Source organism: Malus sylvestris, chromosome 15, assembly GCF_916048215.2.
Source record: "Malus sylvestris chromosome 15, drMalSylv7.2, whole genome shotgun sequence".
NCBI lineage: Eukaryota > Viridiplantae > Streptophyta > Magnoliopsida > Rosales > Rosaceae > Malus > Malus sylvestris.
The window spans coordinates 45,507,087-45,795,444 of NC_062274.1; the positions used below are offsets into that span (position 1 = coordinate 45,507,087).

General features: G+C 37.7%; 11 protein-coding genes, 7 long non-coding RNA genes and 2 pseudogenes across 49 annotated transcripts; 12 read left to right on the forward strand and 8 right to left on the reverse strand.

The window, feature by feature from the left end:
• Positions 1-2,426: 2,426 nt before the first annotated feature.
• Positions 2,427-3,052, forward strand: LOC126603943 (uncharacterized). The gene is made up of 3 exons (XR_007616432.1): positions 2,427-2,517; positions 2,643-2,782; positions 2,871-3,052. It is a non-coding gene; the product is annotated as an uncharacterized LOC126603943 (long non-coding RNA).
• Positions 3,053-28,947: 25,895 nt separating this feature from the next.
• Positions 28,948-39,227, forward strand: LOC126603567 (disease resistance protein RPV1-like). Its single transcript, XM_050270467.1, has 6 exons — positions 28,948-29,279; positions 34,850-35,363; positions 35,542-36,646; positions 36,735-37,028; positions 37,160-38,056; positions 38,170-39,227. The coding sequence occupies exons 2-6, from the start codon at positions 34,873-34,875 to the stop codon at positions 38,896-38,898; spliced, it is 3,516 nt and encodes a 1,171-aa protein (XP_050126424.1). The 5' UTR covers positions 28,948-29,279; positions 34,850-34,872; the 3' UTR covers positions 38,899-39,227.
• Positions 39,228-45,603: 6,376 nt separating this feature from the next.
• On the reverse strand, positions 45,604-47,467 carry LOC126603580 (uncharacterized). The gene is made up of 3 exons (XR_007616299.1): positions 47,257-47,467; positions 46,315-46,738; positions 45,604-46,004 (listed from the first exon to the last, which is right to left on the reverse strand). It is a non-coding gene; the product is annotated as an uncharacterized LOC126603580 (long non-coding RNA).
• Positions 47,468-49,950: 2,483 nt separating this feature from the next.
• Positions 49,951-118,256, forward strand: LOC126603565 (disease resistance protein RPV1-like). 14 transcript variants are annotated; one of them, XM_050270463.1, is made up of 8 exons: positions 49,955-50,321; positions 57,092-57,608; positions 57,810-58,911; positions 59,000-59,293; positions 65,973-66,053; positions 101,434-101,573; positions 116,216-116,888; positions 117,005-118,004. In XM_050270463.1, the coding sequence occupies exons 2-8, from the start codon at positions 57,115-57,117 to the stop codon at positions 117,641-117,643; spliced, it is 3,423 nt and encodes a 1,140-aa protein (XP_050126420.1). In that variant the 5' UTR covers positions 49,955-50,321; positions 57,092-57,114; the 3' UTR covers positions 117,644-118,004. The 14 variants fall into 14 exon arrangements, 9 of the variants coding, with proteins under 9 accessions (XP_050126416.1, XP_050126420.1, XP_050126419.1 ...); XM_050270462.1 differs by lacking the exon at positions 101,434-101,573 and adding an exon at positions 101,574-101,711 and having other exon boundaries at positions 49,956-50,321; positions 65,973-66,193; positions 116,354-116,888; XR_007616288.1 differs by lacking the exons at positions 101,434-101,573; positions 116,216-116,888; positions 117,005-118,004 and adding exons at positions 102,364-103,143; positions 103,271-103,690 and having other exon boundaries at positions 49,951-50,321; positions 65,973-66,869.
• Positions 52,156-55,749, forward strand: LOC126603574 (uncharacterized). Its single transcript, XM_050270485.1, has 2 exons — positions 52,156-53,975; positions 54,194-55,749. Exon 2 carries the CDS (start codon positions 54,982-54,984, stop codon positions 55,654-55,656), a length of 675 nt encoding a protein of 224 aa, XP_050126442.1. The 5' UTR covers positions 52,156-53,975; positions 54,194-54,981; the 3' UTR covers positions 55,657-55,749.
• On the reverse strand, positions 59,194-132,827 carry LOC126603578 (uncharacterized). The gene is made up of 3 exons (XR_007616297.1): positions 132,695-132,827; positions 115,923-116,076; positions 59,194-59,339 (listed from the first exon to the last, which is right to left on the reverse strand). It is a non-coding gene; the product is annotated as an uncharacterized LOC126603578 (long non-coding RNA).
• On the reverse strand, positions 71,326-78,708 carry LOC126603577 (uncharacterized). 5 transcript variants are annotated; one of them, XR_007616294.1, is made up of 7 exons: positions 77,717-78,039; positions 77,317-77,411; positions 74,827-74,891; positions 74,321-74,366; positions 73,871-73,915; positions 72,138-72,183; positions 71,326-71,541 (listed from the first exon to the last, which is right to left on the reverse strand). It is a non-coding gene; the product is annotated as an uncharacterized LOC126603577 (long non-coding RNA). The 5 variants fall into 5 exon arrangements; XR_007616296.1 differs by lacking the exons at positions 71,326-71,541; positions 77,717-78,039 and adding an exon at positions 78,047-78,708 and having other exon boundaries at positions 71,926-72,183; positions 77,317-77,405; XR_007616293.1 differs by lacking the exons at positions 71,326-71,541; positions 77,717-78,039 and adding an exon at positions 78,047-78,706 and having other exon boundaries at positions 71,926-72,183.
• LOC126603572 (protein ALP1-like) lies at positions 80,817-83,292 on the forward strand. Its single transcript, XM_050270483.1, has 2 exons — positions 80,817-81,215; positions 81,848-83,292. The coding sequence occupies exon 2, from the start codon at positions 81,862-81,864 to the stop codon at positions 83,182-83,184; it is 1,323 nt and encodes a 440-aa protein (XP_050126440.1). The 5' UTR covers positions 80,817-81,215; positions 81,848-81,861; the 3' UTR covers positions 83,185-83,292.
• LOC126603568 (disease resistance protein RUN1-like) lies at positions 111,147-147,864 on the forward strand. 9 transcript variants are annotated; one of them, XM_050270470.1, is made up of 7 exons: positions 111,150-111,440; positions 130,363-130,876; positions 131,023-131,571; positions 145,159-145,711; positions 145,799-146,092; positions 146,212-147,078; positions 147,192-147,864. In XM_050270470.1, the coding sequence occupies exons 2-7, from the start codon at positions 130,386-130,388 to the stop codon at positions 147,738-147,740; spliced, it is 3,303 nt and encodes a 1,100-aa protein (XP_050126427.1). In that variant the 5' UTR covers positions 111,150-111,440; positions 130,363-130,385; the 3' UTR covers positions 147,741-147,864. The 9 variants fall into 9 exon arrangements, with proteins under 9 accessions (XP_050126433.1, XP_050126427.1, XP_050126430.1 ...); XM_050270473.1 differs by lacking the exons at positions 130,363-130,876; positions 131,023-131,571 and adding exons at positions 140,834-140,990; positions 143,905-144,418 and having other exon boundaries at positions 144,610-145,711; XM_050270474.1 differs by lacking the exons at positions 111,150-111,440; positions 130,363-130,876; positions 131,023-131,571 and adding exons at positions 127,980-128,192; positions 140,834-140,990; positions 143,905-144,418 and having other exon boundaries at positions 144,610-145,711.
• On the forward strand, positions 121,113-122,045 carry LOC126603579 (uncharacterized). Its single transcript, XR_007616298.1, has 2 exons — positions 121,113-121,169; positions 121,587-122,045. It is a non-coding gene; the product is annotated as an uncharacterized LOC126603579 (long non-coding RNA).
• On the reverse strand, positions 136,385-164,833 carry LOC126603575 (uncharacterized; annotated as a pseudogene).
• Positions 164,834-177,109: 12,276 nt separating this feature from the next.
• Positions 177,110-178,039, reverse strand: LOC126603573 ((+)-cis,trans-nepetalactol synthase NEPS1-like). Its single transcript, XM_050270484.1, has 2 exons — positions 177,632-178,039; positions 177,110-177,549 (listed from the first exon to the last, which is right to left on the reverse strand). Exons 1-2 carry the CDS (start codon positions 178,037-178,039, stop codon positions 177,169-177,171), a joined length of 789 nt encoding a protein of 262 aa, XP_050126441.1. The 3' UTR covers positions 177,110-177,168.
• A 111-nt stretch (positions 178,040-178,150) lies between these two features.
• Positions 178,151-187,618, forward strand: LOC126603570 (uncharacterized). 6 transcript variants are annotated; one of them, XR_007616289.1, is made up of 12 exons: positions 178,151-178,503; positions 178,764-178,905; positions 178,993-179,110; positions 179,579-179,675; positions 180,615-180,721; positions 181,313-181,435; positions 181,582-181,735; positions 182,272-182,332; positions 182,441-182,808; positions 184,597-186,211; positions 186,745-187,137; positions 187,272-187,618. XR_007616289.1 is itself a non-coding variant. In XM_050270477.1 (11 exons), the coding sequence occupies exons 2-11, from the start codon at positions 178,778-178,780 to the stop codon at positions 186,992-186,994; spliced, it is 3,021 nt and encodes a 1,006-aa protein (XP_050126434.1). In that variant the 5' UTR covers positions 178,151-178,503; positions 178,764-178,777; the 3' UTR covers positions 186,995-187,618. The 6 variants fall into 6 exon arrangements, 5 of the variants coding, with proteins under 5 accessions (XP_050126434.1, XP_050126435.1, XP_050126436.1 ...); XM_050270477.1 differs by having other exon boundaries at positions 186,745-187,618; XM_050270478.1 differs by having other exon boundaries at positions 184,633-186,211; positions 186,745-187,618.
• A 3,841-nt stretch (positions 187,619-191,459) lies between these two features.
• Positions 191,460-193,421, reverse strand: LOC126603576 (uncharacterized). 2 transcript variants are annotated; one of them, XR_007616291.1, is made up of 4 exons: positions 192,895-193,421; positions 192,244-192,358; positions 191,987-192,071; positions 191,460-191,888 (listed from the first exon to the last, which is right to left on the reverse strand). It is a non-coding gene; the product is annotated as an uncharacterized LOC126603576 (long non-coding RNA). The 2 variants fall into 2 exon arrangements; XR_007616290.1 differs by lacking the exon at positions 191,987-192,071.
• Positions 193,422-194,101: 680 nt separating this feature from the next.
• On the forward strand, positions 194,102-195,090 carry LOC126603581 (uncharacterized). The gene is made up of 3 exons (XR_007616300.1): positions 194,102-194,233; positions 194,780-194,845; positions 195,016-195,090. It is a non-coding gene; the product is annotated as an uncharacterized LOC126603581 (long non-coding RNA).
• Positions 195,091-208,076: 12,986 nt separating this feature from the next.
• On the forward strand, positions 208,077-221,756 carry LOC126603571 (isoamylase 3, chloroplastic-like). The gene is made up of 24 exons (XM_050270482.1): positions 208,077-208,483; positions 208,844-208,898; positions 208,992-209,060; positions 209,282-209,439; positions 210,385-210,478; positions 210,682-210,918; positions 211,240-211,344; positions 212,126-212,230; positions 212,669-212,803; positions 212,869-212,955; positions 213,412-213,469; positions 213,872-213,935; positions 214,689-214,788; positions 215,031-215,131; positions 217,194-217,245; positions 217,798-217,860; positions 218,611-218,700; positions 218,803-218,875; positions 219,507-219,586; positions 219,949-220,053; positions 220,168-220,266; positions 220,369-220,430; positions 220,924-221,032; positions 221,238-221,756. The coding sequence occupies exons 1-24, from the start codon at positions 208,092-208,094 to the stop codon at positions 221,346-221,348; spliced, it is 2,604 nt and encodes an 867-aa protein (XP_050126439.1). The 5' UTR covers positions 208,077-208,091; the 3' UTR covers positions 221,349-221,756.
• Positions 221,757-226,944: 5,188 nt separating this feature from the next.
• Positions 226,945-228,004, forward strand: LOC126601290 (uncharacterized). The gene has a single exon (XM_050267981.1). It carries the CDS (start codon positions 227,065-227,067, stop codon positions 227,656-227,658), a length of 594 nt encoding a protein of 197 aa, XP_050123938.1. The 5' UTR covers positions 226,945-227,064; the 3' UTR covers positions 227,659-228,004.
• Positions 228,005-234,177: 6,173 nt separating this feature from the next.
• On the reverse strand, positions 234,178-235,523 carry LOC126601283 (blue copper protein-like). The gene is made up of 2 exons (XM_050267969.1): positions 235,286-235,523; positions 234,178-234,760 (listed from the first exon to the last, which is right to left on the reverse strand). Exons 1-2 carry the CDS (start codon positions 235,443-235,445, stop codon positions 234,375-234,377), a joined length of 546 nt encoding a protein of 181 aa, XP_050123926.1. The 5' UTR covers positions 235,446-235,523; the 3' UTR covers positions 234,178-234,374.
• A 14,664-nt stretch (positions 235,524-250,187) lies between these two features.
• LOC126603815 (28 kDa ribonucleoprotein, chloroplastic-like) lies at positions 250,188-253,329 on the reverse strand (annotated as a pseudogene).
• A 10,629-nt stretch (positions 253,330-263,958) lies between these two features.
• LOC126603814 (disease resistance protein RUN1-like) lies at positions 263,959-269,838 on the forward strand. The gene is made up of 5 exons (XM_050270773.1): positions 263,959-264,141; positions 264,294-266,430; positions 266,719-267,820; positions 267,909-268,184; positions 268,267-269,838. The coding sequence occupies exons 2-5, from the start codon at positions 265,907-265,909 to the stop codon at positions 269,443-269,445; spliced, it is 3,081 nt and encodes a 1,026-aa protein (XP_050126730.1). The 5' UTR covers positions 263,959-264,141; positions 264,294-265,906; the 3' UTR covers positions 269,446-269,838.
• The last annotated feature ends 18,520 nt before the right edge of the window (positions 269,839-288,358 follow it).

Consider the following 288,358-nt stretch of genomic DNA (forward strand, 5'->3'; position numbering starts at 1 on the left):
CAAGGGCTTTACTGATCACCTTTACAGGGCTTTGGATTTTGCAGGAATCCACACTTTAAAAGATGATGACGAAATCGAAAGAGGATCAAGTATCGCGGCAGAGCTTGAGAAAGCAATGCAAGAGTCATGAGTATCAATAATTGTCTTTTCCAAGGACTATGTGCTTCCTCAAGATGGTGCTTGGATGAACTTACAAAGATCATGAAACGTAGAAAAACTGATCATGGACACATGGTTTTGCCTATTTTCTACCATGTGATCCATCCCATGTCAGGAAGCAAACTGGTAGTGTTGCAGAAGCATTTGCCATACATGAAGAGTGCTTCAAGCTAGGTTGCACATAGCTGGACATGGATATGACTAGGCCTGGCAAACGGGTCTTGTCTGTCTTGTTTGTGTCGTTTTTGTGTAACATCTGTTATCTTAACGGGTTGTGTTGTGTCACGCCCGTTATCTTAACGGGTCCTTAACAGCGGGTAAAGTGACCCAACCCATTATGACACATTAAAAATATATATATTTTTTTTCTTAAATTTGCACATACCATACATTGCCACATAAATATTACTTCAAACATTAAAACACATTTGTCGTTTAAGTACTACATCTACACTCGAAAATAAAAGCCTAATAAACAAACATCCATACACTACTAGTCCATTACACTAGTGGATACCACAAATCTTATGTTATACTTAATGAAAGTATGAATAAACTCTTAAGTGTTAGTGAAGCTATTGTTTTGATGGGATACGCATTCTACGAAACTAGTTTCAACGATCCAACCGTCAAACATGTTTGTATATGCTTCGAGATCGCATACGCCAAAAATTACAAAAAAACAAACATTCAAAGATCAAGTAACGGGACAAAACTTTTCGACGGTTATAAAACAAAAAATCACGATTTAACGGTTATTTTAACTCCGATTTTGATTATTTTTTATAGCTACACTCCTTGACCCTATATGAATACAATGAATAAATTCGATCTTCAATTTAAAATATTTACACTAGTGGATACCATAAAATCTTATGTTATACTTAATGAAAGTATAAATAAATTCTTAAGTGTTAGTCAATCTATCGTTTTGATGGGATACGCATTCTATGAAACTAATTTCAACGATCCAACCATCAAAATTGTTTGTATATGCTTCGAGATCGCATACGTAAAAAATCGCAAAAAATAAACATTCAGAGATCAAGTAACGGGATAAAACTTTTCGACGGTTATAAACCAAAAATCACGATTTAACGGTTATTTTAACTTCGATTTTGATGATTTTTTACAGCTACACTCCTTGACTCTATATGAATACAATGAATGAATTCAATCTTCAATTTAAAATATTTACACTAGTGAATCTTATGTTATACTTAATGAAAGTATAAATAAACTCTAAGTGTTAGTAAATCTTATCGTTTTGATGATTTGGAATAAATATATTAATTATTTTATATATTTTAAGTGTTAATTAGACTATGTTTCAATTAGTATGTGATGATCTTTTATAATAAAATTATATTTATGTTTTTTATTACGTATTTTATTCAAGTTAAATTTTATTTATTAAAATCTTAAAATGTTATAAGAGATAACACACAAAAAAAAAAAAGCTGGTTATTTTTTTTCTTTGGGTTAAATATTAGGCGGGAAATGGATTATATTGTTATTCAAATGAAGATTGAGGGAAAGGAATGTGGTACAACTGTACAAGAGATGGTGTTTACAAATTTGATCAGCCATGCATGGCGTGCAGCTGCAACACTTATAATTGACTTTTCGATGAACTTTTTGATGGACAAATGAGAAGCTCAATGAAAACATCGGGCGGGAAATGGATGAAAACATTAGGCGGGTTTAAACCGAAATTTCCCGCTTGTTTTTTGGGTTAAACTTAGTGTCGGTTTTAACTGACGTTATAATTCATTAAACCGACGTTATGTGAACTTGAAAAAGTGTGTCAGAAGTTAGTGTCGGTTTAGACCGACACCAACATTAATTTAAACCGACGCCGTATTTTTAATAAAGAGTATCAAAAAGTGATGTGAATATCAGTAAAGTGTGGTAGGTTGGCGTCGATTAAAACCAACGCCATGTACATTTAATTCGACGTCAGTAAATCCATGTTGGTTTAAACCGACGCCAACTAAGTACCCATATTTAAACCCCTCTCTTTCCCATTTCATCCGTGCTTTCATTTCTCCCCCAATTTCAGTCTTAAATTTCTGGCTGAAGATTGTTATCAAACTTGTTTGCACCTGTCTTTTTTGGCTGTGTTTAGAGCACAAGTATTCTGCTTTCTAAATTCTTGTCAGCGTTAATTGTTACTCAAGATTTGGTTTGTTATTGCATCCGTGCTTTCATTTCTCCCCCAAAATGTGATATTTTCTTACTTTGATTTTAAATTACGTTGTTGTGCAGTATCCATGGGCAATGTGCTATTATCATGTTTGATGTTACTGCTCGGTTGACATACAAGAATGTTCCCACATGGCATAGGGATCTTTGCAGGTGTGCTTGCAAAGTTTTCTTTATTTGTTATCGCATGTATTTCTCTCAATGAGGTTTTGGGTTTTGGTATTTGACTATTTGGGTTCTCATGTGAAAACATACTGATTGTTCTTTGTGGAAACAAGGTTGATCTCAAGAACAGGCAGGTCAAGGCAAAGCACGTTACTTTCCGCAGGAAGAAGAATCTTCAATACTATGAGATATCAGCTAAGAGCAATTATAACTTCGAGAAGCCTTTCTTGTACCTTGCCAGAAAGCTTGCAGGGTAAAATCTTTTAGGTCGTGAATAGGTGTAATTTTCTTGTGACTTTTGGAAGTGCAGTTTAAGTTACTGAAAGCGCTTCTTGTTGCAGGGACCCTAACTTGCATTTTGTCGAATCCCCTGCCCTGGCTCCTCCAGAAGTGCACATCGATGAAAACGGAAAACGGAAAAAGATTTTTTTTTATTATTAATATATTTGGTGTCGCTTATGGGCGACAACATAATAATTATTTTATGTATCTATATGTTATGTAATGTCGGCTTGAACCAACAGTAAGTGTGTTATTTTAATTGTTTATTTGTTACTTAATGTCGGTTTGGTCCGCCATCATATCAGATTTTCATGTCGCTTATAAGCGATGTAAGAATCGATGTAACTTTTAAGCGACGCCGTTGTTCTTTTTAATTTGATATTACTTTGCTTCTTGGTGGCGGATTAAGGGGATTAAGCGACGTCAATACCTTTTTATGACGGTAGCATTGGTGTCAGTTTCTCTATGCGACATTGCATGATTTAATGTCGGATTTTTACCAAAAATCCGACAGTAAGTGCTGTTTCTTGTCGGTTTTATACCGTCAGTGATATCTTATTTTGTAGTGTGTTACTTATTTAAGCACGTAGAGTTTCCTCAGAGGACGATGAATATTGTTGCGTTTTGCCACCAGAAAGATAAAGAAGGCGATGATTATTGACTGCGTCTATTCAAAAGAAGCGTAGATTTGGGCACCATCCAGTTGCGGTGCTGATCATCGAGCCTTGAAGAAGAGATCATGGCTTATGTTTTTTTTTTTTTTTTGCGAGTCTTATTTTCTGTTTCTCTGTTTAGTATATATGCATTTGTTTGAATAATTTAATCTTTGTTGTAAAATCGATGGTGGGTGCAGTGGAATAAATGAAACAAGACACAAAATTTACGAGGTTCCTCTACAGTCAGTGTAACTGGAGTACGTCCTCGGGACAACAGTGATGCTTTCATTATAATTTGAAATAATAGGAGTACAAAGATAACTCTCTTTATTATCTCCCCCTCATCTTCCTCTTCCTCATCTCTTCCTCTTCTTTCCTCTCTCTCTCTCTTCCTTTCTTCATTTTCCTTGTTCTCTCCCGTGAACCTCTCTTCATCTCATCTTCTTCCTTTATATAAACAAAAGAAAGCACTATTCACTTTACAAATTTTCCACAAATGAATAGAGAAAATACTGTGCATAAATAGTAACAAACTATTCATGTGGGCCATCCACATAATATTTACAACACTCCCCCTTGGATGGCCACAAATCTTTGATTAACTCTTTAAAATCTTGATCTGTTTTTGGATGCTCCCCCTGATGAGTATCTCCCCCTGATTTCAACTTCTTTAGACTAATCATTGATCATTATGCTTCAGTCCCTTAGCGAGTAGAGTTGCCAAAAGAGGTGCTTTACATGTTGTTAACTTTCCACAGGCTTGTTCTTGAACTGGGCTGGAGAGCCTTCTGCTAGACCTGCTCCAAATGTCTGAATTTACTTCTTTTATCTGGAGCGGAATTTGATTCAAGGGTGGTGGACACTTGATCTTGAATCGGACTTGTGATTTCTTCAAGGACCTTCGAAGCTTGATCTTGAATGAAATTGTACCATGAAGAGCTTCACGTGGCAAGTGATATTCGGCTTTGTCGGGGATGAATCAGCACGTGTTTGTTGTGCTTGTCTCCACATACTCCAATGTATCATTTTCACTTTCCTTACTTGTTCCCCTTGCTTAAGTAGTATTTTCCTTGGTTTTCTCCCATGCATGTGTGACATCTTCTCCTACAGTATTTGCCTTCTGATGCAGGAGTGGAATGCAACCCTTGCATTTGGATGGTTCATCACTTCTTGGTGACTGGAGACCCAGTTCCAACAACAGTTGAAGATGGCTACTCGAGAGCAATATTAGGTAAGCAATCAGGAAAAGTTCCAGGCAGTCGGTTTCTTACCAGGAGTTTGAGTGGAGGTTCCGACATATTGTTTTCTTTATCCTTGTCTTTGCAGGTAAGAATAAGGACAAAGGAAAGGACAAGGAGATTGCATGATATGAGATACTCTTGCTTTCGTACCCTGAAGATATGAGATAATCTTGCTCTGGTGTGACTTGTTTGAAGAGGTATTCTCGGATAGGAAGAAAACTGAGTATTTCGAGATGCTTTGTTAAAGATGCATTCTCGGAGATGAGGAAGAGTTAGGTATTCTTGCAGAGTTGCAGGTCTGCCTTGTTATGGAGAACAGAGGTCGACATATATAGAGATTTCCCAATAGCAAGTGGTGGTGCTGTGCTTTTACTCTTGTCAGCAACTGTGGTGTAAATAGAACAGTAAGATTTACGCTTTTTCAACTTTGTCAGAGATCTTTGACAAAGTTGCACACGATATCCGAAAAAGCTGAGATTGCGTCTGAAAAATGCCAACGAACTTTATTCAGGAAAATCTAGCTTTTGAAATTCGGAGAGCGGTGCCTCTTCGATCTTTGAATGAGTGGCTCTGTTGCCTCTTCTTTTATAAAGACATCAATTGTGTTCAAGAGTATGCTCAGAAAGTTGTTGCCTGTAGAAATTTCCCTCATCTTGCATTCTGAAATTTTATTTGACTTCCTTTTTTTTTTCTTCATCATTTTTGAAAATGACTTGCCCATCTAACATTGCTTAGATTTGAGTCTTAGGAGTGATACAGACGAGCAGGGTCAGGATAATATATGGCGCCCGTCCTTCTTATCTTCTAATGGTCCTCTTACAGTTTGGGACTCTGTGATGAAGAATAACATAACCGCTACTGTGGTAGCTAGGAATCTTCTCACTCCAAAGGATAACAGTATCCTTTCAAAACGGTCTGATTAATTGGCTGTTCAAGACTCCTTGGCTCTCAATGTTCAGTGTGCTGGCTCTGTTTCCAATATGGGTCAACGCCTACTTGCTCAAACTCACCAAGTTGAATCATTGATGGCGGAGGTGGCAAGTCTTAAACACGAGATCAGAGGGCTCAAGCATGAGAATAGAGTGTTACACGTGCTTGCAAATAATTACTCTACGAGCATGAAAAGAAAGCTCGACCAACTGCAGGAATCCGAAAGTCGGATTTAAAGTGATCACCAGAGGTTTGTTGTTAGATTCCAAAAGCAATTGATGTCTTTCCCTTCTGGTGTTTTGCTAAGTACTGGGGTGCCACATGATCAATCTCCAGTGCCTCCCCCTTCTGGGGTACTTCCGAGTACTTAGGCTTCACATGAGCAACATTTGTGAAGGCTTCATCCTGTTTGTTTGTTTTAACTCATGTGTATGTACATATTTGTAATTTCTTGGAGATATTACTAGATAAGCTTTATTTCATTCAATGTATTGTGCCAAATACAATAAAGCATATACTTCACTAAGATGTGGTACTTCTAGACCAAATATTAATTTATCTTTACCCTCACGAAGATAAATGATTATTCTTAGTGTCTACATCATTTGAGTATTCAACTCATAATCTTCAATCCATATGGTTCTTTTAATATCATAAACATCATGGATAAGATTCGTGTTGGTAGATTGTTCGATCTGCAACTCGAGACAATAATTCTCTCAACACTTTATAATCTTTCTTGACTTTTCAGGAGTCTCAATTTAATATCATTAACTCTTTAGGAGTTCTAATTTAATGCCATTAACTCTTACAAGAGATTTTAGTATGTTGCAACAATATCATAATGATAGTACTCACTAAGGCAATTTATACCATCCATTGATATTGAGTACATATTTTATGCTTTACCCTTCAGGGGCTTACTTCAAGCAATTTGAATATTTCAGGGATTTTCTACACTTCATGACACATTTTCCTTTGAAATTTATACAGGGCAATTTGCTCCCATGTATACTTAAAGGATTTACTTTTGTAGATATAATGTGGGCGACTCACAACCCTTCGTATATAATTCTCCATTTATATGAACTCGTTTACAAGAGTATAATTTCAGGTTTCAATTAGTAACCTTGTGTCATATCATGTGAGTGTATTACACTGTATTACAAATGCCCGTATGTAACCTCTTTGGTTCAACATCTTTTGGTAATTTTATTGTATTCAAATATATAGGTCCATTTTTCCACGTTCTTACAAAATTGTAATGGAATTGCCTTTCTCCATTTTTGGCCAATAATTTTCCTTTTGTCGACGAACAAAAGAACGTGACTTAATATTAACACAGCTCATTGATGAATTTAGTAGCTACTTGTAAAAACCAAAATTACCATTGGTTATCATCAATTCGTGATCTCATATTCTCATGTGCATGCGCATGCATAAAAGCTTTTCATTTCTTTGGATATCCATTGCCTCTTCAAGGGCATTACACTATCTCTTCCAGGATAGTCATAATTTAGAGAATGTGGATCATAACCTCCGCTTGAGCGTTATAGAGCTTGGATTTTAATCTTCACTTCCGGGGAGTTGAGTCATTGGAACCTATACGTCTATCATGCTACATGCATGAGACATCAATATTCCCATATCCGTGGATTATCCTATCTGGGACGTGTATCCATGCGGCGACTGTCATGCTTCTGGCATGCAACAATTATGCTTCGGGAATGCAATAGTTCAGTAGTGCCATATTATTCTTCTTTCGAATAACTGAACCTTTTGAGTCTAAAAATCTGCCACGCTTCAGACGTGCAACAGATAAATCATTTACTATCTCATTATTTTGTCCAACAGGGACATCAATTCTTGTAGGCACATTTCCAGTAAGTATATATGATTTCATCACTTTCGTTGCATCATTCAATTATTCTTACTTCATTTTCATGTTGATAGCTTCGTGAATCAAAATAAGACAATTTTTTTTTCGTTCTTCTGGAACGGTCTTTTCTCATCATTCTTCTGGAATGATATTTTCTCATTGTTCTTCTGGAACGATATTATTTTCTCCTCCTAACAGCAGGAAAATTGTCTTATTAAAATGACAGTCTGCAAACCACGTGGTAAACATATCCCCATGTAGAAAACTGGCAATTTCGTTTTCATGAGTAGAGCGTAGGTAATCAATTTTACCCACTTAATAAATGCTTCTGCTAAACCACTTTGAGTATGGACATGAGCAACTTCTGGTCTTTGTTTAATAGTCTGTGAATTGAGACTCTTATGTCCTTTATTACAATTAAGTTGAGGCACTGTGACACTTCAAACTTACGATACTCATTAAGGAATTTCATGTCCTGGTCTTCAAGATCAAAGGACTTCATGCCTGATCCTTTTGCATGATGGAACTTCAGGTCCAATCATTTTTATATGATGAGGATCAAGACACTGCAGGTTCTGATATGACCAAGGAACTTCAGGTCCTATATATACTCATTGTAACAAAAGATAAGTACAATAACTAAATTAAAGCAATAGGCGGTAATTCCAGCCATAATGAATAAATTGCATTTAAGTAAATAAATCTTGTGATAAGGGTTTTAATTCAGCACCTTCAAAACTTAAAGCAATATGCTGTATAACCATCCATGGTAAAGAAATTGATGTAAAGTAAATAAATCTTGTGACAAGGGCTTTGATTCAGCACTATTCACATAAATATCAAAGCTTTAAAGCAAAGGGTAATAATTCTACCCACTGTAAATAAATTGCTTTAAATAAATAGAACTTGTGACATGAGCTTTAAACCAACACCATGCACATAAATATGCCAAAACAAAAAATGCAATGATTAAGTCCTCATCTTTTGCTTCTTTCTTTTTCTTGGTCTGCCATTTATTTTGTTTGATTCCTTTTATTTTTATTTTTATTTCACAGTTCTGAAGTCATTTTGGTTACTCAGGAAATAATAGTAACAATAGGTTCCAATTGGTGTTCCTCCTCCGGTGAGTTTCGAAAAAGTCGAAACGGTTCCCATAAGTTTTGGAGTTAAGAGTGTCTGCAACTTATGAAAAGATCAATCCGTTAGATTTAGCTCAAATTTTAGTATGATATGGATAAGAGGATATCGAACAACTTTTGTGAAGAAACAATTTCGATCTGAGTACAGAAATGGAGTTGTGGTACTCATAAGGTGGCTGTCCAGTTTTCTACGGAAATTGGAAACTGGTTTGGTATTTCAAACATCTGCGACGATCCCACCGTTAAAGTTTTCTGAAATTTTGATATGTTGTAGATACTGAGCAGACGAACAACTTTCAAGAAGAAAGTATTTCAATCCGAGGTCCGCAAGTTGGAGTTCCGAGGCTGTTTACATGGCTGTCAAATTCTCTACGAATTTTGAGTCTGTACTTTTTGCTTCTGCAAAGGATGATATACAGTCATACAACAATATATATAGTTGGTTCAAGAAAATCAATTGTACTGAGATTTGAAGATGAAATGAAAAGATTTTCTTGTCTGTGAGATTCCAGCTGAAGGAGGTGAATAGGATTTATGGCGTTGTGCTTTCCACTGACATGAGAGCTTTTTGTGCTGATAACGTGTTGTAAAATCGACGGTGGGTGCAGTGGAATAAATGAAACAAGACACAAAATTTACGAGGTTCCTCTACAGTCAGTGTAATTGGAGTACGTCTTCGGGGCAGTAGTGGTGCTTTCATTATAATTTGAAATAATAGGAGTACAAAGATAACTATATTTATTATCTCCCCCTCATCTTCCTCTTCCTCCTCTCTTCCTCTTCTTTCCTCTCTCTCTCTCTTCCTTTCTTCATTTTCCTTCTTCTCTCCCGTGAACCTCTCTTCATCTCATCTTCTTCCTTGATATAAACAAAAGAAAGCACTATTCACTTTACAAATTTTCCACAAATAAATAGTGAAAATACTGTGCATAAATAGTAACAAACTATTCATGTGGCCCATCCACATAATATTTACAACAATCTTCTTAACTCGATCTTACTTTTGTATATTTGCATCTTGGTTTAAAAACAGCATTACTTAACAGTTAACGGGCAGATCTTCCTGTTGTTTATTTTCCCGTTTCTTCTTAATTTTATGCTTTTGCTCCAGTCTTTTCTTTAATTTTTCATTAATGGGTGAGAACAAAGGGGTGAGATGTGCTTGAGAAAAAAGGGACACATTTCCTACCGAATTTAATTCCCGCTTCTTTTATCACATAACCGTAGTTACTTTATGATTAAATACTGTTTTTTATTTCTTAAAAGTAAATTAAAACACTAAAAACAAAATGATTGTTTTATTAACACGCCACATACTGTTAAATACATCGCACATTTGCTTTTCCAATTAAAATTTATCTGAATGCACCCCGCATACTTCCCAAAATATCCTCACAACGCACACCCTCAACATAAACTCCACATTTTATACATATAATCCACATTGTTCGGTGCATAATTCAAACAATTATCCTAGAAATGGCGATCCTTTTGGATTTTGTAAGCATGGTGGGGCTCCTCATCCCTTTCCCAGGCAATAACAACAACCATCACTTCCATACTTTTATGGACATTATGCTAAAAACAAGCCTGATCCATATGAGCTTTACCCACATAATGCATCGTTTCACCATCCTACTTGCCTTTGCTTCTATTGCTATGACAAACACCTACGAGGTTCAATGTCATACAAGATGGCCAAGTCACCTTAACCCCTAAATGAGAAGCTTTGTTCATTCCCATCCAGATAGGGTTGTGTTAACCATTGGTGGCCGACGATGTCTTCCATTTTCTGGTTGTGCTCGTTTTGAAGCATGTAATTAGGTCGAAATTGTCAATGCACAAGCATCTCCGAACGAGACATCAAATTCAAAACATTAAATTTGAATTTGATGGCTGATTTGGCAATTTGACACATTGTCAATATTTTTCTTTCACCCGGTATGCCAAAATTCATTGCTTCATTTATTTTTATTTTTTAAACAAAAATAATAAAAGTTAGGTGGTTGTTAGTTTAAAAATAATAAAATAATACTTAAATATGCTAGCATTTAAGATAAGGCAACTAAAATGCCTTTAGAAATAGCAAAATCAAATTTGAAGGCAGCTTCAAATTTGACATCTCTTCGTCCATGTCAGCTTAGTCTTATTTTCTATGTCATTTTTGACATCTCGGTTGGAATAAATGGTACGTCATTTGTTACAGTTATATGTTTATGTGGTATTTTTTGCATCTCCTTTAGAGGTGGTGTTAGGGCTTATAAGTTCTTTAAATTATGGTGTATTTAACATTATTTGGGATGCTAATAAAAAAGCCAAAATTAAAACAAAAATGAATAGAAACCCAACAGTCATCAACTTCGGCTGCAGATTCGCTGTCCCTTTTTACATGTCTTCTTTGTGTCTTGTTTACTAATATTTTGACACCTATCTTTTAACTTAACTGAGAAATAACACCGTTAAGTTTTTATTTGACATTTAAAAATTAAAAACAAAATCCAACATAGAAGGATCCTTCTGCAGCTTTTTGAGTTCCTTCAGATCAAAATCCATAGATCAACACCCACATATCAAAATCCCTAACCAAAACCCACAAATCAAAATCCATAACCAAAACCCATGCGACGCAACAAAGACGACAATAGGCCGAGTTACTGAGAGAGAAAACGAAGATCCGTTTGGATGCCATCTGTGAAACTCATATTTTTCTTCTCAAACCCTGATAGGCGGAGTTAATGAGAGTGAAACGAAGACGGCGACAAATCAAATTCGGTTAAAGCGGAAATGGAAAGAAAGAGGAAGGGAAATGCGATTGATTTTTGATAAGGGAGATGGGTTGATTGAGAGTGCAGAAGGTGTTTGATAATATGACTGAGAGAGACTTGGTCTTAGAATTCTATGATATGGTGTTACACTCATAAGGGTCTTCACATGAGTTATTGAAAATGTATAATGTGATGAGGAATGAGAATCTGGGTCTTGATGGATTCACGATTGTTGGGCTGGAGAATTTTTTCGGGGTTCCGATAACTAGTTGAGCTTAGGGGTGGTATTCGTACGATTACCGTACCAATATTCATGTACCAATTACCATACCAAACTTTTGGTATGGCAAAATCTATTACTATTACCGTGCCAAACTTTCGGTATACCGAATTTTGGCATGCCAAATAGTTCGGTTGACATGGTATGGTAATGGTAATTACCACTTTGTTTTGGGCCAAAATTTGGTTTTTTTTTCCAACCCAATCCAAGGCCCAAACGTGTTTTGGCCACTCTCTTTGGGTCTTTAAAACTTTTTTTAATTAATTATGAGAATTTTATAGAGATTTATTCAAGAAAAAGAAGTAAATAGATGGAAGAATTGCTGAAAGAACTCAGCATCCCTAAAAAAATAGTACAAAAATTCTTAAATTCCATATCTACATTCTTTAAAATTGTATAAAAATTAAATTGATATACGAAGCTAGGAAGAAAGACAACCCAATTTGATGAAGCAGAAGATGAGATGGACTGCGATGAGAGAGAGTCACCGGAATAGGAGCAACAGAGATGAAGTCCATGGCAAGATGAGTGAAAATATGAAGTCGCAACTGAGAAGGCTTAGATTTTTTTTATTGGGAAAGTAGAGGTTAGAGGGTGAGATGATGGTTTTGGATAAATGACTAAGAAAAAAATATAGAAGTGCATGTATAATGATAATAATACATAATTACATATATAAATGAATAAATAAATGATATAATATCAATAGGAGTGGTACGATACGGTATGCCAATAGTAATGGTTTTGAATACTATTACCAATGGTACAAATTTTTTGGCATAACTTTGGTATGATATGGTTGATAATTCAGTTGGTATGATGATTTGGTAAAAAATTCTACCCCTAGCTGAGCTGGTGTTCCCAGCCCATAAGAATTTGATAACTGTGGTCTATTTTTTCACATTTGATGAAAATGACATATGTGTCATTTATTATAATTAACTAGAGTTTACTCTTATAGATATATGCTTTTAAATTCCTATAGATCAAACGAATAATATTTCGCCATTATCTTACATTATTTCTAAGAGGTCGCACTTGGTGCGACGGCAAGTGCCTTCGCCCATGAACGGTAGGTCTCGGGTTCGAGACTTGGGAGCAACCTCTCCATAAATGGGGGTAAGGCTAGCCGACATTCACCTCTCCCAAACCCTGCGTAAAGCGGGAGCCTTGTGCACTGGGTACGACCTTTTTTATCTTACATTATTTCTCTTTTTCTCTCCCGAGTCTCGATGATTTTGAATTCAGATGCTACTTCTTTTGTTTTTGTTTTTGCTGTGTATCAAACGACAATTATGAATTCGGTTCTTACCAAAAGTGAGATACAAGGTGAATAAGCAAAAGAAGAAATAAAACATTGAAGCAAATGAGTATGAAGCTAATAGGCATAATTTTCATATCCGTAGTTTCTGTAGGAAGTTGTGGTGTTGTATTTTAGTCGACCAGCGACAAGGGTGCTGCCGTGTCTGGGCAAAACAAAACTCCAAATCCTAAACCTTATACTAGAATCTTAGGCTACAGATAATATTTTTATGTAGAGATCCATTTTGTGAATTCGGGTTCTGCTGGGTACTGGTTGGAATTTCTACCGTACAAAATAATTGAGGTTCACCATACCAGCCTAAGAAGAAGAGTGATGAACAATCAACTAGTCATTGGATTAGATTAACCTAGAAGCCATTGGATCAATCTTACGGTAGGTGTTTACAAGCATAAAAAGTTGTGAATCATTTATTAGTAATGATTTAACCAAAGCACTACATGCTATGGTTGATAAAAAGAGAGGCCAGGTGTCAAAGTCCAACTCGTGGAGAACACCACTACTTAAATAAAAAATAAATAAAAAACTTAACAACGTTATTTCTTAGTTAAGTTAGAGGACATAAATCAAAATATTAGTAACGAGGCACAATGAGATATGTAAAAGGGGACAGCAGATCTGCAGCCATCAACTTCGTCCCCACCCAATCCCGACAAATAGCAACCCCGCTGTGCTGCCGACCACCTCAACAACAACCCCACCCATCCCCGACCATCTCACCTCGCCAGCGGCCAGCACCACCCATGTGTCTCCACGATCTCTCTTTTCACCCTGTAGAGCCGTAGAAATCAAACAAAAATAAGAAAATTAAACTCCCCCGCAACTTCTAGATGAAACTTTTACACGAAACGCGATCGATTCGAATCAAGTGGGGTGTGAGATTTGTCCAAAGGTTAGATAATGTGGGTGGGGAGAGGTGGGGTGGGGTGGGGTGTGGTCACTTCTCATCTATTCATTCACCCCTTCACATCTCTGCATTCACCCCAATTTAGGTACCGTTTGGTTTTTTTTTTTTTTTTACCAAAAAATGCTTCATTTTAAAGTTAAGCAGTAAAAAAATGTTTGATAAAAATAAAGAGTAAACTGTCATTTAACCCCCTGAACTATCACGTGAGTTTCAATTTCCCCCCTGAACTATTTTTTTAGCCAATTGACCCCCTAAACTATGTTAAAGTGGCCAATTAACCCCCTACCGTTAAGTATCTTTAACTCCATCCAATTTTCGGTTAGAAAGTGTCATGTGCTTGACACATGACCACCTTTTTACATTTTATGTCTAAATCTTTACAAAGAAAACATATAAAACAAATATTAAAAAAAAAAAAAACTTACAAACCCTAAACTTAATCATTTAAAATAATAGAAAAGGTAAGGCTTTTTATATTAACACCCCACAAAATGTTGAATGCACCTCATATTAAAATTTAATATTAAATGACTTATTTACTCCACTATGCAATGATAATTTTGACCTTATTAGGTTTAAAAAAAAAATATAAATACACCCCAAATCACTTTTAGCGTATTATTTATCTTCTCAACTATCAAAACCCTCTCATCCTCAATTGTTGAACAAAATCCTAACCAATGAAACTACAAACATGTTGATTGAGAAAAATTGTTTTTGACGAATGAAACACGAAATCGATGTTTCTGAAGCTTCACATGAAGTAAGACTTCACATTTTTCATTGTTTTAGTGATTTCGATGACATCGATAATTATTTAATCTTGCGTTTGCTGCATTATTTTTTAATATGAACCCTAAAAGATGAATATGAATATGAATATATAAGTTTAAATAATGCAGCAAACGCAAGATTAAATAATTATCGATGTCATCGAAATCACTAAAACAATGAAAAATGTGAAGTCTTACCTCATGTGAAGCTTCAAAAACATCGATTTCGTGTTTCATTCGTCAAAAACAATTTTTCTCAATCAACATGTTTGTAATTTCATTGGTTAGAGTTTTGTTCAACAATGGAGGATGATAGGGTTTTGATAGTTGAGAAGATAAATAATACATTAAAAGTGATTTGGGGTGTATTTATAATTTTTTTTAAGGTCAAAATTGTCATTACATAAATAAGTCATTTAATATTAAATTTTAATATGGAGTGCATTCAACATTTTATGGGGTGTTAATATAAAAAGCCTTACCTTTTCTATTATTTTGAATGATTAAGTTTAGGGTTTGTGTGTTTTTTTTTTTTTTAATATTTGTTTTATATGTTTTCTTTGTAAAGATTTAGACATAAAATGTAAAAAAGTGGTCATGTGCCAAGCACATGACACTTTCTAACAGAAAATTGGATGGAGTTAAAGATACTTAACGGTAGGGGGTTAATTGGCCACTTTAACATAGTTTAGGGGGTCAATTGGCTGAAAAAATTGTTCAGGGGGGAAATTGAAACTCACGTGATAGTTCAGGGGGTTAAATGACAGTTTACTCTAAAAATAAAATAGTCCTTATTTTAAAAGCAATATCCTCTAGACGGCAGCTTGTAGGTTGCTTTTAAAAATTATTTTAATAAAAAGCAGAGTTGAGTCTTTAACAAATATTTTTAATTCCTGTAATACGTTCATTAATTTAAAAAAACGACATTTTTTTATCTTTCTAGACACATTTTATCCTTCGAAAACAAAATGATCACAACCGCAACCACCTACCACTACAAACCCTAACCTCTTACACCACCATTGCCATTGTCATCATCACTGTTGGCAACACCACCACACCACACCACACCACAATCACGCCATCGCCGCCAACGCTGCCACAACAACCTCCACCATTGCAATTGTCGCCGCTCCTACCACTATTGTTACCTCTACAACCCAATCACCACACCCCTTTATTTCCATCACCATCACTACCATCATAACCATTGCCCTGGCTACCATTGTCATCGTTGCCCACACTATCATGTACATTTTTGTTATTATATACATATATATCACTTTTACATTAAATTTTGCCAAACTCTTTTACACTGCATTCCATAACCACAACACTTTTAAAAATATAGTTTATCAAATGCTTAACTACTTTATTTTGCAGCTGATTATTTTTAAAATAAATCAGAAACTGTTCTCTTTTTTAAAGCACAAGAATCCCAAACTGGCCCTTAGATGATTTGGGAACTTGGATTAGCAATATTTTTCAAATAACAAAGAGAAGATTGGGGGGAGGGAGGGAGGGAGGGAGGGAGAGAGAGAGAGAGAGAGAGAGAGAGAGAGAGAGAGAGAGAGAGAGAGAGAGAGAGAGAAATGGGAGGAGAGAGGGAGAGCAAGAGAGTGGGAAAGTTAGATTTTGGAATTGCTATGACATAAAAATATTATTAATGGTAAAAGTTAACTAGAGTTATGTGAGAAGACATACGTCAAGTTGAAGGTGTGTGGATAGCATACATCATGGTTAAGTCTGGGGCATTTTTGCTCACAACCCTCCCGTGATGGTGATGTTCACCACCCAATTTATCACCGTTGGATAATTTTAAAATTTAAAATTTGTTTCTATCCACATTAGAATATCAGAGTACACAAAACAAACATATGAATAAAGGGATTACAAACTACGAATAATATTTAATTAACGGAAAAACAAAGAAACAGGATTGCTGAGACAACTACTCTTACTACATTGTGACTGACTTATTATCCATACAAAACAATAAGCTATATTTATAACAGTCAATGTTCTAAAAGACGCTAGGCACTAGTCTGGCGGTGGGTTGGGGCCTAGTGCCTAGGCAGACTAGACGGATTTAAGTAATCTATTGTATTTTGTGTAAATAAGTGGTTGCTTATATTTAAAATATATATAATTTCATCATAAACAAGAAAATATAATGACACATATATTATGAAGTATTAGAACATAATAAAAACATGGGGAGCAAACATATAATGTGTGTTTATTTAAGTGTTCAATAAGTCTTTTACAATTTATTGGAAATAATAAAAAGTAAAAGGAAAATTATCTATTTTCTATCTAAGTGAATTGCAATCTAGGCAGGTGTCTAGGCGGGTCTGGATGGGCTAGGCGGGCGTTGCAGTAGGTCTAGGTGCCATTTCTTAATTTTCAAGCACCTAGGCATTAATCAGGGCGGTGGCTTGTTGCCTAGTGCCTAGGCGGGGATTTTTACAACAGTGATAACTGTGGAGCCAAAAATATTCGCTAGGCGACACGTGGACTTTTGGACAAAAGAGGACAAAAATACCCTCGAAGCATACAAGGATTCCTACGCGCGAGCAGTGGGCAATCATCTTTCAATCAAGTCAAAAGTGCCCAAAAAAGGTAACAATTAAAAACCTCTCTCATCAAATCCTTTCTATAAGGTATTACCCAAAACCTAGTATTTTCTATTTCATTATTTAGCTAATCAATTAGCTAAATAATATAAACCTACCATATCTCCTAAAATCACCCAATTAATAGCCCAAAACCGGCCCCCACTATTCACATCCTCATCTTTCCCATTTTCCTTATTAAAATAATCATTCATTTTTATAACCACCCATTTATTCTTTTCATATTTAATTAGCCAATAAATTGGCAAATTAAACATGAAATTAACCCCCACAAAAACCCTATGGCTGGCTACTATTATTAAAAATAGGGCAAACCCTAACTCTATAAATAAACACATATTCTCACCAAAAATTCATTCCAACTCTCTCACAAAAAATCACAAATACTCTAAACACTATTTCTCTCTAAAATTCTAACTTTGGCATCGGAGGTTCTTCGGCCAAAGCCCCCCCCATTCATCGTGGGCGCGTGAGGCTCTTGGCCTTAACCTAAGGTGCTAGTTGTTTTGTAGGTGTAAAATCGTCCAAGATCGAAGAGGAGAAAATTTGCATCCACAAATTGGTGCTTTCATTGAGAGTTGAAATCCATACTCGTAGAAGACTCTCGCACAAAAAGGTTTTTTCTTTATTTTCTAGTCCATTTGAATATTTTTCATACGTTCTTATTATTAGAATTTTTTACTTGCAAAGGTTCTTTGATAAAAAGTATAAGCAAAATATAATGGCTAGAAATTTAGAAAATTCCACAAGTGAAAATTCTAATGTTCAAGAAATGGGATTGCGGAGATCCGTGAGGCTAAATGCGACAATAAGGGGAGCGGCATCATCATCACGAGCTTCCACCATGGGAACCACCGTGGTAGCTACCTCGGTAGCCACCCGCGGCGAGGTCCATGGTGCCTTCACCACGGCAACCATGGGAACCACCGCGGTGGCTACTTCGGTAGCCACTCGTGGCGAGGTCCATGAAGCCTTCACCACGGCCCGGAGATCCGTGAGGCAAAATGCGACAATAAGGGGAGCGGCATCATCACCATAAGCTTCTACCATGGGAACCACCGTGGTGGCTACCTCGGTAGCCACCCGCGGCGAGGTCCATGGTGCCTTCACCACGGCCACCATGGGAACCACCGCGGTGGCTACTTCGGTAGCCACTCGTGGCGAGGTCCATGGAGCCTTCACCACGGCCCGAGCCGTGCCATCCAAGGCTCACGGTACCAAGACCACGATCCAAGCCGTGCCATCCAAGTTTACGTGGACCCAAGCCCAAGCCTCGCATTCACATGCACCGCGCATTGAGCAGCCTGCTCCCGTCAAGCAACCCACTCTCACGGCCCAACCTGCTCCTGCCGAGCAGCCTGCTCTCGTGACCCAGCCTGCTCCCGACGAGCAACCCACTCCCGTGGCCCAGCCTGCTCCCGACGAGCAGCCCACTCCGGTGGCCTAGCCTGCTCCTGCCAAGCAGCCCACTCCCGTGGCCCAGCTTGCTCCCGACGAGCAACCCACTCCCGTGGGCCAGCCTGCTCCCGACGAGCAGCCCACTCCTGTGGTCCAGCCTGCTCCCGCCAACCAACCTGCTCCTGCCAAGCAGCCTGCTTTCGTGACCCAGCCTGCTCCCGACGAGCAGCCCACTCTCAAGGCCCAGGCTGCTCCCGTGACTTTCCAAGCAGCCCAAGTCAGCCCAAGACTATCTCAACCATCTGAACCTACCATCGAGCTGGGGGCATTCTCACCACATTTTTTCGCAGATTTGACATTTCCCAACTCAAATCTCGCGCCCGGAGTCTATCATCCTTCCACTGCCCAAAGAGGCGCATTCCTTCCAAGCTCTTCCAATCCAAATGGCGAACAACACTTGTCTCGACAAGTCATAGAGTTGACGAGCGCCCTTGCACAACAGACAACCTTGGTGAATCAACTTTTGCAACGCATCGGGATCCAACGTGCCCCGGGCAAGGTATCCCGAAGTAGGACAAGGGCGGACGGACATTTCCAGCAGCGTCCCGGCAAGCAGCCATTCGACCAGCCACGAGCCGAACGTTCAGGCAGTGTACATTCCTGATTGGGCCCCCGAGATAGCGTATACTCTCGTCTTAGCGCGCGGAGGAGCATGTACTCTCGACTAGGCCCACGGATGAGCATACATTCACGGTTGGGGTCACACTCCGATGGTCAACATGAGCAACCTTCCGGACAAAGTGTTCAGTCGCGGCTAAGCCCACAAGGAGCATCATCCACCTCACATCAGAGTAGGCAGCATGACGGACAGAGAGAAGCAGTCACTCAATCCAGCTCAAGTTCAACCAGCAGCCTGCGAATAACTCGCTCGCCTGCTAGGAACGCACCACATGCACTGCATCTGCGGCATAGACGAGCCAAACACATGGAAGAACAGCCTAGACCAGCAAGTCATGGCTGGGGGCAGCCGAGAGCTCCGCTACCCCAAGAAAGGCAAATTCAGGAAGAAGTAGAAAGACTCTTGACCAAACGATTGCATGATTTCCAACGCAACGAGGTCACCGACGAGGCACTACGACGGAACATGACCAACATAAGCAGGTCACCCTTCACAGACGAGATCGAGCAGGCAGAGCCTCCACGAGAGTTCAGCATGCCACATTTCACATCTTTCAAAGGGGATGAAGACCCGGAGAGACACTTAAAGCGTTACCGAAGCGCAATGATCCTTTATCGAAACAACGATGATCTCATGTGCAAGATATTCGCCACCACTCTACAAGGTGAGGCGCAAGATTGGTTCTACACCCTGCCGCCACAATCTATCCGGAATTTCTACGAACTTTCTTTGGTTTTTACCAAAGAATATTCATCTTATCGCTCGATAAAAAAGAAGTCTGATCATTTGTTCAACGTCAAGAAGAACCCAAAGGAGTCGCTTCGCGACTATGTGAGGAGGTTCAAAGTAGAGAAGGCAAAAATAGTCGGATGCAACGACTCAATAGCTAGAGCAGCCTTCCAAAAAGGACTTCCAGCAGACCACCCGCTATTCGGAAAATTGATCATGAAAGAAGATCTAACTCTGGCAGACTCTTTTGCTTTGGCAGAGAAGTATGCACTTTGGGATGAGGCTCGCCAATGCACATTCAAGGACTTGAAGAAGTACCCGACATCACCTCCCTAGAAGCAGCGGATGACTTATTCACATGTTTGACGGTATCTAAAGTAGCAATAAGCTCTACCATCATGCGAGAAGAGATGGGGGCCCGACTACCTGTATTCCACAGTTACCTGTATTCTACAGTTCAAAAGCTCTAATCGATGTTATTAAAAATTCAAAAGCTAACTTTGGCGATAGTTGTTGCAACCTAGAAGCACAAGTTTTACTTTCAAATGCATGCAATCATCCTCATGACGTACTATTCTGCCCAATCCAGACGCGCGACGATAAAGGCGTAGACCTTGGCGGATGTAAAGTTTTTTTACGAACGCAACACTGGAAGGACACACTTGAAAGCAAGTTTTGTCCTCGTCACCCTAAAAGAATCTACATAGGAGCAACATGTACCGGCAGTTGAGTACCATTTCTTGTTGCGCATCACACGACCCTAGCCGACCCTTGCTCAATGATTCAACTCTAGAGTGGCCCAATACCGGCAGTTGAGCATCTCCTGTTGCGTATGACATGGCCCCATCTCCACAGCTCCCTACTGCGTCTTCACGCCGAGCCTAGGTGACGCAACAGAGCGGCCCAACGATGCCTCAGAAGTAGCCGAGCACACTCTAGCTGCGCCTACTCCACCCGATAGAGACTTCTGGCATTTGCATGTTGACGACGCAGAAAAGCCTTCATCACTGCCGGCAGAGAAGGCTCCAAAAAGATGGATCCCATCTGGGAAGGTCCGTACAAGATCAGCAGAGTAGGGGGCAAGAGTAATTACACCTTCACCACCATGAAACGGCAAAAAGATTGAAAAGAAATGGATGGCCTACAATCTGAAGAAGTACCATGTGTGACCTCCCTCTACATCAAAACCCGAAGACTCAATAAGCTCGACGGGCACCACCTCACAAGCTGAGGACTATCCAGTTGTTATACAGTTCCTACCTTACAACTAAAGTTCTCGTTTGTTTCACTCGTTTTTCAATGAGGAATTTAGAAGTAATCACAACTTGGCTTGGCTGCATGCTTACAACAACTAATCACTCTTGCACTTCAAAAGAAGACTGCGCCCTTCTTAGGGACTCATCGCAGGAATTGCGCCCCCCGAGGGACCAACCATGCTCTCCAGTGCGAGAGGGTAAACCAATTCTCCGACACCCATATGGGTCAGCTCTCCAAGACGGGAGGATAAACTTTACACTCTGAATATCCAGACATGGATGAGCCTGGCTGCCCTAGTATAACTAGATGCACGATGGCTTGCGCCGGGATTCCTAGAAGTAGCCGCAATGGTCTTTTTCAAGGCTTAGCTAACTGAAGGATTTTGGGTCTCTTGGCCTAATCCGTGGGGAACCGGGCCCTAGAGACGGAGAGGGCACATTACGCAGTACATCCGATGGACGGCTGCCCTGGAATCCTAAAGCTGCTACCGAGTGCACTAAGGTAGCCTACGAATTCCGAAAGACTGCCTACGGCTTGCCCTTCGAGCAGTGAAGCCGCACTAGACTTATACAACCGCACATTCTTGTGAAAGGTTAAACAAGCTAGCGCGCATATACGAAGTTTTATCCACTGCCGACATGCTACGTAGTCGATAAGCTTCACTTCTGCCAAGCGCGGAACAACCTACACCAAGTCCTAAAGTGTTGTGATACTTGCTACGCAACCTACGGAATTGAAGAAAGTCAAGGTTAACAACCTAGTGGTTACGCGGACTTGTCTGCTTCTGTAAGTAAGGCATCCGGCTGCCAACCCTATGGCTAACAACTTTGCAAAGTTCTACACCAACACCTACGGCTGCATAGGCTACGCGAGTTTGTCTGCTTATAAAAAAGTAGCATGCCTGCCATTGGTCTATCAAGTCTAAAGGTTAGGGCATGAACAAAAGAAGTGAAGATGAAGAAAAACGAAGGAAAACATGTTTATAAACAACTAGCAAAGGCCGAAAGAGTTCAAGCAAAACAAAAGCTACAAGGAAAAACAAGGAAAATCCTAAAGGCTACCTAAAATACTACACTACAGTAGCTTGGACATTCCACGACTACTCGGTCGCCACACCTTCAACAGCCGTAACGCTCTTAGCAGCGGCATCATCCGGCGCTTCACCCCCGGCTGCCCCAGTCTGGGCACTAACTTCTCCAACTACTTCACCAATGGAAGCCTTAAAAGTAAAAGCAAGCAAGTCTTCCGGAGAAATAGAGAAGCTCATCCACTCCATTCTTAGCATAAGCAGCAAAACGAAGCTCAGAAATTGCAAGCTTAAGATCTTGAATCTGAGGCGAATCAATCTCAGCAGCAAAGAGAGCAGGCTTTGGCGCCACTTTAGCAGCAGAGTCCACCTTACCACTCTTCATAATAGCAAGTCTCTACAAAGGTGAACCGGACTTGGTTCCCAAAGAACGTCCTGGTACAGACTTCGGCACTGGGGGCATGATAAAACCTTTACGCTGAGCAATCTTATCCACAATTGTACTAGCCATTCTCAACATGGAAGACGCCACATGCTCAGATCTAGCAGCCTTATTTTTCTTCCCATTGGAAGAAGTCATGTCAATCACATACCTCTCGGTAGCAAGCAGACCCTCATAAGCAGCAGAAGAAGTCTTCAGTTTTTTCTTAATTGGCATCTCATGAGTAGGCGGGGAAGATCTCTTCTTTCCATCTACATTCATAGTAAGCTCCACGACAGCGATCAGACCAGCCAATGCATCCGCTTGATCCTCTTTACCTCCTCTTTCTGGAGCAGCCCACATTTCTTTCAACAAAGAGGACTAAGCAGCCAACGACATTCATGGTAATCGGCAAGAGGCCTGCATGCCCAACATTCCAGCAGCCCATGAGACCCGCAATCTCCTTATTTCTCTCAATCGCCAGCCTGGCCCGAGTCAGGTCCAAGAGCCCAAAGGACATGAGCCATGCGGCTCGCCTAGCACTGCGCCCCAGCGCCACAATCCTCGACCCCAGCTGCACAAGCTGCCCTTGGCTCAAGCCAAGCCAAGCTACCCAAGCAGTGGTCCCTGCCACGACATCTCCTCAACCCATGCCGAGCCAGCTCCTGGCCCCTGCCAGCCGACTTGCCGCACCACCCCGACGGCTACCCCGCAATAGCACTATCCAAGAATAAGGCAAGAAAAATTAATTTTTTCTTACATTGGTGCGGCATGAAGAAGACGAAGAAAGCAACGAAAGACGGTCCTTTGCACGGGCAAGATGTAGAAGATTGTTAGAGGAGGGGGAACAAATATCCTCTAAGCTATCTCTCTCTTGTAGGGTAGAATAAATCGCTCTCCAAAGTTGATTTAATAACCCACTTAAGGTGGACTTAAATAGGCTTTGAGAGAAATTTATTTCCCTTTCCTAGAAGGATCTAATTTCCATTTAAAGAGAGAATTAACAACAAAATAGGAATCAATTCAGAGTTGCCTAAAGCGAGAAAATCTTTACACCTGTTGCCCTTTTCTGCAAGCAGCCCAACAGGTGTGGGGGCATTTGTGGAGCCAAAAATATTCGCTAGGCGACACGTGGACTTTTGGACAAAAGAGGACAAAAATACCCTCGAAGCATACAAGGATTCCTACGCGCGAGCAGTGGGCAATCATCTTTCAATCAAGTCAAAAGTGCCCAAAAAAGGTAACAATTAAAAACCTCTCTCATCAAATCCTTTCTATAAGGTATTACCCAAAACCTAGTATTTTCTATTTCATTATTTAGCTAATCAATTAGCTAAATAATATAAACCTACCATATCTCCTAAAATCACCCAATTAATAGCCCAAAACCGGCCCCCACTATTCACATCCTCATCTTTCCCATTTTCCTTATTAAAATAATCATTCATTTTTATAACCACCCATTTATTCTTTTCATATTTAATTAGCCAATAAATTGGCAAATTAAACATGAAATTAACCCCCACAAAAACCCTATGGCTGGCTACTATTATTAAAAATAGGGCAAACCCTAACTCTATAAATAAACACATATTCTCACCAAAAATTCATTCCAACTCTCTCACAAAAAATCACAAATACTCTAAACACTATTTCTCTCTAAAATTCTAACTTTGGCATCGGAGGTTCTTCGGCCAAAGCCCCCCCCCATTCATCGTGGGCGCGTGAGGCTCTTGGCCTTAACCTAAGGTGCTAGTTGTTTTGTAGGTGTAAAATCGTCCAAGATCGAAGAGGAGAAAATTTGCATCCACAATAACAGTGTTCTAAAAATTGGGTGAAGCTCTGACCCCGATTTAGGCTAAGACTTTCAGGTAAAGCGGTGAGGATTTAGGTGGTCACCTAGGCGCTTAAGGCAGCGCTAAATGGCAGTCTAGGCGACGGACGATGCAACTCCTAATCTCACTGCAAATTTCGCCTCATATCTGTACGATCCACCACCCATAACCCAAATCCTCAAACTCACACTCATGCACCCAACATCAATCGATAAACCCACTAATATTAAGAAAAACTGAAGAAGAAAATGAGAATTCACGACACACCTCAAGTAGATTAAGAAGATGATGGATTTTTGCTGCAGAGAGAGAGAGAGAGAGAGAGAGAGAGAGAGAGAGAGAGAGGAAAGAAAATTGAGGAAAAGAAAGGCATATATTGAGGAAAAGAAAGGCATAAATGCTAGAGCCATTATTCCACTAACCAAATGATGGTAGATTGGGAGTCGAGATGGCCTTGGAGAAAGTTGTGGAGAAGGAATCAAGGTGGTTTTATTGAAAAAAGGGTTTTTCTTTCAAGTTAGGTCCATTTTGCTATAAAACCAAACCCACTATTCTTTATAATAAATATTTATTTATGTTTTTCCAAAGTTCTCTATACAAGTATGGTTTTTCTATGTATAAATATATGCTTATTTATATGTTAATATGTTATATAATAAATTTATTCATAAAAAATACAAATCCGCCTAGACCATCTAGGCCCCTGCCTAGACGCCTAGGCGTTAGGCCTCAGCCTGCCACTCGATTAGCGCCTATTGTTTTTTAGAACCATGATTTATAAAGAGAAAAACCTAAGAAACACTAATTCGAATGGGCTAGGCCAAATCCAAAACTAACAGATGCAAATATGATCAGACAAGGTCATGCGGGTGCAGTTGGTTGTGGGTCGGGAGATACGATTCAATGGGTTCATCTGATGGTGCGGTGGGTATGGGTCAAAGTGCAGGTAGATCGTCACGACCATAGGCGAAGCCACACTAAAATAAAAGGACAGTGTAATTCACACACTCACTTTTACCTATCAAACACCTTTGTTAATTTTAGGCCATTGATTTTCTTCAATTCATTTAATTCGATTGCTGAAAATTGAAAGGGATGTGTGAGAAGTAAAAATGGATGTGTGGGTAGGACTACCCAAACAAAAAGGGGCGGTCACCCCTTCGATTGGCCGAAATCCCCATGAAAAATGAGGATTCACCCTCTAACCCTACACAAAATCTGCAATATGTGCAACACGTGAATATTTTTTTCAGTTAGGGTATACTAAATCTGCAATATGTGCAACTTTGGCTCCAACTAAGAAGACATCAGAAAGAAGAAGAAGAGAGTTTCTCTTTCTCCCATTCCCAGACCTCTTAACTTCCACCATTTTTTTTTTTTTTGTTTTCAATTGTTGTTTAATCAAGTTAACTTGCACTTTTAGTTATTGTCCAATTAAGTTGCGTTCTTTTATGTGTTCTCCTTTGCCAATATTTTTTAGGCCACATGTTTGACAGAGTTATCCCTTAAAATTCATTATGAAGTCACTTAAACTTTTATCTCGTACTATAATTGACCAAAATATTAAGGAAAATCTATCAATTTTTATATATTATACATATAATTAATATTTTATATAATAAATAACATTTATTTATACGATATATAATAAATTACTTAAATTCGTCTAGTTTACCTAGGTTCTACTTAGGCACTAGGCATTAGGGCACATCACGCCATCCAACTAGCACATAGCGTCTTTTAAAACTCTGCCCATTATACAATTACGTAATGGAACTATACTATAAGACATGGTTAAATCCTCCTTCAAATATTCCAGTTAGTCCAAATACTCCTTCGAATATTTCGGGTAGTCAAAATCCTCATTCGAATATTCCGGTTAATACAAATCCTCATTTGAATATTCTGGATAGTTCTCAAGTGAGGTCACTTAGTTGAATGAAGTATTATCTAATCTTACTGTAGACCATGGACTTAGACCTCAAATGGTTATTTATATTTTTTGAGACCTTTTACCCTTTTAAATTTCGTCCATCTCTTAAATAATTTCTGGCTTCGTCATTGGTCATGACCAAGGTTCTAAAACATGTTAGGTGCTAGTCCAGCGGCGAGCTAGGGCCTAGTGCCTAGGTAGCTAAGCGGGATCTAGGCGGGCGCCTAGATGGATTAGGCGAATTTAAGTAAATCTATTATATTTTGAGTAAATAAGTGTATGTTTATACTTCAAATATATATAATTTCATCATAAACTACAAAATAGAATGACATATGTATTATGAAGTATCATAACATAATGAAAACATGGAGAACAAGCATATAATATGTGTTCATTTAACTATTCAGTAAGTCTCTTACAATTTATTGAAAATAAAATAAAATACAAAATAAAAGTTATCTATTTTCTATCTAAGCGAGTCGCAATCTAAGCGGGTGTCTAGGTAGGTCTGGACGGGCTAGGCGGGTGCCTCAACAGGTTTAGACGCCCTTTCGTAATTTTCAAATGCGTAGGCATTAATTGAGACGGTGGACAGCTGCCTAGCGCCTAGGCGGGGCCTAGAGGGCCTAGGCGGCGCTAGGCTATGATTTTTAGAACAGTGGTCATGACGGTGCAGATGGATCCATATGCGGAAACGATGTAGGATGTGGGTCACGTGCAAGTCAGACACCAGAGTGTGGGACAAGAATGAACAATGATGTTTTTTTTAGGGACTACAACGAATGGCAACAATTTTGACAAATTGGAACAATAAAACTATGGAAGACGACAACAAACTGATACGAGACAATAGCAGATTAAATCCTGAAGGATTAAACTTGCGCAAAACAAACATATGAACAAACAGATTACAAACTATGAATATTATTTGATGAATTGAAAAGCAAAGAAACAATATTGGCGAGACGGTTACACTACATTGTGACGACTTATTATTCATACTAAACTATAAATTGTATTTATAGAGAGCAAAACTTAAGAAACCCTAATACGGATAGGCTAGACCCAAATCATAAACTAATAAGCAAACCAGATAATTAAATAACTAATTTTCCAACATCAACTATATAAATCTCAAAATTTAAATTCATCTAACGATAATAAATAGGGTGGAAATCATCATCATCACTTGAGGATGATGAGCAAAATACTCCCAAGAAAAAAAATGCTCATCTTATGTAACTGTTGCCCCTAAAACGTCAATTTTGTTAATTCTTATTAATGAAGAGGATTTTTCAGTTTTACTTTGTTTCATGCAGATTGAATTTGCCTGTATTCAAATCTAAATTGAATCATTTCTATTTTAAACAATTGATGTCGGGAGAGGGGGATCGGCATGCTTTTACCAACTTTGAGTTACATGTCCCTTGAAAATCAATAATTGAATTGTCTCTCTAAGGAAGAAATGCTATAGAGACGTACTGTCGGGCAGAGCAAGGATACTGCTGAACTCTTTACAAGTCCCTCACAATGGAAGATGATCCGGTTCGGATCTCTCCCATCCAAGGTCTAGGATCAAGTGATTTGGACCGTTGAAATTTGATCTAACGGCTATAATTATTATAAGTTTTAGAAGGGCTTTCTGTTTGGAGCCATTGGATCAAATTTCAACGGCCCGGATCACTTGATCCTAGGCCTTTGATGGAAGATATCCAGACCAGATCCTCTTCCCCTTAAAATTTAGTAATTGAATTGTCTTCTTTTTTAATTATTTTTTATACAATGATATTGCAGGCATGGGATATGGACTAAGTCACACACCATAATTTGGCATCGAACCAGAGTCGAATTTAAATCATTCTACTTACAAGTATAGAAAAATATTATTAAACTGTAAGGCTAGAGAAATTTATAATTGAATCTTTAGGGTTGAATTATAGTCACTCTTTTGTGAGTATGACCTATGAGTATAAAAAAAAATGATTACTGAATTTTTGTGTATGACCTATGACTATAGAAAAATGATTACTGAATTTTCGTGTATGACCTATGAGGCTATGAGTATAAAAAAAAAAGAAAACTAATGAAAATGGCTTGAAAACTTTGAGTTTTAATGATAAAGACAAAATAAAGGGTAAAATGAATAGTACCAGGATTGACTTTTTAGTGTAAAAATGTGATTTTTCGTTAAAATAAACAGTACCGGATACTTTTCATTAAAGTTCTAAAAAAAAATGATTACTGAATTTTCGAGTAAAACACGAATTTACATATTTTTGAAAAAGCTATGTATTATTGTCCGCTGAATTTTATTGGTTTGTTTGGGCTTACCCACCCTCATTTACCAAAAAAAGGGAAAGGTAAAAGCTCTCGTCCGTCCTCTTGAGCTTCTCTGGTAGCATGATCATCTCCTACCTCCTCTTCTTCATCAACTCTTAAGACTGACGCCCATTCAGATCCTTAGAAATTTGAGCATGGTGGAGAGGAACTATAATTATCAACTTAAGGTTGCGAGTTAGCAAAATTCGATTTGTGAAATCGTCCATTTCACAGTGTCTTTTTGAAGAAACTAGTTGGGGCTTCCCTCCAACAGCTTGCCGGCAGGAAGAAAACTCCCAGCTTTCGACATCTTACAATACACAACTCTGGTGTGTGCAAGGTACCTCCAAGCTCCCCTGTTGTGAAAACATAGATCTGCTTGTATCATTACCTTCTTCTCTCTTTTTTTTCCCCCTTTTGGTGAACTGCTTGTGTTATTCATTTTGAATTGAAATCTTCACGGCGGAGATCCTCTAGCTTTCTTATCTTTATTTTTCTTGTTAATATATTCCTATTAAAACTAAGATCTAAAGTTTTTTTTTTTTTTTTGAGAAGAAGTATGATATTTATTGAAGATTGAAATACGTACAAATCGCGAGGATAGGATGCTTATAGTGGGCCTCAATAAAAAATCTTATTAGAACTTTCAACCTGATAGAAAGGAAAAAGAGTGTCCCGTACCAAAATTAACTACTAGTACTATTCTTTAATAATAAATCAGAGATTACATCAGTAGGCTCTTCGAACCAAAAAACTGGGTGATCAATAGTTAGACTAAACCTCGCAAGGTGATGAGCCACCTTATTCGTCTCTCTTCGACCAAATGTAACCTTCCATTGCTTGAATTCTTGAAGAAGCTGTCTTGTATCCTCAAACAGCTGCCCATAATGACCACTAAGCGCTGCACCTGCATTCTGAATTGCAGAAGTCACCAGCAGTGCATCCCCTTCCACCTGGACCTGTTCCGTTCCCCATTTCCGTAAGAACAACATTGCTGCACGTGCATTAGCAGCCTCTGCATGCAGCGTTGATCTCACCCCTTCCTCCTTGATCGCCTTTGCTGCCATGAAACCTCCCTCCGAGTTCCTTACCACAATCCCAAAGCCTCCAACCGATCCCTTCTCGTCCCATGCTGCATCAAAATTACACTTTATCCATCCAGAGTCCGAAAACTGCCATTTATGTGTTATTGCTGAGGAGATATGCGATGCTGCTGCATTCCATTTCTTAAACTCGGCCAGCCACGTTTGTGCTTTTATTTGGGTATCCAACGGAGAAGCATCAACACTATTCCATAGAAAATCATTACGTACCTTCCAAATATTCCATACTAGGACACGTAGCAGCTCAAAACTATCCTTAATTATTGTCTGCGCCATGTATTCCAACCACCCTCCGAAACCCTCTTCACTTCTATGAAACGAACTAAGTCCCAATGGACTTCCAAACCAAACAGCAGCCGCTGTAGGACACTTTAATAACACATGCTGTATTGTCTCCGCTTCTTTATCACACAAACCACAAACATCCTCTGTAAGGATGCGTTTGTTTTTCAATTTCCTCAGTACTTTGGCTCGCTGCAATGCTTTCCATAGGAACTTGGTTTCCGCATTTATCACCGATCCCGTCGGCTCATGCCCACCAATTCCCTGACACGTGTTTGCCACAAAGTACACACTCTTAGTTGTAAACTGACCATTGGGTTCTTTTGTCCAAATCATAGAATCAGCTGGATAGAATAAACTCAACAGTATGCTCAAAATCAAGTTCGCTTCATCGTCCAAGAACCATCTACGAATTAAATTCGTATTCCAGCGAATCCCTTCGTCATCCACCATCAATTATCTCACCATAAAAGATGGATGCACCCCCATCGGTCTGGGGCTGAGAACTTTCTAAAAATTCTCCCATGGCAGCCAGTTATCCCCCCAAATGTGTATTCATAGACCATCCCTCACCCGCCACCTCGTGCTTCGAAGAATAATTATCCTAGATGCCGCCACATACGCCAACAGTAGGAAGAATTAGGGTTGATTGGAGCCTGCAAGATATCTGTTGTAGGATAGTACGGGCTTTGAAAATTTTTGCAACAAGGGAATGAGGTTGTTGTATTAGTCTCCACCCTTGCTTCGCAAGCAAAGCAAGATTGAACGCATATAAATCCTTAAAACCCAATCCACCTTCCCTTTTTGGTTTACACAATGTTGGAACCCTCAGTCCCACATCGGACAGAGGGAGAAGAAAATAGTGCTTTAAATATAAATACCCCTCTCTAACTAACATCGACGTCTTTTGTGATAAAACCCCACACCTGAGGATTGTGCAGGTGGTTAAGTGGGGACAGTATCGGTGTTGTTGGAGTGGGCCCTCGGCCTGTCGAACTGAAAATTTCCACATGGTATCAGAGCCAGGAGGCGGGCCCGTACTGCCACGTGATTGGGTGGGTCCCCTTTGGCCCCGCGCGATTGTCCATGTAGGCCAAAGATGCCACGTGTTTGGGTGGGTCCCCATTGGCCCCGCGTGATTGGGTGAGTTCCGACATGGCTCTACGTGGTTGCCGATGTGTGGAAATTCACATGTGACCCATAAGTGGGGTCTCACGTGCGGGGGAGTATTGGAACCCTTAGTCCCACATCGGACAGAGGGAGAAGAAAATAGTGCTTTAAATAGAAATACCCCTCTCTAACTAACATCGAGGCCTTTTGTGATAAAACCCCACACCTGAGGATTGTGCAGGTGGTTAAGTGGGGACAGTAACGGTGTTGTTGGAGTGGGCCCTCGGCCCGTCGACCTGAAAATTTCCACACACAATATTTGCCATTTCACCCAATGTATTCTATGTTTACCTGCTTCCCTTCCCCACCAAAATTGCGCCACCATTTAGTTTAACTCCTCATAGAAGGATTTAGGCAACAAGAACGTCTGCATCGTATACAATGACACTACCTACGCAACTGTTTTTATCAAGATATCTTTTCCAGTACTACTCAACAAGGAACCACGCTAGCCATTCAACTTTTTCCATAATCGATCTTTAATAAAGGCAAATGTATCTTTCTTGGATCTGCCAATAAACACCGGTAGGCCAAGATATCGGTCATGGTACTCCACTCGTTCCATCCCTAGGCAATCGGCCAGCAACTGTGCATTCATGTGCATCCATTTTTGTTAGATTACAGCATGTTCATAAATCCGTAGTAATTCCTTTAACTGTAAACACTCCTGCAGAGAACTGGCAAATATAAAACTATCATCCACAAATAGAAGATGATGAACACTTGGGGACTCTTTACATACCTGAACCCCTTGAATTCGGCCTTGTGCCTCCCACGAATCGAATAAAGTTGATAAACAAGCTCCATAGGCTCCCCATTCAATTTGAAAGAATAAGACACAGTAGAAACACACATCATTTTCTAGTGTATCCATTCTTCTGCAAATCCCAACATTTTCATAATTTGCTCCAAAAAACTCCATTCAATGCGATCATAAGCCTTGTTGAAATCCAACTTCAATGCCATCACCCCATTCCACCCATTGTTCTTCCTATGCATATAATGTGCAATCTCCGAAGCTACCAAACAAATGTCAGAAATTAACCTTCTCGGAATAAAGGCACTTTGCGAGGGTGAAATAATCTCCGGGAGGATGACTTTCAGGCGATTAGTAAGAACCTTGGAGCAAATCTTATAAATCACTTTACACAGACTAATCGGCCAAAGCTGAGTCATTGCTGTGGGATCAAGTTTCTTTGGAATTAAAGTGACATGGGTATAATCGATTTTCCAAAGCACATGTCCCGAGGAAAGAAGATACCTTACCCCATCACAAACATCTTGGCCAACAGTCTCCCAATGCTTCTGATAGAAACCAGGTGACATACCGTCAGGTCCTGGAGCTTTAGTCAGATGCATTTGAAATAGCATAGCTTTAATTTCATCATTTGAAACAGGCCGTAGAAGCTCTTGATTCATTTCTGCCGAAACCTTGGGAGTCACTACCCGCATAATTTCCGACATGTCCGTCGCACCCTGAGAATCAAATAACTTGGAGAAATAATCTACGATCACTGCCTCCATGCCCCTCTTATCTTCATGCCACACCCCGGCCTCATCAAATAACCCCGGTAATGCATTCCTCCTTTGTCTTCGATTAGCCTTCTAATGAAAGAATTTTGTATTTTAATCCCCAAGCTTTAACCAATTTTCCTTTGACCTCTGCCGCCAGAAAGCTTCTTCCTGTGCCAGTAAGGATTGTAGTCGAGTATATAATTCATGTCGTTGTGCTATAGTTTTATCGGTAAAAGGCCTTCCAAATAAAGCATTCAACTTATCCTCCGTTTCTGAAATCTCCCCTGGAATTGATCGCTTCATTGTTTTTGCCCAATTATTCAACTGCATTCGTGTTGCCTTAATCTTCTCCGTGAAAGATCTAAAGTCTTTAAACTCACGGAATTTATTTTGTAAGACTTTAATTTTTTTTTTTCGGAAACGTGAACTAAATCCATTTCATGAAAAAAGATCTAGTCCTTTTCGTTTTTTTCTTCTTAAAATAAATATGAGTCATTATATTAATAATTAATTCACTAAAAATTGATAGAATATATTTTTGTATAAAGTTTTAATATGAATTTCTTGTAGGATTACACATAACGCGTCTATTAGCTTTTTACATACTAAAATTGTGATAATATAAACGTACCAATAGTGTGGTATGTATCTAAATAAAAATTACATAACATACCAAAATACTAATTTGTACACAAATTTGGATTCATAGTATACCAATAACGTACCAAATTATTGGAACGTTATATTTAGTAAATATAAGCATGCATATATATATATATGTATATATGTAGTATCGTTTAAAATTTTAAAGTACGTTGGTGAGTTTGAAATATCACGTTTGATTTTTTTTTTGTTTTTAACAATACATTTTTTGCAAGATTTTAGGAGTATGTTATCTTTTGGATTTTTTTTTAAATTTATTACTATTAAAAGGAGGGGATGATTCAAAACTATTACAATAATTTAGGATTTAATTAGTAAATTAATTAAAATTGTAGAAACTAGTATATTTTGCCACCCAGTACTACAGTCTAGCGATATGCCTCTTTATTTGTACGTGAGATGTCTTAGATTTGATTTTCGCCAAATTCGAATTTAAATCACATTATTGCTAGCCCATTTTGAGGCTTATTCCACTCCCCTACTCCTTAATGTAGATGATATAGTTTGTTTAAAAAACAAAAAAACAAAAAACCTTAGATATTTGGTCTAAGAAATTAAAAAACCGAGCATCTAGATCAAAATACCTCCTAAATTATTTGGTGGTTAAGAGTCCTAAATGAGCTCCTCTCTAAAACTTAGAGAGGATTTGAAAAGTTCCATGTCGAATCAGACCTTCATTCCTAATACAAGTAAGCATACTAGAGCCATGTTACTTGTACATGTCTAACAAAAGTTTAGTCCATTTTTACCACACAAAAAAAAAAAAAAATAAAATAAAATAACCAATAAATATTCTTGCATGACGATATGACGAATTTATTCTTACTAGACACCAATTTGTTTGTTTTTTTCTTTTCTTCTGAGTACTACTTGAGACACCAACTTATTAGTTTTTGCATCAACTTTTTGAGATCCCAATTGCGTGCCAATGTTTCAATGCGTTTTCTATTCACATTTTACAACTAAGAAGAATTTGCCTTGTGACTTGGTAACCAATAACTGGTGTCTCTTGTACTATTATTATGTTTATCATTTCCTACATATTTCCAAAATTAGACCTGTAATATCATTTGCATCTCAGTGTAAAATCAGATATGTTTGGTACCTGGAGAATATATTCTCAATTTGCATTCCAATTTGTATATAATAACTCTTCTTCATGCATTCACTGCTACAGATAGACTCCATTAAATAGCTGCAATGAGCACCGAGCAACAGAATGCTTCTTCGTCCTCTTACCGGTGCACATATGATGCATTCTTGAGTTTCAGAGGCACAGATACACGCAAGGGCTTTACAGATCACCTCTACAGTGCTTTGGAGTTGGCAGGAATCCACACTTTTAGAGACAATGATGAAATTGAGAGAGGAGCAAACATTGAACACGAGCTACAGACAGCAATACAAGAGTCACGAGTATCAGTCATTGTTTTCTCCAAGGACTACGCCTCTTCCAGGTGGTGCCTGAATGAACTTGCTATCATCATGGAACGTAAAAGAACAGATGGACACATGGTTATGCCAGTTTTCTATGATGTGGAACCATCAGATGTCAGGAAGCAGATGGGCAGTTTTGCAGAATCATTTACTAGACATGACGAGCGATTCAAGGACGAGATAGACAAGGTGGAGGAGTGGAGGCGAGCTCTTAGAGATGTTGCAGACGTGGGAGGGATGGTTTTAAGAGACGGGTAATTTTTCATTCTCTCCTATATTCAGTCAAGTAGATCAGATGCTAGCTTGTGAAAATTTTAGCTTTTATTTTTTGAAAAAAAATAAAAAATAAAATAACTTGCTTGTGTTTTTTCCTTTGGTCTGAAAAGAAAGAACGTACTGTGCCTCATATATTTTGATATCAATAACAAATAGGTACGAGTCGCAGTTTATCCAAGATATTGTTGAAGCGATTGGGAATAAACTGGACTACATGACGAATAGGAGATTAAGAGTTGATCCCTATGTGATTGGAAGAGGTTACTATGTGGAAAGCCTAAACATGTGGCTGGAAGATGGATCAAATGATGTTGGAGTAGCTGTCATCCATGGAATGGGTGGAATAGGCAAGACCACCATTGCTAAAATTGCTTATAACCAGAACTTCTATAAATTTCAAGCTAGCAGCTTTCTTCCAGATATTAGGGAAACTTCCAGACAAGCCAATGGTTTTGTTCACTTGCAAAGGAACCTTCTTTCAGATATCCAAAAGAGGAAAATGAACAAAATATACAACCTTGATGAAGGTATAGTAAAGATCAAACGGGTTGTACGTTGCAAAAGAGTTCTTATCGTTCTTGATGATGTGGATACCTCAGAACAGTTCAATTCAATTCTTGGAATGCGAGACTGGTTCCATCCTGGAAGTAAAATTATCATAACAACTAGACATGAACATTTGTTAAAGGCTCATGAAGTTTGTGTAAGGTTTAAGGTTGAAGGATTGCTTCTGCATCAATCACTTGAGCTTTTCAGTTGGCATGCCTTTGGACAACCCCATCCTCAAGAAGGTTACATGGAGCTTTCAAGACCCATAGTAGAACATTGTGGAGGGGTTCCATTAGCTCTTCAAGTTCTGGGATCTTCTCTATTTGGAAAAACAATTGATGTTTGGAAAAATGCATTACACAACTTAGACGTGATTTCTGAGGGGAAAATTCAAAAGATTCTTGGCATAAGCTTTGATTCTTTACAAGATCATGATAAACGTTTATTCCTGCATATAGCCTGTTTCTTCGTGGGAAAGGACAAGGATTTTACAACTACAATCCTTGACGAATGTGATTTTTCCACAGAGTTTGGACTTCAACATCTGGTTGATAGATGTCTTGTGGAAATTAATGTCCACAAGAAGTTAATGATGCATCAATTACTTCAAGACATGGGAAGGGCAATAATTCGTGAAGAATCACCTGAGGACCCTGGAAAACGCACTAGACTGTGGCATAAAGATGCATTTAACGTTTTGAGAAAATTAACGGTAAGAAACATGATCTTTATCTGTATATATTTGCAATGGTATTCTGCATGTGACTAGTAACTTATCCAATGCTCTTATTTGTTAGCAGGGTACGAGAACTATCAAGGGCCTCATGCTCAACTTTCCCTCAACAAAGTCATCTCCGATATTAAATGAGGTAGGTTTTGAAACAAAGGCATTTACAGAGATGCTCAATCTTGAACTACTTCTGCTTGATACTGTAAAGTTGAGTGGAAGCTATGAAGATTTTCCAAAAAATTTAATATGGCTATCTTGGCGAGGATTCTCTTTGAAATCAATACCAGCCAATTTTTGTTTGGAAAATCTAGTTGTTCTTGACTTACGAAAGAGCAGTCTGCAACATGTTTGGAAAGGAACCAGGGTATGTTCTAATCTCTCTCTCTCTCTCTCTCTCTCTCTCTCTCTCTCTCGCAAAATACACACAATCAAAAATAATTTTCAGCGAAATTGAACTCTGTATTCATAGCAACTAATGACTTCTCTTTGACACAGTTTCTTACAAGATTGAAAATTCTTAATCTCAGTCATTCGCATGGCCTTAGGACAACATCTGACTTGTCCGGACTCCCTAATCTTGAGAAACTAATTCTTAAGGATTGCATTAATTTGATTTATGTTGATGAATCCATTGGAAACTTGGGGAAACTTATTTTCTTGAATCTAAAAGACTGCAAAAGTCTTATGAAGCTTCCAAAAAGAATGAACATGTTGAGGTCTCTTGAGGAACTTATTCTTACTGGTTGCTCAAAGCTTGTTCTTCATGACAGTGCCACAGTTATTCATTTACACTCTACATCTAGGGATATGAATAAACTTAGACTGTTATCAATTATATCATGGACACCAATCAGGTATTGGTGGATGTGGGCATGGCCGGGAAAGACTCTTCAATCAACGAGTTTCTCTCTGGCAAGTTTACCCCGTTCTTTGGGAAGCTTAAGTTTGTCTTACTGCAACGTTTCAGAGGTTCCCAATGATCTGTGTACACTATCTTCGTTGAAGCATTTGAATCTAATTGGTAACCCAATTTTTTGCCTACCACAAAAAATGAAGAGTCTTATTATGCTCGAGACTCTTTTGTTAGATAATTGCACAAACCTCGAAATTCTTCCGGAGCTCCCACCAAGGTTGAAGAGGTTAGAAGCAAAACATTGTACATCATTGAAAAGATTAACAAATTTACCAAACTTATTCAGATCATTGGAATCACTTTTTTGGGGTTGCGAGCATTTAGTTGAAGTTGAAAGCATGTTGAATATAAAACCGCTAAGAAGCGCTGACATAGAAATGACAAGATATATGGGCCTGTTCAATTTGAAATCCATAGCAAGCACTGATGTCGAAATGATCAACTACTTGACCTTTACAACCAGGAAGGCTCCTGTCCAGGTCTGTCTCTGTCTCCTCTCTCATGGATAGTTGTTCTAATTGTTATATCTATGAACTAGTTGGGCTAACTGTTTGAATAGTTAAATCAGAATTGTGGATTCTTGATGAAACAGGTACTCTATGAATGTGGCATATATAGCATTTTCTTTCATGGAAGCAAGATTCCAGATGGATTTAGCTTCACAACAAGATACAGATCTGTGCTGTCAGTTATTGCACCTTCACATCCTAATCCCAAAATCCGAGGCTTGAATTCATGTGTTTTATATGCAAGAGAACCAGGCTTCGTTATTGATGACTATCTTGTTAGTGCTATGCATTTGATTAAGGTCAGTAATCAGACCAAGGGTCTTATGTGGACCTATTCTCCAGTCACAGTAGGCCTTCCAACTGAGAAGGAAGATATGCTATGGCTAAGCCATTTTCGATTTGGAAACAATGAATTGGAGTATGGGGACGAAATACGTGTTTCGGTGGAGATGCATGATTTTCGGATAAAGGAGTTCGGAATCCAGCTTGTGTACGAGCAGGAAAGGTCTCCTTCTAGCCAGAATAATGTTGTTGCTGGAGATGTGTCAATGTCAACATCAGAGTACCAAATGTGGGCAGGAAAATACTTTCTCAGTAATCATAGGCACCGTACTCATCAGTCTCAATTCCGAAAGAGACAGGAGAATCCAGCACATATTGAATTTTCATTTGGGCCAGAGCGTCTACCTCATAAATTATTCAAGGCTCAAGGACCATTGGAAATAATTGGGAGAGGATGTCCAGCAGATTCCCCATCTGCTTCTCGTCACCTGTTTTGGGGAAATAAATGTTTGAGCTACAATGTTAACTGAAGCAATAACTGTACGAGGACCGGAACAGTTGAGAAATATTCAAGTACCTAAAAGAGCAGGCAGCTATATCAGAATAATTATGCTGGACTTATGTTGGATAACTTCTCATCTGATATGGCTTGGTCCTTTTATAGCGGATATTGGTGCACAAACTCCCTTTTTCTATATTTTCAGAAAGTCTGCAAAACTTAAATCCTATAGTTCTTTTTCTGCCTTTTTCTAATATTTTTTCTGCCATTTTCTACTATAGTACTACCCCTTCAGACAATAATCCTGGTGGCCAAAATTATATCCTAACTTTAAATCCCAATTAAGGTGATATTTTTTTATGTTTATGCTCACTAGAAACCTCATTGATCTACAACGAACAAACAACTACCGTAGTGCCTATAGTATGTGTGGTGGTCTAGATCACTCATTTGAGCAATACGTACATGCGAACCAAAAAGCTATTTAACTTTAAAAAGGGAAAATTTAGCATGCCCCCGAACTTTTAAAATGTTGGTAGCAGCTCAGGTTTGAGTCCCAGCAAAGGCATGCTTTCTTAATTTTTGCACGACTTACAGCTGGTGAGAGGGACCGTCGCGCGTTAACTATGTGCCAGTCTGGGTCCATTTAGTGCGCGTTAACTTGGGGACGACCTAACGAGGGACCTGAGATAGTCAACAACCCTTACCGAGTACCAGAAAATGTGAATTATGTAAGTCGTAAGTATTACTGTAAACTTTTCTTATTTTACAACGTAAATCCATTCATATTAGCAACCTTTTCTTATTCTTTTATGTCTTCAGATTTGAAAGCGCGCAGTCAACAAATTATTGAAAACGTGTACATGACACTAATTTCGTAAGGATTGCAAAAGCAACCAGATTTGAAAAACTAAAAATTAACTTTTATTTTCTTATATTATTCTCTCCGATACGGAGGCAACATATATATACATCACAACCTTGCGGTGCAAGGAATATTAAATGAAGAGTCTGTCCTTAAGCTAGGAAGGAATCCCTTTAAACTAGGAAACCAAATTATATTCTATAGAAAACTGGATTTTAATCTCTAAATAAGATGAAATTTAGAAAAATGTCTTATACAAGATTAAAAATTGATTTTAGTCCCTAGACTCTATTTAATGCCAACATATGTATTCAATATTTTTTTATTTATTTATAATCTTATGAATTTAAATTTTATGAAAATATTATAAATTTTAATTCTCATTATGGTAGGCATCTTATATAAGAAAATATTTTCGTAGAGATTTTTCGGTACACTAATGTTTTTGCATATTTTCTTATCTGCCATTAATTCATAACAATATATTTAGGTACGAACATTTCAATACAATGGATTAGTATAATATGTTTAGGTACGGACATTTCGGTACACTAGTTTAGTATAATATATTTAGGTACCGACATTTCGGTACACTAGTTTAGTATCATATAGTTAGGTACGGAATTTTGATACACTTATGTTTTTACATATTTTCTTATCTGTCACTAATTCACTATAATATATTTAGGTACGAGCATTTCGGTACACTAATTTAGTAAAATATATTATGATCCGGACATTTAGGTACACTAATTAGAGAAAGTTAAATAAAATTGTATAATAATAAATTTAAATTTAATGTAATAACATTAAATAAGTTATCTATTAAATATAAAAACAAAAATATAATATGAATTTGAATTAAGTACACATTAAGGGTCTAAAATTAATAATCAATCTAACACCAAGTTTTTATTAAATTTTAATCTTCTTGAAGGATTAAAATTCAAAAACCCCCATATTCTAATACAAATTGATTTATGACTCACACGTCAACACTCCCCCTCAAGTTGGTGCGTAGATATCTTCTAGACCCAACTTGTCAAGTGAGTCACCAAATCTGCTAGCAGAGACTGCATGTGTTAAGATATCCGCCAATTGTTCCTCTGTCTTCATGTATGGAATATTGATCAGCTTCACATCTAGCTTTTCTTTGATGAAATGTCTGTCTACCTTAACATGCTTGGTTCTATCATGTTGCATAGGATTGTTCGCTATTTCCCTTGCTGCTTGATTATCACAATACAACATCATAGACCCTTCCGGCTTAATCCCTATCCCAGTGAGAAGGATGCGCAACCATAGAAGCTCACAAATTTCGTGAGCCATTCCTCTGTACGCGGCCTCCACTGAAGATCTCGCCACCACATTTTGCTTTTTACTTCTCCAAGTCACAAGATTTCCAGCTACGAACGTGAAATAACCTGATGTAGACCGCCGGTCAGTGATATTGCCTGCCCAATCTGCATAAGTGTATCCTTTCACCTCCATGTGGCCATGTTTTTTATACATCAGTCCTTTCCCTGGAGCTCCCTTTAAGTAACTTAAGATTCGCATTACTGCTGCCATGTGATCTTCACTCGGAGCATGCATGAACTGACTGACTACGCTCACTGCATAAGCAATATCTAGCCAAGTAAGAGATAGATAAATTAATCTTCCCACTAACCTTTGATACATCTCCTTATTAGTCGGAATTTGATCCTGATATATTGCTAGGTTATGATTTTGCACAATTGGAGTATCTCCCGATTTACAAGCCAACATCCATGTCTCTGATAATAGATCTAATATGTACTTGCATTGTGACAAGTAAATCCCTAGACCAGACCAGGCCACTTTAATTCTAAGGAAATACTTGAGTCCTCCTAAGTCATTCATCTCAAATTCAGTAGACAAGTACCTTTGTAGTCTTTTAGTCTCCCTTGTATCATTACCTGTGACAATCATATCATCCACATATATGATGAGCAAGGTCACTTTACCATCCTTACGCTTGATGAATAAAGTGTGATCAGAATTTCCCTGTCGATACCCATACTTTTTCATTTCCTGAGTGAATCTGCCAAACCACGCTTTAGGTGATTGCTTCAGACCGTATAGCGCCTTCCGAAGTCTGCACACCTTCCCACTAGAGTTTGCAGTGCCATACCCTAACGAAAGGTCCATGTAAACTTCCTCATCTAAATCTCCATGTAAGAAAGCATTTTTTACATCAAACTGTCTTAGAGGCCAATCAAAGTTTGTAGCCAAAGATAACAGAACTCTAATGGTATTCATCTTTGCGACTTGAGCAAAAGTTTCCTGATAATCAACACCAAAAGCTTGCGTGTAATCCTTTGCCACCAATCTTACCTTGTATCTATCTATAGTTCCATCTGCCTTGTGTTTAATGGTGAACATCCACTTACACCCTACTGGTTTTTTTCCTTTAGGGAGCGGCACCAATGTTCATGTATTATTTTTCTGTAAAGCCTCCATTTCCACCTGCATTGCCTCTGTCCATTTCCGATCCTTTAAGGTGTCTTCAACTCTTGTGGGTATTTTTATGTCTTCCATTTGTTGGACAAATGCGCAGTAACTTGGCGAGAGCCCATGAGTAGAAACATAGTGTGCAATTGAATATCACACGTTACCTTCCGGAGAGTACATGTCATGAGGCTTTCTCGATTTTCTCTAGAAGGCAACACATAAATAGGTTTAATGTTTTCTGAGTTAGTACTTACCTCAGGAATATTCGGTTGATCTTGGACAGGTACTTGAGAAACAAGAGAATAAGGGTTGCAACAAATTGTATAAATAGCTGGCCCACGCCTATTTGGGTTATTCAGGGATGCTGTGGTGACTAGCCCACTTGGGTGTTCTTCAGTGGATGCCGTAGTGGCTGGCCCACTTGGGTAGTCTTCAGTGGAACCATCAATAGGCCCATTAACAATCCCAACTGGGCTCTCGGCTATGACTCTGTTTTCTTTCTTTTGCCTATCGGGCAATGGGTATTCTTGGCCCACTTGTTCATCAATCAGCCTAATTGTGTGTTCTTCATGTGGTGCCATGGCCGGCACATCAAACAAACCATCGTCCTCATTAGTCGTTATCTCCTCCTGAGGAGTATGGCGGGGAGGAAAAAACAATTCATCCTTAGAGAAAGTGACGTCCATTGTGACGTACATATGCCAAGTAGACGGATGATAACACCAGTAGCCTTTTTGTTGTGGATTAAAGCCAAAAAATGCACACCGAACTGCACAGGGATCAAGTTTGCTTCGTTGGTTCTTGTGGAGATGGACATAAGCGACACACCCAAAAATTCGTGGTTACAATGAAGAGTAGAGGGAAGCGTAACATGGTCTGCAAGCACTGCCAAATGAGTTTAAAAGGAGAGAACTCGAGATGGCATGCGATTCATAAGATAAACGACATAAGTTACGGCATTCGTCTAATAGGTCTTGGGTACACACCCACTGATTAAGAGTGCTCTGGTGGTCTCAATGATATGACAATTCTTTCTTTCTGCAACTCCATTTTGTTGTGGGGTCTGAGAACAAGTAGTTTCATGGAGAATACCATGTTCTTTGAAAAATTGAGAAAGATCCTGATTAACATATTCACAGCCATTGTTGGATCGCACAACCTTTACAGGAAGTGAATATTGGTTGCGAACCATGGAATGAAACGTCTTGAAGGTTTCACTCACATCATTTTTGTTTTTCATAAGATACAACCATGTCATCTGGGTACAATCATCAACAAATGTCACAAACCAGCGTATACCATGCTGAGTAGTAATCGGAGATGGTCCCCACACATCAGAATGAATCAACTCAAAAGATATTGTGCTTTTATTAAAACTTGGCGAAAAAGAAGCATGATGGCTTTTGGCTAAGGTGCAAGTATTACACTTTAAGGAAGTGTCTGAAATATTATTAAATAATGATGGAAGTAATTTTCTTAAATATCCAAATAAAGCATGACCTAGTCAACGATGCCACAGTTAAACAGTTTTCATCTGTCCACTGCTATAACTTTGAACCTGATGAACATGTCTCGACACAACATCATCCACATAGTACAACCCCTTTCTCTTAGTACCACGCCCAATGATCGCCCGAGTCCGAATATCTTGAAGTAGACAGAAAGTGGGAAACATTAGCAAACAATTTTGTCTACTTCAGGATATTCGGACTCGAGCCAAAAGTCACTGACCTAGTCAACGATGCCACAACTGAACAAAATTGTTTGCTTGTACCCTCACTCTCCAGTAATTTATTATCTGTGGGCCAAGTCACTGAGCAATTAAATTGTTTCCCATTTTTTGCCCACATATAATAAATTACTGGAGAGTGAGGGTACAAGCAAACAATTTTGTAAAGAAAGGTTAGAGGTGATTGCAATAGAACCCGCCCCTATAACTGGCGCAATACCCCCATTTTCCGTGATAATGCTATTCTTTGGTGGTGGTACCATCGAGTTAAAGAGGGTTCGATCATAAGTCATATGATCGATGGCTCCTGAATCAATGATCCAACCTGTATCGTGAACAACAGAAGCAATTAAAGCAGTGCTCATATTACTTGGGTCGTCAGATTCATTCGAGGAGATCATATTTAAGAGGGACAAGTGCTGCCCAATTTCATCATGATCCACAACATGCACCACTGGTTCCTTGGGCTGGTTTTGGGCCACAGTAGTGTGACCCATAACTGTTTCTCGAATGTCATGCCCATAATGTGCTGCTGTCATGGCAGATTGAACTGCAGTCTCGTCAGGCCCATCATAACGAGCTGCCATTGCAGCTAGGCCAGGATTAGGATCGACCTTCCTTGTTTGGTTGGGACGTTTTCCTAACTTCCCCTTGATTTGTTTTCTTCGTTCTATGAACCATTCAGGGTATCCATAAATTTTGAAACAAGTATCTTTTGTATAACGAGTGCCATTGCAATAAGTGCATCGGAGCTTGTCTTTTTCAGCACTTTCCAAATCCCGTAGTGAGCATGATAGACTTGGGAATGGTTTACTAACCATGGCCACGGATGGACCATTGTCAGTATCCTTATCGCTTAGCATAGTGGTTTTTCATTATGATTCTCACCGAATGGTGTTGAAGCATTCTTCTATTCCAGGGACATGTTTTAATCGAAGAAGCATGCTCCGTACCACATCCAATGAGTCATTGAGTCCTGCAAGAAAGTCGTACACCCTGTCTTTTTGAAGCTCTTCATTCCTGCTTTTCAAGTCGGCTGCACACACCATCTTATTGGGACGTCGTTTGTCCATCTCTTACCATACATTTTTTAGTTCCACAAAATCGATGTTCATTGGTCGTCCATTCTGCTTTGTTCTTGTTGCCTTGCATCGTAGTTCATAATATTGGGACTCGTCTGCCCCGTCATAGAACATCTGACTGACGTTTTCCCAAATATCATGTGTCGTTGGTAACTCAATGAATAGTCCTAACAGATGTTTTTCCATAGTTTTTAGCAGCCATCCTCGGACAATTGCATCTTCAGGTGCTAGGTTTTGTTTCATCCACTGTTAGAGTCTTCTCATTGAGATAACCCATCTTATTTAATCCCTCTGCATGAACTTCCATCATCTTCGACCAAATTTTATAGTTCAAATCATAAGTTTGAATCCGAACGGTACGACACTCAGATTTGGAGATTTGTTTATACTAGGAGCTAAAGCCCCCACGAGAATAATTGCTCCTTCTGCAGCCATCACAGTAGCAGAGTGTCTTGTTTTGTGTTTCTGATTTGGGGTATTCTGAAAGTGAGTCCCTTGTCTCGGGACACCACATCACACACAGATAGGATAATAGGTTTAGAATTGGAGAAAGATACCAAACCAAAAACTCTCGGCTCTGATGCCAAATTAACTTTTATTTTCTTATATTATTCTCTCCAATACGGAGGCAACATATATATACATCACAACCTTGCGGTGCAAGGAATATTAAATGAAGAGTCTGTCCTAAGCTAGGAATGAATCCCTTTAAACTAGCACGATGACTTTTGGCCAAAATGCAAATTTCACAACGAAAATCGGATTCTTTGAATTGGGAAAATAAGTTTAGGAAATATAAGTTTAAGATAACCAAATGAAGGATGTCCTAATCGCCTATGCCATAACCAAATCTTCTTCATTTAGGTTGATTTGTCTTTGCTTACATGATGCACTTGACTCAATCTATAGCTGCATTCTTCCGTTAAGTCCAAATAATATAGTTTGCCCCTTCTAGTACCATAACCAATCACGACCCTGGTGAGCAGATCCTGGAAAAGACAACATAGTGCCAAAAAGAAATAGAGCAATTAAGGGAGTCAATAATTTGAGAAACAGATAAAAGATTGTAATCTAGGGATGACATAACTAAGACAAGATCAAGATTGAGTGAGGAAGTTAGTGAAAGAGAGCCTTCTCTGGTAACCGAAGAGATTGAACCATTGGCATTGGTAATAAACGTCTGGTTGGCTGTTTTTAGTGGGTGAAGAATGTTAGCATCAGATGTGATGTGATATGTGGCACTTGTATCAATAATCCACGATCTATTACAAGTATTAGCGGATGTAGAATTAGATATACCTAAGGTGTTCAAGGCTTTTGGGATATGGTCAAATGAGCTAACATCTTGAGAAGACTGAGAGGTGGTGAATGATGCTCTGCTGGATTCCTCTTTTCGTCCTTTGTGAACCCATCCTTCTGGATAGCCAATAATCTCATAATAGCCTTGAATAGTATGATTTTTCAATCCGCATTTAGTGCATTGCATAGGTGGTCGATTACGAATCAATTAGCTGTTGAAGAGTTTATGTTTTGAAGTCGAGGTCCTTGTGGAGATCGAGAATTTGTGTAAAGAGCACAATAGCTTCAAGCATGGTGGCACTTTCTGACATGGTTCCTTGTCGGTTGCTATCACGTTTGACATGAGAGTAGGCTCCTTCAAGACCAAGTTTGGGCTCAATCCTCAAAATCTCACCATGAATTTGATCCAACTTGCTGTCTAATCCTGCAAGAAAAATATAGACTCGAAGTCGCCTTGATGAGATATCATCTAGGTCCTTCATGTTAGTAGGACTAAGTTGAACAGGTTCTTGAAAAATCTCGATGAGATTGTTGTAAAAGTTAGCAATATAGCTCCATTTTGCTTCATGGTGAATGACCTTTTATGAAGATCATAAATTTTGGCTTCATCAGAGCCATTTGAGTAAGTCTTTTTTTTGGCATCCCATATTTGCATGGCGATGTCGTAACGGATGAACCACTTCATATGATTGGGCGTCATAGCATCAAATAACCAACTTTTGACTTGGCAATTTTCAGCTTGCCACTTGTTATACAATGGGTATGTAACTACAGGCTTCTTGGTATCACCGGAAAGATGCCCATGTTTTTCTCGACCAACAATTTTCATCTCTATGACTTGATGCTACAAAGAATAGTTGTTCTCATCAAGTTTAATTCCTACAGAGAAATTGGAATTATCACCTTGAATGGTGACCACTTGTGTGGTGGAGTTTGATTTACTTGGTGTGAAAGACTAATTTGGTGGGTCTGATATACTTCATCACTAGCCATTGTATAGGCTTAAGATCAGTGAAGAAATAAAAGATAAAATTGATATGGGAAAAAATGAAGAATAACTTGCTTATGATTGTGATCGAGATATGACTATGGTAGAAGCATTTTTTGGTTTTGAGGTTCAAGAGTCAGTTATGATCGACTGCTCTGATACCATCTCAGAAATAATGGGTTTGTGGGTCAATTTTCTGTTTCATTGTATTACATTGGCTCCGTAAGGAGCTCTTCATATTACAAACTATACAATTAATATCTAATATCATTAACTACATGTTCCTAACTCACTTGACAACATTTATTGTGAGGAGTAATTAACATTGACAATTGACATGTCCATGTTGACAGACAACAACTTCTTTTGTTGACAATAGCAGCTCTTGTTGACAAGATCATCCTGTAATTTCTAGTGAAACGAATCAAGGGCAAACAATTTTAGGATGCCCTTACCTAATTTACATGTGTTGCTGTAAATTCCTACTTCTAATGTTGGGACGATGAAAATAAAGTGCAGCAGGAAGAAATATCTATTCCAGCAATCTACATGACATCACAGACCCACCCAGGCACATCACCTTTTTGAATCTACAAGACAATAAGATGTGAAACATCTCAAAGCTATGTGGTAGGTATTGCACAGAGGGGAAACTAAAGCACAAGGCCCTCTAAGCAAACAATAACATATAAGAAATGAGGAGAATCGTTATATACACAATTGTTTTAATTTTTGAAATTTGCGTATTTCCACAGTGAAACATCGAGTACACATAACAACTAGACGAACAAATGGATTACAAACTATGAATCTTATTTGATTAACGGAAAGAAAAAAAAAACAGGATTTTCGAGACGACTACACTTAACTACATATCGACCTATTATCCGTACTAAACAAACTATATTTGTATGCAGCAAAACCTAAGAAATCCTAATTTGAATGGGGTAGGCCTAAATCATAAACTAACAAGCAAACCCAAATAATGAAATAACTAATTTTTCAACATCCGTCAAACTCATGACGGTACATGACATGAGTTTGCCAACAACCAGATTCTAATTTAGACATATTGATGTTACGAGTATGAAAAGAAAGCATATGATTGCTCCCCCTCACTAAACAAACGAGATTTCCATATCCCAATTACAGCAATGAACGAAAAAATCAACATTATCACTCAAATAATCACAAATCCAAATACTCAAGTAAAGGTAAAAAAAATTCCCAAACAAGCCAACAACTCGCGTCAGCCTCAAAGACATTAAAAAAAAAAAGAAAAAGCCCATGTCTTTTCCCCCTTTGCCTGTGTGGGCCAAAATCTTGGAATTGGATCTGCTCCGGAACTTAGTGTCTGAAGTCTCCGATTCAAGAATCTAGGCCACACAAATTTAGTCCAACGATCTCCATTAATTTATTTTTCTGGCCCACCACACACAACCACATCCCTAATTTGACTTACACATCAATCAGTGCCCTAGATTCCTTAATTTGGAGATTCCGAACACTAAAATCTGGAGCATATCCAATTCTCAAAATCTCAACCAATTTCCAATTTTTTCTTTTTTGTGTGGATCTCAAACATACCACCACTTTTTCATCTTTTTCTTTTTCTCTCTTTTTCCTTTTTGTTTTAGGCATATCTTTTTCTTTCCGTGTGGACCTCATCGAAATCAAACAAAAAAAAAAGAAAAATTAAACTCATCATTAACTTCCACATGAAACTTTTTGAACCAAGTTGTGTGAGATTTGTCCATGATTCGGGTGGGGGTAGGTGGGCTGGGGTCAGTTCTCATTATTTACTCACCCCTACACATCCGTGCATCCACCCCAATTTCGATGTTTTGGGACCTTGGACTAGCAATAATTTTTCAAATAACAGAGTGGAGATTGGAGAGAGATAGGAGGAGGGAGGAAGAGCGAGAGAGAATAGTACGGTTACATTTTAGAATTTTTATGACATAGAATATTAATAATGATAAAAGTTAACTAGAGTTATATGAGAAGATATATATCAAGTTAAAAGTGTATGAATAGCATACATGGGTAAGTTCGAAGCATTTTTACTCATTGCTTTCAAGTGATGGTGATGCTCACAATATTTTTATTGCTGTTTGATAAGTTTAATTTTTGAAATTTATGTCTATCCACAGTAGAAACGTATTACAAATAACAAACATACGAACATATGAACAAACAGATTACAAATTCCGAATATATTTGACTAACAAAACAACAAAGAAACATGATTGTCGAGACGACTACACTCAACTACATACCAACTTATTATCCATGCTAAACAAACTACATTTGTGGGGAGCAAAATCTAAGGAACCCTAATTCAAATGGGATAGGCCTAAATCATAAACTAACACTAATTTTTCAACACCAGTCAAATTCAAGACGGTACATGACATGAGTTTGCCAACAAGTAAATTTTAATTCAGACATAATGATGTTGAGAGTATAAAAAGAAAGCAAATGAATGCTCCCCAACACTAAACAAATGAGATTTTCATATTTCAATTACAGCTATGAACAAACAAAAACGACACTATCACTCGAATATTCACAACTCCCGTACAAGCCAATAACTCGCGTCAATCAATTTCCAATTTTTTCTTTTCCGTGTGGACCTCAAACATACCACCACTTTTTCTTCATTTTCTTTTTCTATCTTTTTTCCTTTTTTCTTTATCCCTATCTTTTCCTCACCCTCGTTTACCAAAAAGAAAAAGAAAAGAGAAAACAAAAGACTAGTCCTTCTTCTTGAGCTGCTGCTTTGGTAGCATCTCCGACCTCTTCTTCTTCATCAACTCTTAAGACCGACGCCCATTCAGATCCTTGGAAATTTGAGCATGGTGGAGAGGAACTATAATTATCAACTTGAGGTTTTAAGTGAGCAAAATTCGATTTGTGAAATGGTCCATTTCACAGTGTCGTTTTGAAGAAACTAGTTGGGACTTTCATCCAACAGCTTGCCGGCAGAAAGAAAACTCACAGCTCTGGTGTGTGCGAGGTACCTCCAAGCTCCCCTCTTGTGAAAACATAAATCTGCTTTAGCTTTCAATTGAAATCTTCGTGGCCGATGAGTCAAATGCATTGACTATGGATCCTCTTGTTTTCTTATCTTTATTTTTCTTTTTAATATTTTCCTATTAAAACTAAGATCTAAAGTCTTTAAATTCATGGAAATTATTTTGTAAGACTTCAATTTTTGTTTTTCAGAAACATGAACTAAATCCATTTCATGAAAAAGGATCTAGTCCTTTTCGTTTTTTTCTTCTTAAAATAAATATGAGTCATTATATTAATAATTAATTTATTAAAAATTGATAGAATATATTTTTGTATAAAGTTTTAATATGAATTTCTTTTAAGATTACACATAATGTGTCGTTAGCTTTACCAAATTTATGATAATATAAATGTACCGATAGTTTTTTAAATAAAATTTACATAACATACCAAAACTAATTTGTACACAAATTTAAATTACATATCATGCCAATAACGTACCAAATTATTGACACGTTACATTTAGTAAATAAAAACATTGATATATATATAGAGAGAGAGAGGCCCTTTAAGGAAACAGATCACATTTAAAAAAAAAATAGGACACCCTCTTGATCATTAAATTTGATTTTAATGAAATTCTATAATTGAGATTAAATCACAGACCACATAATCTTAATTACAGAATTTCATTAAAACCAAATCTAACGGTCAAGAAGGTGTTCTTATTTTTTTTTTAGGAAAATAGGGATCCATCCCCTCTATTTATATATATATATATATATGTAATATCGTTTAGAATTTTAAAGTACCAAGAATTTTAAAGTACGTTGGTACTTTTAAAATAGCACGTTTGATTTTTTTTGTTTTTTGCACTCACAGTTTAACTTTATTTTTTGATAAATAATTCAACTTTTTTTTTTTTTATAGAACTTTTATTGTTTTTTATTCTTTTGAAATATATACAACAACAACAACAACAAAGCCTTTTCCCACTAAGTGGGGTCGGCTATATGAATCCTAGAACGCCATTGCGCTCGGTTTTGTGTCATGTCCTCCGTTAGATCCAAAATCAAGTCTTTTCTTAGGGTCTCTTCCAAAGTTTTCCTAGGTCTTCCTCTACCCCTTCGGCCCTAAACCTCTATCCCGTAGTCACATTTTCGAACCGGAGCGTCAGTAGGCCTTCTTTGCACATGTCCAAACCTCGGATATCCTCATTCCCAATCTTATCCTTTCTCGTGTGCCCATACATCCCACGAAGCATCCTCATCTCCGCTACACCCATTTTGTGTACGTGTTGATACTTCACCGCCCAACATTCTGTGCCATACAACATCGCTGGCCTTATTGCCGTCCTATAAAATTTTCCCTTGAGCTTCAGTGGCCTACGACGGTCACACAACACGCCGGATGCACTCTTACACTTCATCCATCCAGCTTGTATTCTATGGTTGAGATCTCCATCTAATTCTCCGTTCTCTTGCAAGATAGATCCTAGGTAGCGAAAACGGTCACTTTTTGTGATCTTCGCTAGATTGCTCCGGTCATTAGTGTGGATAAGTATATAAATGGATAGAGATAGGAAAGCAAACACAAGATGTACGTGGTTCACCCAGATTGGCTCCGTCCACGGAATAGAGGAGTTCTCATTAATTGTGAAGGGTTTACACAAGTACATAGGTTCAAGCTCTCCTTTAGTGAGTACAAGTGAATGATTTAGTACAAATGACATTAGGAAATATTGTGGGAGAATGATCTCGTAACCACGAAACTTCTAAGTACTGGAGTGTGGTATCGTCTTGACTTTCCTTATCTGTCTCATAGGTAGATGTGTCATCTTCTCTGGAAGTACTCTTCCTCCATCCAGGAGTGGTATCTGTAACTGGTAGAGATGCACAAGGTAATGTATCAATGTCACTTGAAGCTTACTTGTAGTTTCAGGCTTGGTCAAGCGCGATACAAACCATGTAGTAGGAGTCCCCCAAGTCGCCGAGCTAGGGGATCTGCTGAAAGAGGTGACAGACAAGGTAAGCAATCAGAGCTCCGGTTGATTGTTCACATTCTCCCTATCTTGCAGGCAGCATGAAGGATAAAGAGAAGAAAAATGAGAAGAGATGATATGGGATACTTTTGCTTTTGAAGAAGTAACTTTCCACAGGCTTATTCTTGAACTGGGCTGGAGGGTTTTCTGGTTTCCTCCAGAGATAAGGCCGACTGAAGAATTTGAGGGTCAAAACAAGTCCATCAAATCTAGAGTACGTTCGACCCTGCTGATATGGGATACTTTTGCTTTTGACAGAGTAATGGATGTATCGGCACGTGTGCTGTTACGCTTGTCTCCACATGCTTCCTTGTATCCTTCTCACTTGCCCTATTTGTTCCTCAGGCAGATGCGGGATCTTCCCTGGAAGCATAAGGTATTGAAGATGAGTACTCGAGAGCAATGCCAGGTAAGTAATCAGGTAAGGGGTTCCAGGCAGTCAGTTCCTGGCTGGAAGCTTGATTCCAAGTGCTGACTGATTGCTCTCTTTCTCCTTGTCTTGTAGGTAAGAACAAGGCCAAAGGAAAAGACAGGGAAAAAGCATGATATGGGATACTCTTGCTTTTAACCCTGATGATATGAGATATTCTTGCTCTAGTATAGCTTGTTTACAGAGGTATTATCGGGGGGAAAGAAAGCTGAATATTTCGAAAGGCTTCGTTGGGAGTGCCCTCTCAGATAAGAGGAAGGGTTGAGCATTTTTGAGGGTCTGCCTGTCCGTTGGGGATGGAGGTCGACATATATAGGAGTCTCCCTAACATCAAGTAATAATGCTATTCCTTTACCCTGCTTGGTCATAGCACGGTAGTGGGAGCTGCCAGCTTCACAAGTTTTAATTCTGTCAGAGCACTTTGAAAAAGTGGTCTGTGGTATTTGGAAAGCTGATGTTGCGTGTGAAGATTACAGACAAGCTTTATCCAAGGAGATCCAGCTCTTGAAGTTGGGAAAGTGGTGCCTCTTCGGTTTTCGAACAAGTAATCCTGTCGGGGATCTGGCTCTCGAGATTCGGAGAACGATGCCTCTTCGATTTTTGAGAAAGCAATCCTACTGGGGGTCTGGCTCTCGAGATTCGGAGAGCGGTGTCTTCGATTTTTGAGAAAGTAATCATGTTGGGAGTCTGGCTCTCGAGATTCGGAGGGCGGTGATGCCTCTTCGATTTTTGAGAAAGCAATCCTACTGGGGGTCTGGCTCTCGAGATTCGGAGAACGATGCCTCTTCGATTTTTGAGAAAGCAATCCTACTGGGGGTCTGGCTCTCGAGATTCGGAGAGCGGTGTCTTCGATTTTTGAGAAAGTAATCATGTTGGGAGTCTGGCTCTCGAGATTCGGAGGGCGGTGCCTCTTCGATTTTGGAGCAAACAATCTTGTTGGGAGTGTTTTCTCGAATGTGAGTAAAGGTTGGGCATGTTTGCTAGTCTACCTTGCCACGAAGCACAGAGGTTGACACACAGGGACTTTCCAATTATCCAGCAGTGGTACTGTTCCTTTACCCTCTCTTCGATTTTTGAGAAAGTAATCATGTTAGGAGTCTGGCTCTCGAGATTCGGAGGGCGGTGCCTCTTCGATTTTGGAGCAAGCAATCTTGTTGGGAGTGTTTTCTCGAATGTGAGTAAAGGTTGGGCATGTTTGCTAGGCTACCTTGACACGAAGCACAGAGGTTGACACACAGGGACTTTCCAATTATCCAGCCGTGGTACTGTTCCTTTACCCTCTCTTCGATTTTTGAGAAAGTAATCATGTTGGGAGTCTGGCTCTCGAGATTCGGAGGGCGGTGCCTCTTCGATTTTGGAGCAAGCAATCTTGTTGGGAGTGTTTTCTCGAATGTGAGTAAAGGTTGGGCATGTTTGCTAGTCTACCTTGCCACGAAGCACAGAGGTTGACACACCGGGACTTTCCAATTATCCAGCAGTGGTACTGTTCCTTTACCCTTGTGGGTAATAATATGGTAGCTAGACCTTCAAAATTTATGTGTCTAAACTTTGTTAGTGTTGTTTCTTTGCTAATCTTTTACCCTTCTTGGTCAGAGCGATGTAGTGGGAGCTGCAAGCTTCACGTGTCTCAACTTTGTCAGAGAACTTTGGCAAAGTTATATGTGGTACCTATGAGCTACTGTTGCTTGTGGGAAGTGGGTGATTGAACAGTACGATTCATGTGCTTTCTACTTCGCCAGAAATCTTCGACAGAATGCCCATAATTTCCGCAAAGCTGAGTGTGCGTGTGACAGGTGCTGACAAGGCTGGAAAAGTAGGTGCCTCTTCGATTTCTGAGATCGGCCCTCGTGGTCTCTGAGCAGCCCAGCTTTTGAGAAAGCAAGCCTCTTCGATTTCTGAGATCGGCCTTCGTGGTCTTTGAGCAGCCCAGCTTTTGAGAAAGCAAACGCCTCTTCGATTTCTGAGATCGACCCTCGTGGTCTCTGAGCGGCCCAGCTTTTGAGAAAGCAAACGCCTCTTCGATTTCTGAGCAGGCGCCTCTTCGATTTCTGAAGCTTCATCGAGTGCAGATTTTTATAGGGGCAGACATTAAGTTCCAAAGCACACTTGAAATCCACCAGTAGAAGCTCCATTCTTGCACTTCTAAGATCTTGATTTGTCCGACCTCTTCTCTCTTCAACACCTTTGAAAATGTCTGGCCCCTCCGACCGTCGTTTTGACTTGAACCTTGTTGAAGAGGCAGCCCCGCCTTCTCCAGACAACATATGGCGCCCATCCTTCGTCTCCCCTACTGGCCCTCTTACCGTTGGGGATTCCGTGATGAAGAATGATATGACCGCTGCGGTAGTGGCCAGGAACTTTCTCACTCCCAAAGATAACAGACTACTTTCCAAACGGTCTGATGAGTTGGCTGTTAAGGATTCTCTGGCTCTTAGTGTTCAGTGTGCAGGTTCTGTGTCTAATATGGTCCAACGCCTATTTGCTCGAACCCGCCAAGTTGAATCATTGGCGGCTGAAGTGATGAGTCTCAAACAGGAGATTAGAGGGCTCAAGCATGAGAATAAACAGTTGCACTGGCTCGCACATGACTATGCTACAAACATGAAGAGGAAGCTTGACCAGATGAAGGAATCTGATGGTCAGGTTTTACTTGATCATCAGAGATTTGTGGGTTTGTTCCAAAGGCATTTATTGCCTTCGTCTTCTGGGGCTGTACCGCGTAATGAAGCTCCAAATGATCAACCTCTGATGCCTCCTCCTTCTAGGGTTCTGTCCAGTACTGAGGCTCCGAATGATCCCCCTCTGGTGCCTTCTCTTTCTGGGGCTCTACCGACTGCTGAGACTTCTCCTAAGCAACCTTTGTGAAGGCTCCCTCTTGTTTGTTTATTTTGACTCAAGTATATGTACATATTTGTAACTTATCGGGGATATCAATAAATAAGCTTTCCTTCATTTCAACGTATTGTGTTAAATACACCAAAGCCTTTTTCGCTAAGTTCTTTGAATTTTCTTTTGTTGAAGCTTGTATGTTGAAGCTTTGTGAGTGGAGCATGTAGGTTGAGGTAGTGTTCCCTTAATTTCCCGAGTGAGGAAAACTTCTCGATTGGAGTCTTAATTACAGAATTTCATTAAAACCAAATCTAACGGTCAAGAAGGTGTTCTTATTTTTTTTTTAGGAAAATAGGGATCCCTATTTTCCTAAAAAAAAAATAAGAACACCTTCTTGACCGTTAGATTTGGTTTTAATGAAATTTCTGTCCTGTGTCATATCCTCCGTTAGATCCAAGTACTCTAAGTCTTTTCTTAGGGTCTCTTCCAAAGTTTTCCTAGGTCTTCCTCTACCCCTTCGGCCCTGAACCTCTGTCCCATAGTCGCATCTTCTAATCGGAGCGTCAGTAGGCCTTCTTTGCACATGTCCAAACCACTGTAACCGATTTTCTCTCATCTTTCCTTCAATTTCGGCTACTCCTACTTTACCCCGGATATCCTCATTCCTAATCTTATCCTTTCTCGTGTGCCCACACATCCAACGATGCATCCTCATCTCCGCTACACCCATTTTGTGTACGTGTTGATGCTTCACCGCCCAACATTCTGTGCCATACAGCATCGCCGGCCTTATTGCAGTCCTATAAAATTTTCCCTTGAGCTTCAGTGGCATACGGCGGTCACACAACACGCCGGATGCACTCTTCCACTTCATCCATCCAGCTTGTATTCTATGGTTGAGATCTAAAAAGATATAAATTAACAATATATTGAAAAAAACCTTTGATATTTGGTCTAAGAAATTAGAAAACAGAGCATCTAGATCAAAATGCCCCCTAAATTATTTGGTGGTTAAGAGCCGTAAATGAGCTCCTCACTAAAACTTAGAGAGGGTTTGAAAAATTCCATCTCGAATCAGAGCCAAGTTACATGTACATGTCTAACAAAAGTTTAGTCCATTTTTACCACACAAAAAAAGGAAATAAAATAACCAATAATATTCTTGCATGACGATATGACGAATTTATTCTTACTAGACACCAATTAGTCTTCTTTTTTTTTTTTTTTTCCTCCTGAGTGCTACTCGAGACTCCAACTTATTAGTTTTTGCATCAATTTTTTAGATCCCAAATGGCATGCCAATGTTCCAACTTATTATGTTGATCATATCCTACATATTTCCAAAATTAGACCTGTAATATGATTTTCATATCAGTGGTAAATCAGATGTGTTTGGTAGCTGGAGAATATATTCTCAATTTGCATTCCAATTTGTATATAGTAACTCTTCTTCATGCATTCACTGCTACAGATAGACTCTATTCAATAGCTGCTATGAGCACCGAGCAGCAGAAGAATGCTTCTTCATCCTCTTACCGGTGCACATATGATGCCTTCTTGAGTTTCAGAGGCACAGATACACGCAAGGGCTTTACAGATCACCTCTACAGTGCTTTGGAGTCGGCAGGAATCCACACTTTTAGAGATGATGATGAAATTGAGAGAGGAGCAAACATTGAACAGGAGCTACAGACAGCAATACAAGAGTCACGAGTATCAGTCATTGTTTTCTCCAAGGACTACGCCTCTTCCAGGTGGTGCCTGAATGAACTTGCTGTCATCATGGAACGTAAAAGAACAGATGGACACATGGTTATCCCAGTTTTCTATGATGTGGAACCATCAGATGTCAGGAAGCAGACGGGCAGTTTTGCAGAATCATTTACTAGACATGAAGAGCGCTTCAAGGACGAGATAGACAAGGTGGAGGAGTGGAGGCGAGCTCTTAGAGATGTTGCAGACTTGGGAGGGATGGTTTTAAGAGAACGGTAATTTTTCATTCCCTCCTATATTCAGTCAAGTAGATCAGATGCTAGTCTCAAGCTTGTGAAAGTTTTAGCTTTTTTTTTTTTTTTTTTTTTCTGAAAAAAATAAAAACAAAAAATAAAAAACTTGCTCGTGTTTTTTCTTTTGGCCTGAAAAGAAAGAACTTATTGTCCCTTGTGTATTTTGATACCAATAACATATAGGTACGAGTCGCAGTTTATCCAAGATATTGTTGAAGCGATTGGAAATAAACTAGACTACATGACGAATAGGAGATTAAGAGTTGAGCCCTATGTGATTGGAAGAGATTATCATGTGAAAAGACTAAACATGTGGCTGGAAGATGGATCAAATGATGTTGGAGTAGCTGTCATCCATGGAATGGGTGGAATAGGCAAGACCACCATTGCAAAAATTGCTTATAACCAGAACTTGTATAAATTTCAAGCTAGCAGCTTTCTTTCAGATATTAGGGAAACTTCCAAACAAGCCAATGGTTTTGTTCACTTGCAAAGGAACCTTCTTTCAGATATCCAAAAGAGGAAATTGAACAAAATATACAGCATTGATGAAGGAATAGTCAAGATCGAACGGGCTGTACGTTGCAAAAGAGTTCTTATTGTTCTTGATGATGTGGAGAACTCGGAACAGTTCAGTGCAATAATTGGAATGCGAGACTGGTTCCATCCTGGAAGTAAAATTATAATAACAACTAGGCATGAACATTTGTTAAAGGCTCATGAAGTTGTAAGGTTTAAGGTTGAAGGATTGCATGAGGATGAATCACTTGAGCTTTTCAGTTGGCATGCCTTTCGACAACCCCATCCTCAAGAAGGTTATATGGAGCTTTCAAGACCCGTGGTTGAACATTGTGGAGGGGTTCCATTAGCTCTTCAAGTTCTGGGATCTTCTCTATATGGAAAAACAATTGATGTATGGAAAAATGCACTACACAACTTAGACGTGATTTCTGAGGGGAAAATTCAAAAGATTCTTGCCATAAGCTTTGATTCTTTACAAGATCATGATAAACGTTTATTCCTGCATATAGCCTGTTTCTTCGTGGGAAAGGACAAGGATTTTACAACTACAATCCTTGACGAATGTGATTTTTCCACAGAGGTTGGACTTCAACATCTGGTTGATAGATGTCTTGTGGAAATTAATGTCCACAACAAGTTAACCATGCATCAATTACTTCAAGACATGGGAAGGGCAATAATTCGTGAAGAATCACCTGAGGACCCTGGAAGACGCACTAGACTGTGGCATAAAGATGCATTTAACGTTTTGAGAAAATTAACGGTAAGAAACATGATCTTTATCTGTATATATTTGCAATGGTATTCTGCATGTGACTAGTAACTTATCCAATGCTCTTATTTGTTAGCAGGGTACGAGAACTATCAAGGGCCTCGTGCTCAACTTTCCCTCAACAGAGTCATCTCCAGTATTAAATGAGGTAGGTTTCGAAACAAAGGCATTTACAGAGATGCTCAATCTTGAACTACTTCTGCTTGATAATGTAAAGTTGAGTGGAAGCTATGAAGATTTTCCAAAAAATTTAATATGGCTATCTTGGCGAGGATTCTCTTTAAAATCAATACCAGCCAATTTTTGTTTGGAAAATCTAGTTGTTCTTGACTTACGGAAGAGCAGTCTGCAACATGTTTGGAAAGGAACCAGGGTATGTTCTAATCTCTCTCTCTCTCTCTCTCTCTCTCTCTCTCTCTCTCAAAATACACACAACAACAACAACAACAACAACAACAACAAAACCTTTTCCCACTAAGTGGGGTCGGCTATATGAATCCTAGAACGCTATTGCGCTCATTTGTATCATGTCCTCCGTTAGATCCAAGTACTCAAGTCTTTTCTTAGGGTCTCTTCCAAAGTTTTCCTAGGTCTTCCTCTACTCCTTCGGCCCCGAACCTCTGTCCCGTAGTCACATTTTCGAACCGGAGCGTCAGTAGGCCTTCTTTGCACATGTCCAAACCACCGGGACCGATTTTCTCTCATCTTTCCTTCAATTTTGGCTACTCCTACTTTACCTCGGATATCCTAATTCCCAATCTTATCCTTTCTCGTGTGCCCATACATCCCACGAAGCATCCTCATCTCCGCTACACCCATTTTGTGTACGTTGATGCTTCACCGCCCAACATTCTGTGCCATACAACATCGCTGGCCTTATTGCCGTCCTATAAAATTTTCCCTTGAGCTTCAGTGGCCTACGACGGTCACACAACACGCCGGATGCACTCTTACACTTCATCCATCCAGCTTGTATTCTATGGTTGAGATCTCCATCTAATTCTCCGTTCTCTTGCAAGATAGATCCTAGGTAGCGAAAACGGTCACTTTTTGTGATCTTCGCTAGATTGCTCCGGTCATTAGTGTGGATAAGTATATAAATGGATAGAGATAGGAAAGCAAACACAAGATGTACGTGGTTCACCCAGATTGGCTACGTCCACGGAATAGAGGAGTTCTCATTAATTGTGAAGGGTTTACACAAGTACATAGGTTCAAGCTCTCCTTTAGTGAGTACAAGTGAATGATTTAGTACAAATGACATTAGGAAAAATTGTGGGAGAATGATCTCGTAGCCACGAAACTTCTAAGTACCGGAGTGTGGTATCGTCTTGACTTGCCTTATCTGTCTCATAGGTAGATGTGGCATCTTCTCTGGAAGTACTCTTCCTCCATCCAGGGGTGGTATCTGTAACTGGTGGAGATGCACAAGGTAATGTATCAATTTCACTTGAAGCTTACTTGTAGTTTCATGCTTGGTCAAGCGAGATACAAACCATGTAGTAGGAGTCCCCCAAGTCGCCGAGCTGGGGGATCTGCTGAAAGAGGTGACAGACAAGGTAAGCAATCAGAGCTCCGGCTGATTGTTCACATTCTCCCTATCTTGCAGGCAGCATGAAGGATAAAGAGAAGAAAAATGAGGAGAGATGATATGGGATACTTTTGCTTTTGAAGAAGTAACTTTCCACAGGCTTATTCTTGAACTGGGCTGGAGGGTTTTCTGGTTTCCTCCAGAGTATAAGGCCGACTGAAGAATTTGAGGGTCAAAACAAGTCCATCAAATCTAGAGTACGTTCGACCCTGCTGATATGGGATACTTTTGCTTTTGATAGAGTAGTGGATGTATCGGCACGTGTGCTGTTACGCTTGTCTCCACATGCTTCCTTGTATCCTTCTCACTTGCCCTATCTGTTCCTCAGGCAGATGCGGTATCTTCCCTGGAAGCATAAGATGTTGAAGATGAGTACTCGAGAGCAATGCCAGGTAAGTAATCAGGTAAGGGGTTCCAGGCAGTCAGTTCCTGGCTGGAAGCTTGATTCCAAGTGCTGACTGATTGCTCTCTTTCTCCTTGTCTTGCAGGTAAGAACAAGGCCAAAGGAAAAGACAGGGAAAAAGCATGATATGGGATACTCTTGCTTTTAACCCTGATGATATGAGATATTCTTGCTCTAGTATAGCTTGTTTACAGAGGTATTATCGGGGGGAAAAAAAGCTGTATATTTCGAAAGGCTTTGTTGGGAGTGCCCTCTCAGATAAGAGAAAGGGTTGAGCATTTTTGCAGGTCTGCCTGTCCGTTAGGGATGGAAGTCGACATATATAGGAGTCTCCCTAACATCAAGTAATAATGCTATTCATTTACCCTGCTTGGTTATAGCACGGTAGTGGGAGCTGCCAGCTTCACATGTTTTAACTCTGTCAGAGCACTTTGAAAAAGTGGTTTGTGGTATCTGGAAAGCTGATGTTGCGTGTGAAGATTACAGACCTGTCGGGGGTCTGGCTCTCGAGATTCTGAGAACGATGCCTCTTCGATTTTTGAGAAAGCAATCCTGCTGGGGGTTTGGCTCTCGAGATTCGGAGAGCGGTGTCTCTTAGATTTTTGAGAAAGTAATCATGTTGGGAGTCTGGCTCTCGAGATTCGGAGGGCGGTGCCTCTTCGATTTTGGAGCAAGCAATCTTGTTGGGAGTGTTTTCTCGAATGAGAGTAAAGGTTGGGCATGTTTGCTAGTCTACCTTGCCACGAAGCACAGAGGTTGACACACAGGGACTTTCCAATTATCCAGCAGTGGTACTGTTCCTTTACCCTCTCTTCGATTTTTGAGAAAGTAATCATGTTGGGAGTCTGGCTCTCGAGATTCGGAGGGCGGTGCCTCTTTGATTTTGGAGCAAGCAATCTTGTTAGGAGTGTTTTCTCGAATGTGAGTAAAGGTTGGGCATGTTTGCTAGTCTACCTTGCCACGAAGCACAGAGGTTGACACACCGGGACTTTCCAATTATCCAGCAGTGGTACTGTTCCTTTACCCTTGTGGGTAATAATATGGTAGCTAGACCTTCAAAATTTATGTGTCTAAACTTTGTTAGTGTTGTTTCTTTGCAATTCTTTTACCCTTCTTGGTCAGAGCGATGTAGTGGGAGCTGCAAGCTTCACGTGTCTCAACTTTGTCAGAGAACTTTGGCAAAGTTATCTGTGGTACCCATGAGCTACTGTTGCGTGTGGGAAGTGGGTGATTGAACAGTACGATTCATGTGCTTTCTACTTCGCCAGAAATCTTCGACAGAATGCCCATAATTTCTGCAAAGCTGAGTGTGCGTGTGACAGGTGCTGACAAGGCTGGAAAAGTAGGTGCCTCTTCGATTTCTGAAATCGGCCCTCGTGGTCTCTGAGCAGCCCAGCTTTTGAGAAAGCAAGCCTCTTCGATTTCTGAGATCGGCCTTTGTGGTCTTTGAGCAGCCCAGCTTTTGAGAAAGCAAACGCCTCTTCGATTTCTGAGCAGGCGCCTCTTCGATTTCTGAAGCTTCGTCGAGTGCAGATTTTTATAGGGGCTGACATTAAGTTCCAAAGCACACTTGAATATCCACCAGTAGAAGCTCCATTCTTGCACTTCTAAGATCTTGATTTGTCCGACCTCTTCTCTCTTCAACACCTTTGAAAATGTCTGGCCCCTCCGACCGTCGTTTTGACTTGAACCTTGTTGAAGAGGCAGCCCCGCCTTCTCCAGACAACATATGGCGCCCATCCTTCGTCTCCCCTACTGGTCCTCTTACCGTTGGGGATTCCGTGATGAAGAATGATATGACCGCTGCGGTAGTGGCCAGGAACCTTCTCACTCCCAAAGATAACAGACTACTTTCCAAAGGATATGATGAGTTGTCTGTTAAGGATTCTCTGGCTCTCAGTGTTCAGTGTGCAGGTTCTGTGTCTAATATGGCCCAACGCCTATTTGCTCGAACCCGCCAAGTTGAATCATTGGCGGCTGAAGTGATGAGTCTCAAACAGGAGATTAGAGGGCTCAAGCATGAGAATAAACAGTTGCACCGGCTCGCACATGACTATGCTACAAACATGAAGAGGAAGCTTGACCAGATGAAGGAATATGATGGTCAGGTTTTACTTGATCATCAGAGATTTGTGGGTTTGTTCCAAAGGCATTTATTGCCTTCGTCTTCTGGGGCTGTACCGCGTAATGAAGCTCCAAATGATCAATCTCTGATGCCTCCTCCTTCTAGGGTTTTGTCCAATACTGAGGCTCCGAATGATCCCCCTCCGGTGCCTTCTCTTTCTGGGGCTCTACCGACTGCTGAGACTTCTCCTAAGCAACCTTTGTGAAGGCTCCCTCTTGTTTGTTTATTTTGACTCAAGTATATGTACATATTTGTAACTTATCGGGGATATCAATAAATAAGCTTTCCTTCATTTCAACGTATTGTGTTAAATACACCAAAGCCTTCTTCGCTAAGTTCTTTGAATTTTCTTTTGTTGAAGCTTGTATGTTGAAGCTTTGTGAGTGGAGCATATAGGTTGAGGTAGTGTTCCCTTAATTTCCCGAGTGAGGAAAACTTCTTGGTTGGAGACTTGGAAAATCCAAGTCACTGAGTGGGATCGGCTATATGGATCTTAGAACGCCATTGTGTTCTGTCCTGTGTCATGTCCTTCGTTAGATCCAAGTACTCTAAGTCTTTTCTTAGGGTCTCTTCCAAAGTTTTCCTAGGTCTTCCTCTGCCCCTTCGGCCCTGAACCTCTGTTCCATAGTCGCATCTTCTAATCGGAGCGTCAGTAGGCCTTCTTTGCACATGTCCAAACCACCGTAACCGATTTTCTCTCATCTTTCCTTCAATTTCGGCTACTCCTACTTTACCCCGGATATCCTCATTCCTAATCTTATCCTTTCTCGTGTGCCCACACATCCAACGAAGCATCCTCATCTCCGCTACACCCATTTTGTGTACGTGTTGATGCTTCACCGCCCAACATTCTGTGCCATACAGCATCGCCGGCCTTATTGCCGTCCTATAAAATTTTCCCTTGAGCTTCAGTGGCATAGACGGTCACACAACACGCCAGATGCACTCTTCCACTTCATCCATCCAGCTTGTATTCTATGGTTGAGATCTCCATCTAATTCTCCGTTCTTTTGCAAGATAGATCCTAGGTAACGAAAACGGTCGCTCTTTGGTATTTCTTGATCTCCGATCCTCACCCCTAACTCGTTTTGGCCTCCATTTGCACTGAACTTGCACTCCATATATTCTGTCTTTGATCGACTTAGGCGAAGACCTTTAGATTCCAACACTTCTCTCCAAAGGTTAAGCTTTGCATTTACCCCTTCCTGAGTTTCATCTATCAACACTATATCGTCTGCGAAAAGCATACACCAAGGAATATCACCTTGAATATGTCCTGTTAACTCATCCATTACCAACGCAAAAAGGTAAGGACTTAAGGATGAGCCTTGATGTAATCCTACAGTTATGGGAAAGCTTTCGGTTTGTCCTTCATGAGTTCTTACGGCAGTCTTTGCTCCTTCATACATATCCTGTATAGCTTGGATATATGCTACTCGTACTCCTTTCTTCTCTAAAATCCTCCAAAGAATGTCTCTTGGGACCCTATCATACGCTTTTTTCCAAATCTATAAAGACCATGTGTAAATCCTTTTTCCCATCTCTATATCTTTCCATCAATCTTCGTAAGAGATAGATTGCCTCCATGGTTGAGCGCCCTGGCATGAACCCGAATTGGTTGTCCGAAACCCGTGTCTCTTGCCTCAATCTATGCTCAATGACTCTCTCCCAGAGCTTCATTGTATGACTCATTAGCTTAATTCCCCTATAGTTCATGCAATTTTGTACATCGCCCTTATTCTTGTAGATAGGCACCAAAGTGCTCATTCGCCACTCATTCGGCATCTTCTTCGTTTTCAAAATCCTATTGAAAAGGTCAGTGAGCCATGTTATACCTGTCTCTCCCAAAACTTTCCACACTTCGATTGGTATATCGTCTGGGCCTACTGCTTTTCTATGCTTCATCTTCTTCAAAGCTACACCCACTTCTTCCTTCCGGATTCTACGATAAAAAGAGTAGTTTCTACACTCTTCTGAGATACTCAACTCCCCTAAAGAAGCACTCCTTTCATGTCCTTCATTGAAAAGATTATGAAAATAACCTTTCCATCTGTCTTTAACCGCGTTCTCTGTAGCAAGAACCTTTCCATCCTCATCCTTGATGCACCTCACTTGGTTTAGGTCCTTTGTCTTCTTTTCCCTTGCTCTAGCTAGTTTATAGATATCCAACTCTCCTTCTTTGGTATCTAGTCGCTTATACATATCGTCATAAGCCGCTAACTTAGCTTCTCTCACAGCTTTCTTCGCCTCTTGCTTCGCTTTTCTATACCTTTCACCATTTTCATCGGTCCTATCCTTGTATAAGGCTTTGCAACATTCCTTCTTAGCCTTCACCTTTGCTTGTACCTCCTCATTCCACCACCAAGATTCCTTTTGGTGTGGGGCAAAGCCCTTGGACTCTCCTAATACCTCTTTTGCTACTTTTCGGATACAACTAGCCATGGAATCCCACATTTGGTTAGCTTCCCCCTCTCTATCCCACATACACTGGGTGATTACTTTCTCTTTGAAAATGGCTTGTTTTTCTTCTTTTAGATTCCACCATCTAGTCCTTGGGCACTTCCAAGTCTTGTTCTTTTTTCTCACTCTTTTGATATGTACATCCATCACCAACAAGCGATGTTGATTAGTCACGCTCTCTCCTGGTATAACTTTGCAATCCTTACAAGTTATACGATCCCCTTTCCTCATTAGAAGAAAATCTATTTGTGTTTTTGACGACCCACTCTTGTAGGTGATCACATGTTCTTCTCTCTTCTTAAAGAATGTGTTGGCTAAGAAGAGATCATATGCCATTGCAAAATCCAAGATAGCTTCCCCATCCTCGTTTCTCTCCCCAAAACCATGGCCACCATGAAAACCTCCATAGAAAATAATTTTCAGTGAAATTTAACTGTGTATTCATAGCAACTAATGACTTCTCTTTGACACAGTTTCTTACAAGATTGAAAATTCTTAATCTCAGTCATTCGCATGGCCTTAGGACAACATCTGACTTGTCCGGACTCCCTAACCTTGAGAAACTAATTCTTAAGGATTGCATTAATTTGATTGATGTTGATGAATCCATTGGAAACTTGGGGAAACTTATTTTCTTGAATCTAAAAGACTGCAAAAGTCTTATGAAGCTTCCAAAAAGAATGAACATGTTGAGGTCTCTTGAGGAACTTATTCTTACTGGTTGCCCAAAGCTTGTTCTTCATGACAGTGCCACAGTTATTCATTTACACTCTACATCTAGGGATATGAATAAACTTAGACTGTTATCAATTATATCATGGACACCAATCAGGTATTGGTGGATGTGGGCATGGCCGGGAAAGACTCTTCAATCAATGAGTTTCTCTCTGGCAAGTTTACCCCGTTTTTTGGGAAGCTTAAGTTTGTCTTACTGCAACATGTCAGAGGTTCCCAATGATCTGTGTACACTATCTTCGTTGAAGCATTTGAATCTAATTGGTAACCCAATTTTGTGCTTACCACAAAAAATGAAGACTCTTATTATGCTCGAGACTCTTTTGTTAGATAATTGCACAAACCTCGAAATTCTTCCAGAGCTCCCACCAAGGTTGAAGAGGTTAGAAGCAAAATATTGTACATCATTGAAAAGATTAACAAATTTACCAAACTTATTCAGATCATTGCAATCACTTTTTTGGGGTTGTGAGCATTTAGTTGAAGTTGAAAGCTTGTTGAATATAAAACCGCTGAGAAGCGCTGACATAGAAATGACAAGATATATGGACCTGTTCAATTTGAAATCCATATCAAGCACTGATGTCGAAATGATCAACTACTTGACCGGTACAACCAGGAAGGCTCCTGTCCAGGTCTTTCTCTGTCTCCTCTCTCATGTATAGTTCTAATTATTATATCTATGAACTAGTTGGGCCTAACTGTTTGAATAGTTAAATTTGAATTGTAGATTCTTGATGAAACAGGTACTCTATGAATGTGGCATATATAGCATTTTCTTTCATGGAAGCAAGATTCCAGATGGATTTAGCTTCACAACAAGATACAGATCTGTGCTGTCAGTTATTGCACCTTCACATCCTAATCCCAAAATCCGAGGCTTGAATTCATGTGTTTTATATGCAAGAGAACCAGGCTTGGTTATTGATGACTATCTTGTTAGTGCTATGCATTTGATTAAGGTCAGTAATCAGACCAAGGGTCTTATGTGGACCTATTCTCCAGTCACAGTAGGTTTTCCAACTGAGACGGAAGATATGCTATGGCTAAGCCATTTTCGATTTGGAAACAATGAATTGGAGTATGGGGACGAAATACGTGTTTCGGTGGAGATGCATGATTTTCGGATAAAGGAGTTCGGAATCCAGCTTGTGTACGAGCAGGAAATGTCTCCTAGTAGCCAGAATAATGTTGTTGCTGGAGATGTGTCAATGTCAACATCAGAGTACCAAATGTGGACAGGAAAATACTTTCTCAGTAATCATAGGCACCGTACTCATCAGGCTCAATTCCGAATGAGACAGGAGAATCCAGCACATAATGAATTTTCATTTGGGCCAGAGCATCAGGTTCATAACTTATTCAAGGCCCAAGGACCATTGGAAAATATTGTGAGAGGATGTCCAGCAGATTCCCCATCTGCTTCTCGTCACCTGTTTTGGCGAAAATGAAGAGAAACATTCTCAATTCTTTGTCCAACATCAGTCATTTATGGTTGGAAAGAAGGATCAGCATCATTTTCCTTGGTGAGTACCGTCTTTTTGTTCTTTGTTGTTCTCTCGTTCTGATAATATACTCGTGGCTTTGTTGGATTTGTTGCTTTTTGCTTATTGTCATAAAGACCAATCAAGGAAACAAAACCGGAACATTCCTCATGAGTCTGCAGATGATGTTTTAAACCCCCTATAGAGCAAAACCAATCTGAGCGTATTTCTCATCTGTTATGGCTCGGTCCTTTTATAGCTGATATTGGTGCACAAACTCCTTTTTTCTATATTTTCAGAGAAAGTCTGCAAAACTTAAATCCTATAGTTCTTTTTCTGCCTTTTTCTACAATAGTACTACTCCTTCCGATAATAATCCTAGCGGCCCAAAATTATATATTCCAACTTTAAATCCCAATTAAGGTGCTATAATTGGTTTTTTATGTTTATGCTCACTAGAAACCTCATTGATCTACAACGAACAAACAACTACCGTATAGATCATGCTTTCTTAATTTTTGCTCCACTTGCAGCTGGTGCGAGACTTGGTGCGATGGCAAGTGCCTTCGTCCAAGAGCGGTAGGTCTCGGGTTCGAGATTTGGGAGCAGCCTCTCCATAAATGGGGGTAAGGCTAGCCGACATTCACCTCTCCCAGACTCTGCGTAAAGCGGGAGTCTTGTGCACTGGGTACGACCTTTTACAGTTGGTGCGAGGGACCTTTGCGCGTTAACTATGTGCCAGTCTGGGTCCATTTAGTGTGCGTTAACTATGGGCACGACCTAACGAGGGACCTGAGATATTCAAGAACCCTTACCGAGTACCAGAAAATATGAATTTTGTAAGTCATAATGTATTACTGTAAACTTTTCTTATTTTACAACCTAAATCCATTCATATTAGCAACCTTTTCTTATTCTTTTATGCCTTCAGTTTTGAAATCGCCCAATCAACAAATTATTAAAAATGTGTACATGACACTAATTTCATAAGGATTGCCAACGCAATCAGATTCGAAAAAACTAAAACGGACAAAAAATGCACAAATAACTTAAAAATCCATATTGACAAAATCTAGAATAAACTGAAACAACTAAAATCCTAAATTAATCCATAAACCTAAATCATGACTGCCACTAGGGGTGGGCGCGGTTCGGTTTGGTGCGGTTTTGAGTGAAACCAAAACCAAAACCGCAAGTTTTTGCGGTTTGGTTCGGTGCGGTTTTGAAGCCAAAACCAAAATGAAACCAAACCGTTTGGTTCGGTTCGGTGCGGTTTCAAACGGTTTCGGTTTGGTTTTTAAGAAAAAATGTACAATTTGCAATTTAACATATTAAAAAGCATTTCCCAATAGTAATAGGAAAATGACATTTGTTATGTAAACAATTAGCATGTTGCATGTAGTTGTGATGTTAAAACATGTTTGTGCAACAAAAAGGTATCACTTACAATATTTTTCATAAAACAAGTTGAATAAATTTGAATTCATTAAACATGAGCGAAATTTTCATACTAGAATATGTGATATCATGCTTCAAATGAGTGGCTTTTAGTAGATCATTGTTCGACTCTTGATAACAAAATTAGTCCACCCTTGTACATATATGTGTGTGTGATGGTATAAAATAACAAAGGTTCTTCAAGTTAATGAACAAAAGAAAGTGATGAATGATGATATTCTAGTGTGGTTGAGTCCATACTAAGTGTATGAATTTTAACAAACGACCAATTAAAACATGAAATCTAATATGGACATTTAATTAAATGTTTATTAATATTTGCGGTGCGGTTCGGTTTCGGTGCGGTTTTCAAAAGCCAAAACCGAAACCAAACCGTTTTCTATGTTGCGGTTCGGTTTCAAAACCGAAACCGTTTCAAAACCGCAAAACCAAACCGTTCGGTGCGGTTCGATTTGGTTCGTGTTTCGGTTTCGGTTTTCGGTTTTAAGTGCCCACCCCTAACTGCCACCGTGAATTGAAGTTGTGTCATGACAGAACCGATCGCGTTCAAGTGATAATAGTCCGTAGAAACAATCAGCGAATCTGTAAAAGATTTGTTCACCACAAATACTTATTATTTTCCCGTGACCAAAATAAAAAAGAACGAGAGTAGAGGCCAGTGTGAGATCCTAAGAATTTATTATCGAAGAAGCGAAATTTATTTTCTACTCCATTTCATTTATTTTTGTTTTTATTTAATTTTACTTGAGCACCGTGTGCAGAGTTAATTTTTTCACCGACTCAGAATCTGCGACGTGACAGAATGGTATCAAAGCATATGTATTAGACAACCTTGGACAACCTGTGGTGTCATTTGAATATTAGCTTTAAAGGAACCAGAGCCTGGCTACTTAGAACTTTGTATTTTAGTGGAATGTTGATTGATTTATGGAATAAGAAATACAATATAGTATGCTAAGAAACTTGTACAAAGATACCCACAATTTTCTTGGGAGTTTATGTGTGTTCGACTAAGTACTAGATATGAACACACGTAATTAGCCGCTTAAGATTTCGAAATCGACTTGTCAAATTACATGAATCCTTACTCTACATACAACCATGAATTGACTTGGAAATTAAAGTCCGATCAAAGGTGAAAAATCTGGACTTGTCAAGTAATTCAATGTTTAAAGTAAATCTCGAGTATGAGATTTATTTTAAGAATGATGAATTGTGAAATCTTAAGAATTTATTATCAAATAAGAGAAATTTATTTTCCATCCCGTTTCATTTATTTTTGTTTTATTTAATTTTACTTGTGTATCAGGCGCGGGTTATTTTTTTCACCGAGTCCGGGTCCAAGCGTGACAAGGACTCAAACAGATGTTCCTTTCATTCTCAAATTGTGAGTTATATTCACTGTGACAAAAACAAGAAAGGATGAGAGAATATGACTCAAGGTAATGTTCATTTCATACTGAGTAAATTGTAGCTATGGTCCCTTAACTTTAACTCAATTTGAGCAATGGTCCCACAACTAAAAATCAATTATCATTGGTCCCTCAACTCATCAAAATGTGCAGTTATGGTCCCTTAACTAAAAATTCATTACCATTGGTCCCTCAACTTTAATTCAACTGGAGAAATGATTCCTAAACTTTAACCCAATTGTAACAATGGTCCTTCCAATATAACTCGTTTTAACAAAAATTTTGACGTAGTTGAGGAAAAAGACCATAATTATATACTTTGATGAGTTGAGGGACCCTAATTATATAAATGGTTATTCCAACATAACTTATTTTGACAAAATTTTAATGAAATTGATGAAAATGACTATAGCTACACATTTTGATAAGTTGAAGGACCAATGGTAATGAATTTTTAATTGAAGAACCATTGCTCCAATTTGATTAAAGTTGATAGACCATTGCTACAATTTACTCTTTCATGCTCAAAATGACACATTTGTGCACTTTTCTTTTAAACTAGTCATTATAGTCCAATTAGCAGTTGTAAAGTATCAGCTTTACATCCAATTTAACAAAACAAAATTATCTTTTTACCCTCAATTGCCATGTGTTGTCTACATGACCAAGATGGTTGAAAAATTAGATGAAGATTTTCAAAATCCAACTCCCGAGGGAAGATTGGCTATTTATAAAAGTCCAGGGTAAATCAACTAAAATTAAAGTTCAAGGCGAAATTTTTCCAACAATAGAGTTTACAATTTTCTTTTTCTCAATTCGTGCCGGCTAAACGCTTTTAATTAACATTACTCAAGTTATAAGCACCTTACAAAATTTGCAATTTTTTTTCATAGTACTATAAACTAGAAAATATGTCCGCGCTTTGCTGCGGGACTTGAATGCACCAGCCTTAACTGCATGAATAAGACACATTTAACCTAAATAAATTAAACATTCATGAATGAACAAAGGGATAGATGAGTGAATGAGGTCGGTACGATAAGCAACTTGGTTTTTATATACATTCAACAGAGCTGATATGAAAAGACATTGTACAGTTATCAGAATGAAGTTCCTGATTACAAAAGATGCGGCTGCAAAAAATGCTCTATTTCCATAAGAAACAGCAGCAACATGCAGTTCTCACACATTGGTTATTCTAATGTCCATTTCATTGTAGGGTAGACATGAATCATTTTGACAGAAAGAGACAAATTGTTGACGATGGTAAGTCTTAATGAATCATATTGAAACGGCAGCAGCCTTAGAATAAGATTCGATGGTGCATAGAGTATGGATTGCAAGTTGAATTCCAACAAATATGTGTAATTATGAATCACCACGACCGAAATTAGAAAATCCACAAAAAAATGAGGTCTAACTCTCTATTTCGGAGGAGAATATCCAAAAATAATGATGTCCCCTTGTTTTTGTTTTTCATTCATTTCTCACAAACCAATCATACATTTAAAATAGGCTTTGAATAAAAACAGGGCATATAATTATATACCTCAAAATGCCAAGAAACCAACTTCTCCCTCCAACGATCCAAACTCCTGAAATTCCCAAGCATAATAAATCCATTAGCAATTTCTTGATGTTTCTTTGCTTTATTTAGTCTAAAGATTGAAATATATAGGATGTGCATATATATGGAGTAAAGAAGTGGTGCATTTGTGAGATAAAGCATTAACATCCACCGTGACATCTGTGTATATTTTACAATATGTGTGTCTGAGTTTGCATTTGTGCTGAATATTAACTTGAAAAGTTGAAAGCAAAGATATTACACACTTCAAAAGATGCTTGCATCAGGTTGGACACCAACGGACAGCTAAAAAACTAATCCACTAGTGTACACATTATCTTGATTTTTCTTGTTAATGCACCTTCATTTCCTTCTACTAAGGGGCATTTCATCTACAATTAATCATCTACTGATAAAAGACAATCTCTAGATACTCGATATGCAACTAAATCAACAAACAATCCTTACTTATTCAGCATATCTACATAACCAGATTGAATCAGATATCAGACTTCATATTGTCAAACATTATGTTCTCTCTAACCAGATAGGACACTGGATTGCACACTAAGTAAATAAAGACCCCAAATTGGAAAACACCCAACACCAATTAGACACAAATAATAGACACACACTAATCAAATTAATTAGTGCACATATAAAGACATAGAAAACATACGGAAATATAGGGGAAACGCCAATCAGACAAAAATAACACATACACTGTAAAGAGATAGAAGACATAGGAAAACTTATAATAGATGGCCTTAGTTTACTTAGTGCACATATAAGCTAATGTTTCTTATAAAGATATAATAATTAAAGGCAACCTACAATTGAGCCTGATATTGGACTTAACTTGTTAAGCTATCTCAGTTTGTTTAATAATTGGGAAACATATCGTAACCTCCTTAAGGTCTAATCAGTGCATATATATTGGGAGATATGTGCATAAATTTGGAGTAAAGAAGTGGTGCATTTATGGCCAGATTTTTATTCATTTGGTATTCAATTTTGTTGTGACTTATGAAATCAAAAGGCTTTCACACTGAAGGTCTCATCAGGGTTCTGCTCCTAAACCCCCTGAACAAACAAAATTGATAAATCATTATCATTACCTTTAACAAAACAGATTACAGTAAAAAAAAATTCCTGTTTAAAAAACAATTAAGCAGTTTCATATAGCCTCCTAAGTCCTAAGCACAAAATTATAGTTTAATAAAGGAAAATCCCAATCCAAAGCTCCAACCTTTTAACCCAAAATGAAAACGAAAAGCATGGTACATATAATTCAGTTTTATTATTAGATTTTCTAAATCCCCACTTTAAATCCATTGCAAAGATACTACCACCAACTAAGGGTGGCAATTTGACTGTGGTTGTGTATGTTAGTGGACTTTATGCAACTCAATATATAAAATTTAAGCAGTTTCAGATACTCTCCTAAGCATCTGCAAACTATTAACATTATCTTCCCAAGTTTCTTTCCCAATTTCATCGATAGCAATTTTATTGACAGCAATTTCATTGATAGTCTGCTAAGTATCTGCAAACCATTAACATTATACCAACTTAAGAGATAGCAATTACACATTCCACCGTTATCATAGTCATAAATAGTCAAAGGATGCCACAATTATATAGCCAAATCCAGTCCCAACGTGCATGAATAAAATGTAACAACATAGTCACAAAATCACCGTAAATAAATATACCTTAAAAGCCAAAAGGCCAAGTGCTCCCTCCAACGATCCAAATTTCTGAAAATCGCAAACATAGCAAATCCATTATCACTAACTTACAGAACAGTAATGAAAATAATAGCTTAGAAACAGCGTTGAAAAGCACCTTGAGTGAAGAAAACAAAGTGAAATCTGTTTTTCATGCAAATTATTGATGATAGCACGTTTTAACGAATCATATTCAAACGGCAGCAACCTTTGTATAAAAACAGGGTATATAAAATAGGCTTGTGAGAAAATCCAAATAAGGATGTCTCCTTGAACAAATAACACACACACCGATCATTCATGTCTCTCTTTTTCAAATAACACACACAGTGATCCAAAACAGGGTATTCTAATTCTCTTTTTCATTCATTTCACACAAACCAATCATACATTTAAAATAGTGCTTGAATAAAAACAGGGTACATAATTATATACCTCAAAATGCCAAGGAACCAACTTCTCCCTCCAACAATTGAAATTCCTGAAATTCCAAAACATAGCAAATCCATTAGCAATATCATGATGTTTCTTTGCTTTATATAGTCTAAAGATTATAAGGATGTGCATATATTTGGAGTAAAGAAGTAGTGCAACCTTTCAACCTCATTTCTAGAAAACTACCAAAGAAACAATGAGATAAAGAGAACCTTTTTTTTTTTTTTTTGGGTATTCTAATGATATTTTAGCCTAATTTATACCATGCGAAAAAAGATTTTGAACTTTGTTCGGTGGCTGAAAAGAATTTTTGCCTCCAAATAATAATGCTTACCCATAACCTAGAATTTAAAATTACCATTTTGTGCTTTTGTGCCATTAGGATGTGAAAACTCAAGTGGCAGGTGGCAGCAGTGGTACCAAATTATAATTCTAAATCTGGTAACAGAAACCGGTTGATAATTAACCCAGAATATAAAATCCAAAGAAGTTAGAGCAAAAATTACCTTCAATCTTCGCTTTTCTTGTACTTTGGCATTGTGCGGTTGACTTGTAAACGGTAAATGAAATCCTGAAAACCGAAGAATGAAAAACATTCTTTTAGTTAACTAAAAAGCACTCGTAAACGGAGTAAGATATCTAGTAACCAAAAAATAAATCTTGGAAAGCAGACATAAACAAACTTCAATCACAATTACTTTAATACATTTGGATACAAAGGAAAATTAAATTTATTCAATTTTGATATAAAGAAAATTAACTAATGCAGGAAGAACATTTGTGCCTCAATGGCGCGAAAAGTACTCAAAACAAACATTGTGATGTGCAAACAGAAAATGATCATGCTCTCCAACCTATATTTGGTGACGGAAAATTTATACAGAAAATGAATGTGCTCTCCAACCTACCCGTTGGCATTCTCCTTTCCAGTTCTCAATATGTGATGTGTAAACCACATTGGTTGTCCTAGTAAGACATATAGGACAAAATATTCGGTGCTTAATTAAATAATTTTTGCATGAGTTGTTAATTATAGTAGGTCTAAATCTAATTTTAAAAATCTCTACCCCAATTATAAATAACAGTAGTGGAAAATTCGGTACATGGGGAATCATGTAGTTAAATAAATTATTAATGCCTCTAAGTTAGAGAGCATTTGAAATAATGGTAGAAAAGAATTTGTGCCTCCAAATACTAATGCTTCCCCATAACCTAGAATTTGCACTCACACTCCTCATTCATCACTACAACAACAACAACAAAGTCTTTTCCCACTAAGTGGGGTCGGCTATATGAATCCTAGAACGCCATTGCGCTCAGTTCTGTGTCATGTCCTCCGTTAGATCCAAGTATTCTAAGTTTTTTTCTTAGGGTCTCTTCCAAAGTTTTCCTAGGTCTTCCTCTACCCCTTCGGCCCTGAACCTCTGTCCCGTAGTCACATCTTCGAACCGGAGCGTCAATAGGCCTTCTTTGCACATGTCCAAACTACCGTAACCGGTTTTCTCTCATCTTTCCTTCAATTTCGGCTACTCCTACTTTACCTCGGATATCCTCATTCCTAATCTTATCTTTTCTCGTGTGCCACACATCCAACGAAGCATCCTCATCTCCGCTACACCCATTTTATGTATATATACTAAAAAATTAGAAGAAAAATAAACATGATCTTATTTGTCAACAAACGGGAAAAAGAATACAAAGAAGCCCTGGAAAGCTTCAACGAAAAAAACAAAGAAAAGGCTCAACTTGTAACCACACTTATGGAGGCAATTACAAACAATAAATAAATTATAATTAATTAATTGTCCAGTCCCCAACTTTAACTATTGTTACATGCAGGCGATCGAATTAGACCTGGGAAGTGGGAAACATACTTAATCCTTAAACACTGAGTTGATTGCAGGGCAAGTAAGCATCAAATTAGTATCACTACATAACATCGTTAATTTAACCCAATTCTAAGTGACTAAAACCTTTCCTCCATACATCTTAATAAAAATAAATCCACTTTTTTTTTATTTATGGTGTATTTTGATTTTCCGTCTCTTTGTTTGATTTGAGCTCTAGTAGAACATGCTTTGTTATATATTAGATAAGTCTGCTCAAAAAGAGGAGGCTAGAGCCTAGAAACGCTTATAAAGAAGATATTCCATAATGTTTCCATGTTGAGCTATGACCAAGGCAGAGTTAGACTCATATCAGGATTACTACATGTTCTGGGAAAGGATTGCCAAAAGACTGCATGCATAACTTCTCCTACAATTACCTAAGCATCCTATTAATATATGTGACATGGAACAGAGACTTTACAATCAAGAAAACGAAGAATGCAACAGTTGTAAGGTCTTGTTTCTTATCAAAATAGATTCCTCTTAAGAAAGGGACTTATATGCATTAAATTTGAACACTAATTAGGAGATGAACACACAAATTCCTAATCAATCAAGTTACGAAGGTCCTAAATCCTAATCCCATGATCCCATTTTCTTTCCCAAATTTCCAGGCAACCAAACAGACCCCAACCCAACCCTAATCTGCAAATTTCTCAATCAAACACCACTCAATCACCCATCAAAAACCAAAGAAATTCAAGAAAATGAAGAATGCAACAATTGCAAGGTCTTGTTTGTTATCAAAATAGATCCCTCTTAAGAAAGGGACTTATATGAATTAAATTTGAATACTGATCAGGAGATAAACACACAAATTCCTAATCAATCAAGTTACCAAGGTCCTAAATCCTAACCACAAAAAATCACACTGATCAAATTAAAACATATCCAATTATAAAACTATCATTAAAAATGAATATTTCATCATTTTGGTACAGTAGCATAAAGCCTCATTAAAAAGAGAAAAAGAGAAAATACAGTAGCATAATCAATAAAGTTGATGCATGTTTCAATCAAATTGATGCATATTTCAATCGAGCCTCATTAAAAATAGAAAATACAGCATCACAAAGCATAACAGAAGCTTGGAAATGGAGAAGGAACCTGCAATTAGGTATCTTCAGAAGCAAAAATGGCAGAACGTACAGAACCCAGAATCACACAGAGAGAGAGAGAGAGTGGAGTGAGTCGGTCTGGAGCTAAAATAAAGAAAATGAGCTTTAGAAAGTAGTAAAGGATGTTCAACAAACTGAACAGTCAAGAAACCATTTTTAAATTTGCGTCGGAGGATACACCAAGAATGGACTTTTCCACCAGGCAAAACAATAAATTGCTGATGAACTAAACAATCTAAAACAATCTATGACAACTTTAATGAAGGAAAAAAAATCTATGACAATTTGAAGCAGATGGCAAATCAAACATTAAATAATGAATTAAAAACAATAAACTGAAAAATAAAGTTGAATTGGCACTAAACAATGGATTAAAAACAGTGCATCACCTTTTGAATTAAGGGAGGAAACCAAAAAATCAAACTCTCTCATACCTCCCTCAGTCACCCCTTCCTGACCGGCTAACCCCACAAACTGCACACAACCATGCCTTCCCCCCCTCCCTCTCTCTCTAAAATTGGAGGAAATCCCATAGGTTATGGCAGAGGACCTAGCTAAATCTCTCTCACTGAGTCGAAACCCCTAGCTCCCATCTCTCTCCAATCTGTCAGTCCCTCTGTCCTCCTCCCTCCAATGACGCTTCGACCGAAGTACAACCATTTCTCCAAACAGAGAAGAAAAAAATATGGATAGAACCTTATTAAAAAAAAGAATACCACCTAATGAGGTTAAGACACGTGGACAAAGCGATGCTCCTGGTGGAAAGGAGGAAGTGTGGTGTATATTGCCTGGGTGGTAGAACCACGAACTCGATGGGTTGTTCCTAGAAACGAGCGCGCTGACCAGTTTTCAGGTTGTAGATAATGATGAGGGAGAAATCTTGCTGGTCGAAACGAGGGTATGTCGAGACCCTTGTCTGAAGCTAAATGACGATTTTTAGCTTGCAACAGCTGCACATGCATTGGCCGTATATTGTGAATCCAGACAGGACTGATTCAGGTGGTGTGCATGCTGGTATGTGTTTGAAGGCGTATTTGGGATGGATGCAAGGATTTTTGCATGGTACATTCGCCAAGGTGGAAAATCGTTGAGATTTGGCTCATATATTTGTCATTAGTTAAAAACAGCTTAAAAACACTTAAAAATGTATTTGGTACTGAGGTGATTTTATAAAAAGTAGATATAAAAAAAACTAAACTCAAAAAATGGTGTTTGGTAAACACTTAAAAACAGCATATTTTCACAGTTTTGGATAAAAAAAAGCTGAAAATGTGAAATAGCAAAAATGAGTTTATTCTCACATCACAACAAAAACAATTTTTTTTTGCAAAGCACAGCAATATCAAACCAGCCTATGTGTCATGTGCATTGAACAATTGAAGACCAACTTGTGTTGGTGTACGCGTAAGCCTTCAATGAGAAGACATGATTGTATGGCTTCAAACAAAAGGTAGCAGCTGCGTTTGACTTGCATACGAAAATGCATGCCGTGGATTTATTATTAGAGCTATGTAATAATGGGAGCTGTTGTGTGTTAAAGTGGTTAGTTCGTAACTTCATTTAATCTTATAGGAAGGGGAGTCTTCACTTTGTAGTAAATGCATGTCGGCTTGGTGGGTGCATCGAAGGTGAATAACTCAAGGCTTCTATTTATACAACTGTAGGCCATGCATAACAGTATGTTTGGTTGAGTTAGAGAAACATTTAGGAGATTGGGTCTAGGTGGTTAAATGAGGTCAATATCGACACATGACAGTTTTAGTAATGGACACTTACAAAGACCGTGACACAACACACTATATCTCCTCAATCTCTCTCTCACTTTGTCCAGTAGAGCCATATAAATCAAACAAAAATAAGAAAAATTAAACTCCCCCGCAACTTTCCAATGAAATTTTTACACGAAACGCGATCGACTCGAACCAAGTGGTGTGAGATTTGTCCAAATGTTTGATGATTTGGGTGGGGTCGCTTCTCATCTATCATTCACCCCTCCATATATATTCATACCCCCCAATTTAGATGATTTGGGATCTTGGATTAGCAATAGTTTCCAAATGGGTGGCGCTATACACACTATTTTTTTACTTTCTACATAGCATTTGTTCATTTATTTTTTTTCAATTCATTTGATTCGATGTCCAAAAATTAAGAAGGATGTGTAAGAAGTAAAAACGAGTATGTGAACGACATCACCATTTCAAATAAAGAGAATTGATTGGAGAGAGAGACGGAAGGATGTTGGAAGAGCGAGGGAGAAAGGGACGGTTAGATTTTGGAATTATGACATAAAAATATTAATAATAGTAAAAGTTAATTAGAGTCATGTGGACTACGGAGAACAGGTGTCAAGCTGAAGGTGTGTAGGTTACAAACATCAGGTTTAAGTTCGGGGCATTTTTACTCACCTTTCTCGAGTAATAGTAATGCTCACCACTTCATTATACATATTTTTTCTATATAAAAGAAAAAAAAAAAAAAAGGTTATGAACATAACCATTACTTGATAGCATTGAATAAAAATATTCTCAAGCAAAAATGCTCCTGAGAAAAAGAGAAGCCCATCATCTTTAACTGTTACCCCCAAAACGTCAAATTTGTAAATGAAGAGGTTTTTTCAATTTTACTTTGTTCATGCAGATTGATTTTTCCTCTATTCAAATCTGAATTAAATAATTTCATTTTTAAACAATCGATGTTAGGAGAGGGGGCTCGGCATGCTTTTAGCACTTAGAGTTACAAGTCCTTTTAATAATTGAATTGTCTTTTTTCTTAATTATTATTTTTTTATAATGATATTATCGGCGTAAGATCAAGGTTATATCATATATAATTAGCCAGCCATAACTGACATAGAATTAGAGTCAAATTTAAAAAATTTTACTTATAAGTAGAGAAAATATTATTAGAAGGAAGCAAGGTTCTAAAAGTCGCTAGGCGCTAGTCGGGCGGCGGGCTGGGGTCTAGCGCCTAGGCGGGCGCCTAGGCGGACTAGGCGGATTTAAGTAAATCTATCATATTTCAGGTAAATAAGTGTCTGCTTCTACTTGAAATATATATAATTTCATCATACAAAATAGAATGCATATATATCATGAAGTATTGGAACATAATGAATACATGTGAAATAAGGATATAATGTTTGTTCATTCAAGTATGCAACAAGTCTCTTACAATTTATTGGAAAAAAAACAAAATGCAAAATGAAAGTTATGTATTTTCTGTCTAAGTGAGTTGCAACCTAGGCGGATCTAGGCGGGTTAGACGGGTGCCTAGGTGGTCTAGGCGGTGGGCTGGGGCCTAGGCATTAATCGGGGCGGTGGGCTGGGGCCTAGCGCCTAGGCGGGGATTTTTAGAATAGTGGAAGGAAGGGCTAATGAAATTTATGATTGAATCTTTACATTTGCATTATAGTAAGTCACCCTTTTGTGAGTATGACCTGAGTAGGAAAATGATTGATGAATTTTCGTGAAAAACGCATACTATACACGTGCGTACTTTTCAAAAAGCTATGCATTATTGTTTGCTGAATTTTATCAGTAAATGTTGGTTTGTTAGGGCTTCCCCACCCGCTTTTACCAAAAACAGAAAAGAGAAACAAAAATATATCGTCCTTCTTCTTGATCTTCTCTGGTAGCATGATCATATCCCACCTCCTCTTCTTCATCAACACTTAAGACTAACACCCGTTCAGATCCTTATAAATTTGATCATGGTGGAGAGGAACTATAATTATCAAGTTGAGGTTGCGAGTGAGCAAAATTCGATTTGTGAAATCGTCCATTTCACAGTGTCTTTTTGAAGAAACTAGTTTGGGACTTTCGTCCAACGGCTTGCCGGCAGAAAGAAAACTCAGCAGCTTTCGGCATCTTACAGTACACAACACTGGTATGTGCGAGGTACCTCCAAGCTCTCCTGTTGTTAAAACATAGCTCTGCTTGTACCATTGACTTTGGATCCTCTTGGCTTTTTTTATTTTTAATTTTCCGTTCTGTGTTTTCCTATGAAATTTGTGTTGGGTCTTTAAGGCCATCTATAACCGAGGGCTAGCCAGAGGGCTCGTTTTAGCCCTCTGGCCCTCCAAGATTCCTCAAGATATTAATATTTTAATGAACAGTACAGGGCTATATTTGCCTCCGTCTCCAACCAAGGGCCAAAGGCCACATGGCTCGTTTTAGCCCTGTCACAAAAAATCGTTTCCAACCGAGAGCCAAAGGGTCATAGGGCCAAACATAATTTATTATTTAAAAACTACAATTTAAATTCAAATCCAACGGCTAAGTGACGTCAACATGACGTCAGCTAGCCGTTGGTAGCTGACATCATGCTGACGTCAGCTAGCCGTTGGATTTGAATTTTTTTTTTGCTATAAATAGGGTGGATATTGGGCTATAATTCACACAACTTTGAATTCAATCTATTTCAATTCAATCTCTTTCAATTCAAGTTTGCAATAAATTCCAACTTTGGATCCTCATCCAATTCCAATTGGGGGTCCTCATCCAATTCCAAATTGGAAGCAAAATGGGCGCAAATGAGACAAGAAGATGAGGAGTCTGATGAAGAAGTTCAAGTAAGGCGCAACAAACAAAACATGGCAGCAGCCATGGCTGCGGCCATGGTGTGTCAGTCAACTGAGGAACAACCTCAATGGGGTGGCTCTGTTGCTGGTCGCTCTTACAAACCACGAAACAGAGCGATGGCGCATGCCAACCTGATGAACAACTACTTCAACCCTAACTCGGTGTACACAGAAGAGGATTTCAGACGTCGCTTCCGAATGAGGTGTCATGTCTTCAAGCGTTTACTTCGTGATGTCCAGCAAGTCAATCCATACTTTCGACAGAAGCGGGATAGAGCAGGCTGCCCTGGTTTCTCACCTCATCAGAAGATTACTGTTGCACTCCGAATGATGGCCTATGGCTCCTCAGCTGATTCGATGGATGAAACCCATGGTATGTCTGAGTCTACATACCTTAATACTCTTGAAGAATTTTGTAACACAATTGTTCAAGTTTACAAAGACGAGTACCTCCGAGAGCCAAATGAAGAAGATCTGAATCGGCTCCTTCGCAAAGCTGAAGACCGTGGGTTTCCGGGCATAATAGGGTCATTAGACTGCATGCATTGGGATTGGAAGAACTGTCCCACTGGATGGCAAGGAGGCTTTAGCGGAAGGTCGAGAAAGCCAACTGTTGTGTTAGAGGCAGTTGCCTCATATGACACATGGATGTGGCATGCTTTCTTTGGAGTCATTGGATCCCAAAATGACATTACAGTTCTTGGGCGTTCACCCCTCTTCAATAACTTGACGAAAGGTAAAGCACCTCAACTTGACTACTACATCAACGGCCGTGAATACAGTATGGGGTATTACTTGGCAGATGACATCTACCCAAAGTGGGCGACACTTGTCCAAGCAATTCCAAACCCTAGGAATGACGCAGAAAAGTTGTTTACCTTACACCAAGAGGCATACCGGAAAGATGTTGAGAGAGCTTTCAGTATTCTACAAGCACGGTGGAAGATCATCAGCAAACCGGCAAGAGGGTGGAGTCAAGAAAATTTGAACTCCATCATGATGTCTTGCATCATATTACACAATATGATAGTGGAGGATGAGCGAGATGGGTATATTGATGGAGAGTCCGATGACGACCAAGAAGATCCAAATAGGTCAAGAAGGGCTCTAGCAAAAATATATGATGGGCCTAATTTGCCTTTCAATCCAAGAACTGATAGTATCTCTATAAATGAGTACATGAGGCGATATAGAATGATACGTTCTCGTGCCACAAATAAATACCTACAACAGGATCTTGTTGCACATCTTTGGGCCAAAAGAAGCATGGAGTAGGCTCTTAAGTTTTATATTGTTAAATGTTTTTAAAAATGTTGTTTAAGTTTCATGTTGTATAATTTGTATGTTGGTTAATGTTATTTAATGTTGTTTCATATTGTTTAATGTTGTTTCATGTTACTTAATTTAATTTAATGTTGTATAATGGCCTAGGAAGTTATAGGAAAAAAATAGAATTAAAAAAAAATGTGAAACAAATTTTGTGAAATAGAAGTTATAGGAAAAAAATGGAATTTAAAAAAATATGAAACAAATTTTGTAAAATAGAAGTTATATGAAGAAAAAAAAAAGTATGAATCAAATTTTGTAAAATAGAAGTTCTAGGAAAAAAATAGAGTTTAAAAAAAAATTGAAACAAATTTTGTGAAATAGAAGTTATAGGAAAAAAATGGAATTTAAAAAAAATATGAAACAAATTTTGTAAAATAGAAGTTATAGGAAAAAAAAATAGAATTTTAAAAAAAATTGAAACAAATTTTGTAAAATAGAATTGAAAAAATATATGAAACAAAATTTGATTCATATGAAAAGGAAAAAAAAGGGAAAAAAAGAAGTTTAAATTCGTATAAAAAAACAAGTTAATACAACAGCTACTAGCCGTTATATTCAAAAAAATTCAAACTATTAGTGTCGGTTATAACCGACACTAATAGTAATTAAAAAAAAAAAAGCCTTTGAATAACTATTACTGTCGATTATAACCGACAGTATTAAAAAATCCTTCTTTAATGATGTCGATTATAACCGACAGCAATGGAAAACTATAAAAAAAAAAAAATAGCCAGCCCTTTGGCCCTTTGAAATTCCATGGGGCCCTCCCAGATTCCCGAGCCCTCTGGCCTAGCCCTAGGTTAGAGACGGTTTTAGGGCTATTTTCAGCCCTCTGGCCCTCTGGACCATTCGGTTAGAGATGGCCTAACTCACACTCACCACCGCCATGCTGTGACCTGATCGTCACACTAAAAAATTCCTTTGAGCCACTTGGTCATTTTCTTTTGTTTATGAAATTTAGAGAGACAAGCAAAAATGTCATAAATTATTTGGTGGTTAAGAGTCCCTAAATGAGCTCCTCACTAAAATTTAGAGAAACAAGCAAAAATGTATGCGTTCCATTGTGGTTTTAGAAATCGTAACGCACAATTTAACACATGCATTTTAAAATTATTTAGAAATCAATTAAAACGACTGAATCCGCATGGTAAAATAAGTCTTTCAGTTTCATCTATATTCTATTAAATTTATATTAATAGCTTATGTACCATCGCAATCGCAAATTTCTAAGTCCTAACTATTACAAGTTACATGATTTTTTAATATGGATTTGAGAATGTGGTTGTTTAATTGTCCCTAAGGTGTAGTAGTAGTTGTTAATTGGAAAACAGCAACAACAAAAAAAACCCCCTAAAAGACCTAAATTACTGCAGATTAACATGAGTACAAAAAAAAGGAAAAAAAAAATTATATATATATATACACACACACACATAATTTGATCAGACGAGAGCCCAACCTTCATAAATCTATCAAACACATGGTGCTATATACCGATTGCTATTGGTGGAAATCGATATATCTAGATTTAGAATGGATACACTGAAATAGAATTGAAGCTTCAACTCAATGAGCAAAATTGAGATATGGTAATCAAATTTTTTAAGTTCAAATTCCTCCCGAGGTGCCAGCATAACTAAGAAGCTACTTTTTCACAAATAAAGTATTCTTCAGCACAATCTGCAGGGTAATACAGTTTTTCCATACCATATGCTAATTTCCTTAATGTAAAAAAAAATTATAAGAATATTAAGTAACATAAACCTAATCTCTACCAAAGATTATAAGAATATTTGAATAAAATAAAACTAAATTATAGCTACATTGAAGTATACAATGTGAAAATGCATAGGACATAGACAGACTAAAACACCCATGTTCCCACCTCGAGGTTAACGATTCTTTGTTCAAGTAGAGAAACAATCAAAACAAACTACTCTGCAGCAAGATGCTACGTTAGTAAGCATAATGCACTCGAGATAAAATCTAGAGTTTTGATTGGCATTTCAGAAAACTAAGTCGTAGTATTGTTATTCGAAAGAGTAATGTATTCATACCATGTTTTTTATACCACATTTCTATACTATCTTAAGTGGCATTTGATGTGGACAGATACATCATTTGAAAAATTTGCAAAACCTAAGGAAAAGAAGGAGAAAGACTCCTTGTATACCACAATCATCATTTAATTAACGAGCTTTTTTTAATTATTAGTTTATTAAATAATGAACTAAATTTTAAAATCTGATTATTTCAAATGATGTGGTTGTCCACATCAAATGTTATCTAAGGTGATATGAAAATGTGGTACAAAATCCTGGTATGAATAACATTACTCTATTCGAAAACCACCCCAGTGTTATTCAAAAACTATGTCCTAATACTGTTGAAACAATGAAATTTATACAATTTCACTTTCCAACCATGCTACTCCAAATGCTACACAAAAATGAACCATCTCAATCATCAATTACACCAACAATTTCATGACTTCCCATTCTTTTTTTGCTATTCAATTTCAGTATACCCTAAACCACCAACAAATGCAAGAAGCTTTTTGGCATGACCGTGCTCGAGTTATATGGCTCACTGAGGGTGATCGTAATACCGCTTTTTTCCATGCTTATGCTCGAGGTAGGCATTCTTCCTCCAGGATTGTAAATCTTTTAGATGGTGAAAATGTACTCTCTTCACATACTGCTATTGTTGATCATGTGGTAAACTTTTATCAGTCTTTATATAATTCTTCGTTCACCCCAACTGGAATTGAGGATGTTTGTGGTGTAATACCACCTATGGTTAGTGAAGAGGAAAATCTTTCTCTTTCTTGTTTACCTTCAGCAGATGAAATTAGAAGTGTTGTCTTTTCTATGGATCCTTCGAGTGCTCCGGGACCTGATGGTTTTCCTGGTTCCTTTTATCAGTCATGCTGGGATATTGTTGGTTTAGATGTGATTGCTTTTGTACAAGATTTTTTTAAGCGTGGATGGCTTTATCCCAATGCCAATTGCAATTTTGTGGTGCTTATCCCTAAAGTAGAAGGTGTTGCCACAATTGCTCAGTATCGGCCCATTGCTCTTGCTAACTTTCTGTTCAAAATTATCCCCAAGATTCTTGCTGATCGGCTCAGCCCAATTGCCACTCGCATTATTTCTCCTCAACAAACGGCATTTTTGAAAGGTAGACGTATTTCTGATTGCATTGGGCTAGTTTCAGAAGGGTTCAATTTTATGGACAAAAAGGCTTTTGGAGGTAATGTAGGCATAAAAGTCGACATCGCTAAAGCTTTTGATACTTTGAACTGGGATTTTCTTCTCCATGTGCTTTCTAGTTTTGGTTTTTCTAGTATCTTTGTGGATTGGGTGCGGGTTTTATTACAGTCGGCTCGCCTTTCAATTCTGGTAAATGGCACACCGCATGGGTTTTTCTCTTGCTCCCGAGGGGTACGTCAGGGTGACCCTCTTTCTCCACTTCTTTTTTGTCTAGCAGAGGAAGCTTTGAGTAGAGGTTTATCTTCGCTTTTCTCTACTAGAAGGATTACTTCTATTTCAGCTCCGCGAGGTTGTTGCCCTCCTACTCATGTGTTATATGCTGATGATCTTTTCATTTTTTGTCGTGGGAATGTTCGATCTCTTTGTTCTCTTCGAAATTTCTTGGATAAGTATTGTTGGTACCATATATTAGGCCTCGTATATTTGGGCCTTGGGCCTTGTATTTGGGCCTCACACTAAAGCCCATACTTTGTAAAAGAGGAGGAGCCCCTTATTCTATAAAAGGGGACTCATCCCCTCATTCTAAGGAAGGAAAAGAGCCAGCTTAAGAAGGCTAAGAGAAGCTCTCATTACATAGAGGAGAGACCTCACACCACCGAGGCTCTCCTCTCCCTTCTCTTCTTTCTCTAGGGACTTCCCCCAAACACTTGTATCCATACACTTACAGAGAAACAGAATCAACTACAGTGTGGACGTAGCCCAAACATTGGGGTGAACCACGATAAAAATCCTTGTGTTCTTTGTGTTCTTGAGCGTTTGTGCAGATTCACGGTCGGATTTACGTTGTTCCAAGACCGCCCCGGTTTCGTGCATCAACATTTGGCGCCGTCTGTGGGAAACGACACAAAAAGCTATGTCGGTTCTCTTCCTCAATTTTTCATTTTCACCACCGTGAATCTGCACCACTCGCAGAAAAAAAACCCACAAACACTCTACCTTTCTCTCATCCTCGGAATTCATCAGATCTTTGCCGTAGATATGCTCAGATCACTAACCCACTCATCCAAAACTTCAAAATCTGACTGAACAAAAAGGGGCAGATTGTGTACCGTTGCTCCAAAATGGGCCTTAATACCAGGCCAAGCTCCCGGAGCTCCAGGCCCAACTCGCCACCTCCACCCTCTTCTCTCTCGACCCTCCACAGCCGCCACAGCAGCTTCGACCTGGGCTGCGACACTGGGTTTTCTGGGCTCCTTTCAGGGAAATCAGCTTTCCAATTCTTCTGTTCTGATGGGTTCCAAATCCAGAGGCTCCGTACTACACAAACACAACATGTTGGGCAATCCATGAGCACCAAAACTGCATGAAGTATGGAAGACCAGCCTCTGCTCCTTCTTCAGGCGTGAGGCCAAAACCTGTGGCCACGGAAGCGAGTGCCGCTACGCGCACGGCAAGGTTCGCCGCACCATTAGGTCCACTGCCAGCTCCGACCGCGCTAGGTTGAGCTCTCAGATAGGAGGCGGGGTGACGTACTCGACGAGGCTGAGTACAGAGGATCAGGACTGTTCTATAATGAAGATAGTATCAGCGGAGGCGGTGGCCGAAATGGCAGACATGGCTGCGGAGGGGAGGCCGTTTCCTTCAGCTTCTTCCTGTTCTCGTCGCTGGTGGCGCATGGACTGAAGCTGGCGATCAACCTGCTCAACAGCAAGGACGTCGACGAGGCGTTCCGGGGCTCCAGGACTAGGTCGGGATCCGAGTTGCCACGTGCCTACGAAGAGTTGGTGGAGCTTCGAAGAGTCTGATTGAGGATGAAGCTGAGCTCAGTGACTGGGTCAGCGAGTTAAAGAGTGACTCGCGCGGCGAACCGGAGGGCCGTAGGGGGACGGTCAGAGAGAGAGGCACTGTGATTTTTTTTCTCAGAGAGAGTGGGAAACAGAAAGAATCAACTCAATTGGAGTCATCCACTAGAAGGCAGCAATCATCCACTAAACCTGTAAAGAGAGAAAGTGGAACAAGTTTGGTGGGAAAAATCCCACTGGTGTCGGCCATAGCACCAGGAAAAGAAAGAAGAAAAAGAAAAAGAAAAAAAAAAGAAAAAAGAAAAAGAAAGAAAAAGAAAAAGAAAAGAAAAGAAAAAAAAAGAAAAAGAAAAGAATAAAAAAGAAAGTGGGGAACTGAAATTTAGTGGGATAGTCCCGCTATCATCACTATGTCTCCACCATGCCTCCACCGAAAACAGGGATAATATTCTTTTCCTTTAAATATTTTATTATTTTTACGTTATGATGATTATAATTATTATAAAATAATGATTATATTATTTCTATATCATGATGACTCATGATTAAATAATATGATTATTATTTTTGATATTACATGATTAATACCACGTTATTGATTTATACAATCAGACTTATGCTGTCATTTATTGTCAGGAATTATTGAGCAACTAGGTCCACTAATCAACATTGTTGCTGATTAACGAGGTCTACCAACTTATAGACTGATGAGCCACGTGCTTGTGGTGATCTCTTGTCTGACCGGACATCCACTTGCTCGGACATTCGCTTATTGGGACACCTATGTGCCTGGACCCAACTCGATGACCCTACAGATAGTCCCAACTCGATGCCCCTACGTATGGCCCCGATTCAAAGACCCGACTTGCGGACCCGATCCGCGGATCCGACACATAGACCCAATATGTGAACCCGACAAGCAGACCCGAGTCATGTCGAGAATCAACTCATACTGAGTGCATGTCGACATAAAGTAGATACTTGCAATAAGGAATACCACGAGTCGAGCCGCCTCGCAGCGAGAATAGCCTCTAGCCGAGCAGCCTCGCAACGAGCATCGCCTCCAGCCGAGCAGTCTCGTAACGTGTGATACCTTTAGCCGAGTATTGCTTTATGTTGAGCATTACCTTAGGTTGAGTACTGGTTCAAGACATCTAGCCAATTCGGCCCGTACATGGACTGAATTTGAAGTCTCCAGCCAAAAGACTCTCTTGACTGAAGACTTGGGGGACTCTTGTTGGTACCATATATTAGGCCTCGTATATTTGGGCCTTGGGCCTTGTATTTGGGCCTCACACTAAAGCCCATACTTTGTAAAAGAGGAGGAGCCCCTTATTCTATAAAAGGGGACTCCTCCCCTCATTCTAAGGAAGGAAAAGAGCCAGCTTAAGAAGGCTAAGAGAAGCTCTCATTACATAGAGGAGAGACCTCACACCACCGAGGCTCTCCTCTCCCTTCTCTTCTTTCTCTAAGGACTTCCCCCAAACACTTGTATCCATACACTTACAGAGAAACAGAATCAACTACAGTGTGGACGTAGCCCAAACATTGGGGTGAACCACGATAAAAATCCTTGTGTTCTTTGTGTTCTTTGTGTTCTTGAGCGTTTGTGCAGATTCACGGTCGGATTTACGTTATTCCAAGACCGCCCCGGTTTTGTGCATCAACAAGTATGGTTGTGCATCGGGGCAACTTGTTAATGCATCTAAGAGTACTTTTTATCTCAGCTCTTCCTCAGCCCATCGTAAAGCTCATGTTTCTAGGCATCTTGGCTTTCGTTTGGGTGTTGTTCCTTTCACTTATCTTGGGGTACCCATTTTTCGCGGTAAGCCAAAGAGAATTCACTTTCAAGCTTTGGTAGACAAGGCTAAAGCTCGCCTCTCGGGTTGGAAAGGTAAACTTCTCTCAATGGCTGGACGATTTCAATTGGTACAGTCTGTTTATCAAAGCTTATTTCTCCATAGCTTCTCAGTTTATCAATTGCCATCTTGCATTTTAAAGCATCTTTCTGCTTGCGCAAGGAATTTTATTTGGTCAGGGGATTTATCTTCCCGAAAATTGGTAACAGTTGATTGGAGTATGGTGTGTGGACCTAAAAAAGAAGGTGGGCTTGGTCTTCGTGATTTAGCTTCTTTGAATTTAACGGCTTTGCTTAGTTTTGGATGGGATGCTTTACAATCTTACTCTTTGTGGGGTTCTTTTGCTCGTCAGCGTTTTCCTCTTTCGCCTTACAGAAATCAAAATATCTATTTACGGTCTTCTGTGTGGCATGGTTTGAAGCGTGCTTTGCCTATTTTGAATAATAATAGTCGTTGGATTATTGGTGATGGGAGGTCAGTTTCCTTTTGGTTTGACAAATGGTTGGATGAGCCTATTATTAGTCCTTCTTTATTTTCGGTCATTTCACCTAAGGTTCTTCCTCGGGTTTCAGATGTTATTGAAGCACAAAGTTGGTCTTTGCCAGATTATTTTTCAAATTTATTCCCTTCAATTGTGCAACAGATTTTACGTCTACCTTTGCCTTTAAATGCTAAGGATGACAAATTGATTTGGGAGCCCTCACCTACTGGGAAGTTTTCTTTTTCTTCTGGTTATCACCTTATTCGAAGGAGACATAGTGATTGTGCTTGGGCTAAGGTTATCTGGCAACATTTTATTCCGCCACGACTATCTATTTTGGCTTGGAGGCTTTTTCATGATAAACTTCCTACAGAAGATGCGTTACAACGACGTGGTATTTCTTTGGCATCCATTTGTTGTTTATGTCATAATTCTGAAGAATCTACTGCTCATCTTTTCTTTGGATGTCGGATATCTAGGCAACTTTGGAGGTGGTTAGCATGTCAATTTGGTACATCTTTACCTCTTCCAGATTCTTTGGTTGCTTTTTGGGATGTATATGTTCGTAAGCCATTTTCCAAACAATTGCACAATCTATGGATTTTTGCGGGTCTTTCTACTATTTCAGCTATTTGGAAGGCTCGAAATAAATTTATTTTTGAGGGTCGTCCAATCTATTTTCATCGTCTTTGCATGTCTATTAATTCGGCGATTGTTCATGGTGGGAAGTTTATTCCTGGTTATTCTCAGGGTTTTGACACTCGAATCATTTATTCTTTGGGGATCCAACCTATCCCTCGCAAGGCTCCTACTATTCTTCCTGTCCTTTGGTCTCCTCCTTGGTTTCCTTGGGTTAAGCTTAATACAGATGGTTTGTCTAAAGGAAATCCCGGTCCTGCTGCATGTGGAGGAGTTTTCAGGAATTGCCATGGTCGTTTTCTCGGAGGTTTCTGTCAACGGATTGGTCATTGCAACTCTTTTTTTGCAGAGTTATCAGCAATTATTATTGGTATTGAGTTTGCTTATCAGCGGGGTTGGCACTGTCTTTGGTTGGAAAGTGATAGTTCTAGTGTTATTTCTGCTCTTCAATCATCTGATTTTGATCCTCCTTGGCCTTTTCATACGCAATGGTCTATTTGTTTGGATCGCATTCGGAAAATGACTTTCTACGCATCTCACATATATCGAGAAGGAAATCTTGTTGCGGACAATTTTGCTAACATGGGCTTGTCTTCTCCATCTTTAACATGGCATGATTCTCCTCCGATGGCGGTTCGTGCTACTCTGTTTTCTGACTATGTTGGCTTGCCTGGTTACCGCTTCTCAAATTAATGTGCATGTCGGCATCCAGGTTTGTCTCACTTTCCTTTTTTTCTCCTATCTTTATGGTGTTGTTTGATTTGTTTTGCAGGTTTAGACCTTCATGTTTGGTTCTAGAGGGGTTAGGTTTCATGTCCCCCCCCTCTTTTCTTTGTATCATTCTCATTTTTTGTTTCTAGAAGGGTAAGGTTTATGTCCCCCCTTCTTTCTAGTGTATTCCTTTTTGTTATCTCTGTTTTTTGGAGGGGTAAGGTTTATGTCCCCCCTGACTAGGTGTACCTTGTTTTTTCGTTATCAATAAAATTACCCTCGTACAGTCGAGGTTTTCCAAAAAAAAAAAAAAAAAAAAAAAAGAACAATTTGCGGAGCTAAATTCAAGTCGTAGAAAAAAAAAACAATTTATTCACGTATCAAAATAAAAAATATAATTCAAAAGACATATTTTGGAAAAGTGGTGGAATCGATCAAAGAATTTAAATAGTCGTATATTTCTTCTTAAGTTTAGTCGGAAACTGTAGAGTAATTGAAATGTACTAGAAAAAAAATCAATAACCCAAATAATCATCAATCAAACACGCTACAAAACCCAAAATTACCCAATTGAAATAACGACACCAATTGAACTATAACTCAGCCAAATCCCACCACACTCCCTTTACTCCTGAAAAGGGCTGCAGGACAAATCAAACTGCTTTATACAATTATATCAGCTCAGACCCTAAATATTTATTTCTTCCAATGAGATATAAATAATTTGGATGCAAAAAACTGGGTAACCAATTGAAGATGGGCCTACCTACAATACATCGGAGTTCTCGGGCATTTAGAGCTGTTAGATCCAATCTGGTTGAGTGTAATGGCTCTAAGTGCCCAAATATGCAATACTCCAGTGTACTGTAGAAGAATTCCAAAAATGAACGAAAAGAAAGAAAGAAAGCAGAGCTTTATAAACCCTTTCTTTAATCATGCGAGCTTAGCAAAATATTTTTTATTATAACTTTATTTTCTTTCAAGTATTTTTTATATTTCTTTGTGTTGCTCACAATTGATATAATGTGGAAAGTGTGGTGATAGCTTCGTATCTCTTTAGTACGAATTGTCTCAAGTCTCTTTCTCTGTGTAAGTCCAATGATTTTGGTTTTGTTTTTACAATTTGTATAAAAACTTTCAATCATGTAACTACAAAACAATTAACTTAAAGTCCCTCAAACCCAAAAAAATAATTAACTTCAAGGAGAAACAAATGGAATTAGTAAAAAGCAAAGACATCGTTTATTCACAATTCATCCATTCAATTCTAAAATTAGCTTATATTCCTCTAATGTTGCACACAAAGCAAACTAAAAGGTCATGGAATGTTTAAAATAGCTAGCAATGTCTTATGCTAGCAACATACAAAACTAACCCTTCGTCCTACATGTGCTCAAAAAATGTAGTCTTATTCTCTTCGAAAGCCACATTGACAGTTTCTCATATTTATTACTATAGCCAACTTTAGAGTATAGTAATTTGAAAATTTCCATCTCTAATCAGACTTTCATTCCTAATACAAGCATATACTAGAGCCAAGTCACATGTACATGCCTAACAAAAGTTTAGTCCATTTTTACCACAAAAAAATGAAATAAAATAACCAATAATATTCTTGTTTGACGATATGACGAATTTACTCTTACTAGAGATACCAATTTGTTTTTTTTTTTCTTTTAGGTAATACAAGACATCAACTTATTAGTTTTTGCATCAATTTTTTAGATCCCAAATTTCGTGGCAATGTTTCAGCACGTTTTCTGTTCACATTTTACAACAAATAAGAATTTGCATTGTGACTTGGTTAACAATAACTGGTGTCTCTTGCACTATTATTATGTTTATCATTTCTTACATACATCTAATATTGGACCTGTAATCTGATTGGCATCTCAATGTAAAATCAGATGTGTTTGGTAGCTGGAGAATATATTCTCAATTTGCATTCCAATTTGTAGATAATAACTCTTCTTCATGCATTCACTGCAACAGATAGACTCCATTCAATAGCTGCAATGAGCACCGAGCAGCAGAATGCTTCTTCGTCCTCTTACCGGTGCACATATGATGCATTCTTGAGTTTCAGAGGCGCAGATACACGCAAGGGCTTTACAGATCACATCTACAGTGCTTTGGAGTTGGCAGGAATCCACACTTTTAGAGATGATGAAACTGAGAGAGGAGCAAACATTGAACAGGAGCTACAGACAACGATACAAGAGTCACGAGTATCAGTCATAGTTTTCTCCAAGGACTACGCCTCTTCCAGGTGGTGCCTGAATGAACTTGCTATCATCATGGAACGTAAAAGAACAGATGGACACATGGTTATCCCGGTTTTCTATGATGTGGAACCATCAGATGTCAGGAAGCAGACGGGCAGTTTTGCAGAATCATTTACTAGACATGAAGAGCGCTTCAAGGACGAGATAGACAAGGTGGAGGAGTGGAGACGAGCTCTAGAAATGTTGCAGACCTGGGAGGGATGGTTTTAGGAGAACGGTAATTTTTCATTCCCTCCTATATTCAGTCAAGTAAATCAGATGCTAGTCTCAAGCTTGTGAAAGTTTTAGCTTTTCTTTAAAAAATAAAAATAAAAAATAAATAACTTGCTCATGTTTTTTCTTTTGGTCTGAAAAGAAAGAACTTACTGTGCCTCATATTTTTTTATATCAATAACATATAGATACGAGTCACAGTTTATCCAAGATATTGTCGAAGCGATTGGAAATAAACTGGACTACATGAGGAATAGGAGATTAAGAGTTGATCCCTATGTTATTGGAAGAGGTTATGTGGAAAGCCTAAACATGTGATTACTGAGGGAAAATGCGGTACCCACCTTTGACGTGATTACTGAGGGAAAAATTCAAAAGATTCTTTGCATGAGTTTTGATTCTTTACAAGATCATGATAAACGTTTATTCCTCCATATAGCCTGTTTCTTCATAGGAAAAGACAAGGATTTTGCAACTACAATCCTTGATGAATGTGATTTTGCGACAGAAGTTGGACTTCAACACCTAGTTGATAGATGCCTTGTGGAAATTAATGCCTGCAACAAGTTAACCATGCATCAATTGCTTGAAAACATGGGAAGGGCAATAATTCGCGATGAATCACCTGAGGATCCTGGAAAACGCACTATACTGTGGCATAAAAAAGAAGCAAGTGACGTTTTGAGAAATTTAACGGTACGAAACATGATCTTTAACTGTATTTATTTGCATTGGTGTTCTACATGTGACTAGTAACTTATCCAATGCTCTTATTTGGTGGCAGGGTACGAGAAGTATTAAGGGCCTCATGCTCCACTGTCCCTCAACATTTGAAACAAAGGCATTTACAAAGATGCTCAATCTTGAACTACTTCTGCTTGATAATGTAAAGTTGAGTGGAAGTGTTAGACTAATTAATATCCAAAGTATGGGTTATAGGTATGGGTAGAATATCTAATATCCAAAGTATGGGTTATAGGTATGGGTTACTGTGTAAAGTATGGGTGTTAGAATATCTAATATCCAAAGTATGGGTCTATGCATGGTGTGTGAAGCATGGTGTGTGATGTTCACTGGGTGACTCACGACATCTTTCTCCACTTGTATAAGTTCTCTTTCTTGTAACCTTACAGATTATAATACAAACAATTCTTTCAAACTATCACATGGTATCAGAGCAGGCTTCCTAAAGAACCTGTTCTCTGAAATCTTTTGAAATGGAAGAAGAAAATATACTTGCTGCTCCATCCGAGAACATCCTTGGTTCTTCATCAGCTTCTTCAAGTGAAGCTGATGGAAATCCCAATCAACATCTTTGTTCCATACTCCTAACTGAGTTTAATTATCTTCCTTGGTCAAGAGCTATTACTTTAGCTCTTGGAGGAAGATCTAAGCTTGGTTTCATCAACGGAACTGTCGTACCTCCCAAGGTTGGTGATTCCAAGTATGAAGAATGGTTCTGCAAGGATCAGCTCGTCATGTCCTGGTTGCTCAACTCAATGGGCTCAAAGGTATCAGAAATTTTCAGCTTTTCAGAATCAGCTTTTGATCTGTGGAAGGCTGTCAAGGAGATGTATGGAAATCAAAATAATGCAGCCAGGATATTTGAGTTGCAGAAGAGTCTTTCGGTTCTGAATCAAGATGGAAAGACTTTTATCGAGCACTTGGGAAGACTGAAGTCTATGTGGAATGAGTTGAATCTTTATCGGCCTCACACTACAGACCCAGCAATCCTTCTTAAGCAGGCTGAAGAAGACAAGGTCTTTCAGCTTTTATCCAGTCTTGACTCTACCTATGAGGACCTGCGAAGCCACATATTGATGAGTGTGGAACTACCATCTCTCAATACTGTGTGCACTATCGTTCAACGAGAAGAAGCAAGAAGGAAAGTTATGAATACTAAGGTTAGTGGTCCTGAGTCCAGAGCTTTCGTTGCAAGTGACAAAAGGTTTGAAGGAAAACATTTCAAAGGAAAGAAATGAGAGATGCAATGCAGTCATTGTGGACAGAAGAATCATCTCAGAGACACTTGTTGGGTGTTGTATCCACACCTTAAGCCTAACTTTTCCAAACAAGCCAAACCTGGTCGCAGTGCAAATCAAGTCTCTCGCTTGCAGACTGCCTCAACTGTTAGGAATTTCACATCTAATCCCTCAGCTCTCTTGAGTGAGTTCTCTTCCTTCACTCAGAAGAAAGATGGAAGCAATCTTCATAAGGGAAACAGTGAAGCTAGCTCCACTGACTTATTTGAGCAGTTCGCAAAATTTCTTCAGACAAAGGTGTCATCTTCCGTTGATATGTCAGGTATTCTAAACTCATTTAGTGCTGCACTTGCTTCCAGAAAACTTGCAAATGTTTGGATAATAGACTCTGGAGCGACTGATCACATTACAAATATAAAAAGATATATGCATAAGTTTAAAGAGACAGTTATTCCACAATTTGTCTCTGTTGCTAATGGAACTGGTGTATCAGTTTTGGGTGAAGGGAAAGTCAGGCTAATTGATACTAATGTTGAATCAACTGCTCTATATGTGCCCTCTTTTCCATTTCAGCTTCTGTCAGTAGGAAGGTTGACAAATTCCTTAAACTGTGATGTTATATTCTCGCCATTCAATGTGGTTTTCCAGGATCGTATCACGAAGAAGAAGATTGGTGAAGGCATGTATAAAGATGGCCTCTATATGCTTTCATTGCAACCTGTTGAAGCTAGAGGTCTTCAAGTTGGTTTTTTGAAGAATAATCTATTATGGCATAGACGATTAGGGCATCCCTCTAATCTTGTGCAATCACATCTCTTCAAAACTTCAGAGAATGTGATGACTCAAGATTGTGAAGTTTGCCATTTTTCAAAACAGACGAGGTTGCCTTTTGATGTCTCATCAACCAAGTCATGTAAACCTTTTGAGATTGTGCACTCTGATGTTTGGGGACCTGCACCCTTGGTTTCTTTTGATGGTTTTAGATACTTTGTCACCTTTGTTGATGATTTCTCAAGATGTACCTGGTTGTATTTGTTGAAATCAAAAAATGAAGTTATTAATGTGTTCCAAGAATTTCACAGTCTTGTTACAAATCAGTTCTCAACCCAACTTAAAGTCTTAAGGTCAGACAATGGTACTGAGTATATGTCTAATGCTTTTACTCAATATCTAACTTGTCATGGAATAATTCATCAAACGAGCTGTGTTGGTACTCCGCAACAAAACGGAGTAGCAGAAAGGAAAAACTGTGATCTACTGGAGAAAACTCGATCACTTATGCTTCAAATGAGTGTAGCCAAGAAATTCTGGTCCCATGGGGTTCTTACTGCTGCATATGTAATTAATAGGCTTCCAAGCAAGGTTCTCAAATTCAAGGCACCTCTTGAAACACTAAATGGCAGGAAAATTAACTTGTCTCAACTTCGAGTGTTTGGATGTGTTTGCTTTGTTCATATTCAAACCTTGCATCGAGATAAATTGGACCCTAGAGCTGTAAGGTGTTTGTTCTTAGGGTATTCATCTGTTCAAAAGGGATACAAGTGATATGACCCAAAGCGCAGGAAACTCTTGGTGTCTAGAGATGTGGTTTTTGACGAGAAAACTCCTTTTTTTGCCAGTACCAGGGGTGAAGATCTTCTGGGGGAGGAGGACTTTCTTGATCAAATCCTCACGCCAATTATGGAAATCAATGCACTGCCTCACCATTTTTCAGTTCCAGACCAACCAAGCAACAATGAAATTTCGATTGATCCAGTTGAGTGTAATTCATCATCTGACATACTTGTTGATAATGAATCAACTGAAGACACTGAACAAAATCAAATTTCGTCTGATGAGAACCTTGCTATTACTCCTGAAGTGATCACTCCAAGGAGAAACCCTAGTAGAAATCGGGGTAAGCCAACTTGGTTTAAAGATTATGTAAGTTATACCTCAAGACATCCTATAGAAAAGTATCTTGAATACTCAAGAGTATCTTCGTCTCATGCTGCTTTCCTAAGCAAAGTCTCAGCCTCATCTGAACCAAGCTCATTCCAAGAAGCTAACTCTCAATTGATCTGGCAAACAGCTATGGATGAGGAGCTTAGAGCTCTAAATGAAAACAAAACTTGGAGCATCACCAAGCTACCTAAGGGGATGAGAGCTGTGGGGTGTCGATGGGTGTACAAAACCAAATTTAAGAATGATGGTTCAGTGGAGAGATACAAAGCTAGATTGGTGGCTAGAGGTTTTACTCAAACTTATGGCATTGATTACAAGGAAACCTTTGCTCCTGTGGCAAAGATGAACTTGGTAAGAGTGCTTCTCTCGGTTGCTGTCAACCATGATTGGCCCCTATTCCAAATGGATGTTAAGAATGCCTTCCTGCATGGAGAACTTAAAGAAGATGTGTACATGCAGTTGCCTCCGGGACATCCACAAGAAGGAGAGGGCATGGTTTGCAAGTTACACAAGGCCATTTATGGCCTCAAACAATCTCCTCGAGCTTGGTATGCCAAGTTAAGTTCTGTGTTAGAGAACATTGGTTTTAAAAGGAGCAATGCAGATTCCTCACTATTTGTGCGAGATAGTTCAACAGGTAAACTTGTCATTCTCATCTATGTCGATGATCTCATTGTGACTGGTGACAGTTTGACAGAAATTCAGTGACTTAAGGGCTTTCTTCACAGAAAGTTTGCAATTAAAGATCTAGGAACTCTGAAGTATTTTCTAGGAATTGAAGTTGCTTCATCTAGTAAAGGCTTGCTCTTGAACCAACGCAAGTACATACTCGATTTACTTCAAGAGTCCAAAATGCTTGAGGCAAAACCAGTGGCAACCCCAATAGCTTGCAAAGAGAAACTTGGATTAGATGGAGATTTGCTGACAGACGTTGGTTTATACTAGAGATTGGTAGGGAAACTTATTTACCTTACCATTACTCGTCCTGATATCATGCATGTCGTAAGCCTAGTCAGTCAGTTCATGCATGCTCCTCGATCAAATCACTTACAAGCTGTTCGAAGGATCTTGCGCTACTTGAAAGGCACCGTTGGAACTGGGATCGTGATGAGGAAGATCGGAAATGCTCACATTGTTGGCTACACAGATGCAGACTGGGGTGGCTCCAAAATTGATCGAAGATCTACTACTGGATATTGTACATTTGTTGGTGGAAATCTGGTGACATGGAAAAGCAGAAAACAAAGTGTGGTGGCTCGATCAAGTGCAGAAGCTGAATACCGTGCCATGGCATCTACTACCTGTGAGTTAATTTGGCTGCAAGGTTTGCTCAACGACTTAGGGTTCAAGAGAACACTGCCTATGCCTCTTTTCTGTGATAACCAAGCTGCTATTTACATTGCATCTAATCCTGTATTTCATGAAAGAACCAAACACATTGAAATGGACTGTCATTTTGTTCGAGAAAAAACCCAATCTGATGTCATTCAACCTGTTTTTGTTCAGAGCACAGATCAACTAGCAGACATCTTCACCAAAGGATTGTCTCGTGTTCAATTCAACACTCTTTTGGTCCAACTTGGCTTGATGAATATACTAGCCTTCGTTTGAGGGGGAGTGTTAGATTAATTAATATCCAAAGTATGGGTTATAGGTATGGGTAGAATATCTAATATCCAAAGTATGGGTTATAGGTATGGGTTACTGTGTAAAGTATGGGTGTTAGAATATCTAATATCCAAAGTATGGGTCTATGCATGGTGTGTGAAGCATGGTGTGTGATGTTCATCGGGTGACTCACGACATCTTTCTCCACTTGTATAAGTTCTCTTTCTTGTAACCTTACAGATTATAATACAAACAATTCTTTCAAACAATCACAGGAAGCTATGAAGATTTTCCAAAAAAATTAATATGGCTGTCTTGGCGAGGATTCTCTTTAAAATCAATACCAGCCAATTTTTGTATGGAAAATCTAGTTGTTCTTGACTTACGGAAGAGCAGTCTGCAACATGTTTGGAACGGAACCAAGGTATCTTCTAATCTCTCTCTCTCTCTCTCTCTCTCTCTCTCTCTCTCTCTCATTACGCACAAACAAAAAAAAAATCAGTGAAACTAAACTGTGCATTCATAGCAACTAATGACTTCTATTTGATACAGATTCTTACAAGATTGAAAATTCTTAATCTCAGTCATTCACATGGCCTTAGGACAACATCTGATGTTGAAAATTTGAGTAGTTTGAGTAGAAATTTCCTTGTCCCACATTGGCCATTCCCAAAAGATTTTATCACTTTATAAGGTTTTGTCCTTTAAAGAAAGTGATTGGAGTAATAGGCCTGGAGACTAAAATTGGGCTCACCCTTGGGGTTGGGCTTTGGGGTGTAATAATTAATTGGTAATTAATATATAATTAATTATAATTAATATATATTTAATTGTCAAAAGATGGGCCTTGGGCCTTGGGGCTCTAATAATTAAATTATTTAATTAATTATTTTTCGGATTTACTTAATTATTTTTTAATTAAATTCGAATTTAATTAATTAATTATTTTTTTATGAAAAGACTCATCCTTTCAGATGAAATCTGAGAGTTCTTTCTGAACACATAGCACAGCACCCTTCTGAAGAGATGTCTCCCAACAGTCACACCCCATTCTCATACCTGTTGCAAACAGGCATCTATCTGCTATATATACATACATCTGCATAGCATTTAGAACACAGAAATAATAAACTTCATCTTCTACATTCATAAACCTTCTTACTGAGAGAACCACACTAAATTCGCCAGAAGTTAAATTTTCTGGTGCTGGAATTTTAACTTGATCGTTGAATCCTGGTGAAGCAGACGTCCGTAGACCTACAAGCACAGAGTAGGGACGAAATTTCTATTTCAAGGACATTGCGGTACGCAAGCCTTGATCTTCAAGTTGTCTGTTTTATAATTCATATTCTAGTTTATATTTTGTTAGTTTCTATTGCATTTATTATTTATTAGCATATATAAATTATCACAGATTGTTGACTTATATCCAACATCTGACTTGTCCGGACTCCCCAACCTTGAGAAACTAATTCTTAAGGATTGCATTAATTTGGTTGATGTTGATGAATCCATTGGAAATTTGGGGAAACTTGTTTTCTTGAATCTAAAAGATTGCAAAAGTCTTATGAAGCTTCCAAAAAGAATGAACATGTTGAGGTCTCTTGAGGAACTTATTCTAAATGGTTGCTCAAAGCTTGGTCCTCATGACAGTGCCACGGTTATTGATTTACACGCTACATCTAGGGATATGAAACAAATTAGACTGTTATCAGCATTATCATGGACACCTATCAGGTATTGGTGGATGTGGGCATGGCCAGGAAAGACTCTTCAATCAATGAGTTTCTCACTGGCAAGTCTACCCCGTTTTTTGGGAAGCTTAAGTATGTCTTACTGCAACGTGTCAGAGGTTCCCAATGATCTGTGTACACTATCTTTGTTGAAGCATTTGAATCTAATTGGTAACCCAATTTTGTGCCTACCACAAAAAATGAAGAGTCTTATTATGCTCGAGACTCTTTTGTTAGATAATTGCACAAACCTTGAAATTCTTCCAGAGCTCCCACCAAGGTTGAAGAGGTTAGAAGCAAAATATTGTACTTCATTGAAAAGATTAACAAATTTACCAAACTTGTTCAGATCATTGGAATCACTTTTTTGGGGTTGTGAGCATTTAGTTGAAGTTGAAAGCTTGTTGAATATAAAACCGGTGAGAAGCGCTGACATAGAAATGACAAGATATATGGGCCTGTTCAATTTGAAATCCATAGCAAGCACTGATGTCGAAATGATCAACTACTTGACCAGTACAACCAGGAAGGCTCCTGTCCAGGTCTTTCTCTGTCTCCTCTCTCATGTATAGTTGTTCTAATTATTATATCTATGAACTAGTTGGGCCTAACTGTTTGAATAGTTAAATTTGAATTGTAGATTCTTGATGAAACAGGTACTCTATGAATGTGGCATATATAGCATTTTCTTTCATGGAAGCAAGATTCCAGATGGATTTGGCTTCACAATAATATATAGATCTGTGCTGTCAGTTATTGTACCTTCACATCCCTTTCTAAAAATCCGAGGCTTGAATTCATGTGTGTTATATGCAAGAGAACCAGGCTTGGAATATCGTCTTACTGTTCAGCATTTGATTAAAGTCAGTAATCAGACCAAGGGTCTTATGTGGACCTATTCCCCACTCACAGTAGGTTTGCCTACTGAGAAGGAAGATATGTTATGGCTAAGCCATTTTCGATTTGCAAACAACGAATTGGAGTATGGGGACGAATTACGTGTTTCGGTTGAGATGCATGAATTTGTCCGTGTAAAGGAATTCGGAATTCAGCTTGTGTACGAGCCGGAAAGACCTCCTTCTAGCCAGAATAATGTTGTTGCTGGAGATGTGTCACTGTCAGCATCAGAGTACCAAATGTGGACAGGAAAATACTTTCTCAGTAATCATGGGCACCGTACTCATCAAGCTCAATTCCGAAGGAGACAGGAGAATCCAGCACATATTGAGTTTTCATTTGGGCCAGAGCTTCTATTTCATAAATTATTCAAGGCCCGAGGACCATTCGAAACTGTTGTGAAACTTAGAGCATATCCAGCAGATTCCCCATCTGCTTCTCCTTACCCATTTTGGCTAAAATAAAGAGAAACCTCCTCAGTTCTTTATCCAGCATCATTCATTTATGGTTGGAAAGAAACATCAGCATCAGTTTTCTTGGTGAGTATCGTCCCTTTATTCTTTCTTGTTATCTCTTTCTGAATATATACTCATGGCTTTGTTGGATTTGTTGCTCTTTGCTTATTGTCTTTGATTTGTTAATTGAATGAATATATTAAACAAAAAGCGGGGAAAGCTCTATGAACTCAGAACAACAAGGTCATAAGACCAATCAAGGAAACAAAACCGGAACAGTCCTCATGAGTTAGCAGATGAGGTTTGAAAACCCCTATAGAGCAAAACCAACTTCAGCGTAACAGCAGTGGGACAACATGTATTTCTGAAAATCCTGCAATTATTTTCCCTCCAAAGCCTACTCCTTACAAACGAATCTTGAATTCCTGCGACGTGGTATTTGGGGTAACTTCTATTTGGACACATTTATATGAGCAAACTTTTCTTATTCTATTATTATGCATTCGGATTAGAAAGCGCGCGATCAATAAGATATTGAAAACGTGTATTTCCTGATACATTATATAAAATTAATAATTCACTAAATTCATAAGATAATGCATTATATAAAATTCATATAGATTCCACATAATATGTAAATTAATAATTTCCTGATACATGTGCTTATGATTCGACAATGAGGCCTTCCTAAAATATGACTCAATCATTGTTTGTTTTTTTTTCTTGAAATTGATACCTTGGATCTTATATTTTTCTTAACATGATAAGAAGTTCTAATGTGGTTTTTTCATACTTCAACAAAAAATTATTCAATGTCATCGCCGCTTTGAGAACTTCATTTCGGGAAACGGGCTCCATAGTAGAACCATGTACAATCTATTTTTAGAAAATAAGTAGATTCAAAATTTTACTTGGTTAAACAATAAAATCGTTAGTTCGTAAAATGAGAAACTAAATTAATAACATATTAATTTATCAATTATTTAATATTTTGCTAAAAAATTTGGTCTCAAGGTTATTAATTTATAGAGGTCTAATGGATTTAGATAGAGGACACTAGGTAGGTTTCCCTTTAAAGAGTCTGATATGGTTGCTTTAAGTCTCACTTGCATTTACTACGGTATCCTCAATCAATCATGCACTACCATGCTTGGATAAACTATAGTAATGTCCTTGCATGGCATGCATGATTGACTCGAGATACCGCCATAATGTCATCTTTGTTGTAGGTAAGTTTTTCTCGCTGAAATATATGTTCACCAAGGAATTTACATGTGAAATGAAACTCTAAGAAAAGAAATTTAAAAATGAGAAAGTGATCCACCTAATCATGTGTGTCGGTATGTAATTGGGCCACGCAAGGATCAATGAACAAAAAATTTAAGGGAACTTTAATGAAAAGCACCCGGTACTGTTCACTTTAACGAAAAACCACATTTTTACACTAAAAAGTCAATCCTGGTACTATTCACTTTACCCTTTATTTTGTCCTTATCATTAAAACTCAAAGTTTTCAAGCCCTTTTCATTAGTTTTCCTAAAATTTAAATGTCACAATACAAGCTATAGTAATTTGTTAACTGCATTTGATTTCATATTGTTTTAAGTTACGAGCAGTGAAGACAGGGAATAAAAATGGAATGATAATCTTTGTTAGATCATATTCTAAAACAAATTTCCAACACTCTGAATCTTGCAGCTTTTGAGCTGCTCTGTGTTTGAGCAATTAGTAGAGACAAAATTGGAAGAGATCATCCTGTAATATCTAGTTAAACAAATCAAGGGAAAACAATTTTACGCCGCCCTTACCTAGTTTACAAAATTTGTCAACCTCTTCTCTTACAAAATTTGTATAAGCCTAACCTGCGCGCGCTATAAAGTCCTAATTCTAATCTTGGGACAATGTAAAAGGAGTGCAGCGGGAAGAAATATCCATGACATCACAGACCACTCGGGCACATGACTTTTTTGGAACTACAAGACAATAAGATGTAAAACATTTCAGAGCTATGTGGCAGGTATTGCACAGAGGGGAAACAAAAGCACAAGGCTCTCTAAGCAAACAATAACAGAGAAGAATCGTCGTATACACAATTGTTTTCTACCAATAGCGAATGACATAGCAGACAACTAGAAGAGAGTAATGATTCTCAATATATAGCTTTTTTACTTATCCTTTAAGATTATTCACAAGAGCATTCGATTTTTGTTAGAAACGCTATATGGAGATTACAATAATCATGACATTATTGTGCGCCATTGTGCTGATCGTTATATGTTCCTGACAAGAACTAATTACTTCTCTTTGAAACGGTGTCTTCCAAGACAGAAAATCCTTAATCTCAGTCACTCACATGGCCTGATGACAACCCCAAACTTGTCACAAGTCCCTAACCTTGAACAATTGATTCTCAAATATTGCTTAAATTAGGTCGAGGTGGATGACTCCATTGGATACCTAGAGAAACTTGTTTTCCTGAATCTAAGACTGCAAAATGTGAGTGCTGGAGATGTGTCAGCATCAAAGTATCAAATATGGAAAGGCAAATGCTTTGTGTGTAATCACAGTCTAGACCATACTTATCATCCTCAGTTCATATTTCAGAAAGAACCAGAAGAACCTGGCTCATCTTGATTCTTCATACGATCCAGAGGGCTGTTATTTTAATAATCATTACTTACATAAGCACATAGAGTTTCCTCAGGAGGACGATGAATATTGTTGTGTTTTGCCACCCGAAAGGGTAAGATTTTACAAGAGAATAAAAGATAAAGAAGGCGATGATTATCGACTGCGTCTATTCAAAAGAAGTGTAGATTTGGGCACTATCCAGTTGCGGTGCTAATCATCGGGCATTGAAGAAAAGATCATGGTTTGTTTTCTTTTGTGAGTCTTATTTTCTGTTTCTCTTTGTATAGAATATACTATATATGCATTTTGTTTGAATAATTGAATCTTCTTAACTCGATCTTTTCAATATTTTGTACAAAGGATGCAAGGGTTCAAAAACACTAGATGTAGATTTCATATCTGAGCTCCATATTGGTTCTTATCTGAGCTCCTTCAGCGGATTAACAATGTGGTCAGCGAATAAAGGAGTTTAATCCAACTTAACAGTTAACAATCAGACGGGCAGATCTTCCCGTTGTTTATTTTTCCGTTTCTTCTTAATTTTTTGTTTTTGCTCCAATCTTTCTTTATTTTTTTCTTCTTATGTTTTTGCTCTTTCTTTATCACATAACCGTAGCTACTTTCTGGTTAAATTCTATTTTTTTTTATTTCTTAAAAATAAATTAAAAGCTACTTATTATTAGGGTCTAGTAATATTCATCTTTACTTATGTTGATGCACAAAACCGGAAGGTCTTGGAACAACGTAAATCCGACCGTGAATCATGCAAACGCCCAAGAACACAAAGATGTATCGTGGTTCACCCCAATGTTTGGGCTACGTCCACACTGATGTTGATTGTATTCCTCTGTAATTGTATGTATGGATTACAAAGTGTTGTTGTGTTTGTGAGGGTATTGCCCTCTGTTGGGTTCACAGAGGAAGAGAGTTGAGAGAGTTTCTGTGTATGTAGGAGGGTTGCTCTGAATATGAGAGTCTCTGTTTGGGGATGTGAGGCCTCAGGATTATGAGGGTGAGGAGGCCCTTTTATATACTAATGGCTCCTCCCCTTTTACATAAATCATGGGCTCAATGTCTGGAAGCCCAAGTAACGAGGCCCAATATAATATGGTACCAACAGTAGTCCCCTAAGTCTTCAGTCAAGAGAGTCTTTTGGCTGGAGACTTCAAATCCAATTCATGTACGGGCCGAAGTGGCTAGATGTCTTGAACCAGTACTCAACCCAAGGCAATGCTCAACATAAAGCAATACTTGGCTAGAGGTATCACACGTTACGAGACTACTCGGTTGGAGGCGATGCTCGTTGCGAGGCTGCTCGGCTAGAGGCTATGCTCGCGGCAAGGCGTTTGCTCGGCTGGAGGCGATGCTCGTTGCGAGGCGGCTCGGCTAAAGGCTATGCTCGCTACGAAGTGGCTCGGCTCGTGGTATTCCTCATTGCAAGTATCTACTTTATGTCGACATGCACTCAGTATGAGTTGATTCTCAACATGACTCGAGTCCGCTTGTCGGGTTCGCATATTGGGTCTATATGTAGGATCCGCGGATCGGGTCTGCAAGTCGGGTCTTTGAGTCGGGGCCATACGTAGGGTCATCGAGTTGGGGCTATCTGTAGGGTAATCGAGTTGGGTCCAAGCACATAGGTGTCCCAATAAGCAAATGTCAGAGCAAGTGGGTGTCCGGTCAAACAAGAGATCACCATGAGCACGTGGCTCATCAATCTATAAGTTGGTAGACTTCTTTAATCAGCAACAATGTTGATCAGTGGATCTAGTTGCTTAATAATTTCTGACAATAAATGACAGTATAAGTATGACCGTATAATGAGTAAATCAAATTGACAAAGTTTGTCAAGGCAAAATATTGTATTATGTTTCTTCTGTGAATAAATGATTTATTCAGTTTGTGTGATAAATCATATGTTGTATAAATCAACAATATATTAAGCATATAATATATATATACCAACGGTAATTTTTTAAAGTGGCAGGTAACATAGGGATATTAAAGGAGAGCATCTTATCTTTTTAAGGGGTTAGTGGCTTTCTTTCAGGCAGATGGCAGACAGTAATTATAGGATTAATAATAGAATGATGGCAGATGGCAGACGGAATAAAAACTTATCTTTAGACAATGGAGTGGGCATCTTCTTTGGTGGTCGACAAAAGTCATCGGTCATGATAAAGTTCTTATCTTCTCTGTTCGTCCATCATTGCTCTAGCAGTGGAACTGTGGCCAACATCTTTGAAATCATTACTTGCGTCCTTTCCAAACCTCTCTCATTCTCGTCGCTTCTTTTCGCCAGCGCTCTGTAAAGAAACAAGGCTCCCAGCACGGCGATGAAGATCCATCCGAGCAAGTGCTGATCCGCCATTACAGGTGAAGGCTGCTTCCATTTCATGGAGGTTTGGTTTGCTTCCATGGCCGCTTCAGACTCTTCTTTTTCTGCGGTGTTCTGTGGATAACATCAAAGTTGAATGGATGGATGCATGTGGGCTTTTGATTACTTGATGAGTTTTTTTTTTTTCTGATAGAATAAAAAAAACAACCAGCCAGCTTCCACTAATCCCCTCGCTTAGCAACAGGTGCATGTGTTAGTGGCAGAGTCGGAAAGAGTGACAATTCTGGTGGCGGACTCGAATCAGCGTTTCCGGCGAATATCGTCCTCGATTTCTTGCTGGGCCCTTCGACGCTGGTTGAATTTTTCAGCGTTGGCGTTGTTCCACAGCACGAATCGAACCTCAGTTGGCGGGTGGTTCTGAGCCGCGTTATGGGTGGGGCTCAGGTTCAATGGTGGCGCAAAAATTGGACAGGAAATGGGAAAATTCAGCACCATTTCTTGCTGGGTTCCTCAAATTGAAGCCGAAAGCTTCAAACTTTTAGCATATATGAGTCCTTTTACTGGGTTCTGAATGCATATCAGTTAAACGATGTCGCAGCAGCTGACAATAGGGGCATTTCAAAGTGAGAGTTTTGCAGGGAAGAAGTAAGAGAGAGAGAGAGAGGTGGCTCCGTGGGTTTTCTGGGAAAGCTTTGGGTTCTTGGGTTTCTGCAGATTCACGGTGGAGGTTGTCAAGTTTTCACAGTGGTGAGATGGAAAAATGAAAGAGAACCGACATAGCTTTTCGTGTCGTTTCCCACAGATGGCGCCAAATGTTGATGCACAAAACCGGAAGGTCTTGAAATAGCGTAAATCCGACCAAGAATCATGCAAACGCCCAAGAACACAAAGATGTATTGTGGTTCACCCCAATGTTTGGGCTACGTTCACACTGATGTTGATTGTATTCCTCTGTAACTGTATGTATGGATTACAAAGTGTTGTTGTGTTTGTGAGGGTATTGCCCTCTGTTGGGTTCACAGAGGAAGAAAGTTGAGAGAGTTTATGTGTTTGTAGGAGGGTTGCTCTGAATATGAGAGTCTCTGTTTGGGGATGTGAGGCCTCAGGATTGTGAGGGTGAGGATACCTTTTATAGACAAAGGGCTCATCCCCTTTTACATAAATCACGGGCTCAATGTCTGGAAGCCCAAGTAACGAGGCTCAATATAATATGGTACCAACAACTTATAAGTGAAAGATGTCTTAAATTCGATTCTCGTCACTTAGTCGCCCTCTCGCTTCTTAATGTAAATAATATCGTCTGTTCAAAACAAACAAAAAAGTAAATTAAAACACTAAAATTAAATAATAAAAAAATAAATAGAAACCCAACCCTCGTCAACTTCCTCACCCTGGTGTGAGATTTGTCCAAATGTTAGATAATTTGGGTTGGGTGAGTTGGGTTGGGGTCGCTTCTTATCTATTCATTCACCCTTCACATCTGTGCATCCACCCTAATTTAGATGATTTGGGATCTTGGATTAGCAATATTTTTCAAATAACAGAGAGAGAGAGAGAGAGAGAGAGGAGTTAGGAAGAGCGAGAGAGAATGGGATGGTTAGATTTTAGAATTGCTATGACATAAACATTAATAATGATAAAAATTAATTAGAGTTATGTGAGAGGACATATGTCAAGCTGAATTTATGTTGGTAGAATACACTAGGGTTAAGTTTGGGCAATTTTGCTCACCACCATTTTATTTATCATTGTTAAATGAGTTTAAAATTTGAAATTTGTATCTATCCACAGTAGAATATCAGGTACACATAACAAACATACGAACAAACAGATTATAAATTACGAATATTATTTGATTAACGAAAAAACAAAGAAATAGGATTGCCAAGATGGCTACACTTAAAGACTACATTTTAATCAACTTATTATCATACTAAATTATAAGTTATATGTATAGAGAACAAAACCTAAGAAACCCTAATTTGAATGAGCTAAGCCCAAATCTTAAATTAACAAGCAAACCCAAATAATTAAGTAACTAATTTCCAACATCCCCGTCAAACTCATGGTGGTACACGACATGAGTTTGCCAACAAGAAAATGTCAATGTAGGCTTCGCTAGGTGGACAAGCAGGCAAACAAGCTTGGCTAGGCTGGACTTGACTTGCGAATGGGTAAACTGATTATGTTTCAGACATGCATGAGGGTATGGAAAGAAAGCATATGAGTGCTCCCCATCACTAAACAAACGAGATTTTCATATCCCAATTGCAGCAATGGACGGACAAAAAGAATACTATCACTCAAGTGATCGCAAGTCCAAACACTTAAATAACAGTCACAAAATTCCCATGCAGGCCAACAACTCGTGTGGGCCTCAAAGACTTCAAACAAAATCAAACAGCCCATCTCTTTTTGCCCTTTCCCCGTGTGGGCCGAAATCTCAACCAAATTCGTGGGCCTCAAACATACCGCCACTTTTTCTCCTTTTTCTTTTCCTTTTTCCCTCTTTTTCTTTTTCTTTTTTACAGATCTCTATAATTGTTGCCCCAACACGACAATTTTGTTAATTCTTATTAATGAAGAGGATTTTTCAATCTTTCTTTGTTTCGTGCAGATTGAATTTGCCTGCGTTCAAATCTGAACCGAATCATTTCTTTTTTAAACAACTGGTGTCGGGGGAGGGGGCCTCTGCAGCTTTTATCAACTTTGAGTTACAAGTCCATTGAAAATTAATAATTGATTTGTCTCTTTAAGGAAGAAAGGCCATAGAAAATTAATAACTGAATTATCTTTTAATTTAATTATTATAATAACTTATTTGTCTTTTTTAATTTTTTTTTAAAATGATATTGCACGAGTAGAATTTGAGCTAAGTCACACGCCATAATTTCACACCGAACGAAAATCGAATCTAAGACCTTCTTTTTTATAAGTGGAGAAATTTATGATTGAATCTTTAGATTTTGCATTATAGTCGCTCCATGGTGACTCTTTTGTGACTATAAAAAATGATTACTCAATTTTCGTGGAAAACGCGAATTATACACGTACGTACCTTGAGTACTTTTTGGAAAAGCCATATATAATTGTCACCCTCATTTACCCAAAAAATAAAGAAAAAGAAAAGAAAAGAGAAAACAAAAGACTAGCCCTTCTTCTTGAGCTTCTCTGGTAGCATGATCATCTCCCACATCCTCTTCTTCATCAACTCTTAAGACCGACGCCCATTCAGATCCTTGCAAGTTTGAGCATGGTGGAGAGGAACTATAGTTATCAACTTGAGTTTGCGAGTTAGCGAAATTCGATTTGTGAAATCGTCCATTTCAAAGTGTCTTTTTGAAGAAACTAGTTGGGACTTTCATCCAACAGCTTTCGGCATCTTACAATACACAACTCTGGTGTGTGCGAGGTACCTTCAAGCTCCCCTCTTGTGAAAACATACATCTGCTTGTATTATTAGCTTTCAATTGAAATCTTCATGGCCGATGAATCAATGCATTGGCTTTGGCTCCTCTTGCTTTCTTATCTTTATTTTTCTTTTTAATATTGTCCTATGAAATTTGTTTTGAGTCTCTAACTCACACTTAAAGCACCGCCGTTACACTGAAAATTTTCTCTAAGCTAGTGGGTCATTCTATTTTTTTTATGAAAAAAAATCATAAACTTATCCAATAAACTCCACATATCATCCCTTATTGACATAGTTAGATTCAAGTGCTACATTTTATAATTACACATTAGTTGGTTTTTAGTTTTTTATTCAAGTTCTTTGAATTTTGATTAAACGCTTTAACTTTACATGTGTTTTTTTCTTAATTTTTAACTCAATATGTTATATAAATTTAAAGAATATAAATATGAGTCTCTAAATTCATGGAAATTGTTTTGCAAGACTTTAATTTTTTTTTTTCAGAAACGTGAACTAAATCCATTCATGAAAAAAGATCCAGTCCTTTTCTTTTTTTTCTTCTCAAAATAAATATGAGTCATTATTTTAATAATTAATTTATTAAAAATTGATAAAATATATTTTTGTATAAAGTTTTAATATGAATTTCTTTTAGGGTTGTCATTAGCTTTTTACGTACCAACGCCTTCAAACTTAAAGCCACAGCCCACTCCCAGTCCAAATCCATAAACCCAGCCACTTTAATTGTTTTCAGAAGAGTGGCAGTTTCGTAAATAAAGTGAAATGCAGCAAAAGTCACTGTAGCTTATGAATAATGCTAAGGAAATTTTATTTGAACACATCTAACCTCTTTCTATACCCAACTTACTCTCTTCACCCATATTGTTTTTTATTAAAGAATTAATATCTCTTTAAACCCAAATTTATTACCTAAACTACCCTCTCAAACCCAATTCAAAATGTAAAATTATCTTTTCACCAATTTTCTTTATAAAATAACATCTCTAATTGAATGTTGTTTTTTCTTCAAAGAGGCGTCCTTTGCCACTATAATTGCATTTGCCGTATAGGACTAGCATTTCCATGGCTGTTTTTTTTTCCTTCTGCTACCACAACCCATTCATGGACTTGGGATCCAAGAGATCATTCCATAGACTTGAATTTGCCAAGAGAATGCTATGTAACCTTCAGTTCAGTCCTTTTTAAATCGAGCATTTTCATGTACTTTTTAAGAAACTTTGAAGTGACATAGGGATGAGTGTTTTGCTGCTATGTTAATAAACAAATAAACAAATTGGAGCTATTTTGAATAAAAAATGTGCAAGACATGCCACCAGCTAGTTCGTGGTTAAGGTTGAGCAATCTTTATTTGTACCAAGAACCAAGTTTTATGTCTTTGCAGTACTAATAAAAAATCCTTGCACTGGTGTTTTGGGGCGCATATAGACGACATAGAGAAACAAATACAATATAATATAAAAAATATGAAATTGAATCCAAGGAAGAAGCAAACAAACAAAATATCCATAAATCGAGTCATACCTTAGTTGGAGGATTAAAAACTTCAAAATCACCATCCATCAATAGAAAAGCTTGTTTTTCTCTATCAGAACTATTAGGGTTTTAGTTGGAATGAACATAGGATAAACTAAGAGTGATGCTAGAGTTTAGTTATAGTATGTGGGTCTATTGATAAATTTGATTTTTATTATTAATTTCATTTTGTACTTAATAGTAATTATGTAATAGGGTAAAATAGACAATTAATATTTAAAATTTAAGTTGGGTGTAGAAAGATTTTAGATGGGTTTAAATAAAATTTCCCTAGAGCCAATTCTTCCCCAATTTAGACTATAGTAATATGAAAAATTCCATCTCCAATCAGACTTTCATTCTTAATACAAGTTAGCATACTTACTAGAAACACCAATTTTTTATTTAGTATTATTATTTTTTTCTGGGTAATACTAGAGACATCAACTTATTAGTTTTTGCATCAATTTTTTAAATCCCAAATTTCGTGGCAATGTTTCAACGCATTTTCTGTTCACATTTTACAACAAATAAGAATTTGCATTGTGACTTGTTAACAATTAACTGGTGTCTCTTGCACTATTATTATGTTTATCATTTCTTACATACTTCCAAAATTAGACATGTAATATGATTTGCATCTCAGTGTTAAATCAGATGTGTTTGGCAGCTGGAGAATATATTCTCAATTTGCATTCCAATTTGTATATAATTACTTTTGTTCATGCATGCACTGCAACAGATGGACACTATTCAATAGCTACGATGAGCACCGAGCAGCAGAATGCTTCTTCGTCCTCTTACCGGTGCACATATGATGCATTCTTAAGTTTCAGAGGTGCAGATACACGCAAGGGTTTTGCAGATCACCTCTACAGTGCTTTGGAGTTGGCAGGAATCCACACTTTTAGAGATCATGATGAAATTGAGGGAGGAGCAAACATCGAACAGGAGCTACAGACAGCAATACAAGAGTCACGAGTTTCAGTCATTGTTTTCTCCACGGACTACGCCTCTTCCACGTGGTGCCTGAATGAACTTGCTATCATCATGGAACGTACAAAAACAGATGGACACAAGGTTGTGCCAGTTTTCTATGATGTGGAACCATCAGATGTCAGGAAACAGACGGGCAGCTTTGCAGACTCATTTACTAGACATGAAGAGCGCTTCAAGGACAAGATAGACAAGGTGGAGGAGTGGAGGCGAGCTCTTAGAGAAGTAACAGACCTGGGAGGGATGGTTTTAGGAGAACGGTAATTTGTCATTCCCTCCCTATATTCAGTCAAGTAGATCAGATGCTAGTCTCAAGCTTGTGAAAGTTTTAGCTTTTCTTTTTTAAATAAAAAAATTAAATAAATAACTTGCTCGTGTTTTTTCTTTTCGTCTGATATATTTTTATATCAATAACATATAGGTACGAGTCGCAGTTTATCCAAGATATTGTTGAAGCTGTTGGAAATAAACTGGACTACATGAACATGTGGAAAAGGAGATTAAGAGTTGATCCCTATGTAATTGGAAGAGATTATTATGTGGAAAGCCTGAACACCTGGCTAGAAGATGGATCAAATGATGTTGGAGTAGCTGCCATCCATGGAATGGGTGGAATAGGCAAGACCACCATTGCTAAAATTGCTTATAACCAGAACTTCTCTAAATTTCAAGCTAGCAGCTTTCTATCAGATATTAGGGAAACTTCCAAACAAGCCAATGGTTTTGTTCACTTGCAGAGGAACCTTCTTTCCGATATCCAAAAGAGGAAAGTGAACAATATATACAGCCATGATGAAGGTATAGTAAAGATCAAACGGGCTGTACGTTGCAAAAGAGTTCTTATTGTTCTTGATGATGTTGAGAACTTGGAACAGTTCAATGTGATTCTTGGAATGCGAGACTGGCTCCATCCTGGAAGTAAAATTATCATAACAACTAGACATGAACATTTGTTAAGGGCTGAAGTTTGTGTAAGGTTTAAGGTTAAAGGATTACCTGAGCATCAATCACTTAAGCTTTTCAGTTGGCATGCCTTTGGACAACCCCATCCTCAAGAAGGTTACATGGACCTTTCAAGACCTGTAGTAGAACATTGTGGAGGGGTTCCATTAGCTCTTCAAGTTCTGGGATCTTCTCTATTTGGAAAAACAGATGTATGGAAAAATGCATTACACAACCTAGACGTGATTACTGAGGGAAAAATTCAAAAGATTCTTGGCATAAGTTTTCATTCTTTACAAGATCATGTTAAACGTTTGTTCCTCCACATAGCCTGTTTCTTCGTAGGGAAGGACAAGGATTTTACAACTACAATCCTTGACGAATGTGATTTTGCCACAGAGGTTGGACTTCAACATCTGGTTGATAGATGCCTTGTGGAAATTAATGTCCACAACAAGTTAATCGTGCATCAATTACTTCAAGACATGGGAAGGGCAATAATTCATGAAGAATCACCTGAGGACCCTGGAAAACGCACTAGACTGTGGCATAAAGATGCATTTAACGTTTTGACAAAATTAACGGTAAGAAACATGAATTTTATGTGTATATATTTGCAATGGTGTTCTGCATGGTAACTTATCCAATGTTCTTATTTGTTCTCAGGGTACGAGAACTATCAAGGGCCTCATGCTCTACTTTCTCCCAACAGATTCATCTCCGGTAAATGAGGTAGGTTTCAAAACAAAGGCATTCACAGAGATGCTCAATCTTGAACTACTTCTGCTTGATAATGTAAAGTTGAGTGGAAGCTATGAAGATTTTCCAAAAAAATTAATATGGTTGTCTTGGAGAGGATTGTCTTTAAAATCAATACCAGCCAATTTTTGTTTGGAAAATCTAGTTGCTCTTGACTTACGGAAGAGCAGTCTGCAACGTGTTTGGAAAGGAACCAGGGTATGTTCTAATCTCTCTCGCTCTCTCTCTCTCTCTCTCTCTCTCTCTCAATACACACAAATAAAAATAAATTTCAGTGAAATTAGACTCTGTATTCATAGCAACTAATGACTTCTCTTTGATACGGTTTCTTACAAGATTGAAAATTCTTAATCTCAGTCATTCACATGGCCTTAGGACAACATCTGACTTGTCCGGACTCCCTAACCTTGAGAAACTAATTCTTAAGGATTGCATTAATTTGGTTGATGTTGATGAATCCATTGGAAACTTGGGAAACTTGTTTTCTTGAATCTAAAAGACTGCAAAAGTCTTATGAAGCTTCCAAAAAAAATGAACATGATGAGGTCTCTTGAGGAACTTATTCTTACTGGTTGCTCAAAGCTTGTGCTTCATGATAGTGCCATGGTTATTTATATACACACTACATCAAGGGATATGAATAAACTTAGACTGTTGTCAACTATATCATGGACACCAATCAGGTCTTGGTGGATGTGGGCATGGCCAAGAAAGACTCTTCAATCAACCAGTTTCTCACTGGCAAGTTTACCACATTGTTTGGGAAGCTTAAGTCTGTCTTACTGCAACGTGTCGGAGGTTCCCAATGATTTATGTACACTATCTTCCTTGAAATATTTGAATCTAATTGGTAACTCAATTTTGTGCCTACCACAAAACATGAAGAGTCTTATTATGCTCGAGACTCTTTTGTTAGATAAATCCATAAACCTTGAAATGCTTCCAGAGCTGCCCCCAAGGTTGAAGAGGTTGGAAGCAAAATATTGTACATCATTGAAAAGATTAACAAATTTACCATTGTTCAGATCATTAGAATCACTGTTTTGGGGTTGCGAGCAATTAGTTGAAGTTGAAAGCTTGTTGAATATAAAACCGTCGAGAAGCACTGACATAGAAATGAGAAGATATATGGGCCCGTTCAATTTGAAATCCATAACAAGCACTGATGTTGAAATGATCAACTACTTGACCAGCACAACTAGGAAGGTTCCTGTCCAGGTCTTTCTCTCTGTCTCCTCTCTCATGTATAGTTGTTCTAATTATTATATCTATGAACTAGTTGGGTCTAACTGTTTGAATAATTAAATTTGAATTGTGCAATCTTGATGAAGCAGGGAGTCTATGAATGTGGTGTATATAGCATTTTCCTTCCTGGAAGCAAGATTCCAGATGGATTTGGCTTCACAACAATATATGGATCAGCGCTGTCGGCTATGGCATCTTCACATCCTAATCTCAAAATCCAAGCCTTGAATGTACGTGTTTTATATGCAATAGAACCGGGCTTGGCAATTGATGACTATCTTGTTAGTGCTCAGCATTTGATTAAAGTCAGTAATCAGACCAAGGGTCTTATGTGGACCTATTCCCCAGTCACAGTAGGTTTTCCAACTGAGAAGGAAGATATGTTATGGCTAAGCCATTTTCAAATTGGGAACAATGAATTGGAGTATGGGGACCAAATACGTGTTTCGGTGGAGATGCATGATTTTTGGATAAAGGAGTTCGGAATCCAGCTTGTGTACGAGCAGGAAAGACCTCCTTCTAGCCAGAATAATGTTGTTGCTGGAGATGTGTCAATGTCAGCATCAGAGTACCAAACGTGGACAGGAAAATACTTTCTCAGTAATCATAGGCGCCGCCGTACTCATCAAACTCAATTCCGAAAGAGACAGGAGAATCCAGCACATATTGAATTTTCGTTTGAGCCAAAGCATCAGCTTCATACTTATTCAAGGCCCAAAGACCATTGAAAATATTTTGAAACTTGGAGCATGTCCAGCAGATTCCCCATCTACATCTACTCACCTATTTTGGAGAAAATGAAGAGAAACCTCCTTAGTTCTTTTTTCCAACATCATTCGTTCATGGTTGGAAGGAAAGATCAGCATCACTTATCTTGTTGAGTGTCGTCTTTTTGTTCTTTCTTGTTATATCTTTCTGAATATAAACTTATGGGTTTGTTGGATTTGTTGCTCTTTATTTATTGCTTTGATTTGTTAATTGAATGAATATATTAAACAAAAGGAGGGGAAATCTCTACGAACTCGTGTAGTTGATGCATGTAGTACTCAGTACTACTCTTTCAGACAATAATCCTAACTTTTAATCCCACTTAACGTAATATAATTTGGTGTCTGTAGTATGTTTCGTGGTCTAGGTCACTCGTATATCTCAAAGGAGTGAACCAAACAGCTGTTTAACTTGAAAAAAGGCGAAATTTAGCATGCCCATGAACTTTTAAAATGTTGGGAGCAGCTCAGGTTTGAGTCCCAGCAAAGGCATGCTTTTCTTAATTTTTGCACGACTTATAGCTGGTGCGAGGGACCTCTGCGCGTTAACTATGTGTCAGTCTGGGTCCATTTATATTAACTACATTGTAGTGTTTGAGAATTGAAGGGAAAATCAAGAAGAAAGGATGAGCAAAAGGAAGAACACAGAGAGTTTAGAGAGAGAGAGAGAGAGAGAGTTTTATATATTTGAGGAAAATGACAACTAACTACATTTGTAAGTTGAAGGGCATTATATATTAAACAACAGAAGCTTACTGAACCACAAGTAACTAATTAACCAACTAACAAATCATTTAACCACCTAACAAACATTATAACAACTTAGGCTGATGTGGCATTGATTACACAGTAACCAATAATCAAGAGACATCTGTCTTCATCCCCCCTCAATCTCAGCTAGGTTACCAAGCCTGAGATTGCAGCAATGTGAGCATGAGATAAATTGTTGAGTCCTGCAATTTGAGACATCTGCTTCTTATTGATCTTTGCAATCTCCAAACTGGCCTGCCTTGCACCAGGTCCAACATATGGCTCCTCTGCTATGCCTGCCAATCATGTATCAAAGTTTTTTTTTTGGCACTAATGTTTGCGCATTATCCTTTTGTTTTAATCAGACAACCACAGTGGAGCAGCAGCAATAGAAATGAGAATTTCCAGAAAGCACAAAACCCAAGATCTCCATCTCTTGTGAATACTCCAAGTTGTTAAACAATGCACCACTATTTGAAACATAATGCACGGAGAGCTAAACATGTTATCAATGTCATTAGACTCATTTTCTGCATCAACAACCATATCATCTTCTATATCATCAACCACAACTCAAATAGTTTCCTCTTTGTGGAGTTCTCTTCAAGAAAATTCACAAACAACTTGCATCTCGGTAAGGCACCATCCTGTTTAATAGAATCCCTTATTAAAGGAGTGTGATTTGCCAGATCATTCTAAGAACACTTGATGTCATACAAACTGAAAAAACCTTAGCAAGTGAACCAGTGGATTGAAATCATGACACCCTTCCTCTGCCTCTAACAGGAGCTTCACAAAGAACATCCTTCTATAAAGAAGTCGTAGCACATCCTCATGCCGGTATACAAATTCTTACAGGGATTACCCTTCGTGGGATTGACCGTCAACAACTCATTCAACATTGGCTCCTTTAATATTTACAAACAGAAAATTAACAAACTATAGTGTGGCATTGGCCTTAACTATAGTACCATAGGATCGCCCTTTGTGGATTTTACCAAAAACAACTCCTTTTAACAATGGCATCGGCCTTCACAATTTTAATAACAAAAAATTAACATCTATGTAGGATTACCCTTCGTGGGATTTACCGTCAACAACTTCTTCAAACTTCATCTTTCTCTAAACACACGTATAACCGGACTTATAGTAGATACATGCTAACAACTGAGCTGGTTAGACTCAACATTATAGGCTGTTATAAGCTTCTGAACAATTCAAACCCAATAAAGAGACAGTAAAATTTCAGTGAGGCAGAGAGACAGAATTGGACACCATAAAAATTGCACAGTTCATGATTCGAAAATCCAGCAAACCAAATGAAGTCCACGACAAACATTGATCTTGAAGCAATGAAGAATCTTGAACCCAAATATCATAAACAACTTGAAGAACCCAGAAAAGACGCACTAGAAAGATGATTCCATGCTTTTAAATCTCAACATCTCAACTTAAATGGCTTCTTGCCCATAACAACAAACTAATTGATTTACGCAATACTAAAAGAATCAAAGCAAGTAACTGAGAAACTTAACCTTCACATAAAACTTTTGAGCTGGGCATTTCGTCAAACACCTGGGCTGCACATAGGTCTAAACTTTCATAAATTGATGACCCAGATATGATCCTTCGAGAATTACAACATACCAAAGAGATATTGAGAGAATGAATTTTCTTGACAACTAATATACCCTCTGATGTCAACTAATCCATGTGATCATTTACCCCCAACAACGTTACGGCAGTTACCCAGATGAGCAACACGCACACTCGCCTTTCATCAGCAAGAGAACATGAAGAAGAAGCAGTGAATCAACGGTGCAAACAAAGCAAACTCTGCTCTCAGTCACAGAAACCTGAACCATAGTGGACCCAAGCCATTGAAGACCTTGATGAAAATATGAAAAATCCCCAATTCAAGAACCGAAACTTTAAGAACTGAAAGGAAAAACAAACTCCCACTTCTATTTGGCCTGAAGAAACAATTTTGACAACCCAAATATCACCGAAAATCTCTGTTCATAGCCCAGAAGAAAAATCAACCAAGAAGTTGCAAGACGATCGCAGAAGCACCGAAGAACTTGACAAAATTTCTAATGAAAATGTGAAGAGAAAATAAAACTAGAAAACGATGAAATCTAATGAAAAACGGAACCACCAGAATCCATGGCGTGAGCCTGTGGCTCTGATACCATATTAACTACATTGTAGTGTTTGAGAATTGAAGGGAAAAAACCAAGAAGAAAGGATGAGCAAAAGGAAGAACACATGAGAGTTTGAGAATTGAGGAAAATGACAACTAACTACATTTGTAAGTTGAAGTGCATTATATACTAAACAACAGAAGCTTACTTAACCACAAGTAACTAATTAACCAACTAATAAATCATTTAACCACCTAACAAACATTATAACAACTTAGGCTGTTGTGGCATTGATTACACAGTAACCACTAATCAAGAGACATCTGTCTTTAATTTATTCCCTAGCCATCAGTGTGCTGTCTAACTTTGTCTTTTATATTCACAAAAAAGCATTGGCAGTCTTGATAGTGTCAAAATTGTTTACCGTGTTCAAACCGTGTGCAGGGCGTGTCGGCATGTCAGAGTGTCTGACACTTTGAGGTTTGGGAGTGTCCGTGGAACCTAGGCTTCAAGGACGAGATGGACAAGGTGGAGAAGTGGAGAAGATTGCTTACTGACGTTGCAAATCTGGGGGGGATGGTTCTAGAAGATCGGTAACTTCGCAAAACATTTTCTTTAATTTGAAAGTATTATCTATATATGACCTTTTATAACTTGTTTATTAGGCACATTATTGTTAGCTCATTGGAGACTAAGGCCACCCCTCTTTCTTTTAGGGTAGATAATATCGTTTGTTGACAAAAAAAAAAAAAAACAAAAAAAACTTGTTTTTTAGGTTGATGATAGTAAAGCCATATGGAGTTGACGGATTTTGGGTTTATAACTTTATACTATCTTTCATGTACCTTTGCAGCAATATTTTTTAGAAGATTCAAATTTTCAAGTCAATTTTTCAATGTCTTATATATAATCTACCTGCATTACTCATGTCAATCATCAATTACTCTTTTCTTTAGATAAAAATTACATAGTCTTCATATGATTTGATGTCTAATGACCATATGTTGTAGGTATGAGTAGCAGTTTATCCTAGATATTGTTCAAGAGGTTGGAAGTAAGCTGGATCGCGTGGCAGTAAATGTTGCTCCCTATGCTGTTGGAATCGATAATTGTGTGCACGGAATCAACAGATGGTTAGAAGATGATTCGGGTGATGCTGGTGCAGCGGCTACCTATGGGATGGGTGGAATTGGCAAAACCACCATTGCCAAAGCTGCTAATAAGACGACCCTTGCAAAATTTTAAGGAAACGGCAGCTTTCTTGCAGATATTCAGCAACTTCAGAACAACCTCATGGTTAGGTTCGCTTGCAAATAAATCTTCTTTCCGATATCCAAAGGGTGAAAGTAAAGAAAATAAGCAAACATGAAGGACTAATCAAGATTAAGCATGCTGTAGGTTGCAATAGAGTTCTTATAGTTCTTGATGATGTGAACCATTTGGACCAATTCAATGCAATTCTTGGAATGCGATAGTGTTTTCACCCGGAAGTAAAGTTACCGTAACAACTAGACATAAAAGGCTCATGATATTTATCCAGTATTTGAGATTAAAGAACTGAGTGAATATGAAACACTGAAGCTTTTCAAGCGACATGCCTTCGGCCAAGCCAATCCCATTGAAAGTTACTTGGAGTCATGAACCTCGACCAAATTGAAGCAATCTTTGAGAGTCAATTGCTAATGGTTTGGGACTTCTGACAAGTTGGGGGTTGTCATAAGGCCATGTGAGTGACTGAGATTAACGGTTCAGTCTTGGAAGGGAACCAGGGTGTGTTCTAATCTCTCTCTCTCTCTCTCTCTCTCAAAATACACACAATCAAAAATAAATTTCAATGAAATTAAACTGTGTATTCATAGCAACTAATGACTTCTCTTTGACACAGTTTCTTAGAAGATTGAAAATTCTTAATCTCAGTCATTCGCATGGCCTTAGGACAACATCTGACTTGTCCGGACTCCCTAAAGGGTTGCATTAATTTGATTGATGTTGATGAATCCATTGGAAACTTGGGAAAACTTAGAGTCTGTTTGTTACTCTACTTGAATCCAACTTTTTAAATTCAAAAACAATTTTCAAGTTTTAAGTCTTAAAAACTTGTTTGGTACGACTATTTTAAAAAACTGAACTCAAGATTAACTCAAAAATATAGTCTATTATCTAAAAACACAAAAATTGAAGTTTTAGAGTTTTTAAACTTAAATTCACTTTTTTTTTCTCTCCCTCATCCCCTCTCACTTCAAATTGATCTTTTCTCTTTTCTTTTTTCTCTCTCCCCCTTCTTTTTTTTGTAGACATTTTTCGTTTTTCTTCCAATCCGTTCTCTTCATTCTCTCAGTTCTTTCTCTCACTCATTTTCCTCTTTATCTCCTCTGATCCTCTCACTTCTTTCTCTTTTCTCCAATCATCTCTTATTTTCTTTCCTCCTCTCTCCTCTCTCTCTCTCGACTCCTTCTTTTTGGATCTCTTTGTTCAGTTTAAATTGTAAGATTTTAAAATTTTAAATCGCATACCAAATAAATTTTTGAATCTTAAATAAAATTGTTTTCAAGAAAAATTATTAAAAAATATTTTGAGAAATTATAAAAATTTTCAAATATGATACCAAACAAGCCCTTATTTTCTTGAATCTAAAAGACTGCAAAAGTCCTATGAAGCTTCCAAAAAGAATGAACATGTTGAGGTCTCTTGAGGAATTTAATCTTACTGGTTGCTCAAAGCTTGTTCTTCATGATAGTGCCACGGTTATTCATCTAGACTCTACATCTAGGGATATGAATAAACTTAGACTGTTATCAATTATATCATCGACACGAGAATTTTTTCCAGATTTATAGATTAGTTTTGTTTAATAAAAAATAAAAAGAAAAAGAAAAAACTTGTAGAAGGTGTAAAGTCACCCTCCCAGCGGCCGATCCCACCAACCCAACGGCGACTCACTTCCGATTGACGACGACGAAGAAGATTTCAGCTTCCTCGAGGACCCCACCGACCACAGCGCCGCCGCGCCGCACCATTCAGATTCGGACAATTACGACGATTTCGAGAACTTCTCCGATGTCGACGAGGACGCTTTCAGGAGATGATGGCAGGCTTGGCAGCCCCAAGACTCCTAAGTGGGTTTATGGCATTTTCAGTGATGGGGATGGGGTGGTGGCCATTTTCGGTGATGGGTTGATGCAATTTTGGGTTTTTGATCAAAACCCATCAAAATTCACCACCACTTAATCAAAAATCCAAATCAAACCCCAACAAAAACAATCAAATTCACAAGTTTTATCAGAGAAAGAAAAAACAAAAAAAACATGAACAGATGATGGAAAAGGGTGGAATGGATGCGGGTGGGGCGTAATAGAATGGAAAAGAGAGGAATCTGTGTTCTTCATTTAATTAATTTAAATTATATTCTTAAAATAAATGTTAATTGTCATTATAAAAGATGATGTCAACCTAGATGTCAGATGTTAATAGGTGGAACACCAGGTCAGCAAATGTACCCGTCACGTGGAAAAATTTCTCCATGGACACCAATCAGGTGTTGGTGGATGTGGGCATGGCCAGGAAAGACTCATCAATCAACGAGTTTCTCTCTGGGAAGTGTACCCCCTTTTTTGGGAAGCTTAAGATAATTGCACGAACCTCGAAATTCTTCCAGAGCTCCCACCAAGGTTGAAGAGGTTAGAAGCAAAATATTGTACTTCATTGAAAAGAGTAAGAAATTTACCAAACTTATTCAGATCATTGGAATCACTTTTTTGGGGTTGTGAGCATTTAGTTGAAGTTGAAAGCTTGTTGAATATAAGACCGCTGAGAAGCGCTGACATAGAAATGACAAGATATATGGGCCTGTTCAATTTGAATCCAGCACATGATGAATTTTCATTTGGGCCAGAGCATCAGGTTCATAAATATTGTGAGAGGATGTCCAGCAGATTCCCCATCTGCTTCTCGTCACCTGTTTTGGCGAAAATGAAGAGAAACATCCTCGGTTCTTTGTCCAACATCAGTCATTTATGGTTGGAAAGAAAGACCACCATCATTTTCCTTGGTGAGTATCGTCTTTTTGTTCTTTCTTGTTCTCGTTCTGAATATATACTCATGGCTTTGTTGGATTTGTTGCTTTTTGCTTATTGTCATAAAGACCAATCAAGGAAACAAAACCGGACCAGTCTACATGAGTTTGTTGGAAATTATATATTATAGTATAAAATATTGTAATACATAATTTTAATAATTGAATGAAAAAAATAGTGTTAACCATATTTCTTAGAAAGGTTATGTTATTTAGGTGCATTCCCTTGTTAAATAATGTATACTTATAGATGAAAAGTTATATCTCCTAACAAGAAGTACTTGGGTTCTATTTAAACTCATGAAACCATTATCATTAAATATAGAAAATTAGAGTTAATTTTTACTCTTGAGAAATAAGGTTTTCTCACTTTGTTTCTCTCATGCTTCGTGTGTCAAATTCCAAGTCATGTCTTGAAAGTACGGAATATATAAAGTTCGTCAGAGTTTGAAGATTGAAGTGCTTTGACTTCGGATTATGGATTTTTGAATCTTGAGAGATGGACACCTACTGAACTACAAGCACACGAGTATGGGCGAAATTCTATCTTTAGGACATTACATTTATGCAAGCCTCAATCTCCAAGTTTGTCAGTTTTTCTAACTTTATCTCTAGTTGTTTATATTAATCTCCAATTGGACCTGTTTCAAAAATAGGTTAAAAAATTAGACCTATTTCAAATTATCCCTTATTATTATTACATTTCTTATGTTATTTTCATATTTTCTAATCTTCAACAGAGTTTGCATATGAAGTTTTCAACCCCCTATAGAGCAAAACCAACTTGAGCGTAACAGCAGTGGGGCAACATATGTTTCTGAAAATCCTACAGTTAGTTTCCCTCCAAAACTCCTTACAAACGAATCTTGAGCACCTGCATTGCCTAATAATTGTTTTAACTACCATGTTAACAGAAGTAATAACTGTAAACGGACTATAACAGTTGAGAAATATTTAAGTACCAAAAAGAGTCAGCTATATCAGAATAATTATACTAGAGTTGAGTCGTTTAACTTCTCATCTGTTATGGCTTAGTCCTTTTATGGCGGACATTAACTCCGTTTTTCTATATTTTCAGAGAAAGTTCGTAAAATTTAAATCCTATTGTTCTTTTTTGGCCTTTTTCTAATATTTTTCTGCCTTTTTCTACTATAGTACTACTCCAGACAATAATCCTAGTGGCCCAAAATTATATCCTAACTTTAAATCCCAATTAAGGTGATATAATTGGTTTTTTATGTTTATGCTCGCTAGAAACCTCATTGATCACTCATTGGTGCCTGTAGTATTTGTGGTGTTCTAGATCACTCATTTGAGCAATACATGCGAACCAAAATGTGGGTAGCAGCTCAGGTTCATGCTTTCTTAATTTTTGCACGACTAGCAGCTGGTGCAAGGGACCTCCTTGTGTTAACTATGTGCCAGTCTGGGTCCATTTACTGCGCGTTAACTTGGGAATGACCTAACGAGGGACCTGAGATACTCAAGAACCCGTACCACACTTTTTCATCTTTTTCTTTTTCTCTCTTTTTCCTTTTTGTTTTAGGGTTGGTTTGGTATTGCTGTGCTTTGAAAAAAAATTGTTGTGAAAATAAGCGGGTGTGCTGTAAGAATAAGCGGCTGTGAAATAAATCAGCAGGGTGTTTGGTAAACTTTTTTGTAAAAATGCTTTTGGAAAAAAAAGCAGTCTAATAGTGGGTCTTTTCATTAAAGAAGCATTGTAGCTCTGTGTGCTTTGAAAAAAAGCCAATTTTCCAAAACTGCAAATAGCAGCTTCAGCTTTTTCCTTTGATTTCAGCTTATTCTCACAGCAGCTTCCAAAATAAGCTATTTTTTTTCAGTTTACCAAACAACTAAAACCCTCACAGTTTTTTTTCATGGGTGCTTTTTTTTTAAGCACCTCACTCCCAAATTAGGTCTTAGTCATATCTTTTTCTTTCCGTGCGGACCTCATCGAAATCAAACAAAAAAAAGGAAAAATTAAACTCATCATTAACTTCCAGATGAAACTTTAAACCAAGTGGTGTGAGATTTTTCCATGATTCAGGTGGGGGGAGGTGGGCTGGGGTCAGTTCTCATTATTTACTCACCCCTACACATCTGTGCATCCACCCCAATTTAGATGTTTTGGGACCTTGGACTAACAATATTTTTTAAGAGGTGTGATATCCACACACCTCATTTTACTTCTCACGCATCCTTGATAATTTCTGTCCGTTGATCTTCTTCAATTCATCCGATCTGACGGCCGAAAATTATAAAGGTGTGTGAGAAGTAAAATGGGGTGTGTGAATATCATACCTCTTTTTCAAATACTAGAGATGAGATTGGAGAGAGATGGGAGGAGGGAGGAGGAGCGAGAGAGAATAGTACGGTTACATTTTAGAATTTTTATGACATAAAATATTAATAATGGTAAAAGTTAACTAGAGTTATGTGAGAGGACATATATCAAGCTAAAAGTGTGTGGATAGCATACATCAGGATAAGTTCAATGCATTTTTACTCACTGCTCTCAAGTGATGGTGATGCTCACAATATTTTTATTACAGTTCGATAAGTTTAATTTTTAAAATTTATGTCTTCCACAGCAAAAACAGATTACAAATAACAAACATACGAACAAACGGATTACAAATTATTGAATATATTTGACTAACAAAACAACAAAGAAACAGGATTGTCGAGACGACTACACTCAACTACATAGCAACTTATTATCCATCTAAACAAACTACATTTGTGGGGAGCAAAATCTAAGAAATCCTAATTCAAATGGGATAGACCTAAATCATAAACTAATAAGCAAAACCAAATAATGAAATAACTAATTTTTCAACACTCGTCAAATTCAAGAGGGTACGTGACATGAGTTTACCAACAAATAAATTTTAATTTAGACATAATGATGTTGAGAGTATAAAAAGAAAGTAAATAAGTACTCACCACAAATAAGATTTTCATATTTCAATTCCAACAATGAACAAACAAAAACAACACTTTCACTCGAATATTCACAGATCCCAAACAAGCCAATAACTCGCATCGGCCTCAAGGACTTCATAAAACAAACCGCCCATTTCATTTTTCCCTTTGCCCGTGTGGGCCAAAACCTCAACCAATTTCCAATTATTTCTTTTCCGTGTGGACCTCAAACATACCACCACTTTTTCTTCTTTTTCTTTTTCTATCTTTTTTCCTTTTCTTTTTCCCCATCTTTTACTCACCCTCGTTTACCAAAAAGAAAAAGCAAAGAGAAAACAAAAGATTCGTCCTTCTTCTTCAGCTGCTCTGGTAGCATCTCCCACCTCCTCTTCTTCATCAACTATTAAGACCGACTCCCATTCAGATCCTTGAAAATTTGGGCATGGAACTATAGTTATCTACTTAAGGTTGCGAGTGAGCAAAATTTGATTTGTGAAATCGTCCATTTCAAAGTGTCTTTTTGAAGAAACTAGTTGGGACTTTCATCCAACAGCTTGCCGGCAGAAAGAAAATTCGCAGCTTTCGGTATCTTACAATACACAACTCTGGTGTGTGCGAGGTACCTTCAAGCTCCCCTCTTGTGAAAACATACATCTGCTTTAGCTTTCAATTGAAATCTTCATGGCCGATGAGTCAAATGCATTGACTTTGGATCCTCTTGCTTTCTTATCTTTATTTTTCTTTTTAATATTTTCCTATTAAAACTAAGATCTAAAGTCTTTAAATTCATGGAAATTATTTTGTAAGACTTCAATATTTTTTTTTCTTTTCAGAAACGTGAACTAAATCCATTTCATGAAGAAAGATCTAGTCCTTTTCGTTTTTTTCTTCTTAAAATAAATATGAGTCATTATTATTAATAATTAATTTTTTTTAAATTGGTAGAATATATTTTTGCATAAAGTTTTAATAAGAATTTCTTTTAGGATTACAAATAATGTGTCGTTAGCTTTTTACATACCAAATTTATGATAATATTTATGTACGGATAGTTTTCTATGTATTTAAATAATAATTACATAACATACCAAAACAAATTTGTACACAAATTTGAATTACATAGCATGCCAATAACGTACCAAATTATTGACACGTTACATTTAGTAAATAAAAGCATTGATATATATATATATATATATATATATATATATATATATATATATATGTAATATCGTTTAGAATTTTAAAGTACGTTGGTACTTTTAAAATATCACGTTTGATTTTTTTTTGTTTTTTGCAACCACAGTTTAACTTTTTTTTTATTTTATAAACAATTCAACTTTTATTGTTTTTATAGAACTTTTATTGTCTTTTATTCTTTTAAAATATATTGAAATAAAAAGATATAAATTAACAATATATTGAAAAAAAATTAGATATTTGGTCTAAGAAATTAAAAAACCGCGCATCTAGATCAAAAAGATATAAATTAACATTATTTGTTTGTTTTTTATTCTTAGGCCATCTCCAACCGATGGCTGGCCAGAGGGCTCGTTTTAGCCCTCTGGCCCTCCAAGATTCTCCAAGATATTAATATTTTAATGAACAGTACATGGCCATATTTGCCTCCGTCTCCAACCGAGGGCCAGAGGGCCAGAGAGCTCGTTTTAGCCCTGTCACAAAAAACCGTCTCCAACAGAGGGCCAAAGGGCCATAGGCCAAACATAATTTATTATTTAAAAACTACAATTTAAATTCAAATCTAACGGCTAGGGCCAAACATAATTGTATAATTTGTATGTTGGTTAATGTTATTTAATGTTATTTCATATTGTTTAATGTTGTTTCATGTTACTTAATTTAATTTAATGTTGTATAAATGGCCTAGGAAAAAAATAGAATTGAAAAAAATTATGAAACAAATTTTGTGAAATAGAAGTTATAGGAAATAAAATATGAATCAAATTTTGTAAAATAGAAGTTATAGGAAAAAAATAGAATTTAAAAAAAAATTGAAACAAATTTTGTAAAATAGAATTGAAAAAAAATATGAAACAAAATTTGATTAATATGAAAAGGCAAAAAAAAGGGAAAAAAAAAAGTTAAAAAAAAAAAAAAAAGGCCTAATAATACAACGGCTACTAGCCGTTGTATTAAAAAACATTCAAACTATTAGTGTCGGTTATAACCGACACTAATAGTAGAACTATTAAAAAAAAAATAAAACCTGTTTAATGCTGTCGGTTAAAACCGACAGCAATAGAAAACATTAAAAAAAAAATAAGCCAGCCCGGGGCTGGCTGGCTGGCCGAAAGTAGCCAGCCCTCCAGCCCTCCAGCCCTCTCCGATCTCGTGGGGCCCTCCCAGATTCCAGAGCCCTCTGGCCTAGCCCTCGGTTGGAGACGGTTTTAGAGCTATTTTCGGCTCTCTGGCCCTCTGGACCCTTCGGTTGGAGATGGCCTTACTAGACAACAATTTATCTTTTTTTTTGGCCTTCTGAGTGCTACTCGAGACTCCAACTTATTAGATTTTCCATCAATTTTTGAGATCCCAAATGGCGAGCCAATGTTTCAACGCGTATTCTATTCACATTTTACAACTAATAAGAATTTGCCTTGTGACTTGGTAACCAATAACTGGTGTCTCTTGTACTATTATTATGTTTATCATATGATTCATATGATGCATCTCAGTGTAAAATCCGATATGTTTGGTAGCTGGAGAATATATTCTCAATTTGCATTCCAATTTGTATATAATAACTCTTCTTCATGCATTCACTGCTACAGATAGACTCTATTCAATAGATGCAATGAGCACCGAGCAGCAGAATCCTTCTTCGTCTTCTAACCGGTGCACATATGATGCATTCTTGAGTTTCAGAGGCGCAGATACACGCAAGGGCTTTACAGATCACCTCTACAATGCTTTGAAGTTAGCAGGAATCCACACTTTTAGGGATGATGATGAAATTGAGAGAGGAGAAAACATTGCACAGGAGCTACAGACAGCAATACAAGAGTCACAAGTATCAATCATTGTTTTCTCCAAGGACTACGCCTCTTCCAGGTGGTGCCTGAATGAACTTGCTATCATCATGGAACGTAAAAGAACAGATGGACACATGGTTATCCCAGTTTTCTATTATGTGGAACCATCAGATGTCAGGAAGCAGACGGGCAGTTTTGCAGAATCATTTACTAGACATCAAGAACAATTCAAGGACGAGATAGACAAGGTGGAGGAGTGGAGGCGAGCTCTTAGAGATGTTGCAGACTTGGGAGGGATGGTTTTAAAAGACCGGTAATTTTTCATTCTCTCCTATATTCAGTCAAGTAGATCAGATGCTTTTTGAAAAAATAAATAAATAACTTGCTTGTGTTTTTTCTTTTGGTCTGAAAATAAAGAAATTACTGTGCCTCATATATTTTGATATCAATAACACATAGGTATGAGTGGCAGTTTATCCAAGAAATTGTTGAAGTGATTGGAAATGAACTGGACTACATGACGAATAGGAGATTAAGAGTTGATCCCCATGTGATTGGACGAGGTTACTATGTGGAAAGCCTAAACATGTGGCTGGAAGATGGATCAAATGATGTTGGAGTAGCTGTCATCCATGGAATGGGTGGAATAGGCAAGACCACCATTGCTAAAATTGCTTATAACCAGAACTTCAATAAATTTCAAGCTAGCAGCTTTCTTTCAGATATTAGGGAAACTTCCAAACAAGCCAATGGTTTTGTTCACTTGCAAATGAAGCTTCTTTCAGATATCCAAAGGGGGAAAATGGAAAAAATATACAGCCTTGATGAAGGTATAGTAAAGATCAAACGGGTTGTACGTTGCAAAAGAGTTCTTATTGTTCTTGATGATGTGGAGAACTCGGAACAGTTCAATGCAATAATTGGAATGCGAGACTGGTTCCATCCTGGATGTAAAATTATAATAACAACTAGGCATGAACATTTGTTAAAGGCTCATGAAGTTGTAAGGTTTAAGGTTGAAGGATTGCATGAGGATGAATCACTTGAGCTTTTCAGTTGGCATGCCTTTCGACAACCCCATCCTCAAGAAGGTTATATGGAGCTTTCAAGACCCGTGGTTGAACATTGTGGAGGGGTTCCATTAGCTCTTCAAGTTCTGGGATCTTCTCTATTTGGAAAAACAGCAGATGTATGGAAAAATGCACTACACAACTTAGACGTGATTACTGAGGGAAAAATTCAAAAGATTCTTTGCATAAGTTTTGATTCTTTACAAGACCATGATCAACGTTTATTCCTCCATATAGCCTGTTTCTTTGTGGGAAAGGACAAGGATTTTACAACTACAATCCTTGACGAATGTGATTTTGCCACAAAGGTTGGACTTCCACATCTGGTTGATAGATGTCTTGTGGAAATTAATGTCTACAACAAGTTAACCATGCATCAATTACTTCAAGACATGGGAAGGGCAATAATTCGTGAAGAATCACCTGAGGACCCTGGAAAACGCACTAGACTGTGGCATAAAATGCAATTAATGTTTTGAGCAAATTAACTGTAAGAAACGTGATCTTTATCTGTATATATTTGCAATGGTGTTCTGCACGTGACTAGTAACTTATCCAATGCTCTTATTTGTTAGCAGGGTACGAGAACTATCAAGGGCCTCATGCTCAACTTTCCCTCAACAGAGTCATCTCCGGTATTAAACGAGGTAGGTTTCGAAACAAAGGCATTTACACAGATGCTCAATCTTGAACTACTTCTGCTTGATAATGTAAAGTTGAGTGGAAGCTATGAAGATTTTCCAAAAAATTTAATATTGCTGTCTTGGCGAGGATTCTCTTTAAAATCAGTACCAGCCAATTTTTGTATGGAACATCTAGTTGTTCTTGACTTACGGAAGAGCAGTCTGCAACATGTTTGGAAAGGAACCAAGGTATGTTCTAATCTCTCTCTCTCTCTCTCTCTCTTAATACACACAAACAAAAAATTTCAGTGAAATTAAACTGTATTCATAGCAACTAATGACTTCATTTTGATACAGATTCTTACAAGATTGAAAATCCTTAATCTCAGTCATTCACATGGTCTTAGGACAACCTCTGACTTGTCCAGACTCCCTAACCTTGAGAAACTAATTCTCAAGGATTGCATTAATTTGGTTGATGTTGATGAATGCATTGGAAACTTGGGGAAACTTGTTTTCTTGAATCTAAAAGACTGCAAAAGCCTTATGAAGCTTCCAAAAAGAATGAACATGTTGAGGTCTCTTGAGGAACTTATTCTTAGCGGTTGCTCAAAGCTTGGGCTTCATGACAGTGCCACAGTTATTCATTTACACGCGATATCTAGGGATATGAATAAACCTAGACTGTTGTCAACTTTATCATGGACACCAATCAGGTCTTGGTGGATGTGGGCATGGCCGGGAAAGACTCTTCAATCAACCAGTTTCTCACTGGTAAGTTTACCACGTTGTTTGGGAAGGTTAAATCTGTATTGTTGCAATCTGTCAGAGGTTCCCAATGATCTGTGTACAATATCTTCACTGAAGCATTTGGATCTAAGCTGTAACCCAATTTTGTGCCTACCACAAAACATGAAGAGTCTTATTATGCTCAAGACTCTTTTGTTATTTAATTGCACAAACCTCGAAATGCTTCCAGAGCTCCCAGCAAGGTTGAAATCGTTGATAGCATTTGGTTGTAAATCATTGAAAAGATTAACAAATTTACCAAACTGTACCAAAACATTGGAATTTATGTTTTGGGGTTGCTATCAGTTGGTTGAAGTTGAAAGCTTGTTGAACATAAAAACGTTGAGAAGCGCTGACATAGAAATGACAAGATATATGGGCCTGTTCAATTTGAAATCCATAGCAAGCACTGATGTCGAAATACTCAACAACTTGCCTGGTACCAGAAAGGGTCCTGTTTTGGTCTTTCTCTTGACTCCTCTCTCATGTATACTTGTTCAAATTATTATATATATGAATTAGTATTTGAATAATTAAATCTGAATTGTGGATTCTTGATGAAACAGGCAGTCTATGAGTGTGGCATAAATAGCATTTTCCTTCATGCAAGCAAGATTCCAGATGGATTTGACTTCACAATACATACATCTGTGCTGTCAGTTATTGCACCTTCACATCCTAATCTCAAAATCCAAGGCTTGAATGTAGGTGTTCTATATGCCAAAAATCAACATCAGATTAAAGCCAGTGTTAAAAATTTGATTGAAGTTAGTAATCAGACCAAGGCTCTTATGTGGACCTATTGCCCACTCACAATAGGTTTGCCAACTGAGAAGGAACATGTGTTGTGGCTTAACCATTTTCCATTTGGAAACAATGAATTAGAGGATGGGGACCAAATACGTGTGTCGGTGGAGATGCGTGCTTTTTATCGGGTGAAGGAGTTCGGAATCCAGCTTTTGTACGCCAAGGAAAGACCTCCTTCTAGCCAGAATAATGTTGTTGCTGGAGATGTGTCACTATCAGCATCAGAGTACCAAATGGGGACAGGAAAATACTTTCTCAGTATTCGTGGGCACCGTTTTCATCAAGCTTGATTCACTCACAATAGAATTGTTCGTTCGTTAAATGAGAAACTAAATTAATGACTTATTAATTTACCAATTATTTAATATTTTGCTAAATTAATAATTTTTTTTGTAGTTTCAAGGCTATTAATTTATAGAGGTGTAACTGTACATGGTCAGTATAAAGTGATTCTAAACCAAAGTATCGGTTTTAGGAAATAATATTGAGGAGATGCAAAGGGTTATAACTCAAGATGAAAGGGCATACCCTTCATAAGTTTTTTTGAGAAATTGGCCATTATCCTATAATTTCAAAAGTGTTTAGCTGAAATGGAAATATAGACACGAACAACAATATAGACAACATAAAAATAGGATGAAATGCCTAAATTACCCCTTTCTATGATGGTCAATTTCCCTAGTTTTTTTTTTAATGCACATCCGTCTTAGGGCTAACTCCATAATGTGATTTAGTGCTAGGTTCTTCATCCTAAGTATTAAATTGAAATTGTTTAGTCATTTAAAATTTTAAAGCATAAAGAAAAAACATCTAATTGAATATAACTGAAACAAAAATATGGATAAGAAAAGGGAGGCAAGCCATGGCTTTAATTAACCAACAGTTGCTCAACTTCTGTTGGCTATGGGGAGCACCCATTAAAGGAGAGGTAGGTAGGCACATTCATTCTCTCAGTTTCAATGGATTTAGGTAGAGGACAATGGGTAAGTTTCCCTTAAAGTCTGATCTGGTTGCCTTGCAGGTTGGGGTTCTGCCATAACATGCCAACAAGAAATAGGTTCCTTGTGGGACACTTCATTTGTGCCACTGGGATTAAGGGCACTTGGTCCAGAAGTCTCACTTCTGCCACAGTCAGATTTTCCTTTCCCAGTTGAGTCAAGTTCTCAACATTCAATCTAGAAATGATATGAATTTCCAGTCTTATTGTGTTTTGAGGTTCTGATCATCTCCATTTCATACAATAGGAATGCATCTACTGCGGTATCCCAAATCAAGAATGCACTACCATGCTTGGATACACTACAGTAGTGTTCTGGCATGGCAGTGCATGATTGACTCGAGATACTGCCACAATGACATCTCTATTGTAGGTATGTTTCTCTCATCTAGGCATATGTTCACTGAGGTATTTACATGTGAAATGAGACTCTTAAGAAAAGAAATTTTAAAATGAGAAAGAGATCCACCTAACCACGTGTGTCGGTATGTAATTGGGCCATGCAAGGACCAATGAACAAAAATTTTAAATTTCACAATACAAGCTTTAGCCCTTTAACTGCATTTGATTTCATATTGTTTTAAGTTACAAGAAGTGAAGACGGGGAACAAAAATGGAAAGGTAATCTTTGTTAGGTGCTATTCTAAAACAAATTTCCAGCACTCTAAATCTTGCAGTTTTTAGCAGCTCTGTGTCTGACCAATTAGAAGAGACAAAATTGGAGGAGATCATCCTGTAATTTCTAGTGAAACAAATCAAGGGCAAACAATTTTACTCCTCCCTTACCTAGTTTACCTTTCTTAAATGTCAACCTCTTCTCTAGCAAAATTTGATAAAGCCGAACCTGCGTGCGCTGTAAATTCCTACTTCTAATCTTGGGATGATGAAAATGGAGTGCAGCAGTAAGAAATATCGATTCCAGCAACCTCCATCGCATCACAGACCCACTCGGGCACATCTCCTTTCGGAAACTACAAGACAATTCAAGGTGTGACACATTTCAAAGCTATGTGGTAGGTATTGCACAGAGGGGAAACAAAAGCACAAGGCTCTCTAAGCAAACAATAACAGAGAAGAAACGAGAGAATTGTTGTATACACAATCGTTTTATACCAATAGCAAATGGCATAGTAGACAACTAGAAGAGAGTAGCGATTCTGAAAATGGTTGGTGCAATATATAGTTTTTTAACTTTTCCTTTTAAGATTATTCACAAGAACATTCGATTTTTGTTAGAAACACTAAATGGAGATTACAATAATTTTGGCTAATTACATTATCGTTTATCAAATATATAATTTTAAACTTCTCCTCGAAGATGATTATATGAATGCTAAATGTTTGGTGCACCGGGAATATGTTGAGAGAGAGAGAGAGAGAGAGAGAGAGAGAGAGAGTGAAAATTTGGACAAGCGGATATAAAAAATGAAGGGCGTCTAAAGAAAATACCATTTGTTGGAGAAATTTGCATACAAACCTGCACCCAAAAAAAAGTAAAAAAAAAAAATATATAGCAACAAGAAGAACAAGTGAGAAATTCAATTGAAAAAAAAAAATTATAGTCCAAATGACAGTTATGCATATTAACATCTTGCCGGGGAAATAACTTAGACAAATAATAAAATTAATGACGGTAAGTATATCACACAACAAATAAAGACTACGTTTGAGAAGGGTAAAGCAAAGGCAAACATACTCTGGAAACCTTCCCTCGATTATTGAAGAGTGCAGATTTCTACTCAGCTGCATTTAAAAAGGGAAACAATAGCAGGCGGGATAGTTTTAGTTATATATTGTATATGAAAAAATAAATGGGAAAATAAATTATAAGTACCTTTGTGTTCTAACCTTCATCATGTAATATAAATTGTGATATGACAGAAGCTGAGATCCCATAGCATCTTTTGTAACCAGGCAATGAATGTAAGCTCTAGTATAATTTTTGCAGACCTACATTTGGAGAAATTGAAAGAAGCAGTTATGCATCCTTAATCAACTTCTGCATTAGTATTTCACGCAAAAGATTGGCCCATTTGTGCGTACCATACAATCACATGTAGGATCAACAGGACGGGTATCTTCATCCATCGCTTTGTGTTTGAGTTTCAGCACTCCCTGAAATAGACATCACATAAGATATTTTTCCTACGGTTGAGCTATGCATCCACATGTCAACAGTAAATTTAGTCCCCTTTGTATAAAGTACCGTATAGAGGCGCCTAATAAAAGTACACTTGATTACACAGTTCTAAGTGCATTAGCAAACATGAAACAGTAGCTGGAAAGCTATGGAAAAACACTATAAAGTACAAAGTTCGTTCAGAAGTTTTGAAAGAAGTCACATTCATATAATAACAAATTTTAAGAGAACAATTAGCTTAGCTGATAGAACAAGAAGCAAGCATCCAAGCAAAATCAAAATTTGTATCTAATAAGGAATTATTCCCCCATTCTAATTAAGAAAGAAATAACAATGATATATGAAGTTCAGAGTTCAAACTAATAATCCTGACCAAACAACCACACTTCGATGCAAACTTGATGGCATCAGCAATATCCGAAACGGACGAAATATAGTAAATATCGTAAAGGCAGATGTATTAAGGGTTGCAAACCGGACGGTACACAACTTGGTTTTGGGAGATATGGCAGTATAAGTTGTAGAGCTGATCGTCTTTCATATCGAGCCATTGAAGCAACGCGTCGGGCTACAATCAGACAATTTCATCGTGCTATGAGCCGAAGAAATAGTAAGATATGGGTAAGAATTCTCGCAGATCTCCCTATTACCGGGAAACCTACAGAAGTAAGAATGGGAAGGGGAAAAGGAAATCATACGGGTTGGATCGCTCGTGTGTCCACGGGACAAATCCCATTTGAAATGGATGGTGTGAGTTTGTCAAATGCTCGACAAGCCGCTACATTAGCGGTGCATAAATCATGTTCGTCAACCAAGTTTGTTCAGTGGTCGTAACATAATTGGTTAGCGGGGAAAACCGGACCGCGATTCAAAAGAATTAGGTGAAGTCCTGATCAAATGACTATTTAAAAGTGTGTGGATAGCATACATCAGGGTAAGTTTTAGGTATTTTTACTTACTACTTTCAAGTGAATGATGCTCATAATATTTTTATTACTGCTCGATAAGTTTAATTTTTAAAATTTATGATCATTCACAGCAGAAAAGGATTACAAATAACAAATATACGAACATCTGAACAAAGGGATTACAAATTAACTCGCGTCGTCCTCAAAAACTTCATAAAACACAAACCGCCCATTTCTTTTTTCCCTTTGTTTGGGGCCAAAACCTCAACCAATTCCCAATTTTTTCTTTTCCGTGTGGACCTCAAACATACCCCACTTGTTCTTCTTTTTCTTTTTCTATCTTTTTCCCTATTTTTTCCTCACCCTCGTTTACCAAAAGGAAAAAGAAAAGAGAAAAAGAAAGATTCGTCCTTCTTCTCCAGCTGCTCTGGTAGCATCTCCCACCTCCTCTTCTTCATCAACTCTTAAGACCGACGCCCATTCAGATCCTTGAAAATTTGAGCATGGTGGAGAGGAACTATAGTTATCAACTTAAGGGTGTGAGTGAGCAAAATTTGATTTGTGAGATCGTCCATTTCACAGTGTCTTTTTGAAGAAACTAGTTGGGACTTTCATCCAACAGCTTTCGGCATCTTACAATACACAACTCTGGTGTGTGCGAGGTACCTCCAAGCTCCACTCTTCTGAAAACATAGATCTGCTTTAGCTTTCAATTGAAATCTTCATGGCCGATGAGTCAAATGCATTGACTTTGGATCCTCTTGCTTTCTTATCTTTATGTTTCTTTTTAATAAAACTAAGATCTGAAGTCTTTAAATTCATGGAAATTATTTTGTAAGACTTCAATTTTCTAGTTTTTCAGAAACGTGAACTAAATCCATTTCATGAAAAAAAGATCTAGTCCTTTTCTTTTTTTTTTTAATAAATATGAGTCATTATATTAAAAATTAATTTATTAAAAATTGATAGAATATATTTTTGTATAAATTTTAATATGAATTTCTTTTAGGATTACACATAATGTGTCGTTAGCTTTATTAGAGGTGGATATGGTCCGGTTCGGCCTGGTTTCATCCTCAAAATGAAACTGGAATCGTAAAATTTTAACGGTTCGATTCGGTGCAGTTTCATTTAAATTTATTACTAAAATCGTACCTTCAGTTCATGACAATTTCGGTTCGATTCATACCGGTTTATTGTTCTAACCAAAATTATATATATGTTTTTTTTTCTAATTTTCTACTTCTAATACCAAACACATATTTCAACTATAAATTCAAGTAAATTTAAGTTTTCGCTACTAAATCTACAAAATTTGTGACCTAAAGATATAAAATGTGCATATAAATATAAATCAAAAGATAGAAGGCTCATATCAAGATCAAAATGTAGATCTTAAACTAAAATTAAAATGTACACAATACATAAAATACTGGAAAAGAATGGAGAAAAATAATAAAACAACAAAGGAGGGGAAGAGAAGTGAAGAAAAATATTGGGCTTATTCACATGGTTTTCTTGGAAAAATATTTTATTTATATAAAAAAAAAATTTATATTAAAAGCTTTACCGTTTGAAACGGTTCGGTTTATTTTTTGTTTCGGTTTTGACTTTTTTGATCAACGCGGTTTTTTCTGAATTTTTTTTATCACGGTTCGATTCGATTTTTCGGTTTAACAATTTTTATGCCCATCCCTAAGCTTTACCAAATTTATGATAATATAAATGTACCGATAGTTTTCTAAGAATTTCTTTTAGGACTACACATAATGTGACGCTGGTACTTTTAAAATATTACGTTTGATTTTTTTTTTCTTTTGTTTTTTGCACCCACAGTCTAACCCTTTTTTTTTTTTATAAACAATTCAACTTTTTTTGTTTTTATAGAACTTTTATTGTGTTTTTATTCTTTTGAAATATATTGAAATAAAAAGATATAAATTAACAATATATTGAAAAAAACCTTAGATATTTGGTCTAAGAAATTCAAAAACCGAGCATCTAGATCAAAATGCCTCCTAAATTATTAGGAAAACTAATGAAAATGGCTTGAAAACTTCAAAAAATCATGCACTAACTTTATTTAATGGTTAGGACAAAGCCCAACACTAAACTAGTCCAAATAAAATGGCCCAAACAATGAGTGTCCCATTTTGCCCCTAACGGCAAAGTATTTCTCTGTTTGATATCTGTTTCTTCATGGATCTCTGTGTGTTGTGGTCTGTCTCCCCCATTTCTTCATAAAACGATGACGATGATCTCCTCAAGAATGCAAGGAGACATCCCAACCAACGAAAAGCTTGGGTCCACTGACCTCAATTCAATCTTTCAATCTTTGGTATCTTTCTATTTCATTTGAGCCCGTGCCAAGCGAAGGGAGAGGAATAAGAACACATCTGAATCCTCCTCTTCCGTTGCTCCGCTGCCCCAACTGTCACCACCTCCGCTGTCTCACCCGCTTTCAATCATCATCATTAGGTATAACTCTTCAATCATCTCCTCTCTATCTCCGTCCATCGATTTATAAGCACACATATGTGTGTACATATATAGATTACCCGAATGATAATTTAGATTAATCATCTCATTTTGAGAATTGTTCTAAATTACGAACCGAAAGGCCCCGAATTTTCGGATAATTTATTTTAGGAGGCGACTCCAGGGCTTTGTTTTCAGTTAGATCTCATTCAACATCGTAACTTCTGGTGATTCCCTAGTGGAGTTTATATGAAAAATATGCACTTTACAGATTTGTCTTGTTAGCCTTTTGACTCATTGAATGGAATTTGTAATGATACCACTCTGTATGTATCATGCATGTCATATTTTAACTTTCTTTCTAAATGATTTAGTATGATATGCTTGAGTTGTGATTGGTATGTCAGGTGTGTTCTTGTTTCTCAACTGAACTCTGTTGTTCTATCTGATATATGTAGGAAAGAGATGAGCTATGTGAGGAGTGGGTACCTAAACCTCTTATTCCCTCTATCACTGATGACATGTTGTATGCTTAAATCCCTCAAAGAGAACTTCATTCTCTCCTTCAGTGCCGCCACTCAATTCCCGATCAATTTTGTCGAGTTCGATGTTCAGGTGATCATCGTATTTCTGCTTTTTAAGGGACTTGAAGAAAACATTTGGTCAAGGTCACAATCTTTTCTTAGAAAAATAAAATTAGACCAATAGATGGAAACTATTTATGACATTAGACCAAGAAAGAAACACTATTTATGAAAACTAGACCAAGAAAGAAACACTATTTTTTAAACTAAACACTGATATTATCACTATTTATTAAACTGAACACTGATACTATTATTATTTATTAAACTGTACACTGACTATTTCTTAAACTGAACACTACCAATTTCTTAAACTAAACGCTTATGATAACACTATTTCTTAAAGTGAACATTGATATAATCACTATTTATTAAATTGAACACGAATACTATCACTGTTGCTTAAACTGAACACCGATGCTATCACTATTTCTTAAACTGAATGCTGACTATTTCTTAAACTGAACAATAACTATTTCTTAATATAAACGCTAATACTATCACTATTTCTTAAACCGAACACTAATACTATCACTATTTCTTAAACTGAATACTGATACTATCACTATTTCTTAAATTGAACATTGACTATTTATTAAACTGAACACGAATACTATCACTGTTTCTTAAACTGAACACCGATGCTATCACTATTTCTTAAACTGAATGCTGACTATTTCTTAAACTGAACACCGATGCTATCACTATTTTTTAAACTGAATGCTGACTATTTTTTAAACTGAACAATAACTATTTCTTAATATAAACGCTAATACTATCATTATTTCTTAAATCGAACACTAATACTATCACTATTTCTTAAACTGAATACTGATACTATCACTATTTCTTAAATTGAACACTGACTATTTATTAAACTGAACACGAATACTATCACTATTTCTTAAACTGATCACCGATGCTATCATTATTTCTTAAACTGAATGCTGACTATTTCTTAAACTGAATGCTGACTATTTATTAAACTGAACAATAACTATTTCTTAATATAAACGCTAATACTATCACTATTTCTTAAAACGAACACTAATACTATCACTATTTCTTAAACTGAATACTGATACTATCACTATTTCTTAAATTGAACACTGACTATTTATTAAACTGAACACGAATACTATCATTATTTCTTAAACTGAACACCGATGCTATCACTATTTCTTAAACTGAATGCTGACTATTTCTTCAACTGAACACTAACTATTTCTTAATTTGAACGCTAATACTATCACTAGTTCTTAAATCGAATACTAATACTATCACTATTTCTTAAACTGAATACTGATACTATCACCATTTCTTAAATTGAACACTGACTATTTATTAAACTGAACACGAATACCATCACTATTTCTTAATGTGAATAAAATAAACATTATTTCTAGAAATACAGCAAAATAACCCACACTATTTAAGAAATAGTCAGTATCAGTTTTAGAAATAGTTAGTTTTAGTTTAAGAAATGGTTATGATACCCGTGTTCAGTTATAGAAATAGTCACTGTTCAGTTTAAGAAATAGTGATAGTACCCGTGTCTAATTCTAGAGTTAATATTCAATTATAGAAATAATGTGAATGGGAGGCTAAGGAACCTTGAAACCATATCAAGATTTGCGGAATTGACCATGACACATAGGGGAAAAGTGAAAGCTATTATCACATATGTCATTGTAAGTTGTAGACCTTAAATGGTAAAAATATTTTTTGTACGAGCGTAACATAGACTCCAAAAACAAGGCCCCACTGCAAGGCCAAAGGAAAAGTTATTTGAGCAAGTGATACGATATCTTGAGTTGGTGGTCTGTCATTTCTTACATGTAGTTGTTAACTGTATATGATCTACATTATAGACTGACATTTGGTTTAAAATTTAAAAGAGGAAAGCATTGCTCCAATAGCTTTGAGGTGATGCAATGCTTTTGGGTAAATATATGGTGTATGTGAAAGTTTTCCAATTGTCAAATAAGAAATGGTTGCTTGCAACCATGACAGTTTTTTGCGTTTGAAATGACCTAGTTGTTGCAAATTGCAGGGAGTACCTGCACTTCATAATTATTTTTCATAAAAATTGTGTTGATGCCATTTAATTTGCAATGTTTTTTTGCTACAGTTGAGTTTGTAAATTGTCTTTGGAAGACATCACTGAAATTAGTCATTTGAATACTTTTAAGCTGTTAAGTTTTTAAGAATATTTTTTTTTTGGGGTCAAAGGTGAATAAATATTTGGAATAAACAACATGGCAATTTTTATTCCTAAAAAATGTTAAACACGACTTGTAAATAAAAAAAGTTAATTGCAAATCTATGGCAGTTATGGTCTAGTGAATGGTTATTTTGTTCTAGCTATTCTCGAGTGACAAACGTGGGTTTCCAGCTTTGGAGCAAATGCTAAAATAAATTATCAAATTGTGAATAAAAATTGTCATGATATGAGTTTTCAATTGGTGGAATGATTGCAACCGTTTCAGGAAAAAAAAAAAAGTTGAAAATGAATTACTTTTTGTTTTATTTGACTTTTGGGCTCGATGGCAATTTCATAAATAATATGAAGTTATATTAACAGATTTTGGTAAACATCTGTCAGGTAAGCTGGAAGAAAAATTTGATGTCGCATGCTGGGCTTTGCTTCAGCTCGTGGGACTTTTGTTTTTTTTTGGTCTGTTGTATATTACTTGTGTCCTTTTTATTAAATGTCAAGCCCTTTTCATTAAATAAAAGTTGTTAATGGTTTTTTATTAAGAAAAAGTTGCCCCAAACCCTTTTCATTAAAGCTCCCTAAATTATTTGGTGGTTAAGAGCCCTAAATGAGCTCCTCACTAAAACTTAGAGAGGATTTCCGATATGTTTGGTAGCTGGAGAATATAGTCTCAATTTGCATTCCAATTTGTATATAATAACTCTTCTTCATGCATTCACTGCTACAGATAGACTCTATACAATAGCTGCAATGAGCACCGAGCAACAGAATGCTTCTTCGTCCTCATACCGGTGCACATATGATGCATTCTTGAGTTTCAGAGGCGCAGATACACGCAAGGGCTTCACAGATCACCTCCACAGTGCTTTGGAGTGGGCAGGAATCCACACTTTTAGAGATGATGATGAAATTGAGAGAGGAGCAAACATTGAACAGGAGCTACAGACAGCAATACAAGAGTCACGAGTATCAGTCATTGTTTTCTCCAAGAACTACGCCTCTTCCAGGTGGTGCCTGAATGAACTTGCTATCATCATGGAACGTAAAAGAACAGATGGACACATGGTTATCCCAGTTTTCTATGATGTGGAACCATCAGAGGTCAGGAACCAGAAGGGTAGTTTTGCAGAATCATTTACTAGACACGAAGAGAGCTTCAAGGACGAGATAGACAAGGTGAAGGAGTGGAGGCAAGCTCTTAGAGACGTTGCAGACTTGGGAGGGATGGTTTTGAGAGAACGGTAACTTTTCATTCTCTCCTATATTCAGTCAAGTAGATCAGATGCTAGTCTCAAGTTTGTGAAAGTTTATCTTTTCTTTTTTCTTTTTATTTTTTTAAATAAAAAATAAAGAACTCTGTCATGTTTTTTCTTTTGGTCTGAAAAGAAAGAACTTATTGTGCCTTGTATATTTTGATATCCATAACATATAGGTACCAGTCACAGTTTATCCAAGAAATTGTTGAATCGATTGGAAATAAACTAGACTGCATGACAAATAGGAGACTAAGAGTTAAGCCCCATGTGATTGGAAGAGATTATCATGTGAAAAGACTAAACATGTGGCTGGAAGATGGATCAAATGATGTTGGAGTAGCTGTCATCCATGGAATGGGTGGAATAGGCAAGACCACCATTGCTGAAATTGCTTATAAGCAGAACTTCAAGAAATTTCGAGCTAGCAGCTTTCTTTCAGATATTAGGGAAACTTCCAGACAAGCCAATGGTTGTGTTCGCTTGCAAAGGAACCTTCTTTTCGATATCCAAAAGAGGAAAATGGAAGAAATATACAGCCTTGATGAAGGTTTAGTGAAAATCAAACGGGTTGTATGTTGCAAAAGAGTTCTTATTGTTCTTGATGATGTGGAGAACTCGGAACAGTTCAATGCAATTCTTGGAATGCGAGACTGGTTCCATCCTGGAAGTAAAATTATAATAACATCTAGGCATGAACATTTGTTAAAGGGTCATGAAGTTGTAAGGTTTAAGGTTGAAGGATTGCATGAGTATGAATCACTTAAGCTTTTCAGTTGGCACGCCTTTGGACAACCCCGTCCTCAAGAAGGTTACATGGAGCTTTCAAGACCCATAGTAGAACATTGTGGAGGGGTTCCATTAGCTCTTAAAGTTCTGGGATCTTCTCTATTTGGAAAAACAGCAGATATATGGGAAAATGCATTACACAACTTAGACGAGTTTACTGAGGGAAAAATTCGAAAGATTCTTTGCATAAGTTTTGATTCTTTACAAGATCATGATAAACGTTTATTCCTCCATATAGCCTGTTTCTTCGTGGGAAAGAACAAGGATTTTACAACTACAATCCTTGACGAATGTGATTTTGCCACAAAGGTTGGACTTCAATGTCTGGTTGATAGATGTCTTGTGAAAATTAATGTCTACAACAAGTTAACCATGCATCAATTGCTTCAAGACATGGGAAGGGCAATAATTCGCGAAGAATCACCTGAGGACCCTGGAAAGCGCACTAGACTGTGGCATAAAGATGCAATTAACGTTTTGAGAAAATTAACGGTAAGATACATAATCTTTATCTATATATATTTGCAATGGTGTTCTGCATGTGACTAGTAACTTATCCTGTCTCTTATTTGTAAGCAGGGTACGAGAAGTATTAAGGGCCTCATGCTCAACTTTCCCTCAACAGATTCATCCCCGGTATTAAATGAGGAAGGTATCGAAACAAAGGCATTTACAGAGATGCTCAATCTTGAACTACTTCTGCTTGATAATGTAAAGTTGAGTGGAAGCTATGAAGATTTTCCAAAAAATTTAATATGGCTATCTTGGCGAGGATTCTCTTTAAAATCAATACCAGCCAATTTTTGTTTGGAAAATCTAGTTGTTCTTGACTTACGGAAGAGCAGTCTGCAACATGTTTGGAAACGAACCAGGGTATGTTCTAATCTCTCTCTCTCTCTCTCTCTCTCTCTCAAAATACACACAATCAAAAATAATTTTCAGTGAAATTTAACTGTGTATTCATAGCAACTAATGACTTCTCTTTGACACAGTTTCTTACAAGATTGAAAATTCTTAATCTCAGTCATTCGCATGGCCTTAGGACAACATCTGACTTGTCCGGACTCCCTAACCTTGAGAAACTAATTCTTAAGGATTGCATTAATTTGATTGATGTTGATGAATCCATTGGAAACTTGGGGAAACTTGTTTTCTTGAATCTAAAAGACTGCAAAAGCCTTACGAAGCTTCCAAAAATAATGAACATGTTGAGGTCTCTTGAGGAACTTAATCTTAGCGGTTGCTCAAAGCTTTTGCTTCATGACAGTGCCACAGTTATTCATTTACACGCAATATCTAGGGATATGAATAGACCTAGACTGTTGTCAACTTTATCATGGACACCAATCAGGTCTTGGTGGATGTGGGCATGGCCGGGAAAGACTCTTCAATCAACCAGTTTCTCACTGGCAAGTTTACCACGTTGTTTGGGAAGCTTAAATCTGTCTGATTGCAATCTGTCAGAGGTTCCCAATGATCTGTGTACATTATCTTCATTGAAGAAATTGGATCTAACTGACAACCCAATTTTGTGCCTACCACAAAACATGAAGAGTCTTATTATGCTTGAGACTCTTTTGTTAAAAAATTGCACAAACCTCGAAATGCTTCCAGAGCTCCCAGCAAGGTTGGAAACGTTGGTAGCATTTGGTTGTGAATCATTGAAAAGATTAACAAATTTACCGAACTTGTTCAAATCATTGGATTTGAATTTTGGTGGTTGCCCTCAGTTAGTTGAAGTTGAAAGCTTGTTGAATATAAAAACGTTGATAAGCTTGTTCAATATGGAATCCATAGCAAGCACTGATGACGAAATGCTCAACAACTTGACCGATACAACCAGGAAGGTTCCTGTCCAGGTCTCTCTTGTCTCCTTTCTCATGTATAGTTGTTCTAATTATTATATCTATGAATTAGTTGGGCCTAACTGTTTGAATAATTAAATTTGAATTGTGGATTCTTGATGAAACAGGTATTCTTTGACTTTCGCACATATAGCATTTTCCTTCATGCAAGCAAGATTCCAGATGGATTTGACTTCACAAGCAAGATTCCAGATGGATTTGACTTCACAACACATAAACCTGTGCTGTCATTTATTCCACCTTTACATCCTAATCACAAAAGCTTGAATGTAGCTGTTTTATATGCCAAAAATGAACATCAGATTAAAGCCAGTGGACTAAATATGATTCACGTTCAAGTTATTCATGAGAAGGGGGGGAGTACTGGGTGGACCCATTCGTTACGCACAGTAGGTTTGCCAACTGAGAATGGAGATGTGTTGTGGCTTTGCCATATTCAATTTGAAAGCAAGGAAAGGGAATGTGTACGTGTTTCGGTGGAGATGAGTGATTTTTACCGGGTGAAGGAGTTGGGAATCCAGCTTTTGTACGCGCAGAATAATGTTGTTGCTGGACAAGTGTCACTGTCAGCATCACCGTACGGCCACAGAATGGGGCCATTAAGTTACTATGGCCGCCTTCCTCGAACTTGTTTCATTGAGAAAGTAGATTCATGAATTTTACTTGGTTAAACTAATAGAATTGTTAGTTAGAAACTAAATTAATAACTTATTAATTTTCCAATTATTTAATATTTTGCTAAATTTATAAATTTTTTGTAGTCTCAAGGCTATTAATTTATAGAGGTGTAACTGTACATGGTCAGTATAAGGTGATTCTAAACCAAAATATGAGTTTTAGGAAATAATAAGGAGATGTAAAGGGTTATAACTTGAGATGAAAGGGCATATACTTTATGATTTTTTGGGAAACTGGCCATTATCCTATAATTTCAAAAGTGATTAGCTAAAATGGAAATATAGACACGAACAACAATATAGACAACATATTGATAGGATGAAATGTCTAAATTACCCCCTTCTATAGTGGTCAATTTCCCTAGTTTTTTTTTTTTAAATGCACATCCGTCTTAGGGCTAACTCGATATTTAGTATTAGGTTCTTCATCCTAAATATTAAATTGAAACTGTTTAGTCATTTAAAATTTTAAAACATAAAGAAAAAACATCTGATTGAATATAACTGAAACAAAAATATGGATAAGAAAATGGACGCAAGCCATGGCCTTAATTATCCAACAGTTGCTCAACTTCTGGTGGCTATGGGGAGCACCCATTAAAGGAGAGGAAGGCACATTCATTCTCTCAGATTTATGGACAATGGGTAGGTTTCCCTTAAAAGTATGATCTGGTTGCCTTGCAGGTTGGGGTTCTGCCATAACATGCCAACAAGAAATAGGTTCCTTGTGGGACACTTCATTCGTGCCACTGGGATTAAGGGCACTTTGTCCCAAAGTCTCACTTCTGCCAGAGTCAGATTTTCTTTTCCCTGTTGAGTCAAGTTCTCAACTTTCAATCTAGAAATGATATGAATTTCCAGCCTTATTGTGTTCTGAGGTTCTGATCATCTTCTAATGAGGCATCCCAAATCAAGCATGCACTACCATGCTTGGATACATTACAGTAGTGTCCTCGCATGGCAGTGCATGATTCACTCGAGATACTGCCACAATGACATCTCTAATGTAGGTGAGTTTCTCTCATCTAGACATATGTTCACTGAGGTATTTACATGTGAAATTAAACTCTAAGAAAAGAAATTTTAAAATGAGAAAGAGATCCACCTAACCTTGTGTGTCGGTATGTAATTGGGCCACACAAGGACCAATGAACAAAAATTTTAAATTTCACAATACAAGCTTTAGTATTTTAACTGCATTTGATTTCATATTGTTTTAAGTTACAAAAAGTGAAGACAGGGAACAAAAATGGAAAGGTAATCTTTGTTAGGTCCTGTTCTAAAACAAATTTCGAGCACTCCAAATCTTGCAGTTTTTAGCAGCTCTGTGTTTGACCAATTAGTAGAGACAAAATTGGAGGAGATCATCCTGTAATTTCTAGTGAAACAAATCAAGGGCAAACAATTTTACGCCTCCCTTACCTAGTTTACCTTTCTTCTATGTCAACCTCTTCTCTAGCAAAATTTGATTAAGCCGAACCTGTGTGCGCTGTAAATTCCTACTTCTAATCTTGGGACGATGAAAATGGAGTGCAGCAGGAAGAAATATCGATTCCAGCAACCTCCATGGCATCACACACCCACTCGGGCACATCACCTTTCGGAAACTACAAGACAATAAGATGTGACACATTTCAAAGCTATGTGGTAGGTATTGCACAGAGGGGAAACAAATGCACAAGGCTCTCTAAGCAAACAATAACAGAGAAGAAACGAGAGAATCGTTGTATACACAATCGTTTTATACCAATAGCAAATGGCATAGTAGCCAACTAGAAGAGAGTAGTGATTCTGAAAATGGTTGGTGCAATATATAGTTTTTTAACTTTTCCTTTTAAGATTATTCACAAGAACATTCGATTTTTGTTAGAAACATTATATGGAGATTACAATAATTTGGCTAATTACATTATCGTTTATCAAATATATAATTTTCAACTTCTCCTCGAAGATGATTACATGAATGCTAAATGTTGGGTGCACCGGGAATATGTTGAGACAGAGAGAGAGAGAGAGAGAGGGAGAGTGAAAATTTGGACAAGCGGATATAAAAAGATGAAGGGCGTCTAAAGAAACTACCATTTGTTGCAGAAATTTGCATACAAACCTGCACACAAAAAAAAGTAAAAAAAAAATATTGAAGGGTTACACTAGCAACAAGAAGAACAAGTGAGAAATTCAATTGAAAAAAAAAAATATTATAGTCCAAATGACAGTTATGCATATTAACATCTTGCCGGGGAAATAACATCGACAAATAATAAAATTAATGACGGTAAGTATATTACACAACAAATAAAGACTACGGTTGAGAAGGGTAAAGCAAAGGCAAACATACTCTGGAAACCTTCCCTCGATTATTGAAGAGTGCAGATTTCTACTCAGCTGCATTTAAAAAGGGAAACAATAGCAGGTGGGATAGTTTTAGTTATATATTGTATATGAAAAAATAAATGGGAAAATAAACTATAAGTACCTTTGTGTTCTAACCTTCATCATGTAATATAAATTGTGATATGACAGAAGCTGAGATCCCATAGCATCTTTTGTAACCAGGCAATGAATGTAAGCTCTAGTATAATTTTTGCAGACCTACATTTGGAGAAATTGAAAGAAGCAGTTATGCATCCTTAATCAACTTTTGCATTAGTATTTCACGCAAAAGATTGGCCCATTTATGCGTACCATACAATCACATGTAGGATCAACAGGACGGGTATCTTCAGCCATCGCTTTGTGTTTGAGTTTCAGCACTCCCTGAAATAAACATCACATAAGATATTTTTCCTACGGTTGAGCTATGCATCCTCATATCAACAGAAAATTTAGTCCCCTTTATACCGTATAGAGGCGCCTAATAAAAGTACACTTGATTGGCAATATCCGCATGAACGTTGCAAGACACAGTTCTATGTGCATTAGCAAACATGAAACAGTAGCTGGAAAGCTTTGAAAAAACACCAACTTGTTTCAAGCATGAGCACTATAAAGTACAAAGTTCGTTCAGAAGAAAAAGAAGTAAGCGTATTTGTCACATTCATATAATAACAAATTTTAGGAGAACAATTAGCTTTAGCTGATAGAACAAGAAGCAAGCATCCATCAACAACAACAACAACAACAACAAAGCCTTTTCCCACTAAGTGGGGTCGGCTATATGAATCCTAGAACGCCATTGCGCTCGGTTTTGTGTCATGCCCTCCGTTAGATCCAAGTACTCTAAGTCTTTTCTTAGAGTCTCTTCCAAAGTTTTCCTAGGTCTTCCTCTACCCCTTCGGCCCTGAACCTCTGTCCCGTAGTCACATCTTCGAACCGGAGCGTCAGTCGGCCTTCTTTGCACATGTCCAAATCACCAGAGCCGATTTTCTCTCATCTTTCCTACAATTTCGGCTACTCCTACTTTACCTCGGATATCCTCATTCCCAATCTTATCCTTTCTCGTGTGCCCACACATCCCACGAAGCATCCTCATCTCCGCTACACCCATTTTGTGTACGTGTTGATGCTTCACCACCCAACATTCTCTGCCATACAACATCGCTGGCCTTATTGCCGTCCTATAAAATTTTCCCTTGAGCTTCAGTGGCCTACGACGGTCACACAACACGCCGGATGCACTCTTTCCATCCAGCTCGTATTCTATGGTTGAGATCTCCATCTAATTCTCCGTTCTCTTGCAAGATAGATCCTAGGTAACGAAAACGGTCGCTTTTTGTGATCTTCGCTAGATTGCTCCGGTCATTAGTGTGGATAAGTATATAAATGGATAGAGATAGGAAAGCAAACACAAGATGTACGTGGTTCACCCAGATTGGCTACGTCCACGGAATAGAAGAGTTCTCATTAATTGTGAAGGGTTTACACAAGTACATAGGTTCAAGCTCTCCTTTAGTGAGTACGAGTGAATGATTTAGTACAAATGACATTAGGAAATATTGTGGGAGAATGATCTCGTAATCACGAAACTTCTAAGTATCGGAGTGTGGTGTCGTCTTGACTTGCCTCATCTGTCTCATAGGTAGATGTGGCATCTTCTCTGGAAGTACTCTTCCTCCATCCAGGGGTGGTATCTTTAACTGGTGGAGATGCACAAGGTAATGTATCAATTTCACTTGAAGCTTACTTGTAGTTTCAGGCTTGGTCAAGCGCGATACAAACCATGTAGTAGGAGTCCCCCAAGTCGCCGAGCTAGGGGGTCTGCTGAAAGAGGTGACAGACAAGGTAAGCAATCAGAGCTCCGACTGATTGTTCACCTTCTCCCCATCTTGCAGCAGCATGAAGGATAAAGAGAAGAAAGATGAGAAGAGATGATATGAGATACTTTTGCTTTTGAAGAAGTAACTTTCCACAGGCTTATTCTTGAACTGAGCTGGAGGGTTTTCTGGTTTCCTCCAGAGTATAAGGCCGACTGAAGAATTTGAGGGTCAAAACAAGTCCATCAAATCTAGAGTACGTTCTACCCTGCTGATATGGGATACTTTTGCTTTTGACAGAGTAATGGATGTATCGGCACGTGTGCTGTTACGCTTGTCTCCACATGCTTCCTTGTATCCTTCGCACTTGCCCTATCTGTTCCTCAAGCAGATGCGGAATCTTCCCTGGAAACATAAGATGATGAAGATGAGTACTCGAGAGCAATGCCAGGTAAGTAATCAGGTAAGGGGTTCCAGGCAGTCAGTTCCTGGCTGGAAGCTTGATTCCAAGTGCTGACTGATTGCTCTCTTTCTCCTTGTCTTGCAAGTAAAAACAAGGCCAAAAGAAAAAACAGGGAAAAAGCATGATATGGGATACTCTTGCTTTTAACCCTGATGATATGAGATATTCTTGCTCTAGTATAGCTTGTTTGCAGAGGTATTATCGGGGGGAAAGAAAGCTGAATATTTCGAAAGGCTTTGTTGGGAGTGCCCTCTCAGATATGATGAAGGGTTGAGCATTTTTGCAGGTCTGCCTGTCCGTTGGGGATGGAGGTCGACATATATAGGAGTCTCCCTAACAACAAGTAGTAATGCTATTCCTTTACCCTGCTTGGTCATAGCACGGTAGTGGGAGCTGCCAGTTTCACATGTTTTAACTCTGTCAGAGCACTTTGAAAAAGTGGTCTGTGGTATCTGGCTCTCGAGATTCGGAGAACGATGCCTCTTCGATTTTTGAGAAAGCAATCATGCTGGGGGTCTGACTCTCGAGATTCGGAGAGCAGTGTCTCTTCGATTTTTGAGGAAGTAATCATGTTGGGAGTCTGGCTCTCGAGATTCGGAAGGCGGTGCCTCTTCGATTTTGGAGCAAGCAATCTTGTTGGGAGTGTTGTCTCGAATGTGAGTAAAGGTTGGACATGTTTGCTAGTCTACCTTGCCACGAAGCACAAAGGTTGACACACAGGGACTTTCCAATTATCCAGCAATGGTACTGTTCCTTTACCCTCTCTTCGATTTTGAGAAAGTAGTCATGTTGGGAGTCTGGCTCTCGAGATTTGGAGGAAGGTGCCTCTTCGATTTTGGAGCAAGCAATCTTGTTGGGACTGTTTTCTCGAATGTGAGTAAAGGTTGGGCATGTTTGCTAGTCTACCTTGCCACGAAGCACAGAGGTTGACACACAGGGACTTTCCAATTATCCAGCAGTGGTACTGTTCCTTTACCCTTGTGGGTAATAATATGGTAGCTAGACCTTCAAAATTTATGTGTCTAAACTTTGTTAGTGCTGTTTCTTTGCTATTCTTTTACCTTTCTTGGTCAGAGCGATGTAGTGGGAGCTGCAAGCTTCACGTGCTCAACTTTGGCAGAGAACTTTGGCAAAGTTATCTGTGGTACCCATGAGTTATTGTTGCGTGTGGGAAGTGGGTGATTGAACAGTAAGATTCATGTGCTTTCTACTTCACCAGAAGTCTTCGACAGAATGCCCATAATTTCTGCAAAGCTGAGTGTGCGTGTGACAGGTGCTGACAAGGCTAGAAAAGTAGGTGCCTCTTCGATTTCTGAGATCGGCCCTCGTGGTCTCTGAGCAGCCCAGCTTTTGAGAAAGCGAGCGCCTCTTCGATTGATTCGGAGAACGGTGCCTCACCGATTTTTGAGAAAGCAATCATGCTGGGGGTCTGGCTCTCGAGATTCGGGGAGCAGTGTCTCTTCGATTTTTGAGAAAGTAATCATGTTGGGAGAGTGGCTCTCGAGATTCGGAGGGCGGTGCCTCTTCGATTTTGGAGCAAGCAATCTTGTTGGGAGTGTTTTCTCGAATGTGAGTAAAGGTTGGGCATGTTTGCTAGTCTACCTTGCCACGAAGCACAGAGGTTGACACACAGGGACTTTCCAATTATCCAGCAATGGTACTGTTCCTTTACCCTCTCTTCGATTTTTAAGAAAGTAGTCATGTTGGGAGTCTGGCTCTTTAGATTCGGAGGACGGTGCCTCTTCGATTTTGGAGCAAGCAATCTTATTGGGAGTGTTTTCTCGAATGTGAGTAAAGGTTGGGCATGTTTGCTAGTCTACCTTGCCACGAAGCACAGAGGTTGACATACATGGACTTTCCAATTATCCAGCAGTGGTACTGTTCCTTTACCCTTGTGGGTAATAATATGGTAGCTAGACCTTCAAAATTTATGGGTCTAAACTTTGTTAGTGCTGTTTCTTTGCTATTCTTTTACCCTTCTTGGTCAGAGCGATGTAGTGGGAGCTGCAAGCTTCACGTGCTCAACTTTGGCAGAGAACTTTGGCAAAGTTATCTGTGGTACCCATGAGCTATTGTTGCGTGTGGGAAGTGGGTGATTGAACAGTAAGATTCATGTGTTTTCTACTTCCCCAGAAGTCTTTGACAGAATGCCCATAATTTCCGCAAAGCTGAGTGTGCGTGTGACAGGTGCTGACAAGGCTGGAAAAGTAGGTGCCTCTTCGATTTCTGAGATCGGCCCTCGTGGTCTCTAGGGAGCCCAGCTTTTGAGAAAGCGAGCGCCTCTTCGATTTCTGAGATCGGCCTTCGTGGTCTTTGAGCAGCCCAACTTTTGAGAAAGCAAACGGCTCTTCGATTTCTGAGATCAACCCTCGTGATCTCTAAGCAGCCCAACTTTTGAGAAAGCAAACGCCTCTTCGATTTCTGAGCAGGCGCCTCTTTGATTTCTGAAGCTCCGTCGAGTGCAGATTTTTATAGAGGCTGGCATTAAGTTCCAAAGCACACTTGAATCTCCACCAGTAGAAGCTTCATTCTTGCACTTCTAAGATCTTTATTTGTCCGACCTCTTCTCTCTTCAACACCTTTGAAAATGTCTGGCCCCTCCGACCGTCGTTTTGACTTGAACCTTGTTGAAGAGGCAGCCCCGCCTTCTCCAGACAACATATGGCGCCCATCCTTCGTCTCCCCAACTGGTCCTCTTACCGTTGGGGATTCCGTGATGAAGAATGATATGACCGCTGCGGTGGTGGCCAGGAACCTTCTCACTCCCAAAGATAACAGACTACTTTCCAAACGGTCTGATGAGTTAGCTGTTAAGGATTCGCTGGCTCTCAGTGTTCAGTGTGCAGGTTCTGTGTCTAATATGGCCCAACGCCTATTTGCTCGAACCCGCCAAGTTGAATCATTGGCGGCTGAAGTGATGAGTCTCAAACAGGAGATTAGAGGGCTCAAGCATGAGAATAAACAGTTGCACCGGCTCGCACATGACTATGCTACAAACATGAAGAGGAAGCTTGACCAGATGAAGGAAACTGATGGTCAGGTTTTACTTGATCATCAGAGATTTGTGGGTTTGTTCCAAAGGCATTTATTGCCTTCGTCTTCTGGGGCTGTACCGCGTAATGAAGCTCCAAATGATCAACCTCTGATGCCTCCTCCTTCTAGGGTTCTGTCCAGTACTGAGGCTCCAAATGATCCCCCTCCGGTGCCTTCTCTTTCTGGGGCTCTACCGACTGCTGAGACTTCTCCTAAGCAACCTTTGTGAAGGCTCCCTCTTGTGTGTTTATTTTGACTCATGTATATGTACATATTTGTAGCTTATCGGGGATATCAATAAATAAGCTTTCCTTCATTTCAACGTATTGTGTTAAATACACCAAAGCCTTCTTCGCTAAGTTCTTTGAATTTTCTTTTGTTGAAGCTTGTATGTTGAAGCTTTCTGAGTGGAGCATGTAGGTTGGGGTAGTGTTCCCTTAATTTCCCGAGTGAGGAAAACTTCTTGGTTGGAGACTTGGAAAATCCAAGTCACTGAGTGGGATCGGCTATATGAATCTTAGAACGCCATTGTGCTCGATCCTGTGTCATGTCCTTCGTTAGATCCAAGTACTCTAAGTCTTTTCTTAGAGTCTCTTCCAAAGTTTTCCTAGGTCTTCCTCTACCCCTTCGGCCCTGAACCTCTGTCCCATAGTCGCATCTTCTAATCGGAGCGTCAGTAGGCCTTCTTTGCACATGTCCAAACCACCGTAACCGATTTTCTCTCATCTTTCCTTCAATTTCGGCTACTCCTACTTTACCCCGGATATCCTCATTCCTAATCTTATCCTTTCTCGTGTGCCCACACATCCAACGAAGCATCCTCATCTCCGCTACACCCATTTTGTGTACGTGTTGATGTTTCACCGCCCAACATTCTGTGCCATACAGCATCGCCGGCCTTATTGCCGTCCTATAAAATTTTCCCTTGAGCTTCAGTGGCATACGGCGGTCACACAACACGCCGGATGCACTCTTCCACTTCATCCATCCAGCTTGTATTCTATGGTTGAGATCTCCATCTAATTCTCCGTTCTTTTGCAAGATAGATCCTAGGTAACGAAAACGGTCGCTCTTTGGTATTTCTTGATCTCCGATCCTCACCCCTAACTCGTTTTGGCCTCCATTTGCACTGAACTTGCACTCCATATATTCTGTCTTTGATCGGCTTAGGCGAAGACCTTTAGATTCCAACACTTCTCTCCAAAGGTTAAGCTTTGCATTTACCCCTTCCTGAGTTTCATCTATCAACACTATAGCGTCTGCGAAAAGCATACACCAAGGAATATCATCTTGAATATGTCCTGTTAACTCATCCATTACCAACGCAAAAAGGTAAGGACTTAAGGATGAGCCTTGATGTAATCCTACAGTTATGGGAAAGCTTTCGGTTTGTCCTTCATGAGTTCTTACGGCAGTCTTTGCTCCTTCATACATATCCTTTATAGCTTGGATATATGCTACTCGTACTCCTTTCTTCTCTAAAATCCTCCAAAGAATGTCTCTTGGGACCCTATCATACGCTTTTTCCAAATCTATAAAGACCATGTGTAAATCCTTTTTCCCATCTCTATATCTTTCCATCAATCTTCGTAAGAGATAGATTGCCTCCATGGTTGAGCGCCCTGGCATGAACCCGAATTGGTTGTCCGAAACCCGTGTCTCTTGCCTCAATCTATGCTCAATGACTCTCTCCCAGAGCTTCATTGTATGACTCATTAGCTTAATACCCCTATAGTTCATGCAATTTTGTACGTCGCCCTTATTCTTGTAGATAGGCACCAAAGTGCTCGTTCGCCACTCATTTGGCATCTTCTTCGTTTTCAAAATCCTATTGAAAAGGTCAGTGAGCCATGTTATACCTGTCTCTCCCAAAACTTTCCACACTTCGATTGGTATATCGTCTGGGCCTATTGCTTTTCTATGCTTCATCTTCTTCAAAGCTACAACCACTTCTTCCTTCCGGATTCGACGATAAAAGGAGTAGTTTCTACACTCTTCTGAGTTACTCAACTCCCCTAAAGAAGCACTCCTTTCATGTCCTTCATTGAAAAGATTATGAAAATAACCTCTCCATCTGTCTTTAACCGCGTTCTCTGTAGCAAGAACCTTTCCATCCTCATCCTTGATGCACCTCACTTGGTTTAGGTCCCTTGTCTTCTTTTCCCTTGCTCTAGCTAGTTTATAGATATCCAACTCTCCTTCTTTGGTATCTAGTCGTTTATACATATCGTCGTAAGCCGCTAACTTAGCTTCTCTGACAGCTTTCTTCGCCTCTTGCTTCGCTTTTCTATACCTTTCACCATTTTCATCGGTCCTCTCCTTGTATAAGGCTTTACAACATTCCTTCTTAGCCTTCACCTTTGTTTGTACCTCCTCATTCCACCACCAAGATTCCTTTTGGTGTGGGGCAAAGCCCTTGGACTCTCCTAATACCTCTTTTGCTACTTTTCGGATACAACTAGCCATGGAATCCCACATTTGGCTAGCTTCCCCCTCTCTATCCCACACACATTGGGTGATTACCTTCTCTTTGAAAATGGCTTGTTTTTCTTCTTTTAGATTCCACCATCTAGTTCTTGGGCACTTCCAAGTCTTGTTCTTTTGTCTTACTCTTTTGACATGTACATCCATCACCAACAAGCGATGTTGATTAGCCACGCTCTCTCCTGGTATAACTTTGCAATCTTTACAAGTTATACGATCCCCTTTCCTCATTAGAAGAAAATCTATTTGTGTTTTTGACGACCCACTCTTGTAGGTGATCACATGTTCTTCTCTCTTCTTAAAGAAGGTGTTGGCTAAGAAGAGATCATATGCCATTGCAAAATCCAAGATAGCTTCCCCATCCTCGTTTCTCTCCCCAAAACCATGGCCACCATGAAAACCTCCATAGTTGCCTGTCTCCCTGCCCACGTGTCCATTTAAATCTCCTCCTATAAATAACTTCTCCGTCTGAGCAATCCCTTGCACCAAGTCTCCAAGATCTTCCCAAAATTTCTCCTTCGAACTCGTATCCAACCCTACTTGAGGTGCGTACGCACTAATCACATTGATAAGTTCTTGTCCTATTACAATCTTGATTGCCATGATTCTATCTCCTACCCTCTTGACATCTACAACATCTTGTACCAAGGTCTTGTCCACGATGATGCCAACACCGTTTCTCGTTCTATTTGTGCCCGAATACCAAAGTTTAAACCCTGAGTTTTCTAGATCCTTTGCCTTACTACCAATCCACTTAGTTTCTTGTAGGCACATAATATTTATCCTTCTCCTCACCATAACTTCCACTACTTCCATAGATTTTCCCGTTAAGGTTCCTATATTCCACGTTCCTAAACGCATTTTGCTCTCTTGAACTCTACCCTTCTGTCCTAGCTTCTTCACCCTCCCCCGTCTAATAGGATCAAAGTACTTCTTTTGTGTGTCCCGGGTAAAGTTGATAGGAGCATATGCTCCCAAACAACTTTGAGTGGAGTCGTTCGAAAAGAAGTTTCTATGGCCCCCTTGCTCATTTAACACTGCATCCGGGTGCCGATGGAGATACAGCGACCCTTGCTCACTTATCACTGTGCTCGGGCCACACAGCGCGCCACTTACGGGTGACGCCTTAGCTTTAGCGCGATTTTGTTCTGGAAAGAAGCAAGCATCCATGCAAAATCAAAATTTGTATCTAATAAGGAATTATTCACCCATTCTAATTAAGAAAGAAACAACAATGATATATGAAGTTCAGAGTTCAAACTAATAATCCTGACCAAACAACCACACTTAGATGCAAACTTGATGGCATCAGCAATCCAACGGTTATTATTGAAGTGTTCAAATATATAAATCGTTCATGTAAAAATCTTTAGTACACATACACACACGCATAGAGGGGCTCTTGTAAGCACCTAAAATAAATAATTAATTTTTTGGTTGTATTCATTCTCTCTAGTAAGCAACTAAAATAAATAACTATTCATCCTGATGAAAGGACTATTTTAATCATAGATGTAATGGTTCAGGATTAGCTACTTATGACGATAACCAATTACTCCAGTCAGACGGAATACATAAATATATCCAATAAAAATGTAAACATGTAGATCACAATGTTTAAGTAATCACCTCGGGTGCAAGAGCTGTACCAAAGCGAGCAGTACGTGTAGGATAAACACAGTCATACATGTCAGCACCTAGAGCACTGCAAACAACAATATCCAGCGGATAACCAACACCCTGAAAGATGTGAAATAAATATCACGACTTAGGAAACATAAAAGAAAGACCTAAAGGAAAGTAGTAAAAATGACTAGTCTACAGCACCATAACATATCGTGGTTTCTCCTCAGGCAATGCAGCAGTGCACTGTGCAACCACACGCCAAAATGAATCCTTACTTTCACCGCCAGCAAGACCGCCAATAGCATAGCTGTCACAGAAGAAAACTCTGTCAACAAGAAAACTTCAGTTGCTATCAGTAGTTACCCACGCCACCAATATGAAACAGAAGTGCATGTGTAGAATTACAAAATTTTCCCTTCAGTGGAAAATTTTCCAAATCCCATTAACTATTAAAACAAGTGAAAACAAGTTGCTAATTCCGCAGAGAGTTTGAACCAATAAAGTTGAAATTAAGGAATTATACAGAAAAGTTCTTTTTCTCGTTGGAAGGAAAAGAAGAGTTTTAAATTTTTTTCTTCCACACTTGAAGTACACTCCAAAATATAATTAATAAGCTTTAGCTTTCTAAAAGACTAACATAAATGATCAAAAATTTTAAATATGCAGAATATTTATTAATTTTAAATATGCAAAATTAATAACTGATTGTATTCAATACAATCACCACCCTACGGTCAAATGATGATTGTATTAAATACATATATTCACATGAATTATACCTGACCGTCAGATGGTGATTAAATTAAATACATGTAAGTATTGTCGCCAGTCCCTTTATTATAAGCTATAATACAAATTCAACAATTATTGTTACTGGTTAACTTCAAAAACTAGAATGGGATATCAATGTGTTGGATAAAGCAACCTAGAACAAATCAGCCACCAAAGAGCACATACCCGGGTAAATTTCGATTCACCAAGCCCTTAACACATATATCTCTGTTCACAAGTCATGGCATAAAGCAATTTGTTAGTTGTTACAGAGATATTATTAGTATAAGGAACAGAGTAATAACAAAGAAATGCACTAAACGATCAACATAATGCAGGAAGATTACAGGTTCAGTTGAAGTTCACCTTAGTACAGGATCTAAGCCACCTTGTACAATACCAAATAAGTTCTGCTACGTTGGTCTCTTGTGAGCTGTTATTAACGCAATGCAGTTATAAGAACAATGCTGACCAGCTGACTCGAAAGCATAAAAATGGAGAACAAATAATATGCAATAAACAGGACAAAAGGATAACAAATGAAGCTAGGGCAATAAAACGAAAGAGGTACGCACAATCTAAGAATGTATACGCCTATTATGGATGACTTGGGGATCTAAGGAAGAACCGAAGAAGAAATAGCTCCACAAAGATAACTATTGAAATAGTTGGGATGTAAGCATAACATATCGTATAAATCTACTATGAGAAACTTGCCTAGTCATGATGTTGTAAATGTAAGAAACTCACTATTAACAATTAAATTGGACCATCAAAACAGGCTTTCACCTAATTGAATAAACTTAGCACTGCACAGTAGCTCTAAAGCCCAAGGATGAATCTTCTAGGAATCTAGGCCCTTATGGCAGATTGTCAGCATAGCCTTATCATACATGAGTTGATTATATATGAGTAAACATATACACATGCATGCATATACATATACAAGAAACACCAGTGACCATCACTACAATATATTTCACCTTCAATGCATCTATCTATCCATCGTATAGTGCGATACATAGCCTCCTCAACTCTTGGACCAGTGGTGGTGGTTTTGACTACATCATCTAGGGCCATAATAATATCTGCTCCAATTCTGTTCTGCACAGATCATTGAAGGTGCGTAAGGGAAGGTAGAGGGAAGCACTTAATGAGATCTATGAATTGCAGTATTAACTAACAGAAGTTTACTAGTACTGAAGTATTATGTTACTGTTACAAGTTCTATGATGGTTTTTTTTTTATAAAGTTTGTTCTATTTTGCTTTCTCTTCTTTCTATAATTCCATCTCTTAGTGCTACATTGATATCATTATGACATCTCTATGCAGGACATTCAATGGCATAGTATGCCTCAGACACCCAGTGATAAGACCTTGTTAATTAACCCAAAAATTGCCCCCAGATAACTAAAACCAAAATGAAATAGATGTACATACTTGGATTTGAATTGACTCCTCAGGTGTCAAGAGCATTGGCTTTCCATCAACTGGTGACTGAAGTAGGCAAATAATCAGTTATGGTCCTCATGGACAAACGCAAAATAACAATATTCTTGAATACACATAATAAAACAGCACGAATCATATAAGTACAAAATGAAAAATAGTAATATAGCATTGACAATAAACAAAGCGTTGACTTTTAAATAGAATAAATGACAACGCCCACCTATGCAAAATAAGATGCAAAAATATAAGAAAATGAATTTTTAAAGTTTGATATACAACATTTTTCCAAAGTATGAAACAATTATTGTAATCTACGAAAGATGAAGATAAATGTTTGTTCATTGGCAAAACAAATTGATATCCGCTTATTACCGTCTCCATCAACCCCCCACCCCACATTTCCAATAAAATATAGCATTATGGACCACACAAAGTATTTACATCACTCACTCTTTTCCAAACAATTGAAAAGTTACTTCAAATGCAATTGTTTAGAAAGTTTATAATGACATATTGGCCCTTAAGACTGGGGCAGGTGGCTGAAACGATAATCAAGTCACTAATAAGTACGAGCACAAAAGGTTAAGCATAGAGGTATCTCCATGCCCTCAGCTGTTCCGTTCGGTTCTCTCCAAGTACACCAAAACAAACAAGAACAACATCACCCTTCTTTCCCCATGTCCACCATTGCATTTGGCCAGTATGACTCACATGTATTTGATATTCGGAATGCAATCAAAAGAAGAAATAATCGATGACAGTAACTCTTTCACTACACAAAAGTGGCTTTGTTCATCCCAACAAATACCTACATTTCATTTCAAATCAATCAAATTCGGTGCTTTATGTTTCTCCTTTCATTCATGGAAGAAGATAATGGAGACAACTTGTTGGTGATTGTAAAATTTCGACAGAGCTTGATCCGGTGACCCATAATAGCTCAACATGAGTGAATTACACAATCATTATTCAGCAACACCTAAGTTGCAAAATACACTGACAAAATAAGACATTACCTGAAATGTTACACCTTCTTCGGTGATGTCAGCTAAATGCAATAATGATACCTGAAAACACAAAATGAATTGTAAGAGTTCACTGCATACATTATTACTGACGCAGAAAAAAAGAGTCCACGAAAACAGCATTGAGAAACTAGCCAACAAAACAACCATAGCCAATAGCATGAGTTCGTCAATCAAAGCTTAGAAGAATTATCAAAAACTGGCCTACACATTATGAAAGAAAGCCCGTTCTACTTCCAGCATAGCATACAATAGAAAAAGTAAGTTGGCTAGTAACTACATCTCTATTTAAAAACACCATCTTTGATATGTCATTCAGTTATTTATTAACAAAGTACAGTAAGCAAGCAAGTCATTGGAACAGTAGATATTGATATGTTCCATGCCTCCTGGACAAATGCAACATACTTAAATAAGGGAAAGCTTAACTATAGTAACATAAATTTCAATATAACTAGTAAGAATCATAAATTAGCAGCAAACCTGGATAATGAGAATGGAAAAGATGGAGGGGGAAGAAGCGGAAGGATTAGATAATAAATTCATCAAAATGCACAAGCATCCATTGGACGTGTTGCATAAGTAGTTCCAGATGGATTTGTCTTTCAATAGTACATCAACAAAACTATATATGTGGAAACAATTTAAGATGAAAAAACAATTCAATTAAATCAATATGTAACATATATGTAATACTGAGGGAAACCAACCATCTGAAAGCCACCAGAATCAGTAAGCAATGCTCTTGGCCAGTTCATAAATTTGTGGAGACCTCCCAACTCATCAAGAAGCTCGGAGGTTGGACGAAGTGCCAAATGATACGTATTCCCAAGTATTATTTGAGCACCAATATCTTCAAGCTGTTCAGTTGTCAACCCTTTTATAGTTCCTGAAACCAAGAAAACCTCATCCATATCATTGATTACTCCATACAACAAAGCCAAAGGCATCCATGAATGTTGTTCATATATGCACATCAATATCTATTATGAACAAAGAAAAAATTATCAACCCATTGAATATGGACAGTAGAAGCGAAAATGAACGTGTGTGTTCACACACGCATGAAGATTTTACACACAATGCACATACTGATAATGTTTTATAAATGTCAGCACCTAAAGCTAGCCCACAAAAATATGTTCCTGAGGCAACAAATCCTCGATACCTAAGTCGTTTACATATCAAATACCAATTGAATTGAAAGCTAATTAGCTCAGATAAAAGATTAATTTATTCATGAGGAATAGCATCTATTTAGTACCAAAATGTATGAAATTTAAAGCAATAACCTTGCGTTCCAACGGGCATGAAAAGCGGTGTCTGGCACACGAAGTGAGGCAGGGTCAGTCTAGCTGCACGAGCACGGTTAAACCTCCCCAAAACCTGAATTACAAAACAGAGAAAACAAACTTCCCACATCAATAAACAGAAACAACCCAACGAACCAACAAACATTGTATCGATTTCGAATGAATGGAGATAAAGAGCTTATCGATTTTCATCCATTCATATTCCTATGCAAAATACAAAATAAAAAAAAAGTGCCTTTTGGGGGCGAGAAAGTTCAAAACTTTAAGTTTATAAGAATTAGAAAAAAACAGTTAGAGAAACCATGGTCCTGGAATTCGAAACCCACCTAGAAACGAAGTGCCATTGGGGAAGAATTTATTAATGAGGGAAGCAGCTTTATGGCGGTATAGTAAACCCAAAACCTTAACTTGTAATGTAATGACCGTAGAGAGTGACCCAGAGAATACAAAAGCAAGAAGAAGAAGATAGTTGGAATATAAGGCAGCGTATAAGGGCAGCGAGCGGTGGAGCTTTGTGTGCCGCTGCCGGCGGTGTTTGTGGTGTTCTGTTATCTGTTTTAGTTTTGAGTTTTGCAAAGCCGCGGGCGGTGGGGATTCTGAGTTTATATAGGATTGAAGGGCGGGTCTTGCGCTCAAGTTTGACGTTTGTCGCGCGCGTACTCTACTTGTACCATTTCGCGTTTTCGGTGATTTTTTTCTCCTCCTTTTTTCTTTTGCTTCTTCGCCTTTTAAAGTAGATTTGGGTGTTTGAATTTTGGATTTTGGTATTTTGAATTTTGGTTTGGGTTCACATTGGGTCAAGCTTTGGGGATCTAAATCCTTGGACTTGCATTCACCAACTGCTTTAAAAATCTCCGCCTAGCTTTGCATAAGCAATGTTTAGGCGCTAGACTGTTGACCATTAATTTGATTAGTCCACAGGCATTTGAAAATTAAGAAAATACGGCTAGACCCGCTTAGACGTCCGCCTAGGCCGTCTAGGTTGCGACCATGACTTATATGGGAAATTGATACTTTTATTTTACATATTATTTTGCCAATAAAACGTAAGAGACTTATTGAATACTTAAACAAACACTCATTATACGTTTGTTCCTCATGTTTTCAATATGTTATGATACTTTATAATATATATGTCATTTTATTTTGCAATTTACGTATCCCAATACAATTATGTGTTTGAGGCACTTATTTATACAATATTTAATAAATTTACTTAAATCCACTGTCGCGCCTGACTAGTGTCTAGCGTTTTTTATAATCTTAAAAAAAATCCTTGGACTTGGAGTAAGCCCAAGTGACTAGGGAGTGTTTATGCCCGAACACAGGTGACGCTTTACTACAGTTGTGGAAAATCATGTCAGCTCTTGCCATTCTTCTGGAACGGTCTTTTCTCCCCCTAACGACGGGAAGACTGTCTCATCAAAGTGACAATCAGCAAAACGAGATGTGAACATATCACCTGTTAAGGGTTCCAAATATCTAATGATAGATGGTGAATCAAAACCCACATAAATTCCTAGTCTGCGCTAAGGTCTCATTTTAGTGCGTTGTGGCAGTGCAATAGGCACATAAACAGCACAACCAAAAACTCGTAAATGTGAAATGTTTGGCTGATGCCCAAACACGAGTTGTATTGATGAGTATTGGTGGTTGGCTATGGGTGTCAATCGAACCAATGATGCAGCATGTAAGATGGCATGTCCCCATGCAGAGACTGACAATTTTGGTTTCATGAGTAGAGTGCGAGCTATTAATTGAAGCCACTTGATAAATGCCTTTGCTAAGCCATTTTGAGTATGGACATGAGGAACAGAGTGTTCAACATCAATGCCCAGTGTCATGCAGTAATCATCAAAGGTTTGAGACGTAAATTCACCAGCGTTATCAAGTTGGATTGACTTAATGGGATGATCTGGGATTTTTGCTCGTAACTTAATTATCTGAGCGAGAAGTCTTGCAAACGCTACATTTCGAGTAGACAACAGGCAAACATGTGACCATCGGGTAGATGCATCAACCAAAACCTTAAAATATCGAAATGGTCCACAAGGTGGTTGAATAGGCCCACAGATATCCCCTTGAATTCTTTGCAAAAATGATGGGGATTTAGCATCAACCTTTAGTTGTGATGGTATAATTACCAACTTCCCTTGGGAACAAGCCTTGCAAAGGTTATCATTTGAGATATCAATGTGTCTGCTCAATAATGGATGTCCATTAGAGTTGGTAATGATCCTACGCATCATGGTGGATCCTGGATGACCCAGACGGTCATGCCAAAGCATATAAACTTTTGAATCAATGAACTTCTGGTTCATGACCGTATGTGCCTCATATGTCTTTATGTATGTATAATACAATCCACTCGATAAACCATGCAACTTCTCCAATATACACTTCTGGGTATCATTGGAGGTAATGCATAGAAATTCCACATTTTCTGCACTTTTCGTTTCAATGTGGTATCCATTTAGACGTATGTCTTTAAAACTCAACAAATTTCGAGTGGATCAAGTAACGTACAAGGCATTTTGTATGAACAATATTGTTCCATTTGGCAACATGATATGGGTTTTTCTTGAGCCTTCAATTACATCTGATTGCCCTGATATTGTTGTTACCTTTACTTTTGCAAGTATCAAGTTCGAGAAATACTTTCGATCTCGAAGTATTGTATGCGTAGTTGCACTATCTGCAAGACAAAAATCTCCACCATTACTCTTGTTTTGAGAACAACCATAATTTTATCCATGCTCTCTGAGTAATGGAAATTACAGTTAAAAGCAGTTTATTCATACTGGAATACTATTTTTATTGAATTGAACATGCAAGCATTAAATCACAAGTACAAATAATAAGAGTACATCAAACATAAATGATTTAATCGGACCCAAACACTTCATTCCCTCTTTCAATAATGAAGTCTGAAACATCTATGTGGGTTGTGTTCAATTGTCATGATAAATCGAACATTGGGTCAAATATATCCATCTGTTTAGCCTGGTCGAGAAAATTGGTCTCGACACCCTTTTCCTTAAGGAAGGCTTGATACAGATCCACCGGATTGTTTGGGGTACAACAGGTACGTGCCCAGTGCCCATTATCACCACACCTATGGCAAACTTCTTCAGGATTTCTATGAGTGTTCATATGAGCTTTGTCTTCCTAGCGATTTGCATTTTTAAAGCTCGGGGCTGTATTATGCCTTGGAACCTAGTTGTGAAAGTGGACACCATGGTTCTTGCCCTTTCGGCCTCGCTTTTGGCAACGTCCTCATTTGTAATTATTTCCATGAGAGGATGTGGTATTCCCTTCAAAGGAAGCAGCATTCACTTCTGGGAATGGTGTTGATCCAGTAAGCCAGGACTGATGATTCTTCATTAGAAGCTAATTGTTTTGCTCAACTACAAGGAGCACATATATCAACTGGTTGTATTGAGTAAAGCCTCGCTCTCTATACTGCTACTGCAAGAGCACATTGGAGGCATGGAAAGTGTTGAAAGTCTTTTTCAGCATGTCTTCCTTAATAATGGTTTATCCACAGAGCTTCAACTGGGATAATTATGAACATAACAGAATTGTACTCAACCACCGTCTTAAAATCCTGGATCCTTAGGTGAGCCCACTCATAACGAGCCCTCGAAAGAATCACCGTTTTTTAGTGATTGTATCTATTTTTCAGTGCCTTCCAGAGGGTTAGTGGATCTTCAACCGTGAGGTACTCGCTCTTCAATCCCTCATCAAGGTGGCGACGGATAAAGATCATGGCCTTCACCCGATCTTGAGAGGATGCACTGTTATCTTCATAAATAGTTTCTCCAAGATTCGCTGCCTCCAGATAAATCTTGGTATACATTACCCAGGTAAGATAATTCTTCCCAGTAATATCCAAGGCAACAAAATCAAGCTTTGCCAAGTTTTCCATTTTCTTTTCTTAAAGAAAAATGAGGTGTGTAAGAACTTGTAATAATATGTATTCTGGAGGAACATATTGTTAGAACTTCTAATTCTTACAAACTTTTCATTTTGATCTTCAGGCCAAAATGATGAGCACTCGAAACTTCAGGCTCGAGATTTACATGATAAATGAGGAGGGTGATTGTACCGCACCATTCTCATCGAAATAATATAGGATAGGCGATTATTTCGCACCACTCAAGCTGCAGAAAAATTAAATATGCAGAGCAGGGTGGGTGATTATACCACACGACCTAAAATTGCAATAAAATTAAATAGCAGGCAAAATTCAATATGCAGTGTAAGGTGGGCGATTATACCGCTTCACCTAAAATTTGCAGTAAAATTAAATCTGCAGTCCAAGATGGGCGATAATACCGCACCATCTTTGATCGCTACAAAGATAAATAAACATTGGGTTAGAAATTAGGAACTACACCAAACAAAAGATCAAAGATATAAGTAACTGTTATGTTGAGAACTAAAAACAGGCATGGTGCAAACAATTCTTCACGATGGTATACCCAGCAGTTGAAGCAGAGGAAGAAGAAGAACAGTAAAATTCTTAAAGGAAACATTTTTTTTTTCTTTCGGCAAAGAGCAATGAGAAATGTTTTAGGGTTAGAGAGTCGTGCTGATAACATGTTATAAATAGGCAAAAGTTAGAGAGATAACCTTTGCTAGAGACATGAGCGAGACTGTAGTAAAATATTATAAAATGATTGCAGATAAGAGAGAAATAAGAGGATACTGAAAATATTCTTTCTTTCTTTTCTTGTTGTTCTTGTTATTGTTTAACACTCGTAATGCTCTATTTATAGAGCAAGTACCTTGGAAACAAACAAATTACACTATTAATCATATAAAAAGTTCACTATATGCATGTGGGCATACATACGTACTATTTACAACATTTTCCACTATATATACATAAGTGCTCGGTGCTCCTAATTAACGGAAGATGATCCTCTCCAGAGCCGGTTCCACCGGATCCTCCTCCTTCCTCTTCTTTCTCTGCAGGTTTTCAACCTCCGGAGTTGGTGTCATGCTCCCCCGGAGTGGGCATAGGTTGGAATCGGCATCATGGCCTCCACAGAGTTAGTTATCGAAAATCTTCAAAACCACATTGTCGGCAACAATTACTACGACATTGCCGATCCAGGGAGCCCACGACGCCGACTCCGGCCGACGCCCACTCCGGGGGAGCATGACGCCGACTCCGGGGGTCGAAAAAGTGCAGAGAAAGAAGAGGAAGGAGGAGGATCCCGAGGCTCCGATGGAACCAGCTTCGAAGAGTATCCTTTCCCCTAGTTAACAAATGCATTAGATATGATTATAAATATAAACTAATAATTTAATGCAATCAATATTGTTAACTCATTGTTAAGTTAAACACATCAATTTTCTCTTAAAATAGATAATATTATTTGTTAAATTTGTTTAAAAAAAAAAACAATCATCTCATTTGAGCTAGTGTGTCACTTTCAATTGAGATTGTTTTGTTGGTTTGTTACAACCATAGTCTGAAATATCGATAATATCGACGAAATATTGAGGATATTTCGGTTTTATTGAATCACGAATATTTCGGAACATATCCATATACATATAGGTACAAATATCGACAATAACGACGATAATATCGGAAAATATCGATGTCGATAATTTCGCTCACACTTCAGCAATATTACAAATGCATTAGATATGATTATAAATATAAACTAATAATTTAATGCAATCAATATTGTTAACTCATTGTTAAGTTAAACACATCAATTTTCTCTTAAAATAGATAATATTATTTGTTAAATTTGTTTAAAAAAAAAACAATAATCTCATTTGAGCTAGTGTGTCACTTTCAATTGAGATTGTTTTGTTGGTTTGTTACAACCATAGTCTGAAATATCGATAATATCGACGAAATATTGAGGATATTTCGGTTTTATTGAATCACGGATATTTCGGAACATATCCATATACATATAGGTACAAATATCGACAATAACGACGATAATATTGGAAAATATCGATGTCGATAATTTCGCTCACACTTCAGCAATATTTTGTCAAAATATCGGTGTAATATCGCTAAAATATTGAAAATATCGATGTAAAGGAAGGAAAAAAAAAAGAAAAAAAAGGGAAAAAATGGAGGAAAAAAAAAACACAAAGGGGATTTGAACCCCTCCCATTTTACTCTTCCAACACCGTAACCACCATGTATCACTTATATTTAAGTGATAATATGCTAAAATATTTATATTTATATGAGTGGCATGTTAACACTTACATGCAAAACTATTTTGGGGATTTATCATTTGATGAATACTCTTCACAATAAACTTACTCTACACATAGAGATGATGAAGATAGTGAAAATTTTGAACCTTATAGGAACTTTTTGTGGTACTAAATCACTCATGTATCTTACCATGCAATGTATAAAGTGTAAAATATTGTAGTAAATCATTATATATAAATGATTATGGTGTGTTTAATCTTTTTTTCATTAATTACTACATATTTTCTACACTCACAGTGTTTGCCAGCTCGCTGTATAATTAACTTAAATCAGTTAAATCCATCATGTAATGCATTTCCTTCTAATTTTTTTTTTGATAAACTAATAGATAATTGACTAAATAAACATTCTCCAAAGTTTCAATAAAAATTTCCAAGTTTTTCTTACAATTTCCGTGGTTTTTATTTAATTTTTATCGATATCGATAATATCCCGATATTTCCATCGAAATTTCCATGTTTTTGGACTACCGATATTTCCGATATCATCGATATTTTATACTATGGTTACAACACACTACTAATAGAAAACCAACAAAAAAAAATCTGACAAAATCTTTGCAATTCATTTCATACCTACTTTTTGAGATTCGTCATTATTGCAAGGATAATATTTTTATTTCCTTTTGAGGAATGAGCTCATTCATTCTTTATAAATAATGATTCTTGATTGTATAAATTCTACGAACAAAACTACAGTTTATTAATGAGTAGTGTTACAAAAATTAAATTTATAAATAAAATTTTAAAAATTAAAAAATATAAAAATTGATGATTGATTTATTATTTAAACGTGCTTATTTTTATTAGTAACACATCTTTTAATTTATAAATTTTATTTTTAAATTTAATCTCCTTAACATTACTCTTTATTAGTCTTCATTTGAAAATTAATCCTATAAACATCACTTGAATCTACGATCATTTATTCAAAACGTATTAAACAAACCAGCAGTGTAAATACCAAATGTAAACAATCAAATTTATTTGATAAGTTTAGACGATTAAATACCTTCCAATTCGAATGATTTGTTTTTATAAAAGTGATTTTGAAATAAAGATTAAGAAATTAAACTATTCTATTCATTGAATTTATACCATCGAAATGCCTTCTTAGAAAATGAAGGGATATATGCAGTCCTTACATGAAAATATGGGTGTTGTTTGCCATCGTTAGCATTAACTGGACTAGACTGGACTAAGGCCATCTCCAACCGAAGGATCCAGAGGGCCAGAGGGCCGAAAATAGCCCTAAAACCGTCTCCAACCGAGGGCTAGGCTAGAGGGCTCAGGAATCTGGGAGGGCCCCACGAAATTTCAAAGGGGCCAAAGGGCTGGTTGGCTGGCTTTTTTTTTTTATATATAGTTTTCCTATTGCTGTCGGTTATAACCGACAGTAATAGGTATTCATAGGCAATTTTTTTATTATTATTTACTATTAGTGTCGGTTATAACCGACACTAATAGTTTGAATTTTTTTTTTTTAATATAACGGCTAGCTGACTCAGCTAGCCGTTGCAGCTAGTCGTTGGGTTTTTTTTTTTTTTTAATTTAAACATTTATTTTCTTCTATAAATATGGTGAAGTTCTTTCAATTCTTCACTTCATTTGCAATATTTCATTCTTCAATATTTTTCAATATTTCCTTCAATATATTTCTCAATATTTCCTTCAATATTTCCTTCAATATATTTTCCAATATTTCCTTCATCTATAATATTTGTTTCAATTTTTCAATAATTTCCTTCAATATTTTTTCAATAATTTCCTTCAATATTTCCTTCATTTTTTTCAAAAAAAATGGTTTCATCTGCAATGAAAGGCAGGGCTTGGACCCGAAAAGAAGATGAAGCTATTTGCAAGGCTTATTGATGGGTCTCAGAATATAGTGTGAGGGGGATTTCTCAAACAAGTGAAGGTGTTTGGACTCGTGTGTCCAAAAAATACTTAGAGTTCTACGAAGGCACCATTCCACCGAATACCCAAAACCATGAAAGTTGTTCTTCAAGATGGAAGAAACATCTTCATCCAAGTTTGAATAATGGCATCAAGCACTATTAGCAGCTGCAAGTAGACATGAAAGTTGTCACAGCCCGTCCCGGGATTTTTATATCGGGAGCGTGAAATGACGATACTACCCTTGACGTTACTAAGGTATGTGTGTGTAACGTTATTTGGTTTAAATTATTATAAGTTTTGGGGATTAAAAAAATTTGGTTTTGGAATTATGTGGTTAGGGAATTGGATGGATGGTGTGGAGTAGAGTGGACCACACCTCACACTCCCTGCTCTCTCTCCCTTCCCGTAGCTCTCTCTCTCCTCCCTCACGATCCCCTGCTCTCTCTCACCATATACGTACGGATGAAGAACAAATCACCCAAAACACTGTGGATCGAAGCAACCAAGGTAAGATTCTTCATCATCTTGATGTTCTGAGTTGATTGGTACTAGTTTTAGGAAATGAAATCTTCGAAATAACGTGAACCCGAACCCCCCATTTTTGGTCACTGTTCATGCACACGTGAAATGTTGTGTTTCAGGAAATTCTAAGCTTATAGTGAGCTTAGTGAGGCCCCAAGGAAGCTCGGAGTGCTTCGTTTGAAGGATTTGGACGTCGGGATCACGAGGGTTGAGTTTGGCCGGTTTTGCTTGGATTTTTCCGGTGAGATTTAGTTGTTTTTGGAGCTTAAAAATAGTGTATCGTGATTCTACATGTTTGGGGCTTCATTTTGGTATAAAATACGAAGAAAACGGTTGAGAAACGAAGGAGAACAAAAAGTTACAAGTTTGGCTGGAAACCGGCTGCCGGAAAAACCAGTCTGGCGACTGGCTAGGGAAGATGACGCGCGTGGGGGCGCATGTGTCCGTGCGTTCCCTGGCGCGTGGGGGCGCGTGCGACACCAAAAAATTAATCTAAAAATTTATCGACGTCCGTGACGTCAAGTAGGTCGATGTGGTATATTCATATACCCAATTTGAGCATCGTATGAGAAGTTATTTCAAATTGTTGGTTATGTGTTTAAATTAACGTTTTTATAGTTGTTTCGCATATAGGTGACACTTATCCCGAGGACGAGCGCATCCAGGGACGTCACGGGGGTTACGACCCATCGACTTATCAGTGAGTGGGCAGTTTTGTTTTCGTATTACCTATATACAACTGTTTTTCCCAGAAAATGCGTTTATATGAAAATTATGATTTAAATTGCCATGCATGCAAATGTTGAGATATTTAGTTTGATAATCGATGCATATATATGTTAATTGACGCGATGGACACACAGGTGAGTTTTTATATTATTCAGATGAGATATTTTATGAGAATTGCATTGAAAGCTCATAACCTGCACCCTAGGTGTTAGTGCTTATATTATTATTCACCACACCGCATGCTCGTCTTGGATCCAAGTAGGTGGATGTCGTACAGACCATGTGAGGGTTCCGACATGCTAGTCATATAGATCACTAGATGTGATTCCGACTAGTGGGTGACCTTAGTTATGCGCGCTGATGATTGATGAGAGAAGCACTAGAGCGTATTTATACACCTTTCATCGTACAGACTACTATACGTAGTTCCGAGTGATGTGCAGTGTAGTGCCGTACAGGTCACAGTTGGTGACTCCGACATGGCCGTATAGGTCACGGTGGTGACTCCGGCTGAGTGGGATGTTGAGCTTTATAATCAGCCGTACAGGACCATTGTAGGGTCTCCGGTTGATTTATTATTTCACCTGATTGATATTGATGCATTTCTGACTATATTTGGTATGGCGTGGCATATTATTTCTGAGATGTTATGTTGATGGATATAAGCTGAGTTTTGATGATATGTGTATATATATGTTTATATACTATTTTTCTGGGAAAGTATACAAGTTTTACGGTGAGGGGTTAGAAATGTTTTAAATGAAATGTTTTGGAAAATCTTTGATTTTACTGACCCACTCATCTTTGTTTTGCGCCCCTCCAGGTTCTAGTTAGCGGTTGGTGGCTCTCGAGGTCTTTTTCGGCATTCTGACAAACGTTCTGCATGTAGGACTCACCTGCGGGTGATGTATTTTATTTTGGTCCTACTTGACTGCACTTAAACCTATGCTCTGAATTTATGTGTTTACCTTATAACTCATCCTTTTATTCTAGTAGGTGGTTCTACTAGAGATTGGTTTGAATTCCTTCATTTTCTGTTATATCTTGTTTCCGTGTCGCACTTTTGGTTACGTCACGCTCACGTGACGGCCAACACGCCTTGATCCTCTGGGTCGGGGTGTGTCAAAAGCGGCGCCAATTACTATGACGAAGTTAGTGTTTTCACAGTTTATTTTAAATGTTTAATTATATTACATTTAATTTCATGAATTAATTTCCTAAAATTTTTGTAATTATATTTTCTAGGTATGCCAAGTGGAGGAATTGTATATGGAGGGCAACTCAAAACCCTTTCAGTTTCACGGTTGTTGAGAAATTTGTAAAGGGTGAGTGTTATTTGAAGAACCACCTCAACATAGAGTGGATCCTTTGGGAGCTGCATCCCCATCTGTAGATATTAATGAAGATGGATCTCCTACCATTCAACAAATAAGGGTAGAAAATCCAACTCCGTCCGAAAGTTCTTTACCTAGGGCTATGGGACGAAACAAGGCCCGAAGGTTGAGGGAAAAGGGCAAGGCAAATGCTGATTACGCCGCTCAACATGGAGTGGCGGCCTCATTGCGATTATTGGTGGAGCAAAATGCCCTTGAGGCGGAAGAAATGAAGTGTAGGTATGAAGAATGGGCCAAGCAAATACAAGAAAAGATGGATGATAAGAATATGGAAAGGAATACTTCGAATTACACTCCAATGAGTAAGGCCTATTTTGATAGGAAAAAAAAAAGAAATTATGAGCCGACGACAGTTGTTTGTGACAGACTATACTCCTACGATGGCGGATGATGAAGATAATGATGATTTTGGATATTAAATTTAAGTTGTTGTAGTTTTTAAATTTAATTTGTCATTTTTAAATTTTAGTTGTAGTTTTTAAATATAAGTTGGAGTTTTTAAATTTAAGTTATTGTTGTTTTTAAATTTAAGTTGTAGTTTTTAAATTTAAATAATAAATTATGTTTAGCTCTTTGGCCCTCGGTTGGAGACGGTTTTTTGTGAGAGGGCTAAAACGATCCCTTTGGCCCTTTTGCCCTCAGTTGGAGACGGAGGCAAATATGATCCTGTACTGTTCATTAAAATATTAATATCTTGGAGAATCTTGGAGGGCCAGAAGGCTAAAACGAGCCATCTGGCCAGCCATCGGAGATGGCCTAATAGTCCTTGTAGTCCTACGTTTGGTGTAGCAAGAGATTAACTTAAATGACGCTAAGTCAGACTCGCCTTGACTCGAGGCTTTGCTAAGTGTCAGTAGTTAACCCCAACCAAAAGCTTGGTATTAGCTAGGACTATGTCACTGCCGCTTGTCTTTCTAGACCCCTTGACCCACCACCGCAATCTTGCATCACTCACCCAGAATCCGATTACGACCCAAACCTCCTAAAATCTTATAATCAGAACCACCTAGATGGGAAAACTCGCCATAGCCGCCGACAGAATTGGGAGAGAGAGATTTGACCGAATGGATTTAGACGGGAAAACAAAGGAAAGAGATAGATTGTCGGACGGGAAAACTTGCCATGGCAGCTAACGGAAATGGGAGGAGTCATTGAGGTTTTTGGTGAGAATTGGAAATTTGGGGAAAAAAATTAGGAATCGAGAATTGAAAGGGAGGCATGTCTCCATTTTGTGATGATCAACCTGTGCACTTTAACTAATTTGGGGGAAGACAAATAGAGATATAGAGGGGAAGGGAATAGAGTTCTAGAAATAAGAAGAAGAAGAAAAAGAAAAATGGAAAAAGAAGAACGGGAGAAAAGGGTTGGGGGTGGTAGAGGGTTCTAGAAAAAAAAAACAAAAATAAGGAAACAGATAGAGAGTTCTAGAAAATGAAAAGCAAAAGCAAAAGAAAAGAAGAAATTTTTTATTATATTTACTATCGGCTTAGTTTAATCTATTCTACAACAATAAAATTTGGTACTGAGATGCTTTTATAAAAAATTAGTATAAAAAGGTGAGCTAAAAAAGATGTTTGGTAAATACTTCAAAACAACTTATTTTCACAGTTTTGGATAAAAAAATGAAAATATGAAATAGCAAAAATGAGCTTATTCTCATAGCACAGCAGAAATAGTTTTTTTTTCAAAACACAATAATACCAAACCAGTTCATAATCTGTTTTAAACTTATTCAGTTTAATTTGCAAAACTAATTCAGTCTGAGATAGTATGATAATACAAATGCACTCATAAGTATTATACTTGTTGCAATTAGCTGGCATGGCATAAGGCCCCCACCAATAATGAGGGGTAACAATATTAAATCTACCCGAATATTTTATTGTGGTAGCCAATATATCGTACTTCACGTGTTCATAATTCAGTGGCTCCAAATTTTACGAGGTAACGAGGATATCTTTGTAACTATACCGAAAATTTTCAAATTGTATATATTTATCATATATTATACGATTAATTTTTATCTAATATTACTTATATTTAATTTTAAATAAAAATATCTAAAATAATTTTTAATCACGTAATTTACTATAAATAAATACGATTCAAAGAGGATCCTCATTCGGAATTTACAAAAGAAACAGGTACAAACCATCAACAAGTACCACCATCAACAACCAAATTTATGCAAAATTCTACCTTTTTCTTTTATCTTTATTTTGTTGTTGAAAGAAATATATTTCATAGGGGATTGACGCCACCGTCAACAACCAAATTATGTCCGGTCACAAACTCAGCCTCCTCAGAAGCCAAAAACACCACCGCATCCGCCACGTGCTTCTCCGTCAGCATTCCATTACCGCTCCTAGCATACATTGGCGCTATCATCTTCCCCAGATCCTCCATCCCAACCTTCAACATATCACACAGAAGCGGTGTCAGAACCGACCCAGGTGACACACAATTCACGCGCACTCCACGCGCCGCCAGCTGCTTACTTGCGGACCTCACCAGCCCCAGCACTGCGTGCTTCGACATTGTGTAGTCCGTCGCAAACTCTGTCCCACTCTCCGCCGTCAAACTAGCCGTGCACACAATACTCCCCCTCACCTGCCCCTCGATCTGTTAGTAATACATGAAATTTATTAGGTTTATATTATCAACACTCCGAAATTATGCTAAACAACACAAAAATAAGCAGTACCATCACTCTCGCCGCGTGCTTGACACACGCCGCCATCCCCCGCGAGTTCACCGCCATGACCCTATCGTATAGTTTCAGGTCAAGGTCCAGCACGGTCTGATGGGACCCACTGACGATCCCCGCGTTGCTGAACATGATGTCGAGGCGTCCGTACAGATGGACGGTGGAGTCGACGAGGGACCTAACTTGTTCCTCGTCGGTGACGTCGCAGTGGATGTAGGTGCAGCGGTTGGTACCGATGGACGAGGCGAGTTCTCGCCCCTTGTCGTCTTGCACGTCTGCGATGACGACAGCAAGCGCGCCGTGTTCGGCGAAGTGGCGCGCTGTGACTGAACCGATGCCGGAAGCGGCGCCGGTGACGATGGCCACCTTGCCGTTGAGCTTCTTGGGTGTTGTGGTCTCTGCCATTTTGTACAGTATGCTCTTTTGGCACGGGATGTTGATGTAAGGGCTTTAGTCTTTAGATATTCTCTTTAATCCTATCGCCTTTTCAATAAAGAAAGAAGTAATTGAAGTGGCATAAAACATTTAATTTTTGGAACTCACAAGCTTTCATTTATTTTGAGACAACTTATAAATGACACATAATTATTTAACTCGTTAATGTTATCGTTCTGCTAAAAAACCGACGCCCCATATCGACCCGACCCAGTACCGACCCAAATTTTAGGGGGCAAGATGACATACGGGTCACTTGTTCACAGCCCGGGAAACCAACGTGCGTAACGGTCACAGTAGCGAAAACAGGTCACCCCTGTCAGACGTACGAAATTTCAGAAAGTTGGACATTGGCGTTTCCTCTCAGATCTTGGCAGCTGAACGCAGCACTCAAATTTAATTTGGTGCTCCCCCCGCACTCAAATCTTCATCAGGTACCTCTAATCTTCCTCTTTCACTTCATTCACTCTCTCAATCCACTAATCCATCACTGCCATTTACTAATCCAACGTTCTCAGAGAAATGCGATCGTTTTCTGTCGCTATTGTTGATTTCAATCGAGAAGTTTGTAAAAAAAGCACTTTAATTTGATTTTTTTACGGATCTTTTATTTATTTGTTTGTTTTTTTTCATTATTTTTGGGTTTATGATTTGAATTGTTTGATATGGGAGTGATTGATTTTCAATGTATTAGGAAACCGAGTGGAAATGCAGCGTGCTCCGGCGACGATCGAGGAACAGTTGTTACTGAAAGCAATCAAAGAAGAGTGCCCGTGGGAGAGTCTCCCGAAACGCCTTCAAGTGACATTGTCTTCCAAAGAAGAATGGCACAGAAGGTTACAGTAGCTAATGCTTTTGCAGTTAGTAGTGTGGTTTCCTACTTGGTTTTTTGGTATTGGCTTAAGTTTGCTAACTGTGTGCAGGGTAATTGAGCATTGCGTCAAGAAAAGACTTCCATGGAACACTTGCTTTGCTCGGCAAGTGTGCAAAGAAAGTGAATATTATGAAGACATGATGCGGTACTTACGAAGGAATTTAGCAGTGCGTTTCTTACTTTTGAATTTGGGTGGAAGTCCATTCGTTGAATTAGTCTGAACTGCATTGCATTAATCGTTTACATGCTACGAAAACCTATTTCTTCCAGATAATGAAAGAACCACGCCATTTACAACTTCAGCGTTTTGGAGTCCAACTGGAGAAAATTTAAGTTTTGAAGTTTCGATTTTAATTTTGCATTGTTATTGGGTAAAAACTGTTTGTGTCATCGTTTGCATTTGATATGCTTGAACTATACTTTTGGGGTATAGTACAGTGAATTGGTAAGATTGTTCTTGTTGAACAAGTAGGATGAAATTGCTAAGTAGCTTCATCCTGTCATTTTCATATGAAATAAATTTAGCCATCAAAGCAATATAATTTTTTTTCTTTTTTATTTACATGCAGTATTATGTCATCTAATGCTTGAATCATAGATTTCTGCGGTTAACATGTTTGTTTTATTACTTGCAGCTATTTCCCTATCACCTTGCGGAATATGTTTGCCGCGTAATGAGGGTCTCCCCATTCAGATATTACTGCGATATGATTTTTGAAGTTATGAGAAATGGTATGGTATTAGCTTCTTTACCAAATCCTTTCTTAGTATGCTCAATTTTCCTTCTATTTTACTGTGATTTGTATGACAGTTTCTCCTAGAAAGTAGGTGTCTTAGCCATTTTTCATTTTTGCAACACTTTTAACCGTTAGAATAATTTTCTGATTGAAGGTATGGTTTGTGGACCTCGTCTGCCGGAGCAATGATGCGTATAAAATGTGTTGGAACCATAAATTGTTGTCTAATTTGGATTTCAAAGATTTTGCATCCTGCTTATGCAGTATCAATTTAAATTATTGGAGACCTGAGATTCAAACTTAACACAAGTCATAGGTACATTATGCTAATGATGTTTTTTAACTTCTATGCAAGAAACTTTTTGTAAGGGCGTGAATTTGGCTACAAGATGCGACTTAAATGGGTGATGAGGTTATTAGTTTAAAAGTCTCTGTATATGTATTTATAAAGGTATGCGAAAGGGATAGTGTTACTTTAGCAACTGGGATTTGAAGTGTCGGATATATCCAGGAAATATCTGGTGGGGTAGCGTATCTGACATGCCAGATCTAAAATTTTTGGAGTATCCATACTTCACGGGGATTAGATTACGGATGTTTTTGTTTTTTTGGAAAGGATTGAATGCACTAGAGATCTAGAAAAAACAATAAGTTGAAAGAGCTAATTTGTCTTACAGGCGACTGCTTAGTTTGTGAGTAAAAGACGCAACAAAACATTGCAGTATTTTCTCGTTAGATATACAAAATTTAACTGAGAATATGCCTCTCATTACATTGCATTGCAAAAAGAAAAGACGAATATAAAAGAGAATTTGGTGCTGATACAGCTTGATCAAGTTGAACACGTGTGTGCTAAGAGTGTTTTGTGAAATGTTTATTCACCGAGATACTTATCAGCTTATGCTTATTCTCATGCATATCACATTTTTTGCAGAACAACCTTATGACAGCATCCCCAATTTTAGTGCAGCAGATGCCTTGCGCCTTACAGGGATAGGGAGAAATGAATTTATTGATATAATGAACAAGTGCAGATCTAAGGTAATAATCAATCTGCTCATTTTCTTTATGGTCCGCATTATGGTGCATGCATACCTGGTATCTGGATCGGATACCAACATTGCATGGCACCCAGACATGTATGAAAGTATCACAATTTATGAATTCTTTGGTGTAGTTTAGAGCAACTACTCCTGGTCTTAGAAACTAAATTTTCCGTCCAGCATTCTCTACTTCAAGACATCCTAGGGAAAAAAAAATTCTGGCATCTCCTTCCTGTTCATTGCTTGCAATTTCTACATCCAAATTAGATGAATTTTCAGAGTTCTCAGATGAAGGTCTGTACTCTGCATCACAATATTAAATTGATTTTGGTCATGCATAATGAGCTGTGGATCCACTGTCATTTGCCTTATAATTTAATTCCTATTAATGCTAGACATACTATTTGGATTCTTCTATGTAATTTTATGATGGGAATGCATATTTTTATCTTAAAGAGTGCTTCAAGGTCATCTTTAGGCATTATATAGAGTTACTATAACAAAATGGAACTTCATGAGTTGGGGTTGTTTCGATGCTGCGTGTGTGGCATTGTCTGACCTGTTGTTTACTTTATTTTGAGCTATCTAGAAAATCATGTGGAAGCTGAACAAGTCAATTGCAAAAGAACTTTTACCTACACAACCTGTGGATTTTACAATTGAACCGTGGTGGGGAATTTGTCTTGTGAATTTCACGCTGGAGGAATTTAAGGTGAGAACTGAGACTGAAATCACTTTGAACTCTGAACAGTGTTAGCCTACTGAATTTCTTAGGTGTTTTGGGAAATTTGCGAAATGACAAATATCATCAGGTATGTGCTTTTTGGATGACCTTACAGTAATTTTCTGTATTTGTAGAAACTCTCGGAGGAGGAAATGGCAACAATAGATAAAATCTGTAAAGAGGAAGCAAATTTATATATTTTATTCAATTCTGATATTGTTAAAGGTCTTCACCAACGAGGATTAGTATACTTTGATGTCCCTGTATATCCTGATGACCGTTTTAAAGGTAACTTGTATGGATGAACAATTGGCATGCAGAGTCTAGCCTTTCTGATTTTATCTTTGTTTACCGCCTCATTGGATTAGACGCCCGAATATTTACTTGGTTTTACCTTCCAAAACCAACACAGATGGTTTATGGTCATTGACTCATTGATCAACTTTCTTCTTTTAAAATTTGGTGTTGGCATTTGTATTCTTCATTTTTCTAGTCCTATACAGTCTATATATTAATAGTTAGCCAGTATGAAGTTTCAACATATAATCCTGTACTTCCTTTTTTAACTTTTGAAGTATTTGGTGAAGCCCAAACTTTTGACCAACCGTACTTCCACCCCACTCCTTACCATCTGAGCCAAAAGCTAGGGTGCCTTCTCTCTTACTTCATTTATTCTAAATAAAACCGTGATTGGACATCCATGCCAAGCTCCCACCAACCCCACTAAGAATGAAACTGAACTTCTAATGTATTGCGCTAAGGAGTCAAAATTCTATATGGTGGTGGAATATTGTGATGAAATATTAATAAATGTTCTGGTTCAGTTTCCAGGCTCGAAGGATTTGTTTCAAACAAGGAGCAATCTTATGAAGATCCTATAGAGGAGTAAGGCAGTTGTTTATTACAAAAATGCCATAATTGTCAATTTGTCATTTGAATTCTGTTGACTGGCAGTGGAACCAGGATCATAATACTCTACGCTCTGTTGTTCAGGTTACTATATGCAGTTTTTGTCGTTTCAAGCGAGAATGCAACTGTTGCTGAACTGGCAACAACATTACAGGCTGACCTTGCACAGCTGCAGGCTGCTGCATCCTTTGCATGTCGATTGGGATGGGCGGTAAAAGTATTAGATCCAGCATCTGTGCTTCGAGATACAAGTTTACATGGATCTCCTAGAAACAGTCTCCGTGAAGAAGATACTTCTTGTCGTAGTACAAGCTCAGCAAATATGTTTGCCAATGGTGAAGCTAGTCTACAAGGAGATGTCTCAGGGACAGGAAACTCTTTGCATGGTCGTGTTGCATTTGTTGTTGATGCTAACATAACATCCTACCTTATGATGGGGTCTGTCTCACCGGGTTTGTTTCTTCTTCTCAAGATCGAATTAGTTTATTATATTGAATATCATCAACTTATCTGCAATCTCAGTTTTGCTGACATACTGGTCATGTGGTTGAAATAGATAATGAGGGTTGTCTATTAAGCAATTGTGCTTGAAACCTTACGTTAAGATAGATCAGTTAAAGTGTCTAGAAGAGGCACCGGCATATTCTTTACAGCTGCTGTACCAGTTCATTACGAGCTCTTAGCACCTTTAGTGTGTCGTACAATTTTTGTATTATGTGCTGGTTTTTTCTCAAAGTGGCACTACAGTTTGCATGAACTCATTTTTTTTATGTCCTAAATTTATCGAATTAAGTACTATAGGGATGAGTCTTTCACAAAACCTTTCACATGTCTGTTTCTCAAGCAAAATAGTGAAGGTTATTCTCATTTTGGTGGACTCTGCTTGAGTTGGCAAGTGACATAGACTCCGTCCCAGAATCTGGCTTGCACATGGGAGAAAGACAGACTTTCTTGAACTCAATTATTAGTTTTCCTCATTCAACTTCGTCAAAGTCTTTAAACAATGTCCATATTTCTGCTTGAACGTTTAAACAGTCACCCTCAATTCTTTGCAATCTGGAAGTTGACTTAAGCATAATACTTTACACACCCTAATATTTTATCATTATGCCAAACAATCCATGCCATCTTGCATGGAATGTCGGATGGTAACTGACTTTAATTTTGCGTTAGTTGTAACATCATTATATGTATTACTTGTCCCCCATTTTTCATGAGTAGGATAACAGATTAAGTTTCAACTTAATGGCATGACTTAATAGTGTCACGAGTTCGTCTTGAGCATGATTTTCAAATCATGTAAAAAGCGAGATAGAAATTGAATTTTAACATTCCAGTTGACAAAAGTATTATGTGGTATGGATATAAAGTGCGGGTACCATAATCAGGGTAAAGGAATAATTTGTGTCCCTTTCCCCTTAATAATACTTAAGCACATTGTGAATGGATTTCATAGCTAAAGGCTTGTCCCATCTTGGAGCTATAAGCATCTGTTCCACTTTCCAACTAGCAATCTATAAAAAGGAGTTAAGCAGATGGAATTTGTAGGTGACTTTACATGAGTTGCTGATGATGTGCAGCAAAGGAAATTGTGGACCTGATGGATCGAAGGAAATTGAGGACCTGCTATGCATCAAATAGATCCTAGTTTTTCCATGTAGTATAAGTTTCATGCAGGATGGAGAGTAAGGGAAAGGAAGAGGAGATATCTGGACTCAATTTGAGCCTTGGCATCACACAAGTAGTTTTCATTTTTTTGGATTCACTCCGAGAGAGAATGGAAAAACAGTGGCATCAGAGCCAATGGTGTCTTGGGCTCATGCCTAGTCAACTCACCATTCGCATGCGAGTTCAAACTGACAAGAGCTTTAAGTTCTTTCTCTGTTTACTTCAAAGCTTACAAAGTAGTACATGAATTGTTGGACAAAAATTAATATGCTTAGGACTCTAAAAGACATAATCAATAACACCTAAGATATTGTTCATATGATGTAGAGAGGTTCAAAGACAATGAATATTACACTACAAAAAATAGACCTATACATTTAAATTTGCATTAATTACATGAAGAATATCAAGCATGGCGTAAAGGCTTGTAGATTAAATTTTTATTTATTTATGTACAAAAAGTTGTGTTTGTGCTTTTTATTATCTACATTTCATGCTTTTATACGTTCTCCCAATCATGAATCTTATACTTGGGTATTATATGCATTTTGATTTCACATATTTTCTTTTAGGCTTGAAATCGCATGCTGTGACATTGTATGAAGCAGGAAAGTTGGGTCATGGTAGTATTACCGATCTCTGTAAGGATCTGAGTACGCTAGAGGGAACAAAATTTGAAGGAGAACTACAGGAATTTGCAAATCATGCATTTAGCCTCCGTTGTGTTTTGGAATGCCTTCAATCAGGAGGAGTTGCAACTGATGTGAAAACAGAAGAAGTTTGCAAGAACATGGATATGATGACATCAAACAATGACGAGGCCACACTCATAGCTGATGTCACCTTGACTAACAAATCAGAACACTTAGCAATACATGAAGTTGGGGTCGAGGATAATATTTCTGTGAAATCAGGGATACCTGAGGAAGGTTCTGTTTTGGCTGAACCTGTTAGTGATAGAGGAAGTGATGGAACATTAATTGGTACACCATCAGAAGATATCACCAGCTTAACTGAAGTCCCTAAACCAGACTTGAATCTCCAGAATAATGAGAAATCGATGCAAGCTGAAGGGTTAGACGTTGAAAGAGAAATGTTAAAGAAGAAAAAGAAATTCCAAGTGGATATCCTTCGCTGTGAAAGCTTGGCGTCTCTTGCACCAGAAACTTTAGATCGGTTGTTTCATCGTGACTATGATATTGTTGTATCTATTATTCCTCTTCCACCTTCGTCGGTACTTCCTGGACCAGCAGGTCCTATTAATTTTGGGCCTCCCTCGTATTCATGCATGACACCTTGGATGAAACTAGTATTGTACTCAAATGTGGCATGTGGACCCCTATCTGTTATTCTGATGAAAGGACAATGTTTACGATTGCTTCCTGCCCCGCTGGCCGGTTGTGAGAAAGCCCTTTTGTGGTCTTGGGATGGTTCTACAATTGGAGGGTTGGGGGGCAAGTTCGAAGGAAGTCTAGTAAATGGAAATGTACTTTTACATTGTTTAAATTCACTTCTGAAATATTCTGCTGTACTTGTGCAGCCCCTCAGTAGATATGACCTCGACGAATCTGGAAGAATCATCACCATGGATATTCCATTACCCTTAAAGAACTATGACGGTTCAGTTGGTTGCGTAGGGGAGGAATTGGAACTGAGTGAGAAGGAAAGGTCAAAACTGAAATCTCTCTTAGGTGATATGGGAAACAAGATAGAGTTGTGGACGGTTGGCTATATTCGCTTATTGAAACTTTTTAAAGAAAGAGATTCAGAATACTTTGCACCTGATGATGAGAAGTATGAATGGGTACCGTTGAGCGTCGAATTTGGAATGCCATTGTTTAGTCCAAAATTGTGTAATAACATATGTAAAAGAGTGGTCTCGTCGCAATTACTTGAAAAAGATTTACTCACTGAGCATCATGATGCAATGCAAAGCCTAAGGAAAAGGTTGCGTGATGTTTGTGCAGAGTACCAAGCAACAGGTTCTGCTGCTAAACTTCTTTACCAAAAAGAGCAATCGAAGGACTTCTCACGACATCTCATGAATTATGCTAGTGGAAGGTGGAATCCATTTGTCGACCCATCCTCTCCCATTTCAGGAGCCTCGAGTGAGCAACAGAGACTAAAACTTGCTAACCGGCATCGTTCCCAAACTGAAGTCTTGAGCTTTGATGGAAGCATTTTAAGGTTTGTCTCAAAATGTTCTCTTCTATATTTGCATCTTATTCCTTTCCCTAACATCTATATGTTTAGTATTACAACCACATTTTCTTCTTATAGTATTCACTGTTTGCTATATGATCATCGTAACTTTCACCATACACCGCATTTTTACGTTTGTGCTTTTCTGTGGACACAATGATATTTCCCACTTACAGTATCTTAATACTTCCCACTAATCCCTATAATTCATGTATTAGGAATATTGAAATGAGCGTCGGACACAAATGGATAAGAGTGTCAGTATTCTAAGGTGTCTTGGTAAATCAGTTTCTACTTTGGAGAAGTTTTCTATGAGTCATGGATGAGGAATAATGAATGAACCCTTGTAAATTAACAGTATTCGGATGATATTTTCTATCTTCTTCGTATTTGATGGTATTCAGCTTGTTTTCTCTAACTCCCTCGTATATCTGGTATTCAGATCATATGTTCTAGCTTCTCGCGTGTGATGGTATTAGAGAATTTGCCCTGACTCCTTTGTATTTACTGGTACTTAGATCATATGCTCTAGCTTCTGTTTACGAGGCTGCCACAAGGTCAGTTGAAGGAGCTCCTCCGGTGAGCACTACAAAAGTTGAGCAAGAAGAAGCTGACAGCAGAGAAGTAGTCCTTCCTGGTGTTAATCTTGTTTTTGATGGCTCTGAGTTGCACCCCTTTGAGATAGGTGCTTGTCTACAGGCCCGTCAACCTGTCTCCTTAATAGCAGAGGCAGCTGCCGCCTCCACAGCTCTGCAACAAAGCAGATGATAGAAACTTGCTTGGATGGCGTATATAGAAGAATTCATCACGCTGCTAACGACTAACCTCATGCTTCTTTTAGTTTGATTATTTGGCTCGCTTGCTCGTCTCTGCTGTTGGTCATTGTACACCAGCTCCAGCTTTGTTCAGAGGTAAACACTAGGATCTCTGCAGATGATCAAAACAAACGATAAAAAGATGTCGGCATACCGCTTTAGTTCCTGCTTGTGCCTGACATAACTGCCATAAATTACACGAGTAGCTGATATCTGTCAATTTGATGCAGATAGGTGTTTCGTACAAAGCTTTACCAAGGTTTGTAACTACAGTGTCGAGGTACATGGTTTTTCTTACATGGTGCTTAGATCGGGGTGATTTACCCGCCAATGAAACAGTACACCCTTTTGTTTCGTTTGATTTTTTACGTTTGTTCTTTGTTCGTTTCGGAGGTAGGGATAAAACATGATGCACATGTTTCGGGTGCTATATCGTATGAATGGAAATGCATTAGAATACCTTGCAAGTCTGAAATTGCATTATGATATATGTGTGTATATATAGATTTTTGACACATATTTTAATACTTTTTTGTAGTTAACATTTCGAAACTTTATTCCAGTGTTCTGAACCGTATATATTTTAATACATAATTCATAGATTATTTTTGCAAAAAATTAGACAAATACAAATCTATTAAGACATTCATTTTTCGTAACGAATCACATGAATTTCATCCTTTAGCATTTGTGTGTAACCCGTAGTGTAAATACATGTAATTTATGATCCTCATAAGTATGTGCAACCAATGGCCTTTCTAGGTGCTTGTAATCTATGAACTTATGTGTCCAAGGAGAACAAAGTCCTACATTGAAGATATAACAAAATAATATCATAAGACCTTAAATAAAATCCCACATCTAGTAATAAGTGGTTTCGTTAAGAGCAATATCCGTGATATTGGTGATGTACAATGTTCGGTCTAATAATTAGATTTCCTCACTTATCTTTTATATTTTATAGACTAAACAGTTATTCATTTTAAGAATTTGATTAAAGCGCTTTAACTAATCTACACATCAACATCTATTTATTTATATAAACTAAATATCATTTTTTTAAATATTTTACACTCAAAATGCTATCTTTTGATCTCCCAATTTGGCCTTCTGGAGACATATTGTCCGAATTAAACTTCCATAATTTTAGGGAACTTTCAAGTTTAATTATCTCTTTATTAATAATTAATATGGTTGACTTTAAGCATAGTCGTCTTTTGTTTTTTTTACTTTTAATCTGTATGTTTTTTTAACATTTCATATTTTTTACATCTCAATTTAGAGAGAGTTATATTGGTACGTTTGAATTCAAATGTACCAATAAGTTAAGGTAGGTTTGTGATACATTTTTGGTACAATTTATTTATATTGGTGCGTTTGGATTCAAATGTACCATTAGCTTACGTACGTTTGTAGTACATTTGTGGTATGTTTATTTAAATCAACTTATAAATTTCAATACGTTCATTGCTAAAATAAATTGGGTACGTTTGTTTTACATGTACGTATGGGTACATTTTCTGAATTTTGTTGACATTTGTACATTAGATTTATATGGTAAGATGTGAGAATAAAATTTAAAAAATAAAGGGGAGAAAATTGTATGAACAATATGCGGCAGCCATTAACATGTATATACATAACCAAGCACGACGTTTGGAAAAAAAATTTGTGACAAATTATTAACTTCCAAAAATTAAGAAACAAGAATTTTATTTTTTGAAATGTCATATGAACTTGTACATACTTTTCAATTTCTCATATAAACTAAAATTTTAAGCAATTTGTCATCTCATCCCAACTCCGTTAAGTTTTCCATCCAATATAAGTCATGGTGCCTCACACATGACTTGTACGCAGGGTTATTTAGGTCATTTTAACATCTTTTCACTTTTTTTTTTACTTTTCTTTAGTGCATATGTATCTACAACTCCATTTATGGCACAAAACGTCAACCTATTTCTCATTTATAGAACTAGTATGAAATATGTCTTTGTGACATGCTAAAATGCAAACTCCCACTTGTTTGTCATTACATATTTGGAATAACCATAAGAGAGTGCATTGCATGACCATTTAATTGCTATCATATAGAAAATATTATTCCATTGCCTGAGAAACCCCTATAGTTTTTTGTCGAATACAACTAAATAAAAGGGAAGTAAGGTATTAGAATGACCGTAATAACCCTAAACACAAGTCATGTGCGAGGCACATGACTTATATTGGATGAGAAATTTAACGGAGTTAGGGATAGATGACAAATTAATGATTTCAAAAAGTTGGTACAACAAATTGCTTAAAATTTTAGTTTATATAAAAAATTGAAAAATGCGAACAAGTTCATATAACATTTCAAAAAAATTTCCTTAAAAAATATCAATTATGATTCATGAAGGATTCTTGGTCCATTTAAATGCAATGGCATCTTATGTAATTTTCTTTTTAAAGAGAAATGGGCTTCCTATAATCTAGGCGGCGCCACATTTTTAGGAGGTAGTTTGATTAAAATTCTAAAACACACAGATGTTTAATAGAAATAGTAAAATGAGGCATCCAATCTAAATGCCCCAAATATTTATCGTAATTTTAGAGCATGTTATTCTTTCAATACGTCTTATAGTTTATTAGGCTTAAATTTATTTCTTTAAGTTGGGCTTTTCAAAAGTTGTGCTGGCTTCAAATTAGGCTATTGAATGGTTGGGCTTTCAAAAAGTTGTGTTAGCTCTAGTGCATGATTGGGTTCTCAAGAAGTTGTGTTAACTCCGATATAATGAATTGACCAGTTCCTAATGTTGCAATTGGTTTCCCGTATGACCCAGTGTGGGACAACTCATGAGAGTGCGTGTTAGAGAATATAGTCCTGTATCAGATAAACAACAAGATAATATTTCTGAGATCTCTTATAATAAAACCTCACACCTAGTGATAGGTGATTAAATGGGGGATAACATCGGTAGTGTAAGCAAGCCATGCTGGGCCAAAAAAATTTATCATCTATGAAAGAAGACCTTACCTACATGAATATGATAGAACATTGTTTAAAGCAGATTTTCTACGATCATTTTAGTTTAAAAGTCTCTTCTTATTTTTATTATATTTATAAAATAAAAAACACTGTTATCAGCACAACAAGTATCTACCAACCAAGGTTATAGTGGTTTGTTCTCCACAAGTTGTTTGGCTATAGTAAACATTCTGGCTAAATTGATTCGATCCCAAATGCTTTTATTATAAATTAAGAAGTCGAACCAAACATGTTCTTTGGTATTTGATCAAGACGAGGAACATAAAGATGAATTTACTTAAATGGAGTGATAATATTACGAAGCAGAGTTCAATTTGGAGAGTAAGGCTATTACATAAACCGATGACCAAGTTCTAAATGTAACACAACTTGTCTAATCCTTCATCATCCTCTTTTTGTTTAATAAAACTTGGATAGAAGAGATCGATGACTTTGTTGGGCGATACAGGGAGGTAGTAATTAAGATATTTCACTATCTATATGACATGCTTGGTTGTAAGTTACCAAAGCAACACAATAGATAAGAGCATTTCCAATGGCCTCCACAAATTTAAATTTTTAAATACAAATTTGTTAACCTATGTGACAGTTTGAACACTACATTTTGGTTAGTTCACATTTTTACATTCCAACATACTATAAATTTCCACATCATATTATTTTTCTTGATGAAGGTGAGAGATTGACGAAATACATTATTATAATAAAAAGCTTGTTTGAAGAGAGGGATGGCAAGTCTCCAAATGTAGAGAGTGAAGCAAAGGTCCTAAATTTGATGAGTGAGTTTATCAACTCTTTTGAAGCAAATAAATTCTACGTGGTACTTTAAATTTAACAAAAAAAAAAAATGTTAACTCTCTTGAAGATGCTTTAAAGTTTTCTATTCTAAAGAAAATGCTTTATATTGCCTCTATGTAGGGGTGGTTCGGTATGGGATCCCATACTGAAACCCTTGTCCTGATTTCCAAACCGAAATTTTTGGGAATCCCATTTTCAATACCACCCAAACCAAATTTTCGGGAATCCCAATTTTCGGGAATCCCGAAATAGTTTCGGGATTTCGAGACAATTTGGGAATCCCGAAATGATTTTGGGCTTTTGGACTAAATTTGACATATTAAGCTTTTGGGCAGGCTGCCAATCTGCGGCCCCATGCCAATCTGTTGTTGGACTAAAATCTGCAATATGTGCAGTCTGCAATGTGAATCTGTGCACAATCTGTGGCCCAATCTGCGCAGTCTGCAATGTGAGTGAATCTATGCACAATAGCTATGTGATCTGCCTATTTAATTTCTACTAATAGCATATGTGATCATCTGCCTATTCAATTTCTACTACACATGCATGCAATAAAAATAAATTAAGTAACAAATCCAAAAGCAAAATAAAATAGTTACAAGCCAAGGTTTTAAAATAAATAAAGTAACAAACCCAAAAGCAAAAAAATTAGTTACAAGCCAAAGTTTCAAAATAATTAAGTTACAAACCAAAAGCAAAAAAGCAAAGCTTAAAGTTATTGTTGGCCTCTTCGGCCCCTTTGGCCCTTTGATCTTGTTGATGTTTGTGGTTGCTCCCTTCTTGTTGGTACTTGTACTCTTCCCCTTGATGTAGATGGTTGAGCCCTTCCCCTTGATATTGATGGTTGAGCCCTTCCCTTTAAAATGGGTGGTCGTGGAGGTAGTGATTGATATAAACATCAGCCCAACATCACTACCAAACAGTGAAACAGATATTCGGAAAACTTGCAATAAAAAGAAAGCAACAGTTACCTCAATCCTCTAATCAACAACCTGGTAGGTAAACCAAGGTGCAATCAAGGCTGACAAAAAAAATACAACTAATTAGATACTAGCATCAAACCACGGTGCAATCAAGACACACTATCTTTTAACGAAAATTAAGAGATGAGCAGCTCACCCTCTGACGGGTTGAGCAAAGTTGCACTCAATATAGAAAGGCAACAAGTTATTCATATACCATTTCTCATCTCATGCACATCCCTCTTATTTTGCAGCCATTAGGATGAACAATTAGGATAAAATCAACGATCACGATAATAGGTGCAGAAAACTATGTTTGGTATGTGAGTAGGATAAGTCATCATTCAGCTCCCACAATGGAGAAAATAAAAGGTGCAATGAGTCATATCTTAAAGAACTATAGAAGACAATTACCCAATGCACGGCCATGCAAACTGCCATTGCTTCTGCCGTAATACAGCCAGGAAGAATTTCTGAAAGGAGGTGACCAAGCACCGAACTAGCTCCAAGAGCAAACATCAACACAAACCTACAAAAACCATTTCATAATCTAGATTATCATAACAACCACACACCCAATTCTTCTATGCATATTTGCTTTATAATCTCAAAGTCATTTAAATATGGCATGTGGAAGTATAGATATGCATGCACAATGCATTGAAGTAAAAAATCTATGCAAAATGGCGCATCGAATTATATGTTATATTCACTCAAATGTGTCAAATTTTTATAGTATCATTAGGCAAGAATTGGGTTTAAATATAGAAAAAGAAAGAAACCATAATGGCTAACTAAAATGAATTCACTTATACCCTTTTAATTATCCCAGTGCAAGATCCATTTAAATTTTTTCATTTCACTTTCTATCAACTACTCAGTGTTCACTATGAATGAAGGTAGGAATGCAATTTCATACTATAGTGAGAAAAATTGAATAGAAGTGAACTCTGCAAGATTATTGTGAAAAGAAGCGAACTCTGCAAACAAAATTAATTCCAAACCCTAAATTAAATTTCAAAATGAAGAAAAAAAAAATAGATTTCAAAATACTAAATTAATTACCTAATTTGGGATTGATAGTTCTGTGACTTGACTTATGTGATCTGTCTGTGCGAGAGATCGAGAGAGAAAGCGATGGTGTGGCGGTGGCTGTGTGGTGAAGGAAGGCTGGAGTGGAGAGTCAGAGACGATCGGTAGTATGGAGATGAGGGCTCAGGGGCTCAGGGTCTCCAGCCAATTCCAATCCCAATTTGAATCTAAAAATTGAAACCCTAATTTTATAAAATGCAAACAAATTCAAGAGATTGACTTACCATGAGAGAAGACGATGCCACGGTGGTTGTGGTGGAGGTGAGACTGTGAGAGAGATTGTAGAGGAGGAGGAGTGGTGGACGCATAGCGGGCCGGCGACTGAGAGAGAGACCACCAACCAGAGATACACAACCAAATTTCTTCGAGTGAGAAAAGTGAGTTTTCTTACCGCAGGGAGGCCTGGAGATGAGGCTCAGGCGCTGGAGATGAGATGAGGGCACTCGGTGAGGGAATGGAAACGGCGGAAGTGAAGGTGAACTATGAAAATGAAAAGTGAAATGGGAGATCAGAGTCAGACCTAAAAACAAATCAACGATACAGATTAAATCTAAAACAATGAACGGTTGAAATAATTTTCTTATAATTAAAAAATAATATATATATATAATATATATTTTCGGTTTGGTATGGGAATACCGAAAAAATGGAGATGCAAAACCGAATCCCATATCGAAATTTTCGGGAATTTTGGTTTGGGATCGGGATTTTTTCGGTTTGGTTTGGGATTTTTAGGATTTTTTTCCGGCCCTACCTCTATGTTGTCTCCATTCAACTTTTGCATAGGTTGCAAGTAGGGGTGGGCAAACGAGTTATGTACCCGCGGGTTGGGGCGGGTACAAAATTTCAAAAAACAAAATGGGGCGGGACGAGGCGGGTAACCAAAATTAGCGGGGTGGAGCGGGTTAAAAAATAGGAAGGAATGGGCCCCCGACCCGGCCCGTTTCTAGCTTTAGAAAATTGAATCGGGTTTAATGTATGTCAAATCCCACTTTCCATCGTTGATTGCCATATTTTCATCTCACAGACTGACTCAGTTTCTCGTTCTTCATTCATTCACGACTCGAGCTCGAGTCGAGTCCTCGACACTAGCCATCCATCAACAGCCACCATCAGACTCCACAACCCTCGACAACCACCATAAAAGTCCTCGACAGTAGCCATCGCAGACTCTATAGCCCTCAATTCCGTCTTCGTCTCCCTCTTTCTGGAAAAATGTCACTGGCGGTAACCTTCAACAACCACCATCACCATCACCATCATCTCTCCGAATTGAGACCACCACCGTCATCTCATCTCCTTTCAAATTAAGGTAATATAATTTCTGAATTCTTAATTTTAACTCTCCGGTTAATTTTCTAGATTTAGGGATTTATGGTTATCTGCAATCTTTGATTCTCTCCGATCAATTTTGAGATTTGAGAGTTAGGGTTTTCTACAATCTCTCAGTCTATTGAGCAGTTCTTCATACCTCAAACACAATCCATAAATTTTCCTTCGTAGAAATTTGGAATTTGGAATTTGGAATTTAGGGATTTAGGGTTCAAATGTTCATACCATACCTACTAGGTATTCCATAATGTTTGAAATTTGAATTGGGAATTAATGTATTGTTCAAACTTGCAAACTTGTTGTATAGCATTGAATGGGAATTTATTAATTGTCCAAATCTACAAATGTACAACACCTTGACATAGTTGACATGTTTCACTTCTTTGTTCTTTAATCTTTGGGGGTTTTGTGTTGCTAAGGAAAATTCTGACGCTATTTCACTTTTGACATCATTGCTAAGAAAAACGCTTTTGTGCTATAAATTTATTTGAGGATAATTTGATGATTGTTCTTTTCGTGGTGATAGTTATGTACCAGTCTCCCTAAATACAACTCCTCAGTACGTCAAAGGAATCTAAAGAACTATTGTCAGGTAATGCAAAGTTGAGTGCTACTCTTTGCTCCATGTATTTTCTTTGATGGATTGCTTTATTTAAATCCTGATATAATCAGGCATTTCATAGTAGTCCAGCATTTGAACTCCCTTTCGATATAACCAACTCTGATGACTTTATTTGGTTTTTTTAACTCCATTTCGAGCAGCCCTACATTGAATTGGCGGACTGCTATGTTAGCGGAAAAATTGTGCATTTGGTGACAATGGTTGACAGACACAGGAAAAAGTATGAAAATGTGAGTTCTTATGATGTTTTCATCCCGTTGTTTTTTCTTTATTCGTATGTCGTATCCATGGTGTCAAAGGAAACGTGGATGCAACATGATTTCTCTGTAACCTACGATTCTCTGACTTGAATTCTTCAACCTTCTTAATTTGGCTTTGGAATTCTGTTTTTTTCTAGGACAACAATCTTAGACAGTTGGACTAGTGAGGCAGGTATTATCTTCCCAGTATAATCGAAACATTCAGAGACTGACTCAAACATACTCGACTCTTTCCCTTCAAGATTTTCAGCAACCTGTCCCTCTTCATTTAATTTATAATATATATATAACAAAAAAAAAGGACCCGTGGACCCGGCCCGTTTCAACCGAGCCGGGTAGGGTCCGGTTCCTATATAAGAATCTGCTATCCCCGGCCCGTTTCCTTTGCATCTAGGTTCGGTCCGGTCCCTCCAAAAATGGGCCCGGCACGGCCCGTGCCCACCCCTAGTTGCAAGTGGCTTTATCATAGTGATGAAAATAAGTTGAGCCATTTCATGAGTGGGTTCAAACCTTGTTTGTGGCTAATCTAACATCTAATTTAATAAAACTATCGCTTGACAAAAAAATAAAATAAAAAACTACTTTTGCATAGGTTATTAATTCATCTATTGTTAATGGGTTTTTATCACAATAATTTATTGACATATTCTTCGTGCTTTATAATTTAGAAAAACAATTAATAATGGGTTTTTATCACAATAATTTATTGACATATTCTTCGTGCTTTATAATTTAGAAAAACAATTAATAATGGGTTTTTATCACAATAATTTATTGACATATTCTTCGTGCTTTATAATTTAGAAAAACAATTAATAATGGGTTTTTATCACCACAGTTCTTGAGATTGACCAAACTTATCATTTTGGTCCCTCACTTTCAAGATCAATCAATGTCGTCCCTGACATTTACTACCACACATCAATTTGATCATTCCGTTTAAATTTCGTCAATTATTTTGTTAGTTTGTATGTGGCATCCACAAATTCAATAAAATTGTGACACGTGGATTACACAAAAGAAGGGTTTTTACCACAAATGGTCCCTGACATTGACCAAACTTCTAATTATGGTCACTGAGTTTCAAAAATTGATAAATTTGGTCCCTGACTTTCACTATCGCACATCAATTGAGTCATTCCATTAAAATTTCGTCAATATTTTTTGTTAGTATGCTGATGTAATCCCACGAATCTAATCATATGGGGCCAAGTGGATCAACTATAAGAAACTATTTTTTTAGAGTAAACCAATTGACGAGTATTTCGCGCTGTCATTTCTCTCACATCCCACAATCCCAATTGGAAAAAACAAATCAATACAAATAAATCCAAATTCAATAAAATCGAATCCAAATTCAATTCAAATTTGATAAGATTATAACCAACCAAAGAGAATGATGAGTGAGCTCATGGAGGCCAAGAGCTTTAGTGGTGTCCTGGTGCCTTCCTTTTCTTTTTGAGCATACCAAGATGAAGACGATGATTTCTTTTTTTTTTTTTTGGTTTTTATTTCTTATTTTACTTCTAGTTTTAAATCTTAAAAATATAGTTTTTTTATAGTTAATCCATGTGGCGCCATATGATTTGATTAGTGGGACCATATTATCACAATAACAAAAAATATTGACAAAATTTTAACGAAATGTCTAAATTGATATGCGGTAGTGAAAGTCAGTGACCCAATTTATTGATTTTTGAAACTTATGGACCAAAATGAAGAGTTTGATCAATGTTATGGACCATTTGTGATAAAAACCCTTCTTTTGTGTAAACCACGTGTCACCATTTTATTAGATTTGTGGGTACGACATACAAACTAACAGAATAATTGATGGAATCTAAACGGAAGGACCAAATTGATGTACAATAGTGAATGTCAATAATGACATTGATTGATTTTGAAAGTGAGGGACCAAAATGATGAGTTTGGTCAATCTCAAGAACCATTGGTGATGAAAACTCATTATTAATTGTTTTTCTAAATTATAAAGCATGAAGAAATGTCAATAAATTATTGTAAATCATTAAAATTTATGGTTAACATGTGTAAACTTACGTTTTAGTCATGATAAAGTAGCTACTTCATGTTGGCTAAGGTTGGGTCCCACTAAATTTTTCCAAAATTTATTCTCTTCTTTTTAGTTTTTAAATCATTTTGGAACAAATAATATTAGCTACACTAAGCAGGTAGAGAGTGGGCTAAGCCTCACAATAAGCTAGTAATAATGTAGTTCAAATTTGTCTTTGGTGAGAATCAAACCTAAGATGTCTGACTTTCAAATGAAGAGGAATGCCACTAAACCGTAATACTAAGTGGCTGAATTATGTTCTTTTTAAAATAACATTCCAAAAAGTACCATTTTAATTTGATTGTTTCTTTTTCACGTGACACTTTTATGAATTCCACACCAACATACATGTGGGTTCCATTCTTTTCATTTCATCATTTCATAGTCAAAAAAGCGAACCGACTAACGGAGATATGATATTGTAATGAATTCGTAAGTTTGTTTATGACTTTGCAATGTTTTGAACTTGAGATATGAAGTTGTTATTGCACCCAAACTTGAGGGCACAAAATGTAATTTAACCTTTAGCACCAAACACTGACATTTAAAAAAAAAATTGGATATTACTTATCAAGAAAAAAAAAATCTTTGCATATAATCTGAACATGGAAAAAATTGGTGACAATTTAAAAAAAAATCTAGGTGAACTAAGATTGATAATAGACTTAACTACATGATGCGAAAATTAACTTAACACACAAATTAAACCCTCTTTTGTCAATTGTAGTATATGTATAAGTAGGGATCGTTCTAGGTCGGGGATTAGGAGGGATTGCTAATTGATTCTAAACTGACTTAAAGACATAATAACAAACTTAAAAATGATAGGATAGATTCAAAAGACTCAAAACTAGTTCACAAGACTCAAAATAAGATAAAAACACTCAAAACTGCCTAAAAACACCAACTAGGCAGTTTTTGACACTAAACACAATTTTGGACGAAAATAAGGTTTGGGCTTGACTCAAAACACTTAAAAATGCAAACAAAACAAGTTTAAAACAATTTGAAACAAGAAAGTAACGGGGGGTTGTATTTTGGACGAACTTAGAATAACAAAACAAATTGTAACTTAAAAACAGGTTTGAAAACAAATTTAGGAAATTAGATGGATGATGGGATAGCTAGAGGCTTTTTCTCTACACATGACATGTATGCAAGCAATTCGATTTCCAGTTACTACTTCATTGAATTATGAACGACAATGCGCCAAATTAACCGTGACATCACTAGGTAACCCTCAGATTTTCCTTGTTTTATTGGATTGGATGACATCATTCGACAACCCAAAACATTCTTCAAAAGTTCCCTACATGACATCATAATAGAGATACAATCAAAGATCATTACATTTAATGAAAATCATAAGTATTGACAAAACACTTGTAACTATGACATCATGTCACTCATGCTAAGAATTAAACTTAACGCGATCGTTTATAAACGACCTCCACTACTTGTAAATATAAGTTTGTAGTGATTATGTGAAACTTTGTTATATTCTAGCAACGGATTTATGCATGCCAATTAAGTGTCGACCCTTAATCAACAAATACAAATAAGTTATCAATTAAATAGTTAAGCTAATTGCATTCACGATTCAAAAACTCATAACTGGAATTTATCAAATCATATTGCACACATAATCATGGCTTTGAAATCACCCCTAGCCAAGAGGGGTTTAGCCACTCATGTTCACAACAAAACGAAAGAAAATGAATTTAAACATTGTAAATATAGAACGAATTACACCTCGAATGCTTTAACAATCAAGCTTGAACATCCAAGAGTCTTTCCTTCTTTCTTCACTCACGGCACCAGGTTTGGTGTAAGGTTTGGGTGGTGATTTGTATGGAAGAATGGCTAAGAAGATGAATGAATGTTATGGATGAAGGTTGTGTTGAAATGGTGGTGAATGATCTAACAAAATCTGAACTTCATTGGCTGTTACACACACTTCCTTTTATAGAGGAGTGCACAGCATGAGGGGGTAAAATGGAGTGGTGTGTGAAGCAATGATTCAATGGAGTGGTGCTGAAATGATTCATTGAAAGGGACATGGAATGGTGCAGCAATGAGTGCATGGAGTGGAGGTTAAAGTGATGAAATGGTGCATGAAATCTGATATGATGGAGGGAACAAGGAATGGTGCAGCAATGAGTGCATGGAGTGGAGGTTAAAAGTGATGAAATGGTGCATGAAATCTGAAATGATGGAGGGGACAATGAATGTGCACGGCATGGGTGGAAAGGAGGAGTGGTGCATCAATGAGTGCAAGGAGTGGTGCATCAATGAGTGCACATGGTAGACAAAGGAAAGGAAGTGGAATGGTGCAGCAAATGAATGCATGAAGTGGACAAGGATGGTGTGCACAGCATGGGAAAGGAAAGTAGAGTGATGGTGTGCCTTCAAACTTGATTTTTTGCACTCTTTGCCTTGTGTTCCAGCTCACTTCCACATGTACTAGCTGTTAGACAAATTTTACACACATGTTTTGCATCATTTCATCTTGCAAACACCAACTTTTGGCCACTTTACACCTCTTCACACATGCACCAGCTGCTAGACACTTTCACACACATGTTATGCATCATTTAAGCTTGCAATTATGTTTGTAGTTGCTGGAAATGTGAATACAACTTGTAAAGCAATCTAACAAATGGCATCTTTCACTTCTTTTCCTTCCAAATTGTTCCTTAAGTGTATGTATCTGCACACTTCCACACTTCAACTTCATTATTCAGATTATAGCATATGTTGAAATTCTTTTTAAAACACCAAAAACGTCCAAGTAACTTACTCCATATGCATGCAATCCATTTCAGCCTAAAATTGCTCCAAAATGCACTTTCTTGCCAATTTTGTTATTAGGACCTACAAACACACGAAAATAGCTTAAAATACTAAAATAACTATGAACTAACAACATAAATGCAAGAAAACAAGCTAATCAAGTCGCATAAATATGCTCCTATTTATGGAGTAAAATAAAATTTTGCAAAATAGAAGAAATATTGTGGCCTATATTTAATTGACAAGGAGAAAGGGCAAGCGTCATAGAGAAAATATAGAGAGATGTGTTTGTAGGGTTGTGTAGAGGATGCGTTATTCCCCATACGGAGTGCCTTTATTTATAGTAATAAGGGAGGGAAGAAATCCTTCTCTTTCAAGGAATACAAGTCCTAATAGGGAAGCATAACTAGAATCAAATCTAATCTGAGATTTACACAATCACACTTAAATAAGAAGTTTATAATACTCCCCTTTGAGTGTGTAAATACTCATGTAGATTTGGCATCATGTAGAGTTGAGGAAGTCGACTCGTCAGCACTGATTCTGGGAACACACTAGTCTTAAATAAGGTAGGAACTTGCATAAGGAAGTAAGTCTCACAAAAAATCCTATGGCTAGTAAAAACCTGAGTAGGGACAAAATCCATAGTCTAAGAAAAATACATGAGTAATGCAAAGTCAAATGAAATGTATACAGGACGTCATCAGAGATATGATCAACCCAAGGTGGGTGCCTTGTCAAAACGTAGTTAGGTAGCAAAAACTCAAGTGGAAAAAATGCTCCTAATCGTATGGAAAAATAGTACATTAAGATCAAGCAAGTATACTTTAGGATACTCCCCCTGAGTTTGACACAATTAACAATGTTACAACTCAGAAAGTTTACGCATACCAATTCCTTGAACAAGCTTTTGAAACGTCGCATTCGGTAGTGATTTGGTGAAGAGGTCGATGAGATTATCTTGTGAACGAATTTGCGTGACTTCAATCTTCTGATGCTTTTGATGTGAGAAGAAGAACTTTAGCGCAATGTGCTTGGTGCTGTCTCATTTGATGTAACCTTTCTTGAGTTGTCTGATGCATGTTGCGTTGTCTTCATAAATCATCATTGAGATGTCAACGACGAGGTAAAGATCACAGAAGCTTTGAATATGGTCCACAACTGCTCTCAACCAAAAGCATTTTTGAGTTGCTTTGTGTAATGCGAGAATTTCAACATGGTTAAACGAAGTGGCAACTAAGGTCTGTTTAGTTGACCTCTAAGAGATTGCAGTGCCGCAAATGGTAAAGACATAACCTGTTTGAGAACGTGCCTTGTGCGGATTAGATAAGTATCATGCGTCGACATAACCAACAAGACGAGAATTGACTCGAGAAAAAAGGGTGTGACATCACTCAAGGATTCATAGTGGTAGAACAAGCCCAGATCTATTGTACCTTTAAGGTAGCGGAAGATGTCTTTAACACCAGTCTAGTGTCTGCATGTTAGTGTATTACTATATCTTGCCAAAAGATTAACAGAAAATGAGATGTTGGGTCTAGTGCATTGAGCCAAGTACAATAAAACGCGTATTGCACTTAGATAAGAAACTTCAGGCTCCCAAATCTCTTCCTCGTCATCCTTCGGACGAAAGGGATCTTGTTTTGCATCTAGCAATCGAACGACCATATGAGTGCTAGAAGGCTTCGCCTTATCCTCGTTAAAGCGACGCAACACCTTCTTAGTGTAGTTCGATTGATGTACTAAGATTTCATCTGAATGATGCTTTATCTTAAGACCAAGACAGTATCGAGTCTTTCCGAGATATTTCATCTCAAATTCTGACTTTAGGTGTGCGACAGTTCTTTGGAGCTCTTCAGAAGTTCTGATGAGATTCATGTCATCGACATATATTGCACCAATCGCAAAATCGGAATGTGACTTCTTAATGAACACCCAAGGGCATAGTTCATTGTTAACATATCCCTGACTAGTCAAATACTACTCAGACGGTTATACCACATTCTTCCGAATTGCTTCAAACCGTAGAGTGAAAGCCTCAGCCGAATTAAGAGCGTCTGATGTTTGAAAATATTTGATCCAGTCAATGTAAGTCATTTGGGAACTTTCATATAGATTTCCATATTAAGATCCCCATAGAGATACGCAGTTACTACGTCCATCAGCTGCATACTTAGTTTTTCGGAAACTACCAAACTGATAAGGTAGCGAAAAGTAATTACATCTATAACAGGTGAATAAGTTTCATCATAGTCAATCCCAGGGCATTATGAGAAACCTTTCACAACAAGATAAGCTTTGTAAAGCACAATTTCATTCTTCTCATTATTCTAATGAATGAAAACCCACTTGTAGCCAACGAGCTTCACATGTGGAGAAGTATGAGCTACAAGTCCAAACACCTTACATTTCACAAGCGAATCGATTTCAACTTGGATTGCTTGTTTCTAGTTTGACCAATCAGTTCTACGTCACATTCATCAATAGAACGGGGTTCACTATCATCGTTTAACATGATCTTAATAGCTATTGCATATGCTAATGCATCGTCGACGATCATCTCATTTCTACACCAAACATCATCCAAGCTAGCATAATGGACCGAAATCTCATGATTTTTGGGAGGTGGATTCTTCTCTTCAAGGACACTTCCGTAATCTAGAATTTCCTCATAAGTTAGATAGAATAAGTAGGCGGCAATCAGATTCACAGTAGGCTCTTCAGGGGCTGTGTCGTGGGTTTCCTCTTCTAGGGGTGAATCTTTTAAACCAAGTGGTCTGCCATACTTGTGTGTAGGGGTAGATGATTGGCTAGTCGTTAATGTATGTGGATCGGCCAATGTGGTGTCCTTGGCCTCCAGGAGGGAAGTCCGTTGTGCATTTGGTACATCCATCTTTGTAGACACATTCTCAGCTCGAATATGTGAAAGCATCTGGCATGCTCTGAGCTACGTTCTGAATATCTAATATGCGTTGCACTTCAGTTTCAAATTAAGTGATGCGGGGATCTAAATGAGACAAAGTGGGAGTCATCCACGATAATTCGCGTCATTCTTCAAGAACGGTGATGTTCTTATCTCCCCCTAACGACGGAAAAACTGTCTCATAAAAGTGACATTCCGTGAAATGAGCGGTACACATATCGCTTGTCCAAGGTTCTAAGTAACGAATGATCGAAGGAGTATCACATCCAACATAGATTCTCATCTTTCGCCGAGGCCCCATTTTTGTACGTAAGGGCGGCGAAATTAGCACATAGACCGCACAACAAAAAACACGCATATGCAATATGTCGGGTTCGTATCCGATAACCAACTGAATGGCGCTATATGGTTGGGTTGCAACAGGCCTCAAGTGGACCAACATAGCTGCATGCAATATTGCGTAACTCCAAGCAGCGATCGGGAGCTTGGTACGTATGACCAACAATCGAGCAATCATTTATAAGCGCTTAAAGAATGCCTTTGCCAGGCCATTTTGGGTGTGAACATGGGGTACTGGATGCTCAACTTCGACCCCAACCGACATGCAATAGTCATCAAAAGTTTTAGATGTGAATTATCCAGCATTATCCAATCGAGTAGATTTGATCAGATAATTAGGGTGGTGAAGTCTGAGCTTGATAACCTAGCCAACAGTTTGGAGAATGCAGCGTTCATTGTGGACAATAAGCACACGTGTGACTAACATGTGGAACCGTCAACCAAAACCATAAAATATCTAAATGGTCCGCATGAAGGGTGAATCGGTCCACAAATGTCCCCCTAAATCCTTTGTAGAAAAATAGGAGGATTCGAGTGAATCTTGTCATAAAAGGCTTAATAATAAGCTTTCCCATTGAGCAGGTTTGGCATACGATTCCTTGAATCGCACCAAAACTTCGAGTTAATGGATGCCCGTATAATGATTTGAGGATACATCGCATCGCTGTTCGTCCAGGGTATCCCAAAGGTTCATGCCAAAGTGTAATTTCTTGTGCAGTCCCAAAGGTAGGGTCGGCCACATAGTGACTTTCAATAGGGCGTATGGTCGTAATATGCAGACCACTCGGGATACGCTCAATCTTATCTTGAATACACTTCTGGCCATATTCGTAGAAAGTGATGCACAAAAATTCAACTTCATTTTCTACATAGGTTTTAGCGTGGTAATTATTGTCTTGAATATCTTTAATGCTCAACAACATTCTTCCAGAACATGGAGAATAAAGTGCCTCTTGAATGGTCAAAATAGTGCCATTGGACAACATTTATGGGATTTTTCGTATCCTTCGATCATGTTGGATGGACCTGAGAGGGTTGTCAGAGGTGTATTCTTAGGTACAAAGTTAGTGAAATAGATGCGTTCACGTAAAACGGTGTGTGTGGTTGCACTATCTGCCAGACAACTAAGTTTCCCACTAGTCATACCTAAAATAAAATTAATTAAACCAATCACATGCATAAAAGTTTGAAAACTTAAATCCATTCAATTAATTTTTTTGAGATAAGTTTATGAACTTTAGGTTTATAGTACCTGCATACAAATGCATATATATATATACAGAAATATGCAACAAGAAAATATGCAAATAGAACCTTAGGTCTAGAATTATAATTGAAATAATTATTTGGACTTTGGGCCAAAATTAAAAGTTGGGCGAAAAAATTAAAACCTAAATTGTCTAAAAAATAAATAATTCAGCTCTGGGCCAAAAAATAAGGACCGAAACCCGCATGTGGGTTAAGCAAATTGGATCGTGCGGCCCAAGCCCAAGAATTAAGTTGGGTTGGGGTGCAGGCCCAAGACAAAGAGGGCCCGTAAAGAAGCACGGATCCACTACTTCGTAGCGCAAACGTTCCCAGAGGACGCAATCCAATGTGTTGCGGGCCAAGTGCACTGAATCACTAGTTGTTGACTGGGATCAAGTGCAACTTGGTGCAGAGAACCAAGAGAGCCCTATGAGGGCTGGGTTCAACTGCGGTAGGGACACGAGGACACCAAAGCCCAATTACGCTAGTGTCATTCGCGGGCCGAGAGTCTAATTCAGCCCAATTGGTTGTTTTGATTTGGGTCGTGGCAGCAAATGCAACCAGCAGCCCAAAAATGGTGTTGTTCAATGCAGGCCCGAGTGTCCGAGGCCCACTAGGGCTTGGGTTTGGAAACCAGAACACCACAGCGGCGCTGGGTGTGGGATTCGAACTGGAAAAGTCTCTGGTGTCGTTTCAGGCGACTTCTTTCGGTCAATCATGGCATGACGATGTATGGGGGTTCGATTGGAACCCTAATTTGGGATGGAAAACTAAGTTTCGACGTCGGGGAGGGGCTGAGAAACAGTGAGGAGTCGAAGAATCCTTTCAAAAAATCACCGATGTTCATCGGTTTTTCTAGAAACCCATCATCTTCGACGATAGTTAGGTCCCAAAAACACGACAACAAGTCGTGATTTCCCCAGAGAGACGGCAGTGTGGCTGTGGTCGATTGCATGTGGCATTGGGTTCGTGGGATCAATGCCAAAATGGCATCGTCTTCGCAGATGGAGCATTGGGGGGTTTTACCCCGTGCATCGCGGCTCAAAATAGCTTATGTGAGCTTAGGTTTGGGTTCGACAAACCCTAGAAGTTTTTTTTTTATTTTTTTTTATAATTTCCAGATTAATTCAATGCATATTCAACATATAATTCAATGCATGAGCATATATAGGATGCAATTCATGTCAATATCAATTCACATAATTCAACAATTATGAATAGGCTTTTTGGCCAAAATGGTCACTGAGATTTGCATAATACATCACTTTGGTCTCTGAGATTGAAAATCAATAGAAATAGTCCCTGAGATTGTCCACCATCCATTATTTTGGTTCTTTCGTTAAAAACTCCGTTAAGTGTCCCAGAGCTTTTGGCCGGAAGTTTGGGCAATTTTCAAAGCTTCATAACTCAATCGTTTCTTAACCAAATTCTACCCATAATATATCAAAATGAAGATAAGAAAGTGTAGAATAAGATTATACCTATTAAGAAGCCCAATGGTTGCCAAAGATGACTGGAAAATAGCCTAAAAGGTGACTGGTCCGCTGGAAAATTGGAAAACTCGCTGGAAATTGGGTAAACTTTAAACGTTCATAACTTCTTCAATACTCAACAAAATCGAGTGATTCAAAAACGAAAATCATACTTCTCGACGGTTGTCTCCAGTTTCCTGCTGACCAGTCACCTTTCAGGCTATTTTCCAGCCATCTTCGGCAACCATTGGGCTTCCAAATAGGTATAATCTTGTTCTACACTTTCTTATCTTCATTTTGATATATTATGGGTAGAATTTGGTTAAGAAACGATTGAGTTATGAAACTTTGAAAATTGCCCAAACTTCCGGCCAAGAGCTTCGGACACTTAACATAGTTTTTAACAGAAGGACCAACATAATGAATGGTGGACAATCTCATGGACCATTTATATTGATTTTCAATCTCATGAACCAAAGTGATGTGTTATTCAAATCTCAGGGACAATTTTGGCTAAAAAGCCTTATGAATATAATGCATACACAATTTATGTAGAATCTAAAATTCGAAAAGCGAAAAGTTGGGTCAAACATTATGTTGAATGTTCATACTATTAGGGATGCAAAAATTTCGAGATGAAAACCGTTGTTTTGGAAGAACTTGATTGTGTGATGATATTGATGAATTGGTTTGGTTTGATGCAAAAAAAATTTCTTCAATTTCGGCTTTCCATCTCCAAAGCTTGTATCACGTTCAACACAAAAAATTTAAATTGAATTAATAAAAGTACATGAATAAATAAAATCAAAATCTAAGCAATTAAAAATAATTGAAACGTATTACTCCCCTGATTGAAGAAGAATAATTTTCACGTCAGATGCCTAAGTGCAGCGGTAGGAGTGTGTTGATAACGTGTTGTGACCTATATTTAATTGATAAGGAAAGGGGGCTGGCGACATAGAGAAAATATAGAGAGAGATGTGTTTGTAAGGTTGCGTAGATGATGTTTTATTGCTCCTATGCAGTGCCTTTATTTATAGTAATAAGGGAGGGAAGAAATCATTCTGCTTTAAAGAATACAAGTCCTAATAGGGAAGAATACCAAAAATCAAATATAATATAAACTTTACACAATCATACTTAAATAAGAAGTTTATAGCAAGAAAATATTTTTCAAAAAAATGTTTTATTCAAAACAAAAACTATATCTTTTTAAAATAACAGTCGAGAACAAAAATTATGAACAACTTGGGATCCATTTTAGTGATAAACTTTGGTGGGTTTTGTTTTAAATTAATAAAAATGAATATTTCTTCGTACCATAGAAATTTTCTAAGAAAAAAAATGAATACTTTTCAACAATCAAGAAAGAAGATCACGTCTTTTTAATATGCCCACACTTTGTATGTGAAAATAAAATTTATTTTTATTTTAAAATAGAAAGGAGAAAGGGATAAAAAAGGAATGTGAATTAGAGAGAGAAAGATTTTTTTTATTATATATATATATATATTTTTTTTTTTAAATTTTTTTTTTCAAAATTAAAGGATGTTTTTATGAACAATTGATATTATTTACCACTAAGGGGAAGGGGAATAGGCTTAGCCTCACAATGGATTACAATAACGTGATTCAAATTTATCTTTGACGAGAATCGAACCTAAGACCTCTCACTTATAAGTGAAGAAGAATACTATTAGATCATAGTATTAAGTGGTAAAATTAGAGGATGTTAGAATCGCCCTGTGTGAGGTTTTGAAAAAAAAAATTGTAAAATTTAGTTTTGTGAATTTACTTTACTGCCCATAATTTTGTTTTATGGTAGAAGATAAAATTACCTTTTTACACTCTTTTAGTTGATAAAAATAATTTTATTAATATAGTTTAGAAAACTGACTGAAAATGTATAAAAAAAAAAAAAAGAAACCAAAAACTATCACCAAACTTGTGGTACCACAAATAAGTCTCCAATAAAAATGAAAACATCACAAATAAGTCTGTCCAAAAATCAAAAGAAATAAAAATCATGTTAAAAGAACTGTTATCGAACACGTGTCGCCTGTAACATCAAACTTGACCCAACTCTCTCGTATCCGTTCACGTGGCGGACATGAAAGTGCATCCCGCTTCTATGCCGCTCTCCCTCTCTTTCCTCACAACCTCTCTCTCTTCACTCTCACTCTTCTTCCACTTTCCGACTTCCCTTCCACGTGATGTAGCTTCAGCTGGCTCAATCGAAACGTCACTAAAATGGTGCCCTCCTTTTGGTCCTAGCTTTCTCAGATTCATCATCTTTCTCGGAAAATTCGATCCCCTTTTGGCTCTCAATATACTCTCTCAGAACTTTTATCGTACACTTTGCAATCCAACGAAAAGATCAAGGATGCTTCGAACCCCACATTTGTACGATTCAAATGTCGCCAAGTTCCCTCTCTTTGCATCTCCCCATTCATCTCACCCTGTCGCTTCTTGCACACTAGCTTCTCCTGTTCTTGAAATGGGGTAATTCTTTTGTATTTCTCTGTTTTCTTTATTTTTTTTATATGACAGATTGAATTTTCGGTATTTTGGTTTGAATTTTCATTTTTTGCGCACTTGGGTCCATTTTAGTGATTAAACTTGGGTGGGTTATGTTTTAAATTCATAAAAATGAATACTTTTCAACTTTCAAGTTTAAAGAGTATCATACAAAATTGTGCCAAAAATGCATTTGTAGCAGTGCATCTTCCAGCATTTTAGTAGTATGATACGTGGTGAACAGTGCTGTCTTCTTTGTTGGAATGACTAGTTTCATGTTATGGTACTATTTTGATTTGTGATGAAATCGAGTTATTGTTGATTTCGGCATTGACGGTTTATTAGATTGAAGTGGAATAAACAAGCATCGGGTAGCAATCAGCAAGGAATTGTCAGAAAGGCATGTTTATCTTTCCATAATGCATCAGCCTTTGTATTTGTTTTGGTTTTGCATTGTTGGTAATTATATGGATGGACTTGTGGCATAGGTTAGACCCGGGATGGTGCAAAGCATAGCACAGCTAATGCTTACGGTCAGCGTGCTCAAGAACGTGTGCTTGAGGTATTTCTTTTCATGTAGGATCATGTATTTTGCTTTCTATATCTGTTGGCTGATACTTCCAAATTATGTAATATTCATAATACAATACTAAAACAGTGGCGATTCATCTATATGCTTGAGAGCCATATACTGATTGATGATTTTTTTCCCTAATCGACTTCTTAACAATGCCGGAATGGGAATATTCCACATTTTCATGTGTTCACTGTTTGTGGTTATAGGAAGAAGCCCCCCGACTGTCAGAATCCAGCTCATCATGGAAAACTTTCCCAGGTCAAGCTTTTCCACTGGGTGTATCAGAAGTTGACAGTGGGATAAATTTTGCTATCTTTTCACAGCATGCAACTGCTGTCACGCTTTGCTTATCACTTCCAGAGAGGTAACATCGTATTTTCATTTTGTTCATTGCCTAATATCCAATTGTGTACACTCACGTATATATGAACATCTGTATTTATGGGTAAAAATCTTGCCATATACCAGGCCTGTTATGTTACAGATTGACGATCTAAAAATGTAAGTTTGGAAATCAATCTGGGGGTTGTTCTCTCTGGTTGTAGAGACAGGTTTCTTTAGTTTCCTTTGAGAATACATATGTTTGGTTCATTCTTCTCTCTCTCTCAGTTGCTGAAACTTCTGGTCTGGACTGGGGCCTTTGTGTATATCCACATTGTGTGTTTTGCATAAAAGAGCGGCAGAGATCATTCATCATTCCTTTTCCCATTCATCATTCCTTTTCCCATTGTCCATTGACTCCATTCACCATGCGATTTTGGTTTAGGTTTATGCATAATTTTGAAGTGGTCGGGGTTTGGTCTAGATATTTTCATTCTTGGGTGGAAGTGTACTTGAGTGTTGGGGCTAGCACAAGGGTAATTATTGTTTTGTGCTGTTCGGGCTCAGCAGCAATGTGGGTGTTTTGTTGGAAAGAAATGATAGGCTATTTGATAAGGTGGTGGAAGTTTCCCTTTGTTTGAAACTGATTAGATCATTTTTTTGCGTCTAGGAAACTGAAAAAAGTAGATTTTTAACATCTTCTGAATGTAACTTTGATTAGAGGGACTTTGATCTGAATGGAAATTAATTTCTTTTTTAAGGACAGACTGTAGTGTTGATGAAGATGGATCATAGAAGTCGTCTGCAGCCTTTTTGGAGATATTTATTCTTTCTCTTTTAGTAAAAGTTATGTTTCCTATAAAAATGTCTGTCTTTCTAAAAAGTTTCATTGATTTATGCCTGTTGGTTTAAAATTCAATTTATTAATTGCTGTTACTAGATGGACATCTTCTGTAGACCAACTTTTGATAAATATAATTTTTGTCAGGGAAAAGCTTGGAGGGCTGGATGGTGGAATGATGGAGCTGCCTTTGGATCCTAATGTTAACAAGACTGGTGACATTTGGCACATATGCATCAAGGTAATTTTTGATATAGGTTACTCAAAGCACCACCTATCTTTGAGCTGTCCTTGATTTAATGATGGCATTAGTTCTTTGCTTGAACACACACTACTCTCTTTCTTTGTCTCTGTCTCTGTCTCTGTCTCTCTCCTATGAGAATATATCTCTTCGCGTAGTTTTCATGAACTATGACTCATGATAATGAAATCATTTCTTCCCAGGATTTGCCCCGGAGCAATGTTCTTTATGGTTATCGTATGGATGGGCCACGAGGTTGGCATCAGGGACATCGATTTGATAGCAGCATTGTGCTTGTAGATCCTTATGCAAAGCTAGTTGAAGGCCGTCGGATGTTTGGAGACACCACGAAAAAGTTATCTAAATTTCTTGGAACTTATGATTTTGATAGCTTGCCTTTTGACTGGGGAGAAAACTACAAGCTCCCAAATATACCTGAGGTAAATAAGTTATGCAGAGAACATGATAAATTGTTGTCTTGATAGATTTGTTCAATCAGATGCAAGTTTGATAGTTCCTCTCTCTTTCTCCCCTCAACATCACAACTTATGGTTTATGAGCAAATCATAACTGAATACATTTTTATTAATATCTGTATTATTTATATGCTCATAGTTGATATGATTTAATTTTCAAATTTTGAATTATTTTCTTTTTTTACGCAACTAATCATTTGATGCTCCATCTTGTTTCTGAGTTAAATGTAGACTTCAATACATTGCATCACATCTTAACCTGTATGTATTCTGCCGTTTTTTCAGAAGGATCTTGTTATATATGAAATGAATGTTCGTGCATATACAGCTGATGAATCCAGTGGTTTGGATCCAGATATTCGTGGTAACTACCTTGGTATGATCGAGAAGGTATTAATTGATTATAACATGACGAATGACAATCCATCCATATAATAGCATCTCTTTATACAAAGTACAATATCTGAATCAATTATCTGAATGCACCCTGTATCCTTCCTTACCTTGATTCAATAACATTTTGCTTTGTTTTTTGAAATTTCGATTATTTCCTTTTATTCCAAGCCATGCTTCCATAGATAACGTTGACCAGAAAACTATAACTAAGTTATGGTAAGGAGATACCTATGGAGACATGTATAATGATATCTTAAATCTTTTTGTTTTTTTTTTTCTGTTTTCTTTTGAAAAGACAGTATCTCAGGTTTTTATCTGCTGCCTCACTTTTAATAAAATAACTTTGATTTTTTTGTTTGAGCTCTATATTTGTTTGAAGTGATGCCCAATTGACCATAAGTATGTCTAATAAAAGTTAAATTTTTTGCCAAGTTGTTCTTGCTGGGCACGATTTCCAGGAGACAAGACTAGTGAACCTTTATGCCCTCAGAAGAAATTGTCTAAGGGGCCCTTAGTTCTAATTTGCTTAAAGAATTGATTTGCAATGTGAATACATCTAGTGCTTTCTTACATGCAATAAAGCGTGGCAAGTTAAAGACAGATCATGAATAATGACAACATATACTGCCTTACGTGCTTAGACTTATCCTTTTATCATTCATTAAGTAGAATGATCGCTCTTTAATTGTTTTCAGGAAGATGATATGGATAGTTCATATTTCAATTTCAACTGTTGATGAACTTCTCTGATATTTCCTCTCCATTTTATCTTTAGATTCCACACCTTCGAGAGCTTGGTATCAATGCAGTGGAATTGCTGCCTGTCTTTGAATTTGATGAGTTTGAGTTTCAGAGGCGACCAAATCCTAGAGATCACATGGTATTTAAATCAACTTCTCTTCATTTGTTTACTGAAGTTTATAATATATACATTGCTGTAGCTTTCCTTTTAACTTCTCTTCATAGTCGGAGATGAAAATCTGGATGTTATCACTGTCACGAATAGATGCTAGTGACTGATAAGTAGGATACCCTGGGTGGTTCTGAAATTAAAACTTGATATCCAAGATGTTTCAACAAGATGATATTTTGATTATTTTTTGTGATTTACATGATGAACTCCAATCAGCCGACCCCACTTAGTGGGATAAGGTTTGGTTGTTGTTTGTACATAAGGAACTCCAATGAATTGAACATTGAATAATTGTTGTGTATTTTTCTTTTTCTGAATTTTAAAGCCTGTAAGCATTAACCGTCAGCCTGGCAAGCAATCTAATTTGTTTACCAATGTGTGTATATGGCTTCTTTTGCTTTGAAGATAAATACCTGGGGCTACTCGACAATAAATTTCTTTGCTCCTATGAGCCGCTATGCAAGTGCTGGTGGAGGACCCGTTAAAGCTTGTCAGGAATTTAAACAAATGGTTAAAGCCTTGCATGGTGCTGGGATAGAGGTAAATTATGTCTTTTCTGCAATTTTCCTGTTATTGCAGTAGTGAAACTTTATCCTTTTGGACAGGTCATTTTGGATGTTGTCTACAATCATACTAATGAAGCTGACGATGCAAACCCCTATACAACTTCATTTCGTGGCATAGATAATAAGGTGATGTCACACTTCTGTTACACTATTTAAGTTACATTATTTCATGAACTGACCATATGTTTTAATCCCCAAACCATATGTTTTAAATTTTAATCCCCAAACGGTTGGAATTATGGCTGAGATAAACTATATTTTACTGCCATCAAATAGAGAAAAAATTTCCTTGCACCTCCTAGGTCTAAAAGACTGGAATTTAGTCAACTATATAAGAGCGAACTGATTATTTTTAGTCTTTATAAATATCGTGCATCTAATCTAAGCTAGAATTTTGCTAATAAGGATAGGCTACAACTGTTTAGGGTTCTGAATTTTGGAGTGTACCTACATTTTCTAATTCGGAGTTTACCTACATGGTTCCCAGATCCTGCGTAAAGCGGGAGCCTTGTGCACTGGGTACGACCTTTTTTATTCATTATATCAGATATTCTTTATAAATGATGCGTCCTACGCCTACAGGTTTACTACATGCTGGACATGAACAACAATGGCCAATTACTGAACTACTCTGGCTGCGGTAATTCAAATGTCTTTTCTAACTGTCTTCTTACCTGTAAATTGTCTCTTGCTGCTGCTATAGAGATATATATTAAATGAACTTTCTACTCTCTTTTATTAATTATCTGTCTCATCTGCAATTGATGGATATTCTGACGGTGCCTTTTTATCAAGTTAAGGTGTATGGAATGTTTTATACTATGGATGTGATATATTATATACATATGGGATGGTTATGTCAACGAAGGGCAAGTATATGTATTTCACTAAACCGAAGCAAACTTTGAAAGTGACGAAATTTATGGACTGTACTGCTGGATTTTGCATGCAAAACAGGATTTGACTTTGTGCTTGAATAAAGGTTAAAACTATTATTGTTAACATGTGAGGTTCTAAGATTTTGTTTTCTGTTGGTTTTCAGGGAACACATTAAACTGTAACCATCCTGTTGTCATGGAGCTCATTCTTGACAGCTTAAGACATTGGTAAGGTCACAATTCATAGAGTACTAATTTATCTTCTTTTGTTTTTTAAGAACAAAGGATTGCAACGTATATGTTTTTTAACCTATTGTGTGGCCACCTTCAATCTGTTGTCATTTCTATTCATCTGGTTAAAAATGTCCTAATTGTATTTGTGATGTCTTTTATCATGTAACACTTATAAACTTATCCAAATGTCATATATGACATAAAAGTCTATGGCTTTAGCCCCTTCCTACTCCCTAATACCTTCTTTTTCCTTAGTACTTTCATGGAATTATACCTTCTCCCATGATTCAGGCAAAGAATTAATATTTAGCCGAAAATGACCGACCCATAATTTAATTTAATATTGTTGAACTTAAGTCAGCCAATCCAAAACCAATTGGCAATAAGCCCAAGAGTTTGTATATTGTGGTGCAAGACTTAGAATTCCCAATTTGGGATTTTATATTCTCATTAAGCCCCGGTCCGTGTGGCTAGACTCAACCAAACAAGTAGATGTAAAAAATTGGGTGATGTTGAGCATGTGTGACCATATTGGGCCGGACAATAAAAATTGCCTGTTCTGTTGTCATGTTAGTATTAGAGCATGCAGCCCTAACTTAGAATTTCCAATATAAGAGTTTAAAATTGTCTACATAATTGACTAATATAATATCCATTGTCTCATAAATGGTCTTTATTCATTGATTTATATACTGAATAGGTAGTTCATATCAAGCTTCATACTTTATCGTTTTTTAAATTTTTCAGGGTTGTTGAATATCATGTAGATGGGTTTAGATTTGACCTTGCCAGTGTTCTTTGTCGGGGAACAGATGGAACTCCTCTTGATGCACCACCAATTATTAGGGTAAGTTATCTGCAAATACACCCATATGGAAGTTCTCTTCATATATCTAGTTTTAAATCAATATCTTTGTTATTATGAATTCCTAAAAATATGTGTTGTTACTTTTATAGTTACAAGTTTGTGGCCATTGCTATGGGCATAATTATATGTGCTTTTCTATGTAGATTTGCCTTCTAGTTATTGAGTGGAGTTCTAGAAACTTAGTTGTGTGAGGATTGACTTAGCCTTGTTTGTTGGACCAGGCTATTGCAAAAGATGCTATCCTATCAAGATGTAAAATCATTTCCGAACCTTGGGATTGTGGAGGCCTTTATCTTGTTGGAAGATTTCCAAATTGGGACAGGTAATTCATGTTACAAATGTACACCTCATCATAGTTATGTTGGAGACACTGTTAACCTGAGATATCTACAAATAAAAGTACTTTATTCTCAAAGAAAAAAGAGGAGACTATGTTACACCCTCTAATTTTATTTCTGTTTCTTTGTGAATAAAGCTGACTTGCCAGGAAAATGTAACAATTCATTGTCTCCATCAATAGCTGAGTCTTTTGCTTCTGGATTATGTTTTTTTTCCTTGTCGTGCTTCACATTGTATTTAAGGACCACTTCTTGGTCTGTATTGTTACGAGTTGTGCATGGGGTGTTTCTATTGTTTGGTTAAGGATGCAAATATTGATGTTGGTGGAAATATCAGAAATATGCGTAAAAGTTAAACTTAAAAACATGATAATTTTGAATTGAAGTTTAGGAAATAACCAATTACTGATGCATCAATTAAACATGTGGTTCTACTGGCTGGTTGATAGGAAATTACAGATTCATTGTAATGCTTGCAGAGGAGTACGTGTCTGAAACCTGTACTTTTAGTAACAGACATCAAAGAGCTTAAGACTTTTAGAAAAACTGGATACGATTACTACCAGATTGGTTGTTTAACTTGCTTATTTGTTTCTTTTATCGACCAACTCCTAGACTATCACAAAGTTTCCTCTCTGGATAAACAAGCCCTTGTACATAGACTTGCATCAAAAGGTTTAATCTTGGACTTTCAAGGCGTTGTTCTTTGTTAGCCAAGTTGGATCTACTATCTACTGTATCCAAGAGATGTCGAACATTATCATATCCGTGAGTATGTCAGGGATCGGCTGTATGCATTTTAGATTATTATTAACAAGTGTGGTATTGCAGCCACAAGAAAGAAACAATGAAAAGTAAACAGATGATTTTAAATGTGGCTTTCTAGTTGGAACTTTGACAAGGAAGAGAAGAAGAAAAAAAATTATTTTTGGCAAAAGGGCACTTGGCTTCTCCTTTACTTTTTTTTTTTTTTTTTGTATTTCAATATTGGTAGAGAACTCCACCTGTGTAAGCTTATCTTACATTGCCGGTCCCAAGCCCGGATAAAGGAGGAGGGGGAGGGCGTCAGGTAGTAGACAACCGGCACTCCTAGGTTACGTCGAATCCTTATGAAAATGAATCCAGAACGAAATTGAGCTAAAGCTAGGGTGTCACCCGTAAGTGGCGCGTTGTGTGGCCCGAGCACAGTGATAAATGAGTAAGGGTCGCTGTTTTCCCCACTTAGTGGGAAAAGGCTTTGTTGTTGTTGTTATATTTCAATATTGGTAGAGACGTATTGTTCTTCCCCTCACAATATAAGAACTCAGAGGTTGGCTTCTTCTTGGGAAGTCCTAATTTGTTTCTTTCACATGGTGGGCACTCTTTTTCTCTTTTGGCCCTCACAGTTTTTCAGAGGTTATGCTCTCATTAGAGTGAGTCCCAACTTGGTTACATTTTCGTTGCACTCCCTTTTGGTGTTTGATGTTTTCTTTAACACTTTTCCACCAATACACGTTACACACACTTTTTCGTAGCTAAAGCAAGCATCCACTAGGAGTCTAGGACGAAGGACTTTGCAACCATCCGATACATCTCATTATGTAGGGATTAATTTGTTGGAGCTCTCATTTATCCTATTCCTAGTTACAATAACATAATCAATACAAGAGATTAATTTTAACATTCCGGACCTATGAACCAATATCAGTGCTTTGCAGACAAAGTTTCTTTGCGGGGATATACTAAAAATAGATGATTGAAAATTATAGCTTTATCAATGAGAGTCACAAAGTATGTTAATTTGTGAGATTCTGATGTTACCTCTGCCCTTTTGAAGCGCACTCGGCCTTATACCTTTTCCTTTGAAGAAGTTATAGCTTCTTTTTTCCCATCATCAATGTTATAAATCCTGGTAAATGGCAAGCCTGTTCCATGAAGTATCTAGTAGTATAAGGCACCTGATATTATCAACTTTAGTTATGCACCAATTTGTTTGTAAAGATCTTTCTATGCCTGCGAAAGTTTGGATGGCTCTCCTCTGTTACTTATGAGATCCCTTTAATGCAGGTGGGCTGAATGGAATGGGAAATATCGTGATGATCTAAGGAGATTTATAAAGGTATTCCCATGAAACAACACTTGCCTTAGATGGTCTATAGCTTATCCGCGTTGTTAACTTTAGTGCAAAGTACAAGAACTGATATAAGAGCAAATACTGAAGTATGTGTATGGATTATAAATCAAAGGGATTTCCTCTCAATTGAATCCAAAAGAGGCTGAATTTGATAAGGAATGGTTTGCATAAGATTGAACGGGTTCATCTATTTATATTGGTGGATGCTTTCTGAAGCTTTTCCATAAACTGATGCAATGGAATAAATTTTTAGTATACAATGCTGTTAGTCATTATTTCTTTTGACTTCCATGATCCCTTTTCTTTAGCGTTGCATTTATGTTTCTCTCCCTCTTTTTCTTGGCATGATTTTAACTTTTTATCGTTGTTATTATTTGTAGCATCTTAGCACCACTTTCTTGTATTTTATTGTGGTGTTTAGGGAAGCTAAAGAAACATTTGGATTGTAAATTACATAGAACCACACACACATACGCAAAACATGTACCTATTTATTTATATTTTTAGATTTTTTTTCATTGAATTTCCTTTATACAGGGCGACTCTGGTATGAAGGGAAGTTTTGCAACTCGTGTTTCTGGGTCTGCTGACCTTTACAAAGTAAGTATTTTCATCAATACTATTGCATTAACTACTGTTTGCCGTTTACTATCATTTCCTTTTCTTTGTAACCATCAATTCGGTATTCTTGATGTTTGCCATGCAAACTTGTTAAGCTTTCTATTCTGTGTTTTGAATTTCAACTGGGATGATTTGCCCCCAGCTTAAAATTCAATGAAATTGAACATGGAGATGGGTTCATTATTGGGATCAAAAACTTATCCCCCAAGATTTATCGTCTCTGGTGATACCCCATTACAATCAAAAGAATGGAATGCCTTATATTTCATATTGAGGCAGCCACACATCTTTCTGTTCTGAAAATGATCTTTTTCTCCACAAACTATCTTGATTGCATCTGGTCTCATCACCCTCCTTACTGAAACTTTTTATTGTGATGCAACCAAAGTACCCTCATGCTCATGCTTAAAATGATTGAATGTGTTTTTTTTCCTTTCTCGTTTCTACAATACCCCAAAACTCTTTTTTAAGTTTATGGTTTTATTCTATCATCTGGAATAATAGAAAGATGTAGAGTATCTGATTTCACAACCTTAAACTACAATTATTATTTCTTTTGTTTTAGGATAAGGGTTTGTTGTTGTTGTTGTTGTTGTTGTATGGTCAACTTAGCAACATCTTAATCTGGATTTGTATTATTTTACTCGCTCTTGTTCAAAATCTGTGAATTTGTTTGGATTTAATGCAAGGTCTCGTTACATTTTCTCACTATTTTCACTTATTGCACAGGTGAATAAGCGCAAACCCTATCACAGTGTTAATTTTATTATTGCGCATGATGGGTTCACTCTATATGATCTTGTTTCATACAATTTCAAGGTACTTCAACAGTTAATACATCATTTTGTTTTTATTTTTTTTTGTTTTTGGTTCATTTAAGGCTACATCATCCACTATGTCCCTTCATTGTTGATTTTGTAGCACAACGAGGCTAATGGAGAAGGAGGAAATGATGGAAGTAATGATAATTTGAGCTGGAATTGTGGTCATGAAGGTAGGGCTAACTTCGGTGCTTTCTCCTTGATATATTTTGTTATTATTCCAGCTTTAGTGTATTGGCAGGACAGAACATTTGTAGTCAAGGCCACAGGGTATCAAAATGGATCCATCATTTTCAATTTCAAGCTAGCATTGTATTAGTCAGTGTATTGGGAAGGCCTGGGAGGGGGTGGTTATTAGTACCAATACTACAGCTGAAAAATAAAAGTTCATGTCCTATCTCTTTTGTCTTTGGTCTATCAAGGCATTCGATTTGGTGTTTAGTGAACTTTCCATTTCCATGTTATGTAAAACCACAAAGTAAATAAGTATGGTGTAGGTGCAATTTCGAGTATTGCACATATATTCTGTAAGAGGAGATGAACTTACTCGTGCAAATGGGACATGGCAGTCCTCTAGTACTATCATTGTAATTACAATGACGAAAACTTAAACTACCATGGCATTTAGGAAGTTAGTGTAGATGACAAATTATATTTAATTGTAATTACAATTGTCGTGTATAAATGGGTACTGCTTAATTGAAAAATTATATTATAATTTGTCCTTGCGGCTTTAGTTTGTGTATACCTTTGTTTGTGTTTCTTGCATGTGTTGAAATTTCAATTTTTCCATTTATTGGACAGGAGAAACTGATGATTCTACTATTAAAGCTATACGCTCCCGCCAAATGAAAAATTTTCATTTGGCATTAATGATATCCCAGGTAAGTTTATTCAAAATCTAACTTCACGTGTCATTTATGCACGCACTATTTTGTCCATTTGAACTATTTTAGACTTGTAAAGTTCAGATACATGGTCTCAAAATTCAGATTTTACTTTATATTTTCCGAATCTGGAAGCTTTGAAAATTATTATGCCCCTTGTAACGGGGTCCTACCTGGGGCCTTTTTTCTGCCTGTTGATTGGCAGTAAATAGACTTAAACCTCTGGTATGATCATGTACTCTTGCTAGACAATTCGTTTTCGGGTCTAGCAGCATTTATATCTTTAAAATACTTAATTTGCAATATTGTCACTTGAGCGCATTTAGTGCTGATGTAAGCTTCTGAATGCACTTGACCAGGGAACCCCAATGATGCTGATGGGGGATGAATATGGGCATACTCGACATGGAAATAACAACAGTTATGGACATGATACTGCTCTTAACCATTTCCAGTGGGGACAGGTAAATTGTTTTGTTTTGTTTTTTTTTTTTTTTGGAAACTAGTAAATTGTTTTGTTTGGCTTTTGTTCAACTTTAATCTATGACTGGCACGAAATAATCTTTTTGGCATGGCAGTTGGAGGCACGGAACAACAATCACTTCAGGTTTTTCAAGGAGGCAATAAAGTTTAGACAAGCACATCGTGTATTTGGTCGTGAAACTTTTCTTGAGAAGGTACTCTCCTTTTCTTTTTGTTTTATTTCTTATGCATTCATGCTTTAATTTTAACTTAAAAGATTACTTCCTTGAAGACTCATTGAACAATTATTTGTGTAGCATGATGTGACATGGCATGAAGACAACTGGGACAACTATGAGAGCAAATTCCTTGCATTTACGTAAGGACTTATGCCTATCTTCTTTGTAAAGTACAGATAGATGGTACCGTAAGTTTGATTTTTCTTTCAAGATATTTCATGAGGGGAGTGGCATGGTATTTTCATTGTGCGATTTGGCCTTGGAATCACGATCTTGCTTATTGAGTTAGAAAACAAAGTGGATGAGTAATTTTCTTAAGTGATCGTGTCTTGCTTCAAGGTGTCCTTACGTTTGATGGCTGTTGGTCCTTAATGCGGTTTTGTACTTTTGAGCATGTGCTGTTAAGTTAGATACTTACCACCTAGAAAAGCATCTGATTTTCCCTTATTTTTTCCTCTCTGCTAACAGCACGATCTTCGACTTGTTTCTATGGCTTGATGTATAGCATTTTCCGTTTTCTGTTTTTTCTTGTTCAATTTTTATTTCTCTTTATAGAAACTTTAACCTTCAAGGTCAAAGTTCAAGACTGTTAAATGCATCAGAAACATATATACTGAAACTTTTGTTTTGCAGGTTTCATGAGAGTAGTGAAGGCGACATCTATTTGGCATTCAATGCTCATGACTGTTTTATTACAGTTCCAATACCGGCACCACCAGTAAAGAGGAGATGGTTTCGTGTGGTTGGTTTTATTCCCACTTCTGCATAATCCTTTGTTTTCTAGACGGTGTTCATAAAAAAACCCTGCATTTTTACTATATATAGACCTTAGATAATCTTAGTCATAGATTGCCACTTCAATTAGTTTTTGCTTTTGATTATCATCCCTCATGTACCATTATCATCCATTTCTAAACTCAACTGAATAGAAGTCCTGTGGATTGCAGGTTGACACGAATCTGGAGTCTCCCAATGACATTGTGCCTGATGGCGTCCCGGGCATTGAAGGCACTTATAACATGGCCCCCTTCTCCTCAGTTCTTCTTCAAGCAAAGTGATAGAGATAACATCAGAAGCTGCCTGCGGGTGAGTTTTCCAAATAAGCTGGATTATCTGGAAGCTGGGTGAAGCATTCGGGTTCTTGCGATTTAGAACAATATTTTCTATTTTCATATTTAAAGTCCTTGAGCCCTAGAGATGCATGTTCATATGACGGGGGCCAATAAAGTCAGTACAGAGTAGTTCAGATCACCAATAAGTGGTACAACCAGCCTCAACCATGTATTTGCTGGGAGCTATGAGGGCATGTAATTACTAGAAATAAACGAGGTTTATAGTGAACTTACATATGGAGAAATGAAACACTTGTAACTTAATCGATATCCAAAACTTTTCGTATTGAATTCGTGTATGTTATCAAAGTATTTGAATTGAAAGATCGATTTATTGTTCGACCTTTTTGTTAAGTTGTACGGTCATCCAATGATACAATTCAGGTTCTATTACTACTGTTATTTCATCTTATGAACGACAATGACTGAGGAAAAAGGAGAAAATCAAGCTGCTTTGTACACAAGCTGTCCCATGGAATCTGGGTTTCCGTTCTCGTCGGAAGACATCTGACGCGGCAGCTCAACAAAGATAGTCTCTTGAGGAGATATGCAAGCATAACTTTACACTATTGACATGTTCTTTGGTGAAGTTGAAATGGTAAATGTAGACGTAACAGTCACCGTACGCATTTCGTGAACATGCTGCATGTGTCTTGCCACATGATTGGAATAAATGCATGGTAAGTAGCGGACATTTAGACAATCCATCTTCATCAAGAACAGTGAAGAGATTGTTGGTATAAACATTTATGAGATATAAAAGTGGACATGTTTTGGGAATTTCCAACTCTCTGCAGTCTACATCCACTTTTGCAATTATACAAGCGACCAACGAATTTCCAACCGTGTGTGTTCGGCATTACCAACTGTTTGCGAGACAAACTTTTATGGAACAGACTTATCGTCATAGTGGCTTTTTGAATCATTCGCTAATACAAAGTTATGTTGGACTTTTTAACGGTTTGGGATGCTGTAGTGGCGGTCAGCACGTTCTACCCAAATCCTTAATGTTTGCAATCTACATCTAGATGGAGTCGTTCCTCTCTAACCATAAATTTATGACTGAATAACATATATAGTAACTAATTAAAGTTTTTATTTTATGTACATGTCAGACTGTGATTTGTTTGTAAGGAAAAATGACTCCTTCTGAAGTACTATTGGAATCAAATCTATGTACCATCGTGAATGAAGGAATTGTCCGTGAATGCCCACCTACAGACAAGAACAAACGATTGTAGTTAACCTAAGGTACCAGTGTCGTACCGACCACAGGGTCTCCTATGGCCAAGTTAATATAAAATATTCAAACTCAAATAGTGGCTAGAGAGCAAAGTATGCGATGAAAATATTATTGACGAGTCCTAAGTTGGGTATTTATACTAGTTGGGAGAGAGTGCTTTTAGGATATAAAATCCGCATTCAACCAAGAGAATCCTATAGGATATCTAGCATAAGATCTTACTTCCTTTTAAGAATGTGATTTTGCGGCGCACATTAATCCCTAAATTGTAGGAATCTCCAAGAATATAGGAAACCAATCTAATCCCCGAACGAATTAGGTTTCCGTGTCTTGCTACCAATGTATTAAAAGGCGAAGGCGTAGGCGAGGCATCCCATGGATAGCCCCACCTCGCCTCATGGTATCTAAAATTTATATATATATATATATATATATATATATATATATGTATATAATTCTTTGTAAACAGATATAATTATAACTAAATCAAAGATTATATCATCTTCTTTATTACTAAGTCTAATTGTACTTAGAAACTATGTCAAAATGTCTTAAAATGTTATGTATTATTTATTTTATTGTAAGCAATGATAGAGAACTTCAAGAGAAATAAGGGTGAGTGACCACAATTATAGAGAATTTCAAGGAAAATAAAAGATGAATGTCACAATTACAGGGGAATTTAAAATGAAATAAAGACTGAGTGGAGCAATTATAAGGGATTAAAAAGGAAATAGCGGAGCAATTATTATAGGGAAGTTAAAGGAAAATAAAGGCTGAGTGGAGTAGTTATAGGGCATTGGACGAGAAATAAAACTTGGCAAATCAAAAATGCTAGGTGGCGGAATCTGAATGGGCAACAATTTAAAAAAAAATAGAAAAGAGTTAGAGTTAGACTTTATCACGTCAGATTTGGAGATAGTCTCTTGCATTTTAGAAACAAACATGGATTTTGGAGGGAAAAAACGCCCTAGGCGCACCTCAACGCTGCCCTACACCCACCCCCACAAAACAGAGGCTAAAACCCAGCCGCCTAGGCACACCCTGAGGCGAGTTTTTCAAAACACTGCTTGCTACAAATCTACGGGTCTCGCCAACCATTCCAGAGTCAATAGGGTGTGGTGCCACTGTTGGTCTTTAAGCAGCTTAATCCAATTGGAGTCATTGCATCCATGATTGGACTTCTAAGGTACTAGTATTCCAATCTACCTTACTTAGCATAGTAAAGTTCAAGGTCCACCAATGCCACTAACTATGCTTTTGAAAAGGCATTCTGCTTGAGGATGGATAGTTACCCAAGGACCATGACTTTCGAAGTAGATCAGAATATCTTACTGTTCAGAATTCTTATACAAGCGTCAATCCAATTATGTTACCGATGTGAAGTAGTGGAGATGTTTGGATTCAAGTGTGCAATCTTGTAGGTCATACCATTAAGACAGTAATCATGATGGGCCATCATATCATGTGTGCAAGAATCCTGAAATGTTACTATTGGAACTAAATTCGTGCACCGATAAGGTGGTGGAGATGCATAAATTTGAATAACCTATAAAAGAGCAAACAACTATGAGCAAGCCTAAGACTAAGGGTGTGCCAACCAAAGGCTTTCCGATAGTCAAGTTAGTAAGCAAGTATAAGATTCAAGCAGTGGGCAAGAAAATTAGAATGTGATGATTGCGTTACCATAGACGAGCCCTAGAATGGTGTATTTATACCAGTTAGGAGATAGACCTTTTTAGGATAGAATCATGTACTAAGTCGGGAGAATCCCACATGATATCTAGGGGTATTTATTGCATCCTCTTAGGAGTGTGATTACTTGTGGTGCACACCAATTCCTAAATCGAAGGAACTCCAAGAATATAGGAAACTTGGTTGATTCCATGTTTTATCAGGTTCTTGTGTCTTGCGGAACAAGTATGGTCAATCTCATCAAAGTCGCTCGAACTTCGCCCACTGCTCCAAAACATGATGATGGTGGCATTACACAACCACACGAATAGAAAATTGGTACTCAGACAAAAGCAAGTAGCCATTTGAAACTTGGAAACAGCAGCCAACTAGGTCCACAAACCACATCCATTGCCAGTCTACCAGCACACTTCGTTGCAGCCCACCTTTGCCCCAACCACTAGTCATCAGCCACCAGGCTCACATCTGGCCACCGTAATTTTTGAGGTAAAACTCTAATATTTCAAATTTAAATCCCTAATTGACAATCTAAAAAATTGGATTGATTATTGATTAGTTGAATTGTTGTTTGATTAGCTAGCTGAATTTTTGTTTAATATATATGATTATTGATTGTTGGTTGTTTAATTTGAGAGAGATGTATTTACTTTTATTGATAATGAGTTTGTTATGCGACATTTTCATGACATGAAGCATTGAGGCAACAATTGTAGCTTGTTTGTATTGATAAATTATGAATGACATTAATATTGTCTACCATCTAAAAAGAATTTAGTTGTCTCTATTTTTTGTAACCTCGCACTCTTTTAAATCCCCCCCCCCCCCCCGCTCCGCCGACAATCTTTGACTTCACCACTGGTTGAGGGATCGATAAGTAAGAAAGTAGAGCTAAAGAATACAATTATTTGATACAAGATGCTAGATGTAAGTATCTTAATTATCGTTCAGTTGGCCTTAGTGATTTTTATATTAGCCATGTGTCGTGCATAATGATTTTTCATTCTCTCGTATTCTTTGTCATGAAGAATCTAAAATGATATCGACTGTCACTAGCATATTACAGTCTAATAACATATCTATACTTATAAGTGAAAAATCTTAAGTTTGAATCACATAACTTGAGGTTTATAACCTAATTATTATGACTAACTCATTGTTGTATTGGATAAAAATGGAGTAAGATCAACCAAAGACAATTTTGCAATGCCAATGAGGGTAGTATGTTATTAAAGGAAAAAAAAAGATTTTAAAATGCGAATAAGGTAGGGTTAATGATTGCAATCCAATTGATTCTTTAAGGGGGCGTTTGTTTGCCCTCATTAAGTGGGATTGGACTGGACTGGACTAGCTGTTAGTCCAATACTGTGTTTGTTCAATGCTGGGACTAACATTAATGAGACTAGCATGGACAAAACCCTTCACTAAGAGGTCTTAGCGAGACCCCCCAATAATCATGGGACTAGCTAAGACTATCCTCTCTCGTCCTCGTCATGCTCAACAACCACTCCCGATAGACTCTTCGTCATCTCCGGTCACCTAGATCATAATAAAATATTAATAATTTATATATTAAATAATATAATATTAGAATTTGTTATTATCTAGCTTCTTAGTCCAACACTGCACCAAACGCTTCACTAAGTTAGTCCAGCTTAGTCTAGTCTAAGCCAGTCCAACTTAGTCCTTGAAGCTAGTCTAGTCCGAGATAGTCCGGCGCAACAAACGCCCCCTAAGAGTCATATGATGATTAAGTTTTTCAACATATCGTAAGTTTGCCAAGTAATCTGACCTTAACCCTAGATGTCGGACTTAGACCTTGGGCCCCGACCTCTAATTTTGACCTTAAATTCGAGGTTCTAACATTTAATTTCATACGCCAATTTAGCACGAATTTGTTATTAGGTAAAGTAATTGATTGTATGAAGAGGTTGGGCCTAAACTTAGACCTACAGAGCAAATTCTATCCACCGTGGATTGAGTGATTAACCCTAATTTATTCACATTTTAAAATCTTTATTTTCCTTTTGTTTACAATGAAAAAATACTATACGGTATAAATATAGGGTAGTACTATTCAAATATTAATTTTTACTTCTCACATGTCGGTCTTAGTTTTCGATTGTCAGATCGAGTGAATTAAAGAAGATAAATGAGAAAAAAAATTAACAAAAATGTGTAAGAAGCAAAAATAAATATGTGAATAACAGTATCCTAAATATAGAACGACATTTGTGTTTTTCATATACCCTCTTGAAAGTGGGAAATATATACCATAAATAGCACGGATAATGCTACACAATTACCAAATTAATTCAGAGGTTAAAAAAATGAAATTCTATTTTTGATAAAACAAAAAACTAGAAAATCGAAGCAAAATATAAGAACACGTCGATCATTATTGTACATAAATTTTCGGCTAATAAAAGAAATTCGAAATAAGAATTTTACCAGAAAAAAAACAAACGCGCTTGTAGGACTACCAATATGGACGGCTGGGATTTCACCTGACCCATAATTTTTGCAAAAGTCTGGTCTTTCCATACACGTTTACGGTGGCGCATTCACCGTCAACCAACTTTAACGCAAACCCCACTATATATACTCCTCCCTCCTGTCTTTCCCTCTCAACCCTGTCCTTGTCCAAATCACAAACCCTCCTGCTCCCTCTCTCTCCCACTCTCTCTCCACCTGCCTGTGTTTTCTCTCTCCCATACAGAACTCACAATGGCAAGCTCTTCATTCGGGTTGTTGATGGTGACAGTGGCTCTCCTTGCCACCTCCGCCTTCGCCAACGATAAGGCTCAATCTCCCTCATCGTCTCCCTCCCAATCACCATCCTCCACTCCTCCCCCATCCTCCACTAAACCACCATCATCAACCCCAGCAGCCTCTGCCAAAACACCATCCGCCACCCCAGCAGCGACCCCATCCGCCACCCAAGCAGCTACCCCATCCGCCTCCTCTAAGGCTCCCAAGTCTTCGGATGCATCCTCCTCTCCATCCTCCGCCCCCACCACCTCCACCTCCTCCTCCTCCCCATCCTCCTCCCCATCAAGCTCTACATCATCCTCCTCCTCCTCCTCCTCCCCATCCTCCTCCCCATCCTCCTCCCCATCCAGCTCTACATCATCCGACTCTCCACCCTCCCCACCCACCTCCACTCCCGCCTCCAGCCCATCCACCTCCGACACCTCGGTTGCTCCCTCCGAGTCGACTACTTCTGCTGAGGCTCCCGCCCCATCTGGAGCCGCCGTGAACAGAGGCTTCGCTGCCGGATCCGTGGCCGCCGTCGTCATTGCGGCGTCGTTCTTGGCCTAGATGTGCTTTGCGGACGAGGCCTTTTTCCGCTGTTGGGTCACCGAGAGAGAGATTCGGCGGGCGGATCTTGAGTTTCGTATATTAGCGGGTAGAGTTTAACTACTATTTTTGGTTTTATAGTTGTTATAGAGTGGGTTATTATTGGTGATGGAGATATTATTGGACGGTGTTGATTTGATCGGACGGGGGTTCTGCGGCTGATGATTTACTCCATCGACCTTAATTATTAATTATAATTATTATTATTACTTGATCATTCCCGTTGCTAATGATGATGACTATGGAAATTCTTTTGTTATGATCTAATGATATATATCATTAATTATATCTAATTCGTTGAGTTTAATATCTTTGATTTAAGCATGAAAAATGCTAAGAGACTCTTATACAGTATTTACATTAATTTTCGTGCTTATATTATAAAATAATATGTTAAAAATATGAGTTAATAAAGAATTTATGAACAATCTTATTTTAAAAAAATACTTTCTTTCTTTTTTTCATTTTTTTTTTGTGTGTAAAAGAGAAAATTGGACTCTTTAACTCATTGGATAACTCTAGAGGATAGAATTGAGTAATGCTAAGAAGACAATATTTGAAGACAATATTTTATAAACTAAATTATATGGAGGGTTATGATTAGATTATTACTTAAGTATTATAAATATGCTCATTTTCAATCGGTGATATATTATTTAATTTGTAAATTTTATTTACAAAGTTTGTCTTCCTAACATTACTATCTGAGAAGCACATTAGATTGCTTCGTTTGAATAATTAAACAATGTGGGTAAAGATTTTAAAAGCCTTCGTTTATCATTTACTTATTAATGGAAATGAATTTTCTTTGGATCTTTTTCTACTTAATCCATCTAGTTCGAGATCTTGACAGTTAAAATTTGATCCAACGATTACAAATAAGAAATTCTCTTTAAAAATAATAATAGTAGTAACCGTTAGATTAAATTTTAACAACCTGAATTCCAGGTGGAAAGAGATCCTTGAATTGATTTGGTTTTTGTCGTTTGGTGAAGAAAAAGTAGAGCAACGGTCTCGAGAGCCACGTGGTTTGCGACAAACTGACATGCAAAAAGCAACCCATTAGCTTTGAGAAGAGGGTAGCTAGGTTATGCTGGTTTAGTATTATTAAATTTGTTAGACCTTTCGATTTTATAAATTTGAACAGGCTACTAAAAAAATGAATAGAATTTATTGTTTATGGTCGAAATTGTTCATATCACAAATCATTCTATAAAAACAAATGAATGAAATTGGTAAAAATATTACGAACCGTCTATATATTTGCTATAATAGATTGACTAAATGATCTAACTTTTAGTTTATTTTTTGCAAAGATGATATTTATAAAGTGATTCATAATATAAATAATTATGACCATAATCACGAAACAGTTGAATATCAGAGTGCGGAATGAATAAGACTAACAAAATAATAAGAATATTATTAAACTAACTGAGAATGCCGAAACGGCTATAAAACTCTAAGGGGGCGTTTGTTTGCCATCGTTAGCTCTCACTGGACTGCACTGGACTAACAGTCAGTGTAGTCCCATGTTTGGTGTAGCAAGGGACTAAGTTAAATGGGATAAAGGGGGACTCGCTTTCACTTAGTCCCTCACTAGGAGGTCTTAGTGAGACCCTCCAAAAGGCGTCGAACTAGTAAGCCCGTCAGCTTCGCTTCGTCTCCGTCTATTGCGTCTGCATCCTGCTTCATCTGCTTTTAATCCTTTCCCGCATGATTTTTCCTCTCTGCCTCTCCCTTGCCTTATCTGTTTGGACTGATTGCCCCACCCACCCCTATAAATCACAAAATTCGATTACTTACCACCCACCAATCGGTCAGCTCGATCCACAGCCCATATTGATGTCTCCCAAATGCCTCCCACCTCCTCAATGCCTCCTAGATCATCCTCCGCGACCTCCAATTTCATTACCTCGCTGCCAAGTGCTCTCTCTCTCACTGCTGAAATTAGGAAATGGATTCCCTTTTTTGCTGATTTGGTTCAATGTTTTGCTTGAAATTGGTTTTCCATTTGTCGATTTTTGGATTTTGTGGTTGGGTTTTGGTTCACTTTGACTGCTGATGCCTGGGCGAATTGAGAGCATACTCCAGGAATTGTCTTTGGCATCACTTACTATCTCTTTCAATTTGTGGCTCAATACAATTTTTGGGCTCACATTTCAGAACCTCAGATGGCGACGGACAAAAGGATTACAATACAATTTTTTCCCTAATTTTATTTTTTTATTTTTTTATTGGGTGGCTTTGTGAGAAATTTATTATTATGTTTTAATTCTGAGAAATTGTTTGGTTTTGTTTGAATTGGGCAGGTAGAGAAAAGTGGATTTAGTTAATTTCAATAATATCTTTAATAAAAAAGCAATTAAAATATAACAGTAATGTAGTTCTAGTCTGAGCAAACACCAAACTGGTGACAATATTGTTTTCATTATCCTGCTTCTTAGTTCGACACTACACCAAACGCTTCACTAAGCTAGTCCAGCTTAGTCTAGTCTAAGCCAATCCAGCTTAGTCCCTGAAGCTAGTCCAGTCCGAGACAGTCCGGTGCAACAAACGCACCCTAAGAGACTACATTGTGAATGACTTGATATTCTACGAGCTACAAAGCATCATATATATAGAGAACTAACATAACCCTAATAAGCAAGAAAGCAAAACTCTAATACTAATGGGCTAAGCCCAAATTCAAACAATAAAATAATCCTAAATTCCAACACCCCTCGTCAAACTCATGACGGTACACTTCATGAGTTTGCCAACAAGCAGATGTGGATGCAAGCTTCGTTAGGTGAACAAAATAAGGCAAGCTCTGTTAGACGAACACGACAAGGCAAGCAAACGAGCAATCAAATGAGCAAACGAACAATCCAGGCTTCAATCAACAAGGCCCAACCCAAGGCCTCCAAACAAATCATAATAGCCCAACAAATTGTGAGCTCCATGCTTTTTTTTCTTTCTTTCCTTTTTTCCTGTTTTCTTTTTCTATTTTTCGGCTTCTGTTTCCTTTTTCCCTTCTTCTATTTGGGCAGTGTTGTCCAGAGAAAACAAATCCGAGTGCAGGTATGGAATCTCAATTTTGGGATTCTTGATGCGATGGGATAGCAGCGACGGTGAAGTGTAGATCAAACAGGCAGCGAGGATGCAGGTACGATGCGAAGGTAGTGCAGTCAGTGATGGGTAGATGATTTCACGGGTCTGGTGCGGAGGTGCAGGTGGTGCGGGTCAGATCAAAGGATGTGGATGCAGTGCAGGAAACGGTGTGGTGATACGGCTTGTGTTGGATTGCAGGTCGGGTTCTACTGTAGAAGAAGACAATGACGTGATGCAGCAAACAGATTCAGGCGGCGAAATTTCAGGCAATGGCAGTCGCATGATTGGATGGCTTAGCGGCAGGGTGGATTCGGACAGCAGATGTGCTAGGTTTCTGGTTGCAGCGGCAGTATGCAGATGGGGTTTGCCGATTTGGGTGAGAGTCATCCAGGCAGCCCTGGATGCGGTGATGCAGCGGTGGGGCTGAAGGCTTGGCGCGACTCCGGCTCCAAACTTCAACAGATTTTTTATTTTTTTTTAAAACGACAAACAAAGGTTAACCCAAACCAAAAAACAAAAAGTTTCACAGAATGAAACTGGACAAAACAAACAACGGAATAGACAAATTGATACGAACAAAACAGAAGCAGATTAAATCCCGAAGTATCAAACCTGCTCTGATACCAAGTTGAATATCAAAGTGCGGAACGAACAAGACTAACAAAATAATAAGAATATTATTAAACTAACTGAGAATGCCGAAACGGCTACAAAACCCTAAGAGACTACATTGTGAATGACTTCATATATATATAATATATAGAGAATTAACCTAACTCTAATAAGTAAGAGAACAAAACCCTAATACTAATGGGCTAAGCCCAAATTCAAATAATAAAATAATCTTAAATTCCAACATAAACTCTGTAATGTGATTTGATGACAGTTCATGTTGCTTAAAAATGTGCAATTATATTCCTCTAGTTTAGGAGAAAAACCTTAGTAGTGTACGCTCCTCTCACAATGTTGCGTTGGTCTTACTCGGTATGAAAGTTTAACAAGTGCATGAAAATTGTATTTTGATATCACTTTACATTATGTTATATTTTATGGGTGAAAAATGACAATGAGTGAGATAACAAGACATGTGGAACACATCCAAAACTGTTAATATTGTGTTTGGGCCCAAAATAACAGTTTGGGCCGAGTGTAGGGTCATTCTCGGCCCGGGAGGCCTTGCGACAAGAATACCACGGATCGTTCAGTACGTGGGCCTCCAAACCTAGGTCGGCTAGGTCATAACGTAAGAGGTCGAATCCTAGTGCAATAAGGAGTCTCGGCAGGACCCGGAAGCGAATCCGGCTCAGGTAAAGGACTAGGTTCACAGTCCTAGTGAAGGTAGGACTGGTCGAGTTGATGCTGATCAGGGAAAGAAAACCTAGTCCGAGTAGGTTTTTAACTCGACCTTGGGGGGAGCCATCGCTATAAATAGAAGAGGTTGCACATCATTCAAGCCCCTGCAAATCAATACAAAATTGCCCTGCGCAAACTCTCACAACTTGTGATTTTTCTTTTTCCTTTTTCGCTGACACATCTTCCGTTGGCATCAACAACACTGTGAAAGCAACCGGTGATATCTTAAGTCGGCATAGATAGCTCTGTCACCGTAGAATCGATCGGTCTTGCAGTATCTTCCGTTGGCATCAACAGCACTGCGGCGAGAACGGTTGATTACCTATCCAAGTCTCGGTCGAGAAGGGTTTCTGAACCCTTGTTGGTCGAGGTCATCTTATCAGCCTTCTCGGCGAAGTGAGGTGTTACAGTTATTACATTCGGCACATTGAAAGCCGAATTTGATATTGAACTTCGTAAGAATAGTAACCTTGTCTTCAGGTTTGAGAGCCCAAGAGGCCGAGACGTGTTCCTTTCTCGGCCGCAATCGCAAGACGCAGAAGTCAATAGCGCGACTCAACGCAACATCAACAAATTTACTCCTCGACCGAGCTCGGCCGACGAGTTGGCACGCCCCGCATTCACCGAAGGACGTAGTTAGCTCATTAATTACTCGGCCTGCGCGCCACGTAGGCTTTGTAGTTTTTAGGGTCAATATATTGCTATTTTACTATATAAACGTCATAATCGAAATTATTATCTCGTTATTATAATTTAAATATCACCTCGTGAACTTAGTTAGTGTTTTAGTTTGGAGGTATTACTCTACATTTGTAAGTAAGAAGTTTTAAATTCAAATTTTATGAATGTTTATGCTAATTTATTCTCTCCCATAAAAATATGTCATTGTTTGAAACAAAAAAAACCCATCTCTGGAGAATTCATTCAATTTGATGAGGATTGTTTAATCATCCATCTAAATTAATAAATTAATTAACAATTCAATTGTAAGGATGCTACTTATTATTACAATTGTACTGTCAATTTGTTCGACACACACTGATGACTAAATTGTTTTTGAATTAAATAATTATTTTCAAATGTCATAAATTTAAGTGATGATAAAAAAAATGATTGATTTTGACTATAACGTTTGTATGATAAAACGATGTCACATTAGGCCGGGAAGAAAGATTTTCGTTCGTAGCGGAGGAGGAAAGTATTATTCATATTGAAATGAGCTTGTGGAATGAGCCCAAGCTTATGGTTGGGAAAGCAATGAGCCACAAATGGTTCCAATTTGCAGCCTTAAGATGTATTTAATGAACTTGTTTTAATATCAAGTGGTGAACAAACAACTGCTTATCAATAGGAAGACGTTCTTCTTTACAGATAAATTACAATTTGAAATATGCACATAAATATTTATTTGGTAATTTTAATTAGTTAAGTGATGAGATTTCTGAGATTGTGGTTTGCATGTTACAATTCTAATAGAAAATGTAGGATATTAACACCTTATATAACTTATCCCTTCTAATTTTCCAAAAATATAAAATTCCTTTGTACATACTTTCATTTCTTACTTTGACATAACTTGAATTTTATTAGTTTACTTTCATTTCATAATTTGGTGTACTAGTTTGTGCATCCAATGGGTTTCAGTTCAGCTTGTGTGTCACAATTGGGCTCCGACCAATTCGGCCTTGTTTCCAATGGGTCAATGGCCCAGCTCGTTGCCTCTGTCATTTTTATTTCATTTTCTCTTTACACCCATCACATTTCAAAGAATTCAAAAGTTTTCAATTTGAACTTTTTATTCACTCACGTAATTATTAATAATTTTCTTTTGGTAAATGATGTTTGTTGAATTACTCCAAGGTTATTTTTCTTTTTTAAATTTTCATATTTTTAATATTTTTAATATCAAATTTCGATGAACTACCAAAATAAAATCAGGAATGAGATTCATTATCGCTTACGTTTGGAATGTTTACTTGCATTATATTACATTAAAAGGGTTGTTGAGTGAGATGGGTTAGGGAATCATGGCCCTTCAAAAGCGAAGTGCATAATATATATGAACCCTCAATTATGCTACATAAATGTATCATGGACCCTAAAAAATTATAAAATCGGACTAAATTATAACATAAGAAACTCAGAGTACTTAAAATTAAACAAGAAGAAATAAAATGGCACTGCCTCTATCCTGGCACTTAGAGTGATATCATCTCACCAACCGGCCAAACTTAAGAAAGAAGGAACATACAAAAACCAACCAAACTAATGACACTCCACAAAGCCACAACAAGAGAGCTAGAGTGGCTAATCCCAACACCAGTTGTTGAGGATGTGGTACTTGCAGGGGTTGTAACTGTAGAGTTACCGCCGGAACCACCGGATGCTGAATTACTGGATGGTGCTGCGGTTGATCCTGACCCTACAGACACAGAAAGCTTCATCCCCATACCGCAATGCCCAATCGTAGCGCAAATGTAGTTATGAGTCCCGGCAGTCTTGAGGAGGATGGTGGTGGCTCCGCTGCTATCACTTGTAATTGAATTTCCCACAGTGCATGTTTTGTAGTCACTAGCAGTCACTTCATCCACCGTGTGTCCACTTCCATAGTTGAAAACTACCATGTAACAAAAATTTAGGAAAAATATACACAATTAGCTAAAACATAACCAAAGTGGATGTGCTTTTGTTTCACTAGATATCTGATATGTTATTAGACCATAATTTTCACGCCTACGTAATTCTCAAACCATTCTTTAAAACAAGAATTTTCCTGATCAACTATTTAGATTGAAATCTTGTACGTAATTCTCAAACTGTACTCATTAAACAAGAGCTCCCCTAATAAATGGTCTAGATGGATAGTCTATATATAACTTTCAAATGGCACATCAAAACAAGAATTTATCTTATAGTCTGATAGCATAAACATTTATTTTGAAGCATGTTCATGATAGTATAATTAAAGGGATGTGATATCCATACACTCTATTTTACTTCTCACACACCTTTTGAATTTTCAGCCATTGGATCGAATGAATTGAAGAAGATCAATGGACATAAATTATTAAGGGGTGTGTGAGAAGTAAAATAGAGTGTGTGGATAGCACACCCGTAATTAAAAGGGAATAAGGATTTTTACCTAGGCTGTCACCAACTTTAAAGGTCTTGCCACTAGTCCAAGTGGTATAATCCACTCCACTAGCCCACCCAGAGGAGTCCCCAACGGTGTAGACAGTCGCTAAGCAGCTTGGCACCATGACCATGGCAACAACTAGGGCTAAACCCCCAATTCTGGCCATTTTTTATGAGCTAGCCCAGCTACGACGAGAGAGAGAGGGAGAGAGAGAGAGAGAGAGAGAGGCCCTTTGTGATGATAATTCTATAGAGTGGAACTCACTTATATAATAGCATGAAGGGGGCTGGAGTAAGTAGGGTTTGGTCGACTTAATTGAAATGCAGCATGTTCTGTCTAGGAACTCATTGCAGGATGACTTAAGTTAGACGTCATACCTAATGCTTTTCTTTTTATTTCTTTTTGCATTGCTAATCTCCTAACTTTCAGAAGAAAAAAAAGAAATAAATGTGATGAGAAATAAGGCTATCATCATCAAGGTTTGTTATGATAAATAATGTTCTAACTTCTATCTTTTTGTTTTTTTTTTCAAACCCAATTCTAAGCACCAAAGTGGACTAATTAAATTAAAAGAAATGTGATCGAAGGGGTGGTATACTTTTAATTTATTATATGGCTTTGTTGGTAGACCTTTCATCATCTCTATGATGATGGATTGCGAATTAAGAAAGGGTTAACACGTTAAGGTCATAAGAGTTATGATTAATACCAAATAGAATCCAATCTCCAAAGATAAGCATATTTAGACACAAAATATTTGAAAGATAATCCACATTTGAAATTTTGTAGTCTTATTGGAGAAAAAAAAAATGGGAGACTTTGGATGCGATCTCTAGTTATAAATATTTTTTGACTGAAATCTTGTTGGTTCTCAATTTTTGATCGAAGTTCCTGAAATTAATGTGATAATTTATTTCTATGTACCCATATGAATAAATAAATAAAAGATATTAGACTTAATAACATTAGTAAATTTCTTTGATTAAACTTGACATGGATACATTCTCAAATCAAAGAAAAAAGAATGTACCCATATAAGTTTAAAAATGGATTAGAAAAAAATTGAATAGATTTTATACAAAAAAGGGTACATGTTACATATAACAAATTGGTATATTTAAGAATGAGTACATTTTAAGATTAAAAATTTGAAAAAATTACATGAATGGGTACATATGACACACCCCAACCTAATATCGAGGCATGTTGGCCGTCACGTGAAGGTGACATAGCCATGTGTACAGTGCGGAAACAATATTAATATAAGGAATGCGAATAAATAAAAATCAACTGACTAAAACACTAGAGGAGATAAAGTGAAAGTGCAATATTAAAGGTGACTACACACAACCAGAGCGTAGGTAGCCTGAGTGACGAATACTAATTACACAATACCAAAGATGGTCCTACATTTGTGATGATCTGTCAGAACCACCGTCAATTCCTCGTGAGCCACCAACGAGTACTCCTACCTAAAACCTGGAGGGGCGCAAAACAGAAAATGTGAGTGAGCAAAAACAAAGTTTTTCAAAACCACTCACTATCAAAGTAGTAACCCCTCGCCATAAAACCTGCATAATTCCCAGAAAATAACATATATGATTATATCCCAAAATCATATTCAAAAATAGCAAATCCACCGAATATACCATGTCAAATCTCAAAAAGAAATAAGTAAGCCAAGTGAAATATATCAATATGAAATAGTATGCCAACCGGAGTCACTTAAAGTGACCTGTATGGCTGGGTCCACAACTCATCAATCAAATTCTGCACACGAGTTGGAACCACCTAATGTGGTGTGTATGACAGGCTAGGTGTAAACAAATACGCTCAAGTGCTACAGTCACGTTAAGGCTGTACGAAGTATCGCAAGTCACCTACGAGTCAGAACCACCTAAACTGGTCTGTACGACAAGCTGGCACCTGCCTTGGATCCAAGGTGAGCGTGTGGTGCGAGAGGTGAACGATCACGGGAAGGCTAGGCCTTGTCTTCGGACAGAGCACTAACACCGGGGTGCAGGATAATAAGCTCAAAGTACATCTCAGTACTAATATATTCACTAACATCACTACCATCAATATACTCATCTGAAGCTTACCTAAGCATCCACAGCTTTGAGCAACAATATATATATATATATATATATATATAACCATACTAATGCATAATTAAACATAGAGAGCATTTGACATGGCATTTCAAAGTATCAAATCATTTAATTAAGTTTTCTGGGAAAATACCAAGTATATATATATTGAAAACCAAAAGCCCACTCACTAGTATGTGGAAGGGTCGTAACCCCCAAGTCTTGCTTGACTGTGCTCGTCCTCAGGATAGGTCTCACCTATATGTGAAACAACTATTTAAACGTTATTTTAAAGCACATAAACAAAACTAGCTAATAACTTCTCATACATTGCTCAATTGGGGTATTTGAATACCAACATGACCTACTCAACCTTAGGAACATCCCCATATTTTTAGAAAAAATTTCCGACCACTCACTTGCTGTCACGCGCTGGCCAAGGCACGGCCAGACGCGTGGCCCACGCGCAGGCACCTGCCTGGCACACTAACGGATTCCCTAACGGCGTTAGGGAATATTTCGTTAAATATTAGAATATGCCATTAAATATACTTGACACCGTTATAATATTCCGTCAACTTTGACAGAATATTCGTCTTCTTCTCCAGTGACTCACTGGATTTCGTCGCCGTCACTGTCTGTGTTACCGAAAACTGGAAAATTTTCAAATTTTCATATCTTCTTCATTTCTCAACCAAAATTCACGAAATTTGAACCAAATTGAAGCTTGAGATGAGAGGGACAAAACCTACAACTTTTAGGTCTTAAATCCACCGGAAACTCGCCGGAAAAACCCACGATAGTCCGGCCACCTCTGCAACTCACTAACTCGAGCTTCCTAATGTCCAAAATACTTCAAATTTCTTCCCTAAGCTTCGCAAAGACGTTCTAAGGCTCCCTAGCACCCTAAAACTCTATGAAACCTCTGCGATCACGACGGGGTCACTGTGCACCTCATCAGGGTTTTGTATAACTCGAGTTCTACGAGTTTTCACGTCGAACCAAGGATATGAACGAACTCCTGGGCTCACAAGGAACACGAAAACCACCTTCCCGACGTCGATCCGCGTATGAAAAGGTTAGTTGAGGGATGATCTGTACAATTGTATGGAAAATGGATGGAAGCCGAGAAAGAATGAGAGAGAGAGAGAGAGTCAATGGGAGAGTGGTATGGGTGCGTGTGTGTGGTCCAACTTTGGGCTACCAACCAACAAACAAAAGCTTACTTCCAATTGGGTCCAAAAAGTTAGGAAAAACATGTCATGGTCCAAATCCTTAGCCCGTTTACACACACACAACCACTAAACGTTCAAGGGCATAATCGTCACTTCACGCTATCAAGGATAAAATAATAAGAACATTCGAGACGGGCTGTGATACCCTACCCCCTTAAAAAAATTTCATCCCCGAAATTCCATACAATAATGTACAACCACTAATAACCATAAAATAAGCGTGGATACATTTCCTTCATACGATCCTCTGCCTCCCAAGTAGCTTCCTCAACTGAGTGATTCCTTCACAAAACTTTAACCAAGCGCACGGTTTTATTCCTCAAAACTTTATCTTTCCAATCCAAAATCGTCACTGGCTCCTCATCATAAGTCAAATCTAAATTAATTTCCAATGGTTGAGGAGGTATCACATGTGATGGATCAGAGATATATTGACGAAGCATAGAAACATGAAGAACATTGTGCATTTTAGACAACTCGGATGCAACTCAAGCCTGTAAGCAACCTTACCGACTCGCTCAGTGATCTGATACGATCTAATGTACCGAGGACTTAGCTTACCCTTTTTCCCGAACCGCACTACACCTCTCCACGGAGATAACTTCAAAAATACCCAATCACCAACTTTATACACTCGGTCAATGGCATGCTTGTCTGCTAGACTCTTATGTCGATCCTGGGCCGCTTTCAGGTTAGATTTAATTACCTGAATGTTCTGAGTAGTCTCCTTTATAATCTCAGGGCCCACCAAAACTCTTTCACCAACCTTTAACCAACACAAGGGAGTACGACAAGACTTGCCATAAAGTGCCTCAAATGGTGATATACCAATACTCGAATGGTAGCTGTTATTATAAGCAAACTCCATCAAATCTAACCGTTGATGCCAGACATCGCCAAATTGCAATACCGAAGATCTTAGCATATCCTCCAGTGTCTAAATAGTCATCTCAGATTGTCCGTCTGTCTGAGGATGATATGTTGTACTATAAAGTAATCTTGAACCAAAAGCCTCCTAAAATGCTACCCAGAACTTAGAAGTAAATCTAGGATCCCGATCTGAGATAATACTAACCGGAACTCCATGATACTTAACAATCTTTGATATGAACAATTTAGCTAATCGGCTTAAAGAATATTTCTCCCTCATAAGAATAAAATGTGCTGACTTAGTAAGCCGATCAACTATCACCCAAATGCCGTCATAACCATTTTGTGTACGAGGAAGCTTGTAAACAAAATCCATAGTAATATCTTCCCACTTCCATTATGGAACGGGAAATGGCTGCATCAATCTAAATGGCTTTTTCCTCTCAGCTTTGACCTGTTGACAAATGGCACAATTACTCACATACTTAGTAATTTCCCTTTTCATAACCGGCCAATAATAAAATGGTCGAATGGTATGATACATTTTAGTACCTCCAGGATGCATTGCATACGCCGATACATGCACTTCATCAAGGATTTCTTTCTTTAGTTCGACATTATTCGGCACATACATTCTTCCTTCCTACATAAGCATACCATCTGATTCTATAATCCTTAGATCTTTCTTTTTCCCATCATTTCTTGCTTGAATTAATTCATAGGTTTCTTCATCATTCAACTTAGCGTCGAGCACTCGATCAATTAAAATTGGTCTAACCTGAATATTAGCAATTAAGGCTTCCTTTCGTTCTTCCACCCCTAACTTCACTCTGGTGGACCTCAAATCTGCAAGAAGAGGAACATGACAAGCATACAAAGCATTAATTCTCACTTGAGGATTCCTGCTAAGTGCATCTACCACCACATTTGCACGACTAGGGTGATAATCAATCGTGCAATCATAATCATTGAGCAACTTTTTCCATCTTCGTTGTCGAAGATTAAGATCCCTCTGAGTAAAAAGACACTGAAAACTCTTATGATCTGTAAAAATCTTACATTTTCACCATAAAGATAATGCCTCCAAATCTTCAAAGTAAAGACGATAGCTGCTAACTCAAGATCATGAGTAGGATAATTTGTTTCATGAGGCTTCAACTGTCATGAAGCATAAGCAATCACCCTACTATGCTGCATCAACACACATCCCAGACCATTCAAGGAAACATCACTGTAGATCTCAAAATTACCACTATCATCAGGAAGCGTTAAAACAGGTGCATGAGTGAGACAATATTTCAACTGCTGAAAACTCTGCTCACAATTATCATCCCACTCAAACTTAATATCTTTCTTGGTTAACCTCGTCAGTGGTAAAGCAAGAACTAAAAAATCTTTAACAAACCGTCTATAATAACCAGCTAGGCCAAGAAAACTCTATACCTCAATGACGATTCGTGGTTGCTCCTAATTCTTAACAGCTGCTACCTTTTGAGGATCCACCAGAATACCTTGAGTTGATATAACATGTCCGAAAAATGCCACTTGATCTAGCCAAAATTGGCACTTGCTAAACTTGGCATACAACTGGTGTTCCCTCAATTTCTTCAACACCAAAGTAAGATGTCAAATATGCTCTGATTTCGACTTAGAGTACACCAGAATATCATCAATAAAGACAATGACAAACCTGTTTAAATATTGTTGGAATATTCGATTTATCAAATCCATAAAAGCTGCAGGTGCATTAGTCAACCCGAATGGCATCACAAGAAATTCATAATGACCATATCGAGTCTTAAAAGCCATCTTAGGGACATCCTCACTTTTAATCTTTAATTGATAATAACCAAACCTCAAATCAATCTTAGAAAATACACAGGCGCCTCGAAGTTGATCAAATAAATCATTTATACGCAGTAATGTATAACGGTTTTTAATCGTTATCTGATTTAATTGCCTATAATCAATAAATAGCATCAAAGTCCCTTCTTTCATTCTCACAAATAACACCGGAGCTCCCCAGGGTGAAGTACTAGGCTGAATAAAACCCTTATCAACTTATTCCTGCAACTGAATCTTTAATTCCCTCAATTCCGCAGGAGCCATTCGATAAGGAGTTAAAGATATAGGATCTGTACCTGGAAGTAAATCAATAGTGAACTCCACATCTCAGTCTGGTGGCAATCTAGGTAAATCATCAGGGAATACGTCAGGAAAATGCCTGACCACACGAACATTCTCCACATTAGTCGGAGTATTATCATTCAACACCACATTGGCCAAATATCCCTGACAACCTTTCTTTAACAACCTTTTAGCCCTTATGGCAAAAATAACACCATGTCTCACCCCACTACTCTCGCCCACAAATGTAACCTCAGGTAATCCAAGACGATGAAAAGTAACTGACTTCCCATAGCAATCTATATTGGCACGATTATAATGTAACCAATATGTGCCCAAAATCACATTAAAATCCACAATATCTAACGGGATGAGATTAGTTGGCATAATTACATCCTCCACTAACATGGGACATCTTGGATATACACAACTAACATAACTTATCTCCTCTCTAGGCATAGTAAACTCTAAATCATACCCTAGAGGTGTGGGATGATGTTGAGTTAACTGAGCGAACGTATGAGAAATAACAGAATGCGTAGCACCACAATCAATTCTCTAGCAAAATTACCAAGAATATTCAACGTACCCATGATCAAATTAGGATTATTCTGAGCATCCTGCAATGTTATGTGGTGAATACCTCCCTAAGACTGTTGTTGACCTTCACTACCTCTGCTAGTCTGACCACTACGACCTTGCACGTTATGCCCTTAGACTGGCTGATTAGATTGTCTCGATTATCCTGCACTACTTGAAGCAACTTCCACGTGCTGGGATTGTCCACCAGGGTACCATTGTGATCCACCAGCTGAATATGGCGAATATGGCATATAACCTCTAAAATACTGAGGATAACCACTCTGCTAATACGGGTCATGTGGATATTGATACTGCCCTACAGAATAAGGAGCTACATCGTCCTGGTAATGATAAGCACCTCCACAACCTGCCTGGGCATAACCACTAGGTTCTAAAACTTGCTGGATCGGCATTGGTGGTGGTAAAGAAGGCTGCTGGGGCCTTTGCTGATTCTGTGGACAATGTATAGCCCTATGCTTCATTTGCCCACAAGTAAAACATCCTCTACTACCCTGCCTGCACTCCCCAAAATGTCGGATATTACACCTACGACAAAACGAACTACCCAAACCACCAGAAACACCAAAATCTCTCTGCCTCTGCAAAACGAAAACCTCCAGAAAACCTACCACCACTCATTTTAAAACTTTGATTCTTACGAGGACCCTGAGATGATTGACCCTTATCTTTATTATCTTTCTTCTTCTGGTTATCTTCTTCCTTCTTCTCTCACTAGGCATATTTTCTGAATCTTTAATCTGCAGTAAAATCTCATAAAACTCCTGGGAAGTAGCACAAGGAGTCATGGTCGCCATAGAACGCTATTTCTTTTGAGTACCCAACCTGAAATGATGAAGCATCTTAACCAGATTAGCAACAACCTCCAGATCATAGCGAGACAAATCAGTAAACCTCCTGTAGTACTTATTAGCTGTCATATTTCCATGCTTTAGGTGCGTGAATTCTTGCTTCTTGCGATCTATATACTTTTGAGGAATGAATCTCTTCTGAAATAACTACTTGAAAATTTCCCAATCAGCAGCTTCCTCTGGTGATAACTGATAAGACTTCTGTCTCCACCAAGATACAGGTTCTGGACCTAAAAACCAGGTAGTCGTCTTGACCCACCTATCAGGAGGAAGACTCCCCTGACTTTGCATCACACAGAAAGTCTTCTCAATATGATTGAGCCACCGCTCTGCTCCTTCATGTCATTCATTACCCATGAAATGATTCAACTTCAAATTATACACATTTCCAAAGGTGTCATTTGGGGAAGACGAAACGAATACTGAATAGCATTAGCTATAGCTTTCCTTAGCTGAGCAATATTAGGGAAACTAGGCTCAACTGAAGGACGTGGCTCTCTACGAGGCAACATAGTTATGACAGAAGACACCAAGATAATTAGAACATTCACAAGATATGCAGGACTGCCAAACCTAGGCTTTGATACCAAATTGACAAACCCTAACCTAATATCGAGGTATGCTGGTCGTCACGTGAGGATGACGTAGCCATGTGCAGAATGCAGAAGCAATATTAATATAAGGAATACGAATAAATAAAAACCAACTGACTAAAACACTAGAGGAGATAAAGTTAAAGTGCGATATTAAAGGTGACTACACCCAACCAGAGCGTAGGTAGCCTAAGTGCAGTCCAGCAGGACGAATACTAATTACACAATACCAAAGATGGTCCTACATTTGTGATGATCTGTGAGAACCACCGTCAATTCCTTGTGAGCCACCAACGAGCGCTCCTACCTAAAACTTGGAGGGGCACAAATCAGAAAGTGTGAGTGGGCAAAAACAAAGCTTTTCAAAACCATTTCACTATCCAAGTAGTAACCCATCGCCATAAAACTTGTATAATTCCCAGAAAATAGCATATATGATTATATCCCAAAATCATATTCAAAAATAGCAAATCCACCGAATATACCATGTCATATCTTAGAAAGAAATAAGTAAACCAAGTGAAATACATTAATATGAAATAGTATGCCAGCCGGAGTCACTTAAAGTGACATGTACGGCTGGGTCCACAACTCATCAATCAAATTCTTCACACGAGTCGGAACCACCTAAAGTGGTCTGTATGATAGGTTGGCACCTGCCTTGGATCCAAAGTGAGCGTGTGGTGCGGGAGGTGAACAATCACGTGATGACTAGGCCTTATCCTCGGGTGGAGCACTAACACCGGGGTGCAAATATATTCACTACCATCACTACCATCAATATACTCACCTGAAGTTTACCTGAGCATCGAGCAACAATATATATATAACCATACTAATGCACAATTAAACAGAAAGCATTTGAAATGGCATTTCAAAGTATCAAATCATTTAATTAAGTTTTCTAGGAAAATACCAATTATATATATATACTGAAAACCAAAAGCCCACTCACTGGTATGTGGAAGGGTCGTAACCCCCGAGTTTTGCTTGACTGCACTCGTCCTCAGGATAGGTCTCACTTATATGTGAAACAACTATTTAAACGTTATTTTAAAGCACATAAACAAAACTAGCTAATAACTTCTAATACATTACTCAATTGAGGTATTTGAATATACCATCATGACCTACTCAACCTCAGGAACATCCTCATATTTTTATAAAAATTTTCCGACCACTCACGTGCCGGCTAAGGCACGGCCAGATGGGTGGCCCATGCATGGCCCACCGCAGGCATGTGTCTGGCACACTGACGGATTCCCTAACGGCGTTAGGGAATATTCCGTTAAATATACCTGACACCGTTAGAATATTTCTTCAACTTTGACAGAATATTCGTCTTCTTCTCCGACGAGTCACCAGATTCCATCATCGTCTGTGTCATCAGAAATTTTCAAATTTTCAAATCTTCATATTTTCTTCATTTCTCAACCAAAATTCACAAAATTTGAACCAAATTGAAGCTTGAGATGAGAGGAACAAAACCTTACCACTTTTAGGTCTTAAATCCACCGGAAACTCGCTGGAAAAACTCACGATAGTCCGGCCACCTCTGCAACTCACTAACTCGAGCTTCCTGACGTCCAAAATACTTCAAATTTCTTCCCTAAGCTTCGCAAAGACGTTCTAAGGCTCCCTAGCACCCTAAAACTCGATGAAACCTCTGCGATCACAATGGGGTCACTGTGCACCTCATCGGGGTTTTGTATAACTCAAGTTCTACGAGTTCTCACATCGAACCAAGGATATGAATGAACTCCTGGGCTCACAAGGAACACGAAAACCACCTTCCCGACGTCGATCCGCGTATGAAAAGGTTAGTTGAGGGATGATCTGTACAATTGTATGGAAAATGGATGGAAGCCGAGAAAGAAGGAGAGAGAGAGAGAATCAATGGGAGAGTGGTATGGGTGTGTGTGTGCGTGTGGTCCAACTTTGGGCTACCAACCAACAAACAAAAGCTTACTTCTAATTGGGTCCAAAAAGTTAGGAAAAACATGTCATGGTCCACATCCTTAGCCCGTTTACACACACACAACCACTAAACGCTCAAGGGCATAATCGTCACTTCATGCTATCAAGGATAAAATAATAAGAACATTCGGGACGGACTGTGACAACATATAAGATTAAAAAATTGAAAACATTTTTTAAAAAAGCTAATGGGTACAAACTTATTCTATTTTATTTATTTATTTTGGAAATGTTTTGAATTGAAAATTAGTTAGGAGTTTAATAAAGGTGTGAGTATTAAAATTCTAAATCAATTATTAATTTTTATTTTAAAAAAAATATGTAACTGACACGTAAATTCATTATTACAGTAATGCTAGAGACTTGGACCAAAATCTTAGAAACTAATAAGGTTTCAGTTAATGAATATTAGTAACTAGGGACCGGATACTAATTTTTCCAAAAAAAATTGTATTACACACTAAGCATAATAAGGGTTATTTCTTTTGTTTTTCTTTTTTCCAAAGCATAGTAAAGGTTAACTGAATGTGAGGTTGTATTACATACATATGGAAACTTGTTGTTACTCCAAATTAGTGCAATAAGACAAATTTCATTGAGATGAATCAAAGTTCTTACTGACACACCTAGACCGAGATCAAGGCATGTTGGCCGTCACGTGAGAGTGACGTAGTCATGTGCAGAGTGCAGAAGCGATAAAGATAAGAAATGTAAACCAAATTACTAGAGTGCACTACTAAACAGAGAGTGATAGGAGTTAGTTACAATAGTAAACACTCCTAATCAGAGCATAAAGTCTAGGTGCAGTCCAGTAGGACAAGTACTGATTAGTTATACAGTACCAGGAATGTCCTACTATTATTTAGATAAGTCAGAACCGCCGACGTCCTCAAGCCTTCCAACAACAAGCTTACTTAAAACTTGGAAGGGCGCAAAACAGAAAATGTGAGTGGGCAAAAACAAATGTTGTACAAAATCATTTTCTTTATCAACATATCTAACCCCTCGCTGTAAAACATGTATAATTTTTCCCAGAATCAGAATATAAGTATATGCATAATATATATATATTCCCATTCCTACCTAGCACGAGACCTTTTGGGAGCTCACTGACTTCGGGTTCCGTTGGAGCTTCGAAGTTAAGCGAAAAGATGGTCAGAGCAATTCCATGATGGGTGACCCACTGGGAAGTTGCTCGTGAGTTCCTAGAAACAAAACCATAAGGGCGTGGTCGGGGCTCAAAGCGGACAATATCGTGCTACGGTGGTGGAGCAGGCCCGGGAAGTGATCTGTCCCGGGTCGGGATGTGACAAATGGTATCAGAGCCAATCCCTAGCCGGAAGTGTGCCGGCGAGGATGTCGGGCCCCTAAGGGGGGTGGATTGTAACATCTCACATTGCCCAAGGGAGTGATCCTTATATGTATATTCTCATCCCTACCTAGCACGAGGCCTTTTGGTAGCTCACTGACTTTGGGTTCCGTCGGAACTCCGAAGTTAAGCGAGAAGATGGCCAGAGCACTCCCATGATGGGTGACCCACTGGGAAGTTGCTCGTGAGTTCCCAGAAACAAAACCGTGAGGGCGTGGTCGGGGCCCAAAGCGGACAATATCGTGCTACGGTGGTGGAGCGGGCCCAGGAAGTGATCTGTCCCGGGTCGGGATGTGACACTTACAGATTGTCTTCAATGGACACAATTACAAAAGTTCAGGGACAAAAGTAAGATGGAAATAAGTTTAGAATCGAAGCTAGAAAATCCCATGAAGTTCAGGGATCAAATTTGAAATTAACTCTAGTTCAAATATAAAGAAAAAAAATTATCAAAATGGGTTAATTCTTAATTAGCATGAATAGAAAGTAAACCTTAATAATATTAAATTTAGTTCTGGTTAATATTATTATTCTTGTCCAACCACAAACATGGGTCAAAGTGGGTTTGATCTGTCGGAGATGGGAAGTCACTTTCTCTGAGCAAAACGGTTCACCTAACAAGTTAGTGGAAGCCATCATGGGCATATACTTTCTGTTCATGCATGAGATGAGTCATGACCCAAATAAAACATCTGGGTCCATCTCAGCACGTGCCAAACTTTTTCAGATGTAAAAATTTAGGGTTTGGTTATTTTGGTTTTGGTAATGGTTGTTTGAGGTCATTTGGTTCCACCCAAGGTCTAAAATATCGATATTATCCTGATATTTCTATCGAAATTTCTGTGTTTTTGGACTACCGATATTTCCGATATCATCGATATTTTAGACCTTGATAGGAATTCTATGTGGTACTAAGTCACTCATGTATCTTACCATGCAATGTATAAAATGTAAAATATTGTACTAATTCATTATATATAAATGATTATGGTGTGTTTAAACTTCTTTCATTAATTACTACATATTTTCTACACTCACAATGTTTGCCAGCTCGCTATATAATCAATTTAAATCAGTTAAATCCATCATGCAATGCATTTCCTTCCAATTTTTTTGTAATAAACTAATAGATAATTGACTAAATAAACATCCTGCAAAGTTTCAATAAAAATTTCCAAGTTTTTCTTACAATTTCCTTGGTTTTTATTCAATTTTTATCGATATCGATAATATCCCGATATTTCTATTGAAATTTCTGTGTTTTTGGACTACTGATATTTCCGATATCATCGATATTTTAGACCTTGGTTCCACCAACTACATTTGAAAGGAAATCTGGCTAGTAAGCTCAATTGCTTCTTTTTTTTTTCTTTTTTTTTTCTTTTGGAAAGGTAAGCTCAATTGCTTAGGGAACAGAATTATGATACTAATCAAGTTTTGAGAGAGAAAAACGCAAAGAATTAGGATTAAGATAGATCAATTGTCGGATTCCGTCAACATAATGTAATTGGAAGGAAAAAAATTATGAATACATTGTTCGAAGCCACAAAAAACATTTGAGCTTACCTGCGTACAAGTTTTGGTGATTAGTGGTTCCACGTATTCATAGTTTTACTTTTAAATCTTATACTCGATGTCGATGAAAGATTGAATCTTGGGATTTTTCTCAAACTTGCAGAGCAAAAACTTTAAATTTTGTTCGGAGTTATTGAGAATTGGTGCAATTGTAATATTGGCGAAGCCTTTTTATTGTTTCTAGAGTTGTACTTTAAACCGCAACTAGTTGATTCGCAAAAGATAGTATATGCAGTCCCCTTGGAATAGTTACACATATCAACTCCTTTATGAATAATGTATTTACATGGTAATAATTCATAATCAAAGCCGTTTAGTTTCTATAATCATCATTTCTAAAAAACACGTTTGATTGTAGATCGCTTAATCATCCAAATATGTCCAATAAATTGACGGTTTCTCATAAAAATATTACTTGGTGCCTACACTATCAATTTATTTCATACATTAAATAACCAAACGATCTCTGTTTCGAAAGGTTTTTTGTAGGAGTAATCTTCAAATAAAAATTAAGAAATCGAACAATTTTGATTATCAAATCTGTATCATAAATAAAATTACATTATTCACAATAGGTGGAGATGTATCCACCCTATGAGGAGGTGGATGCAAGGAATATCTACGTATACTTTCAGCATGCTGTAAGAAATAGACTAGAAGTGGACAAGTTCCAAAACAAATCCAGAAAAATCTCCAATGCCATAATGCATGTACCTAATCCTTTGGTAAAATCTCAACGTCAAAAGCATTCAGTCCCTTTTCTGGTTGTGTTTTTCTTTTCAATTGAAGACACATTATTCACTCTAATAATGTAGGGAAAGATTACAAAGTTTCTTTTTATAGGTTAGTGGTTCTTTTGGGTGTTCATCGGCATGAGTCGAGTGATACTTCTTTTCCCAAGTCGACATAATGTCAAGTTTGTAGTTCCTTGTGTCATAAATTTGAAAAACGAAAACAATTGAAACTTGATTAGGTTACCATTTATTTCTTTAAAATGAAGACTATATGTCACATGTATAAGAAATAAGGATCTCAAAAATGAATGTTTAACCTAAAGTTTTGGACTATTAGGTGACAAGATACATATCAAGACACTAAAACGTTTTATAGTATAAATAGCTCAATCTATCCAAACTTTAGCTTGCGTACAGAAGCAGCCTCTAGCCTTCCAGCAACCTTGTACAAGTACTCGAGCGACGGACCCAAAGACGGTGAAAATCTCAGCGAGTATGCAGGGAAAGTACGAGTGAGCATATAAATACGTTCCTACAAACGAGAGGGAGGTGGAGAGACTTTTTAAGCACTATGATGGTATTCCAAAGCACAGATATTTGTTTAACAAAAATGCTTGAATAAAGCTAAATGCAGAAGCTATTAGTAAGGTCTGCATTCAACTTTGGGCCAATGGGTCATGAAAAAATACCGGAGTTTACTTTCAATTTATGTAATTAAACTTCTGGATGAAAACATGAGCAATTTACAGCCGATATCTATTTCGAGGTAGTTTAAATGATGCACAAGTTACTGCAGAAATTGGGAACCGAATGCACATTCTAGTCAAGCAACTAATGCTCCAAGTGGTGACCTCTAACAAATTTTTTGTAACAAAGCTAAACGAAAATTAAAAGGGCATACCACATAACTAGCTGCATCAGTTTCAAACAAGCGGAACATGATTTAAAGAGAGGACATACCTACACAAATATGATATGAAGATAATGCAGAAATTTCGTGCCAGCCAAATTCAGTTTGTATCATTGACAACTGTGTTCGCTTCCTCGACACTAGAATTCAATTTAGTAGAAATATCACCCAACTCTGAACTTTCTGTTTTTGGTACTTTAACAAATTGTTTACCATGTGCCACACGAATTTGTCTTCCCATAAGCAGCTGCAGGAAAAGGGGAAAATTACCTTCATGTGGGAAGCAGAAAGAGCTGCCTCAGCCTCGGTCTTGGTTTTGAAGCCCACAAATCCATATCCTGTGGACCTTCGCGGGTTATTTTGGAATACAATTTCTGCTGTAACAACATTATAATCCACTGAATCGAAGAGGTCCTTAAGATCTTTAGACCTTGCTTCATACGGCAAATTTTCCACATACAAATTGAAAGTTATTGGCTTGGGTTGCAAAGAAGGGGGAGGAATCTTCGTCTTTTTCGGCCTAGCATAAGCCATCTTTATGACACAACCCTCCATTTCCTACAAGGCATTCCAAAATAAGAGAAAATCATTTACTAGACAATATGGGAAGGAAGTCGCATAAGCATCATACATTTAGTGGCTCAAAATATACAGGAAAAAAGCCAACGTATCAACTTGGAAAAAATTACTAGTTAACCCAAATGTAACATTGATTCTTGAACTTCAGAATGAGACACTTAACCCCTTAAACTATACTCTCTATGTTTGGTCCTTTAACATGACTGAAGGGAGTACTCACTCAGTGGCATATGGAAAACTTATTCAAGGGAATAGAAATTATGATCTCATTCTCAAATATTGAGAAAACCGTGGCAGCACTACCTCCATTGACTTCTTCCCTCTCCCTTTCCCGAAAACATCTTCTAGTCTTCACCACCCTATCACTCCATTCAAACATGTATCTCTTCTCATCTCCTTAAAAATTTATGTTAAATCCTCTCTTGCTTTCTCCTGTTTTCAAAATTTGCCACCTTGTGACTCTCCTACAACCAAAAAGTCTCGGTACAAGAAGAGGAACAAACCCAGTGGATGAGGAAACCTTCACAACCTCCACAACTAGTAAAAACTAAAATGTGCACAGTAGAAGTACAGTATACCATAGTTCCAGCTCAATCCCTTGTTATTTGATGTTGGAGTAGCTCTGCAGGTTGAACACAAATTGAAGGTATGTTCAACAAAGGTAAAAAGATCACAAACCAATGGAAGAGGTGGAAGAAGGTAAAGAAGTAAGTGAGTGATAGGGTATGATGCTAAATAATGACGCCATGAGAAAGGATGAGGGCATATAGATGTCTTGGCATGAATTGATGACGATGATGATGGAGTTAACTGGTTTCTAGAGGTGTCGGACGCCTCTAAGAGATTGCCATATATGCTCTCTCGGTGACTGAGTGCATGACTTTTATCATCTACAAATGAAGAGATGAAACAATAGACCTCCCTTCTAGTAATAAGATAACAAATTAGGCCCTTAAATTAGTGCACATGTGCCACCTCCAATCAGATGAATAATTGCATTCCCAGATAAAGGGCCTAATACAGAACAGACGTTAAACTTAAAGTCGAAGGGATACTAGTGAATTTCACCAATAAATTCAGCTCCAAAGTACAGGCACAGGAAAAGTGCACACAAATATACATGAAACAAAGAACTAAAATTCTCTTCTTATATTTTTAGACAGCAATGAATTTCCAATACGAACGAAACAAACACAAAACAGTAGTCAAGTAGGTAAGTAGAACACAAACTCTCATATTGCGAAAAACTATAAAATTCCCAAATTTCATTTCCCTTTCCCAACTAGTAGTCTTTCTCACTGACCAAACCAAGCATAAAACTAAACTTACAACAACACAAGCATTCACATAAGATAACAGAACCCGATATACTTACAGACGATTCGAGATTATCCAGAACCGTACGAGCCTCCTCAGGCGAACCCATTGTTACAAATGCCAAACCCCTGTTCTTGGTCTTGTCATACATGGCAAGCTTACACAACCACACAAAAAAAAAGGAAAAAAAAAAGACAGGAACAATCAAAACCCATCAAATAAAATCACAAATTATTAATACCCAACAAAAATAGTTCTCCTTCAAACCAGAGAAAAATGGAGAAAATGACAACCTCAACGTCGAAGACGGTGCCGTACTTCTTGAACACAGTACGGATGTCCTCCGGGATGCAATGCCAAGGAACATTGGGCAAGCAGTCTTGTCTCGGAGAACTCTACGGGCTCCGCCTCGAGGACTGGGGTTTCGTCGAGAGCTTGGTCTTGGGCGGCGGCGGAGAATTGAAGGACGAAATTCCCGAGCTTTTTGGCTCTGAGGAGGAACGAGAGTGGGTTTGGGGGAGAGAGAGGGGGGGGGGGGGAGAGGAAAGAGAGGTGGAGAGAACGAGTGGTCGGAGTGTGCTTGGAGAGGTGTTGTGGGTTTTGGAGAGAGAGGGGAGGTGCGAGAGGGAGGAGTTGTTCAGTGGGGGAAGAGAGATGACAAAGTAAAAGAAAAGTGAAAAAATAATCAAAATTTGAATCTCATGTAGTATTATAGCCATTCTTTTGTATAATTAGCCTCTTCGCACGCACATTAATAGATATTTTTGCATTACGGACGTTACGCGTCCTAAAAGCTGTATTATGTTAGTTTTTTATTTTCATTGTAATAGTCAATATATATTTTAAATGTATTATGCAAAGAGAACTTTTTCTTTACTATGCACATCTTCAAAAGTTGTCATATTTTTCGTTTTCATTTCGCGTAATGTAATGATTTAAATGTTATTCATACAATTATCATACAACATGGGATTTTTTGTCTTGGGCGGCGGCGGAGAATTGAAGGACGAAATTCCCGAGCTTTTTGGCACTGAGGAAGGAGGAATGAGAGCGGGTTTGGGGGAGATATAGAGAGGGGGAGGAAAGAGAGGTGGAGAGAAAGAGTGGTCGGAGTGTGCTTGGAGAGGTGTTGTGGGTTTTGGAGAGAGAGGGGAGGTTTGAGAGGGAGGAGTTGTTCAGTGGGGAAAGAGAGATAACAAAGTAAAGCCATTGTTGTTGAGCTTTGTTGTGTCTGTGAAAGTCTGAAAAGTTTCAAGTAGGGGGAGGGAGTTTGTGTTGGGGTTTTGGTTAAGCAAAAGGCCTTGGGAGTGAAGCATAATGTTAGGTTGGCTTAAAATTTTAAATTGGGGTGTATTCAATTGAGAATTTGAAAGATTTTAATGGATTTATAAATTCATAGATTTTTATAGAGTCTAATTGATTTGTAGAGATTTTATGTATAATTGATTTGTAGAGATTTTATGTAAAACTTTGATTTAATTTAGGGGTGGGCGCGGTGCGGTTTGGTGCGGTTTCGAATGAAACCACAACTGAAACCGAAACATTTTGCAGTGCGGTGCGGTTTTGAAGCCAAAACCGAAATGAAACCAAACCGTTCGGTTCGGTGCGATGCGGTTTCAAACGGTTTCGGTTTGGTTTTTGAGAAAAAAAATGTACAATTTAAAATATACACCTATTTATGCATAAGACGGTCTTATTTTCCTCGTATATTAATTAATGAATATGCAGTAAAATTGTAGCAAAACTGCATAAAAAACAGCAGCAAAAACTGCACAAAACTGCACCAAAAAATAATGCAGCAAAACTGCATTAAAAAACAGCACCAAAACAGCATCAAAAACTGCACCAAAACTGCCCCAAAAGTCTGCACCAAAAGTGCAGCTAACTTGTACCAAACTTGTACCAAAACTGCAACAAATGACAACTACTAAAATTGAGACAACATCCAATGCATCAAAGGATTTAAACTTTAAATCCTTATGCATCACATCTATTAAAATTGAACTTGATCACCAATCACAATACTTTACAATCCAATTGAAAGGTTAAGTTTGCCATAATACAAACCTATAAGTTATAACCTAGTTAAAAAGTTTAAAATATAAGTCATATAACATTTATTTATTATATGGTGCGGTTTCGGTTTCGGTGCGGTTTTGAAAACCCAAAACCGAAACTAAACTGTTTTGTGTGCCGCGGTTCGGTTTTGAAACCGAAACCGTTTCAAAACCACAAAACCAAACCGTTTGGTGCGGTTTGATTCGATTCGTGTTTCGGTTTCGGTTTTCGGTTCCAAGTGCCCACCCCTAATTTAATTCCCTCAAAATCTCTTGGGAAGTGGTGAAATTTGTAGATGCTTAAAATACACTACAAAATCTCTCCAACTCCCTCTAATTCCTCAACTTTTTCAAATTCTTTAAAATCAAATTCTAATTGAATACAGTTGGAATGATATAAACTTCTTTAAAATTCTAATTCAATACATCCGGATTTCTAAGGATTTTAATAAACTATCTTAAAATCCTGATTGAATACACATAGAATTTCAGAGAATCACTTAAACTCCTGATTGAATATCCCTAGATTCATTAAAAGAATTAAAATCCCTCAGAATTCCAATTGAATACACGCTAAATTTACAATAGGTCATTAATAAAAAATAAGCATGTTAGTTAATATTTAATTAATAATTTAATTATTAACAACTATATCATTTGATTTACATAATTTAGTTTAAAATTTTGATCTTCCTAACATTACCCCATGTTAAATGGGAGACTGACTACAGAGAAGATTTGGAATAAAGTTGGATATAGCAACGTGATTTTGAAGTTTGGATTATTTTTCGTAATTTAGATGAAAAGTAATTATTATTATCTTGAACTAGGATGGATTCAAAAAATTAAAAAATAAAATAAATTGAAGTAAAGTTGAATAAAAATGAATAAAAAATCGAACCGTATTAGAAAATCGAACTGAACTGAAGTAGTTCAGTTTCGATTTCAGTGATTCAAAACTGAACCAAATTATCTTTAAACAACGTCGTTTTACAAATTTTCATATAAGGCCCTGTGCTTAAACCCAAAATTAATAAACCTTTTGATCTATGGCAATAAACCTTTTTATTTAATTTCATAAAGGTTCACATCTAAATACCACCTCAGAATCCGAGTTTAGCGCGACGTCAGTGCTTACGTTTGCAGTGTACTTGATTGTGTTGTCAACCATCACACGACCAAGTGAGGGATGCGCCTGTCCTGCCTCATCTGCTTGGCCAGCCCTCACACTTAATTAATAATTCAATAATTCAAAGAGATATGAGTTTTATCATGATTAGACTTAAACTTAACTATTCTTACCGTCTATATATCCATAGTTCGATACACACAAACAAGCGGAAATCCGATTAAGCACAGTGAGAAACAAATTAACCATTTATCAACTTGGTCATGTCAAACAAATAACTAATTTTCTAGGAAGCACACAAACCAAAATTTGTCTATGGTTGGATCAAAATATAAGTTCAAGATTCTCATTCTCAAAGCATCTATAGAATCTAATTCATGGTCAGAAATAAATTCATATGCAAGTAATTTCAGTATCAAAATCCTAGACTATGGTCAAGCACAAAGAACCAAATATCAAAATTGCAATTCAACTGGTGATTGAAAATTAATCATCAATCTGAAATCCATGGACTGAACAATTATAAAACTAGGGTAATCATAACTAATTCCAATTGGATCAAAAGTCAAGAATGCCTCAAAACCACACGAACTAGAAATAGATTTGTAAAGTAATTTCCCATCTTTCTTTCTGCTTTCACTTGACTAAAACTAGGGGTGCAACTCGGGGTTGGAAGGTCAACCTAATCATAACCCAACTTTTACAATTCAGGTTCGGGTTCGGGTTGGATATTAATCGGATTCATTTGGGCTCGGGTTTAATCGGGTTCGGGTTTACTTGGGTTGAGTTCCGATTGGCCCAACTTTTTCAAAATTAAAATTCAATTCCGCAAATTGTATCCGTTATAAAGTTAAACTAAATATCAATGTTTCAACCATGCAATTTGAATTAAAATACAAGAAATACCAAAGCTAGTACCAAAAGAAAAGAAAAAAAAAAAAAAAAGAGGAACACTTCATTGTCCAAATTTTATTGGGCTTTCAGATAGAGAGGAATACTTCATTGAATACTTCATTGTCCAAATTTTATTGGGCTTTCAGATAGAGAGGAATACTTCATTGTCCAAAAACAGAGAGGGGCAGCTGCAAATATTCTTGGGCTTTCAGATAGAGATGGAGACCAGTAGCCTTGAGACTTAGTTTTTGACTTCTTAATAAGAGGAAAGAGGTAGACTGAGTTGCAGAGTCGCATAATGAAATTGGAGGCTAACAATTTAAAATATAGCTTTAGGGTTTAGAGGGGTAATTTATTAAAAAATATATATTAGAAAGGATGTGGGTTTTTGGACTTGGCCCATTTAGGTGCAATACGAGTATTAATTGATATGGGTCATATTCGAGTTTGGTTAATTGGGTTGGGTCGGGTTGGGCAAATGATCAACCCAACTCAACCCAATCAATGAACGGGTTCTTGTTCGGGTTTAAAGTCGGATAAAACATGAACGGATTCGAGTTAGCCTAACCCAAGTTGCACCCCTAACTAAAACTCCCAAGGTGGGATTAAGAAGATTGCATCCATTCTCACCGCTTAATTGTCAGTTGAAGTCCCTCATCAGTAAATTAATAACAAAACCCGCGTTAGCACGAGCTCTTGGTCCAAATAAATAGAACCGACATGGCTAATTGATCTTCAGCTTAAAAATAAAATAATTAATTAATTAAATAAATGAAGCCACTATGAATAGAAAGATTCTAATGTCAAGAATGTATTAATGACACACTCCGATCCGGAATGTCCACCTGGATTTCGAGTCGAGCTGTGCTGGTCGACACCCAGAAAGTGATGAAGTCATAAAGTGTAGTGATATGGAAAACATGAATAAATTTAAACCTAAAAGTGATTAAATGCAAGAGTGCGCATGTGAGCACGATTGAACCCATTTCACATGTGATGTCAGAGTATAAGTAAAGTACAATAAAAGTGGAATAAGAATTATACCATCAAAGGTACTCTCCGACATCAACATTTGCCAAGAATCCTCGTTGACACGAAAGCTCTGCCACTAAAACCTGGTGGGGTGAAAAATAATGGTGAATGGGCCTCAAAATAAAGTTTTGTAAAACCTTTTTGAAAATGTAATAGCCCTTCGCCATAAAACAAGTATAATTTTCAAAAATAGAATACTACGTAGAGTATGAAAATACTTACTGTAAATAGTAATATCTCGAGAATGCAGTACTTCACAATATTTCATAAATAAACACCTAACATCTGGTAATCACAATATATCGCATAAGCGAATATATCATATCGAGTACTCATCGACATATGCTAACACATGAGTTCATGCCTAGATACTTTGATATGAACATGACTGGGTGTACTAATGATTTACGCTATCGCGTGAAGACTGGCGATATGCGCATCATATACGAGTCCTAATTGCCTATAGCAATATATGACAGGACTAGCACCTACAATGAATCCAAAGTAAGCGTACGGTGTGATGTGAACATACACGTGAAGACTTGCCCTAGCCCGGGCGAGTACTAACACTAGTGTAACACACGATGATTAGACAACGTAAATATGATCATGCAACGATAAATCGATAATTCTAGTCCACATAATACTATTCATGGCCGTAAATATAATTAAGGCATCCCTGTAGAATTTATAATGATCTCATAATTCCCATCATTACGACATTTCTTATAAACGTTTGTTTAATTATGGCATCAAGTAAAACATGCATTATTAATATGTATGGAAACTAAATAAGTATATATACTACATAAAAGAAAAGATTCACTCATAGATATTTGCGAGGTCGCATCCGTTCGAACTAGGAAAGCCAGAATCTCCGATAGTAATCGCACATAAGCATAATATTAGGACCCATTAGTAATACTCAACTAAAATGATTAAATTTGAAAAAACAAAGCACGGATTCGAAATTAAGGTGTCAACATACCTTAAGAATGTTCCCGGGCAAATTTTGTAAAAAGTCAACGAAAAGTCAAAGGTCAACCAAAAAGTCAACCATGTCGCCGAGGAGGTCAACTATGTTAAAACTTTGGAATTTCACTAAATGGATGCCAAAAATAGACTCGGGGCATCGAAATTAGCCTAGGAGGGTTTCCGATAAAAGTCAACAAAAGTCAACTAACAGTCAACAATTAACTTTAACTGAATATTTCGTTATGTTAAAGTTAACTGGGACTTAACGGAATATTCATCTAGATTTTAAAATGAAAACGGGTCGGATTCGAGGTTGGATTTGGGTTTGGGCTACCGGGTCGGGGTCATCGGTTTCGCGAAGAAGAACACAGGATTTTCTGGGTAGGGTTTCAAGGCTCACTTTTGGGTCCAAATCTCAACCATTTTCAACATATAATATATGGAATTGAAGCTTAGAACATAAGGGAGAGGAATATACCATCAAGAGGTCAAGCCGTGATCGTAGACATCCGGGAAAAGCCTGCAAAATATCAAGTTCCTCGCCGAAAATTGAGAAATAACTTCCCGAGTTGATTCTCTATGTCAAAAGTTATAATGAGGCTAGAAACAACATAAAACTGTGGTCTAGGATAACCTACGTCGGTTTCAAGGCTTACCTTGAACAGAAGTCTTGACAGTTCGCCGAGAACCTATCGGGAAGGACAATGAACAATGGCCTAACCATTGTCGGGATTCCATGGCCTTGGCTTGGGTTCTATACGAGGAAGGTCAGATGCTGATGCTGACTTGGGTTGGGTGGTGTAGCTCGTTGGAGTTGGCGAGGCAATGTGGTGGTGTTCTTGTTTTTCCTCTGCGTTCGTAGAGAGAGAGGAAATATAGGTGAAGGAGAAAAAGACAAGGAGAGTTCGAGAAAGTCCCCAAAAGTTGGGGGGAGAAAAACTACCACGTGGAAGAAAGGGGAGGAAGTGGGGTGTGGGCCCCACGTGGCTCACAAAACAACACAAAATATCTCCTCAACATGAAATTACCAATTTACCCTCGATGTTCGGTGTTTTGTAAAATCTTCGTGGTAACTCCGAATTCGATTCTGCTTGCGCCCACGCATTCATAACATCAAGTACTACACAAGTATGCGAAAATAATAGCTAACACGGGTCACGAAATGACGGTCAATGAAAGCTAACAATCTTAAAGTACGCTAAAATAGTAGCTAACACGCGTCACGAAATGACGATCAATGAAAGCTAACAATCTTACCTCTAGGGGCATTTTCGTCAATTCACTATTTTAGAACTAAAATATTGTAAAATCAAGGATGAGTTTTTGCAGTTAAGACCATGTTAAATTTCATTTTTATCAATACATATCCTAATAAGTACAAATATACGGGTAACAAATGTAATAACATGACCCCTAAGGTTATTTCCAACCGAAAAGGCATAATATAGCCCTGTCCAGAATTATAGTCCCTTCAAAAAATTATTTTTAAATGAACAGTGTCTGCCATACTTATATACCATCTCCAACCGAAGAGGCTAAATATAGGGGAAGAGATCCCATCCAAATCTCTCCCACCAAATCCTAGGGATCTGGATATATAGGCCCTTGAAATTTGATCCAACGACTACAAACAAGGGGCCCCTCTAAAAGTTATAATAATTGTAGCGTTGGATCAAATTTCAAGGGTCCGAATCTCCGGATCCCTATGATTTGGTAAGAGACATCCTGATGGGATCTCTTTCCTAAATATAGCCCCATCAATAATTTATTAGTTTTAAGTTTATACTTAAAATTTAATAGTTAATTTAATTAAGGGTTTTTATCACAAATAATCCCTGAAATTGATTTACTCTATCAAGATGGTCCCTGAAATTGAAAATCAATCAATGTAGTCTCTGAAAAATTGAAAATGGATGTCGTAAATCAATGTGATCATTTGGTCATAATTCTGTCAAAAATTTTGTTATGTGATGATGTATTGTATAACTGGTTCCCACAAGTCTAATTAAATATTATTATATAAATTAAAATATTAAAATAATAAAAAATAATTTTATTTCTATATAATTATAAACTTTATAAAATAAAATAAAAAGATTTCGCTCCCACCCCAACAACCCTACATGCCCACTCCATCCCGTCGCGTGGACAACACCAGAGAGGTTTCAATTCGGATTATGAGTGTCGGCGAGCACAAGGACCGCGGGAATGGGGTGCGACAGTGACGTTTCAAAGGGAGGAGAGCCCCCACCTCACCATTTTGCCTACACCTTAGGGTCGAGCAAAACTGGAAAGGTACTTATCATCGGTGCCCGCGAGTGCAAAAGACCGCGGGAGCACGGTGCGACAGGGGGTCGAGCAACACCAAGGAAGTTTCAATTCACATTAAATTATTATTGTGGTTAACATTTGATTTGGTAATTAACTCATTCAATTAATCGAATTTGCTGGTTTAGTACGTATTCTTGGACTTTAGCTGCCAAAAGGAGTGGGCTTCTGTCAATCATGCCAGAAAAAAACTCTAGAGCTCTCCCTCCATAACTTTTTCTTTTGGGAAATATTTGAGAAAGTAGCCGTTTTAGAATTTTCTTTTCTTATGTAGGCGACAGGGTGGGGTGAGGTGGGGTGGGATGGGGGCTAGGGTGTTGCTTAGGTGGGGTGGGGAAGAAGATGATAAGCAAACATCTCCTTTTTTTTTTTTTTTTTTTTTTAGTTCATAATTTATATAGAACTAAAAATTATTTTTTATTATTCAAATATTTTTAATTTATATAACTAGACTTGTGAGACCCAATAATGTGATACATTATCACTTAACAGAATTTTTGACAGAGACGGATGAACCACATTGATTTGCGACATTCATTTTCAATGACTACATTGATCAATTTTAATTTCAGGAATCATCTTGATGAGGTGGGTCAATTTTAGGGATCATTTGTGATGAAAACCCTTTAATTAAATTACCTTGGGATATTTTCAAATCTAACCGTTGAATTTGAATCAATTAATTCCAACTGAGAAGTTAGGCCCCAAAAAGGCTAGAGGGGGCTACATGTGGCTAGCCTGATGCACATCTGACCAAATAATGTCCTGGTAGGCTCCATAGAATTATAACTCAGTTATCGGTTGGAGATAAGGTTTTTCAAACAAATCAGGCCATTTTTTTTGTATTAGACATTTAACCCTCTACATTAGAAATGAGCTAACAAATGACCTAGAGGGTCCAAATCTTTGGATCCCTAGGATTTGGTGGGAGAGATCCTGATGGGATCTCTTCCCTAAATATAGCCCCCTCAACAATTTATTAGTTTTAAGTTTATATTTTAAATTTAATGGTTAATTTAATTAAGGGTTTTTATCACAAATGATCCCTAAAATTGATCTACTCCATCAAGATGGTCCTTGAAATTGAAAATCAATCAATGTAGTCCCTGAAAAATTGAAAATGGATGTCGCAAATTAATGTGATCATTTGGTCATAATTTTGTCAAAAATTCTGTTATGTGATGATGTGTTGCATAATTGGTTCCCACAAGTCTAATTAAATATTATTATATAAATTAAAATAATAAAATAATAAAAATTAATTTTTATTTCTATATAATTATAAACTTTATAATAAAAAAAATGATTTCGCTCCCACCCCAACAACCCTACATGCCTACCCCACCCCGTCGCGTGGACAACATTGGAGAGGTTTCAATTCGGATTATGGGTGCTGGTGAGCACGAGGACCACGGGAATGAGGTGCGACAGTGACGTTTCAAAGGGAGGGGAGCCGTTACCTCACCATTTCGCCTGCACCTTCGGGTGGAGCAAAACTGGAAAGGTTTCAATTTGGATCATCGATGCCGACGAGTGCAAGGGACCGCGGGAGTGGGGTGAAACAGGGGGTCGAGCAACACCAAGGAAGTTTCAATTCACATTAAATTATGAAGTATTCATCAATTTACCCCTTAAACTTGTGACTATTGACCAATTTCCACCCTCAACTTTAATTTTGGCCAATTTCCCCCCTCAACTCTCAAAATTAGTCAATTTCCCCCTTCAACTTTAATTTTGGCCAATTCTCCCCCTCAACTCTCATAATTAGTCAATTTACACCCTACTATTATTTTTTTTTAAATTTTTGATTTATTCTTTCGTTAAGTAGGTATCTGCATGACTGCCTTTGAAGAGCAAAAAAAAGTCAATTTGCACCATACTGTCATTTTTTCAATTTGCACCCTATTGTCATTTTCTGTTAAGTTGGTTTCCCTACACCTTACCAGAGGTAGACGAGGCCCAGGGAGGAGGTGACGGGATGTGGGTAGCTACAAACTACAAAAGCAGCATATCAAATGGACTGGGCTGCAAACAGCGGATGAGGAATGTGTCGGCGGCAGTCATGGGTTTGGCTTGGAAAAAAGGAAGAAGAAGAGAAAGTTCGAAGAAAAGGAAGAAGATAGAAGGTGTAGGGAAAATGATTTTTTTGCTTTTTAAAGGTAGTCATGCAGATACCTACTTAACGGAAGAATAGATGGAAAATTAAAAAAATTAATAGTAGGGTGCAAATTGACTAATTATGAGTGTTGAGGGGGGAAATTGGCCAAAATTAAAGTTGAGGGGGGAAATTGACTAATTATGAGAGTTGAGGGGGGAAATTGGCCAATCCTTACAAGTTCAAGGGGTAAATTGATGAATACCTCTTAAATTATTATTAGTTAACATTTGATTTGGTAATTAACTCATTCAATTAATCATATTTGCTGGTTTAGTACGTATTCTTGGACTTTAGCTGCCAAAAGGAGTGGGCTTCTGTCAATCATGCCAGCAAGAAACTCCAGAGCTCTCCCTCCATATCTTTTTCTTTTGGGAAATATTTGAGAGAGTAGCCATTTTAGAATTTTCTTTTCTTATGTAGGTGACGGGGTGGGGTGGGGTGAAGGCTAGGGTGTTGCTCAGGTGGGGTGGGGAAGAAGATGACAAACAAACATCTCCTTATTCCAACTGAGAAGTTAAAAAGTTAGAGGGGGCTACAGGTGGCTAGCCTGATGCACATCTAAATAAATAATGTATTGGTAGGCTCCATAAAATTATAACTCAGTTATCGGTTGGAAATGAGGTTTTTCGAACAAATCAGGCCATTTTTTTGTATTAGACATTTAACCCTCTACATTGGAAATGAGCTAACAAATGAAGTAGAGGGTCCTATTTAAACTATTCTAATTTCCCCGTTACACCTTGGTTGCCTCTATCAGTCTTGATTTGGACTTAACATGCGTTTGATTTTTGCTACGATCTTCTCCACATTTCACGCTCAAGATTTGAACTTTGAAAACTCTATTTCTACTTCATCACAAGCACTAATTTTATTAACTTTGTAAAACTTCTTTAGACCACGAACGTGGTAAGAAAATGAATCGGCTCACTTGGATTAAGGGCTGGTTTGATATTGTTGTGCTTTGAAAAAAAGCTGTGAGAATAAGCGGCTATGAAATAAAGATGTAGAATGTTTGGTAAACTTTTTTGTAAAAACGCTTTTGAAAAAAAAAAGCAGTATTATAGTGTTTGGTAAACTTTTATGTAAAACAGATGTGAAAAAAAATCGGTTTTTTAAAGTTGGGTTTTGCAGCTTCTTGTTTTTGGCTTTTTTTTTTCACCCAAAACTATGAGAAAAAGCTGAAACTATGTTTACCAAACACAAAAAAACTCCCAACTTTTTTATACCCACTTTTTTCAGAATCATCCGAACTTATACGTGTTCAACTGGAGTGGCCGGCTTGTAAATTAACCATGTATTGAAGGATGACAATCTAGATCCAATTTTTGCCCCAATTCTCATGAGCCTCGGCTTAGAATTGCAACCCGACGACCGAATACGCGTAAATATTAATGCTTCTGAATCAAGTATCCAAGTTTGGCCAGGACAATAGCTGCAGTTTGAGAGGAAGCTCCCCCCGCAGGTATTTAAAATGCATCTTTGTAGAAGATCTTCTGTTCTGCATCTTAATTTGCACAATTAAATTCAGTGGTTGTTAATTTTACATATCATATGATCAATCACTACTATTAACCATCTGCTTTATTGAGTGATTTATCATTTATGGTACTCCAGATCTTCAGAGACTGATCAGAGCCTATTACCAATCTGCTGCTACTCTAAACCTTCTCAGGGTGTTCGTCACCGCAAGTTACGCAGCTATGCAGAGGGTCACGTAGTGGAGCTTGGATTTCACAGATCACAGTGAGCAGGGTTATAGGTTTATTTCCTCACTTTTACCATATTAGAACTTAGATTAGTGATAAATTAATTCGAATCATGTGGCATGAACTTAAACATCTGTTTGTTAGTCGAGGCTCATCTGTGAAAGCATAACACTTCAGATGCTTTACCATTTTCGACAATGACATTCTTAAAACCGCTTTCAATGTAAGTTACAATTATTAATTTTAGTTATTTTCCCCTTATTTGATTTAATTTAATTTAATTTATTCACATAAAACACCTAAAACAACTACTAATTCTCCAATTTCTTTCTTCCCTTCACTTGATCTAATTCACAACTACTTATTAATACATCAGACCCAAGAAAAGAACTAAAGCGAAGAACTAAACGACAAGGTACTCAACAAAGGGGCCAAGCCACAATCATCAGAGCCCAAAAATAGCAATTTAATGAATGTATCAGTCTAAACCATTGTATATAATATATAACATTTTCAACATAGATATTAGATATCTATTGATTTTCTGTACAACAATCTTTTATATGTTTGAAACATAATTTTTCATACAATTTTTAATCCCGCAGCAGCGCGCGGCGCACCATTGACTAGTGTTTACAAAGCCTGAACTCTTTTCCATCTACTTACAATTGATTTCAGTTTTTAGGTTCATGTTGTCACAACAACCATTCCTCCACCACTCTTTAATCCTCATTTCTTCCATGTATTTCCCTTATATGTATCTAACAAAAAATGAAAACTAAAAACGGAAAGCTTAACAAATGGGATCCTACTTGTTCAAATCCTGTCTAGTGCACTATAAATTTAATGACTTGCAATAAGAAACCAAGTAAGTTCCTCCTGTCTTTATGTCTCTCATTAAGTCCCAAAGAATCCAACTGCTACCCATTTGTTTTAAGCAACAAAACATAGTTAGTTCAGTGGTTGTACCTCACTTGTCAGTACAAGTAACTCCCAAAATCTCGCTCTCATACGACAGTTTTCTTTACTTTTCCAAATCCTAGCTATTTTTGCCTCTTTAGTTCAGTGGTTGTACCTCACCCCCTGTCAGTACAATTAACTCCCAAAACCTTGCTCTCACATGACAGTTTTCTGTACTTTTCGAAATCCTAGCTATTTTTTGCTGTTTCGTTTCTAATTAATAAATTTAGTTGTTGATGTTGTACTGTTAAAGAGGCACTAATGTCTAACATTATCATATATGTTCTTAAAGCATATATATCCTTTGCTGTTTAGAATTGGCAATAACCAAAATGCTACCATTTATACATTAATTGTCTGTGTGTGTTCTTTCTTGTGTATTCCGAACAAGATGAAGCCAAGACACAAACAGCAATAAAAAGACAGAAAACAACGGATGTTTGCCACTTCGTAGTGTATTTGTAAAGCTTCATTCATATTTTGTGTTTTCTATGCAGTAGAGAAACCACATAACAGAAGAAAACTTCTCGTCTACTATACATCCAAGATCCAAGTCTTAAAATGATGATGAATCCTTTCAGGAGTACTGTGGCGATGAGCATGGGAGGAACCTGTATACCTTTCCCTACTTCAACTCCTCAATGGAAATATGATGTATTTTTGAGTTTCAGAGGTGAAGACACTAGAAGGGGATTCACAGACCACTTATACACTGCATTGGAAAATCATGGAATAATAACTTTTAGGGATGACCCTAAACTTCAAAAAGGGGAATCTATTTCTCCCGGACTTGTTACTGCAATTGAAGAATCAAGATTTGCACTCATTGTTCTCTCGGAAAGTTATGCAACGTCATCATGGTGCTTGGATGAACTTTTACATATTCTTAAATGCATGGAAGCAAGAGAAGCAGTGCTACCGATTTTTTATAATGTTGATCCCTCTGATGTAAGAAAGCAAACAGGATGTTTTGCAGAAGCCTTCAATAAACATGAAAAAGACAGCGTTGATGAAAAGAATGTGCGAAGTTGGAGATCTGCTTTAGCGAAAGTGGCAAATTTCTCTGGGTGGGATTCAAAGGACTGGTAACGTTTTTGTTTTTCTCGCAACCATGTCCTCCACACCCACACACACCCATACCCATACCCATAGTGTGACTTCTGTTTAAGGAATAGAAATAGAGCCAATTATGTCACAAATTACAATGGACATAGCTATAAATGCCATTAAAAGAATTCCATCTGTAGTTCGATAACTCTTATACAATGCACATCATATATAGGTGCGTGATTATTGTGTTTTGGCTTGACTCAATGCAAAAAATAGTGAAAACATTTTGGAGCTTATATATCTAACTCTATTCTTTTCCATAGGTCTGAAGCAAAGCTTGTCAAAGATATTGTTCAAGTGGTATGGAAAAAGTTGTGCCCAACGTTATTATGTCATGTGGGCGACATTGTTGCAATCGATTCAAGGTCGAAACCAATTATTGATTGGTGTTTAGATGCAACGGTGAATGATGGTTGCTTTATTGGGATATGGGGGATGGGCGGTATTGGTAAGACAACTATTGCAAGAGTTGTGTACGAGAGAATCTCTCATGCGTTTGAATTCCAAATATTTCTAGCTGATGTTAGAAGTAATGTCAATAAATGTGGTCTACATCAGCTGCAAAAGCAACTTCTTTGTAAAGTCGGGATGCAAAATATTGACATATGGGAAATGGATGTACATGAAGGAGCAGCAATGATACGCAGGTTTCTACGTGGCAAAAAGGTTCTTTTAGTTCTTGATGATGTGAACCATCTGCATCAATTAGAATATTTAGCTGGAAATCAAGAGTGGTTTGGATTGGGGAGCAGAGTTCTCATTACAACTAGAGATGAGCATTTGTTATGTAAACACGGAGTGGACAGACGGTTTGAGGTTGAAGGACTCAATGACTATGACTCTCTTCAATTTTTTTGCTGGAATGCCTTTAAGAAAGATTGCCCTGAACCAAGTTTTGTTCGTTTGTCAAATCGTGTGGTAAATTATGCCAAAGGTCTTCCACTTGCTCTTAAAGTCTTGGGATCTTTTTTGTACGGAAGAGGTTTAAGTGCATGGAACAATGTGTTGGATAAACTAAGAGAAATTTGTAATTCAGAAGTTTTTGAGACACTTAAAATAAGTTACGATGGACTAGATGACGATGAGAAGAAAATTTTTCTAGACATTGCATGTTTCTTTGTTGGAGAGGACAAAGATGGAGTAAGACAGGCACTTGAAGATAGTGGGTTTTATGCACATATTGGAATAGATGTCCTTGTTGAGAAATCTCTCTTAACTGTTAATTCAGTCGGTGAGCTGTCGATGCATGATTTACTCCAAGAAATGGGTCGAGAAATTGTCCGCCGAGAATCTCCTGATGATCCAGGCAAGCGTAGCAGGTTGTGGCATAGAGATGACATCAATCGTGTCCTGAGCGAAAATACAGTAAGAGGCTTTTATTACAATAATGAATGTGATTGCACTAGTTATGCTTTGCTTATGTTATGACCTCGAATATATTCATGTTGACTAGGGAACAGAAACAATTGAATGTATAATCATGGACCCAGATGACCAAGGAGCAGTCCAAGTGAATGCTAAATCATTTTCAATGATGAAAAAACTGAGATTCCTCCGGCTATATGATCTGAACCTCTTTAACAGGCTTGAATATCTTCCCAATAGTTTGCGGTTTCTTCAATGGTGCAGCTTTCCTCTAAAAACTTTGCCGTCATCTTTCTGTCCAGAGCATCTAGTGGAACTTCACATGGTGTGTAGTGGCCTTGAACATCTTTGGAAGGGAATAAAGGTACTACTCTCACTCATTGATTTTTATTACCTACATTAACATCATGCGCTGCTAATTTTGCTATGTTTTCACTTGATAACAGCATTCGTACAATTTGAAAATCCTTGTTCTTAGTGACTGTCCATTTCTTGTGGAAACTCCAGACTTCAGAGGCATGCCAAATCTTGAGTTTCTGGATCTTTCAGGTTGCGACCAATTGTATGAAGTTGACCAGTCTGTGGGGACGCTTGAAAGACTTAAGTTTATGGTCTTGATTGGTTGCAAAAACCTTGCGCATCTTCCAAGAAGTGTATCTGGCTTAAAGTCTCTGGAAGATCTTAATGTTTGTTCTTGTTCGAGGCTTGAAAAATTGCCAGAAGACTTGGGCCATGTTGAGAGTTTGGAACGGCTTGATGTGCGTGGAACTGCTATAACCGAACCACCTTCTTACATTGGTCTTTTGAGAAACCTGAAGAAATTTACATTCGGCAGATTACGAAAAAAAAGTCCAAGTTGCGCACATTTGTGGTTGCCGTCTTTATCTGGTTCGCAATCTTTAACGCACTTGAGTCTAAGAGCCTGCAACATTTTGGATGGAGGAATTCTAAATGATATCGGCTGCCTTTCCTCATTAACGTATTTGGATCTAAGTGAAAATCCTCTTTCTAGCTTACCCATGAGTATTTGTCAACTTTCCAAACTTGAATACCTTCGAGTGTCTAGTTGCAAGAGTCTTCAAACATTAATCCCAGATCTTCCTTCTACAATATCCTATGTTGACGCTTCCTTTTGCGAGGCATTGGAATCAGCTTGTGGAGACGTCATTAAGCTTTTTGCTAACTGTTTCAAGCGGGTGGAGAAGCAACTTTGCACGAGTATGATATTTGATTGTTTAGGATGCAAGTTTGTGGTTCCTGGAAGCGAAATTCCAGAGTGTTTCAATCACAGAAGTGTGGGATTGTCAATCAGTGTAGAGCTACATCGAGGGTGGTCTACTGATCGTAAGTTAAAGGGATTTGCGGTGTGTGGGGTCACCGGATTTATGCATAATTTACGTGATATAAAACTGAGCATCAATGGAAAAGCATGTTTAATGGCCCAGGACGGACTCGATTTTGTTTGGGGTTACCACCTTTTGTTGTTCTTCCTTCCACGGCATGAATTCTTTACTGGCAATGAGTGGCAGAATATCACTGAGCTTGAATTTTCATTTCATCATGAGCACAAAGAATTAGCGGGGAAGTGTGGGGTGAGTATAGTATACGAGGAAGATGTTATGTGAGTCAGAGGTGTGTTAGAACTTGTGAAGGGAGACTTGGAATTCCATGATAGCCATTTGCAACAGCTCCATAATTTGTGTGCAATTTTACAGCTATTTGCTCAACAGAAATACAGTGTCTTGGTCTTGTGGTTTCTACAACCGAAGTAACACGGGGGTTGTTCACATATGCCGAGGAACCTTTTTTTTTTGGTTGATCGATCGAAACTTAATTTATTGATTTTTTGATCAATCGAGGAAACTGTTGCAATCCTATAAGATTAGGAATGTGATTGTGTAAATTTTAATGCATATCTTGGGATATTCTCTTTAGTAGATATTATCCGTTGTAATCTTATTAGGATAAAGATTTAACTTATCCTACTATTATAAATAAAAGCACAACTCTTTCTCCTTTCTCTTGTCGCCGGCCCTCTCCCTCTCTAGTCATAAATACAGTTCAGTAAATTAGGTTTACAACACGTTATTAACACACTCTTACTAGAAGCTAACGAACTAAAGGATTGTAGGAGGAGGCCTTCTTCTACAACATCAAGGGCTCAATTATTTTCTACCAATCAGGTTCTTTTAAAATAAATTAAGATATTTGAAACAACCTTGAAGCATAAAAACATTCTCTATGATGCATGAACCTCCTATATTTATATTTTCCTTTCAAATATATATATTGCATATGTGTTCATATATTTTGTCACTATATATATTTGTTCATGCATTACTCAATTATATTATGTGGAATTTTTGAGTCAAAGCATCAAAACTAATTTACAAGCAATTAGGGTTTTCAACCTTAGAATTTCGGGAAAAAAAAAAGGAAAAATCTGGGATTTTTGCGGCCAAGTTGCAGCTTCCCGCTGTGCTGCCACTAGCACCAACGAACGCCAGCTGGCCTGTAGCCGAACCCAGGACGACGTCGTTCCAACATCTGACCTCTGCAGCAGCCTTTTGGGCTTTGCTGCACGCACTGGACAGCCATGCCGAGGGCCTGGTTTGGGTTTCTAAAAGTGGGCCTGAAGTCCTAGCCCGCTCCAGCATGGCCTGATGCTTTGTTGGGCTTCTTCCTACGCCTTAGGCTTATCACCTTGTCTTTTTGCCCTGGTCCGCCTGCAGCAGCTTCCATGGCTGCTGGGCTCGCCCTGTCACGGCCTAACCACAAAACCAGCTTCGGCTGGGCTATGTAGCTCCTCAACCCAAGCCAGCGACTGTTGGCCTTGCTAGCGCTTCGACCGAAGACCACCACAAGCTAGCCCTTGCAGCTAGGCTTTCCCAGATACGGCCTACAATGAAGCCAGCTCTCGCTGGGCTTCGCGTGCACTTATCCCATGCCAGCTCCGTGTTAGGCTTGTGCACCCGTGCCCTTTATGGCCTAAAAACCAGTAGCAGCTTTGCTGCTGGCCTTTTCTCCCTGTCATGGCCCGTGACCTGGATGCCTTGCAGCCAACCTGTGGCCCATTAAACCACATTGCCCCGTACACAGCCCCTAGTCCACTAAGTAGGGCTATGTCTTTTTCGAACCAATGCTAATTTTTTGGCATTCCTGCTAATATTAACCTGAATGTTATTATTTTGGTTCTATGGTCAAACCTGGATGGTTACGATATATTGAATTAATTAAAGTAACCCGCAGTCCATTAATTTGACAATTAATAAAAAATTATTGGCCTAAAGCTTACTTTTTGGCAATTAATGATTCAATAAATTATTTCATTCATTTGAATCGTTGACTATATTTCGTAGTCTTGATGCACTCAAACTTGGTTCCTGAAGCAATCCACAAATTCACTACACTTCATTTTTGTTTTGCGATATTTATTAATTTTTGTTCTATGATATTTATTAATTTTTGTTTTGTGAGTAGTATTTTTCATCTTCATGTTACTAAGATTTTGGTTCATGCAGTTTTAATTAGGAATCTGAATAATCGTTTTAATTTTGGGTAATGCAGGATTAGGAATTTAGGATTCCTGTAAGTTTGTGGTGGGAGCGTGGAGTGGTTTCAAGACGACATCGTTGATAGTCGAGGCTCATCTGTGAAAAAATGTAACATTTTGTGTGGGTTGTTTTGTTTTGTTATTCCAAAAGCATAACACTTCAGATGCTTTCATTATAAGTTAATCATTGTATTTTTAATTCAGTGTTTTATTTGTTTGCTTAATACGTGAGAAGACAAGGGAAAGTAAAATGGAAAATTGGATTTTTAATCCACTGTTGTATTTTTATTCACTGTTTTATTTGTTACTAAGCAGCCCAGCCCTCAGCCAGGCCCAAATGTGTTGGTTTAGGTTGGGAAGCCCGACCCTCAGTGAGGTCCAAATTATTTAATTACATTTTAGCCCATCTAAGATTACAGTCTGATGGTGGGGATCGTCTATTACGAAGGGCAATTTTGTTCTCTCCATTTTAGGCGAGATAGGAGGTCACTTGGTAGGTATCATTTTCTTCCTCCTCCCACACCTTCCTTTTCTTTTCTGCCATCAGGCATTTTTTTTTTTTTTTTTTTTTTTTTTTTTTTTTTTCGACTCCCATTAAAATAAATCTCGTCCTCAAGATTTCTACCCTCGAATAACGAAAAAGGAATTTGAGCTAATTCCACCATTTCATTTATAGTGAATAAAATCAAAACCTCAGTCTACGATTTTATTCAAGCCCAAACAATAAATACTTCCACGAAGTAATCATCTATACTCAGGTTTCCTTCCATGCGCATTAAGCCATACACATTGGCAAAAATAATACCAATCATCAAGCCATAATCCTCAGGGCCTAAATAAATACTAGATTATCAACCACATCTACCGTTGGTTAGATAAATACTAGCATCATAATCTCAATCATTGGTAAACTACTTACCATCATTGCCATATTCATCATTGACAAAACAATTATCATAAATTCCCAGCTGTAACTATCGTTGGCCAAATAAATATCATAATTTCAAGTCATAATCATCAGTGGCTAAATAAATATCACAATTTCAAGCCAAACCATTAGAATTGGCAAATCAAATATTAGAAATTCCAACCAAAATCATTGAAATTTCCAATCACAATTATTGGTAAAACCACTTACCATCATTGGCTATACACAACCGTTACCACGATTCTTCCTCAAAATTTCTAACCACAAGCGCTGGCGATATCGAGCATCAGAAAATGTTTCCATATTCATCCTCGGCAAAACAAATATCAGGAATTGCAGCCAAACCATCATTGGCCAAATAATTATCAAAATTTCAAGCCAAACCATTTAAATTGGCAATTCAAATATAAAAAATTCCAACAAAATCATGGGAATTTCAAATCACAATCACTGGTAAAATCACTTGCCATCATTGGCTATACACAGTTGTCACCACGATTCACTCCCAGAACTCGTGTGCCAACATAATTCAACCTGATGACCGGTCCTGCTGCCGATTACCCTCACTTCAATCTAACCACAATAACACAAAGTAGGGTAAAGAGAGTGTCCATTTAATCCTACACCCCAGAACCAATTACCCTCCCCACGGGATATGGTACAAGTCCGGCCGTGTAGGCCTCCAGAGGTTTAGGGGATCAAAACCAAAGGCGGTGTGCGGTACTCCTCACTCCTAGTGCCTTTCAATCTAGAAGTGTCCATTTTCCAACAGTTATACCACATAGACTATCCCGCAGGAGTAGCCCGTCCGTATAACACCCTTAGAAGGTTTAGGGGATCGAAACCCATGGGAACCTCACAGTCCTTTTCACTCTTAGGTCATCGACATCATCCAGGGAACTTGCATTTACAATCCATAGGAAACTACACGCACAACGACACGCGTGAGTAATCCACAAAACATATATGTATCTCACATATTCATAGAAATTATGAAATATTGCAGCCACAATGCAAATCATAATTTCCACTAACGGAATTCCATAATCACCATGGAAATTACACCACAATCAATCACAATGCAAATCATACACATATATATACATATATACACATATATATACATATATATACATATATATATATATACACACACACATATACATACATATATATATATATATATATAGGGATAGGATCAAGGAACAAATATTTTTACAAATACTTTTACACTCTTTTTAAGCCTTTTGATTACATGACATCCAATGGTTGTTATTTATTCATTAAATGACATGGATGCTTATGTGGATTTTAACTAATATTAAAGATAAATAAAACCGAAAAAAATTAAATAAAATCTAGAAAATTAAAAATATAATTAAAAAAGAAAGATAATTTAATTGAAATTGGTGCTCCCATTCCCATTTCGATCAAGACTTGGATTCAGACTTTGAACCCTAATAAAAAAATCATGAAACTTCTTCTTTTCCGATGAGGAAGCATGATAGAATCTCTTCTTTCATTTTATAAAAAATAAACCCTAATAATAACAAAACAAGATACTTTTTAAATTAAAAATAAAAAAACAAAAAACGTGATACTAGGCATAAGTAATACCCAACGTAAACAAGGATTGAGTTTTTATTTTTATCAAAAATAAACCCTAATAATAACAAAACAACATACTATTTTCCTTCCTTGGAGCTTTTATCGTATTTATCATCTTGTTTTTGAATTGGTCTGATAAAAACATGCTCGAGTTTATATTTATAGACGGGTTTTTAGACAACTAATTTTGAAAAATAATCATTTAAATATTCAATTACCTTCCTAGAAAACAAAACTGAATCCCCATAGTTCAACAACCGAAACACAATTCAAACTGAAATAACATGAACAAGGGTAATATATTCAACTTCATGTAATTGCCATAGAATCATGTATTACCCTTGACGAATAATTGTGCCTTGTATGACGAATATATGAAGTCGGAAGCTTCACTTAAACTGTTCATATTACCCTTGTATGACGAATATCTGATAATAATTGTGCCTTTTTTTCTTCAAGTGTAATATATTCAACTTCGTATCAATCTAGGGTTTCTTCCCCCTTTTAATTATATTTTTAATTTTCCAGATTTTTTTTTCATTTTTATTTTATCTTTAATATTAGTTAAAATCCACATAAGCATCCATGTCATTTAATGAATAAATAAGAACCATTGGATGTCATGTAATCAAAAAGTTTAAAAAGAATGTAAAAGTATTTGTAAAAATATTTGTCCCTTGATCCTATCCCATATATATATACATACATATATATATATATACATACATATATATATATATATATATATATATATATATATATATATATATATATATCACATGAATGCCAATTCATTCACCAAAATTATGAAATAATGCAATCACAATGCATATCACATGAATGCCACTTCATTCACAAAAATTATGAACTAATGCAACACAATGCATATCATAATTCACATCAACGAGAACTCAAGAATGTTGCATAATATGGAGCAGCATCATTCGCTCTGATACCAATTTGTAACATCCCGAAAATTTAATTCGGAAGCCAAATACTAAGGTAGGCCACAATAAAAATAATGGTTAATTATTATTCTAACTAACCATACTAAAAAAAAAAAAAATCATTTTGTTTAGTTTATGGCTGCATCTAACATCCTGGTTAGACTGTCTACGTACTAATAGGGATTAAGCCATTGGTAGTTCACCTTAATCTTCTAGGACAATATACTAAAATTTCATCATGATCCAACTGTCGGATCTTCGCCATTCACGAATTCTATTGGCAGTCGACGTTTATTTTACGAGCTTACAAATCCAATTCGGGAAGATTTGTACATTGGATTCCCGATTTGTAGGTTTCTATGATCCTCAAATATTACGCATTATAATGATCAAAGTTTGGTGAATTCAGTTTCTATGATCCTCAAATATTCTCGATTCGTCGATTCATATATTAACCAAGCAACGTATCGTAGTGAATTTAGGTTCAAATGATTAACCTACTTTATACGAACACCAAAACTAAATTCAGGACATCGAATTTAGCCTAAAATTAGCATTGATGGCCTTCTGGCCACACGCCGCCGCACACGCCACAATGGGTGGCGGTCGGCTGCCCCAACGTGCCGGAAATTCAACTAATCTAAAAATTCTCAAAGTTTATAGGCATGTAGATCTCAATGAGTATAACAAGTTTCATAACTGTGGCCAAGTCTAATTTGGTCGGGAAAAGCTCCAATTTTCCTCGAAACTCACTGAAACCCTAGAAAAAGGTGGCCCTTGATTCACCACCTCCGGTGCTCCACCGCCCCAACTAAGACTTGGGACATGTTCTTGGGTTCAAAAGGTGTCGACCCATGGTGATGGCTTCAGAATCGGACGGATAGTCGCCGTGGGTGCCTTCGAACTCGCCGGAGAAGACAACGAGAGTTCGTCGTGAAACCTCGACCACAGCCGTCCAACTTGGTTGGGAATGGAAGTTGGAACGATGAGGAATTGATTGGTGGTGGTGGCGTCACCTAACTCATTGGGAAAACCGACGGAAAGTCGTCGGGAAAGTGGTGGAATGGGTAGGGTCTGATGGGTTGCATGGGTTGACGGGATGAGGCTTCGGATTGAGTGCTCTTCACCTCCCTCCCTCCCTTCTTTTCCCTTCTTCCCATTGGCCTAACCTCTTCATTGTCCGCCTCCTCATTTTCTTCCTCCTCCTACACCTTCATTTTCTTCATTTTCTTTTTTTTTTTCTGCCATCATGCATGTTTTTTTTTTTTCCATAATCATATATATATATATTTTCCAGGGTATTACAGTAGCTTAGATTTTTGAATTGTTTAATATGTTAGGTTCCGTTTTGGGGGATTATTATGGGAGGAGGATTCTCTACCCTCCTAATCTCTCTACCCTTCCATGCCCTCCTATTTTAACGGTCATAGTTAAGCTACGTCAACATCTTATATTGATTTTTTTTATATAGAGATAATAAGACAAAAAATAATATGTGAGAGGAGGGGATGGAAGGGGATGAGAATAAGAGGGTAGAGAATCCTCCTCCTTTATCATGTTAGAGAGAGAGATGGACAAGGAGATAGAGATAGAGAGAGAGAGAGAAAGAAAGAGGAGAAAGCATGGTTGTGTGCATTTTTGGGGGTTAATTAATGGGTTAGTGCATAGGGTTAGTGAGGAGAGTAACAGAGGGATGTATGAGAGGGTATGAGTTTTCAGTTTTTTCCTCTGATTCAACAGGTTATGCATTGTTTGAAAATTATTGTTGATTGTTTTGTTTTCCGTTTGCTTTGTTAAAACCATAATTCGAATTTTTTGGTTTCACTTTGCTCATTTCTGTGCTTCTTTATAATTTCTTGGTGTTTGCTTCTCATCCCTCTGTTGGTAGATTTTTTTTTTCCCATTTCTTGGTTCCTTATGGGCTTAGTATACAAAATAGTTCATGAGATTTGCATGATCAATATAAATGGTTCCTGAGATTAAAAATCAATAGAAATGGTCAATGAGATTTGCATGATTTTGGTCATTCCGTTAAAAACTCTTTGGGCAATTTTCAAAACTTCGTAACTCAATCGATTCTTAACCAAATTTGACCCATAATATATCAAAATGAAGATAATAAAGTGTAGAACAAGATTATACCTATTTGGAAGCCCAATGATTGCCAGAAATGGCTGGAAAATAGTCTGAAAGGTGACTGATCCGCGGGAAAACTGGAAAACTCGCCGGAAATTGAGTAAATTTTAAACGTTCATAACTTCTTCCATACTGAACGAAATCGAATGATTCAAAAATGAAAATCATACTTCTCGATGAGACGAAGAGAATGGAATCTTTCTTGACTGCTAAATCGCCATGATTTGGCCGGAAAACGGCTCGAAAGTGGCTAACTCGAAAATGGTTAGCCACTTTCGAGCTATTTTCTGACCAAACCATGGCGAGGTAGGTACCATTCTCTTCACTTCATCAAGAAGTATGATTTTAGCTTTGAATCACTCAATTTCGTTGAGTATTGAAGAAGTTATAAATATTTAAAATGTACCCAGTTTCCGGCGAGCTTTCCAGTTTTCCCGCGGACCAGTCACCTTTCAGGCTATTTTCCGGCCATCTCTGATAACCATAGGGCTTCTAAATAGGTATAATCTTATTCTGCACTTTTCTATCTTCGTTTTGATATATTATGGGTTGAATTTGGTTAAGAAACGATTGAGTTACAAAGCTTTGAAAATTGCCCAAAAAGTTTTTAACGGAAGGACCAAAATCATGCATGGTGGACAATCTCAGGGACCATTTCTATTGATTTTCAATCTCAAGGACTATTTCTATTGATCATGCAAATCTTAGAGACTATTCTGTATTAACCCGTTCCTTACGTATTCCTTGGTACAAATTGATGAAATTGAGGTTCCACCATAAAACCAATTGGCAATATGAGGAGTAGCCCAAGATCATATAAACACAAAGAAACCTTATCCCTCACCGATGTGGGACAACTCTCAACACGCCCCCGCACGTGTGGTGGATTTTCAAGCCTACATGTGGACAACAACTGGTGACGTGGAGCGCGTGTGGCTGTTTGGCTTCACTCTTATGTATTCCTTGGTACAAATTGATGAAATTGAGGTTCCACCATAAAACCAATTGGTAATATGAGGAGTAGCCCAAGATCATATAAACACAAAGAAACCTTATCCTTCACCGATGTGGGACAACTCTCAACACGCCCCCGCACGTGTGGTGGATTTTCAAGCCTACACGTGGACAACAACTGGTGACGCGGAGCGCGTGTGGCTGTTTGGCTTCACTCTTATGTATTCCTTGGTACAAATTGATGAAATTGAGGTTCCACCATAAAACCAATTGGTAATATGAGGAGTAGCCTAAGATCATATAAACACAAAGAAACCTTATCCTTCACCGATGTGGGACAACTCTCAACACGCCCCCGCACGTGTGGTGGATTTTCAAGCCTACACGTGGACAACAACTGGTGACGTGGAGCGCGTGTGGCTGTTTGGCTTCACATGAGGACAACCCGCTCTGATACCATGATGAAATTGAGGTTCCACCATAAAACCAATTGGCAATATGAGGAGTAGCCCAAGATCATATAAGCACAAGGAAACCTTGTCCCTCACCGATGTGGGACAACTCTCAACACAAATCTGTCTAATTTTTTGCTGTGTGATGATCCTTGCAGGTGAACTATATGAACGTTTTTTTGAAACACAGAGCTTCATCCACTCGAATATGCAATTCAGATACCATGATGAAATTGAGGTTCCACCATAAAACCAATTGGCAATATGAGGAGTAGCCCAAGATCATATAAGCACAAGGAAACCTTGTCCTTCACCGATGTGGGACAACTCTCAACACAAATCTGTCTAATTTTTTGCTGTGTGATGATCCTTGCAGGTGAACTATATGAACGTTTTTTTGAAACACAGAGCTTCATCCACTCGAATCTGCAATTCATAGCAGCAGGTTCATCCTCACCCTTTCACTATTATCTACTTAAAGCGAAACATTTTAATTATGGCCTTGGTTGCTTGACATTTTTAGGTATATAATTTGCTGTACTTTTGTTTTAGTTTCTTCAGTTTGATGTAATGTTTTTTATTGAACCGATCATTTTGTATAGCAATTAAATTTTGACTCTTTTGTGCAATTTAGTTGAAAGTTGTTGGTTTTGATTTGGCTTGATCTTTCTGTTGCTGAGAAATTGAGTGGAAATTGTTGTTTTGATTTCGGTAGTTTTCAAGAATTTCATGCTTAGTAATTAGTAATCGTCTGGCTTTATCGGGTAAGGAGATAAAGCAATTAAATTTCAAATTTTGGATTTACAGTTCGTATTTTGAGCCATCGTTGGAGTTATTTTTCATAAGATTTGGTGATCTTCTAGAGTAAAAATAAATTTTGGGAAAATTAGTTTCACATCCTTCTTTTTGTTACTTCATTGATTAAAATCCTATTCATTTTCAATTTTTGATCAAGATCCTTGGGTGTTAATAACATCATTAATTATTTGAATAATAAAATATTTTTATTTTTAAATATATTCATTTAGTGTTAAAAATGTTATAATTAGTATATTTATATTTATGGTTAAATGTTTTATCATATATTTTTATTTTTAGTTTGTACCTATTTTTAATTTGCAAATATTTTTAATTTGTACCAATTTCTTTTCATTTTTAATTTGTACCCATATATTAGTTTCTTCTTGCACCCAATTTTTTAAAGTTATATTTGTGTTTGTACCCATGTTTATACCGTCACATGACATTGTATATTTAATCAATGATAGAAAAATTACATGGTCTATTTATGTTTTATGCCTAAACTTTGTAACATATATTTATATTTTTAGTTTGTACCCACTTTTAATTTGCAACATTTTAAAATTTGTAGTATTTTCTTTTTAGTTATACTTTTTAAAAATTCATTTGTACTCATAATTTTTTAATCTTTTATATGTACCCTAAAAATTCATTTGTAATATTTTCTTTTTAGTTTTATAATGTACCCGTTCTTCTTTATTAATGTACCACTTTGTTATATGTGAAATGTACCTATTTTTTTGTAAAATGTACCAATTTTTTAACACTATGGATACATTCTTTTGCCATTTATTATTTCTCATTTTTACATAGTTTTCATCCGTTTATTAAATCAAAATGTTTGAATTTTTTTTATTGTAACCGTTTCTAATAGTATTATAATGATGGATTTTAAATTTATAAGATTATTAATCTCATAAAATATCAAACAATTAATGTCAAAACTATAAAAATATAAATATTAATAGTAGTAAAATGAGGTGTACAAAGTCAAGGGACTTTGATCAAACTTTAAATATTATTAAGGTTTTAATTAAAGAATGTTAAGGATTATGGACCGCATCCAAAGTATCCCATAAATTTTATATTATGAGGTTAATGTTACTTACGTAGGATTATATTGCAACTCACAATTTTGCATACAGTGCTATGTCGTGTTTGTTTTAGAAAATGGTGGCGAACATCTTGAAAGCTTTATACTTCTGAACATTGATGAAGCACAGAGTTGATGGTCCAGGTAAATTATATGTTAAAACAGGATTCTAGAGGTGATACCGGAAGCTTTGATTTGTTATTAAATGATTGCATTACCGTTCCAGGTTACAGCTTCCTTTGTCGTGGCTGAAGCTGCATATGAGTTTGAGCACCGTGATCTTCACTGGTATGGTTATTTTTGTGTCTATGCTCTATCATAGTGACACTGGAATTGCTGACTTGGGAATATGCATTTGTTGCAGGGGAAACATCCTTTTAAGTCGAAATGATTCTGTTACAATGCAGTTCACTCTTGAGGGAAAACAAATGTTTATTCAAACATTTGGATTGGTAGTTGTAAGAAGAAAAGCTTTAAGCTTAAACAATGGAGGTTTCACACTAAGAGAGAGAGAGAGAGAGAGAGAGAGAGAGAGAGAGAGAATTCTTCTTCTGTTATATATTGTTTTCTTTCACTCTGAATCATTACAAACTATTGCTATATATACACTTCACTTTCCTTACAGACTAAGCTAGCTCATAACAAACTTAACAGACATATCAGCTTAATCTATTTACACCTGGTAGCACATCAGCCATTGGATTGATCCTGTGTTTTTATACCTTTACATCCCCCCTCAATCTCATGCTTATGAGAACCAAGCATGAGATTGGAACAATGATCTTGAAACAAAGATATAGACAAGCCTTTAGTAAGAATGTCAGCAAATTGCTCCTTGGAAGAGACATGTTGCACAGCTAGATCACCGCGGATAACACGCTCCCGGACAAAATGGTAGTCTATCTCAATATGCTTTACTCGGGAATGAAAGACTGGATTAGAGGACAATGCTATGGCTGAAATATTATCACAGAACAAGACAGGAGCATCATATAAAGGAACATGAAGGTCACATAGAAGCTTCCGTATCCAAGAGACCTCTGCAGCAGTAATGGCAAGTGCTCTGTATTCGGCCTCAGTAGACGATCTCGACACCGTGTGTTGTTTCTTGGAAGCCCAAGAAATAGGAGTGTTACCAAGATAAACAACATAGCCAGACGTTGACCGTCGATCATTAGGATCCCCGGCCCAATCCGCATCACTATAAGCTTGAAGATGTAGTGGTCCAGAATTGAAATGAATACCGAAGTCAAGAGTGCCACTGAGATATCGTAAAATCCGTTTCACTGCAACTACATGAATATCCAGAGGATTGTGCATAAATTGACAGCATTGATTGACTGCAAATGCAATATCTGGCCTGGTAAAGGTCAAATATTGCAGTGCGCCAACAATACTGCGATATTGTTCGGGACTATGATACAATGTGCCTTCGGTCTTGGATAACCTGTGATAAGGGAGACAGGGTGTAGCACATGATTTGGCATCTTGCATATCCACCTTGGCTAGAAGATCCTGAATATACTTGGTTTGAGAAACAAACAAGCCTGTGCTCTTGTAAGTAATCTGCAAACCTAAGAAGTAATGTAAGTTACCCAAATCCTTCATATCGAATGCTTGTGTCAAGGCTGAAACGACCTCAGAAATAAGAGAAGAACTGCTGCCAGTTAGGATGATATCATCCACATAGAGTAATAAAATCACAATACCAGTAGGGTGCTTCTTAACAAACAAAGAAGGATCGGAAAGAGAGGCATTAAAGCCTAAACCCGGTAAGAAACTCGTAAATTTCTCATTCCATGCCCTGGGGGCCTGTTTAAGGCCATATAAGGATTTTTGAAGTTTGCACACATAATTGGAAGGATGAGAAGAGCTCACAAACCCCGGAGGTTGACTCATATAAACTTCTTCAAGGAGATCACCATGTAAAAATGCATTTCGAACATCCAATTGTTTTAAACTCCAATTAAACTGAGCTGCAAGTGCTAGAATTAACCTGACAGTGGTTGGCTTGACTACGGGACTAAAAGTCTCAGTATAATCTATGCCTTCCTCTTGACTGTAGCCTTTAGCTACAAGGCGAGCTTTATACCTCGCTATAGACCCATTTGGATTCTTCTTAAGCCTGTACACCCACTTACAACCAACCAAGTTCTTGCCAACTGGGAGAGGTACAAGTGTCCAAGTCTGTTGGGCTTCCAAAGCATGAATCTCATCTTGCATGGCAACCTGCCATTCAGGGATTTTACTAGCTGTTTTATACGAAGATGGTTCTGTAAGTTGCACGACTGATGAGGTGACAGAAGCTGAGAAAGCTTTTCTCTTAGAAATCCCACTCTTGGACCTTGTTTGCATTGGATGAAAACTGACAGAAGGTACTGGCAGTACGACACTGAGACTTTCTTGCTGAAAATCAGGATCAACAGGGATCGGGGACTGTGTAGCTGAGAGAGGAGCCATCAAGGGTGAGGGTGACATATCTGGGTAAGTAGAAGGTGTAGGCAAAGGCATAGGATTGGTGGGTGAAGGATTTGATAACTCTGGAGCTGTAGTGGGAGATGCCAAAGACTCTGAAGCACTAGAGATCATAGAAGAAGACTCTGGAGCTCGAGGGGCTAAATGTAATGATGTAGATGATGATGAAGAGGTGTGTGATCCAACAACATTTTGAAGTGTGACTGATGGTGGTATAACATGTGAGGAAGACAGTGATGGTGACTGTGTAGTATGAGATTGAGAAATGAGAGTCAAATAGGGATAACTGTGTTCATCAAAGATCACATGTCTCGACACATAAAATTTTTTGGTAAGGGGATTAAAACAGATATATCCTTTATATTGGCCAGCATATCCCAAAAATATGCACTGTGCAGTTTTGGACTGAAACTTAGAAGTATTGTACTGTCTCAACATGGGAAAACAACTACAGCCAAAGACCTTTAAATGTGTCAACACTGGTGATTTCTGAAACAAACAAGCATAGGGAGATTGCCTAAACAAAGTTTGACATGGCATTCTATTTATTAAATAAACAGAAATGGCACAGGCATGGAACCAAAATTGTGAAGGCAAATGAGCTGTTTGAAGAAGAGTGAGAGCAGTTTCTATAATGTGCCTATGTTTTCTCTCGGCAAGGCCATTTTGCTCAGGTGTATAAGGACAAGATTTATGATGCACAATGCCTTTATCTAGTAAAAACTGTTTGAAAGGGGTACCAATGTACTCACCACCACCATCACTTTGAAAAACCTTAATTGCAGTTGAAAATTGAGTTTGTATAAAAGAATGAAACTGCACAAAGGTATGAAACACCTCAGTTTTATTCATTAAAGGAAATATCCAGGTAAACCTGGTACATTCATCAATGAAAAGTACATAGTATTTAAAACCCTCAATGGACAAAGTAGGTGATGGTCCCCACACATCACTGTGTATGATTTCTAAGGGTTTTATGCTTTTATTTGCAGGAAATGAAAAAGGAAGTTTAGTAAACTTTCCTTGCAAACAGGATACACAAACATGTTTAGAACAATCCACAGAAAATGGGACTTGTGATTGTTGCAACATTTGAGAAACAACAGTGTTTGAGGGATGTCCTAATCTGTTGTGCCACAAGCTTGTGGTCACTTGTTGACCAAGGTAACAATGTTGCTGTTTGTGTAAATGAGGTGTCGGTGATGCTTGTTTGAGAATGGATGATGGTATGTATAATGGAATGGGATATAGACCAGCTCTACACAGTCCCTGAAGAAGAACCTTCCCTGTGATCTTGTCCTGAATCCAGAAACAAAACTCATCACAAATAAACCGACATTTATTGTCTTTGCACAGTTGATAGATAGACAACAAATGTTGAGACAGTTTCGGAACATGCAATACAGTCTTTAATTGAAAGACAGATTTTGGAGTATGCAAAACCGAAGAACCAGTATGGGAGATTTGCAAACCTGCACCACTTGCAGTGGTAATTGTGTCAGTGCCAGTGAATGGAGCAGCAAAAGTGAGGTTGGACAGATCAGACGTCATGTGTGATGTAGCACCAGTGTCAGCTACCCAAAATTGTTCTTGAGGAGCAGATGGCTGATAGTTAGCTTGCATTGCAGTAATGGAGGATGGTGGAGGTCTTCCTTGAAATGAGAAATTGGCACGATGATAACACTGCATTGCAGAGTGACCAAACTTGCAACAGATCTGACATTGCACTGGTGATGAGGTAACAATAGTAGAAGAATGTCGCTGGAAGCAGTCAACCGCAATATGACCACGTTTGTTGCAAATCTGACACACAGGGATATCATTGTTGTGCTCGGGACAGGTAGAGACATGTGGTCTCGCAGGGCCTAGAATGCCAGGACTATTATTAGGACCAGAGAATCTGAAATTATTACCAAATGGATGCCTGCCTCTTGCTCGCCCTCTGAAATGTTGACCTCTATAGCCACCAGAATTATTGGTATTGTTACCGGAATGATAGGTGCCACCAGAAGGATAAGGTCCTCCAGAATTGGAAGAACCTCCAGATGAACTACCAGTATGATACTGAGTAGTTAGAGAATTAGAAGACCCGTCATCAAGTACCAAGGCCTTTCCTTTGGACAAAGTATGTTGTGCTGTCATAGCAGTAGTAAATGATTCATGAACTGGAGCATGCTCAACAGTTGTTTCTTCAGCAAGTAACTGAGCTCGAAAGTCCTTGAGAGATATAACATTCTCTCGACCCCTTATAACTGTACGAAAGGTGTTATACTCAAGAGGTAGCCCCTTCAAGGCAAGGATGACAATATCATCATCATCAAATGAAACTCCAGCAGCGGAGAGATGATCTCGGACATCTTTAATCCTCTGTAAGTACTGAGAAACATTCTCTGAGCCTTTCTTGATATTCTGCAACTCAGTCTTGAGTTGAAAAATGCTGGCTTTAGTGATCGTAGAGAATCTGTCCTTCAGATTTGTCCAAATTTCATGAGAATTGGAGCAACCAATGACACACGACATTGCAGGAGTGGAGAGAGTGGCAATAAGGAGCTGCATAAGAGCTCTGTCATGCATTTTCCAGATTTGGTACTCATCAGATTCAACACCTTCAACATCTAAATCTTCAACAAAACGAGTTGGACATCGACGTGTTCCATCCACAAATCCAAAAATTCCATGACTTTCAAGAAGCAACCGCATTTGATAATGCCAAACCAAGTAATTTGTATCATCTAGTTTCACCGTTACAGAAACCGAAACATTAGGAATCAGGTTTGTAATTGGAGACTGAACTATCTGTAATTGTGCAGCAGTCACCATACCGTCGAAATTCTTGGAGAAAAATTGAAGAAAACTGGAAGAGATTGAGAATCTAGGGTTCGTAATTACACACACTTCACTTTGCCAGAGTAATAGTCAGAAAGTGTTGAGAAGAATTGGGAGATTCAGAGAGAAAGAGTCATTCACACATATCATCAAACAGTTTGCGTGCAAGAAACACAACTGAATTGCAGATCATACTTCGCCAGACAAATAAAGATTCACGAGAGAAGAATTCATACCATCAACACAGAGAATGAAGTGAGAAGAGAGAATCGAAGATAGCAGAAGCAACACAGCAGAAGCAACACAGCAGAAGCAACACCTGATCAGGATCGAGACGTGCCGACCCGGCGAGGATACCATGTAAGAAGAAAAGCTTTAAGCTTAAACAATGGAGGTTTCACACTAAGAGAGAGAGAGAGAGAGAGAGAGAGAGAGAGAGAGAGAGAATTCTTCTTCTGTTATATATTGTTTTCTTTCACTCTGAATCATTACAAACTATTGCTATATATACACTTCACTTTCCTTACAGACTAAGCTAGCTCATAACAAACTTAACAGACATATCAGCTTAATCTATTTACACCTGGTAGCACATCAGCCATTGGATTGATCCTGTGTTTTTATACCTTTACAGTAGTATCAATAATCGATTCCAGTCTTTCAAGAATCAGTACCGGTAAATTATTTGATTGAACTTTGTAATTTGTTCGATATGGTAGAGGATACACGCTTTGCGTTTTTATCATTCGAATGATGTTTTTCTAATTCTTAGAGCTTCTTTTGCATGCTTCTATACTGGTAGGACTTTTGTTTCTTCATCTCTAGGTGATCCAATCTGCACCAGATTATTTGAGGATTCCACAAGGGAAACTTTATTGCGTATATGTTCATGATTCATATTTCATATCATCTGACAAATGGTTTTAGCAGTAGTTGTACTTATTATGATGTATTTTTGGCCTTGAAGGAGGAGGAACGAGATTGGGTTTGGGGGAGAGAGAGGGGGGTAGGAAAGAGAGGTGGAGAGAGAAAGACTGGTCGGAGTGTGCTTGGAGTGGTGTTGTGGGTTTTGGAGAGAGAGGGGAGGTGTGAGACAGTGAGAGGGAGGAGTTGTTCGGTGGGGAAAGAGAGATGACGAAGTAAAGCCATTGCTGTTGAGCTTTGTTGTGTCTGTGAAGTCTCAAGTTTCAAATGGGGGGAGGGAGTGTGTGTTGGGGTTTTGGGTAAGCAAAAGTCCTCCGATGTCAAGTGGGAGACTGACTGCGGAGGTGATTTGGAAGAAAAGAAAGTTGCTACAGCAATGTGATTTAGGTCGGACAATTTTTCGTAATTTAGATAAATGTAATAATTATTTCTTTTTTTCTTGAACTAGGGGCGAATTTAAAAAATCGAAAAAAAAAAAATTTAAAACCAACTATAGGATTGAATCGAAATATAAACCGAATTGAACTAGAAAATTGGACCAAACTGAAGCCTTTTAAAACCACGTTGTTTTGCAAGTTTTGGCATTAGTCCTGTGCATAAACCCAAAATTAATAAACGTTTTCATCTAATGGCCCGTGATAAGCTCAAAATTATTTTATTACACTCTTCTTTTCATTTCATTTTATTTTTGTTTGGATATATTTAACTTTGGGATTAGAGGAGAGAAAGCCCAAAAAAGTTCAATAAGAAGAGTTTCTGCCTGAAGCCCAGCACCAAGCCCAAATGTCCACTTCGAGACAATATGATGATTCATCATTAAATGCAAAGATTAGGTGCTTATAAAGGAAGTGACAACCGATGGAAATCTACCAACTCTCGACCCAAAAGTACTTTATGAATGACATAGCATGTAAAATATTGATAGTTCCCTACCCTCCAAATTGCCTTCGGGCAAGGACAAAAGCAACACAAGTCAAGTTAATTCATCTATAAAAGGAGGAAGAGGGCCCATAGACAAGGATACTCAACCAATCAAACAAACAGACATACAACCTATCTCTCAGCCAAGCAAATATCTAGAAAGCCGTGCTTTGTCCAGACTCTGCACCCCTTTTAGCCTTAGATTTCCTTAGAAAGACATCTTTTGTCTCTCTGCTACATTTTTCTAAATGTTGTAGTATTGATCTCCCATGTATAAACTCTTTTCCAGTCATCCCCTTTAGCATTCAATCTTTTTGTAACTGTTAAGAGAAGAAACCGCAAGATGTTTAACCTTGCCCGACAATGTGAAATCTTGTCCGACTCTTTTCGTTATGTCTTTCAATTAATAGATCTAGTGTTATAATGCATTCCTCAGTTTCTATTCAAGTTGTTTCCAGTCTTTTGATGACTCAAACCCCCATCAGTTCTCAGATCTGGTTCATTAATGGTTTTATCGTCATAAGAAGATTGAAATGAATTAAATTGATGACTTGATCAGATTTGGACCCTCACCCCTTAAACATATAAGATAATTGAAAGTCATTGATCTCAAGGCATAGAAAAGAACTTAATGTAGACTTAACCCATCTACAACAATCCCTTGATAAACAAGAAGTCAGAAATAACTTGGGGCGCAAGTAATCGGCTTAAAACACACTTGTTCTACATCTGCCATACAGAGATGGTAGTGGCACGCTTAAGTACTTAGTTGATTTTGATTGCAAGCCTCAAGGCCTACACCTAAGACCCCACCAGCCAGATTTCTTGCCCGAACAATTTTATTAAACTATTATTTTATCATTTTCTTTCTTTCTTTTCTGAATCTCTCAACTCTTGTTCAAGTAGGAGTATGTGTACCT

What these genes read in the sequence shown, in the direction of transcription:
- LOC126603814 (XM_050270773.1), top strand. Translation starts at nt 265,907, where the DNA reads ATGATGATGAATCCTTTCAGGAGTACTGTGGCGATGAGCATGGGAGGA. An exon ending in GGGTGGGATTCAAAGGACTG is followed by an intron (nt 266,431 to 266,718) that starts GTAACGTTTTTG and finishes TCTTTTCCATAG; the next exon opens with GTCTGAAGCAAAGCTTGTCA. An exon ending in ATCTTTGGAAGGGAATAAAG is followed by an intron (nt 268,185 to 268,266) that starts GTACTACTCTCA and finishes ACTTGATAACAG; the next exon opens with CATTCGTACAATTTGAAAAT.
- LOC126601290 (XM_050267981.1), top strand. Translation starts at nt 227,065, where the DNA reads ATGGCAAGCTCTTCATTCGGGTTGTTGATGGTGACAGTGGCTCTCCTT.
- LOC126603574 (XM_050270485.1), top strand. Translation starts at nt 54,982, where the DNA reads ATGTCTGGCCCCTCCGACCGTCGTTTTGACTTGAACCTTGTTGAAGAG.
- LOC126601283 (XM_050267969.1), bottom strand. Translation starts at nt 235,445, where the DNA reads ATGGCCAGAATTGGGGGTTTAGCCCTAGTTGTTGCCATGGTCATGGTG. An exon ending in TAAAGTTGGTGACAGCCTAG is followed by an intron (nt 234,761 to 235,285) that starts GTAAAAATCCTT and finishes GTTACATGGTAG; the next exon opens with TTTTCAACTATGGAAGTGGA.
- LOC126603565 (XM_050270457.1), top strand. Translation starts at nt 57,115, where the DNA reads ATGAGCACCGAGCAGCAGAAGAATGCTTCTTCATCCTCTTACCGGTGC. An exon ending in GGGATGGTTTTAAGAGAACG is followed by an intron (nt 57,609 to 57,809) that starts GTAATTTTTCAT and finishes AATAACATATAG; the next exon opens with GTACGAGTCGCAGTTTATCC. An exon ending in ATGTTTGGAAAGGAACCAGG is followed by an intron (nt 59,294 to 65,972) that starts GTATGTTCTAAT and finishes TCTTTGACACAG; the next exon opens with TTTCTTACAAGATTGAAAAT.
- LOC126603570 (XM_050270477.1), top strand. Translation starts at nt 178,778, where the DNA reads ATGCAGCGTGCTCCGGCGACGATCGAGGAACAGTTGTTACTGAAAGCA. An exon ending in TTTTGAAGTTATGAGAAATG is followed by an intron (nt 179,676 to 180,614) that starts GTATGGTATTAG and finishes CATTTTTTGCAG; the next exon opens with AACAACCTTATGACAGCATC. An exon ending in GATGGGGTCTGTCTCACCGG is followed by an intron (nt 182,809 to 184,596) that starts GTTTGTTTCTTC and finishes ATTTTCTTTTAG; the next exon opens with GCTTGAAATCGCATGCTGTG.
- LOC126603573 (XM_050270484.1), bottom strand. Translation starts at nt 178,039, where the DNA reads ATGGCAGAGACCACAACACCCAAGAAGCTCAACGGCAAGGTGGCCATC. An exon ending in AGCACGCGGCGAGAGTGATG is followed by an intron (nt 177,550 to 177,631) that starts GTACTGCTTATT and finishes TATTACTAACAG; the next exon opens with ATCGAGGGGCAGGTGAGGGG.
- LOC126603567 (XM_050270467.1), top strand. Translation starts at nt 34,873, where the DNA reads ATGAGCACCGAGCAACAGAATGCTTCTTCGTCCTCTTACCGGTGCACA. An exon ending in ACGTTTTGAGAAAATTAACG is followed by an intron (nt 36,647 to 36,734) that starts GTAAGAAACATG and finishes ATTTGTTAGCAG; the next exon opens with GGTACGAGAACTATCAAGGG. An exon ending in CCAGGAAGGCTCCTGTCCAG is followed by an intron (nt 38,057 to 38,169) that starts GTCTGTCTCTGT and finishes TTGATGAAACAG; the next exon opens with GTACTCTATGAATGTGGCAT.
- LOC126603568 (XM_050270476.1), top strand. Translation starts at nt 113,739, where the DNA reads ATGAGCACCGAGCAGCAGAATGCTTCTTCGTCCTCTTACCGGTGCACA. An exon ending in ACGTTTTGACAAAATTAACG is followed by an intron (nt 115,496 to 115,577) that starts GTAAGAAACATG and finishes ATTTGTTCTCAG; the next exon opens with GGTACGAGAACTATCAAGGG. An exon ending in GTGTTTGGAAAGGAACCAGG is followed by an intron (nt 115,869 to 146,211) that starts GTATGTTCTAAT and finishes TCTTTGACACAG; the next exon opens with TTTCTTACAAGATTGAAAAT.
- LOC126603571 (XM_050270482.1), top strand. Translation starts at nt 208,092, where the DNA reads ATGAAAGTGCATCCCGCTTCTATGCCGCTCTCCCTCTCTTTCCTCACA. An exon ending in CAAATCCTAGAGATCACATG is followed by an intron (nt 212,231 to 212,668) that starts GTATTTAAATCA and finishes TTTGCTTTGAAG; the next exon opens with ATAAATACCTGGGGCTACTC. An exon ending in TTCGTGGCATAGATAATAAG is followed by an intron (nt 212,956 to 213,411) that starts GTGATGTCACAC and finishes CTACGCCTACAG; the next exon opens with GTTTACTACATGCTGGACAT.
- LOC126603572 (XM_050270483.1), top strand. Translation starts at nt 81,862, where the DNA reads ATGAGACAAGAAGATGAGGAGTCTGATGAAGAAGTTCAAGTAAGGCGC.